This window comes from Hippoglossus stenolepis, chromosome 21 (assembly GCF_022539355.2).
Source record: "Hippoglossus stenolepis isolate QCI-W04-F060 chromosome 21, HSTE1.2, whole genome shotgun sequence".
In the NCBI taxonomy this organism is placed as follows: domain Eukaryota; kingdom Metazoa; phylum Chordata; class Actinopteri; order Pleuronectiformes; family Pleuronectidae; genus Hippoglossus; species Hippoglossus stenolepis.
Genome location: NC_061503.1, coordinates 3,865,632 through 4,153,989, shown reverse-complemented (window position 1 = coordinate 4,153,989; position 288,358 = coordinate 3,865,632). Strand labels below are relative to the sequence as shown.

General features: G+C 41.4%; 9 protein-coding genes and 1 long non-coding RNA gene across 19 annotated transcripts; 7 read left to right on the top strand and 3 right to left on the bottom strand.

Annotated features, from left to right (window-relative positions):
• Positions 1 to 66,625: 66,625 nt before the first annotated feature.
• Positions 66,626 to 78,773, top strand: LOC118100728 (glucagon-like peptide 2 receptor). Its single transcript, XM_035146087.2, has 13 exons — positions 66,626 to 66,709; positions 70,400 to 70,493; positions 70,582 to 70,686; positions 71,944 to 72,065; positions 72,254 to 72,360; positions 72,841 to 72,997; positions 73,161 to 73,320; positions 73,834 to 73,894; positions 73,989 to 74,055; positions 74,903 to 74,991; positions 75,364 to 75,502; positions 75,594 to 75,635; positions 76,884 to 78,773. The coding sequence occupies exons 1-13, from the start codon at positions 66,626 to 66,628 to the stop codon at positions 77,250 to 77,252; spliced, it is 1,596 nt and encodes a 531-aa protein (XP_035001978.1). The 3' UTR covers positions 77,253 to 78,773.
• Positions 78,774 to 81,605: 2,832 nt separating this feature from the next.
• pts (6-pyruvoyltetrahydropterin synthase) lies at positions 81,606 to 85,414 on the top strand. The gene is made up of 6 exons (XM_035144908.2): positions 81,606 to 81,810; positions 83,407 to 83,486; positions 83,605 to 83,627; positions 84,096 to 84,152; positions 84,298 to 84,368; positions 84,466 to 85,414. Exons 1-6 carry the CDS (start codon positions 81,719 to 81,721, stop codon positions 84,587 to 84,589), a joined length of 447 nt encoding a protein of 148 aa, XP_035000799.1. The 5' UTR covers positions 81,606 to 81,718; the 3' UTR covers positions 84,590 to 85,414.
• A 5,401-nt stretch (positions 85,415 to 90,815) lies between these two features.
• On the top strand, positions 90,816 to 147,187 carry LOC118100139 (myosin-16). 3 transcript variants are annotated; one of them, XM_035144898.2, is made up of 23 exons: positions 90,816 to 91,028; positions 114,331 to 114,558; positions 116,208 to 116,312; positions 118,411 to 118,497; positions 120,689 to 120,834; positions 122,728 to 122,818; positions 131,774 to 131,830; positions 136,802 to 136,888; positions 137,599 to 137,844; positions 137,933 to 138,050; positions 139,210 to 139,337; positions 140,207 to 140,403; positions 140,489 to 140,621; positions 140,712 to 140,928; positions 141,206 to 141,342; positions 141,782 to 141,885; positions 142,131 to 142,323; positions 142,406 to 142,609; positions 142,996 to 143,121; positions 143,391 to 143,561; positions 143,984 to 144,184; positions 144,723 to 144,869; positions 145,725 to 147,187. In XM_035144898.2, the coding sequence occupies exons 1-23, from the start codon at positions 90,945 to 90,947 to the stop codon at positions 145,875 to 145,877; spliced, it is 3,360 nt and encodes a 1,119-aa protein (XP_035000789.2). In that variant the 5' UTR covers positions 90,816 to 90,944; the 3' UTR covers positions 145,878 to 147,187. The 3 variants fall into 3 exon arrangements, with proteins under 3 accessions (XP_035000789.2, XP_035000788.2, XP_035000790.2); XM_035144897.2 differs by lacking the exon at positions 90,816 to 91,028 and adding an exon at positions 102,693 to 102,858; XM_035144899.2 differs by lacking the exons at positions 90,816 to 91,028; positions 114,331 to 114,558; positions 116,208 to 116,312; ... (1 more) ...; positions 120,689 to 120,834; positions 122,728 to 122,818 and adding an exon at positions 129,526 to 129,623.
• Positions 147,188 to 147,949: 762 nt separating this feature from the next.
• On the bottom strand, positions 147,950 to 205,480 carry gas7b (growth arrest-specific 7b). 2 transcript variants are annotated; one of them, XM_035144900.2, is made up of 14 exons: positions 205,107 to 205,480; positions 183,945 to 184,062; positions 175,607 to 175,684; positions 174,273 to 174,361; positions 172,882 to 172,935; positions 169,795 to 169,884; positions 166,690 to 166,805; positions 166,380 to 166,454; positions 161,097 to 161,175; positions 158,855 to 158,983; positions 157,957 to 158,080; positions 152,394 to 152,473; positions 150,975 to 151,073; positions 147,950 to 150,493 (listed from the first exon to the last, which is right to left on the bottom strand). In XM_035144900.2, exons 1-14 carry the CDS (start codon positions 205,284 to 205,286, stop codon positions 150,380 to 150,382), a joined length of 1,425 nt encoding a protein of 474 aa, XP_035000791.1. In that variant the 5' UTR covers positions 205,287 to 205,480; the 3' UTR covers positions 147,950 to 150,379. The 2 variants fall into 2 exon arrangements, with proteins under 2 accessions (XP_035000791.1, XP_035000792.1); XM_035144901.2 differs by lacking the exon at positions 175,607 to 175,684.
• Positions 173,619 to 179,104, top strand: LOC118100142. The gene is made up of 3 exons (XR_004694404.2): positions 173,619 to 173,700; positions 174,909 to 175,025; positions 179,059 to 179,104. It is a non-coding gene; the product is annotated as an uncharacterized LOC118100142 (long non-coding RNA).
• Positions 205,481 to 209,028: 3,548 nt separating the features above from the next.
• LOC118100138 (myosin heavy chain, fast skeletal muscle) lies at positions 209,029 to 221,963 on the bottom strand. The gene is made up of 38 exons (XM_035144896.2): positions 221,760 to 221,963; positions 221,390 to 221,533; positions 219,910 to 220,066; positions 219,767 to 219,794; positions 219,569 to 219,677; positions 219,377 to 219,469; positions 219,237 to 219,300; positions 219,056 to 219,154; positions 218,831 to 218,934; positions 218,612 to 218,750; positions 218,315 to 218,433; positions 218,003 to 218,152; positions 217,751 to 217,921; positions 217,355 to 217,661; positions 217,197 to 217,273; positions 217,040 to 217,127; positions 216,832 to 216,949; positions 216,627 to 216,750; positions 216,157 to 216,293; positions 215,778 to 216,033; positions 215,424 to 215,666; positions 215,166 to 215,342; positions 214,940 to 215,085; positions 214,765 to 214,855; positions 214,289 to 214,678; positions 214,078 to 214,204; positions 213,865 to 213,983; positions 213,089 to 213,285; positions 212,813 to 212,996; positions 212,092 to 212,257; positions 211,775 to 211,899; positions 211,374 to 211,682; positions 211,079 to 211,282; positions 210,525 to 210,650; positions 210,198 to 210,368; positions 209,903 to 210,103; positions 209,695 to 209,826; positions 209,029 to 209,046 (listed from the first exon to the last, which is right to left on the bottom strand). The coding sequence occupies exons 1-38, from the start codon at positions 221,961 to 221,963 to the stop codon at positions 209,029 to 209,031; spliced, it is 5,814 nt and encodes a 1,937-aa protein (XP_035000787.2).
• A 3,485-nt stretch (positions 221,964 to 225,448) lies between these two features.
• Positions 225,449 to 232,323, top strand: rsph1 (radial spoke head component 1). Of its 2 annotated transcripts, XM_035146105.2 has the most exons (9): positions 225,449 to 225,536; positions 226,824 to 227,076; positions 228,088 to 228,201; positions 228,433 to 228,538; positions 228,679 to 228,769; positions 229,008 to 229,143; positions 230,353 to 230,424; positions 231,487 to 231,568; positions 232,194 to 232,323. In XM_035146105.2, the coding sequence occupies exons 2-9, from the start codon at positions 227,026 to 227,028 to the stop codon at positions 232,238 to 232,240; spliced, it is 699 nt and encodes a 232-aa protein (XP_035001996.2). In that variant the 5' UTR covers positions 225,449 to 225,536; positions 226,824 to 227,025; the 3' UTR covers positions 232,241 to 232,323. The 2 variants fall into 2 exon arrangements, with proteins under 2 accessions (XP_035001996.2, XP_035001994.2); XM_035146103.2 differs by lacking the exons at positions 225,449 to 225,536; positions 226,824 to 227,076 and adding an exon at positions 226,477 to 226,619.
• Positions 232,324 to 233,060: 737 nt separating this feature from the next.
• Positions 233,061 to 237,454, top strand: adprm (ADP-ribose/CDP-alcohol diphosphatase, manganese-dependent). The gene is made up of 3 exons (XM_035146720.2): positions 233,061 to 233,861; positions 235,403 to 235,525; positions 236,565 to 237,454. The coding sequence occupies exons 1-3, from the start codon at positions 233,273 to 233,275 to the stop codon at positions 236,855 to 236,857; spliced, it is 1,005 nt and encodes a 334-aa protein (XP_035002611.2). The 5' UTR covers positions 233,061 to 233,272; the 3' UTR covers positions 236,858 to 237,454.
• A 1,134-nt stretch (positions 237,455 to 238,588) lies between these two features.
• map2k4b (mitogen-activated protein kinase kinase 4b) lies at positions 238,589 to 250,744 on the top strand. 4 transcript variants are annotated; one of them, XM_035146713.2, is made up of 14 exons: positions 238,589 to 238,820; positions 239,481 to 239,570; positions 241,322 to 241,357; positions 243,070 to 243,102; positions 244,284 to 244,386; positions 245,419 to 245,593; positions 246,326 to 246,445; positions 246,605 to 246,724; positions 246,827 to 246,878; positions 247,121 to 247,248; positions 247,910 to 247,987; positions 248,078 to 248,226; positions 249,036 to 249,081; positions 249,965 to 250,744. In XM_035146713.2, the coding sequence occupies exons 1-14, from the start codon at positions 238,703 to 238,705 to the stop codon at positions 250,076 to 250,078; spliced, it is 1,362 nt and encodes a 453-aa protein (XP_035002604.1). In that variant the 5' UTR covers positions 238,589 to 238,702; the 3' UTR covers positions 250,079 to 250,744. The 4 variants fall into 4 exon arrangements, with proteins under 4 accessions (XP_035002604.1, XP_035002606.1, XP_035002605.1 ...); XM_035146715.2 differs by lacking the exon at positions 239,481 to 239,570 and having other exon boundaries at positions 238,590 to 238,820; XM_035146714.2 differs by lacking the exon at positions 243,070 to 243,102 and having other exon boundaries at positions 238,590 to 238,820.
• Positions 250,745 to 254,473: 3,729 nt separating this feature from the next.
• myocd (myocardin) lies at positions 254,474 to 282,338 on the bottom strand. Of its 3 annotated transcripts, XM_035146711.2 has the most exons (12): positions 281,826 to 282,338; positions 276,009 to 276,074; positions 265,082 to 265,266; positions 263,214 to 263,318; positions 262,786 to 263,096; positions 262,257 to 262,413; positions 261,637 to 262,170; positions 260,503 to 260,994; positions 259,815 to 259,961; positions 259,273 to 259,401; positions 258,185 to 258,242; positions 254,474 to 257,912 (listed from the first exon to the last, which is right to left on the bottom strand). In XM_035146711.2, exons 1-12 carry the CDS (start codon positions 281,878 to 281,880, stop codon positions 257,377 to 257,379), a joined length of 2,775 nt encoding a protein of 924 aa, XP_035002602.2. In that variant the 5' UTR covers positions 281,881 to 282,338; the 3' UTR covers positions 254,474 to 257,376. The 3 variants fall into 3 exon arrangements, with proteins under 3 accessions (XP_035002602.2, XP_047194422.1, XP_035002603.2); XM_047338466.1 differs by lacking the exon at positions 259,273 to 259,401; XM_035146712.2 differs by lacking the exon at positions 276,009 to 276,074.
• Between the last annotated feature and the right edge of the window lie 6,020 nt (positions 282,339 to 288,358).

The window sequence follows — 288,358 nt, the reverse complement described above, 5'->3', positions numbered from 1 at the left end:
AAAATTTGAACAACTGACTTGAGACTTATTGCTGCATTTTGATTGCAACACATTTTCATTGAAACGTCTCCCATGGTGGATGTGAGAAGCTAAGCAGAGGCGAACCGGGATGATTCAACAGAATCCCATTTCACACAGAATCAGCCTTCCGCCGCTCGGCTCTCAAACACGATCACACAAAACTGGTTGTGACGGACACGTACAGGACGAGGCGGGCAGCAGCTCGCCTGGTGCTGTGGCGAGTGCACTCAATCACATTTTGCTATGTATGGCAGCAGCAGGGGGTATTATGGCCATAGAAAAAGGCTTGGCAGGTTGTATTAGTTATCCTGGCTGGTCCTTCATTCGAGCCCATGCTGAATCCCCCCCTCTGACTGAGCTGAGTCGGGCTCCTGCATTATTGCCTGGGCCCTTTAAAGTCACCACGCGTCACACCTGGTTCCCCTGCGGGCGCTGGAGGGGACCTGTATGAAATAGTGTAATCCTGGATTGAATACATTTTTTATGGCTTAGATACTGTACATATCATTCAACTCATTACAGCTCTTAAATTAATAGTAAAAACACATTAATAGGAACCTGTAGCACGTCCCAGAGGAGTGAAAGGATCCACAAGTTTAGTTATACACATCAGTCGCACGCGCGGATCTTTGTAGCTGATTGCGATGCATGCTATTTAATACCACCAGAGCAGATTAGAGCATGCTCCGATCGACCGTGGTGTGGAGAAGCGGAGATAGAGAGGCGTAAAGATCTCGGGAATCACAGCATGATCAGAAAAGCGCGCATACGCCCCGTAACCATACAGCGCACTGTACCCCAGGGTTAACCGCTGCTCTGACCTAGATACACTACTTAAAGCTCCGGAGCAGTGGGGCAATTACTGAAAAGAAGATTCCACGGCCACAATGCCTTCATTAGACATGCGGTTTTAACTGCTGGCTGATACTGGTGAAATTAATCAGAATAGAGAATGGGCTTCTGGATGGAGAGATGCAGCAAAGGAGCGAGGGAAAGTTCAAAGATTAAAAGCTATGAGAGGGGAGGCAAAGTTGTCATGGGAAAATCTCTCTGTACATTTCCCTATTGCTCTGTCAAACAGAAGAATTGATTCGCCTTTGTATTGAAAATGCACATTTGTTACATTTGCTTTTTTTTCAGCATTGCTGTCAATATCCTTTTTTTCTCTTGGGTGTAAATGTATTGCTGATGTGCACCTCCTTTCATTACTGCTGTTTTATTTTTTATCAACCACACAAGCTGAAAAACAGGGAACAATTATTTATGGGAGCTGGAAGTAGGTCAAGTTCCCAGATCGTCTGGAGCCACTCGCCTCTTTGTATTAGTTCCCTTCGCATAGGCTGTTACGCTGTAGCCACAGTCAATTCAATCAATCCCACCCAATGCCGGACAGAGAACAATAAAGAAAACGGCTTTTGGGGAAAGAAGGAGACAGGGGCAGACACACAACATGGCAAAGTGTCCTCACCAGAAAAACAGCAGCATTTATTCAAACAAGTAACAGTTACAACTGGTGCAAAGTTTCAGATCATTTACCCATCCTACTCTCATGTTGTTTAAAGGACAAACACACGTGAGCCTATCTGAGCAACCATGGGCCTGTTGGTCTTAAAGTGAAGTACGTTTCAAAGTATTTTGATGTTATTTAATGCACATTATCAAGATATAAAAGTCTGCCTGTTAAAAACAGAGAGGATCTGCTTGTGAGAGATCTGCACTCAGCCTCCAGGGAGCGATCAAGAGGATTTGGCTTCACTTTTGGGCAGTTGTTGTGTCATCCATCTCTCTCTTCAACCTTTGGACCTAGGACCTGTTTGGCAGGTAGGCAAGAAGAGAACACAGGAATCCAAACTTCCCTGTCAGACTCCAAAAGTCAGGAACAAGCAAGAGGAAACAACAGGGAACACAACAGGGACAAAACTGAAGAACTGCCAAAGACGACTGGGGAGCACAGAGACTGAATACAAGCAATACAGCGAGCAATGACACACCCACACAAGATGGGTAGATCAAAAGTCCAAACAACTGAAATGTAAATCCAAAAACAAATCTAAACAAAGTTCCAAAAAGTCCACAAAGTCATTTTCAAGTCTGAACAGAGGGGATCAAAGATGATTAAAGGGGTAAGAAAGAAACAAATTATATATGCTATGAAAATGATATTGAGTTTTATAAGTTATCTTGTGAAATACTGGGCATGCAAGGGACATCATAAATTAAGGGAAGCTGTCAAACTAGTTCCAAGTGAGTCTCCTACACTCCTGTTTGCCTCTACACCAACATTGTGCTGCATGACGAATGCAAAAGCTATGTTCTCACTTGTTTGAACAGCATTTGAAAAATCCCACCTCCACCCCTGAATCCACCTGTCGGCCCTGGGGTTCCCTCAGTAGGGAGTCTATAGTCGTCACTCATGCTCCCCACTGTGCTGAGGTTAGTGTTTCCTTGCACGGATGATGAGGTCAGATTTAAGATGCCTGTCAATGCAGTTCAAACATGAGTTGGCTGATTGAATTATACATGACTTGATTTTAGGGGGTCACAAGCCATTCATGGGCACCACCTACCAAGCCAATGATAAACATGATTAAAAATGAATAAGCAAGAGAATCCTTTGTTGAAGGAATATCTACCTTCTAATTCGGCAAACGTCTGTCTGTCCTTCTGTCCTTCTGTCCTTCTGTCCGTCTGTATGTTGACGCTTCTTTTCAACATAATTATTGGTTGTGACCAAGGGAGCTGCAGTGCCAGCAGGTTTGGTGCGATACGGACACAAGACAGGTTCAACAGTCTTCTTCTACGTCCTCAGATAAACTACAGCAGTGATCCCAACGGGTCAAAATCACAGCAAGATCATTTTGATAATTTGATTATTATTATTTATATCACCATATCATACTGGGACACAGACACGGCGCTGATCTCTGTCATGGCAACAACATTCATAGAATCACTCCCTGTTTGATGGTTTTGTCTTCACAGTAAAAGCACAACGTTGGCTCTGTTATTTCAATGCTTTCTGTGGAGCTGAATTGCAGAGCTTTTATTTTGAAAAGTTGTGAACATGGGTCTGAAGATTGTGTTGATTACTTTCTTCTCAGTCCTCTGAAATAGGTGGCATGCAATGTATGAAGAAACAATCATTGAAACGATCATCTTCATTGCAGATAAACCAGACAGGATGGATACAGTTTTCTAACTTTACACCAGTTTAATAAAATAGTGCTTCGGATAAGCAACGTTCATTAGCAAGATTAAGAGCGAAGACCTTTATGTCAGTTGCTTTAACCATAAATAGCCCTGGTATGGATGCACTCTTACTACATGTCTTACTACACCTCCGCATTTACCTCCGCACTCTCACGTGCGCTGCTTGTCCTGTGTCTCTCTCTCTCTTCGTGCGCTCGGCTCCTGGAGGAGGATCAGTGAAACGGTGAACAGGTGTGAGCAGGTGTGCTGAACGAGTTTGATCTCCCCTTCTCTGGCCTCATTCATCTCACTCTGTCACATCCAGCTGTGGCTCCCTGTCGCTGCCTCATTGTCATTCTGCAGGGACGTCCGTCCTCCAAACTTATCTGTAGAGCAGTGGGGCTCTTAGCCTGATTATCCGGATCCTCCAGGGAGAGGAACCCACATCCTGCTCCGTCCCTGACATCATCTGCGTGTAGTAGGTGCCAAAAACAAGTAGTGCACACGGTAACTTAAAGATATTTTATGGGAGAATTAAGACAAGTGGAAATAGAGATATTTTCAGACTTAAGACATCATTCTTATTATTATCTTAAAAATGTCTTATATTGGCTAATCTTTATTAAAACCTTACTGCATATGAATGCAGATGAATACAAAATCAGACAACCGTTGCATTTTGGTCAAGGTGTTCCACCTCTTTTGCTCTCTTGTGCCCGCACAAACGTGATTGGTCAAGAAGCAGAAACCAGAAGACCAGCCCCCAAATGTTGTACCTCACCTAAATATTCTACATATGTACATGCAGAATGGGTTTATAGACATTATCAATAAGCCTATGGTTGACCCTGATAATGAGTTACTATATATATAGTTTTTTATTATTGTACAGTACATCAAATTGTTGCTATGGGTTTCTTAAAAATGTAACTGTATGATTATCTGACTGCTCATCTTTGAGCTCAAAGGGAATTCTTTCAAGCAATGTTGCCAGATTTCAGCAAGAAACAAACTCAGTAGGTTCGTTTCCGAGACTTTCACATTATACATTCACCCTTTGTTCATAGTGCAAATGTGAAAATATCTCACTAAAAATATTGTATTCTTTCTCAAATAAATTACCTTTTCCACCAAAATCATCAGAGCTGCACCAACATTAGAAGCCAAATGAAGCACATCTTTCATCAACTTTCACATTTAGTCCCTTTCCATGCAATCAGACAGATGACGGTGCATACTGGATGTTTACACATAAACCCACTGGTTCACTTATGCATATTGCCTTGTTGAGGGCAGAGGATATCTAATATCTCTGAGGAGAACAGCACCATCCTGTTCTCTGAGAAGTAGGTGAGGGAACAAAGTGCCCTTCAGACAGCCGTGTGCCACTGGACTGACGTCATTATGAAATAAGACACTGAGGGGAGTGAAAGGGATGTGCCCATAAAGAAAATGAACTGACGAAAAAAATAAAAATCATGATTATACGATGGTAATGAAAAAAGATACCATAGTCTGCGTATAAAGATGGACAACATGTCTCCCCCTCCTCTCGCTATCCAGGAGTAGTCAAAATAACCTGGATACAAACGCTGCCATCTTGTACCAAAGAGTCTGGATAGGGAGGTTCCGTTGATACACGCCCTTGACCAATTGCGAGGCCTTGTCATCTGTCAATCAAGACATTTCACCCTGTTTTTATAGCATCAAATAACTAATTAAAACCAAACTCACCATAAAAATGAGCATTCGAACAAACATCACACGGATATGACGTAGTTTTAAGACGACTGAAATGGGTTTGAACATTATTGGAAACATTTTGGATCATGTCAGTATACAAGTCAACAAAATATGTAATGTAGGTTTTGTCGTTTTTAGACATTTTAATGAAGAATTGCTACATATTATATCTATAAGGGGACTTTCTTGTCTGTTCCCACTGAGATGACTGTTGACTGCATTGTTTAGTTTGCTTTCAGGGTGTCATCCATCTTAATGCGCTATTGTTGTTAACACCCTGAAAACACGAGTTAAACAGCTCATGCTTCAGTATTTGAGAAGTGGAAGTTGTGTAGCAGCTAATTATATTACTGACCTCGGGTTTAGGTTCTGCCACGAACATCACTGTCCTCTTCTTAAATGAATAACCAGACCTACAGGGCAACTGACAGAGTCTTTATTTTATGTGTGTGTGTGAGAGTGTGTGTTTTGTTGTCTGTAAATGCAGTGTAAATAATTCAGGTGGAATTGAATCCAGATAAAACTTAAACTGGGGATTTGTGGGGATGTTTTTCAAATCAGAATAGATAGATAGTTTGACACTCTACACAAACGCAAATACACACACACACACACACACTTTTTTCTTAACTTCAACCTCGCAATAAAAATGTCTTTTCCTTTAAATTTCATCAATGATTTAAAGATAATGAGCAAAATGTCCAAGCTGACAAAAGCTGTCATTTATAATTTTCACTATAAAACAAACCTCACACTATATGTACTTCCCTCGCTGTTTCATTTCTTTTCATAAAGCATTAATGTTTCATAGAATTTGTTTTCATGTGTTTGTGTGTCTCTGTGTGTTTTGTGTATTGCTGTAGTCATTTCACCGATTCTTTGTCTTCAATAGAATAGTTCATCTTTATACCCCCTATAATTCATGTCATGATAAGAAGATATTGCTGATCTTTTCTGTCATTCTCAATTTTCTTTTCATCTGTTTGTCGTGGTTTGAAGTGACGTCCATAGACCTCCGCAGCTTTTCATCGCTCTGACAGAAGGGAGAAATATGATAACAAAGGAGGAACAGGGAGAAATCAGACTCTTGTTTCCTCTATGAGGTTTTGGCAGAAAAGGTAAGTAGGATGATCCATTTGGCTGTTGTACCTTGAATGACCCAAATTAGATCCTGTCCTTGTCTCCTTCTTCCTGCCATTAGACATAACCAGACGGCAGCATGATTTAATCAGCAAAATGGTGTCCGTGTCCAGTCAGCACATTTACCTGCAGGCAACAATGAACTTGGGGATTAACGCACATACAAAGGATATGGTTTGTGCCTTGTGCTTAATATTAATGGACAAACATTAATTTCCCACTAGAGTTTGAAGATAAGAATCTCGGAGAGGAGAGAAAAAAAGCAGATATACTAGTGAAGATTTTCTCCAGGCTTTCATGCAATGAATTATTAAGGAGGTGGTAAAAAAAACACAGTCTGTGGCTTCATGCACTGGATTCAGTGGCTACTGGCTAGTTAGGGTTTTTAGCAGAGATCTTTCATCATCCTTGGGGAGAGTGGTAGATTAGTGTGAGGCAATTTTAATGTTAGCTCTTGAGCAAAGCTATGTTACAAACATGGTTAGCAATGCTGAGATGATTACTGTCACGTGGGCTGATCTTTCATATCAAAATATACAACACTGTGGCATCATGGGCCACACATTTCAGAGCCTTAAAAATATTACCATATATTTTCATTTCGCCTCCCTTGCCCGTTAAATTGAGTGTAGTAAAGAACTACTTTTTATGCCCCCTAACTAGTTCTACTGACTCCAGTATCACATCCATTACAGGTCCTGTGAGGTTATTACAGCAGTTAAATATAGTCTAATCATGGGGATCGGAGCCACTTTCCAGCTGCAGCCACCACCAGCCCGCTTCTGTGCTGTCATGTCACCGAGATGAGAGGCCGAACTCACAATGAGGCATTGTCAAGGCTACGAAATAAACCTTCCCCTCCGAGCAACCCTAGTCTTGCCCCTGTGTAAAACAGTGTAGTTGGCCAAAGGTAACGCTGAAGGAGGTTCTTTTGAGGTTTGAAGATCGTATCTGCGTTATCTGGGGTTTGGCGCTGCTCCAGTTGCTCTGTCAAGTCTGCAAATCAAGCCGTCCTGATACATTTTAATGAAGAGCACTTTGGCAAAAGGAAATGTATCCTGGGATGAGCGACAAATGCGCAGCCATTTTTTGAGGTCAATCAAGTTGAGTCAAAAATAGCTTTTTGCTTTTCTGCCTTCTATTTCCTAATGTATCTGTTCAGTGGGAGCAAGATGTGAGGAAACTCTGAAGTGCTGCTCTTGGCTAAAACGATTTCTCCTATCACGCTGATGTAGGCTACGGCCTTTTAGTTTATTGTGGTGTGCGATGCGCTTCCTGTATAAGATATTTGATATATATTTCCGAGTCATCATGTGACCATCATATCATAGTTAGAATGCCAGCATGCAGTCAAAATATTGGTAAAGCAGAAGCATGTGTCATGCTCTATTTGAATCATATTTACCATTGTTATTGTTGTTGAGAAGACCTGTATGCCAGTTTCTTTTTTGACTTTATAATGTTGTCAAAAACAGCAACAAAAGAGTTTGTCATCTTGCTTTAGAGGTCAATAGCATAGCATAGCATAGCACATTTGTTAAGATAACTGAGGTTGTCTCCTTATCAAAAATATTATGTTACTACCATTGCTTGTAGCAGAGATCTGTTGAAACGATACATTTCAAAAGACAGAAAAGGGCTGTGGAGGCTTTTTCTATGGAGGGAGACCTCAATCAGTCAACACTCAGTCACATAAATGGAACAGATGGATAAAAAGGTGTCAGTGCTGTTGTTCTCCAAAGAGAGGTGCCACTACGACAATTATGTCAAAGCTCAAGCAGGTATTTCACAGGCACCACTTGAGTCCATTTGTAAATGTGCTTTTCGTGTTTAGACAAGATTAATACCACCAAGGTGTTAAAATACAAGCAGAGCCAAGGAAATAAATCACTACATTTTAAGTTACACACAAATATTACAGAACCCACACGTTCTCTATGGTACTCATGGAACTGAGCTAAATTTATGTCGTACTTCTCATGTTCATCTCAGTTTTTGGGGTATTCTGGGATGTGTACCATGGTATATTGGAAAACCTCTTTTGGCTTTAATGACAGTGCACTCAAGCAGGCATGGACTCCACAACTTGATAGAATACCTGCTGACCCATGTTATGTCAGCATGATCTGACAATGTTCCACAGAGCGTATTCAAGAACACTTGGCTTCATCAGTCTGTAAGTGCCTTTAATGTTCAATGGGGTTGAGGTCAGGTTGAGTAAAGACCAAAGTGGCTGAGGCTGTGGCTGAGGGATAGAGTGGTCGTCCTCCAACCTGAAGGTCAGCGGTTTCCAGTCTTCCCCCATCTGCATGCCGAAGTGTGCTGCCCATAGATGCACTGTATAAATGTGTGTGTGAATGGGTGAATGGCAAACTGTTCTGTAAAATACTTTGACTGGAAAATCTCTATATAAATACAGATACAATACATTTACCATTTAGCATGACACGTTTGGTCTTTGGTCTTTAACAAGTTCTTGCAAATCTCTGCAATGTGTTTGAAGTCATTGCTCTGCTGTATGAGTCGTCCACGAATATGCAAACCAGAGGCATGTCTCTGAACAATGGATTGGTACGTTTCCTTGATCAGCATGTACTCAATTTGGTTTAGGTGTTGAACTCCTGAATTGGAGTACTAACACCCCCAGAGTTAAATCCCTTACCACCATGCTTCCCTATTGTTTCCGTTCTCTCACTAAATAGGGCTTAGTCGTCCAGTGTGAAATGCTGGTATCTTTTAGCCCAACCCATTTGGCCTGGTTTTACCATCCTGAGAAGTGGTTGAGAAACCGATACTCCTCTGACAAGACATTTGCGGATTGGAGTCTTGTGTTCTATATTTAGCAAATTCTGTATCTGTCCTGAAGTTGCTACTCTATCGCTCAGGAAACTAAGCTTGATGTATTGATCTTCTGATGGTGTTTTCACTCTTGGTCTGCCTGATCGTGCTTTGAATAAAACTGATCCAATTTCAATGTTGTAGAGTTCCATGTGCTACTCCCTTAGAAACCTGTAGTCCAGCTATGACGCTTAGAAAGCCTTAGTGTAACAATTGACTTCTGACACTGTCACTTCCCTCCCTCATAGAGCCACTTGCTAGCAAATGATCTGCTGGAAAACTGAGGCTCAGACTTTTTAGAACACATGCTCAAGAAATCTGACCTTTCATACAGAGCAGTTTAGTTGGTGAATGGTCAAATGTTTGGTTAATATTTCCGGGTTTACGTGAATATGCGATATAAGTGATTTTTCAATGACATTTGGATTATATTACATTCTATTACATGAAATCAAGCTAGTGTTTTTCTTTGAACTTCCTAACAAGCTTTTGATAGAACAAATAAAAACTCGACCTACAGCCTTTAGAGATACTTAGTTTTTGCCTTGAACGTGTGCAGTATCTTTCGCATCCACCTTTGAGCAGGATATCATGCATGCTGCCATCAAGTGAATATTGCAGGGCTATCTTTTTTAAAGCTATTTAACAAGAGATAGTTGATGGATAGAAAGAAGAAGCCTGCTTTTATCTATTGCTACCTCCACTCTGGAATGCATTGTTTCAAAAAAATGTGCATGTGGTAAACCTGCCACTGCTCTCTCTATCTGCTGTGACAGGTTCTTTATAACTGATATTGAGATTAGTGAGCAGTTATTCCCGCTTCCTAGGCGATTCCTCAAAGTTTCCCCCGAACTGTCTCAGGTCTGAGAATAGATTCTGCTGTCATTTTAACTTTGAGATTCAAGCGGCATGGTGTTTGATGGCCGTTGAGGCAGAAGTAGGATTGCTCCCGGTGGACTTTGTGGCCTGTGTTACAGAAATGTCACTTGTCACGCCACTGCAAAGCCAAACTGTCTCCACGGTGGCTTTCTTCAATGCACTGTGTCCCAGAAATTTCCACACACTCCAGGCTGTTACCGTGCAGTCTGAGAAACCTCCATCGCAGCATATCGCCTTGACTTTCTAAAAGCAGCCGTATCAGCATATTGCTTCAAATGCTAAACCTGTTGTTTTTATTGCACAGCAGTGGCAGGGTAATAATCTCTTTCTCCATACCGAGGCTTATAATACACTAGGCTTTGTGCCTGTGGTTACATTAGCATACCGGCGTGACCCCTGACCTCTCGACCATGTGGATCTGCGGCTCAGACTCGCTGCGGTGGGAATATCCAGGTGTCAAGGAGACAGAGGTTCAGCAACAATTGGAGATGACAGCTCATTCATCACGGCCGAGGTATCCGTTCCACAGAATAAAGCACATTCTCCACCCTACACTGCATCTGGCTCGCTTAATTAAAAACGGGAACATAGTAAACAACTTCAATGATTTCTTCTCTTCGCAGCGCTACTTCATTAAAAAGCATATTTTGATGTTTGGCATCTTTTTTTCTGAATGAGAAATGGAAGTGGAAGTGAGGTGTTAATTTTGAGGACATGCTTTGATTATTCTCATTATTCTGCTGCTTTGTTTTGTGTGCCACGTGTAGATGCCACGCGGTTTGAAAGTGTGTTTGTGTGAAAGCGAGATAATGTCCCCTTGTCCACTACAGAGGAAAGCTAGAGAGCAACACACACACACACACACACACACACACACACACACACACACACACACACACACACACACACACACACACACACACACACACATCTTATTTGTACAAAGCTGTCTGAAATTTGAATGTCTTAAGTAGAACAAGTTTATATGAGTTCTGGGTGTATTTTATTCCTACTGTGCAAGCTTGAAAGGTCACATAGGTCATTGAGTTAAGCATATGTTGACCCAAACTTTGTCTCAATCAAACACTGGGGTCAGATCTGGGACATATTTCCTCTTTCCTCCACAGATGTCTAATGCCAGAGCTCAGTAAGAGTGTTGTGACAGGAACCAGTAAAGTTTGGAGACCAAACTATTTAGCCACTTGAGTGGTGCAAGGTACGTGCACACTGGGTGTGGTATGAGACGGCCTCGAAGAATTGATATCGACTTATGTCTACATTCGTTGTAAAAAAAGTTATATTATTTTCCCAAGTTCTACATATTTGGTTGTATTTGTGTTTTTTTAATTTATTTGTAGTTATTTATAGTAGAGTTTATGGTTAAACTGTGAAAACATCAGCCCTCAATTACATGTTTTTGTCATGGTTTGATAGCAACATCATAGAATATTGTTTTGGCTGTACTAGAAATCTCTATATTCTCCCCATCCATTTGTTCCATGTCAAATTGCCTTGATAACCATGTCTTCATGCATTCCAGTATTTTTCCAAGAGTTACTTCCCTGTGTATGACTTTAGTTTGTGTTTTAGAACGTTTGGACAGATTTCTTTTCTCCGGCCTTTTGTCTGTTTGTGTTACCTCATCTGAACGGAGTTTGTGTATCTGATCAGTTGAACTGTGAGTAAAGACTGAACCTCGGTCCCCCGGGTGATCTCTGAATTTGAGTTTGATTACAAGGTGCATTTTACTGCTGACAAGCTCAACTCTCCGTTTGTAAAATCAACATTGTGCTGATTCATCAAACAAAAGTTACGTAACCTCACTTTAAACTCCCTTCACTCCAGCCCGCTACAGCTCACACTTAAGAGGACGTTAGGTAAATGGAGATCAATGAGGCAATAGCGGGGAAAAAAATATTCATGTGATTGCTGCTTTCTCAAAAATCTCTATTTCTCACTTCTCACTGTTCCCAAACCACTGCTTAAGCTTTGTGTTTCTTTTAGACCGTGGTAAGGAGGTGACAATGTTTACTTGAATAGAAACAGCCTTCAAAGCAAACACTTATGTGGTGAATTGCAGGAGAAAAGATTTCTAAATGAAAGATTTAGTTGAAATCTGAAAGTCTACAGGGATCCACACCACATGTGCCATTTTAACATGTATTTAATACCTGCTTGACCTTTTTTTTTTTTACATAGTACCCCTATGCTGTATTTAATTGCAGACCAGTAGAAGGTTTGTCACAGCAGGTTAATTAAAGGCATTGATAATAAACTGAATCATGACCTGAATTCCTCTTTGCTACTTCAGTACCAGGGTCGTGGTGCCGTTCCTGCTGCCTCACTGCCACACTCATGGTTCACTGGGCCACTTGAATGGAGTTAAAATATCTGATGAGAAAAAAAAGATAATTAATTGCATGAATGCATCTTTTGACACAACTTGATTTCACTGAAATATCAGCGCTTAAGGCCACTCCACTTGAATTTGACATGTGAATACTTCTTCTAGTTTATTAAATTAATAAAAACGTTACATCCATTAATAACAGCAGAGTTGCCAGGAGGTGGTTTGGGTGAATTAGAGAACACAGCCATCACACCAGAGACCAGGGTCTGCATCCACAGTTTCCTCTGTGGTTTGTTTGAGGCAACAGAAGCTCTTTGGTTAAGGTTAGAGAAAGACACCTTGTGTCTGAAAGTCACTGTGAACTTTCTCTGTGTCAAACCACAACATGAAAAAGAGTTGGAATGCTGCAGTCACTACAAATAACATTTACAACCATTAATATCAACGTATTTGTGACTTTCCAATTAACTGCTCATTTGTAATATTAGATTATTAACAAGTCCGTATTTTGTTCTAATTTCTTTTATATTATTGTAATGTTATGTTGTAATATAGATTCTATGTATCTATATCAAACTGTTTTTACACATTTTAACTCCTTAAATAGTTTAAGAGTTTTTCCTGGAGTTGCTTCCCCATGTATGACCTTAGATTGGATTATTGGATTATCAACATATCTTCATCGTAAAATTAAAAGTCTTTTTACTTTGCTGTTTCTAATTTGTTTTATATAAATGAAATGTTCAAAGAGACAAGGTTGTAATTTATATAATACAGATACAGTTTATATAAAATTGTAATGGAATGTTCAGGTGTGAAAGCATGTGGGGCCTATGTCATTCAAATTGTATTTATATAAGTTTTTTGTCACAATTCTGCCCCTCAATAAGAGCCCTTGTGGACTAAGTTTTGTGTTTGGACTCTTTGGACTTTTCATTTACGTTGTAGACTCAAATTCTCCTTGTGTTTGGTCTTAGTTTTGTGCATTTGGATTTTGGGAAATATCTTTATTTTCCTGTTTTACTTTGAGACTTCTTTACTAGTGTGTCTTTCTTTACTTCCTGTCTTTGTCTGGTTTCCCTCCTTTATTGATGGCATGCCCCGTCCCAATTAGTCTCACATGTGTCTTGTTATCCTGTCCAATGTGAATGTCGGGGCTTACTCATGCGTTGATGACACGACACGAGCCGTATGGAGTCATGTGGTCTTTTTTCTGTTGTTTTATTGCGTCTGAAGATAGGTCACTAATTACTTCAGTTGTATTGGATTCGGCTGCTACACTGTTTACCCCTGAAACTCCTGAAGTGTTTTGTGGACTCAAACACTTCACCCACCCCTCCATCGTAGTGGTGAGTACATAATGAGTGAATTTTCATTTCTGGGTGAACTATTCCTTTAAGACTATCTCCTCACCTTGCTCTGCACATGACAGATTTTTAACTACTCCACCGATGGTCCATAAACCGCTGGAGCATCTCCCCCCTGCGGTAAGCAACTCTTGACTGACATTATCAAGATCGAGTTAAAACTTGTTAACTTTACCCTTTGGAGAGAGATTCCCCTACATATTGACTGTTGTCAATGGCTAAGTTAGAGACGCTACATAACCTCTACATAAGTATAAGGGCTTGAAGGCTACAGAACCCTGATATGCTCGAGTGTGTGGCGCTCTATGGAAGTGATGACCCTCTCCATCATGAGGTCATACACAGAATAAGCAATTATCGAATTAAGACATTTGGAGTATTCTGACCCTTGGTCGCATTATGTAGACGCGTATATAATCGTGTTGGAGTTTTCACAGCATTTCATGAACTCAGCATACGGCAGTTACCATCTGCTTGACAACGGATGCACAGTGTGTAAACAAGATGTGATTCAATTAGAAAGCAAACACCCAAAATGGTACATGCAGTGTACATTCGGCAGCCCGACATATTCTTCTTTGTCCTGCCACATTTTCATTATGGACCAAAACATTTTATACACTTCTCATAATAACTTAAGACAGAGGTCTTCAACAGGGGGTCCGCGACCCCTAGTGGGTCCGCGGAGGTATTGCAGGGGGGTCGCAAAATTTTTGGTTGATTAGACAATTTTTTATTTTTAATTGTGGGCGAACGGATAAATGGAGGCAGAAGACGTTATCTTTCAGTCAGCAATGCACACATTCAGCGACACACAATAATAAAAACATGAATATATGAACCTGTGTATTATTTGAATAGCTTAGTATTGAATGCACAATAACAGGGTAGCTATGTTTATACATGGCACTAGGCCCGGGTTTAATATAAAATGCAATTTTATACAATATATATAGTAGGGGGTCCCTGCTCCATCTCTCCATCAGTTTGGGGGTCCTTGGCCTGAAAAACGTTGAAGACCCCTGACTTAAGAGATCTCTAACTTGATGTGTGCAGCGCTATATGCTGCGTGCTCGCACTGTGACCGCATGCTGGAATCATGGTCCGAAACGTTTTTACCTTCCACGCAGTCAGACTTTATAGTTTCAGCTGCAGTTGTGCAATCAATGCGGTTCTCTCTCTCACACACAAGAACTTGTCTTTCGGTCATTGGTCTGTCTACCTGTCACTTGGAATCTGTCGACCTTTGTCCACTTGCACCCCTGTTACCACCATTGATTGACTTCTTTCTTTGGGAAACGGTGGTATACAGTAGCAAAACTATTTGAAATTGTGGTTTTAAAACTGGTGGAATTACGTTGGACATAATGCGGAAGTGGATGCAACGAGGATGTGAGTCTTGTTCTGAATAAGGTCCATAGTTGTAATATTGGTGTCCATGTAAACGTAGTCACTGTTTCCACAAGTACGCCCAAAACAGTTTTATCTTCTCTTCAAAAGTGGAAGTTTCTGCTCAACAGCTGTCGTGTCATTGTAGTTTGTCAAATTTTTGCAGACGTCATTTCCAACAACAACGCTGCATATCCTTCTCTTTGACCTATTAAAAGTCAAGACGCAGACCACAGAGCGGTGACGGAGAACAAACAATAAATGTTCCCTTTAAAACCCCAGCTGGAGGGGAGATGTTTTTGATTCATTGGTTTGGGTGGCTTAATTTATTGTCAGGCTGACGTCTTTCTTTTTTTTTTTTTTGATTCCCTCAGAGACCCTGCACTTTTATGCTGCCTGTCTGCTCGGCGGCCCATCTGTATTGTGTCTGTCCTTGGACCTGAAATGAAGCTGAGAGAACCATCCCCGGCATCCTAATCTCAGGTAATGGAAGAAAATTGGTCTCATCCTCCTGTCCTCCTCCATCCTGAGCCTCCTGACCTCCAGGGACGCCTATCAACCATTTTAATGAAGGCAGAGTTTAAAATAAATGGCAGCATTACATGCTGTAATCCGGAGCATGAGCAGTCTGCTTGCCTGTCCATTTTTAACATCATAAAGTCCTGAGATGTATGTTTTTCCCCTCAGCAGATGGAAGGACTTTACTTAGTTAGACTAAAACAACTGTACATGCCATTATTTACTAAGCAGAATAATCAAATTGTATGGTTTCCTCAATTCACCTGATTCCTGAGCAGATTCATGAAGAGGAGCAAGAAACTAAAGGAGTATGTGTCAGGGTTTTGTATTTGTCAATGTGTAGTTTCCACCGTTTCCAAAGTGTTTTCAGTTTATTAGTACCTCGTGTTTCATGTATATTCTTGTGCTTATGTTTGTATGTGTTTCTGTGTCTCTGGTTTTCCCACTCCATGTTCTGTTTCCTGTTTTGTTTTGTAGTCTCTGTTCATAGTGTGTATTTTCTCTTCACTTCCTGTTTTATTTTGTTGTCTGGGTTCTTGTGTCTAGTTTTACTTCCTGTCTGTGATTGTCTGCACCAGTCCTCATGTGTTACACCTGTGTCCAATTGCCCCTGCCTTCCCTGTGTGTGGATATCAGTCTCTGTGCTCCCCTTTGTCCTTGTCGGATCGTTGTCGTCTGTTAGTTGTGATCTCCTGTCCTGGTATCCTGTCCTGATCTCCGGTGTTTTTTGTATCCTGTGTCTCTGCACCTCTGCACCTCCTGTGTGTTCTCCCGTGTGCTTTTGTTGCTTTGTCTGTTAAAGACTCTTTTTTTGCATTAAACTACACTTTTTGTTAATACTCTGCGTCTGGGTCCTACTGCCTCACACACCCTGACAGTATGACTCACTTAGAAGAATAATTACAGCACAATGACCTTGAACCAAAGTTTCTCTCTTTTTAAATGCCAGTCATTCATGAAGCAGCAACAGACATATTTCTGATTCTTTTCCTCTAAAATATTGGCTTTATTCAGGATGAATAAAACAGTGTTTGTATCAAACAATAACTTTGTTTAATATTTAACATTTTTATATATTCTATTTTGAAATGCCGTAAAACAAAAAGTAGACAGTAGATCATCTGTTGTGTCTTTTCTAAACTTTGTGAGATTCTATAGGTGATATCTGTTGTTTTAGGCAACAGGAGTCAAAAGAATAAAATGGACCCTAACCCTATGTCAGGCTGTGATTGGATGAAAAAGAGTGATGCGGTGGCGCCTATAGAGAGGGCAGGAGCTGATCATGTGACTTAGGATGCATTTGCAAAAAGACCGTCTTCCTGACTGAACCATGGGTTATCTTCATTTGTATCCTGCATATATTAACTATCAACTAACGTTAACATAATTTAAACTAAGAATACCATCTGCTGTGTCAATGTTCCTTCATCTCACAAAACTACTTTCAGAGTTGTAGTGGTTAATCCTGAGGATAATCAAGTGAGATATACCCAACATCCTTTGATTCACTCCTTCACTATGCATACGTTTACATGGATAATATTCTGATATGAATAAGACTCTGCCATGTAAACAGCATTTTCTGATTACTTATAATAAGCAATAATCAAATTAAGACAGGTGGAGTATTCTGACCTTAGTCGCACTATGTAGACATGTATACGTCTTAATCACGTAATAATGTCCTATTGGGAGTTTTCACAGCAGTTTGTGACATCGACGTATGGAAGTTACAAACTGCTTCATGTCATAATCAGGCTGTTCTCTGCAACATGTAAAAAGGGATATGAATGGTACACTCTATTAGCAACTCGTGTAAATATCATAACTGAAATGTCCCTTTCAGAATAAGGTCAATAGTTAATATTTTGCTGTCCATGTAAACATAGTCTATGCACCATAATAACCCAATTTTTAAAGTTAACACACGAACCTGGCTGCTCTGTTGAAGCCTCAGTGTTTATCCCTTATATTTGCCATTCCCCATTTCTTTGCATATCGTGATTTGAGATGATTAAAATCGTTGGTAGAACCTTGACATTGGTTTACCCAAATCTACGCCCACGACATAATCTTCAATCAGACTCAGGCAGCTGCCCCGACCAGTGAAAAGTGATACATAATTTTTTCATTAACTGGAGACAGTCTTCGAGATCTACCTGATGAAGTTTTCATGCAAAACGTTGTGGTGGTGACTTTCAGTTGCTAAATTAAACCACTGACGTCAGTTTGTGTCTGCAAGCGCTGTCAGGGCTGAAAATCCGTGTCGGTGCAAACACCCACACATACAGACAAATCGTGTGTGTGTGCAGGGTGTGGTGTGGCATTGCAGAAGAGGCAGAGCTGCTCTGTAATTGGCCGAGCCAGCTAGTTAAAGCAGGGTTCTAATCCAGCCCCTCTGGGTGTTGATGAGGCCCCTGGGTGACCTGCACACTACCACCCCCCCGGTCTTCAGACACCAAACCCACGACTCTGCAGCAATTAGCACCCATCAGCCTGTAAACAAACTGACTCCATGGTAGACTGGGCTTAGTGTGTTTAAAACTGTGTAAGTAAGAAAAGAATATTGCGGCTTACGGTGGCCCACCGTTGTGTCTCCTCAGTATTTCTAATTCAAATATAGCTCTATTACAGTGAACGAAACCATAATGAGTCCAACTGAGTCATTACGAAATAAATGAGTGGAACCGCAGCAGAAAATGGAGCCGCAAATGACTGAGAATCAATTTACCCTGTGTGTGTGTTACTGATAGAAGCGTGCTACGCCACGTTATCGAGTGGCGGTGTTTGAGACTGTGAGAGCGTGATGACAAAGCTTGACAATCGGCTGAGATTAAGTGGAGGAGTGTGACTACTTGTGTATCACAGCAGGGGGCCCCGCTGAGGGTGTACCGCCGCTGTCGGGTTTAACGGGGGAATCGGAGATCGATTGTTTGCTCTCGGGTCATTTGTCCAAATCCCTGGTCATTCACTCATCAAGCACCAAAGCAGATGCTAATCCGGAGGAATAAAGATACATGTCTGATTTGCTGCATTTTAGCAAGTTAGGATGTTTTGGATGTTGATAAACTACATTGACAGACAACAGTATAAGGCCTACTTCAGACCTGTACTATGAAGTTCCTCATATATATATATAGATTTCTCATGTTTTCACGTTTTTGTTCACAACACATCTACACCGGCCCTTTAAACTCTTAAAATCTCGTTTTCTTTCTATGTCAGCATCCTCGTGATGTATTCTCACATGGACTCACTCTGAGATTATCTGGAGTTTGAATTTTTTATATCCTCAGCCGTGGACATTTGCGTTCTCACATGCAGCCCCACTGGATAATTTCAGGAGATTATCTGGAGTTCGGTGCAGGTCTGAAAGCAGCTTTAGTGTGGAGACCTCAGTCTTCTCAGAAAACTCTTTACACAAAAGCAAATCAGCATTTTTCCCAAAATGTCGACTTTAAAACCCGACCACCAGACTTTATTTAAAATGAAATACTTGTATGCCTTTGTACACAAAGAAGACAGTACTCAATCTGCCATACAGTGACTATTGCTGTTGCCATTTTTAAGGCGTTACTTAAACATTTTTCAAGTGGATTTTAATGCTGAATATAATTCCTGCGCAACACCAGGACAACTAGCATTTTCTGGCCTGACATGCTGTGGCCTGAAACGTGACTGCCTGTATAATGTGTATGGAAACACACATGAGAACAGCAGGCTGTAGGCTCTGATAGCAGCTTGAGGGGAGATGGGGACTGGCTCCGAGACTTAGAGAAAGTTTGAATTGTTTTTGTGTCAGACTGCTTCGTCAGCAGAGGATGTTTTTCAGGCAGAGGTTTCTCTTCCAGAACCCGCATCCCAGTACTCAGCACAAGAGCAAGAAAACTGTGAGAACAGCTCAGCAGATATACTACACTATACAATTAGGCCCTATCGGCTGAAAGTAACAGTAAGTAAAAGCAGTTCTTTTTTATGACATGGATGAAAGGGCCTCTTTTCATGTACCTGTGTGACATTCCAGACCAGTTGTCATTTGCACTTTGTGAATTCAAACTTTGTCTAGTTATGATGAAAGTGTTTTCATAGTGGAGATTTATACATCAACTAGAAGCACATACCTCTGCTTATGCCCCTATCTCGCGATGTGAAAGAAAATGGAAAAAATCTTTATAATATTACAAGAATAAAGTCATTATATTACGAGAATAAAGATTTTAGTTTTTTAGGAAATAAGCAGCAAGGGAAGCCCATGCTCGCTGAAGTTCCACTTCTTCTGGATCCAAAATCTTGATTAACAATCTTATGTTTTCTTGAAAGTTCCATAATAAAGATAACATTAACATCCAGCTCACCAAACATTTCCTGCTCCTCCAAAGAGTCAACTTCAGGGATTCACTCTTTGGAATAGCTGCAGTTTCTTGCTCAATCTTTTCTAAGTCCTGATATTGATACTGATAGATGATGTATTTTATTTGTGAAACATTTAGATCTTCCAATATTCCTGCTCTCACATGATGAGTTGCCTAAAATTATGACTTTACTCTCGTAAATATAAGACTTTATCTTTGTAGTATTACAACTTTATTCTCAAAATCATATTTTTCCTAATATTCCATTGTAGGTCTAACTCTCTGACATAATTACAAAATGGTGGTTGGTGAACTATTGGCTTGTTCCAGTCTGACCTACATTTCATTTTCAATAAATGAAATTTAGGTTGTGTGACTTTAGGCCCATGAGAGAACTTCTTTTTTTTTGTATTTTTGAATGCTTTGTACTTTTTGGACTGGATTTTATATTTGGACTTTGAATATTTGTTGACAGCCCTATCCAGCACTCTTTTCTTCACCCCTTGGTCTGAGTGACACTCCTCCTCTCTTCCTTAGTCGGCACCTGACACACAGTGAAAGGGAGTTGTTGGGACAGTATTGAAGCATGATATGAATAATTTATCGGAGCATCTGGAGGCGTGTCCCTCATTCATCTCACCCCTCGTCTTCATCTCACCCTTATCTCTCTTTCACCCTTCACCCTTGCTGTCAAGAGGAGCTTTTCTTTTTTTTGAACTGAACTATAACTGGGCAAAATTGTCTCTTTCATCCCTTAATATAACTCCTTTGATTTTGCTTTAATATTGTATGAGTTCTAAAAATAGCAAACTGGGGCACTTGATCACCCACCTGAGGAAGGCAGGGAATCCGCCAGAAATAAACAAGTTCGGTGATACAGCAGCGTGTAACACAGATGCTCTGTAATGCTCTAGTTTCTCAACGTGTTCAATTATTTGCATTACATTATTTATTTACAGTATGTATGAAAGAAAAACGAGTGCAACCAATTTATTCTGATCATCAAAGTAACATGATGCTTTTGCATTCAATTCCGACTGGCACAGTTTCGTACTGCGAGGCAAATGTATGTGTAAGGCATATTTTAACAGCTCGCCAATTCTTTCAAGTGCTTGACATGAATTTTAAAGGCATCATGACAAATTGTAAGAGCAACATAAGACGAGACAAAAAAGAAAAATGTAGTAAGAATTTCAAGAGTGACATAGCACATAAAAATAAATCAAATAAGATATAAAAGGGGAAAAGTAACAGTGTAAGAGTTGAGTCATTATTTGAATCAGTAAAAGGCAGTGGCAAACAGGAAAGTCTTCAGCATTGATTTAAAAAGAAGAATTACAGAGGATATTGAAAAACTTTCAATTGATGAAGGACACTTTCAAACACTAAGTCCTGATGGCATCAGAGCCATAACACCTAAAGCTTCACTCATCGATTATTCAACATGAACCATGGGTGTAAAGCCTCCACCGATCGGTCAAAGCATTTGGTTTAGATTACCGGGCTTTACGTTGTTTATCGCAGAGACACACCGTTGTATACATGTTATTATCGCAATACGTTTAATGTAGTCAAACCCCCTGTTGAATTCCACTATGATAAAATGTTGAGTTTTCAATAGAAACTCAGTCTTCATGTAATATGGCTCAGCATTTCAATACGAATTGGTTCAACTCCATCTCTGTGTGATACCAAACGGCCGAGTTATGAAATGTAATTACAGCATTGTCACCTAGTGGCTATGGGTAGTTAGGTCAACGTGACTTTATTTTATTATATTGTTAGGAACCTAACCATTCGAAACCGTGTGGTTTAATCATGCATATTCTTTTGTTGAGAACCAGTATTGATTGACCTCAGTGAAATAAATCATCCTGGAACATGGACAGTTCCTAATTTATTTGTCCTTTCTTTCCTTGAAGAAACAAAGTGGATTCTCTTAGGTGGTGAGTTGCAGTATGGACACAATGGTCTGTTCAATGCCTATAATAAACATCTGGACCTGCCAGTTGATGTACAGACCCGACTGCCCTGCAAACCTCAGCACTTTTGGCCCTTAAACTCTCTCTTTGCCTTTTTTTTCCAGTTCTTTTTTACTTTACTTTTCTCTCCTCTTTAGTTTTTTTCTTTTTACTTTGTGTCCGACAACATTTTCTTGTAACTACAAGTCCAGTGGAGACAATTTACTTCTGTCTGTGACAAGAGCTGATGTTGGATTTAAGTCTCTGGTCAATCTGGACCACATGCTTCTTGTCACTATCACCAAACTAAGGGATCATTCAAAGATCAACTGCCTGTTTGATGATGAATTTTGTGTTGTTTCGTATTGAAGCATAATTTATTCAGCTGCTTATAGAAAGTAAGATAGAAATAAATCCATGTATTCCTTCAAAGCAGAGACATATCCCTGCATGAAGTTTACTTGATTACTTTGTGGTCTCCCAAATGTGATTTCTTTATGTAGCTTCATATTATATAAGGATAATGAAACTTATTCTTTTCCTGGCATATGATGTTGCTTTGCTCTGCACTCCTGTAGCTTGAAAGGTGGGCAAACACCCAAAACACATTTTCTATAATACAATTATTGATGTCTGCAGGGGAAAGTAACAAAGCAAAGTGAAACTCAAGCTGTGGAACTGCACTGAAGCCGGATAAGCTTCATTTAAAAAAATCGAATTTATCAAATTTTAACATTTGCTGGCTATTGTCAACCATTTTTATATTTTCATCTCTCTTGCCACGTGATTTTTCTCCAGTCATGAAAACAAAACATTACAAAAATGATCTTAATGAGTTTGATGGGCCGCAACATTTACATGTGGGCCTATGGCTATTGCTATTTGACAATGGCTATTGTTTCCATATTGCAACTAAACACGGTATTGCTCCTTTTATGTGCAGGGGATGAAAGTCGAGTGGTGAAAGTGCAAGTGGCGTATTTGACTTGAGTGCAGAAGATAAAAGTTTACATCCCTTTACAGACCTGCAATTAACTTTCATCTTTTGATTAACCTCTCCTCCATTTCACCCTCACTTCACCCTAACTAGTGCAGTGCCCATTCTAAAGTTGCCTGTTCTCTTGTCCTGTGTTAAAGCTCCAGAGCTAATTCAGAATTATTCCTTGTCATTAGTGAGTCCTCCTCAAAAAGTTCTACAAAACTAATGTCACTTTTTATTGTTTGTGTGCTGGACGTTGTGTGAAGAGCTTTTTATGAACGGTCTATGGTGTTAAGCTAGAAAACTTTGCGTTCATCCTATCTGGTTTATCGCTTTAAGATTTTGAAGTCACCGTTTTTCACGAAGTGAATCTGAATGTGGTTTATATATAAGTTTGAATTGCCGTTATTTCTTTCTAAAATTGCATGTTGTCCTTTAACATTTCCTATAATACAATTATTGTTGTCTGCAGGGGGGAAAATAACAACTGAAACTCCCGGCACTCATGGCATTGTTGTGCAATCCTGCAGGGAAAATAACTAAATATGGATACGATTGTTACTTGGAGAAACAAGGTCAACAAAAAACTATAAACTCTGCACAGAGAGCTTGGAGCAAAGTGAACCTCAAGCTGTGGAACTTCACTGAAGCCTGATAAGCTTCATTGAAAAACATTTTAACATTTACTCGCTATTGTCAATCATTTTGATATTTTCACGCCGCATGATTTTTCTCCAGTCATGAAAACAAAACATTACATAAATAATCTTAGAGAGTGTGACGGGCCACATCCTTATTAGAACGCAAATAAAATAAAAAACACACACGAAAATATTTCTCCCACGCTGCGTTTTCTCAGTCCGTGAAGAAAATTTACTCAACTGCGCTCCCGTAGCATCTCCCTGTCAGCCGGAGGGGTTAAAGAGCTCTGCGACCTTTCTGTCTGTGTGACACACTCTCTCGCTCCCTGTCCGCCCGTCTCTCTCAGAGTGAAGCATTCCATTAAGATCCCAGCGTGTTGCAGAATGGCAAAGAGCCGATGAGCTCGAGGCTGCCACATATCCTCCATGACGACCAGTGATCGATGACGAATGACGGCACGCAAGAAGAGGGATTAAAAACAACCCTCCATAACTTGCCAGGCTGTTAATACCTTCCCCAGTCGCCTTCCTCTCCACTCCTCTCCACTGCCTCACCCTTCCATTTCTGTTGTTTTATTTACTCAAGCTCCTGAAACTTTTTTATGAATGCAGAATTTCACAATTTTTTTCCGTAGATGGCGAAACATATACGGCAGCTAAATTAGCTCTCTACAAAGAAAACGTGAAATAAATCCATTATAGAAAAATGGAAAACATTTATTAGGTGTGAATGAAGCTCAGGAAGCGCAATTCTTAAATGTATCTGACAGAGTAGGTGAACACAACTTAACACAAAGGCTAAGAGGGGATGCAAAAGCATGGCAGGAATCAGAAGACCTCCCAGAAGTCAGGAAAAGCCACCACTTTGCTCTTGCTGGATCAAACCAATGGCAGGCTGCATCCACACTCCTTTAACAAAACGTAATCTCGTCCAGTGCCAAAGTGACTAATCTCAAAACACTATTTTGATATGTTGAGTTATTAAGATTTACATATGTTCAGCGTTACATGTTCAGTACACAAATGCAGTTCAAAATAAAAAAGGTAATTGCAGAACCATTTTGTTGTGAATTAATTGAACAGTCCATAGTGTAAAGTTAGAAAGCTTTGTGTTCATCCTACCTGGTTTATATCGTCAAGATTTTAGAGTCAAGGTTTCTCATGAAATGAATCTGAATGTGGCACAACCTTAAGACCCAAGTTACCAACTTTTGAAAATAAAAGCTCTGTAATTCAAAGCATTGCATCAACCAAACGAAATGTGTGCTTTTACTTTTCAGCCGACCGTTTCAGCAAAGACTCCCAGGAATGTCTGTGAGTCTGATATGGTGAAAATTAAAATCATCTTTCTTCAGGGGAGTGATGAGGAGCTTGTGATTTACATGCTGTGCACATAATTTGCATTCCATGGTACGTAATGAAGAAAAAACTGATTATTGACATAAAAAAAACAAGATATGATTACGATTTTTTTGAATGTTTTTTTTTTTGCGGTGATGCTTTTTAGTACCAATACTTCAGCAAAAAATCCAGCACCAGTATTTTAATGTTTTATTTGTTGGTTCAGGTTTTGTTTTCAATGCCAACTTTCATTTTCAATGTTCTAGTCCTGCAGGAAGATGGATACCACGCTAAAAATTGCCCAATCAATATGAAGTTACTATAAAACTATACAATAAAACTCGAGAAAAAAAACATAACCTTCGATAAGTTTCATTTTCAATTCCAATATTTATTATCGCTGTTCCACCCCCAAATCTCCTCTAACTCTCAGCCAATGGGTCACACAGACCCTCAAACCATTTATCACTAAAGCAATCTTTCTCTAACTTTAATTGTACATTAAATGCCAATTATAAGAAGTGTTCCTGTGCTTGAATTTTAAAAGCATCGGAAATGGATGTAATGTCCTTAATTGGGGACGCCAGAATCTTCCTGGAAAGAACAGATTTTTGCCCTGTCGTCCAGTGGGTTGTCTTGTGTATCTACTCAGTCATTCAGTATGTGCCTCTTTCAGACAGTCAAGACTAATTATGTCTGTCTGTGTGTGTCGGTGTAAATAATTGGTATGTGTGGCATTCGTAATCTTTGGACATTTGAGGATTGTGCGTCCATTTCCCAGCTTCAGTCTGTCCTGATCAGTCTATTGACGTGACAGTGAAAGTCGTCCGATTCTCCCGGCTGCCTCCTCGCCTCGCTAATGATTGTCATTTGGACTGGACTGTCCAGCAGTGTGTGTTGATGTTCTCTCCAGGAAGACTTGGGCTGCCACTTAATATGAGCTCCATGATGGCAGGCTGCTGTTTATATGCCTGACAGCCAGCCACAGCCTCTGATACTGAGATAATGGTGCGGCACTACTGTTCAGGAGCAACGGGAGCGATGATCGCTCTTTCCTGACGCCCATAAAGAGAGCGGAGGGGCGCAATGAGAGAAAAGGCAGGAGGGTACGGGGGGGGGAAATGAAAACAAATGTAATAGGATCAAGAGAAATTATGATAGGAGGGTTTCAAACTTGCCTCCTACTCTCATCATACATCATTACTTAATATCAGACTGGCGGTGGAGATAAATAGCTTTGGTGTGTCAGCCAAAGGGGGTTGACAAAGTAGAATCTCACCCGTCAACAACATGACAGAGATACATAACGCAGCATATCTAGCAAGAACCTCTTATTAATGTAAAGATATTTAGAGCTGTCACATCCTCTGGCTACACCCACACTACTATGTTTTCTTTTGAAACTTGTAGCGTCCCCAACCAAACAAGTAGGTTTAAATGAGTGATAACCAAGTTGAAATCGGTGTTATATGAACACTAAATAACTTACTATGTTTATGCAGCACCTTGTATTAAATCTTTTATGAAAAACTAACTTGAGAGTTTTTAATTTGGCACAGGAACTACATGATTATGTCATGATTCTTGCCCAGCTGACATTTGGCTACATTTGACAAGAAGTGGCTACTCACCTTACTCAGTCACGATTCGCCCACAGGAAACCATGGCCAGGACATTGTCTGAGAAATCCTGAGTTTCTTTTTTCAGTTTGGAATAGCATATAAATCCAAATACCGGTATACCCATCCATCACTATATGGAGAATACGCTAGTAATTTAGGAATAAACATCATACATTACACTTTACAACAATGATAATACAATTGCATCTGGTAGGACAACATAAATTGCTTAAAGGTAGCAGAATGTATTCCTCTACTTCTACTTATATATAAGTAAGTGTGAGTATTCAACTGGAATTACCAAATGAAAAATAGGACTTACCAGTTCCTGTCCCTCATATTCCTTATGAAAGCATTCGGTCAACAAGCACAGCATAGTATTAATAGCAAGTTTGCTCCAATAGCTTTCAAAACTATTGCTGTTCGTATTTGTTCTGAGCTCCTCTGTTGTGTGTCAGCTCTGCTAAGGAATCCACTCCGCTCTAAGGGGACAGTGAACAGAGAAAATGGTAGACTTCCCCACAAAGCGTACAACAGGGATACTATAAGAATGTTTTTTTTATATATATTTATATACAAAAGGTAAAGGTAAAAGGTAAAAATACACAAAATAGAAAATAAAATACACAAGGTGCAGTGGAAGTCTGATACACACTTAAAATACGACAGAATGAGAATTGCACCATAAAAGGAAAGTCTGGTGTGTAAATAATGGGGGTGATAACATACTGATAAAATTATGATTATATTAATGTAATTATAATAATGTTATTAATAACAACAAAAGCAATAATAAGAATAATAGGGTTAACTTTGACTAAATAAAAAAGTATCATTCCACTTTGCTCCCTTGAACACCTATCTAGAAAACATCCACACACAGAGATTGGACATAATTGTATAAAGAAATGCTTTGTTCGGACAATGTTTTAAGCTGACTGGTCCAATATGTGCAACTCTTACATTCAAAGTAAACTTGAACTTTATCTTTGAGAACATTTAAACAAAATTAGTGTCACTACTTTGTGTGAGTCAGAGATATGAAGAAAAACCAACAAATCCAATCCATCTGAATTCAGCATAGTCATACATTAGTCGACTTGGTCCTGTGTAGAAAACTCCCAGAATTCAATTGTTAGCTGTAACACATCATAGGTATCATCCCAGCTCCCTGTGAACTGTATTTACCAGAACACTGCATCAGTGCAGCTGAGATTAACCACAGCTTCACAGCTGCTGAATTTACCCAGAATCAAAAAATAAATTGATTATCAACTGCTGAATGTTTTATCAGGTTTCAACAAAGTGTTGGTTGATAGAAAAACTGAAGTTGATGCCTACTGCTGAATGCTAAAGACCCGGAACAACCCAAAAAGATATCTGTTACTTATTCCGTGTGTCATTTTGTTCCCATTTCTTCAAACCATACAGCTTAACAGATTTCTTTTTTTGAAAGCTGTGGCTATACCCTGAATTTCACATAAAGTTGTAGAGTAAAGAAAGAAGAATGCTCGTGCGCACAGCATGAATTCATCATGACAGACCCACTGGGGGCTCTGGTACAGCCCGAGAGGTTTAGATCAGAGTCCTGCACCAGGATGGGTTCCCTGAAAAAAGTTGTGTAACAGGTAAAAAATATATTCATAGATAAAGTCACTGGTTTCGAACACGGGTAAAAAGTGAGCAGCTATGTTTTTTTTTTCTGGGGTAATCAGAAATTCATATTGTAGAGTCCTGGCATTCAGTTGAGTTTATCGGCCTTTTATTACAAGGAAATACAGCAGTCATACCAACAGCCTCACCGAGCAGACAACAGACACCTGTGAGTTACAGGGTCAGGTTGCTGGTCAAATCTTAACGTTTCTGGATTTGACTTGAGGGTAGCGGATTTGCAAAATGGAGCTGTGCCGGTTTAGATCACAATAAACTCCATTATTTCCTCCCACAAAGAGGATGCTGCTCCTGCAAGCGCCACACAGTTTCACTCTCTAACTTTTGATCTGATAATCAAGAGAATGTGAAGAGAGGAGAGCAGGCATCAAGTGCAGCCGTGAATTAGTTGCCAAGTATAACAGGTTGGTATTTGTGCCAAGATTCATTTTCCTTGTGTCATAAAATAATTTGCCGTTTTAATGAAATGTGACCTTGAGGCACACAAATAACAGCGCTGCGGAGATGCTGGTAATTGGTACAATAAAACATGTAGCCCCTTTTTAATAAGCACTGTACCTCACTGTAAGCTATTGATGGAATCTATTCTTTAGGGGAAATACACAGGAGAAAACACAAGAGTTGGACAGAGAATGATTCAAGGCTGTGGATGAGATGATGCTCGGAGCCACGGTGCAGGGAAATTCAATCCCTCACAGTGAGACAAATTGTTCCATTAGCGACTCGCTGTCCTTTCAATTTCTCAGCCTGTTGATTAATGGCTAAAGAGCACTGTCTGTCACAACGGGAGTCTAACTTGGCATGTCTTCCCGGCTACTCCTCAGCCGAGGCGATGAGCCTGCGCTCTCGGCACCGGGCAGCAGATTGCTTTGATGCTCCTATTTACTCGCCTTCTTTTGGCTCACCATTCAAAAATGCCCAAATCCGCCCACTCACCTGCCCCTCTGCCTGGAAATTAGAACACAGCACGCTCATGGTAATGGAAAAAAAATGAGATGGTACCATCGATACAAATGAAAATCAGCGCGGTATTGTCACTCACTTTAATGTAATGTGGTAAGACGTGCATTTCCAATTTCCATCACCTCTTGGTAAGAGTTCTGTTCCTTTGGCTTGACTGGGCTCATCAGTGGCGTACGCTTTGGAGACGGGCGAATACATAGTGCTGCATATTTTACCTGTACGGGTGAAATAAGAGAATGGCAGCAAAAATCAATTGGCTTATTCAGTTATGCTTCAGTATGGGCATGGAATGCTAATGTTGTTCTAGCTCTTGATCAGTGCCCTATAGAGAGGGAGAGACAGTTTTCCCATTCTCTCCCCACCCCCAGCTTTTACTTCATTGTCTTTAAGGATGAGTTTGCTATAATTTCTTTTTCCTGTGAGTAGATTGGAGATGTAAATCCAATTTTTGCATCCTGTACTCCGTGTGTGAGTATAGGTTTGGCTTCATAACGCTGTGGTCATGAGGAAACTAGTTGTCCTCTCTTCTGAACGGCATCACCAAAATGACATGTTTACATTCAAGTAACAAATGCCTGGAGTGAATGAAGACATTTTGACTCTTGTCCATTGGGAGCGAATGAGGAAGTGGTGTGATGTTGTTATTGATTCACTAAATCCAGACAGTGAGGAGGCTGGATGGGTCAATAAGACAAGGGTACATGGCTGTTTGCTTCCCTTTTCTGACTGACAGCCATGGCTGCTGTAATCCATTACTCTGACCCTTAAAGGGATAGTTCGCAGAAAAATACTGACCCCCGAAGGGTATGGAAATCTTTTGGGGGAGGATTACTTTTGCATTCACTCACATGTGTCTTGCCTTAGATCACAATATTTTGCATTTCCTCACAATAACTTTTGTTAACTTTCAATACTTTTGCATAATTGTTGACGCGACTTGTAATTCAGGGCACAGTCAAACGATGCCTGTATGTTATTCTGGACGGAGGTTAAACTGACCTTGTTTTGCTGGAGGACTTTTTGGCTTCCAGTCAAAGCAGATCTTAAACAATATGAAACTAAGATGGATGTTGTTACACATTAATAGTTAGGAATGAGCATATTACATTGTTACTAAGTCATCTAATCATCACCATAAATATGCTAATCGCCATAAATATGCTAATCATGTTTGAGGTACCACAATATTGTAAGTAAACAAAAATATTAAAAGTGAATACCTTGTAGATGCATAAAGTATTACAATTTAGTGGTTTTAGCAATACAACTGTTTAAAATGAGGTAAATGTAGGAATTGAAAGGATAGATTCCTCATAATGTAACCAATAACTTTTTCCTTCCACAGGAAATGTCCACGTTTTTTAATATTCACCACTTTCTGTTCGTCACACAGGCTTTTTGTTTGTAGTCTCCGAGTCCAGCCTACATAGCCGCTGATGACATCATGTGGTTATTTTATCAGACATGATGAAGCTCCTCCAGAGCCACAGAGGACATCATGATGTATTGTGTTTTCCACGGCTCAGTAGTTCTCCTAATGACTAACCAAGCTGACCTTTATTTATAAAGCTAGCAAAGTGGCCCTTTAACACATCTATATATCACTAACATGAATTAGGTACCGTGATAATCAGAAGTGTCATTAGTGACGGAGACATGCAGATGAGTGCGTATAAGAATAGCTTTCAATTTCCTGTGTCCAGTCCTGTGATGAAGTGTAATGTGGGAAGACCCTGGGTCTAATTCACTGACGTTACTGCAGCGCTGTAGTGACCCACAGTGACGTCGTAATCCATCAGGAAGTTGAGATGTAATAAATGGGATGTGTATCTGAATTCTGCCTCACTCTGGAGTCTACCTGGTGATTGATACATTTGACGTTTGGAGGCAATATTCCACCGCGTGACGTGTTTCACGTTTCAGAGGAACGGCCGCCGCCTTTCGCATTGTGCTGACTCTGCTCGCCCTCGACAGAGTGATGGGATAGTGGCGGATTTTTTTTGAAACGATTGTTTTCCTGATTTCCCCCATGACAACTAAATGGGGATAAAAAGCCTCATTGATTGATTGCAGAGAAATCCAAGCACTTACAGGCCAGCACGAACTGTCACCCACAGATAAAACTGCTCCTACTCGCCTGAAATGAAAATCTACCTGACAGACATCGGCCACGTGTGAGGACATATCTGTGGGAAACAGCGTGCTGTGCAAAAGTCCTCTTCCTCTAACACAACAGTTAGGTTTAAGTGAAGTGCAGGTATGATCAGAGGAGATAAACTAATCTTCTTAGTAGGCGTCCTGAGCTGTTTTGCGGGAAAATGAATAATAAAAAAGCTCTGATAAAATATGGATAGAAAGTGAGGAGAGAGCTGGAAATGAAACGCATAACAAGACTCTTGGTGGATAAAACTGCTTTGGAGGAGGAGGCGGCTTGTGGGACTGACAGCTCGGGCCTGTGCTTCTGACGACATCAGCACTGGCGGGCGGCTCGCCTCTGGTGGGTGATGTTTGGGGAGAATTACTGTCACAACGTGATCCGCTTAGCAGCGTAATCCACTGAGCTGATCAAATACGCTCAAGTAATCCAATTTCTGTCAGTTAACTATGGAATAACTTCCTCCTATCTGTACAATCTCTTTAGCTTATTCACCTACATCGTAATCAACAATGACTTTAAAGCTGCAATAATTCATATTTCTCTATACACTTTGCTACAGAGGGTTTGTAGTAAGAGTAAAAGTCACTCACCATCTCTGAAAACAATCACATGTCCACTGCATTTAAACAAGTAAGTGGCAGGTCAATAACTTTTTGCATTCAAGAAACACAATTACCAAACCATAACAAGCACATTCTACACAAGTTACACTTTGTCTTTATTGCAGGGACATTACAAGTGTATAACAATGTCAATATGATCAAATTAATAATTCAACTGTTTAAATTAATATCATCATAAATATATATTTATAATTTGATTAAGAACGTGTATAAATGATGTGTGTGTGTGTGTGTGTGTACATGACTCACTAGCCCTTTCAGAGAAGAACCTTGCTGACGTGAAAATACCCTTGAACTTCATTAAAGTTCATTTATCAAGTTGTGACATCTATGTCTGTGCTGGCTCCACCTGCTGAGCAAAACAAAAAAAAGGGAAGTTCTGAGATTTGTTGTTTGACTGTATTGACTCTTCGCAGATGGGGACAAGGTTTTTACTCAAACAACAGACTACAACTAAGTAGAATAGCAATGTGTCATAAATTCACCACAGTGGTAAATTAGTTTTTCGCACAGACAGTTATTTTTTGTTGTTGTGCTATATACATGTTGCACTGCACATATCTGCAATGTGAAAGCAATTTCATATGACCAGTAATACAAAGCTGCGATAACCAATACATTTTGAAAAAGTAATGATGAAGCTTGTTAGCTTGGGAGGCTTTTTCTCCAAACATTGAATGTAAAATATATCAGTTAATGCCGGTTTAAGACATATACATTCAGTCAGCAATAATTTACAGTCATCATTCTGAATATAGACTGCAGTTTGTTCATCATCTCACTCTCTGCTGTGTCAGTTTGTGTGCTCAGGTTTAATTTGGCTGTTCTGAGGGTCCAAGGCGACGTCATTAATCCACCAGCAGACGGAGAGGTCATGTTTACCAGCTACAGCGAGATGTCTGTGTCACTCCCAGTGACGCATCAACCTCCGTGTTGCTCTGGAGTCACATACCAGGCAAACAGATTTAATGAGGAATGGCTTGCTATATACCATTTGTGACCAGGCGTCTGGTAATTCAGCGGACGGAGGAGGAGATGGGCCCTGCTGTTGGGAAGAGTAAGTTATTTAGCAGGATTAAGTGAGGGATCATGTTTCTGACCTGAATTTAATCATGCACACAGGAGATTATCTGTTTGTTTCTCAACAGGGAATCCTGTATTTAACTGTAGGTAGTGTTTGCTGTGCCAACAGTACCGGCTTTGTGTTTTAGTATTCTGCCATTGTTGACTGTTCCCAGAAACCCCTTCATCTTTTTTAAAACAATCGAATAGAAAGATACAGTTTGCGGGAGGTTGTTTTTGAATTGGGGTTTTGGATTAAGCTTATTTCTCGACATGTGGGCAATTTGCTACGGAGCACCCAGGAAGAAATTGACTGGATCAGAAGGATCTGAGAGGCCACACTGCCATATTAATTGCATGTGTAAACTCACCCTTAAAGCCACTGTGAACCAGAGCTTTATGGATTAGTTTACTGTCACTTTCTCTTTGGAAAGCCTTCCATCGTGTTTAAGGGGATTAGGGCTCGACTGGCCTTAAGAACACTTGTATATTAATAAGCAATTGTGCCAGCTGGGCTGCAGTCGGGGCCCAGCATACATACTGAATTATAACTACGTACATAAATCAAAGGAACTAGGTTACAGGCGAGACAGGGTGCTTTGTTTGGTCTTAATCCAACCTAGTACACTTTAGGAGTGTACTGTCTCGATGGTCACCATCCAGGCATCCTAATGAGCATCAGAATGTCCAAGACAGCAGAGCAGAGGATGGGAAAACACAAAAAGCCGCTGGTATGTTCACATTTGGTATGCATCAGAAGTTTTCTCCATTTGTCTGGGGAGCCTTTGCCTTTTGGGAAAAGGTTAAGGGAAATGGACAACTTTTCTGCCTTTTTGGGAACGACTGGAAGTTACTGGAGCATTTTGGTTGGGCGAATGAAGCTGTGGTGCTGAGTTGATGAATGTTTGTTAATGCTCTGGGGCAATAAATTAGAATGCATCTCAAAGTAATGGTTGATGGGTCATTTTTTAGTCGTTGCTAATATGGGGCCTTTTCCTTCATTGCACTGTATAGGGTTAACATAACACTTGCAACAAGGAATTAACATAGTGACTGGCTTCAAGAGTCCAGAGTTTCCAACAGTTTACGGAGCCCATCAGGTCCACTTTAGATAAAGGGCTGACAGAGACAGACAGGGCAGGTGTCCAAACATTATCAACAAAGACTGACTGACTGTGGCAGGTGTAAGGCAGGTTGGTGATTCTCAGTTCAGAAAACAACAGAGGTCAATATTCAGGTGTACCAGCTCAGAAAATAGGAAAATGCTGAGTAGTTTGGTAAATCAAATACTACAAAGGTGAATTAGATACTACAAAGGTGAACGGCATCCTGGCAGAGTCCTTGGCAGGAGACTGTGTGATTCTGTGTGGATGGATTGGTGGGAGAATAGGAATCCAGGCCGCAACGAACACGAACTGTGTCCCAAGTCAGGGTCGGCCTCCTCCGGAAGCTGCACCTGAAGACGTTGCAGCGCCCCGACTAGTCTGTCCCATTTCGAAGGCTCATTCAAATGTGGCTGACAAATGCATCCCCCCCATTCCCAAGTAAGGATCAGAGGGGTCCATCTCTGGCCAACCTATCCCAGGATTCATTGCCTGCCAGTGACGAAGCTAATGCGCTAATTATGCGGGTGGCTGAGCTGGAGTAAGTGCTGCCGCTAGATAACGTCGCAACAGTAATGGGTGAGACAACCTGGTGACACAAATGGGAAATCCTCCGTAGACCAGGCCATGTAATATCGGTTTGACCTTCACAGACTTCGCTGTAAACAAAGCCTTTGCGGACTGGATCAGGGACCAAACAAGGTCAGGCCTCAATGCTAAGAAAATGCTGACAATGAGTCGTTAATGCTAACAGAAATTACATGCACTGACTGAAACCAAATCATGGATATGCAACACTTGTTATAATTAACAAAAACAGTGAAAACAAAAGTGATAAAATAAATATATTTAAGTAAGAGGGATCAAATGTAACACCTCTTAACTTGTGTAAATTGCCTGTGCAAGCAGTTGCAAATAGAAGCATATTGCTGATAAAATGTCAACTCAACAGAACATTAATCGTGATTAAGCAACAAAACTACAGGAATATATCACTGCAGGAAAACATCATTAGACTTGTTAAGTATTGATTAGGTACAAGTTACTTCACCATTGTGCAATCTAACTCTAATCTCTTCATTGGAAAACAAAATAGCCATCAAGACGAACATTAGAGGAAGGGAAATGAGTCAATGCCAAAATTACAGCAACAAACTAAATTACAGCAACCAACAAAATACTTTGTAGAAACAAATTTAATTGGACGTTACGGTCAGTATCAATAAGACCTGACAAACTCACAGCTGGGTGTATGCCTTCGATTGAAGTTGGAGTATTTCTTGAGGTGGACTCTTCACTTTAGCACTGACCATATAGTAATTATCCCCCTGCCATAAGAAGGACATGGTACTGACTGCAGCTAATTACGTTTTTTTTTATTGTTAGCCATTAAAAACCTAAATAAATAATAAATTAGAAAAAATCTTACAAACTAGTGCATGAAATGTCTGCCGAATTGGACGGGCGGTTTTTCAAACGACGCACAACATCTAGAATGAGAAACACTGAAACAATCAGATTCACAACAACCACAAACAATCAGAAATCCGAATGAGAGCACATTCAAGTGGATGGGCATGTGGGCATGTGAGTGGCTTTACACTGAAAGCTAAACGAAGCGACTAATTTAAAACATGATTGGTCCAAATATGGAATGCAATGCTCCGTGTGACTTGCAGAGCATTGTGATGGATCAGGGCGCGAATCAGTCCTGACGCTGTGCTTCAGCTCAGAGAGGACCACCATCCCGTTGTCAGAGTTTTCAGACGAGCAGCAGCAGAACACATCTGAGAAGTCGATAACGCGCGATATTTCTTCATGCTGCTCAATAGACCTTGAGTTCGCTGCTATTTGTGGAGCTTCTTCTGCTGTGATGCATCTTCGCTGGGAGCGGGGAGACATTGTGCGCCATCTCATCTGGAATCCGACAGGGGAGACAAAAGGCTCCTTCGCTCCACTCCATCCTGCCAATGCGACACGGCGGCAGATCCACAACACTCCGTCATGTTTGGAGACGTGCACTTCATGTCAGACCTTTAAACCTGGGCTGTAATTCACAACATGACAGAGTTATTGTGGTTCGTCACTGCCTCGGCTGTCACTACTGCTGGAGAAGTGTAAATTCTGAGGCTACCGAGTTCATGATTCCTTTTTATTCATGCCTTTGGACTAACTAGCAAACTAACAGAATACTTCATATCAATGATACTTCATATTTGAGTATCATTTTTGGGGTTAACACACTGCTAAATAATATTTTTGCTTGAATGTACCACGCAGAATGTGCGAAGGAAGAACAAATGTTTTCTATGGTGACTTTTGATACCATGTGATCAGCCCAGGGTGAATTCACACACTTTCAAGTGTTTTCTCTCCACTTTTCAAATGTATTAATTGCCCTCCGCTGGCTTAATATCTCGCAAATGTACTCTGCTAACACAAAAAAAAAAAGTCCCCAATGAAACTAGCAAATGCTTTTCTGTTTTCTGGTTTGGACCATTAAAAGGCTTAGTGGTGGTTCTCTCTAGGCAACATGAAAGCCCTGTTTTCTAATTGTATTTTATGTGAATGTAAGGAAAGCCCTACGTGCCTCTTCAACACCCTGACCTTCACGCTCTTGCACTTTGGTACAAACATCAATGAACATTCAGTTTATTACTAATGCATACAGGCTCAGCTGGAATGTGTTTTATTTGTTATTCATTCAGGGCAGCACTCTGAGCATGATGGTCAGATGTTTTCTTCGGACCGTAACATAGATTTTCAATAGTTTGTGAAGGACTGAACAGACCTACTGGGCACTTTACCTCATACAAGGTTATTATATTATATTGTATTATCTGTACTGCTTATCCTTTGAGGATCGCGGGGGGGGAGCTGTAGCCAACACAACATGGACAGGTCACCAGCGTATCACCACTTATAGTATATTGTATTTTTAAAGGCTATTTTTGTGGAGCAAAAAACCAAGTACATGTTGGCTCCTCTGTGTCAGGCTGGCTCACCGAGTTAACAGTTAGCTTGCCATCTATTGCAGTTCACCAGCGCGGAGACTACATCACCAAGTGTCCACGTCTATTTTGTGTGTGCAGTAGGAATTCAAAAGTATGCAGCATCCCGACCCAAACAGTTCTTACCCAGAAACTTGGATCCCTCTCATCTCTGAGATTGATTTATGTGGGACACAGATCTGCATCATAAGAGCATACTGTGCTTGATTTGGAGGAATCCCACACTGTAACACACAGGAGAAGTGTCCCACTCTGCATTTGACAGAAAAGTAAAATTTTTATATTGTTTGACGCCGAGGGCTAGAAGGCACTGCGCAGTGTGTTTAATTGGAATGGGAGCTTGTTATGTCCTCTCAAGCTGAACATGATGAAATGTCATTTGGCCTGCTTGTGCAACATCAATGAAAACACAATCTACTTCATATCATACTCTCCTCAATTTAACAATAATTTATCTTTCCGATAATGTCTTTTATCAGAATTGTAAATAAGGGCAGGCAAATGCATTTATTTAAATTGACTCTGTTGGAGGATTTCTGAATTTTGGCTCCAGACAAAATCCACTGTGATTTTTCTCCTTTCACAAGTGTGTGAACTCCACTGTAGAGATGATGCTTTAAAGCCACTGAGGCCCTGTGGGTGTGTGGAGAATGACTTGTGCTGGTTCAAACAGCGTCACAGAAAGCCTCCACATTCCCAGCACAAAAGATCTTGTGTCCTTGTGCTTCTACTGTAATGAACACCATCCCTGCACAAAACTCTGAGCCGCTGCCGATTCTTCCATTGCAAATTCTCTTTCAACTTTACTTTCCTATTGAAAGGTGGATCGTTATGCTCATTTGGATCTATTAGTTACATGTTACCCACTCTTAGTAATATTTAACCTTAACCTTGATGAATGGTGGAGGTTTGGCAGTAGCACCAGGAGCAGCGATCTACAGCTGCAGAGATCTGCGTAGTGCAGTGTTTCACTGATTTAATTAAATGAATCTTAAATACTGAAAAGGGAACAAGGGACATATCAACGGGCTGTGACAAAGAGACCAGCCGACAGAGGGGAGAAGATGCTTAAGTGTACAGCACTGCATCACGGTCGACCTGACTCACAGCTTCTCCTTTTCAAGAAGTAGTTCAGCTCTTTGAAAACTCTGTTTATTCCCTTTTCTTCTGAAGTGTTTGAAACCAACAGCCAGAGGGCAATTAGCTTAGCATAAAGAATGTTGACAGGGAAAAGAACGAATCTGGCTTTCTCCAAAGTTCAAAAATTCAGTTGTCATAACTTTGCAAGAAATGTGTTGCGTCTTGTTTTTTGTAAGTGCACGCAAACAAAATGTGACAAATGACATTTCCTGACAAACTGTAAGCCCAGCAATTTGGGCAACGTCTGTGCTGATTAACTTGCATGTTCAGTCAAGAGAGACTTTGATTCAACGGTTTAACAAACATTTATTCAACTCGCGATTCCAGATTTAAGAACCATTTATTTTTTACTGTGATGGATAACTGACCCAGACCTGACTGGCACGTGATAAGCTCCACCTGAAGCTATGTATGTTTCTATGTGCATGGAAAGGGGAATTTAAATTGTCATAATTGACATGTTGCCTTAAACGTAAGACTTAAGTGGCTTATTGGTGTTTGAACTTGAATTGATAAATTGATTCAGCGTCCATTTGGAAGTTCAACGTTGGCAGCCATGGATCCTAATTAGGACCCGTGAGAGGAGAAGAGGCCAAGCAGCCCCACTGACACCACAACAACAAAGGTGTATAAATGCCTGTGTGTTGGGATATAGGGGGATTTATCATCTGAGGCCAACAGGGACTGAGCGCCTGAGCTGTTTAAGCTCTCCCTGAAGACCCCTTGTTCCGTGCCACTTCAGAGAATTGTAATCACTTGGATGTGGAGCCATGAAAATATTCATTCATTAGGCTACTGCACAAATTGATTTATATATTAACAACATAGAGAGTTTTACAAAAGCTCTGTGCGACAGACAGCTGAGGCTTCACCAGTGTGTCCGAACATGCCAAAATTGATTTTTGCACACATTGGTATCAGGTATTCAACAGTAGGCATGAAGAGCCGCAGATGTTGTCAACATCAAATCAAAATGACAAATCTCGGTGTCATTCAGTTTAGTTCTGCTTTCACTCTCTTGGTTTGAGATAAATAGTCTGGTTAATAATGGGTAGCAGGGTATCTTACTGGGAAACAAGATTAAGGCCTGGAACATTTTTCACATTATAATGTTGTAAAGTGAAAGAGTAAAAGGGAGCACACACACACACACACACACACACACACACACACACACACACACACACACACACACACACACAGAAATGTCGAGACGCAAGCCTCTGTCCATAAAACATCCAGACCAACCTTAATGCCTTTCATGCATCCAAACTCATTTTGCTTGTCTCGCATTTAACAGTCTATCATTAATAAAGCTGAGAGGGACCTTCTTGTGCATCATTTTGAATTTTTTTTAATGCAACAATTGCTTTAAGTTGCCAGTCATGACGTACAGCTAGCATTTAGCCACGGAAGTGAATTTATATAAAAGCTCCTTCAGTTTAACAGATGAGTTTATGGAGATCTTGCAAGGAGGAAGCATGACGTAATCTCTGTGTGGGCTGATGGGCTCTCTTCAGCTTCCCGTGGTACACTGGGCAGCTGGAGCAGGTTGTGGATCTGGTAAATGGCCTGATTTTGGAAGATGTTACTATAAAGCCTATATATTAAAACAAATTTGAGTTTCTAATTATTTAAAAAAAAAAACTATTGCTCAAGTTACATTGACTGAATGGCCATCCAGCCAATCACGGTCAAGAATTGCAGTTGAAGTACAGCAGAGACAGATCAGATAGAAGACAGCGCACCAAGACTCATTTCCTTTATCTGTGTCACGTGGGTTTCACCACTGTCCAGCCCTTTTGGGAGACTAGTGGCTGTTCACTCAAATGGGAGAAGGGAGGTTGAGCACAGATTATTTTCCTCCATGGTGCAGAAGTAAATATTCACCGATTGTAAGAAGCTACATATCTCTTGATCATCCTGACACTAAAATGGCCTTTTTCAGACAAATCATGAGAAAATGTATTTTGTTCTCTGTTCATTATCTGGGGTTACAAATGCTTGGTCGTCTCTCTAACCCTAAGGCTATATTGAGAACTCGCAGTGGAATACAGACCCCCAAAGATTGATTATGTGGATTTAGTGTTTCTGTAAGCTTTAACCGGGACACATCAGAGCTTAGCCGACAGTGGCACCTGTGAGAGGACCTCAAACTCAAAAGGCAAGTGATTCATTTAAGCTGCTTTCAGGCGTTTACTGAACTCTGCTGCTTAGTTCATGTGTGACAGACAAACTCCAGAGAAAGTCTGGACCCGATTGTGCGGATATTCTCTGGGGCTCATGTCTGCAAACGGCTTTAGTTACAATTATTGTAGTTTATTTAGTGCAGTTATGGAATGCTCAGTAAGTTCAATGAGTTCTGAATGTCATTAACACTAAAAGCTGACAGATTATATGTAAAAGGGCAAATCACCGACAACGTAAAAACTGCACAGAGCATAGCCTGACTGCATTTTATTCAGGGGAGGATATTGACACACACACACTTCATCTTGCACACAGGGAGACATACTGCATGCCTCCACACAATTCCCCACAGGACTACATACTCAAACCTCAAATGGGCTATACTCAGTGCATTCTTGCACACATTTGAACACACTCACCCATAAAATGAAAGAACTGGGAAGAAAAGCCCTCATGCATAATTTAAACACACCAAACAACAGACCCAAGGGAGCCAAACAAAGGGAAAGCTGTTCTCTAGCTAATCACAGTTCAGGGCTTGAGGTTATCAAAAGGGAGTGAAACGGAGGATGTAAAGGGAAAAGATGTCTGTGATTGTTGATTTGCAATTTCTAAGTTCCTGACTGGAGACGTTGGGGCTTATTAAGCCTTGGTTTGTTCTTAAGGTCTTTTGGTCAAAACAGATGAAAGAAAAAACTGACAAAACAGGGATAAAGTTTCTGTGGGAGAGAACTAATGCTCTGTGGGGGAGCATGGGTGCAAATCAATGATAACTCAATTTGCTCCTGCAGTCCTCCCTCTCTATCCAGCTATTACCCACTCACTGGTTGAATTTGAGAAAGTTCTTGACTTTCTAACTTTTTCCATAAACAGAGACTTAATGTTTGGGTCGGGTCTGTGTGAACTTTCGTGATTTCATTCAAATGAACATTAGACGATAAAGCCAGATGGTCATATGTCCCTGAACAGCTTATTGTAGAAGCTTCTGTATGTCTGCAGTGCTGCCTCCATGTTATAATGCATGTGCCATATATATACATTTTAACTTAAAGAGTCAGTAAACCAAAAACTTTTGCGGTACCAAGAAAAAGAACAACTTTTCTCTTTCATAAGAAAGAAAACAACAGAGTTACAAAGCCTGGTGACATGAATCATGGGAAAAGGTGACATAAAAACCAGCAGCTACTCCAAAGTAAAAGATATTTTAATTAGAGCCTGACCGATTTTTGGGGCTAATGCCAATACAGATATTAGGGAGTAAAAATGTAATTGATATTTAAATGGTTATGGTTTAACCATAAACTTCATCATCAATGTAAATAAATAGAAAACTCAAATACAATCAAATATATAGAACTTGAATTAAGAAAATTAAAAAAAATGACATAAAATGTAAACATAAATTTGCACGTTTAATTTATTCTGTGAAATAAAAGTTTTCGCATGACATCAGCAAACATAAACACTGATACCAATATGTCACATTACATTACATGTCATTTAGCTGATGCTTTTATCAAAGGCAACTTACAAGTAGTGCGTTCAACATCTATGAGGGGTCATTTTTTTGGGGGGGGTCCAGCATCTTGCCCAAGGACACTTCGGCATGGGCTGAGATTCGAGCTCCTGGTCCTCTGGTTGAAGGACAATTGTTCTACCCCCTGAGCCACAGCACACATATGTCTGTGAAAGGCAGATATTTTTAGGCAACTGATATATTGGACGGACTGTCACAGAGTAACAGGTTTTAGTGGAACATTCAGAGTTACAGAAACATTCACATTGTAGAAAACCAGCAGAGTTATCCTTCAAAGCTAATGTGAGCTTACTATTCTATGGTTCGAGTTGTAGAATTGTCTAACAGACTATGTCTATGTGTTTAGATGACTCACCTTGGGCCTGGGTCTTGTTCTGCGTGTACCAGTCGCAGATATCTTCCCCAAGCAGACAGGATGACTTGACTTAGTGGAGTGATTAATTTACCCCGGAGAGCAGCGTGAAAGGGAGGAAACAGTCCACTGCAGCTTCCCCTGGGGATGGAAATGTCTCCAGAAGTAGCTGCAAACTGTCTGACCAATGCTTGAATGTTTTAAACTGATGCTTCAAATCTACGACTTTCAGGGGGCAGCCACAGATACAACAGGGCTATAAGGTGCATGAATTCATTGTGGCCAGAAACCCTAGTTCCGGTGAATGCCTCTGTGTCTCTAATGACAGAGACTGAGAATCGGCTAGTCCTGATAACACACTTCTTGATTCTTATTCACAGCAGTGTCTCATTTTAATCTTATGATTTAGAGTCAATGAAGAGTTTAAGGTTAAAGACTAAGACAATTAAAACATGTGCCTACAATATAAATGAATATATGCTTAAATTACCCAGAGGATCCTGCATGTCTAGGCTGCGAGTCAATGACATCATTAAAATGTAATTTTCTAAATGAACAGCTTCCTTCAACAACCCATGGGTTCCCCCTTACTTTATTAAGGAATTATAGTTGTATGAGCGTCTGAATATTGGAAACTCAGTTTCTGTATCCAGCATACATAATTTAACAAAGCCTTTAATTTAAACCACTGGGATTCAAATACTTAATCTGTGACTAGGTAGCCATTATCGTTTTGAATAGAAGTTTCCCTTTTGAAGGAGACAAATCCCAGAACAAGGCACATTTGCTGTTATCAAGCAGCACCATGTTTCCCTCCACACAGTCAGACCTGGGAGATGCCTTGGACTAAATGTACCACATTGTGCTCAGTGCCTTCTTCACTGGCAACTCAATACCCTTGAGTTGCCTTCTTCACTGGCAACTTTATTCTTGCATATTTATGCAGCCTATCCAGCTAAACTAGCATTCCTCTTCTCAAATGCGCAATTTTCGACCTATTTGTTTTCTGCCACTCAACAAACTTTTGCAGTTACAGTATAATTTCCTCAAGAGAATGTTAATATATTCCGAATCTAAGTAACTGATATTTTTTGAATAGCAAACTATCCAGAGCTCTTACAAGAGAATAACAGAATAAAAAAAAGGTCCATTAATCTTCCTGCAACAGGTAGAAGCAGAATACAGGCCTGCAGCCACATGTATCTGTATTCATCAAGGTCCACATGAGTGGATGGTTCCTGTCACAGTTGCCTTGAGTTCAGAGTCTCAGAGTAGGTTCCTCGATGTGGGAGGATAATCAAACAGTCATCTCATCTGAAGAGTATAAATCTGGTGGCATCTGTCAGAGAGTAGAGTTCTGTGTGCTGCAGCTGGAGGGAAATATGTGTGGTGTGAGGGTGTAGCTGACATGTAGCACGGTGTCCTTTCATTACCTCCTGTGCAGCTACCATATGTTCTGTACATCTTGTCATAAGTTTTAATGTCGTCGACGTAGAAGTGTAACATGTTCCGCCAAAATTTAACATCTTTTTTTATCTCATGCAAGAAGTTGGTTTTCGAAACCTAACGTCAAACTCCTCTAGAAAGAATGAGACGAGCTTCATAGTGTTCAAGTATAAAACATTATGAGGCAGCATCTTAAAGTTCACACCTCAGGATCAGAGCGATGTCTGACATTATTCATTTCTACAACACCAAAATTGCTGGTATACAATGGTGCGAATAAGATTCATAATGTGCGTGGGCTCACTGCAGGAATCAGGGGACACAATGAGGTTAAAGAACTGTTGGCCTGTGTTGTATCTTCGATGTTTCTCTGTTGGCTTCAGCCGGCGAGTAACCCACCTCCTCTGAGTCTCCTTGACACTGTGTGGGTGCACAGCTCAACCTCTTTCCCTCTGCCCCCCCCGAAAACAGACTCCCATCTTTATGCTAATCATTCAGCCAGACACTCACAAGATCCCAGGAGAGGCTAATACACACCCAGCAGCAATGCGCTGGAGAATAGCAACACACACACACACACACACAACTCACACCATCTGTATTGGCTGCAGTTGTTCGTGAGACTATCTCAGAGGAAATTAAAATATAATTCAGAGGGTTTTAAACAACAATGTGAACCGACTAGTTGAAGATCAAAATGAAATGTTTCTTTCATGCATATCTTTAAGTTTAATTTCCCTTTTTCTTGGAAGCCCAACAAAAAAGAAACCTAGTATCTTTCTTTGATCTGAGACTGATTCAACTGAAAGTCATGTGACTCCTAAATAAAGCATGAGATAGGTGTAGGAGCATTTCCATCAGTTCCTGTGAAGCAGTGCTTCTTATCACCGAGGCTGCAGTTAGGTTTATCTCAAGCCCAAGATACACAGGCCTCAGTAAGTACAGCTGCTTACACTGCAAGAGGCTATCTGCTGAATGATGGGTGATGCTGGTGAAGAGGTTTTTATATAAAGCTTTTCACATGATCCACACTGTTGACTGCTACCAGTTCTCTTTAGTTTTTCTACTTTGCGTCAGAATCGCATCAGGGAAGGGATTTTTTATATCTAGAGTGAAATTAGGATTAGGTTAGGTTTGGACCAAGATTTTTGCAATGGTGAGTCAAGGAAATGAGATATTTGACCGAGACTATTTTAAATTTGGTAGTCAGCATTATCTTGAGCTGTAAATAAATCTATGTTCTATCACAGCTGAGCAAGAATTGTGTGACATTCACTTATGGATAGTATGTTGACAAGTTGTCAGTGTTCTTGATCAAAAATAAGATAAATTTGAGTATGAGCATAAAAACTGATATCCTGATATGAGTTGGCACTGAAGGAGCATGAAGCCCAAATGGAAAAGGGGTTGGAGCTAGCAATGAGAACCCTGTGGTGAAAGTCTGGTTTAGAAGATACAGTGAGAAGTTGCTCTTTCAGGTAGACCCTGAACCGCAGAGCTGTGCCACTGATAACAATCCATGTACTTACGACTGCGCAAGAAGAAGTCATGATCCATTAACCTGGTACAAGATACGAGAGGCTACACAAGGCTGTACTGTATCCCATTTGCTCAACTACATCTGAAGCTAAATGTTTCCTGTGGGTTAATCTGAGTGGTAGGCCACACAGTCAACTCAACGAAGAGAAGATAAACAAAAATGTCTGTTCTTAAGGCTTCGTATTGCCTCAGAATTAACTATAGTAATACATAATAACTGTATCTGTATAGCACTTGTTTAAACAAAGTTACAAAGTGCTTCGAGAAAAATCCATGGTTAAAAGTGAATGAACTAAAATAAAAGGTGTTCAGTTCAATTTTAAGCACCAAATCATAACATAACAAGGTTAAGAACTTAAAATGTATAGAGAAAGATGGAGACAATGTTTAAAGAAAAATCCATAGAAATTGTATAGGGAGGAAAGGACAGGTTTAGGGGTTTAATTTTCTTTTTATTAAATTCAATTTTGGATTAACTAATGACCAAGCCACATCCACACTACCACACTTTCATTTGTTGACTTTCATTTAAAACTCATTGATTTAGTTTTATTCTGAACGGGCAGAAACTGAGATGTTTGGAAACGCAACTACTTCCTGATTGGGTCTTTTTGGTCACAACGAAACATTCGCTGATTGGTCGGGGGTCCTTCCAGAAGGAAACAAAAACATATATTTTTTAAGTTGACTCTTTAACTTGTGTTATATAAGTTACCTTTTATTAAAGTGATTTTTTCCAACTCATTTATTATATTATTGTAAGTGTCCTTTAAGAGACATGAAACAGTTAAATAGAATAGAAGAAATAAGGTGGTATTTGCTTGGTTATTGATCACAGTTGGTGCTTGTGTGATAATTACTTTAATGTGTTATACAGTTAAACTGCCTCCACACAGAGAAAATTAATATTTGATGATGCAATCTCGAGTTATACTCCTCATTGTTATGAAGAATTCTTCTTCTCTTATGAAGTTGCTTCATTACTGCCGTCCTGGTGGTACGCCTACATCCAGCCCCACTGAACCTACAAAGTTACCACAATGCAAATTTAATAATATCAAATACAGAGGGAGGAATGTGGAACTCATTAAAACTGACAAATGTTGAAGTAGAGCCGCTGCTTCGTGATTCACTTTCTCTCTCTGCAAACGCATCCACAAATGATGCAACATTAAGGGGAGTTTCACGAGAGGCATTTGCTCAGAGAATGTCATTTTCCATCTGCATAACATTCTATAATCTCTTATTCAAAGACCGCAGACGTCAAAGTATCTCGGAACATGTTGCGATTTTTCTGTTTCGAGTTTCAAAAGCAGACACGTTCACGAAGACACGGTTCAGTCTCATCTTGTCCTATTCGTAAACCTTCAGATGCCAGTGAGAAAGCTGGGGGAGGCAGTGCAGAAAGATTGCAAAGATAGTTATGGTTTTGTTTATGGAAAAGCTGTATGACGAATGAATGAATGACCCATTTTTTTCAGTCCAACCTCAGTTCCCTGATTGTCTCTCTACCTCCAGCACAATGTGGTCTGATTTCATTTCCACCCTGTCTCACTGCGCACGATGATTGAAAGGATAATCGAGAGTGAGACACCTGTAATCAGGAATGATTTCAGAGACAGGAAATGAATTTGTGACAGGATTTATTCCTCTCATCTGCGTTTTGTATCTTTGACTCTCAGCTCAGGGAAACTATTGTTAAATGCTGATCTCACACTGACTTGTATTTAGTTTTTACATTCAGCTTTTCTGCATGCCAAACTATTACAAAAGGGTTTTAACTATTCAAGTTAGCACAGATGTGTATCCTTGTCTGAGAAAAGGAAATACAAATATGTGGACTTTGGAATCCTAAAATCTTTCATTAAAAGAGGATTTCCACCTTCATTAGTGACACGGCATCAATGTTTTGCTGATGACACATGAACCAGCTCTATTCATTGATATAAATCATGATGGTGTTCTGTGGAGGATCTTCTCACAGCTCCTCCCGAGGTAAAGGTCAAATGACCTTTCATTTTTGTCCATGTATTTGGCAGATCTAGTACATTTCTAAGTCAGTGGCCATAAAGGGGTCACAATTTAAACTGAGGGGCCATCTGAGGAGCCAATGGTGCGAAGCTACCATCTGTTGGATTGTGACTGAACACCTCTAAGTCAGAATCCCGCCTAGACGTAACGTTGCCATAGCTCATCCATGCACAACTCCAAGCCTAGAATTTGAACCTCAACCTTCAGGTAAACACACAACATAGATTTCCGCCCTGTGATGAAGCAGCCACCAGTGTTTCCATCACAGCAGTAACATGATTCGAGCGGATAAGAGTGGAGTCGAAATCAAACACAATTAGCTCAGCACCGTGTCATGCTGATACACTGGAAGAGCACCTTGGTTACACTCTCACAGCAAAGAACAACACCCACACGTATCCTCTTCACATCCTGCCCTGCTTTCTCTCAATCCGTCATCCTTTCATCCCTCGTTCATTATCCCTGCAGCCACCTAGAGATCACGTAATGGCACCGCCGGAGCAGCACGCGCACACCCCACTCCTCTACACCATATTTATTCCAGTGTCAACCTTTAACCTGTGGTCAGGTGCACGACTCTATCAAAGCCAGTGTGCTCACATGGGAGACATAATCGATAACTTGACACAAACAGACACACACACACAAGCATGTTTCCTGTCATCCACTCTGTTTAATCAGCAGCCCTGTGTGTCACTTATAGACCTACTGTGTTTACGGAGTCATCCTGTTTGTTGAGGAGTAGTTAAGATTGTAACGATCCAAATTAAAGCAAGGGGGCGTGAACTCACAGTCTGTGTGTGACTGATGAGATTGGCTTTGATAGATTTCTGAATCGATGGATAATTACTCTTGACGGTGGTTAATGGGGACATAATCAAATGTCTGTGATTTAAACATCAAAAATGAATGGGGAGCTGTGTATTTTTTCTGACAGTGACACTGAGCTGAAACCAAACTTCCTGTATGTTATAGTTACACACTCTGAAAACATGAGGTGCAACACTGCCCCCCTCAGATCATATCTCTGCTGTGGATTGTTCCCATCACTTTTATCTTTTCCTCTGCTTTCTGTAACGTTGAGTTGTTTGCCTTGCTTTTTAAATGGGGGGGAAAAAAACAGAGACACAGAGCGCACATTTCCATTTCCTCAAGAGATTTGGGGATACACACACACACACACACACACACACACACACACACACACACACACACACACACACACATTTACATCCCTGAGAGTCTTTCTCATGACATACACACACACTCTAAAGTTGTGAGGACACTCATTGTCATTATGCATTTCCTGACCCCTTACCCTTACCTTAACCCTAACCACACTAACTTACACAAGCAGTCTTGACTGCATGACTTTAAAGGACCTTAGATTGATTACATTCATTTCCTAGAGTCTTACTTTGACCCTAACCATTAATACTTGCCTACTATGTTCCTGCAAGTATAACCCTAACCCTAACCCCTCATTTTAACCCCAGCCTAACCTTAACCTAACCATATCCCTAACCTTACAATGTCTTCACCTTAAAATATAATTGTTTACGTTATAGGGACTTGTTTTTTGTCCCCAAGGGGAAGACATGCCCCTGCACACACAATAAGGATTGCAGTAGCCATTTGTTCGTTTTGCCATACTTGTTATTCAAGGTCATTCTGATATGAGTAAGATTCCATTGAGATGTTCTTCAGTTATGTAGCTGTAACAATAACAGACTTCAAGGAAATTATATAATTGAAAAGAGAAAAGAAAAGAAAAAAATATCCTCAGACAAAAAACACATCATATATTTGAACTTTCTAAGATTTTTAATGATAGATGGACATAAGAGACGGTGTTACAGTACTGGAACAAAGCTTCCACACAGAAGACAAACCAGTGGAGTAAGGGTTGGGCGGGGGGTTACAGATATTACCTCAACAAATACATAAACCCCACCCCTTTTTTCTAAAGAAAGTAATTCCTTAACCTTACATGGTTATAAGGGACCAGGAGTGAAATGCTGAATCCAGCAAAAGCCTAATCATATTAGAGGAGAGAATGTCATGAGTCAAGGACTGACCGTATTGTTACCTATGTGCCATCACCACCAATGCACAAGCACGCACATAAAAAATGAATATAAATATTTTTAATATGTTTCAAATAGCCCTCATTTAATAAGAGGTTACAATAAATTATGTTTCATGTGAACCTTGAATAAGAAGTGGTGACAAGGCACACAGATTCATTACTGACACAGATATATTTTTATCAATAAACCATTATTATTCCAAAATAATTAAAAAATAATAAAAAAGCAGGGCCTGGAGCTACTGGGAATCGTATAGCTTAAAAAAAAGATATTTTCAAAATGTATATACTGGATTTACAAAGAGAGAAAAATATAAAATGGCATAAGGGTTGCATATGTAAAAGAGAACCCCAAGGAAAATGAAAAAAAACTCCACCATTTTGACCTCAATAACAACTTCATTGTACACATGTTGGAACACAAATAAGTGGGGACACACAAAATAGTGGAACTGGCATATTTTTGCAAAACATCAGAGCATGATTTAATGATAAAGGAATTTGTCCATCATGACACATTCTTTAGTCACAGTTAATCAGAAACTGTAGATGGCGCTGTGTCCCCTGATAACGCTTAGATGGACGTCATCACAGAGCGTTAGAGTAAACACGAGCCGTCTGCCTGACCTTTAACTTGTGCCATGGGAGAGTCCTCTGAAGCATTCACAGCCTTCTGCTCAGTTTTCTTGAACTTTTTCACCCGAGCGATGACAAGGAAAACAAGAAGACAGGGAACAAACAGGGCGACCTACCACACTGCTCTCAAATTGATAGGGTGGTGATGACAGCTGATGGAGTGCAGCACAGAGGGAAGGGTGACATTTGACACCAACACAGGTCTGCACATCGTCTCCGTTTGTGTGGGATCGTATCTTCTTAAGGAAAAATAAATACAACAGCCATTATGTAATGGGAAAAAGGTCCTTCACTTTATCCTCAGGCTGTAATCCTTCTACGACGAGGAATGTGGGCTCAGCTGGAGCTCGGCCCCACCTTCCAGCCTAAATGGAGGGATTCCTGCGAGTAGACACGTCCTTAGTCATGTCTGTTGTCAGGGTCGTGTTCTGGGACAAACCGAGGTTAGAGCGAGGGATGGAGAGGGAGGAAAAAAAAAAAAAAGTCCGTCCTGTTTCTAAGTAGGAGACACTTGTGGCCAAATCTGGGCAGGATGGGAGAAAAGACACAAACAGATCTCGACTGCAGGGTTTGGACCCCGGCCCTAGAACAGAGAGAAAATTGATAGTGTTTATGTTGGGGAACTTGTTGCAGGGGAATTCTGAAGGGATGCAGGATGTGTGTTGATTTGTATCAACATTTTTCCAGCAGCGATTTTCACCGGACTATCTCCAGAGACAGAGCTGGAGGGCCAATCAAAGGAAAACGCTGGCAGTTAATATGACACAGAGGCCAAAAGTGCATCTTGATCACTACTAAATCTTAATTTAGAGCATGTATATGATGTTTTTATCGGAGAGTTTGGTTTTTGCCGTCACCCCAATGCAATGGATTGTGAATGCAATTCAGTTTTACAGCATTGAAAAATTACTTTTACAGAACTCATCTTCCTTTTGGCCACAAACCTCACTGTTAATCATTTTCATCGCAACTGCGTTCCCCTGAAATAGTCCCTATCAAACTGTTGACAGCAGATTAACAAGATGACTGTCTGGAGAGAAACTGCTGTTGAGTTTGTCAGATGGCAAATCCTCCGGGAGCTTACGTTTTCATCATGTTTGTCTGTCTGTTTGGTGATTCGCAGCATTACACAAAAACTACTGGATAGATTATCATGACACTTTAGGCTGGATGCAGTGTGGGTAAGGGAGGAACCCAGGAAATGTTGGTGCGGATTCAGATCAGGGGGTGGATTCAGGATTTTTTTCCATTTTCTTTAACTGCGAGTTTTCATCATTTTCCCAGGGAAGAATTCATGGATCTTGAAAAAAACATGCATATTTAGGGGACTGATATTTATGAGTGTGCGCAATTTGTTGCGGCTTGACTGAATTCATGGTGGACTCTTGGGCCTAAAGCCCAATTCATGCTTCTTGTCAAAGCTACGCCGTACTCAAAAGTAGTTTTAAAAAATGGAACTACGCGTTGAGGCGACGCAGACTTCGAGAGCTGTGATTGGTCCGCTTCGTAGCATCGTATCTCCGGCAGACTCGCCGCCATATTTGTATTGATTTAATGGAACAAACAGCGTCTTTCTTTTCTTTGTTGCAATTCTTTAAGATAAAGTAATTGCTCAATTGTTCTGAAGAAAACCGAGACGTTGTAAATAAACGGACCAGAAACCGGAAGATACTCAACACCAGCATAGAGACTCTACCGCCACTATTCTTTCGCAGGTGTTATTGCAGCGTGACTCACACACACCTACGCACAACTATGAATGCTCGGCCCTGTGCGTAGGCTACGTGTGCACCTATGGAGTAGCTTCAACGCAGAAGCATGAATCAGCCTTAAGTGGTGGTACCATTCTAGCTTTTAAAACATTTCATTATGCCGAGGTAAGAGCAGACGTGGATACTTACATTTTTTTTATTTATCAATTTGACCAGATGGATGGCACAGGATAAGTGAGAAAATACATATTTTTGGGCTAAACCCAGTAACAAGAGAGATGTGTCACAGATGTTCAATTTAATAGATGATGGTTTTATGCCTGTAGGGATTGAAATTGACCAGTGACTCAGATTGTGTGTCAGTGCCTTCCATTCACATTTTTTAAATACTTGTTCATGTGCAGACACAACCTAAAGATGACGTGGAAATATTGCAAAAGCTTTTTTTATGCTTGGCTCAGGTGAAAAAGTTGGTGACTCAGCAAAAACAAAATGCGACAAAAAGCAGTGGAAACAGATTGAGCTAATAAATCATGTGACATAGAAAGTACATGGCAAAAAAAAAAAATACTTCATATTTACATCATGTTGTACATGATGATGGTCACTGTTTGAGGTTTAATAGATGTGCTTTTAACTTTGCACCATCCACTGTTTATCTCAATGCACCATCCCCTAAAAGTCATTTAAGTAGTGGAGGGAAATTCTGAGATTTAGTAAACCTGTCAGTTGTCAGCGAGGTAATGTGTGACTCATAAAGAACTGAGCCGTGTGTTAATGTTTAGTGCACCAGCACCTAATAAAAGAGTCCATCTGATTAACTGACATGACAACTGTCATATATATATATATATATATATATATATATAGCTAAAATTAAATCTGCCATCATGGATTAATTCCCCATCAACATCTAGTATAAATTAATACTGTAAATCATAGTGTTGTAGTTCAGCAATGGGTGAAAGCACAGACTGTATATACAGGTGGATGACATAACTGCTCCTCAAAAGTGAAGCCAAAGGTTCTTGATCGCCCTCTGGTGGCTGGGTGCTGTATAGGTCATAAATCCAGTCTCCTCCATGTTAGTGGATAGGATATGGACCAAATTATAAAGTAAATATTTTTTCCTCAAAGAATTACAAATTTTCAAGTAAGTTTGTTTTAAATTAGTCATTTGATGCTATAATAACAGGGTGAAACATTCGCTGAGACTGACTCATGATTGGTCGAACACGTGCATCGACGGAACCTGGACACAGCAGCTCCATCCCCTCATCGTTACTGTGCAGACTCCAAATGTGCAAGGTGTTGGCGTTCGTATCACTTCGTGTTGAATTTCTGCTTCATTTTTGGACAGTGGACAGATAAATTCCTGGTTGAAGCTTGTGGTCTTCGATGCAGAAGCAGGACACTGAGAACGTGCAGCCGGTTACTGCTTCAGTCATCGTAGAAACAGCTGTTAATCACTCTGGTTCTGTTTGAGCAGCCCAACTTAACTCATAATGAGTCATACATGGACTCATGTTGGTCTTTGCATGAGTTGAGAATTGCTCAGTGTGTATTAGTGCGCCACTATTTAAAAAATCTGGATAAAAACTACAGAATACCTTCTCCAGTGTTACTTATCATAGCAGCATAATGCATCCATGTGTTTTGGTCTTAGTTAAAGCTGCTCTATTATTAATATTAATATTAGTAGTAGTAATTACATTTTTTAATGATTATGATTGAGTTATTGTTTTAAAATAACAGATGATCAAATGAATGTAATCTAAAAGGACTTTTGCATAGTGACAAACTCACAGAGAATTATTATCCAACACTGGATATCACCTTCACTCTGTGGAGCATGTTTGAATCTCTCACTTTATTATTTCTCTTCAACCTACAACCTGTATTTCGCATTCTATTCTCATTGACAAGTTAAAAAAAATATGTATGAATTGGAAGCTATACTGGTCTTGTTGATATGTTAGGTGGCCTCAAACCCCAAATGAGTGACGATGTTTAGCCATAACAATCTTCCTTATATACTGAGTTATGATATATGAGACAAGAACATTTCAAAATGTCAGTGAGCAAAGTACAAAACTCTACATTCAGATATATTTGGATGAGCAACCGATGCTCAAAACACTCTCACCAATCTCACCAGCCAGTTTCAAAGACTATGTGTGGTTTATTGGTGTCCTGATCACTGGGCAGCGATTCTCTTACTCTGCTGCCATTTGGCACCGTCAGTGTGAAACATCAGCTTTAATGTCTGAGCCTCTGTGAACCGCAAAGGTTAAAAGATAAAACCAGACTCCATAAACAAAACTGATCACACGCAACACCTTGTCTGTACAACAGCATCCAAACCTTCAATTCACCGTTCAGTAGATGTTGTGGTTAGTTCCTCTCTGGTCCCTGTGTGTGACAGAGCTTCTGGTCTCTCTCTCAGTGTGAAAAGCGACTCCAGGCAGAGCCTCCGCCATCGCTCTCTGCTCTTAACCTACCGCAGTGGATACCTTCCCTTGTCACTTGAGTTCATTGGCCGTGGAGATGGAGGGGCCTGGAAAGGTTTGAATCATTAGCATTGAAGCAGCCATGTGTGCATGCCACTGCCATGTGCAAAAACACTAGCGTGATTAATTTATGTTATAGGAGCACAAGAGTTTTATCTTCCTCTGGTTCTTTTTCTATAGGCCAGAGAGTATTAAGCCAGAGGTCTCTGATTCCTCAAGCAGTCATATTGTGACTCTGTAAGTCCACTTCCATCAGATACAATATTTTAACCGATCAAGGGAGACTTATCACAAGCTGCGATATTGTTAAACGTTATTTGCTCCTGTAGAAGCCACAAGTCTGTATGATGTATAAACTGCGTTTTAATTCATTCGTGTTGTCAAAGACAGGCACTTCACTACCCACAATTCTCAGGTGTAATAACAACGTCTGTGATTGGTGGAGCTCGCTGTTACGATAGAAACAACCACGACAGTCATATTCAGCTATGATCAGCTATGAGCTACACAAGGTTACTACACAAAACACTACATGAAACTCTATAACCAATCGGACAAGACACAAACTACAATATATTGCATCGCTATATTAACGACAAAGTTAAATTCAAGACTAACCGTGCTGGTAGCTGTTGGAAATGGATCATTTAAAATGGTTTATGGGATGCGTAGTTCCTTCACTCTTAATTATGTTCACAGTCTTTTTTCCCTTTTCCAATATTTTCTTGCTCCGAATGCTTGTCATCCGATATTGTCTGAAACGTCAATGGAGAAAATGAATGGTAAATTAACTTTCAGAACGAGAGCTTCTCCGAAATGACCTGTCACTCTTACGCTCTATTACCGAACACACACACATCAGTAGGATAAGAAATGTTCTGAACCTATTTCACATAGACTGTTTGTCTGTTTTTTTTTTTTAACCTTAATAATTCCATGTTTATTGATCATTTTATTGCTTCATAATATAAAGGCTAATAATCGTTATTTTGAATTATATATTGCTAATATGTATGTGTGTGTATTACATAAACGCTGGTCAGAGAGTTGCCCCCTGGTCCACTTGGTAGGGACATCAGGCCCTGTGCAGATTATTACCTCGGTTCATAGAACGTTAAATAGAGATCATAATTAATGTTAACCACGGTGACCTTGCACCGGCATAATCAATTATGACTTAATGTCTTGTTTGCTCCGTGTGTGTGTTTGACTGTCTCGTCCTGCAGCAGTGCCATGTTGTGTAATCTCGCTCTCGCACGAGTGTTGTTATCTCTCAATTTAAATAACAAACAAAACGGAGCAACTTTCTGTGCTGAAACCGCAGCCAAAAACTGTCCAGCACTGTTGCCTGTGAGTATATACAGAGCTGTCAGGGGAGATAACTGTTTCAGATAACTGTTTGAAATATTGTGATCGTTATCTGTCGGCCAGAGCAAAACAATCTCAGGCTAAAAGTGCAAAAAAGGCACGCGAATGGATGGGAGACATATTTCAGCAGAGGTGGAAATACACAAAGCAACGGCTCAGAAAATGTATCACAAAAATGATTAAAGATGGCGTTTGATTTGCAATTTTCAGTATCAAAGTATGTCGAATATTTGAATTGCTTAATATTTCAACAAATCTCATTGGAATATGTTTTTGTAAAAGTCCAAACTAAACCCTTCACCATGTCCTAGTTATCTTTTGTCTACATTACGATGTCAGCAACCTTCCGTGACCCCTCTCCTAACTATAAACCACCCAGATGAATAAACATGTTTGGTTACAGTTGTTGTCAATGCTAATAAATTATCATTAATGTTTTTTTCTAAATCTCTTTAACTTGCCCTTCAAAAAAAAAACTAAATATAAGTCCCCACTTTATGCTCAGATGTCGTCATACGTGTCTATGTGCTGATCAAAAGTTATAGTGGAAAAGTTCTGCTGTGAATGTGACCATGTGAAGTCATCTTTGCCCTGTGTTTAGACTGCGGTGCTGAGTGTGTGTTTGGGAGAATATAAATGGATGATAAATCTTTGGAGGGCTGGGCTGACATACCTCCCCTCCTCCACCCAACCCCCTTTTTGTTTTCCTGCAAGCTTAATCCTCTCTCTAAACCACGTAGACCTCCCATCAAAACATATGTTACTAACATGAATTTGTATCACTTACGCAGTGCTTGTCCTAAACGTGCATTTTTGGAATGGGCTGCTTGATGTTAGTCTTGTGTTATTGCTCTGGAGCGACTTCAGAATTACTCCCTGTCATTAGTGAGTCCTCCTCAAACACGTCTACAATGTACTGTCATTTGTTATCGTTTGCGTGCTGGACGTTGTGTGCAGGTCTTTTTATAAACAGTCTATGGTGCAGTGTGAAGGTAAAAAAAAAAACGTTGTGACCATCCCGCCTGGTTTATCTGCAGTGAAGATTTTAGAGTCATTTTTTCACAAATTATTATTATTACTTTTGGTTACTTAAGTTTGAATGATTTACTTAACTGCTGTTATTTTTTTCATGCATGTCGGCTTTTTTTTACCTTCAGTTTGACCCAGACTGACCACTGCTGTAGTGTATTCAAGGACGTAGAAGAAGACATGTTCATAGAATGACTGATAGCACACTGCCCCACCCCCACTGACTGCTACAGAGCGCTGGTCGCCTGTGTATTAAATTTGATTAATATTGAAGGTATCACGTGTCCAAATCAAACCAAACTCTGCACTGCACTTCCCTGGGACACATACACATGCCAAGTGCTTTCAAGATATTAGTTCCACAGACATTTGGGGACTCAGTAAAAAAATATGAAGAGCATTTTATTTGAAAAGTAACATAGTTTTAAAAAAATGATAATGTCTAATAAAATATCTGATAGAGAAAGAGAGAGCAGAAGAAAAGATGGTTGATGAACGGGATTGGAAACATCTTTCATTTTGCTTCATCCATTGCCCGAGGACGTGTGTAGCTGTTGAAAGGGAATTAGAGAGTTGAGTCCTGTGTCACAGCCCTGTTAACCTCCTCAATGGCCGATGTAATCTCTCACCACAGGAGCCCGGCTACGGTTCAAATGCGCCTTCAGCTACTTTGGTTTGTCTATAAGTTAAAAAAAAAGGGCCAGACAAATTGGTTAAACCAGACATTTCGACGACTGTATGAAACTGAAACGTGACACAAGTGTGGGAAAAGTACAGACCAGCGTGTGGTGTATATTTAGATCTTCTTTGTTCCTCCTTCAGTATCCTCGGCTTTATATTTACTCATCCTGTTGTTGGTAATGAGCCAGACCAGTAAATGTGGTGTCATGACTACCGCAGCCAAGGATTTCTCTGTTTGCTTAGCCTCTCATCTCCATCAGCTCCGTCCAATGAAAACCCACAGTCTGTGTGCGTGCTGTTGCCATCATGTTTATATATTAGGTTTTATACATAACCATGCAAAGGTCATAAATGAGGGGATTCTCATGCTCCTGTTGTATTCCTGCCACAGCATCGCTAAAAGTCGCGATGGTTCGCCATGACCTCAGTATTTTCCTGTCCACTCCTTTGTTTTTGCCCTCACTTGCCATCCGAAATCACCCACTTACTCACTAACCGAGTAGTGTCCGAGAGCATTTTTTTTTCCCCCCGATGAGCTCACTAAATAGTGCTCTTAGTGGAACTCACTCCATAGTGCATTTTTCTCCGCGTCTGTAATAATGTCATTGTTGCAGGATTATGATGTACAAAAACATCAATGTCGGCCGGTGGAAAATCCCAGAGTAAATCTTAAATGTTTGTTTTACACTTTGCATTAATACTTTAATGTAAAAAACATGTTGAATGACCATCTTTAAATGTAGAAATACACTTGTTTCCCACACTTTGTGCTGTGACGGGCTGCTCTGCTCCTATTTACATTTGTACAACAGGTCGGGCTGTTCCTGCTGCCCTCGCACCTTTTGTCTCTCCACCATGAGTGCAATGCATGATGGTAAATATTGCTCGATTAGTGACCATCGGTTGTACACTATTTTTTAATGGTGGGAAACAATGAGTGCACTATATAGGGTATAAAAACCTTCACTAAACATTCGGACACCACTACAAAAAGGTGACCTCACTATATAGTGACTAGTGAGTGATTTTGGACACAGCCTCTGTGTTTTGGTGGGTGTGACTTCTCCCTCTCTCTCTCTCTGCTGTACGTGCGCTCAAGTGGACTAACCTGAATCTCATTCACCTCATCAACGGCAGTACTTAAACCCCAGATGTTGCAGTCACTCTTCGCTGGATTGTTCCGTTCACTCAGTGGTGCGGTGCGCTCTGGCTCAGACTTGGGAATTTGCTACTTGAAGCGTTTGAACTTGCTTCGTTGTTTTTGGCCTCACTTGTAACCTGTGTCTTTTCTCGTCTGCTCTCCACCTGCCCACTCCACAGTCTTCACTCCTTCAGGAACACAGACCAAGCTTCACCAAATGCTCTTTTGTTAAAAAATAAACTGTTGTTGTTTTTTTTCACTAAAAACAGAGTCTGCGTTTGGTTCCAGCTTTTGTATCATATATCAATAACAAACATGATGCTTTAAATTGCATCAAAGCAAAACTGTAACTTTTAAAGAAGAAAAAAATATTTGTTTTACAATCATATAATTATTAATAATAATAATCAGCAACTATAATGTCACTCAGTAGAGTGCATACTTTCGCAAAGGCGAAACAGTGGGGCCTGGGTACTTTGTAGGCTATCAACAGTTTCTGCTTGGGGCTGAGATTAGTCCAACAGGTAATGTATAAAGTTGATAGGTCAGAGCACAGTGCTATTGTGTTAGCATGATATATTTTTAGAGCAGGATGAAAGAGTCATAGCAATATTTCCACAAGTTTATGCAAAATCCTGCTAACAAACAAACAAACAATGAAATTGACAGGGTTGAAAACCACCAGATTTGTCACTACAGGTGATAAGTGGTGCGCTCAAGATAATAACATGCTCCCACATGATAAATATACGTATAAGAAATTAACTTGTTCACCCAAGACAATAACCTTGCGGGAACAAGTTATCGATGTGTATGACAAATGATTCAGCAAGAATTTCATGATGTATGACATTTCAAGGTGAGAATAGAACTTGATTAGCTGAGTGCTCTCCATCACGGTGGTTATGTTCATCTGCAGCCGTCAGACCACATTTATCTTAAGTAAATTTATCTTGATAATCCCCTATCGGGACTTTAGGCTCTCCTTACATTTTAGAAAAAAAAACTCAGTTCATGTTCAGACCAGAGAGTGGCTCAGCAAAATGAATTCCCAGGTAATGCTGGAAGCTTGGTGACATTATGTTTACTTGTAGGGTCTGTTACACAGCATACCTCTGACAGCTGTTGCTACTAACATTAACTATAGCTCCACTCTATTCATGAGCAGGCTACATCATTTTTATGTTGCCAGAATGACCACGCCCCCATTGGGGTGAAAGCAAACGCTGAGAAAGTGCCAGCGTCCAATTGAAAAGCCTTCTGCGAGACAAAGAGCTGCTGCGTCACATTTTGTGAATCACATAATAAAAGCACAGTTTGCAATTTCCCTTTCATCCACAAAGACAATGGGACAACAAAAGAAGAGATCTGTGGGACCTGGCCAGTCTTTACCTGTTCATCTGTGGAAAACACTTCATCACAGGTTAGCTGAAAGGCAATATAGTGATGAGAAAAAGTAGCAGATGCCAGATTACCAGCAGATTCAAGAAGTACATTTTCAGGATAGGACACCTCCGGCAACTGAGTGGGGGTCGGTTGTGATAGAGGCATCGACTAAAAAGACACTCAGTGACTCCTTTTTAAAAAAAAATGTTGCCAATTATACATGAAAATAAAAACTGTTTTCTTATTTTATGCTGTTGAATTAGCAAAGACCTCAGAATTTGAGTTTGCCGCCTATCAAATCAGTATTCAAAAATGGGCGGGGAAATGAAGCAAATGCAAAGTACCCTCGTCTATTGAAGGGAGCCATGACAGTGTGACACTGAGCCACCATGTACAACACCTGGACCTGAAGCAGCTAAATGGAATTCAGTCGTGATTCATGTAACTGTTCTTTGTGGAAAAAGCCCATTCATTCCACTTCTAGAATATGTCACATTTGAAGTTGTCCATACATGTCCTGTTTAAGCTTGTAAAACCAAAACCCTACGGAGAAAAAAAGGCGTCTTACCCTCCAAAATTGTATTTAATCTATTAACTTTTTGACGTTAAGAAAGAATGAATTGTTTTGTACTTCATTTGTTATTGGCAAAGTCTTAACATTTGGACCTGACAAAGTGTGGAACAAGATTTAAAGAAATAAATACAAAGCTTTTATTAACTATTTCCTGTGTTCCTTCTTTCCTTGGAACCAGTAAGAACACAGTGATTTCCTCCTTGCACAACCTTGGCCCCCGGGGTCGTTCACCACCCCTACGTGGGTTCTGATGCTGTTATTTGGCTACGAGATGATGCAGTGCCTGGAGCTGCATCTGGTGTTGACCCAGGCAAACCGGTGGACAGGATGTTCCTGAGCGTCCCTGGGCTCCGGGGCTCTCTCCACGGCCCTCAGCCTGTTTGTTTTTCCGGCTGAGAGCTGCCATTCGCCATCCCACCCCCCCCTACCATCACTGTGCCTCAGCAAGAATGTAAACACACGTGGAGGATATGTGCACATGTTCTGTACGTGTGCTGTACGGAATTGATCATGTTAAAGCAAACGCACGGGGAAAAGTTTGCACAACACATGAGTGCAAATGTTTAAAAAAATGATGTCTTGGGATCCTTCTGCACCTGGATGAACATATGGTCCATAAAAGCTGCAATATTCTTCTATTATTGATTATTACAATAACTATGTGAATGTAATATTATAGTGATTCTATGAACCTGTAACTTAATACAACCCAAATCTAGTTTTGCGCTTATATATAGGCTCTAATATCTGCCCCTTCTTGGCCCCTGGCTATAAAATAACGAGGCTGTCTAATGCCTTTACAGCATCTTCACACCAGGCCGCCTCTTTACCAAGAAATGTTTGTACTCTTCACGTGAGAAATGGTCAAAGCTCCGACTCCGACTCCCAAACACAGCGAGGCAGGCCCCGCAGGCCTCAGAGACCCAAACAGTTTACGCACCGGCACCACAACCTGTTTAACCTTCCACATAGCACCTGTCCTGTCCGCTAAACACTTCCGAACCCAATTTGTAGGAGGTCGTAAACATTCGCAGCGCTGTGTTTACGTAATGCGTCTAAGAACACCGCCCCCCCCCTACGTTAGCTGAGGACGGACCGGCACCGAGGCAGGGTGCAGCGAGCAGACCCAGGCAGGCATGTTAAGTGTGGCTGATCACTTTCATCTGTCACTTCACTCCTTGAATTTATGGCTATTTGTGTTGGGGGGAATTTATATAACGTGTTGATAACACACGGTCAAATTGATTGGTGGGAAAACAGAAGTCATTACATAATCACGTTTCAGCTTTACAACCTATCCCCTAACATTTTCACCTGTGCCCCCAATAGACCAGAGCAGAAGATAAACAGCATTTCATATGAATTCAGAGACTTGCTCAATAACTAGCTTTATTTATGAGCCTATATGTCAGACTGTCCTATTTCTAACTGTCCTCTAGGGGTTGGCAAAACACATTCTAGGAATTGCCATGAATCATTGTAGATGAGGTAACACTTCATGTAACAGTGATCCCTGGAATGCGGTGAATGTCTTAAACCAAGATGATATATAATCAGGTGAAAGTATCTGAAAGTGGAATTCAAGTGCATCCTCCATAGGGCCCATCATTTATCGTGTGGCATATGGAGGGATCACGGCAAGTTTAGCGTCTTGTAGCTGACGTTTTTCAGCTATAAAAACTAAAAAAAGTTTAAAAACTCACTCTTCACAACCACTCAACACAACATAGACTCTATAGAAAGATGGACGACATGGCTGCTCCCACAAAAGTGAAGGCAAAGTGTCTCAGACCAGTGTTAGTGGATGGGACACGGACCTATACAGTCAAAGTATAGATCAAATATTTCTCTTCTGGTGGACTTTTAGGCTTAAAACACGGTGTAAATGACCTTGTTTCGAGTCTAATATGAATTAGAGAAGTGGTCGCCGGTTAATTCAATTATATCGATTTATTTTTCCAGAAGTGTTTTGTGGGCTCAAACACTTCACCCCCCCCTCCATCGGCATATTGGTGAGTAAATAATGAGTGACTCTTTTTTCAGTGAACTGTCCCTTTAATGAAAGGAGCACCATTTAATGTAATAATAATAATAATAACAATAATTATGAGCCGTAACCACCTTATGAATGGTAAATGATAGTAAATGGTCTGTATGTCTATAGAGCTTTTCTAGTCTTAATGATGACTCAAATCGCTTGACAGTTTTTTTGCTATTCACCCATGAACACACACATTTATACAGTGCATCTATGGGCAGCACTTTATTTTTCTATGAGAAAATGGGCCAATTTAGGGTTCAGGACCCTGGATGCCCAAGGACACAATATCATATCAAATATATTATTTTTAACATGAATGAAGTAACATTAAAATCATCCAGGACTAGGGTCCTCTCCTCACATGAAGGACACACAAGGAAATGGGATTACCGGGGGGTCTTTTTCAAATGTGTTCTGTTGTCTGATTTATGTGTTAATCTCTTGCGACGATCATGAAACTCTTAATCCAAGAGGTGAATGAAATTTGTCTCTGTTAGTATGAAACAAATGCAGTGGGATTAGATTCCCCGCTGGTGCCTGTCCAGTAGAACCACATTTATACTGTATAAGGTAAATACCAGGATCACTATCTCTATGGATTTATGTAGCACAAGTTGTATGAGACTTCACATTTCAAGCTTCATATAACTCACATATATTCTACTCTGTATTTTGACAGTTTGTTTTGACTATGACAAAAGGGAGGTAGTTACAGTCTTAGTGCTGTGTAAAAATGTACAGGCTTTTTCCACAGGGTGAGTGAATGGGACTTTACACAGTAACTTGTATTGAAACTCTTCAGCTGGTTAAACATTTTGCCGCCTCTCTTCATTCTTTAATCCAAAACAGATGTTCTTTTCACTGCATGATCACTAATGAGGTCTATTAATATGAGATGATTTTTCGCCTGAGTGGGACATTAGCACTGAGGGCCTCTACATACTGAATAAAGTAGAGGCTCAGGTTGCTGCTGATAAGTGTACTTAAAAACATAGTCAATAAAAAAAAAAGTGTAATAGAGCAGCTTAAAGTCCCTCTTATGATAAACGTAATTTAATAATCGTGCGAGAAACAAAGCCAATGTATTGTACTGCATGCATCCCTTTATAATTGTTAAGTTATAATAATTGTCTCATTTTGTCTATCAATAAACTTCACCTGTGTTTAAAAGTTAAAGGTCCAGTGTGTAAGATTTGAACATAAAATAATCCTAGTGCTGTTTTCAATAGTGTGTTTCATCTAAATTGGAGGAAGTGTTGCCTCCTTCACCCTAGAATGGGCTTCTTTATATGTAAATACTTTATCTTTACATCGGGAGTGGGTCCTTTCTACGGAGGCCACCATGTTGTTTACAGTAGCCCAAACTGGTGGAGGGTGAGGTGCTGCAACATGCAACATGCAACTTCACCACTAGATGTCACTAAATTCTACACACTGAACCTTTAAAGCTTGTGATATTTTAACAATGTAGCACATATTGATTGATAATAAATACTTGCAGATATTGGTCTACAGAATTGATATTGATAGCTATGCCTAAAAAAATATACAATATGCTCATATTGTTTTACAATCTCTTTACAGCGGTATTAATATGGTATTATTATTTTTCTGACATACATCCCTCTTATAATTGTTAGGTTGTTATATGTTTATCATTTTGTCTATCAGTAAAATTCACCTGTGCTTAAACATTAAAACATTTGATACTTGTAATGGTGTAGCACAAATTGACTGATAATGAATATTTACAAAGATTCTTAATCGACACCCTTGATATTAATAGCTACACCACAAAATAAGTACCTTCTGCTAGCATCCCTCTTATTATTGTCAACTTACAATAATATCATCATTGTGTCAATCAATAAAATTCACCTGTGCTTGATAGTTTGATATTGAACATGTAGCACATATTGAATATTTAATCCTGCATGCAGTGCGGGTGGAGCATCTCTCTGATTGTATTTCTAGTTTTCTGAGGTAGAAAACCCTTTCACTTTACTTATTTGTAAATATGAAAAAAATAATCCCTGAAGCTTCAACAATGATGGTTGAAATACTTGGTCTTCTTATCCACAACAACTGAGCTATAGACTGTTGTGTTTGGATCTAATCGAATTAAGCTCTGTTGGTTTCAAAATATGAACACTTGAACTTAGCTTTACCTCATCGACAGCCTCTTCACTTTTCTCCAGCTTTAAATGAGAACCCCACAGTGCCAGCGCCCTGCGGCCGTGTCTGCCTCAAACTGCCTTAGTGCCGTTAAAATCTTTTTTGAATTACAGTGATATATGTATTTTCCCTCTGCTCTAAATACAGTATCATCCCGACTGTCAGTTTGTTAGACACAAAATGTGGACGTATGGCCCTGACACAGCTGTATACAATCGTGCTCATGGAGCCGGAAAAATTAGATTTCACTGCTTCTTTCGTACATCACACTCACAAATAACGGCATGGCTCGTGAACTATGAGGTCCTGAAACGTAATAATGTTTCATATATTGTCTCCGTGATGGATTCTGTCACATCCACACCACAGAGATATTTTAAAGCTACATCACCATGTAACACAATTAGAACTCGACACGATGCATCTCTGGGGATTGTTTCTTCCCTTGATAGGATAAGTGTGTCTTTTCACCTTTCTCTTTGTGTTGGCAAACCTAAAGAGTAATGTGGGGTTGAAGTTTATTGTTCATTTGTGCTTATGTTTGTTTTTTTTTTACCTCTGAAGGATTGAACAAAAACTAGTGGATGTGTGTCCCTGAAACTTGGTGGAAGGACGCAGTGTGGGTCAGACAAGAATCCATGAAATTTTGGTGGATCTGGACCTTTTCACTCTTTGAGACAAAATGCCTTTTAAAAATATGTTTGCACTTTTTCAATGTACAGATATTTATGAAAATATTATTAATAAATAACACAAACGACAAAAATTGAAAGTATAGTGTAAAGCTGTTTGAGGAGGACTCACTTATGACAAGGAATAATTCTGAATCACAAGTGGTGATCCTGAAAAGACCCAACAGTGCAGCTCTATTTACCTTTTAAAGGCAATTACACCCTGTTCGTTTTTTTCTGGCCAGCTAATTCCTCTAGTTTCCTGCAAGTTTTACTGACAGCAAACTCAACCCTGATCTGTATGGTTTAACACAAAGTGTAGTTTGGTCATAAGCATCTTAACAGGTGGAATGAACATTTAACAGCTGATCAGAGACATAGCTCCAATGGTATTGACATCGTGGATTATAAATGTGTAAAAGGGTTGGCTAACCCACTTACAACAACAAGGAAAAAAAACACTTCATTCATTTTAAATTGAATTATTTAACTTATTTTGTAATGATATGGAATCCACGCAGGGCGCGGGGCTTGTGCAGGTAACGTCTGCTCTCCGCTCTCCCATTTGCTTGCCTGTGTTTGGCTTCAGTGCTTTTAGTTTACACTAGATTCCCATTAGTGTCAGAGATGCTGGGTGATGTCCAGTTACTGTGTGAGAGAGATAAACAGGGAGAGGGGGGAGGTCAGCGTCTTCCCTCTCTGTGGACAGTACAGGTGGTATTTGCTGGTGTGTGTATGTGTTATGATTATTTAAATATTTGTGATTTTGTTTAAGTGTGTGTATGTGCTCACAAGGGCTGTTTGTACATTAGTGTAATTTTCCTGCACAACAAAGTTAGTCCAGTTATGTAGCCAGCTCTCCCCGGGCCTTATCTTGATTGGTTAGGGGAGGACGGGGTGGGAGAGGCGATCTGTCGTTGACGATCCACATGCGCTCTCAGTTGCACTGTGTCTATAGGGAGCGCACACACCTCCTTCACAGCCTCAAAGGTCCTACTGGACAGGAGGACTGGTGCTGCAGATGACTGGTGGACTTCTTCAACTAGGATAACCCCTTGAAATCCAACCTGTCATCAGGAAGTAACTTTTTTGTCAAATCTCCGTTAATTGACAGAGAACCCTTAAGTAGCTCGGAATCCTGGGAGATTGTTGGGACCGATCCAAGAGGATTTTCAGGAACCGCAAAGGAAAGTTGGGGAAACTGAAGTGTCCCAGCTACATCAAGCATCACAAGCGGGAGAAGAACTTCTTATGGTCTCGAGAATCATCCATTAAGTTCTGACGAAGCCTTTCTGGAGCTGACTGAGAAGAGGTCCGGTTCAAGTCATCTAATCCTGGCGTGGCGAGTGGATGAGAGGAGCTAAAGAGAGGATGAGGCCTGGTGAGTCCATGCTGGGGTGAGGAATGAGGGAGGAAACCAGCTGAGAATTGCTTTCAATGTAAACACGTAGCACCATGCCAACCCTGCTGCCAAGCTGGCACAAGAGGACCTGGACCACACTGCTGCTGTCACTCCTCCTTGTTATCTTCAGCCACCAGGTAAATTAATACTTAACACAAATGTAAGACCTTTTAGTTTGCCAGCATTTAGTCTTTGCATTACATAACATTGCGTGTTAAAGCTGGGTCAATGTAAAAATCCCTTTAATCTTTGGATTTTTATCGTGAATATTGTGGAGAAAATATTTTTTATTTAATTTGTTGTATGAGGCACGACTTAATGCGGAATATCTCATGAAACACAAAACCCCCTGCTCTAATTGACTGTGGAGAAATATAAATACATGTTGAAGATGTTTTAATATCTGAGGTCTTTTTTCCTATAGAGTTTGGTGTACAGCAGGTCCCACTGCTCATATCCCTTTTCCTACTCTACTTCTGATATCACTGCCTTAAAATACCAGTTTAGTGAAAAACTACTTGGTATCTGTTTAGGAAATCAAGTGAGGAGGGATGTTATTTCTTCTCATGGGATAGGCAAAAAAAAGCAGTTCAGAATATGTTCAGAGAGCCCTTAGTAGTTTTTTGTGAAAATTCACTTTCATCTTCAACATTATAATCCATGCAAATATTCAGGGAGTTAAGATCCTGCTGCTGGATTTAAGGCAGGTATATTCCCTCGGCACACAACAAAGAGAGAGAAGGTTGACAGCGACTCTTGTCTTCCCTTCACCGGTGATACCCCTCTGGACGGGGTCGGGCCTCGCTGAATTGAAACGTCGTCTGTCAGACAGCTCACATGAGATATCTGTGCGGCTCAGGTGGCAGGCGAACCGTCAGGCGGACGAAACAACAAATACTGTAGAGGTTGCAGAATTCAGCTGCTTTTCCCGCTGTGGCGTGAAGATGGGAAATCTACTGTCCTCGCCCCTGACACGGAAAGATAAATGGGCAAAGTGGCAGCTGTGGTCTGCAGCTTCCTTCTCAAATTAAGGAAATGCAAATGTGTCTCGCTAATGACGGCAAATTAGAGTAAAATCATAATTTATAACCGAGCACTAATAGGATGGCTGTCAAATACAATAACCTCGAGTTCAGGGCACAAACACGCATAATGTGTATGTGAATAAACAGAGAGTGGTGTGTTTGCATTGCTGCAGGCAGGACACTAATGCAGAAAGCCCGGCTGATAAACGACCTGCATCAATTACAGATTGCACACAGGTGATCATGTTTCCACAGTAACACAACATGGTCCTTATTAAATACTCCCACCAAGTGGGTAAATACAAACACTGCAGCATCCACCGCACAATTCTTCACAGGCTGCACATACAGGGAAATGTGCTGCTGAGCAAACACACTGTTACACACTCTTCTCTACAAGCAGTGTGATTAAATCAATACATTGTTTGTTATCATTGACTTAATTTTATATAGATGAGATGGTCCTTCTTAAGTCATACGTTGTGATATCACAGTGATCGCTTATCTGAATGCACCACATATAATTAAGTTTGTTTAATTTTTGTTTAAATTAACGCATTCAATTCAGTTTTATTTGTAAAGCACCAACATATACTTTACATAGAAATGTCGAGACCTTGTAATATTATAGAGAAACTTTTAACAAGAAGAGACTTCCAACAGAAGACTTGTGGGCTGGGGGGCATGTTACTACCACAGACTGTATATAAAGATGGACGATGCCTCTACAAAAGTAAAATGAAGCCAAAATATTCTGGATAAGAGTGATGCCATCTTGAGCCAGCGACGTCATTTGGAGCTAAAACTGTGTCCCAATTCAGGTGCTGTCTCGTTTGTAGAAATATATATATATATATATATATAAACTGTCGACTGACCATAAAGGAGGAGGAACCGAAAGGAGACGATCTAGTCTAAAGAGGATCCTTCATTATCCTTTATTTGTGACTCAAGGTTGTCCCGCCCTTCCTGCTGTCGCTTAGGAACAGAGCTGCATTTTTAATGCCCGTTGTTTTTATCGTAGCTGCTCGGTTGAGTTGTAGGATGATAATCAATGTTTGGAAGTCTTGTCGCTTGGTGGCATCTTTTCCTTTTTGAAAATGGTTTGTCACTGAAGCGCAATGAATCCTGGGTTAGGTTGGCCCAAGAAGGATCAATCCATATGAGCCTTTGCTTCTCTGGGATGGAAGGACACATTTGTTTGCCGCATTTGGAGGAGCCTTCAAAATGGGCTAAATGAGCCCCTAAATGGAGAAACAGCAAATGTCTGAGCAGTATTAATCACCACAAAAGATAAATCAATCATGATCAGCTGTCGATTATGTTTGTTTTTATTTATTTTTCTTGCTTTGCTGTCAAAGCACTTTGTTTTTAAAAAGTGCTACAAAATTAAGTTAATTATTATTTCAACCCGTTTTTATGTATTCAAATTACTAAGTAAAACCAAATTCATCAGAACCCCTTGCAGGGGCGGCATCCTCTGGAGGACCCGGCATAAACAGCCGATGTCGGCTGCGTCCATCATCATCCGTGTAGACCTCAGCAAATCAGCCAAATGAAATTAGACGGTCTGGTCTGCTTATTGCATCACCAGCCTGTCCCGCCCTTACAGCCGTCTCCAATGGAATGGACAAACAATGTCTTTGGTGGATTAAAAACATTGAAAAGATGTTTTGATTAAGCTGTTAGGTTAAGTACTTACATTTGAAAATAAATTCTGCGGATGTTTTCGTCTTGTTATTTGAAAAACAGTTCATCACAGAAGCACAATGAATCATGGGATATGTTGGGCTGGGAAGGATCCACCTTGCCTCTGAGGCTTGGGGGGTGAAAGAACATATTTGTCTTGGGATTGGGACAGTCAGTCGAGCTGCTGTGATGCAATCGGTCTGTACACCGTACACAGTGCCCACTCTAATAAGCCACCACATTGCCATGTAAGTGTAGGCGAAACAAAACTAAGGCTGACGCTTCCTGAGAGGTGCACTGAGGGGTACAATCAGTAAACATCCCATCATGCTCTTGGCATGTCGGGAGTGGTCTCCTAAGATGCCCCCACACCCCAGACAATGTGATGATATTTTTGACCAATGTGAAAAGGCTGTGGGAGTCACACCTGTGTTCATCTTCTATTTCATGTCAAATGGCTGCTGTGTCCATTGAACACTCATGGGAGACAAGAATGTCCAGCACTGTCATCAAAACAGTGTGTGTGTGTGTGTGTGTGTGTGTGTGCGCACTCGTTTTTGTTGCCTCTTTAGGACCTCATAGGGACCAAAACCTGGTCCTAATCAGGCAAAACAACATTTTTGAGGTCCTGCACAAACCTATGTGTGTGTGTGTGTGCACACCAATGGAAAGGTTGAGAAAACTCAAAATCTCCAAAAAATGTACTGCACTTAATTTTTGAATTCACCTATAGCTGTGTCAATAATTATAATAATAATATTACTGCATTATTATTTTGAGCTCTAAATACTGAGAACTGTATTGTCATTGCTCACCACGGTCCAGGGGATTCAACCAGTATATTCTCATGAAATTTGTCACTGACCAATAACTTAAATTTCTTACTTACTACTCTACTTGATATTTAATGTGTGTGTGCATGTGTGTATATGTTTTCAATATGAAAACAGCTTAATATGTTTTACAGCACCAAAGTGCTAACCATGAATTTTAGAAAGGGAACTAAATGTATGAATCAAACGACGACTTGATAGATAGATGGATAGATGTATTTATTTTGTATTTACTAATAATTCCTCATCATATCTCCTTCTTTTGGAATCCACATGGAAGGTGACAGGCTCGGTGCTTGAAAGTCTCATAGCTAAACGGACTGAGTACTGGGAGAACTGCAACAGAACTCTGGTGCACTCACCCCCGAAAACAGGTGAGCTATTATTATCTCTTATTTACGTCTGCCTAGCTCTACCTGTACAGACCTTCATGAGATCCTCTGACTTTTCTCTTTATTACAGGAAACTACTGTAAAGGAACGTTTGACACGTTTGTGTGTTGGCCTCATTCATCTCCGGGGAATGTGTCGGTCCCCTGTCCTTCTTACCTGCCATGGATCAGTGAGGGTAATGTTAGCAGCTAATGAATTAAGTCACAAATTCAAGATTTCACCGTAGCTTTGACCTTATTACATGAATGGCCCCTTTGTGCTCCTCAACCTTCCTTTGTCACTGCATTCATTTATATACATCACAAGACAGACTGCTGTAGTGGCTTTCGTCACAGGATGATGCAAATTTAGTTTGCACGCTCATGGTCCCCTGAGGATAGAGTCTATTGACGATTGATTCCCTCACTTTTTGTCTTGTGACACCACAAGCTTGACATTAAATTAACTTATGACATTTTTGACTTTCATATTCTCCTCTTACGAACTGTGGTGAATCATGAGATCTCAAAATTTTGATTTGTGCAACACTTTATGGTCAAATATCCGCCTCAGCTGTGGCTTGTGTTTAAGTTGCAAAATTAGGAAGGAAACAGAAAAAAATGGTACAGTAGCATCGTACCTAATTTCAGGTTGGGGTTTCAAAACTGGTGGAATTAGAGTTAACGGAAATAATGACGTATAAACACCATAATCAGTATATTGTTTTATTCTAAATAATGTCAATACATATATATATATTAATAATAACATTATCTGTATAGCACTTATCTAATCAAGGTTACAAAGTGCTTCACAAAATCCATGGCAAAAAAAAGAATGCATTAAAATAAAAGGTATTCAATTGAGTTCAATTCATATATTCAACTGGTGTCCTGTGGTGGTTTTATTTAGTGTTTGATTCATTAATCTGCACTGCAACAGTTCTTTGTCACCAGCTGATACTTTGGAACAATTCTACTTTGTCCTCTTGAAGCGGTTTCACAAATTCTTGTTCTGAATCAGGTTTCAGCTTCTTAAGAAGCATTTCACTCATCACAAAATTGACCATGTAACATTGTCTCTGTCAGAATGTCGTCTTGTGAAATCAGCTTTTCCTGCACTGAACCCTCTCAGAAGTAATGGTCCGGACAGCGCTACGATATGCTGCGCTTTTCCTGTCAAACACCATTCACACATCAAGTCATCAAGGGCAATTTGGGGTTCAGTATCTTACCCAAGGACACTTCAGATTGCAGACTGGAGTAGCCGGGGATCGAACCACCGATCTCAGTGGACGACCCTGTCTATCTCCTGAGCTACAGCCAATTTTAGTTTTAACAGTGTAATATAAAAATAAAAACCTATCACAGGTTAGAATGAGTTCCTCCCCAGCCACAGTCAGTCAGCTTATCCTCTGCATATGCATATAAATGTGTCTTTCAATTACCTGCAGATGTCTCCAGGAGGGCACACAGAGAGTGTTTAGAAAATGGAAAATGGCGACAGAGGGAGAATTCCTCTGAGCCCTGGAGAGATGACGCAGAGTGTCAGGAGGACCAGTTCTTTAAGGACAAGGTGAGGAGGAAGGTGTGGAATTCAGTTCTCTCTAAATCCACTAACATCTTTTTTTGTCTACAATGGGATTGGATACAAATGATTTTTCTAGTCATCTGTCCCATAACGTCTGTCTTTATTCAAAAGATCTGAAAAGACATCGTGATCACTGCTTTCATTTCGTTGTGTGTGTGTGTGTGTGTGTCCAGGAGGATGAAATGCTTCGCCAGACAGCCCTCAGGCTCATCTCTGTTATTGGCTATTCCCTGTCCCTGACCTCCCTCACACTGGCCACTCTCCTGATGGGCATGCTGAGGTCAGTAGTCAAATGGCGGTGAAAGAGTTTCCTTATTACAAATTTGGTCTCATTTTCATTGCTTTGAATTGTAACGGTTAGGATCTGGGACGACTGAAGGCGTCAGTCCAGACAAGTCGGGGCAAGAAACTCAAGCAGTAAAATTAATATACATTTATGAAGGAAAGTTTGTGTCACTTGTGAAGTTGCAGCTTCATTCTTATAGTCAATCACGGAAGTACGAGACAATATACTAGCTTTAAAAACACAGTGCCTGAGGAGCAAAAGGCAGCACAGAGGGATAGTTACAAATCAATGGAGAAGATCAATGATAATAAATGACTTTTTAAAACCTAAGAGACATTTCCATGTAGATGCATATAGAGTTTCCCGACCATTTGTCAATCCGCTTCATGTCATGACACATGGCCTCAGTAATGCTTTTAAAGTTGACCAGGATCAATTTTTTTCCTCCATCTGTTCCTGTATCTTCGTTAACAGGAAGCTCCACTGCACCAGGAACTACATCCACATGAATCTGTTTGTGTCGTTCATCCTGAGAGCCGTGGCTGTCATTTCTAAGGAAATCGTATTATACATCATGTATTCCAACCTGCCCAAGGACGACCCCGGATGGAGGTCCTACTCGAGCTCTGCAGTAAAAAAAAACTAAAACACTACTTATTATTATTAGTAGACACTTAAAACAGTGCTTTCGTAATAGTCGTAGTATTATATCAAATACTGCCTATGAATTTCAAGCAGTTTGAATCAGCCGAATGATTTGCAGGACTGATTAATCCCTGTGTGTTCCCCAACAGACAGCGTTTATGTGCAAATTCTCCAAAGTGTGCATGGAATACTTTGTGGCCTGTAACTACTTCTGGCTCCTGGTGGAGGCCGTCTTCCTCCACACGCTCCTCTTCACCGCCGTGCTGACAAAGAGACGACTGCTGAAGAAGTACATGCTGCTGGGATGGGGTACGCTGTGAATGGATATTGATATGTATGTGTACGTGCTTGTGCATTCGTGTCTAAACGTATATTTTAGTTGTTTTCTTATCTTTCTAATATATATTTTCTTTGCAGTCTAAAAATTGAAAATCTGATTAAAATACTATTTACAAGTAAGAGGCAGAATTTCTATGTACATTCAACTGAAATTGAAGAATATGCATATAGATTAAATTACATATGTAGAATGTACGTAGAGACTTAGAAAACATGACTATCCAGCACATTTTGAAGACTATGAAGACCCCTAGTGGTAGTAAGCGAAAAGCTGCAGAGGCAATGCACACCATCCACCAGGCCAACCCTGGAATAGCAAAGTGATATGACATAAATTACAGCTAATTTCACTATAATTAACTCAGTTTTCTAGGAACATGAATCAGTCAAATTGTTAAAATCCTACAAAAAGTCTACACACATATTGTGGCTTTAAGAAGAACCAGCTCAACATGTTACATTTATGCTTTTATTACATTTCAGGAACTCCAGTCTTATTCGTCACACCATGGACAGTCGTCAAGATTATATATGAAAACACAGAGTGAGTGGATCATTACATACTTCACAATGAATTCATGAATTAATTTGAATGTTCTGATCAGTGCTTGACTGTGGAAACTTCTTTTATTCTCAAGATGCTGGTCAATCGTGAACCGATGGTTCTGGTGGATAATAAGGGGCCCGATTACTTTGTCAGTGCTCGTAAGTGAAGTCTCTGAGTCAATCCTTGAAAGCCTTTCCAAGAAGTTGCAGCTCATTTGTTACAGATACATTATGTTGCTCCCAGGAGTTTGTTCTCCTCATGGTACCAGACCTCACGTGAATGCTACTTTGGTTTCACACTCTGTTAACGGCTCCGGTCTTGTGAGGGCATGTGATGGTGAATGGTGAAGCAGTCACAAGCATAACTGACTGCTAATTTCTCGGTAAACAAAAACACTGATCCTTCTCGGATGCAGGTTTTTATCATCATTTAAACTCATTGGCCTTTAAAGGGATAGTTCACAGAAAAATGAAAATTCACTCATTATCTGCTCACCACTGTGCCGATGGATTGGTGGGTAAAGTGTTTGAGTCCACAAAACACCCCTGGAGTCTCACGGGTAAACAGTGTTGCAGCTAAATCCAAAAATCCAAGTGAATCCGTAAGACTTTCGGACACCCCATCGTGTTGCTACGTCCACTAGCTTAGCCACTTCCAGCGGACATTTAGTCTTAAAACCTGGTTAAAATGACCTCGTTTCGAATGTCGGGACTTACGGACACTTGGATGACAACACACGAGCAGCATGGAGGCATGTTATATTTTTTCTGCTGTTTTATTACGTCTGAAGAAGGAGTCGCCATTGACTTCAATTGTATCGGATTTGGCTGCAACAAAGTTTTCCTGTTAAACTCCAGATGTGGTTTGTGGACTCAAACACTTCACCCACCCCTCCATCGGCATGGTGGTGAGTAGATGATGAGTTCAGTTTAATTTTTCAGTGAACTACCCTTTAAGTCGTTTTTGGATACATTTCCTTTAATATTCCCTTGATGTTTGTTGCAGGTGATCTTCTTCATATTCATCAAGATCCTGATGCTGCTGCTGTCCAAGCTGAAGGCAGATCAGGTGAAATTTACAGACTACAGATACAGGTACTTCCCCTGTGTTCCCTTGACTCACTCGTGTAACTTTGTCCAAGTCCAAATGTCAGGAAACAAGTGCCGAGAGCTATTCCCTAAGTGATGTATTTTAACGGTACTGTAAGTTTCAGTTTTAACATTTAAATGTTAATAACTCCAACGTACAGCAGAATTTAAAATGTCAGCGCTATAAGCTCGGGCCTCTTCACCATAAATGTCACCACGGGAGGGAAGGTCATGCATGCATTTACAAAACCCTGCGCTCCCTCATTTGTCCTTTTCTCTGCAAATACTGTGCAAGATTTACAGCCTCTGCTGGCTTCTTGGCTTCTCCATTAAGGAAAGCAACTGCAATCATGGCAAATTTTTGTTTATGCCCCTCAGCTTGGCAAGAGCAACACTGGTCCTGATCCCTCTGCTGGGAGTCCATGAAGTGGTCTTTACAGTGCTGATAGATGAATGTGTGGAGGGCAACAGTCGCTACGCCAGGAACTTCCTCAACCTCACCCTCAGCTCTTTCCAGGTTACAGCTGTAAAGTCAATAACATACCTGAAAAGAGTTTGTTTGTGGTCTAGATTCACATCAACCTCTCATTTGTAATGTTTGTTTCTAGGGTTTCTTGGTTGCTGTGCTGTACTGTTTTGCTAACGGAGAGGTAAGTGTCTTCTTTTGTATGATCTGGGATTTTTAATGGATGAACCTTGTTGTGTCAGAATTGTGTATATGAAGTTTAGAAACAAGCTGAAGAAGTCTTGTGTTTTCACAAGACTTCGAAGCTGCACTAATCAATATGTGTGACCATGGGTAAAAGCTTCACAGTGACAAACCCATAGAGAATTACCAACCATTACTGACAATAGCCTTAGTTCTAAACAGGCCCTGCTACCTCATTGTTTTGGTTTCAGCTCACAAACTCCACTCACATTAACTTGTTACCAGCAGCAGCAGCAAGATGTTGTTTTATGTTCACATAATCTTCTTACACAGCTCATTCTGCACTAAATCGCAGACAGAGATAGCCACATCCTAGTGAACCCATTGGAGCTTTTAGCCACTAAAGAACAGTCGGTGAAAATCCAAAAAAGAGCAAAAGGAGAGTGAATGTTGGACTTATATTCATCAGATTGCTTGAAACACTTAAAATTCACTGTGATGATGCTTAATTTCCGTGTGAAGAGATATTTGTTTGCTGATGTGTTCAGCATTATAACTTTTTAAGGTATGCCAGAAGAGGCTTCTTCCTTTGCCAAAAGAAAATAAATAAAAATCTGAAATTCAAGAATCTGTGTAGTACACCAAAAAACTGCAGAAAAACACATGTAAAGTTAAGGAACATGTTGTCCAGGGGACCATAGTGTGATTCCTGACGTGTGAATAGCAGCACATATCTCCAGTTTGTACAGCAACTTAAAGGTTCAGTGTGTAGGATTTAGTGACATCTAGTGGAGAAGTTACATGTTGCAACTGAACACCCCTCATCTCACCCTCCCCTTCCAAACATGAAAGAGAACCCGTGGTAGTCTTCAGTTGTCATAAAAGCTCAAAAGGTGTTTAGTTTGTCCAGTTTAGACAACTGTAAAAAACATGGCTGCCTCCGTAGAGAGGACCCGCTCCTAATGTCCAGAAAAACAACAAATAGTACAATGTAGATGATTACACATGAGTGAATACATCACTATGATTATTTTTTAGAAAATGTCTCCCAATAGATCCCTTTCACCTAAATCTTACACACTGCACCTTAAAGTATTCTGGTGTGGCGGTCACTGGTGGCCACTGGTGGCAACAATCTGCAAACCAGAGCTTTGCTGATTAAGATTGGTGACATCATTTTTCCTGATGGCCAGCTTGCTCCCTATGAAATTGGAACTTAATACAATTGTCATCTCTTATTCGTATTTAGGTCCAAGCTGAGCTGAAGAAGCGCTGGCAGCTTTTCCTGTTCACCAACCACTTCCAGGTCAGGGGCTGTTTTAGGGGCGCGCCTCTAAAGCACCTGTGGAAGTGCACTCGAGGGCGCCGCCCCCCCTGCGCCAGGCAGAATGACTCTTGCAATGAGAGTGGCACTTACACAACTCGCCCGCACCTGCATCAGGTGGCTGTACATGGAGGATGTGGAGTGCTTGGATTAGGAGAGGTTAAAGGTCAGGGGCTGAAGGACTGTGACGTGACAGGGCTTGACCTTCTCACCAGGAAGAGCCTGTCCAGTAGTGATGGGGAGATGACGCTCGGAGAGACCTTGGAGGAAATTCTGGAGGAGAGTGAGTTCTGATCCCTGTTAGCCACCTGGTACTTAAATTACCTGGATCGTTGGGTACTTGCAGACGTAACTCAGTGACGTCGTAGGTACCTAAGACGATTTTGAGGGTCAACCAATCACATTAGATAAAAAAATCAATACCTATTGGATGTAAATAATAGTGAGAGTGTCTGGGGCACAGAAAATCTGCAACAACCAATTCAAATGCAGCCTCAGGTCCCGGGGTTGACAAAACCTTCAGGACCCACATTTACATCCATTTGGCCGGCGCCCCACACCGGGAAGTATTATGTATTTGGACAGAAATCAACCAAATACAATTTGAAAACAACTTCTATTGAATGCTCACAGGCAGGAGCATTGTACGAGTAAAACATTTGTATGTAATTAAATTATGTTTAACATTTTTATACAGGCTTTTTTGCCACAGGATGTTGGAGGGGGCGGTGCCCCAGCGCCCCGTATTAACCAGCCACCACTGGTCATACCAGAAACCTCATGTAGCACAGCAGGCGAACTCCCTGTGTTATCAACAAATGTGACGCAACTGTCACATGCTGCACACACACCGGGTGTGATCCAGGCGTTACAGTAGTTTACTCATCATAGCTGGTTTGATATTATATGTTAGGGCAGATTTACTCACTTCAAGTGATTGACTGAGATACATTTGGACTGAAATAATTTTTGTTTGAAATGCTGATGTGACCAAGCCTCACGGCCTCTGGGTCTGGCTGCGAATGCAAAATCAGCCATGTGTAGTCCATCGGGACTACTGGTCGGATAAATGTGAACGATATCATTGCTTCTTCAATGTGATGTATTTCTAGTTTGTTGATTAGATGGGACTGTTTTAGTTTGACCTTTAGATGACCTCTGTTAATAGACCATTTTCCTCCAGCTATACTTGGCCATTTCATGTGTAGATACACACTGCACAGTGGGACTAGAGGTGGAAGAGGGGAGGAGGCCTCTGGCGAGGGGGTCAACAGGGGCCCAAAAACAACATTTTGCCCTGGGGCCCCCTTTCAGATTAATCTGGCCATACATTCTTCCCTCATGAGATAGAATCCTCTAAAACATCATGTAATTTAGTGAGGTACTCAGAGCTGGGAATGTTGGGAATTTAATTATTCCATGGGAATTTGAGGGAGTGTGAGACAATATGGCGAGTGAGTCTCTTTATAAATTATATTTGATCAGATAACAGACTGATGATTCAGACGAAAAGAAAGTTCAGGCATTTACCACTATAAATAATGTGATCATATATTTTCGCTATCATCCAGGCCAATCATCTACAGAAGCTTTATTCATAGGTTATAAACCAATATCCTTGATTACTCTACAGTTACAGCATAACATACAATAATTCTCATTTCAGGTAAATCATGTTCACTTTTGATATCTGTATGTGCACAGTGAATCTCCTACTATACAAATGCTATTGCAGTTTCAGTATTTTCATAGATTTGTGTTTTATTTATACTGTGAAAATGAACATCTGATGTCAGGCCAGTTATAAGTATCCATATGAGGAACGTCTGGATTGAAATGTGCATATAAATACAATGTATTTGTTGTCTGAATGTAAATAATGATGCTCTATGTGCAGCAAGTTTAAAAAAGGCTTTACATGATTTTATGAAGCTTTAAATGCATCAAAGAGATTATTGTACTATCACATGATTTGCACATGTAGTCTCACGGCAATGGATGTGCACAAATAAAACTATGGTTCAACTGATCATCTCCTTATTCTGCTTCTTTATCATATGGCAAGTGTTGAATTTGAATAAAAAAGGTGAAGAGAACCCTGAAGCAGCGGTGGTGCAGCTTCAAGGTTCTTTCAATGAGTCCTGATGGTCTTAACATGATAAAGCTCAATTACTACCAGTCACTTTTACGGTTTCTAAAAGAAAGCTCCAAACAGCCCATACCAAACAGGTATAGGTAAAACACTGCACGAATAGGATACGTAACAAGAGAGCAACTTGGCTCTCTTCGTTCTATTTTTGAGATCAAGTGAATCATCTGTACCCATGAATCTGTAGTGAAGAATCCTCTCTCTAAGAGGCGGGGACAAGATGTGAAGGAGGTATCTCTTCCTTGTGCAGGATTGGGAACTGGGATACGGGGTCTAACCACCAAGACGTATTGTTAATATGTCTGCAAACTAAAGCCAGCTCCTAATTGCATTGCTCTGAGCACAAAATCCAATTTCCACCATGTTTTATATGGTGACGCTCCAATGCTTCAACAGCCGCCGGAGCCCACAGCTCTCTGCCCTCCACACCCCAGTAACTCCAGATTGCGCCTTGTAGCCATATTTTCCCATGTTTTCAATCATGACGATTGATTGTGCCCCATGACCAACGACCACCATGTTTGCTATAAATTCTGACGCATCTTCAGCGTGCCGGGAGCATCGCTCTCCTAAGCACATGATACAGTTCTTCCAGAACCACGTTGAACACGGTTTGTTACATGATAAAATAGCAGCGGAATTACATCTAATAAAATGGCCTCCTGTTCATTCAAACAGGGATGTGTGTGAGCGGGGAAGAGATAAAAACAGAGAAGACTGGTGCTACGATGTACAGAAGGTGTTCGGACTTTATAACAGAGCTCATGAATAATATGTCACAAGCAGCCTTTTGGAGAGCAGCCATATTTACCTGCACCAAGGAGGCCCCCTGGCTGATTTATTTGTTGTAAGAAAGCATTTTCTTGATGAAAAAAATCTGGCATATTTCAGGACTGACAACTTTGCGCAGCTTGGTTGAATTAAAGGGGACTATTAGGCCTTGGTGGAGGTATGTGCTTTACTGAATGCCATTCAAAACTAGAGCAATCTCACAATGTTAAAGGAAGTGACAAGAAAATTCCTGGATCCGCCCCCTGATCCCGATCCAGAGCAATATTGCAAGGATTTTTCCCTGACACATCCCGACACCAAGTTTTGAGGTAATCCGTCCAGCAGTTTGTTTCATTTAATTTTGCTCACAAACAAACAAATCAACCAACAAATAAACTGACAAACTGGGTGAAAACATAACCTCTTTGGCCAAGCTAATGAAATACATCGTACTTAGTAACACATGTATCAGGCTTGATTCCAGATGTGGCGAGAATACATCATTTTCTGATGTTGGGTGTTATACAGATTACAGTTTTACAAACAAAATGTATGGTGATATTGTACAACATGTTGCTTTATTCTAGAGTAAACAAAAAAAAAAGCCTAATTAAAATCAGTTCAGTGGTATTTGCATAATCCTGTCACACAAACTGGCAAAGACTATGTATCAGAATAGTTGTATCACCATCAGGGACAGGCCAGGGGTCTCAGCTGAAATCTGATTGGCCCCCTGAAGTGCCTCTGTACTGTCACTAGTGTTTTTTATTTTAATAAACTAGTCACTAAACTAGTCACAGAAATATAATTTGTTATGAAGTTTTATTTTCTAAGCTTTTTTGAAGTACACAATGTGCTTGAACAAGGAACACGTTTCAAAAATATATTCAGTGATGCGTGGCTTTGAATCAAAGCGAACAGTCAACAAGCTTGGATCGCGTGTGGCCAGGAAATGCATATCAGTAACATGGAGGTCTGACTGCCGTCTCCTAACCGATAGATGGTCTCTGAAATCAATGGTTGTTTTGCTCATGGCAATGAAGGGGTTGTCCCATTTCCCTATGTGATGTAGGGGTAGTGCCCATCTAGCCCTTCGAACACCCCAACCGTATATTCAGGACTCCCCTACAAACGAAGGGGTAGACGGAAATCCCTGAATGCTTTACGAACGGAGAATCGTTAGTTGATGTAATAACATTTGATGGCCGCTGGTGACGTAGGGAGTGGTGTGAAGATTTTCCAGCCCTCTACCTTGTTTCTCTGTTTGTAGAGGGACACTTCCAGCAAAGGTCACTTCATATCTAGGGGGTAGGGCCAAGGGAGAGGAACTGGGACAGCCCCCCCTGTGTAAATCGTGGCCCCTTTATAGCCAATGATGTCGAAATATCCTAGATTCGCCCCTGATAATCTCTTAATAAATCTGGTGTTCAGGCTTTTTATATGAATGAAAAGACAGCTGCATGTGCTTCCACTATTTTGCACTTATAGGTGAGAATAAACAATGGACATTTGTACATCATTAATGCAAAGATCATGTTCCTAAGGGCGTAGTATTTTTGTAATTTGTCTAAATAAATGAAACCCCTTCCTCCTGTGCTGTGTTCTACACCACAAACAATAAGTAGCTTGAAGTGAAGCCATTTAGAAACGCTGGCTCAGTTGTCCCTTCGGATCACTGAGCCTGAGGTGGACATGTGAGTTGTATTTACGCCCTGGTCTGAGCCAATCACGCGCTGATGTGAGTCACGGGGGGCTGGATTGTCTTTATTTGCTCCCAGTCTCGGCCCCTTCGTCCTCCTCCTCCTCCTCCTCCTCCTCTTCCTCGCTCCTGCTGCTGACCATGGCCGGATCCGTCACCAGCGGCAGCTCCGCGGAGCGTGTGGGATACATCACCCGCATCCAGAGCTTCAGCGCCTGCCACCGCCTCCACAGGTAACCTGACCTCGGCTCCTCGCTCCGGCTCAGGCTGAGGGATGAGCAGCCTCTCCTGGACGGAATCGCTGACTGTGCTCTGAGCCGAATGGAAGTAGCAGCAGCCATCTTTCAGCGGGGCTTTGCATTTGAATATATGCTCTAGTAGTTTTTATATGCGAGGGGAAAATAAATTAAATATGTCGAATATTCAACAGGATTCCGCGAGAGCCACGATCTTCTGGAGATTTAACCGGGTCCATAGAGAAGTGTCGTGTTACTACTGGATCCGTTAGGTCAATAAACCGCGTGAATGTATTCAAAGACACGTGTTTACGTAAATATTCTTATTCAGAGACACCGCTGGCTTCCTCTGTTGCTGTGATACGTCAACGCGTCCGCCATATTGGACAGGACAGTGTAAACACACACAAGTAAACAGTGGAGCAGCGGGTTGTCTGGATGAACTGATGTTCTATTACTATTAGTCATGTTCTGATACTGGAAGAAGTCAGACAAACCTTGTTTTAATTTTAATTTAGTTAAATCAAGGGTTTAACTAGATTAACCTGGATTTCCATCTAGTCAAATCCAGGTTTAACTAAATTAAACCCATATTTTAATTGAGTTAAATGCATGTTTAACTGAATCAAACCTGGGTTTTGGCAAATTGTTCTTCGTTAATACTTGTGTATTATTAGTTGAAATGAGCAGAAAGTTTGTTTTGAGTAAACGTTTTAATTTGTAGTTCTTCAGGTCAGAACAATAGAATATATTTATCTTAATATACAGTCTATGGTCAGAATACAGTTAATCTACTGTAATTTACTGTCATTATGACCCCATGCAAAGTCACATGACACAGTGTGAGTCAGTAGCACAGTATTAGTCTGTTGTGTTGTTTTGTGTCGATATGTCATCCCATAGTGTTAAAGCCCTTTACTCCTGTAACCAGTCAAAATTAACCTACATTTACCACTAACAAATTTGTTATCGTATTATTTACTTACTTCAGTACTATTACACTTCATACTATTTATTATTCTTATTTAATCACATTGATTTATTATTGATTTAGCTAAAACTACACATTTTTATTAATTGGCTATTAACAATAATAATAATGATAATACTAATAATAATGCTTGACTGCTGTACTATGCTGTATATTGTTGTTCTACTACTACTTCTCAATCTTACTTTATAGTATACTACTTTTATGTTTCATATTTTTTCTACTGTTCTATGTTTTTTTTTTACCATGTATTACCATATTGTTTAAATATAAATATGATTTACTGCTGTTACACCTGAATTTCCCACTGGGGCTCACTCATCACATATCTTATTTAATAATAGTCTTTGTCTGTAATTGTCTGTCTTGGAGTATGTCTGTATCATTTCAGTCTTCTCTTCAGCCTCTAGCTGTGATTATAACCCAACTATCAATTTTGAGTAACTGGAGACAGAGCTTTTTCTGTTCGTGATGTTTATTAAAGTAAAGAATATTAAAAGAATAAGTAATCGACCAGAAAAATCCCAGAAAAGTCCCCATGATAAACCAAAACACAAATAAAGACAGTTTCTTACACAGACATGTCCTCCTTTCTGTTTCAGCATCCACCTGAGTGACGAAGAGAATAAAAAAGTCTATGGAAAGTGCAACAACCCTCATGGTCATGGACACAACTACAAAGGTTTGTCAGGCCCTTTGATTCATTCGACCCTCCTATGTCATACATTATAGTGTGAAATACTGTACGCCTGCTATTTCTATGTCTCCCAGTCACTCAGTGCTCTCATTTCTGTCCACAGTGGAGGTTACGGTGCGGGGAAAGGTGAGTGTCTCATCAGGTTCTCTGGGTCATATCTGTTTACGTCATAGGGAAGAGGAGTCAGTGTTTTCAGCTAATTATTGTCCCTCCCACTGAATCTCAGTTTTACTGACATGAAATATAATTTACACACAGTTTTGGATTTTCTTAGTTGCTAATATTTTAACTTAAGCCACTTTTCCACTGTTGAAAAAATCCCCTAACACCGCTAACATCTGCTTTTTTTCTGCAAGGGCCAAACGACTCTGCAGTAGACAAAGTTTTTTTTTAGCGGATTTAAAAAGAAAACCTGCGTATACCTGCTAAATTTGGTGTGAATCGTTCTTAGATAAAAAAATTAAATAAAAATCAGTATTGAGTAGAATTCACAGTTTTATTTCCAGCAGTGCGGAAGAGCATATTTGGGCCATAAGTATGGTAAACATTTATACACACACAGATAATTAACCTTCGTCTCATGTCCGTCCACAGATTGATCGTGTCACCGGCATGGTCATGAACCTGACTGACTTAAAGAGATGCATTGAGGTAAGATCTCCTCAACAACACTGTGTTATTTCACTTTCAGTCCTGTGGTGGGACACCATTGTTTGTGTCTGCATTTCATGGTTTATCACAAGCGTCACTGTGAAACGTTTAACGGAGATGCTGACTGATCGATCTTGTCCCGCAGGACGTCATCATGACTCCACTGGACCATAAAAACCTGGACAAGGACGTTCCTTACTTTGCCAGCGTTGTCAGGTGAATACACTCCTTTAACAGCAGCTTCCTACAGGTTACATGTGTGCACTCGTTTTTTTTTCTGGTGACTTATCTGTTTTTGTAATCTGTCCATCAGCACCACTGAGAACCTGGCTGTTTACATTTGGGACAACATGGTGAAGGCTCTGCTGCCCAACCTGCTCTACGAGATCAAGATCCACGAGACAGATAAGAACATTGTCGTGTATCGAGGAGAATAGACGTCTGAGTGGAGACGTAATGTGACGATTGCGTACAAGTCCCATTGATGACTGCTTGTTGAACAGATTCCGGTTTGTAAGGCTGATTCAGGTTTATTCTGATGAGTGGTGGATTGTAGAGATAATCTTGCACTTTACACACACTGTAGCAAATCCAAGTGTTTTTGTTGAATTTGTATTCTTGTTAAGTGGATTCTCAACCTGTCCGGCTCATGACCCCGTACAATACAGCAGTGCCCCCGAAACACAAAGTGCATTTGTCTACTGGTTGTGACCAAAGATCATTTAATTGCTTGCTTATTTTATTTGAACCCTTTTAAAAAGCCCAAAGAAGCTAAAGTAAATTTCCTCTCTGCCTCCCTATCCTGTTAATCATTGTAAACAACTCATTAATATAGTGAGCCACATTATGGAGACCCCTGATTCAGTCCTTTACTTCACTGAATGTCAAACTAACTAATAATTTATTCGTACTGTATCTGAGCAGGTTATTAAAAAAAATGTCATGCATCGGATTTTTAATAAATGCATTTCCAATATGAACAACTACACTTTTTTAACAGTAATTTTATAAGTGGAGTTTTTAAGCTGTTCAGAAATGAACAGGCACCCCTCTACAAAATGTCATGGAAATCAGTTCAGTAGCTTTTGCCCAATTCTGCTGACTAACCATAGTGAAGTCACACTGACATTTAGCCACACACTGACATCTAGTGGAACAAAACTGTACATGACTCAGGTTATTGCATTGAGCCCGGCTGTGAAGCAGTGATGACCAGTGCTGAAATGGTTTCTTATAATAAAAATAAAATAAATTAAAGATCATTTATTTGTTTATTTTTTTCTATTGTGAGTGAATTCATTACATGTTCTACAATTCAAATCAGTTGATGATTTTGTTTATGAGTGAGGTCATTAAAGGGCTCTTCAGTGATTTAGTATGTAACTTCTGAAGTGATAAATCTAAGAAAACTCTGTTCTTAAAAAAGCTATTATAAATGCCTTTATTGCACAGATGTGTTACTCCCTGCTGACGTTTTAATACAGAAACTCTTCAGTCTTTTAAATGAGGTTTATTACAAGCATGACATAATGCATTTTTAATAAAATGTTCTTATTTTAATTAGTTGATCATTCTGATTCTATTCGTGCTTTGAATCTAGGAAGTGCCCATACCCAAATGTTTTTTCAGTGTAAGAGTGAGTCTGGTGTTACTTTTATAGGTAATGTTATATCAGGGTTTAAATTATTTAATGTTATATGTATAAATTATATATAGTATTTGTTTGTGGATATTTTTCAGGCTGTAAAAAAGATTACATTTGGATTTTCCTGTGATCGAAAGCTCCAGAACAGCTGCTAAATGGACCTGATTGTTTGTATTGCAGGTGTTTAGCCACAAGAGGGCGACCTATTACTTCTAGATAAACACTGCATTTGCCGTTGGGATCCAGGCAGTGAGACAAAATAATGTGTCTACAAACGTCCAAGTTAATAAGGTCAGATACGTATTGACTCGTATGACGGAACATATAGTGATATACACTAAATCAATAAATCTCTTCCTAAGATGTGTTTGTCATTTTCCATTTGTCCCAGCTGTTTCCACACATCCATATTCCACTCTGCAGACACGTCCACATAATTAATGGAGACAAGTCTCACTGCTATGGGAAGCTGCAGCAGAGCAGTCAGTAGCGGCCGGCACGTACTCTGTCTTCCAGACATAGGATAACATGTGCAATCTGATTCATTACCTGAGGTTCACTTACAGTGGAGGTGCAGCCCTAGTGCTGTCTCTGTGGGGTTTGGAAAACTCCAGTGACAAATCACTATGTAAACACAACTTATTGTGGAGCGTGTGATGCATTGCAAACGGTGTTATTACTGATTCGTGGGCACAAGCCACTTCTCGGCCTTACAATAATAGGAAATTCTCACATTTTCAGTCGTGCATATTTTGACTCCACTAAATTATATAGATGGTTCAGGCCTATAAAGCAATAGTTAGATGTTTTGAAACACAGCGACACCATGACCTTCTCTTTTTTTGACATAACAATCAAGATATGTACAATACATTTAAGGGCGGCTGGGCTAAGGGGTAGAGCGGTTGTCCTCTAACCAGAAGCTCGGCGGTTAGATCCCTGTCTTCACTTATTCCACATGCATCGGGCAAGATGCTGAACCCCCCCAAAAATTGCCCCATCTCATAGAGAAAAGTGCTGCACATGTCTGCACTGTATGAATGTGTACAGAGCAATACGGACCATTTAAAAGTATGGTTGGTAATTTTTTTCTGAAACACTTCAGACACAATTTTAGTGACTTCCTATGTGTTAAAAATCCTCTTCAGGCCCAGAGAGACCTCACTTAATAAAGTCGTCAGAAAAATAATCAGGGTCCTTCATCAGGGACCTTGATGAACAAGATGAAACGTGTTGCTCGGTCTATAAAGCTTTATACCTCAAGTGTTGCTGGTGTTGTGACCTGTGTAGCTTCATATTTAACACCCAGTGCTCCTGAGTCTGTCCCTCAAATATCAGCCTTTTCCATTTCCACGCACCAGAAACCATCATCCTTGACATATTAATGCTTGATATGCGATCCCTGTATACCTTTGTGAATTCAGACAGCAACATGTGTGAACTGTCACTGTGTGGATGCACATACAGGGTGGGGTGGTGGGCTCTTTTTTTTTTGTTGTTTTTGTGCCAAAGTTATAATCTTTATGTCAAGATTCTGCTGCCAACTCACACCTTTAATTAATCAAATTCCATAAACATGTGTCATGTGCAGGCAGACAACCTGCCTCGGCGAACAAGCCGCAGCAAGACGGAGCAGAGATAACCCCCCCCCCTCCTCCTAACTCCTGACTCCAGATCAGAATCAGCCTTCTCCTCGTCATTATCTCCTCGCGGGATTCCAGTAAAGGTTAGCTGGTCCCAGATCTGCAGCCAAGTCCGGCCATGCACACAGACTTCTTACAGCGGAGGGTAGATACACAACAAATCAACCTCTATAATTACCATCTGATAGAAGGCAGCGGGATTACTGCAATTAACAGGTAAAAGCCGGTGATTATCCAGCTGCTTCGTGGAAAAGTATTTTTCACTGCACCTTCTGATCCCGAATTAAGTTTGCTTTTTATGTTCCGACAGGAGCAGCTCTGTGCTTTCGCATTTTCTGTGTATTTAGCCCATAGCAGGGAGTACGAGTCAGATTACATCCCCTAATTGTCTTGGCAGATGGAACCATAGATAAAACTGTATCTCAAACATGACGGGTACACCCTCACTGTATGTTTGCATGAGCTGAGATTTATGGCTTTACATATTTTGTTGGTTACGGTGATGGATTCCCAGGTGATTTGCTTTGGGGCTGATGGACCACCACCCGACCGCTTCCTCCTCACAACAGCAGGTGGCTTTCGCTGGAACATGGCTCCTCTCTACGGGAACGTGAAGGGTGCAGCCCAGTAGCTCCTCTCAAATCTGAAAATATCTCACTGAAACCGGTGCTCTGAAAGAGTTCGGAAAGAGCAGCTGGATTGAAATCAATCTTTCGTTCTTGGTTTGTAAAAAAAAAAAAATGAAAAAGGGAAACTGACTTTCTAGTACACCTGTTTTTTCTCAGGACTGACACAACATGATATTTTAATAGAAGGTGAGAGTATGTAGTCAAAGATGACAGAGCACATCTGGAATGAAACTTCCTATATTAACAGATGTTCTGAGACCAGCAGGACCTTCTTCCTCTGAACAAAGTGATCGCAAACAATTTAAAGCTGCAAGAACTTCCTGTCTGGACAGTGAATTTTCTGTGTTTGCAGCTTCCAAAAGACACGGATTAAAAATATGGAGTCATGTTTCAATACAAGTCCAATAATTAATTTCCATTTAAGCCTTTTCTCCACCCACCAGCTCCGGGCTCATTCGCAGCCTCAGGGCCGATCCTGGCCAGACTGGGGCCCTTAGGAGAGTAATTCTCCTAATGTATTCAACTCAGTCCTCTTCTGTGCCGGGGGTTAGGGATTTCCACCTCACTGGTGATTCCCTCGCTGTTTTCTCAGTTGCGTGAAGGTGGGTTCATAATCCCTTGTTGAACGTCCACATGGATGAATGCAATTTAACTTATCAACCTTTGTTAGTAAGAACAAAGTATAAGAAAGTACAGTGTAGGTAAAGTTGTATTGGTAAAATATATTGATTTTAAATTGATAAATAAATCCAAAACTAGACTGGCAATTCTCAATTGAGTGCCTAACTCCGGAAAAGCCCAGGGGTCCCCTTTAAATTAAATCAAGCTGCACCACATAGAAGACACTCACAGATATCACTTCCTGAAGAATGTCTGTTTGTTTGTTTTTTCATCAAGATCCATGAGTTATTTCCTGGAAGTCAGTGAAAAAAGCCTTGCGATGGTAAAGAAAGAGATACCTGGGTCTGGACCTTTCTCCAGATCCGTGCTACATTTAGTGGATTCTTTCTTGGCCCATGTCCCATTCTTCCAACAAGTCTCGAGGAAATCTGTTGTGTAGTTTTTTTGTAAACTTGCAAAAATTGAAAGGGGGAAATGAAATAAATCCATCTGATTCACAGGTATTCAGTTAATGAAAATACTTTCACAACAAATGATTTGCAGACAAATGCCTTTGATGAATTGTAAATGCTGCTGCTAGAAATTCATTTAATCTCCATTCCAGACCGAGACTGAGATTCTCCACATCCTGAGAGTCGCAGCTGAGCATGAGGTTCTTGGTTTTTATCCCTCTTACTTTCATAGTGACGTCTGCTGGTCGTCACCAGCCAGTTACTAACTTTGTCTGCCTGCTGTTTTTTAGATATTCACCAAACCTGACAAGGATTATTAGTAGGGTATCAAAACACATTTTTCTGCATATCTCCACCGACAGTAGAGAGAAAATCTAAAGATTATTGATTAGAAATCTATAGACACGACCAAAAACCTATATACATAAAAAAAAATGATGATCATATGATATAATATAATTTATACATTTTTTGCTCACTAAGACTCCACACTGTATGCTCAGGTACAGTAAGAGTAATTTGACTTTGACATGCAGTAAATGTTTCATGAGCACCAGGTCAAATTCTTCAGCTCTGCACACATTCTGCTCCACTTGGCCAGAGACCGACTGTCATCTTACCTCATGAGCCTGTAAAAAGTTTCCACTGCCTGATTAAAAAACGTCAACCACCCGTTCCCTTCACACCACCGAAGATGAAACCAGATCAATTATCCTCCTCTGTCATCGTCCCCGCTGTTGCAAAGTCAACATACCATTATTTGCATGATTTCCTCCTGCCTGCAGCCAGCTGGTGAGGAGGTGAGTGACTGACTCTTTGACACGTGCACTGTCAGCAGTTAAGAATTAGGAGCAGCTCATTATTTGAGGAATCTTATGTGAGAGCTGCTAATTCCACAGGAATAATTACATTTTTACTGTCTCAGCAGGATTTGACTGGTTGTGCAACTTGGTCCCTTTGGTTGTTACGTTGGGGTTTTAAGAGCAATAAAACAAGATCAATAATTATGTCAGTATAATGTTAATTAACAGCAGTATAACAAAGGTTCAATGTATATCAATATATTGATATATATGTGCATTGTGTAAAAACCATGGTAAAAACACAATTGATCTACCTCAGATTTATAAAATGTTATGCTGTTTATCAAGTGTTTGTCATTTATGGGAAAAGAGAGTTTAAAAACAGGGGAAAGATCTGTTCAAACATACAACCGCAGTGGTGTATACAAGTACTTATAAAAAATAAATCATTCAAAGCTCCTTGCAGGACACTTTCTATTTTTGTGCAAAATGTGCAAAATCTTCCATGACTGGATTTTCTAATGTTTTTTATGAATCATGATTCAGATATTTTGGTTGCAAATGAGGGTTTTATTTCTCTGCAGGAATGTGTGTGTGTGTGTGTGTGTGTGTTAGTGGGGGTTTCATGCTGATCTGTTTAAGACTGTCTCCTTGTGTTGTACTGTCAGAGGGCGGTGTGGCTTTAGGCAGGAGGGAGGAGAATGTTTGTGTGTGTGTGTGTGTGGGATGGGGGGTCTGTTCAAGCTCGTTCGTGTTTTCTTTTTGCTCATCACCTCCCCTCTCTGCCTCCCTCCTGCTCGTCTCAGGGTCAGGTAGCAGGCGTAACACACTTTCACACACACTGTCACACACGCACACACTTACACACCCCTTCTCTCACACACACTTACGTGCACACACTCCCACAGCCTCAAGACAGCACCCACACATGCACATGCTTCACTTCCTCCCCAGAGCCCGCTTGGGTGAAGACAGCATGGGCGGCTGTGAGCTGTAAGGATGGAGAAGAGAGTGTGTGTGATCCAGACTGACTTCCACCAGTACAGACCCACCATCGCTCTGCACAGCAGATCCCTGGCACATGTAAGAACCCTGCCTCTCCTCCTCTCACCCTTTGTGTTATCTTCCTGTGTTTCTGTCCCTCACTCACTGCCCTTCTCTCCTTCCCATCTTCAGCTCTTCATCTGCTCTTTCTGTCTAATTCCCTCTCCTTCTCTCTCTCTGAGCCTGCTCTATCTCTCTGTCACTGTGCTCTGCTGCATGCTGCAGGACTGCAACAGGAGCTGGGGCCCCTCCTCACTGCGAGCCCACACCTCTGTGAGAGAGCTCTTCATTCAACAGGGGGCGTCAGAGTGTACGGGTTGTTTGTATGTGGTTACTGTATGTTTGAAGAAGTTGTACGTTTTCAAATTTCCATTTCAGTTTTCCGTATTTGTGGTTAAACACTACTTTAATTATTTTAACAGTTTTGAATACTTATTATTGCCATATGCACACACACACACAATTACAAATTGCCGATGAATCAAAGCAGACAAGCAACCGATCAGAAGTAGCCGCTGGCGAACAGATTTGTAGTCCGGTTGAAAAGAGAAACTACATCTATGTCAGATATAAAAGGTGTGGACACCATTTTATAATGATGTCATTCATACCATATGATAACGAATGATTGGTCCATCTAAATATGTTGTAGATCGTGTCGCCAATGTTATTGGCCAATGTTATTGGCCCACGAATGCACCATCTGGCATTCCTACCAAATATGATTATAAATACATATTTGATCGATACAAACTTTAGGTCGTGTCTACTCTATAGTCGTATATGAAGCAGAGATACTTAGAAAAAGTTTTTGAACTATGCATGACATCATTTTCTGACTTCTTTGTAACGTCTTTCATATGATCAGTAGTCTCTTTTTGATCAATAAGCTTTCGATTGTGTCTCCGTTATTGACCTTCAACTTTGACTGATCAGTCCCAAAAGTTAATTATCTTGAGATACCCTCCCAAGTAATATTCCCACCAAGTTTGGTGAAAATCCATCCATGGGTTGTTGAATTATTTTGTACAAACACACACACAAACAGCGTGCCCCCAGTGTATAAATAGTGTGACTGCGAATAGAAGCACTGTATGAATGTGAACACTCAGAGTGGTGGATAGGACTGGAAAAGTATATAGGAATACAGTTCATTTACCATTTAACTTATGATTAAACTAAACTATGCTTAACATGATCAACATTACCTGTTAAACATATGATAGCGTGCGTCAGTGTGAGCACGCTGAAAAAAAATCTGTCACAGTGAACAGCCTCACAGAGCTGCTATCATTGCTGTATGACAGGACACATTATCTATGTTGTGTGTGCATAGTGTTACCTAAGACAAACTTTGTGTCACTAGGATCCCAGTAATGTCCTCTGCTTCGTCTCATGTGGCTCTAGAACTATGACTGTGATCGTTTTTTGTTGATCTAGAGCAAATCTGTTCAAAGTTAAATATCTCTGCCGAACAAAACTTGAGCTGCTTTCAGACACGCACTGAACTCTGGATAATCTCCAGAAATCCTCTGGAGGAGCTGTATGAGAGAACTCAATTGTCCGTGTTTGTTGCTGCAGACATTCTCCTGAGTTTTCCCTGCCAGCCCCCTAGTAAGAACTCAGGATAATGTCCGAGTGAGCCCATGTGCGAACACAACAGGAGATTATCTGGAAGATTCATCTCGAATGAGTGTTGATGACGTTTCTAAGATGCAATGTACGCAACACTGAAAAAGAAATAATAATAATACAAATACATAATACAAAAGATGAAAAAGAGGTGTCATACATGTAGAAGACACAGAGTAAGATGTCAACTTGGGAAGACAATGACATTCGAGAGCTTTTGGTGATACAGGCCGTCGCCGGTGTTCATTGTGCTACACAAAAACATGTGATCTCCTTAGCAGAATATACAGCATGTTATATCCTTGGCTCCTGCATGCTGCTCCACCTCTCACCGGACTGCTCTGGAGATTTATCTCTTGCTGTGAATGCAACTGAGCAGAGAATCTCCTGCTGTGTTCTTTATATGTGGAAGTATCTCTGGATAAAGTCAGGAGTTTATCTGAGTTTAGTATTTAGAGAGGACATGGGTCAAGAAACACATAACATTTTGACAGAGATCCATAAAAAGGAGCAGATCTAGAAGTCTGCTTTTTATTCCTATAGGATGGATTTTTTACTTCCTTTCACATTGCGAGATAGGGATTTTTTCACATTTTCACAGATTTGTCAGAGACAAAATCATGGATTGTTGTGTGCAGTTTATTGCAGCTTGACTGAATTTAAGGGGACTATTGGGCCTTGGTAGAATTATGTGCTTTACTGCCATTCTAGTTAAAAAAGTGTTGCAACACTGCTGTTACAGACAGTTTCGAGTTGACAGTATTTAGCATTTTTGTGTTGTTTATTCATCACGTCCCTGGTGCTTAAAGCCCTTTACTCATGACAGAAAATGCTTAAGAATGAAACTCTAAAATGAATCACGAGGAACATAAAATAACAATGAATTAAAAAGGTGTGTCTTTGATTAAACATTATCAAAGTTACTTTTCTGGGGTGAAGGACGACACGATTTCAGGAGAATTTGGACAAACAAAAAAACATTGGCTACCATCAATGGAAATCTGCTCCCATGCCTTTTCTTTTTTTAGGGTCTTTATAATACAGAATCTGAGTCCCCTCCAGAATAAGTTTGGTGTCATCCATCATTGATGAGCAGTCAGAGAAGTAAGGACTCAGGAGGTGTAACCGAAGAGCAGTCACGTGATTTTTGTTTACCTCTGTTCAGAAAGAGGGACAGAAAAATACTGCCCTCCACCTGTGAAATTATTGACATAATTATACCCTACATTGGATTTTTTGCTCTGACTATAGACTCCACATGTGGCCTCTACTTTCTCAAAGCTGCTCGGCACCCCAAGTATTCCTTTGATGGGAACCAGTTTGAAAATAACCTCCATTATAAGAACTATTATCCCATATTTCATGCAAGTCAAGCCTCCTGTGACAAAACCACTGCATGCCTCTAACCACGACTGTAGATGTGTGCTTGCTATGTGTCTGTGTGTGATGTATGACCACCATTACAGACCATGACGGTTCATTCAGCGCACGAATGCTGGTCTGATCTCGTTCTTGTCCATGTCTGTATTTTGGCACCTGCATACATATGTGTTGCGCACAGACACACACACACACACACATTTACACAGCTTGGTCGGTCAAGGATTTCTCTTTTGATGATGCCACATGTGGGTCATCGTTACACGTGTATGTGTGCTTTGTGGGGTCATTGAGAACTCCTTGGATCTTCAAGTGTGTTCTCATAAAAAACTTTAAAAGGTTCTAATCAAAGAAATCTTAGTGATCTATTGATAATACCATATTCAGGCCTATTCAGTTAAACACAACTACAGTAAATGTTGTCTATAATCAACTATGCCAGGTATTTCAGTCAGCCCCACCAGGACAATAACTGGCATTGAAGAGAACAGAACCCCTCCACTCTGTTTATGATGTCAACAGTTATCCCTCCAGTGTAATTACCTGACAACAATCACGTCATTGATATGATTTATAAGCTGGTGTTCTTGTACCTTGACCTGCGGCCAGTCGACCACAAGAGTGTAGTTGAAATGTGAGGTGCTCCAGTGATCAAAGTTTGGCTGAGCCTTCCTCCGTGACCTGGGTCCAAGAGTTCAGCCAGAGGCCAGGCTTCAGCCTGCGGCCCAGTCACCTGGGAGCAGTTTGGACTTTCCAGTTTTACAGAACAAACAACGCTCCTCCACACAAATGCAAAACAGTAACTGGACAGAAACAGAACAGTAGGATTCACGAAAAGTATTCACATCCAGATCTACATAGGTAGGGTTTTTTCATATCTTTATATCAAGACTCTTCATATCAGATTTTGTAATGCTTTCACTCTAAACCCAGCGCTCGCACTCAAATAGCCCCTGCTTGTGGTAATATTTGATCCGCTTGTGCTCAAACTGTGTGCTTGCACTCAGATATTTTGTTGCCTGCACATACAGTATATCATTCACTGCAGCTTCAGCTCTTCTCCTTTATTTATTTATTTTTTTGTGCAACAAGTCTGTCAAATTTCCCCAACCAATAGTTGTATCCAAATGTAGTGTTGACAAATGACGTTGTCCCACCCTCATTGTAGGTGCGTTAGCTTTATTTCTTTGAGAGTCCTGCATGAGTGGTTACTTTAAGAGGGTTCATGCACTCCTGTCCTCCAACGGCTTCAAGCGAGAAAAAGCAGGGGCTATTTGAGTGCAAGCGCAGGGTTTTGAGTGAGAGCATGAAACTGAGAAACCAAACCCAGCCATAGGTAGCCTCTCTTTTCTGACCCTGCTAGTTTTGTGTTGTTCACAAATGTTTAGTTGAACGAACGAATCATCTGGATAGAAATAATATCTCACTTTCAAGCCATCTGTTCGTAGGGATACTCACACATGGAGGCCATTCTTTTCTCCCCGAGCAAACAGCAAATGTTGCAAAAGATAATTAATGCCATAATTCCTCATGTGGTTACACTTACAAAGCCACATGAACAAAAACACACACCGTCAAGTTCCCTGTTGTTTTAACAGACTTTTAAAAAGGCTGGCCAGTATGAGAGGAGCATAAAGAGACGCGATGGTGCTGGGGCAACTGCGATAAGTGGAAAAGATCCTCTGAGTGAGAGATTCAGTGTCACATTCAGCGATTAAGCTAGTCCACTGTGAATTTCAGACTTGAGTTTCAACCAGAATCAGACCTGTCACTTGGGATTAAAACACACTTGCGACATACACAGTCACCGCTCCTTGTCCTCCTGTTTTGGTGGCTGAGTTGTGTTCTTGGAAAATAATCGGAATTGTTGCAGCACCTGTGATCCTACATTCATCCATACAGGTCCTCAGCCTCTACAAACCTGTGAGTTCCCGACCCGATGCAGGGACTATGTAGTCGGAGCTCTGGTCGAGCACTGAACGATGACCCCCACCCTGCAGTGACAGTAAAATCTGTGCCACAATCAGACAAAGTAACAGCAGCTTTTTACACGAGCTGACCCATACTGACATGTTAATGAATAATCTACACAGATGGAAAATAATAATTTCTACATATTTGACACTTGTTGTGTTTCCTCTTCCAAAGCAGCTCTGCCTTTCAAAATACAGAGTAAAACTACAATCTGCAAACACTTTACCGGTGCATAGACTTGAAGCTGGGCCGTTTGAACGTTTCGGGTCATTTGAACGTTAACTGTAAATTCTGGGCTTGAGGCTGCAGCCAGTCGCATGTGAACCACCTGCAGGTGTAAATAGGAGTTGAGATCATGAGCAGCTGCGCAAATAAAAGTAAGGAATGGAGATGATGGGATTAATATCCCAGTTACCTCTTCTCAGACTTGGAATGTCAGGAATCAGAGGCTGTTATTTGGGAAATTGCTGCATTGTCTAGAAAAAGAGATTTACATTTTAAACAGTTTTTACGGAGCTAGAATTCAGATGGACAGTTGGAATCGTTTTCTTAGCCGGGATGTGAAATGTGCTGTGCAGGTTTGATCAGCGGTAAATCTCCGAGCTTCAAGTCAAAACACGAAAACTTTGCCTACAAGCCCAAGTCGTATTCTTCATGGAAAGAGGCACTGGGCGGCAACAAAGCGAGCATTTAGTTTTTTACGTTCTGAACAATAGGGCTGGCTTAAGAGGTTGAGCCCTGTGATCACGCTAAAGGTGAACCATTGATGTTTCACATTTATCTTCCTCTTCTTTCCTGGCATCGGCTTGCAGGATGATGTTGAGTGCGACAGTAAATCCTGCACTGACAGGTAAATACATCGTGTGTTTGAACTGACTGCAGGCAAAGGAAGTTCAGGTGTGTCAGCAGGCAGATCCCCATGGACGACTTCTCCTAAATCTTATTTGGATAACATGGCAATTACCGACGTACACTTCAGAAAGATGACACCAAATTCCCCCGTCTAATTTCGTCGCTGACAAACTGTTGTCAGGTTTGTGGGGTGAAGTCTCTGTCAGGCTTCAGAGAGCTGAGCTAATGACAGCTCTCTTCCAGCGGCACAGATACCAGCATGATAGCAGCGTGTGTGTGTGTGTGTGTGTGTGTGTGTGTGTGTGTTCTGCCGGTCTGTCTATAATAGAGCTTTCCCTTTTTTAACCTCTTCTTCAGATCTCACAGTGGAAAATCAGCTCACATCTGTTTTTCCAGTGACGGAAACTGCACTTTGTTTAGTTTTTTGGGCTTTGGAAGTAAAGCCAAAGATACTTGTGTCATCTTGTTGGGTGTGGAGAGAAAATAAAAGACTCTGATTCTGATGCTCACTCTGGCATCAAAGTGTAAACTCTTGCAGGAGACAACTGGTCTCTGCAAGATGTTTTAGTTGTGCCTTGTATGGTGCATTTAGAGTTTTTCAAGGTGGTTCGCTGTCTAAAATGCATTAAATTTGATTAATTTTGGCTTTTTAATGTAAAGAATTGAATGCAGATCCTGTAAATACCCTGTTAATACACTGTTGTTATCATTATTTCAACAATATTATTCCAAATTCATTTCATTTACATGAATAAGTCCCAGCCGCCGCTGCTACAGAGCGATTGTAGGCATGTTATTCAAAACGTATTCTTATTGAATGTATCGAGTGTCTAAATTGTTGCTAATAAGCATACCAGGAATAACTGTGGGGCACGGTGGTACAGTGGTTAGCACTGCTGCCTCACAGCAAGAGGGTTCCTGGTTCCAATTCGTAGATGTCAATGTGAGTGGATGGTTGTCTCTGTATGGCAGCCCTGTGATGGGGGGACAACCTGTCCAGGGTGTACCTCGCCCAGTGTGAGCTAGATATTGGCTCCAGAGTTACACTTTCATTTTGGAACAATGAAACATTTTAAATCATGATATTTATTAGTCCAAGGTCTCATCTGAAATGTTGATTTCAGTGAAACCACTAAATAAAAGTACAGTACATCTTCAATAAAGTCCAAAACTCCCACTTTGCATGAATGGCAACATGGTCTCAGACTTTTGGACCCCTGAGTGCTGAGCCACTGCAGCTAATATCAAGTCCGTAACTGAATAAATCAAAAAAATGAAAGCACAGCTGTTTTGGATATCATGTCGTGTTGAGCTGAATTCCACTGTTGTTGGTTCATGTCACAGTGTGTGCAGAACATTATACAGCTGTTTACATCAGTCTCAGCGTTTGACAGGCGTCTGTGAGTCTGGTTCCATTTGGGCTGGGGGACAGGTGAGCTGCTGGTGATAACGGAGAACAGGTCTCAGGCCAGTTCTGCCCTGCAGTGAAGTGCAGCCCTCATACCGACGACGTTTTTACATTACTGTCTGCCTCTGATCAACTGAACACGGCTGGCTGAACTCTCGCTTTCACCTTTGGCCTCTGTACCAAGTAGTGATCAGACCAGGGTGGAAGAATGTTTGGAGTTCGGATTGTTTGTTTTAACTGGCGAGGAGAACCAGAGTGGTGGAGGAAGCTGTTTAAAGAGGAGCTATTCTGCTCAGTTCCAGCTCTTTATTTTTATTGTTGGACTCTTTGCATGATTCACAGTTTTATTTGTATAAAACCTGTTATGCAGCCCCTCAGATGAGTCTCTGGCTGAAACAGGCACTATAAGCTCAGGTCTCCTGTCTTTGGATTGGCTGAACATCCTGGAGCCTGCTGAGAGGCAGCGCAGTGAGAGGGGTCTGTCTGTGGACTGCAAGACAGGGCCGTTAAAATCTGATACTGTTCTTATTGTAATCCTCACACTATACCCCTATCCGAAAAATACAGAATTGCGACTGGGTTACGCGTGTGAAATTGGCATGTTACATGTAGTCAGCGTTAGTCAGCGTGTCTGGAAGTCGTGCGGACTGCAGATGGATATTGTTGCACCCAGTACTTTATGACAACTCCTCAATTGATTGATACAAAATTGATGGATACAGATTTCTATAGATTCCCTGTTGATAGTTGTTCATGTGGTAAATGTTGAAATGTTCTTAAATGCTGATTTACGTGGTCAGGAAATAGAAAAGTTTAAGTTGCTTGTGAATTGTTGTCACCAAACATCAGTAGGGTGAATGTGCGTCATTGTATATTTGTATGCTGGACTATTGATATAGATTTTTATATTGTATATTATAGTTTATTCTCTCCACTGTTGCCAGGTGTTTACTCATTGTGGGAACTGTTGGGTTTTTCAGTAATATTGTAAGATCTCTGCCTCACGTTGTGTGTCTTGAATTAAGAATTGATAAAAGAATTGAATAGGGGTGGCTGTGGCCCAGGAGATAGAGCGTGTCTGTCAGATTTGGTTAAGCAGATGGACCCAGGATGCAGAGTTTAAACAACAGGTGTCCTTTTAATAGGAAAAGGTCTTTATCAGAAAAAACAACAAACAGAGTAATCTCACAAAAAGTCTAAACTGAAAAACACAGAGCACACGGGGGAAGCTCGCAAGAGACGAGAAGAAGCAGGGGACGCAAGCACAGGAGATGAAGAATAACGACAGGGACTAAAACAGGCATTAAGACAGAGCATTCAGACAGAGCATTCAGACAACGAACCGACAAGGACAAGGGGAAGCACAGAGACTTATATACACACAGGGAAGGCAGGGGCAATTGAACACAGGTGGAACACATGAGGACTGGTGCAGACAATCACAAAGACAGGAAGTGAAGAAAACACACTAGGAACAGGGCCTACAAAATAAAACAGGAAACAGACATGCGACACCGAAACAACACATATACAAACATAAACACAAGGATATACAAGAAACACGAGGTAATAATTAAACAGAAAACACTCTTAATAAAAGAGGCCAAAATCACACTGGGAAGACCAAACCATGACAGCGTCGTCCTCTAACCAGAAGGTCGGCTTATATCCCAGTCTCCCCCATTCTGCATGCCGAAGTGTCCTCAGGCAAGGTAGTTAAACCCCTGAGCCCCTGACGACTGTGCCGACAGTGTGTGAGTGATGTGTAATAAAGAAAGTGCTGCACATACTGTAGATGATCTGTATGAATGTGTGTTAATGGGTGAATGGCAAAAACTGTAGAGGGCTTTGAGTGGTCATCAAGACTAGAAATGCTCTAAAATACAAACCATTTACCAAGATACAGACCATTTGAATTGAGCACATTTAATGCCAATAATGATTATATATAAAAATTCATGACGTCAGATTCTCATGAAAGTAGAAAAATCCAAGCAGTCTGACGCCCAAGCTTTTGGCAGTTTGCAAAACTTGAGCGACACTGCAAATGAAGTTGGAGGCTTATCTTCTTGTTTCAACTTGACACATTCAGCGCACTGCGGTAAAAACAAAAGGTCCTCTGAGAATTCAAAACAAAACCCCTTCTCGCTGTAAAAAAAAAAAGAAGTTGCTTTTGAGTTTTAGAAAACTATTTCAAATGAAATATCATACTGGATGAGTGTTTAAATGTGTTTGCAGTATTTGTCAGTAACTTGGCAGGCTACAGTCATTTAGTGCCAGTATAACATTTGTTACAGAAATTTACAGCCAAATAAACCAAACAGTAAAACTAGCCCATCTTTGTTATTAGTAGCTCTAGTTTTCTAACAGAGAAACAGTGAAAAAGAGATGCTTATTGAAAAACTCAATGTCATGTTAGTTACATTGAATAATTTCACTGTTGCTATTTCTTAAAAATAATCCATCCTAGTAATCATTTATAAAATATAATGAATTGTCCTGAATGAATGTTAGACAAAACAAGTGAGGGCCACTACTCCATACAAACTTCCATTGCTCCTGCCAGTAGCATATGGTACAACAATATTCTAATTTGCATTTGTAGAATATTTTATTCTCTGTCAAAACCATTCTGCGTTGGTGACACTCGCTGCTCTCCACTTTTAACATGCAGACGACCAAAACACATGGTGGTTAAGTCCTTTGCCAGCATGTGTCTTCCCAACACACCGCTCACCAATAGATGTCTTTATTAACAAAAATTGAGAGAACAAATATAAATTTGGCACCTGGAACTCAAATCCGCCTCTGTCACCTTTAAACCGGGAAGAGTGATTAGCCAACTCGACTCAGCTATGCTACTCACCCTCCCTGGAACAGCTGGAGGTGCTAACTCACTAATCTACCACAAAAAGCCTGGTCAACAGTGAATGTAAGTGACTGTTCTCACCAGAGACAAGTCATTCAAACTAATGGATTATATCTGCCAAAGTGTTTCTTTTTCATAACCACCAATCAAAACTTTTTAACACTGGACCACATAACCATGTGTAGGATTACTGGTCTAAATGACAAACCTATAATCTCTCGACTTGTTTTTTTTCTCACCTCTCTCCATGGTAGCGACAGCTGTTTTCAGCATGTGCACATCAAAACATATAATTACACTAGGTTCAGGGAGAAGGCGATACAGGAAATGAAAAAGCAGTGATGACACAGTGTAGATATTCTTCTTATTTTCCCCTAAACCTGAACTTCACCAGAAGCTCCAATATTTGAGATGACCATGATGTTTCTAACCTTAACCAAATTAATTTCCTTAACTTGAAAAAAAGTACTTAGGCTGTTGGATTTTCCCTGACCTGGGTTGCCAGCAAAACGCTCTCTTTGATTTAACTGACTGACCTAACTTTAACGTGACTTAATTGCCTGTTTTTTGGATCGTGGAGCAAGTTTATCAAGATTGGGATCTCTCGAGAAGTGCTACCACGACAACAAAAAGGCCCAACAGCACATGATAAATGTTTAGCAGTGATATGATACATTTTCTGTTTGTCCTAAGCTGCTTTAAGACGTGCACTGAACTCCAGATATTCACCTGAAATTACCCAAAGGGGCTGTGTGTGAGAACGCAAAAGTCAGAGTCACTTGCTGCGGAAATTCTCTGGAGTTTCTCCGGCTAGACCCCTCGTAAAAACACCTGAAGATTCACCAGTTTCTAACTAATAGACAGTTTTTTTGGTGGTAGGAACCGAGGCCAGTGTTGATTTGCTGAAAACAAAACCATGTGATCTCCGCAGTGGAAGTGATATGTCACGTCCTGCCTCCTGAGTGCTGCACCACCCCTCACCTGAACAGTCCACAGATTTGTGTTGTTTGAGCAGAGAATCTCCTGCTGTATATGTGAAAGGCAAACTCCATCCCATTGTGTGGACATTCTCCGGAGTTCACGTCTGAAAACAGCACATGATTGGGCTTCGGCGCTGGATGTTGAAGCTTTTAAAAACGTTTGTCGTTCTTGGCCCTGGCTTGATGTGGTGAATTTCAAAGTCAGTGGGGAAAGAAAGAAAATATATATTGTTCCTTTTATGACTCCAGAGCAGTCAGCAGCGATGCAGCAGCTCGGAGAAGAAAGTTTTATATTGTTCTAGTGAACAATCAGCAGGAGGCCAGTCTGGAGAGAGAGAGAGAGAGGCGAGTAAATATGGGCACTTGTGCGTGTATTCATACATGCATGTGGACGAAAAGCTCTTGCAGAAAGCGTGTGTGTTTGTGTGTGTGTAAGATGTGGATGGAGGAGAGAGAGGGAAGAGAGAGAGAGAGGGGTTACAATTCAGACTCCAGACAGAAGTGAACAAAAGTGAGAGAGACTCAGTTGGAGAGCTATCCAAGCTGAAGTATCGGACTTTCTGGGTGTGTGTGTGTGTGTGTGTGTGGTTCCAGGTCGAGTGTCTGTCGCTGCAGCAGCACATTCACACACAGGAGGCAGGGATGAGGGAGAGAGAGGAGCTGAGGAGAGCCATAGAGCAGAGTGAGCGACTCCTCTCCAAGGTGCGCGAGCTGGAGGAGCAGAACACTGAGCTCGACAAGGAAAGGAATGAGGTGGCCACTAGATACCGAGCTGTAAGTCTGCTGCACTGCATCCCCCTCTCCCCTTCTCTTGTCTTATTCTTTCCCTCCTGAAAAAGAAAAAGTCTTTCCTCTTTTGTTTTCACTCACTTGATACGCAAGAAGTCACAGGATTTGTGATTAAGTCAGAATTTCTGCTCGATAAGGGATTTTGAACGTGGTCATTAAACCAGCCCTGGGTGGATGAAATTAAGTGGATAATGATACCCTAGCGGAGGGGGAGAGGGAGATGCAGCCACCATGGCAGTCACTGTGTTCGAGCTTGTTTTAATGCTGCGGGTTTTTACTGCTGTGTTGACCATTTTCCAGCTGATCGTTTTATTGAGAGAGCGCTGCTGTCCCAGTGCCGCGGGGCACCGTGCTGTTTCCTGGCCTGGGGCGCGCTGCATGACTGATTGGTTTACTGCAAGGAGGACTGGGTGAGTGGCACATCCCCTTCTGTCGGGAGGCGGTGTTACCACAAGCTTTGCTTAGAGAAAGACAAACCAGCATTCCTGTTTAGAAGTATTCAGCTTATAAATACAGCACATGACTGCTGAAGGCATCAAACGTTTAGCCACAGATATTTTAAATTAATTTCAAGGGACTTCAAACTGCACTAAACTCAAATTACTTGTGTTATTTGAAGGAGTTTCTCGTGGATGACCATCCCACAGAGATTCTAACCCCCAACTCTGCAAAGTTCTTCAACATTTTTTGGTATCTTTCTTGTTTTTTGAAGGCCCACACCTTTACTGTTCTAATTCTTAATTTTTTTTCTCCTGAACCTTTTTTCCAGCTGCAGTAGGTAATGTTTTTCATTGTACCCACTTTACACTCGTGAATAGTATAGTATCTAGCAAATATTTCCCTCAGGAGTTGGGCTGAGACCAAAACGGAGCTAAAAGGAGACCAGATATTGAAGCTGAATTTGTCAGGTGTTCACCAAACCACCACCTTCTCAAACAATCTTAAAGGAAGGATAGGTGATGCTGCAGAAACCAGCAAAAATAGAAAGATACATGTATGGTATAACAGTATTAGACCTCCCTCACAAGCCATGCCTCTCAATCACATCCTCAGGAAAGCTGTTGTAACTATTTCTTCTGCTCTTATGCAACTGAACAAAAATGTGATAATAATAGTTTTAAAACCATGTCACTGGGCAGTTACATGAATGATCTGTAAAGCAGTAATGCATGAGAATCAGGTTAAATCTGGCAGTGATCTATTTAAATTTAAATCAGTAAATTCATAAAACCTCACATTCGTTATTTCATCTTTGTGCTCGAGTTTGCATCGGTTTGGTTTTGAATCATGTGTGTGTCAAACAGTGCAAAGATGTAAAACACTCTTAGTGCTGCTGTAGGTTTGTGCTATTAGATTGAGCCTGATTACCAAAAGAACATAGAATATATCTTTGTTTGGTTTCCACCGTCACTCTTCCAGATTACTGCTAATGTTATATACCTATTACCTATTTGCTAACACGTTTGCTACAAATTAATAAGTGAAAATCTTGCAGTGTTGTATCTACAGCTTTTTCTGCTGAACAATGCAGCTTTAAAATACTTCGTACTACTTTTTTTTGCAAAGAACCAGCATGTCCAACTTTTTTAAGTAGACTGACTTTACCTGTTTTAAAATTAAAACAATGTATTTGTGCAAATTATCTGAAGACTTACACCTTCACAAATTGGGGTTGAGTGCCACAGTGTCAGGAGAGTCCAGAAGTATTTCAAGAACTAAATTCAGCATTGATGGTTTTATCCTTGATACAAAAGAAAATACATACTAAAATAATTTGAGTGTAAAATTTCACTAACCACCTTCTAGAGTTTCCAGCTGCACATCACTGTCTTCATACAACAAATGGAGAAGGCTCAGGTGTCATCACATGACCTCGGGGTGAAACCTAGGTCACATGATGACAAATTCATGACCAAAGTTCTACAGGCTGCCTCAGAGGGCTATTATATGGACCATTTATCTTAGATTATTGAATTGTTGACTGCAAAAGGTCAAGATTAATATAGAAAATCTGAAAATAATGACATACTTACCTTTGAACCTTAAGACTTTGAAAGAGTAAAGCCACATCTTAGTCTCAGTTCAGTTCCTTTTGGACACAACACATTAAAACCAAGAAGCAAAATAATTGCTTTCTACGGCAGTGAGCAAGCACTTCATTCCATTTTTGTGCTTTGAGAAAACGTCTACATTGAGTGTCATTTTCTGAAAGTGAGTGTGGGAGAGTGACTCTCTCCTGGAGGCAGAGGATTTAGTGTGAGAGTGCGGCGCACCGCTGCTGTTTCCAATGTTTGTGGAAAACGCTCCGGGGTTGCCCACGGGATTCGGTCATTACTGGTGCTGAGTGCCTTAGCAGACTCTTCAGACGACTTCAATTGGAACACATCGTAAACCGCCTCGTGGAGTTGGACTGCAGCTCTTGTAACTCTGTGCTTTACTGCCGTCTCCTTATAACAGATTCTTGGGGCATCGTTGATCTTTGTCTGTTTGGGCCATTTAAATACTGTTTGTCTTTAGCAGATATCCTCTGCAAAGCCACAGTTGGTTAGATGACTTACAGTTGAGGATCATCCCAATACTGTCACAAAATCCTTTTCTCTCTCACAGATACAAGTCAGCCTGTAAAAGTGGGTTAGAGTGGGTTTAAGATTTACAACCCAAAGTCTCCCACATTCAAAAATAAAGTGTGTTCTATTGCCCCTCTTTTTATTTTTAGAGACAGAAATGACTTTGCTATCAAAATCACTAGGTTTGCTCTGGCTCCAACTGTGTATTCTCTCCCCTGCTTAGATTAACCAACCATAAATAATGAAGTTAATCTGTGGAGGAGACAGATCAGCCAGTATAATTCATACCTTGGAGCCTGTCTGATACGACTGCAGTGAGAAATGTGACTCCCTGTCAGAGCTATTTAGTGCTGCTGCTGCTGCTGCTGCTGCCTGAAGAAGTTTTACAGTTTTCCAGGGGAAGTTTATCCTGTTTCTTGGAGGGACACCACACAGCCCTGTTGCTAGGGGTGTGATGAGCTCCTGCTTCTCTATCATCCATAATGCAGCACTGTCCTGTGAGGTCATTGCTAGTGAATAGAGTAGCATCTAGAGTTGGTGGAGACCAAAACAGAGCTAAAGGGAAATCAAATTGAACTGAGATGTGCCAGGTGTCCACCAGCCAACTTCTTAAGCAACCTTAATGCCCCAGTGTCCTAGAAAGTGATAGCTTCCATTTTATTGATTACTTATTATAAATGCTTAAAATAATGTTATCTGACAAACAGAAAGAGAGGACTGTTTCCTCTTATTAATCTCAGTCTCTGACTGATAAAGGTTTTTGTATTAAACACTGTGTGTTAAAAGTTTGTACTTCACTGGAAGTATTTTAGGCAATAAGGCACCGGTTATGATTTAGACTCTAGGATCTACAGATGTGCATTTTAAGGCATTCGTTAGGCAAAATTGACATAACAAGCAAAACTATAATGTGACATTATAATTATGCTACTGTAGGTATGTGTCGTTATTTAAATCACTGTGGTAATTAGATCTAAATTGTTTGAATGTAATCATAGTCTTGACAATAAAGATATATAGGGATTTTAACACACACATAGAGAGCTGGTATACACAGCCTCATTATACAGATGACTTACTGTTGATTTTTCTTTTATTATCAAACTTTTGCAACTTTATAGGTTTTATGTCTTTTCAGAAAGGGTTTATATTGTTACAAACCTGGAAAAAGTTGTAAAGAGCAGTGAGTGAACATAGTAATTTGCTTTATGGGACAGAACGGCTTCTGGCCTCTAGTGAATTCACAGCTAATTACTGCTGCATACTGATTTAACAAAGCCATAACGTAACACGAGAGGAACAACCTGAGCAACAAATTATCTGAAATTGACACAATGATGTAATTGACACAATGATGTAATCAACGGAAATGTGTGGTAACAATAGGAAATTTAGATCCCTGCAGTCAGCTCATAAAAATCTCTGGTTACCTGAATAACGCTGTGGCAGATTTTGTTGTAATAATATCATTCATTCCAAACATTCCCACACAAGCAATGATCAGATGGGAAAGAATGTGATCTTGTTGTTATAGAACATCGCTGCAGCACTAACATTTTTTTAGGCAGGCTAATTATTCCACAACTTCTGTCGCCACATCTTTGCCACACTCACAAAGTCATCCATGAGAAAGAGAGAGGGAATATCATTTATAACAGTAGACATTTTAAAACTTTCGATCCTCTTCACTAAGACATGAATGGTTTTCTATTCAGTTGTTCACGTAAAAAGTGGCACAAATATTTATGTAACCAATGAAGAAAGAGCTAGAGTTCAAATCCAGAGAACTTTCTCATCTCTGCACAGCCGGCCAATCACGGGATGAGATGGGTGCGAATGTCCAGTTTTCCGTTTCGAGAAAGGAATAGACGTTGTCAGATACTCGCCCTTCTTACGATGTCAGAAAGGTGTGAGGTTAGTAGGTTTCAGAAGCCTGACAAGCACTTTGAGAGTTGGGCAGTTAGCACGTTTGAACATGCATGTAGCCATGTTAGCTGCTCTGCAAGACCATGCATTTAGCTAAATGCTAATAGGACAATGTTATCACAGTGACAGTGCTAATCTGCTTATGATTAGCAGGTAGAAGGTTTATCATGTTCACCATCTTAGTTTAGTGTGTTAGCATGCTCACAGTTATGCAGATTTTTATTTTAGACAATAAAACTTTGACTTGATGGCGGAGCTACAGTAAATGAAGATTCAGAGAACCATGAATATTTGCACCTAATTTTAATCTACTTAAAAGTTATGGATTTCACTAAAAAAACTACAACCTCATGGTGCTACCACAGGCATCATCAATTGTCTTTCCAACCAATATCACAATCCATAGCCACGACACAGCTACAACGTGCCACCAAGAGAAAACTCAGAGGATCAGAGGAAAAGACCTGACTGTACCACTGTCTTTGAGATGAACTATGCACATTCAGAGGGGCAGCATGCAAACGCCAATAAAAACAGACATTGATGAGGAATTTGAGGATTACCGCTGCAAGAAAAAAGGGTGAAAAGGAACAACTTCATTTGCTTCTATACTGTTGTTCCAACCTTTTTTGGGTACAAATGGATACAAATGGAGAAAGGTCCACTGTTTACCCCCTAATTACTGTTAATGTGAAATAAATGTGGAGCGTTACTGCAGAGCTATCCAGATGCCCCAGTTCTGCAAGTGGAAAAACTTTCGGTCTGGACTGGCTCTAAAGTTTCTGGAGCCCAAGGCAAACTGTGGGACAAAGGACTGGTAGGGAGATATGAATGAGCTCGGTGAAGGGAGGAGAGAGGAGGGTGAGGGGGATGCTAGGGAAGAGAGGACTGACTTGGTGTTCAAAGGCAAATGAAAGTTAGAACAAATTGTTGAGGAGAGATGAACTTTGAGGTTAAAAGTCTAGGCCAACAAAGAGACACTTAGACTGCATGGGTAATGAGACGCTACTGAGGTTAGAATTCTCCAAAATGTTCATATCCTCTCCTGCTGAGTGCTTTAAACTTGGATGTTTCCTCTGTTATTAAATTTTTTGTTGAGATCAGGCATATTTGCATATCTTGCTGCAGCATGATTCTATGAACAGTCTGCCTGTCTCAACAACTACCAAATGGATTGGTTGCAAATTCTGTACAGATATTTATGGCTCCTAGACAATATATTCTGAGGACTTTAGTGAACCCCTGAGTTTTTATCTAATGCCACTAAGAGGTCGACATTTTTGTTCCCCGTCAAGGAGGTTATGTTTTTGTCTGCCTTTGTTTGTTGGTTACCAGGATTATGCAAACACTACTTGATGTATTACCTCGGAACTTGGTGGAAGGATACAGTATGGGTCAGAAAAGAACCCATTAAGTTTTGGTGCAGATCCAGTTCAGGGGGCGGATTCAGGAATTAGTTTTTACTTTCTGTAACGTTGGGAGATCAGTTCACAGATTGCAAATTTAATCTGCCTTTTTTAGTGAACAGATATACAGTACATGTTTGTGCAATTTGGTAGAGCTTGACTGAATTTGTGGTGTGTGTGTGTGTGTTTGTGTGTGTGTGAGTGCGTGTGTGTGTGTGTTTTTTACAAGACTCCAAGATAGATATCTTAGGTTAAAAGCATCCGGCAGCTGAACCCACAACCTCCTCTTCCCTCTGGTGTTATCAGTCATCTTCCTTTTGGAATGCCAACAGGCAGCTGGTAATTAAATGCTAGGCTTTCTACCTTTATGGAGGCACCATGGCACTCTCAGAATATGGGTTTCTTTTAGCACGAAGGACTGGAACATGGGCAAAGATCATCTAAGCGCCTTCCTGTAATGCTTTGATCTACAGTAACCATGCCCTTATGTTACCTTATGACTCCGGAATCAGGATCAACTGCAGGTCAGATCTCTTGATGTATGAATGAATAAGACTCAAAGGAACTGGCTTCTCTTTACTGTGTTTCTTGCTTCCAAGACTTAGAGTTTGTGATGATGGAAACCTGCTGGTATTTGACTTAGTTGTGTATCTGATTCAATGGCAGCCTTCTTGTCAGATATGAGTGTTGGTGTTGGACATGTGTGGTGTCTGGAGAGGCAGTCTGGGTGAGCTCAGTGTCTCTCCAGCTCAAGTGGGAGTCACAGAAAGAGATCTCTCTGTGCTGCCTTTCTGCACAAGAACCCAGACCACATTGTCAAAATAAAACAATTTGAATTCTCAGAAATCCTGTATTTTGATGGGTTTTTTCGGTCGCTGGATGTCCTCCACGCCTCAGTGGCATTGGCAGAGCGCTTATCCTTGCTCATATGAGCATGTCCACATTGGGCCCATTTTAGATTCAGTGTTATTCTAGCTTCATGTGATTTAGAAAGGTTATATTTCTACAAACCCTCATGACAATCCCTACTGCTGTAAAGTGAATATGCTGGAATTTTTGTAAATGTTTGTCTCTTGAGTAATTTTATACAAAAATGAATGTCGCTTTTATTTTTACATCATTGCTGATGTGTGTGTTCTTGCAAATATTTGCCACAAATCTGCACATTCTATACACATATTAAAATTAAAGTACATACATCTTGAAGCTGTAGAATTTTTTAAGTACACATACATGTACATGGGGAGTAACTGGAGTAGAAATGTATGGCCCTCAGTGGAGCCATTTATCTAAAAGAAATCTGTTTTCTTCTCATTCCAATAGTTCATATGGTTATTTATAACCTATGACATATATTTTCCACTTGTTTCCTACAGCACATAATTCACAGTCCTTTTTTATCTTAACAATGCTACAGCTTTTTTAATTCTGCATACAGTAAATATACAGTTGGACAAAAAATAATAACTCAAGGCTCACTTATTTGTTTTTTCTGGAATTTACTTCTTTCTTTGTTTGCACTTTTCCTTTTTTTATTTTCTGAATGTTATGAAATTCAAAGTATAAACACCTGAAAACTGCTATTTTAAAAATTATGTGTTTTGTAACTATAGTCTGTTTTTCTTACTAGTTGTAGATAAACCATTTCTCCTAGGTGATTAAAGTACCACCCTATCTTGATCATCACCCATCTTGCCTGAAGTTAACTCTAGATATGGGACTGCTTAGTCTACTCTTTGTGGGTCTCGGTGGCTTCATTCAAGAAAACATCCACACTTGAATCTAAGGCACAATATGCCTCGTTGTTCCTGCTAAGATGAATGCCATGGCATTGTGGGGGACCATGTGGGGGCGTGGGCGCACAAGACATTTATGTCAATTATAATGTAGACTGTGACGAGAAAAGGCATTTTTGACTCTGGAATAGTGCCATTGTTTTCTTGTCCTTCTGTGGTGTGGCTGTGACAGTTCAGCTGAGAGCTACATTTCTGTGGCAGAATGATACAGCGTTAAAGGATTTTCTCCTCAACTGACATACTACACCGACCGCCATCCCTGTGGGACACCTTTTGGACCCCCTCGAAACTCTGAGGAGGCACCTGTTCCTGTGGGAGGAGACTGGTGTGGGGAGAGAAGACGGCAGAGCTTTTCGTTGCGGTGAAACCCAGTCTAAGAGTGGATTGAGCAGTGGCTACCTGCAAAGGATTATTAGTAGCAGCTGCAGGCTGTGGACCAGCTGGAAGCATGTACGCAGGAATGTTTAGATTTCAGTAGCGTATACTAGCTCTCCCTAAAAATAAAGAGATGAGTGGTTAATTGAGAATAGAAGGTGAAGAGAGAGAGAGAGAGAGAGAGAGAGAGAGAGAGAGAGAGAGAGAGAGAAAGCAAAATAGCTTAGAGAAAGACTAGGCTGAACGATTAGATAGTGTGAGGAAGACAAAGAAAAGGTAAGCAGAGCTCCAAGTGTGTTGAGGGAGAGAGAGAGAGGATCTGTGATCCACCTGGAACAAGAAGAACAGCTGTACACCAAGTGAAGGAGGAGAGAAGACGTGGTTAAGCCTCTTTGAAGAAGTACAGAAACACTTTGAGAACAGACGGGCAAGTTGGTACATTGCTAAACAGGTGAAGTCCGCACAGCAACAGTTTATAGACTCTGGGAAGCATCGTCAAGATGATGTCTGTGAGGCAGCAGCGTCAGCGTCGCCACTCCCTGTCTGATGACTCTGAGGAGACCAATGGGAACCATGCAGATCCTGGACCAGAAGCAGAACCTGAAGAATTGGACTGGGATGGCTATAGCACAACACTGGAGCACCGGTTAGCAGCTGTGGGTAACTCTTGCTGCCAAAAGTTTGATTGTGACTGGTCAATGTGACTAATGTAGACCTATAGAGGTTCAGCTTTTTGTATCAAACCCCAAAAATGTCAATTTGTCAAATATTTAGCATTTACTCTCTCACCCATGTATTAGCGTATTAGCATACATTAATCTTCACTCGCCTGCCGTGTAAGACAGGTTTCCTGAACATTTTTCAAATTACATACAGCATATTACTATTGAAAAATACTAATTTCTCAAGAGCAAAATTAATTAGCCGAGCTAGGTCAAAGGTGCTGTTAAACAACACCAAGCGACGACACTAAAGTGTGGATACCCGACCCGAGCCCATCAGGACCCGATGAGGCAGGCAGGGTTCAAACAAAAATTTTGAAATGATATTCCAGTTCAGGTCGGGTTAGGTCACAGGTGGCTGGGCTGTCTTCTTGATATTTTATGCTGTACATGCCTGATATCACAGGAAACACCAGGCTTGGGTAGAGCTGGGACCCAAAAAACAGCATGCCTGTCGGGTTAGGGTCGTGCTTGGCTAATTTTCTCTCTTGCTCAGATGGGCTCGAACTGAAAATTGCAGCCCAAGCCGCAGTCCACACCTACATGTCAAAATCTTATGTAACTAACATTTGTACAAATATGACACATGCTGGTTTAACAAAATATGCTTTGGAGTTGTTTATTGATCATTAACAGCTTAACCTCAGTGGCTGCATGCAGCCCCATCCTCACAGTGATCGATTTTAACAAAACAGCTACTTCCTGAATTTAGGCCTATGAGCGACTAACGTTAGCAAGCCAGCTAAGAAGACACAACATTTAGATAAGACCACTATGTACAGGGATTCACATACTGTACATCACATAGGCTGTACTCATTTCATAGAGTTAACCCATTGCCTCCCCATCCAAACTCTTGTAGCTAAGTCATTAAGTGCTATGTTTGTCTCAGCCCAGAGAGACCAAACTTATATAACACTATAAACTTGAGACTGCAAGCAGATCCATTAGTGGTCAAGACAACAGGACAATTTTCCGTTAATATGCCTAATTCCTACAGAAAATTAACTGGTGTAATGAATGGTAAATGGTAAATAGTCTGTATTTATATAGAGCTTTTCTAGTCTTGATGACCACTCAAAGCACTTTACAGTACAGTTTTGCCATTCACCCATTCACTCAAACATTCATACAGTGCATCTGATGGCAGCACTTTTTCCTATGAGGTGTTCAGTATCTCGCTCAAGGACACTTCAGCATGCAGATGGGGACAACTGGGATTAAGCCGCCGACCTTCTGGTTGGAGGATGACCGCTCTACCCCTAAGCCAGAGCCAAAGCCCCATGTTTGCTTGCTAACTCTAGCATACCTGAAGAAAAGAAAGTTTCGCTAACCACAGGAAACATTGAACAGGACCATTGTCATGGTTGACAGTCAAATGTAAACACGGCAAATGCAGCAACTGCTAACTGGCCATGATGGTGTTGATAACTATTTGTCATGCAAAAGTGGCAGAAAATGATTTTTTGGCTTAATGTACAGTTTTGGAGCTCCAGCTCCATAGGCCCTCATTCATTCTGTGTGTGTATGTGTGAATCTGAGTGCGTGTGTTTGTGTGAGAGAGAGAGAGACACTTCAGCGTATCTGTATGTACAGATGTGTATATTTGTGTGTACAATGTAAATATCCTCTGTGTGTTGGAGCTGGGATTGATCTACAACCTGTTCAGTCGTCATCAGGGTCAAGTGCTAAAGGTGCAAACAGTTTAGCACAAGGGAGAAAATGATGTGAATTTCAGAAAGGCAGGGAGCAAACTCAAAGCGAGTAGGCTTTTACTTTTTATGGAAATAAATGCAGATGGAAATGTGGTCGCCTGATCATGTCACAAAAGCCCAGATATTTGGGTATGCTATTAGCTCGTTCCAAATGCCTTGCCCATGATGACTGGTCCATAAGAGAGTAACAGTAACCAGAGCAGGCGCTCACAGTAAGGTCTTTTCACTCCTGTTATGGATGGCTGTTGACTAAGTGATCTGGTGTTTGGTCGAACTTGCTTATCTGGTCAGTACTGTACGTCACTGCGTTGCCTTTTCAGCTCTACTATATTAAGACAAGGGCAAACTAACAAAAGAGGGTTTCTTTTGACTTGGAAGAGGATAAGTTTCATCTTGTGGCATAACGTGCGGTAAGATCCTATTTGAATGAATTAATTCTTTCTTTGTTTGAGCTTCTTTTATTCAGCTAATCCCCTGTTATTATCTTTTTTCTCCTCATCTTCCACTAATTCTCTATTTTTTCTCAGCTCATTTGAACTCACTCTTTAAGAATGTTAACTACTTAATATCCAAAACTACAGTGCGTGTACAGTTTAGTTTAAAGAATGTCAAGATAAAATGGAGCAATTATGATGCTACTGCATGACGCAAACTCATTTAAATGTCATGTAACATCCTCATTGTTGAGGTTTAAGTGCTTTAAAATCAAGACAGCAAAAAACAAGGACTGATATAAATTAAATAAATGCAGGTACTACCCAGGTATATCAGGCACTCAGCAATAGAGCTATGTTAAAATACAACAGGAAAAAGAAAAGTCTAATGAGAGTATCTCAGCACAAAATGTTTTCCTACCAATCCAAAATCAGTTTGAAAGCAGAATTCTAACTGTGTGCAATTCTGTATGCATCAACTGAACTCACTGCAACTCTGTGCTTGTTAATCCAAAGGAGCAGGAGAGTGCTCAGGCGTCCGAGCAGCGCTGTGTCCAACTGGAGAAGGACCAGTGTGAGCTGGAGCTGCAGCTGTCGGGTCTGTCAGACCGACTGGAAGAGGAAGAGGCCTGCTCAGCCCAGCTGATCCTCCACAGGGACAGGCTGGAGGCCGAGTGCAGCATCCTCAGACGAGACCTGGATGAACTGGAGAGCGCCCTGACTTCGACTGAGCAGAGTAAACAGGTAGAACTTAGCCTTCAGGAACTGATGATGCCTGTTACACACAGACTGACTGAAGGCTCAATTATGCTGCCTTTACGTTTCATCCATATCTGTAGGTTTTCAGAAGCTTGTGTGGCCAGGCCCAGCAAGTAAGATAGGGTTGTACTTAAAATTAGTTTGTTAAATTTAGAAATGTCAAAAAGCTGACAACACCACCTAAAAATTTATAAAAACCTCACACGTCTCACACGTGCACAAAAACGAATGAAAGTAATGCAGAGTGCAGACAGAAGGCTCTGTCCATTTTCATATACAAATTGGAAGTTAAGCAAAAATGAGCCTCTATACTCTGATTCCGCTGACAGCGAAATGTCATGAAGTCTATTTAAGAACACAAATTAAAGCTACAAGAAACTCTTGATCTTGAGTTACTCCCAAAAAACTGAAAACTTAAATTGTTTATTTCCCGAGCAATGTGTTACATTTACCTATTTGCTTTTCTCTAGCATTAGAATTAAGTTTAAATGTGCTTTGATTTCCTGTTTTCAAACTAAAAGCCTCAGGTTCCCTCCGTTCTGAGCAGTTTAACCGCTGTACACTGATAGAGAGAAGAGGGATGACGGACAAATGAGTTGTCGCTGCCATTCAGAGACAGAATTATTGTCAAGTGGTAAACACATTAAATATGTGATGATGAAGCACTGTGTCCTCTGCGCAGACACTAACAAGCAGAGGCTGTTTTGAAATCTCCATTACAGCCCCTCACCAAACCCCCTTTATCTGTCCCACTGAGGGGTATTAAAGGATTAAGATGCTATCTCAGTTCAGGAATGTCACAAGAATGTACTGTACTCTCCGCACCGCATGTGAAGATGGAAAAACTGGCACAAGGTGTTGTTGGTTTAGCCTCTGCAAATTTACACTTATTCATTTGTTCTGGGTCACAGAGTTAAGATCTTGATCCTCTGGTTATATGAAGGTTTTCTCGGCTAATTGGTCCCTCACGTGGTGAAGATACAGTAACAGGGAGGTGTGAGAGGACTCCGGCAACGGGACATGCAACAAGACCAGACGTGTTTGATAGCAGAGTTGACACTAGGCTTTGAAAAAAAGAAGAAGAAATGACGTGACCCTGTCTAAAAGTTTGTGGTATGCTGTCACAATAGTTATTAGCACCTGGACATGATGTCTTTCATCCAAAAGAGGCAACGTTTTTGAAGTGAATTCACTCATCTGTTCGATCTGAAATGTATTGTAAAACATATTTTTGGCCCTTTTTGAAGACTAGGCGTACAAAGCACCCGTCCCCCAGTCTGCTGACAGTTTCATTTGCAGTCCAGAGCTCTAAACTCTCACATATGTCTCATTAGGCTTTTTCAATAGCAGCCAGAGAATATAAAGCAACGATTCACATAATAAGGAGGCAAATTAGTGACATTTGTCTCTGTCATGAAACGAGACACTGCGTGGCTGAAAAGTCAGGGACCGAAGATTGAGGCCGCCGGATTCACATGCTGTCATGGCTGCTTGCCCGAGAGGAACACATTCATAACAGAGAGAAGTGGTTCAGCAGAGCTATTGGGAAGAAATCTAACGTGTGCTGATTAATGTAACAGTATACGTTTGGTGATTCATATTATGTAATATCTACTCTATCTTTCTGTTTGTAGTCATCAGACAGTGAGCTGAGGAGGCTGTCAGAGCAGCTTTTTCAGAAGGACGAGGCGGTGCAGAGGCTCCAGAAGGAGAAAGAACATCTGGTGGAGCTCAGCCAGGTGAGCGTGGTGAAGCATCGGGGTGAAATACTGCTGCACAGTATGCAGTTATGCAGTTGTAATGGGCCATTCCATTCATTTAATACTATGCTTTCATGAAGTTGGGGGACTTTGGAAAGACAGCTGAAAAAATGGTTCACAAATGAAGCATTACACAGTAAAAAAACACGAATTAGTCTCCAAGCCCAGACTGAGAAAACCCTGATGACATCACAAGGGATATTTAAGGTTTTCTTTTTTTTGCAGTAAAGCTCACAAGTCCCACTTCCTCCATGTTAGTGGATGGGACAAAAAGTCAGAACACATAAAAAAATTTCGCAAACATGGTTTCTGTCAATTTATGAGGTTCTTATCACAAGGATGTATCTTAAGTGCACATTTTTTAGGTAACTTTGGTTTTAATTTGTTATTTGATGCTATAAAACCAGTGAAATGGGATTGACAGCTGAGACTGAGTCAAGATTGGTCAAGCTCTTGTATTGGCTGGACTTCGATACCGCGGCTAAATAGCTTCATGCAGACTCTGGCTTTAAATGCACATGATGTCAGCCTTGCCCCTTCACAAGGGTTATTTTCTCAGACTTTACTAAAGTCCTTCAGAGCCAGAGGAGACAGGCTCAGTTTGAGCTGGACAATGACGTTAATGGTGCCTTTTGAGTTTTCTTATTAATAACCAAAGTTAAGTTTACATTCAAATGTTACTCACAAAAATGCACTGTGCATAGTAAAATAAATGTACTACCATGCATAGTGAGATAGTATACTATGTATACTATGTATTGCTATACATAGTAAAATAATATACTTGTAGCATAGGTCAAGAATATGTCATAAACCCTGCCCAGTACGTGTTAACAAATGGAAAATATGCCAAACTTTTTTCCCCCAAAGATGGTTCACTTCTTGCAGAACCTCATTCATCCAGGTTCATCACATTAAAAAGAAGACAGTGACTCATCGTTTACTTATTTTCTTTTTCCGGAGCTTTCAGCTGCCTCCTCTCAGCAGGCAGATTTCACACATGTGCCGCACAGGTTCAGAAAACATGGGAATATTTCATGTGACATCACTTAAGTATGTATAGTAACTTCCACATAGATATCCAGAAAAATACATTTTACGGGCTACAGCTTAAAAAAATTCTAATAAAGACCATGACATGCAGCTGAAAGCTCTTGAAAGGAATAAAGAGTAGACCTGGAGTTTGTTTGGTTTATTCATTTTGTTTGTTTGTTTGTCAAACTAGTGTTTTCACAATAAAGAATCAATCAAGGCCCTCCACTTTAATGAAACCACTTACTAGTCACTTACAATAAAGATTGAAGGCCCAGTGTAAACTGTGTAAATCATTTAGACAGCATGTCCTGCTGTTTGGCTTATTTTGTGATTGTTCATAAAGCCTTGTCTTATTTGTCAGTGCATAGATACCTCACTTACTGTTTGACTGCGAGTGAAACATACTTTGAGGAAAACACAACCATATGGCCTGAAGACCTTCCAAAAGTCGCTCTTGTGATAAATCTGCTCCCTATAACTGTACAGCACTAGGCGTTTCAAAAGCCGGGCAGATGGTTTGAAATCTATAGGAATCGTAACCTTTAACAACCTCATGATGCTCTGTGGCTGCTACAAGAGGCTGTGTTCACTAATTTCTCCCAGATGCTTTGATCCAACAGTAGCAGATCTGCTTCATTGTGCAATCTGTAGGAGCAATTGAGCGTCAGCCCTCATTTTTCTTCCTTTGTTTGTTGAACCTTTTTTTACGGATTGAACCAAGAACAAAAAGAGGAACTTGTGAACAAAACCCATGATGTGGATCGTCCTGGCATCATTGGGGCTCTCGCAGCTGTTTCAGTGATTTCTAGGCAGTCACTGAGTTTGGTGTTCCGATGCTTTTGTTCCCCCTTGATGGAAAGATGGAGAGAAACTCTCTGATCCGTCAGATCAAACTGGAGATGACTTCTGACATTTTCTCTGCAACCAAACAACCTCTATCTTTCCAAGCGCCAATGTGGCAGACAGATGGATGAGATGGAGGATCAGTGATTGAGGGACACATGTGCAGCCCAGGCTCACGCATCTTGTTTCACCCCCACAGCAGGCCATCGAGGACCTACAGAGCGAAGAGGAGAAAGTGAACTTCCTGACCAAAGAGAGAACCAAGCTCCAGATGCAAGCTGAGAATGTAAGAACATATTTAGTACTTTTATTGGTTGGCAATGCAATATACTACAATATTTCTTCAGAATATTTCATTTTTTAGGTATTTGTGAATCATTTAATTTACATTTTTCAAAACTACATTTTAGTTTTGAAAACTCCCGTCCTATTCTTTCCTGACATATCCTTCTCTTATCACATGACCCTTCTGCTGGAGAAAACAAATCAGCATTAGTTATAACTACCAGCAGTAGAGGCAACATGGAGAACGAGTTATAACGCTATCTGTCAGTAACAGTTGCACCTCATTGTCAATCCAAGCAAAGAAATCCCCACTTTTACTTTTCGCCATTGCTTTTCTTTGTGGGCTCTCACGCCGATCTTGTTTGGGCCAGACTTTCCAGTTTAGTCCGAAACCTAAATAACAGATGTGAAAGGGGCCTCAGACCACGATCCAGACCAATGGTCCAAACGTTTTTTCATCCACAAGAGGTGACCTCGATCTGGATGTTAAAACATTTGTTTGGATAGTTCAGACTGTCTGACCAATTGCCGGAAAGCTGGATCAGCAATTGACAATTGACAGCAATTGCTGGTTGTCTTCGTCTATGACAAAATAATGTTTAAATGGCAAGGGCACTCATTCTTGCTGGTAGTTATACCATAATGATAAGAGTGGCAAAATTTGCGAAGTGAAGCAGTTCATTAGTATTCTCCATTTAAACGGAAAGACTACTACTACTTTTTCTATGCACTTTATTAAGAAAAGTTAGCAAATACAATAGTTGAATTGACAATACGCCATGCGTGGCCGTCTACAAATCAATCAATGTCTAGTATAGGTAGAGACCTATGTATTGATGGAGGCAGAATGTTTTGGCTGTAGTCAAACAAAGTTCTTCATAATGTGAACTAACCAGATCAAATATAAACAACGTAACAAAGACATGAACCTTGTTGTGGACCTTAAGATTTTCTGCAACCAATTGTAAAGTAGCCAATCTGCCTCCTGTTTACAGCAGCAAGCGCCCACTCCCGATGAGCAATAAAATATTAAAGATTTAATTCAGTTATGTCTTGAGAGATGATAAAGTCAAAGTCGGCACCTGGCACAAGCCTTTGCCACAACATAGACATCTTGTCACCTTTAAAGGTCGTAACGTTAACGCATTATAAAACTGTTGTATTTGCTCACCGAGCAGATGTAAAGTATGATAGTAGTAGTTTTGGGCTGTAATTCGGACCATGTGATGAATTGGAGTTATCACACTCCCAACCGATATGGTTTTTGGGGGCCGATGCCAATATTGGGGAGTAAAAAATGTACCTGTATATATTTATTTACAAAATTGGCAATGATTTTTAAGATGTTTTTATCAAACCCTTGTGACAAAGACATTTTATTGAGACTTGATAGTTTACAGTTTTTACCGTAACATTTATGATAACTAACAAAAATTTAAAAAAACAATTCATCCAACTATTTGGAACTTGAACATAATATTTTTTTTAGTCTGTGAAAGGCTCAGATCAGCTGGTGTATTTCAGCCTACCAATACATCAGCGGTAGCTTTGTGTGCCATTTGAAGTGGATAGTACAGCTGGATTATTGCTTATGAATCTCTGATTTACCCAAATCATACCTCAAGAAAATTGACTGTATTTAATTGTTTAACTTTATACTGTAGAAAACCACACAGTTGTGATTCACAGCAAAGTTACAAGGAAACATTTAACAACAGATAAAACTAAAAGTTCTTCATGAAAATGTAACTGTTTAAATGTCACATCATATCAGAGGCAGAGTATTTCTTACTAGAGATCACTCTGAGAGCATATTGCTCTAACATGTGCATCCTACAAAAACACATGCTGCAGTAATATTATTATAAACCAACTATTTAACAGTGATATGAGGAATGGAAACTTATGTTATTATTCCACTTAATTGTAACCCTGGTAGCCAATAGGCCTTGGCAAATGTGGGGAGACATTGAATACATGTAATTTTATGCATAAAATGGTCAAATGTAATAAATGGTCGGAATAAAATATATTGATTATTGGCACAAAATATTCAAACTACTGGAAATTATAGTTTCAAGCTATTAGTACCCATTTTAGTCTTGAAAACCTCAGTCAGTTTGAACTGTACTTTCTGCACTTGCATGACATTATGACCATAGATTCTCCTTCCTTTCACTGCCTGTGTTAAGTTGGAGTATCAGCTGGAGCAGGAGCACCATCAGCTCAGTGAGCTGGAGAAGAGCAGGAGGAAGCTGGAGGGAGACAGCCGATCCACTCAGGATAGTCTGGGAGAGATGGAGAAGATGAGGAGCGGTCTGGAAGACCTCATCAAAAGGTCAGTCAAATATAGATTTTAGAGTATGGAAAAATGGAGACTACATCTCAATGTTGGGCAACAAAATAGCAGAATGTCCCACTCAGCCCGACTAGTCTTTGGGCCGACACAGCAAATATTTGCTTTGAAGCTGAAATTGAATTTTGGTGTTGGTCAATGTGAAGTCTCTTTCTAACCAGGCTTGCAAAGTGGCAGTAGGAATGGAAATGTTTGTGTGAGTCAGTTCACTGCTTTGGACGAGACTGGAAGATCTGATGAATTGTCGTGAAATGTTGTACAAACATTCACGGTCACAGCGGATGAATCCCACTGACTTTTATGATCCTCTGCCTTTTCCTCTAGCAGTGTCAAGGCAATTCTTGGTGAATTGCCTTGACACTTATTAGATAGCTTACTGTGTAATTGGTTTAGACATTTATGAGCCTTTCATATTTACATAGGGAGTAAGTCCTGTTCCACAGCAACCATCACATTTGTTTTGTTTTTCTGATTATCCTTATGGAATTCTCTCTAACTTGTGAAGTGGTAAATGAAAAGATGGTTAAACCGATCCCTCTAGTGAGTGATCATACAGCGGCAACACAGATATGAACCTTAGAAATGTAAATGTACGTTTAAAGCATACATCATTTATTAGCATAAATATATACTTTCTAAAATTCTTTGTCTGTTATAGACATTTACATCAGTGTACAATTACATGTGATGCTGTCGATCGATGCATATGACATCTGGTCATGTCCACAGCTGTCTATCGATTGAACGGAAAGCTGCTCCGATCCCATCTATTAACCCCAGTAATGAGACAAACTGGCTTCAAAAACGTATTGATATTCTGACATGATGCTGCTGCCCCAAGGCACTCTGGGAGGCTGCAATATTTATTAATACCTGCTCCTCAGTCCAGTCCCCCCCCCCCCACTCCCACCTCTACCCACTACAATCCCGACATGTTGCTGTCTGCCCTCAGTAATAAGAGAGCAAATTGGATCATTCACTATACTTTGCCTTGCAGCAACCAACTGTCAGAGAGCACAGCTGAGGCTGATGGGAATTAGTTTTGCAGGTATTTGGTTATAAATCAAAGTAAGTACAGATAAATAGAAAATGTTGAGCCGATGATGGAGCTAAATGAAAAGTTGAGCCATTTCCAAAGTGATGATGATCCTGAATGTGCAAATCAGCCTTAGGTAAGTTATCAGAGAACACACACACTTATTTATTCTTGTTTTCACCGACGTTGCTAAGGTGCCATTTTTCAAACAGTCTGTTTTGGGAGAGAATCTGTCAATCAGCCAACTCAGCTTTATTGCTTTACTTTCACTGAAGTTTAATTGGCATGATTCTTTAGTTAAAACTATGTTGTCATATCATGTCCAGTAAAATGAACAGTTGATACAGTCAATGCATTAAATATTGCATGGTTATTAATAGCCATTAAATAAATTGATTAATACTCTGAATATCCACTTGCCAAATACTGCGCGAGCACTGTGGCTCTTTCTGTAACAGTCCTGTCTCATATATGTATTGACACCTATGTCTGAAAGGCAACGGCAATTACTGTAACACACGATCAAGTCATTAAGGCTGTTTGAATGTGAAAGTCTGAAAAGTGCCACAATTTATATGCTAATTGCAATTTTGCCACATTAATCTCATCACAGGCTCTAAAAAGCCAAAAGAAAGAGGAGGACAAGGGTTTATGTGCAACATTTTTGTAAATTATCTGTGTACAACTGTATTTTGAGGTGATATGTCTTCATTCATGAACTGTAGGAAAATGTAAATAAGATGCGAAATTAAATGTTTTTTTGTTGTGCTTAGTAACATTTCAATCCTTGAACTGACTCGGTTTCAGTGGATGATTTATATCTCCCTTTCTCTGTGAAGGAGGGATCTGGAGATCTGCAGTACCAGCTCCAAACTGGAAGCAGAGGAGGCCCTCAACACTGGACTGCAGAGAAAGAGCAAAGAGCAACAGGTCAGTTTAGTATTGGTCTAGTTTGTGTGATGATGCTTGGTGCTTGGCTGTGGCCTTCCAGTAGTCAATCCTTCAAGATGCACAACACAGACAGAATGCTGTCAAGGATTGTAAGGAGGTGAAGCCTGTGTGAATTTTGCTGAGGTGGCAAGACCAGGTCAAGACTCAACCTGGAGTCATGTTCTGAGGCTTCAGTTGGTGAAGAAGGATCCATTCAAACTCAAGTTTCAAATCGAATGAGCTCATTATATGTTTCCTCATTACAAAAAACAGGAAAACTGCATAAAGGGGACCTATGATGCTTTTTTCCTATTTCTCATTACATCATTGTTTGTACCCATTGGTTTTCATATGGATTGTGTTTGAAACACTGAATCCACTGTTGTGTCACACAATAAGCAGGTAGTGGGCATTTGTGGCAGTTGACCATGTCACAGGGCTCTCACCACAGCAGCCAGAGACAAACCAGGTGCAAACATAAACTTCAAACTCAACATGAAGAGGCCTGCAGTTTCTGCTGGTGTGTTAGCATTGCAGCTCAGCACTAGTGTCTCTCCTGTCCGTGTCTCTGAGTCTCTCTTGAGGCAGCTCAGCCGCTGCCGTTTAAACCTGAGGATCAATCCGCTAACAGCTCTGACCTGCGCTGTTTGATCCTCTGGTACAGGTGAAGGTGCTCCCCTCACCTCCACAGCATTATACTTACCAAACAGAGATATCCTGCAGTAATCTTGGATTTGAACGTGTAAAGAGCTGTTGAGGAGTCGCTCTGTTGCTTAGTAGTTTTACAGTTTGCTTTCACTAGCTCCACACTGGACAGGCTTCCAAAATTTTGAACAAATCAAGTTTTTGAGGAGACCAGAGCTAATATTGCCTGTTTCAGTCAAAGGACCAACTAAGGGTCTGTGTAACATACAGTTTGACATAAATAAGGACTTTTTTTTTTTAATGTGAATCATGCGAACCATACTGTAGTGTTGTTACAAAATAAAACTACAGAGCTGGAAATTATATGAACAGGTCCCCTTATGCATGTAATGCAATGTCAGTCTCAATGTGTTTAGACATTAACTGAAAAATGTTTGGAAAATGTCCACAAAATTGGGTCTGGACATTCTTCGGTCCCTATCACCAAAATGTCTTGAATCTCTTTTTCCAAGTTGACATCTTCTTCGGCGTCTTCTACATGTCTACATGCTCCGGAGATGTTTGTATTCTATTCGTTATTTTTTCACTTGTTAGAAACATTATCATCATCGCGGTGATTTCTCCAGACAATATCCTGTTGATTCTCACATGGGCTCATTTGGACATTATCTTGAGTTTTTACAAGGGGGCAGAGAAGAAAAACTGGAGAGAATTTCGCAGTAACTGACTCAGAAATTTGCGTTCACACGTACAGCCCCTACAGAGAATTTCAGGAGAATATCCAGAGTTCAGTGCAGCTTTAGTAGTTTAACAGTTTGCTTTCAGTACGTCCACACAGGTAACGGGATGAAGCCTCGCTCAAATGAGTGTTTTAAGGAAGCCTATTAGTGTTAATATTAGTGTTTATCTCAAAGAAACAACCAAGTGTCTGTGTAACCAGAAGTTTGAGATGAATTACTTCTTCTGAACTGCGAATCATGCGAATCCACCCTGATGAAATTCCAGAATAAGCTGGAAATAAGAAGAATCAGTACCTAAATGTTTGTATCACAGAGTCAGTATTAGTCTAAGGATCTCACTGTTGCTGCAATGCACAACTGCATGTAGAGGATACATGAAGACTCTCTTTTTGCTTGATAGTCATCTGCCAGGCAGCGGGGCTGGTATGTGCCTTCCATCTGCAGCCTGTAATTTGAGATGATGTGATGACATTTTTCAAAGAGTTACAAAATTACACGTCTCATCCAATATAAGCTAGTTCCTTGATAAAATCTAGCTCAACCTGCAGCTGGATTTCAATAATAATGTAAGTTCATGAAGGGCACTGATGGTAGAAGGCTCCGAGAAAGTTCACCAGGAAAAGCGTTTTCCTTTGACCAGAAATATTTGAATAATATTTGGCTGGGATGAGAACCTCTATGGTGACTTGGTAAATGTATGAAAATCAGTTTCCTACAAGGACATGCAGGGAGCTGAGCTGTAGCTTCCAGGATACATACCAGTCTTTCAGCAGAGCCGCTGGGCGCTGCTCTGTGATTGGATCACTCACTTCACACCTCCATGCCTGTCAGGAGATGGTTAAAACACACCGCCTACATGATAACCATCTCCTGCGTCTGTACGACGCTGTCACTAGGTGAAGTTTGGGTTTGAGATTCCCCTCTTTTTTTTAAGACTTCAATATTTCTCTGTTTCTGATTCCTTGCATAGAAGTCTCCATGGCAACGGGATAAATGACTTCATGTTTGATCATCTGATTGTTTTGATTATGATATTGACTGATATCCATATCACCACTGCTTTAGCCAGTGTCTACAAACAGCATGATGTCATTGACACTTTCTTGGAATTGTGTAACGGAAAAACATGTGTTTAGTGGGTCAGTGATCAAGAAGTTGAGAGCACATCTGTCTCATAAGATATTAATACGACTTTTGACAATGATAGAAGGTGCCACACATGTAGAAGTCACAGACGAAGATGTCTGTTCTGGTTACAGATCTCTGTAACAACAGCCAATTTGAGTTATTATTGTGTAAAAACACAGGTGTAACATGTTTTCAATCTAAGCCGGGGATTCAGCACATTGAATATCTGGTGTCCTTGCACCGTGCCGTATTGCCCTGCCACATGTCCTTCCTCCTCGCTGACCTGTGCTCACTTTACCGTCACTGGTCAGATGTTGGTGTGACCTTTGCAGTGCTGAGGGTTTGCTTTGTGTTTGTTTGGTTGGTTCTGGAGTTTATGAGACCTGTGCGGATGGGAGAGAGGTTATTTTCTTACAGTCATTGAGCTCTACCTGATAACTGAAATCTCCTACTTATCCTACATGCCATTGTTCTGTTTTCTAGTTTTAGTCTTTTCTTTTTATCTGTTACTTGAAGGCTACACAGCCACTGTTTTTTTTGTATGTTCAAACATAGAATGTGTGTTGAAGTAAATGAAATTTATTGTTTTTTGCCGTGGTATCGAGAATCATGGAAACTACTAAATGCTTGGTATTGTGACATCCCTAAATTGGCATGACTTTTTTAGTTGGGTCCAAGACCCATCTGCCAACATGGAGGAGGTGGGGTTTTACGATCTATTTGCAGCCAGCCACCAGGGGGAGATCAAGATGATTTGGCTTTGCCTTTGAGAGCCGTCATTCGTCCATTTTTTTCTATAGTCCATGGTCCATATTATCGGCTTGTTTACAGTTTTTTGAAAGACGCAAAATAATGTAGTTAGCTACTGATATGCTAACTGTTGGCTTTGGAAGTAGCACCAGCTACTACTGTAGGAAGTAAGCTACATAGCCAGGCATGCTAACGTTAGCTACGGCTATGTTACAGCAAAAACACACATTGTTTAAACTATCCCTCAGACACTTTTTCTGTGTTTTTGGATTTGTAAATGCAAAAAGGCATCAGTGACTGCGACTTCTGACTAAACCACTGTGGCCTTAAATGTGGAATAAAACAACTGAACCTCAAACAGCAACATAATGAAGGAAAAGCTTTTGCAGAAGTGGCCACACAGATTATTAATACGCCATTTTTGGTGACTGCAGTGGAAAACCAACACAGCAGTGAGCACTGTGGTGTTGCAATGATGCTGCCATTTAAAAAGGCCATAATAAGTCTTCTGATTCTAAAATGCCTTGTAGCACAAAGTTATTGTATAATTATGATTAGGATAGGTATATTTCTTGCCCTATATACTTCTGTTTACTCTGGTGTTTAGTCTGCATCTGTAATGTTTATACTGAGGCTTTTCCTGGGTATCTTACTCTGCCATCCAGATGGAATCAAGCAAGTCTGAGAGCTTTCATCTGTGTCACCGGTGCACGCTGTAGATAATGTGTTTTGTCTGTGTCAGTCTTTTCGATGGATTTAGAGAGAGTGACATTAGGAGATGGTTATTTCAAAGTTCAGGTGACTGCCGACGCCTCTGGGAGCCTGATTTTTCTCCTAGAAGTTTGTCAGGGGAAGAATAAAGAGCGTCTTTGTGGAGTGAAAGGCGATCGGTGTGTCTTCGAGGTTGGACATGTTTTCACATTTACTGTAGCTTTGGCAGTCTCCCTATCTCACAATGAGACTATTATACAGTGTGTGCGTGCATGTATGTGTGTGCATGTGCAAAGACGCAGGTGGCCGGCCAGTTGACTGGATGGTCCCTCATTTCTGTCGCCCACTGTCTGGTTTTGGCGTAAAGGTCACATGAATATATCCATAAGTTTCTGTAGAATCAGACGCTGCCACACATCTCCCTCTTCAGTGTGCTGTAACTCAAAGCAGTTGGCTTGAAGGCAGGGTAATGGGGGGTCACCGTCCTGAGTTCTTACAACAGCTCCATCATACTCCTTAGTGGTTTTATTACACTGTCGTAAAGCAGTTATACCAAGTAACAGAGCTGTAAAGGGTTATCACAACCCGAGGAGCTGAAGCGCAGCCGTACCCTGCAGTCTGTTTGGTTTACACCAGATGTTTCCTAAGCTTCAGGTGATGCCTTTTTCCTCATTCACCTCTGTGCTGTGAAGCCATGCAGGCTATTGTGCTCTTACTTGTCTAGATTTAGCCACATCACTCTTTTTTAAAGATTTGTTCTCTGAGGTGGAGCTAAATGAATCTGTAGTTATGTGAATATAACATGAGAAAAAATACTTAGCTAAAGCTTAAAAAATCTCTTCAGGTTGCAGTCATGCAAGAAAAAAAAAGTCCTTTTTACTTTAAGGAGTGGAGACATGACACCCAACACTGTCCCCAAGTGATCAACTTTCCTCCCTGTTCACTCTGAACAGCTGAATTCTGCAAGAGCAGCAATGAGCTGAGAGGAAACCGTGGGATTTGGAAACAGAATAGAGCACTGTAGGAGAATCAGGGAGTGTATCTCAATGATGCATTTCCTGTAGATGCTTTCTTTATGAAAACTTGATAATACAATGAAAGGTTAATAATGTGTTAATCGTATCTACCTACTAATTCCACAAATGTCTGCATGTCTGGATGTGGAACGCAATCTCACGAACCATTCATCTTATCAGCTTCACGCTTGACATGTGTATTCTTTGTGCACAAGTGCAGTGCCAAGTTTGGTGAAATTTAGATGAACAATACGTCCAATATTAATAACAATTTAATGAACAGAAGACCAGGGCTCTGTAGCAGTCAGTGGGGGTGGGGCAGTGTGCCTTCAGTCTGTGGACCAAGTTCTTCTACCTCCTTGGATAAAGCACAGCAGCAGGTAACTGGGGTGAAAAATCACCATCAGAGCATTTTGATGTTTTTGATGTCATTTTTTGACAGCACAAGACTTCTGAAATAGCTGACATGCAATAAAAATGACAACAGTTAGGTTCAAATTCAGTCTCATTTTATGAAAACCCTTGACTATAAAATCTCCATTGCAGATAAACCAGGTAGGATGAACACAAAGTTTTCTAACTTCACTTTGCACCATAGACTGTTTATAAAAAGCTCTGCACACAACGTCCAGCACACAAAAAAATTCAAAAGTGACAGTATATTGTTGAACTGTTTGAGGAGGATTCACTAACAACAAGGAATAATTCTGAAGGATCTCCGGAGCATTAACACAGGACAGGTTTAGAACAGGCAGGTTTAGAACAGGCGCTGCGCTAGTATTTGGCAATGCTGTAAACATATCCCTCCTGTACAATGTTCACCTGTGATGAACAGGAGCAACGTCATCTCTAATATCACTGACGTGAACCTGGGTCGTCAGCTACAGCACGTTGCTTTGACCAGGTCAACAGGAACTTTCATCACCCTGTCAATCAAACAACTGCAGCTTCTCCTGGTGGGAGCTGCAGTTTGAAGGCATCGAAAAGAACAAAGCGTGTAGAATCCTGCAGCGGTGCAGGGACCTGAAGTGTGCGAGCATGTGCGGACAGTATGGTGGACTCTTCAGCAGGGGGTGCAGAGGCTGGGCTACTAAAGTGTTTGGCCCCTGTTTCCCTCTCTGACTGACATGGGCTGGGGGGGGGGGGTTGTGATCTGACAGGATGTAGCTGCCCACGCTACTGAACATCCCCTCTGATACAACTGAGGAACATCAGCTGTGAGGCCACATCTGATTGTAATTTATGGACAATTATTATAGTTTTAGTGTGCAGCGGAAAAAGAGAGACTTTAAGCACATACAATTATGGACATCAAACCCTCCAACCATCCTCAGCATAGACGGGCTAATTTTCTTATTTCCCCACATTGTTCCAACAGTAGAAACATTGATGTGGGATCATTTAGAATAAATTTCATTTTGAAACATGCACAAAATCAGTGTATAAACTCTCTCTGCCATAGATAAGTGGTCTGAATTGCGTTTATCCAGGCTGTCTGGCTCAGACATCTTAACGTTGTTAGTCCACTGTTGTCTACAATTGTATTAGAGCCACAATATTTATTTTGAGGCTGGTTTGAGGCTGTGGAAAGTAGGAATTTAACAAGAAACAGACATGTGAGTGGGGAACTGTGAGACAGAAAGAGGCTGTGCATGCATGAGGGGGTGTGGACAGTAAAATGCCGAAGGGGATCAACAGTGTGTGTGTGTGTGTGTGTTTGAGTTTGTGTGTCTGTGCGTGGGACAGTCAGTCAGTCAGTTGGGCTGCTGCTGCCTCACCATGGCTGTTCTCTCTGCAGAGGTGCTGCGCTGGCATGTGAGTTTTTATTTTGACTTTTTTTTGTTTTTATGTCTAAGCTTCACTTTTTTTTAAAGCTGATTAAAAAGGCTGGGGAAAAAAAGGTGATAGGCTAGGATAAGTCTGAGCCCACCTTTGGGATAATTCTCAAGTGTTCAGGTTAGCTCCCCTTCAATTAGAATGAATCAAATAATAGCAGAAGCGTGGGATAATTTATTACCCATTTGTCTATTTTGACTCATACTGTCAGATAGTTTCACGTTGAAGGATCTTTGGATGCCGTGTAGCTGGTGAGTTGCTTTCACCACATCAGTGGGTGGAGGTGATGCTGCTGTGAATGGCCCTGGGCTACACGCCATGTCAGACACACTTCCTGACACTGAGATGTAGATAGAAACCGGAGATAGTGCAGAACATGGTAGAACATGGCAGAACTTGGAAGGATGCACCGCAGCAATGTTGGGAAACAACTTGGCCATAAATCTTTACTGGCAGCACAAGACACAGCGCTGGTTTGGGATTATTGCAACAGAAATGTGCTGCTGGTGATTTATTTATGTGAGATTGTTCTGATTGTTTTTAAATGTCGGAGCGGGATCAAATAAAGTCATATAAGGATCCGTTAGTGCACACAGATGGTGGAGAAGGAATTCAGATCGCCAGCAGAATGAAAAAAATATTCCATTATATTGTAAGGACCTGCATTTAAAATGTTATTCAATCTTAAAGATCAGGATGTACATAAATGTCAAGAACACTCGAAATGACCACCACCATAGCTAATGCATCAATATGCAAGTTGCATTGTGTTGTTGAAGTTTGTCTTTGTGGAGATAATTTGAACTATGACTTAAAACAATGCATCATATTTTAGGGAGGCAGTGTGTGTTTTGTATGTCAAATCTTCACCTGTAAAGTGTTACTGCAGTGCATCCTTTGAAGATGAAAGCCAAGTAAGTCAAGTAAATCAGAGCTGTTGATTAAAAGGAAAGAATACCTGCTCCTCAGGTATGCAGTGGAGATACTATTACTTGTTGTTTTGTACTTAAGTAGAGTATTTGTGTAAATGTCCATCATTCCTTTCCACTACTGACAGTTTTACAGTGTCAGAGCCTTTTTGTTCAGTGTGAATAAAATAACAGACATCATAGTTTGTATTTATATTTAGAGTATTAGATCAATATATGAGGAAATATTAACTTCTCATTTGGGGCTGGATTTGCAAGATCCCTACTATTCAGCATCAATAAGCCATTTATTAATCGTTAATTAATAATTATTACTTAACTCAAATTCCTGCTGTATCTCACTGTGTAGTTGGAAGCAGATAATAGTGCATTTATTGGATATTAGCATATTTGTCAGTAACTTTTGCTCCTAACCTTTTGATTGTGAATGACACAGTTGTAAATGGTATAACATGGTTGTAATAATACAGAATGCTTTTGTTAAATTAAATAGTTTGTTGTAGTTGCTAATAGTTGTATATATACAGCATAGAGTATATCACTTATAATAAAATAAGACATGTGGTGTCAGGAAGCTGCAGGCTAAAAGACCTCCCCTCCCTTTAAGGAAAAACAAGCAATCGGAAATAATGATATTACAAATAAAAAAACGAAGCCAACATAACTTCAGGAAAAATGCTTAAAAGGCGCACAATGAGCAAAACCATCAGCAAACTTTGATTTGAATGTATCTTCAGTCCTGAAGATGTTGCTTCCATCCAGGACTGTAAAACCGAGCGGACGCCAAGACAAAACACAAATTCCTTGAATGTTGTGAAAGGGGCAGTGATGCTTGTTGGTCTCACTGACCGGACACTGCAGACCCAGCCCTGAGTCAGAATACAGATAATGACGGTGGCCGCAGACATTCCTGCTCTAAATTGCTACCTGAGGCAAAAGCCAGAGGCGTTGTTGCCAAATCCCAAGAGAAAGCAAGAGTGAACGAGACGGCCTCACCACACCACACACAAGTGTTGCCCTGAAATAGCAAACAGTCTGCGGAGGTGACGCCCCATTTGCTCTCTGTCCGAATTATATAGTTACTGTGAAAGCAGAGGTTAACAGCTCAACTTCAGATATCCAGCTCATATCTTATATTTTAGTGAAAGCAGACTGTTATTGTTTTTTTCACTCAAGTCTGTTTTTTCCTCCCCTGTTCAGGCCCGCATTGAGGAGCTGGAGGAGGAGCTGGAGGCGGAGCGCGCCATGAGAGCCAAGGTAGGGTATATCTGCACAACTGTAAGGGTCGGAATATACAGTACATGCTGTTAATTACATGCACGCAAGATGGCTGCTTTGCATATCCTGCGTCCGATTGGTGCGTAGCTTCTGAAAATCCTCAGAAATTAACGGGATGCGCACACGCGATGCAATATCCACGTGAAGGTTGGGGCGGTAGTGAGTCCTTCACAGGGTCAGTGGGCACGTCATCAGCAACAGAAATTAGTGTCTGGAATTATTCACATTTGTATGATGTGTCATGGGTTTTTCAGTCTTTATCTTAACATGAGTCAAATTTGTATTTCCTCGAGTGTTACCATCTTTGTTTGCGTATTTACGCATGCAAATCCGAAAGTGGCCGATAGATCGGTCTGAGTCAAAGATTATAGAGTGAAGCGCTCTACAATCTTTAGCCTGAGGTCTGTGGTGTTCCCTCTACTGGAATCCTCGTAACACACGTAGTACCTAAACAAGTACGTGAACAATAACGTTCCCAACGCAGCCGGTTACTTACCCATACGGGTGGTTAAACAGCCATTATATCATTGGCTTAAGGAATCTCCCCTCTCCCACAATGAAACAACAAGCACATGAGGCTTAAATCTGTCAGTCAGGCTGCAGGCGAGACAAGAGGAGGTCGGCTGTGACCTTCAGGCCCGTGGCGGGGTGTGCCGAGCCGTTTGCTGACGGAAGGGAAACACTGAAAGAGAGAAAAGTACAAGAAAAAAAGATTGCTGATGTGTTGGCAGCCGGTGGGATACGTGTGTTGGTCACCCCAAACCATCTGCACCTGTGATAATAAACTCAGGGGGGAGAGACCTTGTGTTTCTGATTAACATACAGGGAAACCCCAGAGGCGTAGAGGGACCCAACATCCTTTTTTCTTATTTTTTCCCAAACTTTCTCTTTCCTGTATGCACACACACACACACACACAAACAAACTTAGTGAGGACACTAACTAGCCCTTACACCAACCCCTTAAAGCCAGTCCTAACCCCCAAACAGCCCGGTTAGGCTCAAAATGGTCCTCACAAAGATATCTGTACAAGTAAACACATAGAGTTAGTGAGGACACTATTTGTTATAATACATTCCCTAGCTACGTAAACTAGCATGAAACCTTACTATTACAACTAAATGCCTAACCCTATCCTAACCCTGACTTAAAGCACGTCTTTATCAGCAATTTGAAAAAGTGAGGATCGTCCTTACTTTCTTAAAATTTGGTCACTCCGTAGAAAGAAAGTAAAAGTATACACACACACACACACTGGTACCTTCTGTTTTTTGTAATCCCCTCGTCTTGCCCCAATAGAAGCAAACCAGAAAACAACGGGACATTGTTTTCCCCAACACACCTTAGTGATATTAAAGGGGTTCGGCACAGCATGCCTGCTTCATATAAAACTTATCCACCAAGGTGGGCGCTTAAAGTGCTTGTTGTTTCAATGGAGACGCTCTGTAAACCTGTGTGTATTTAAGCCACAGAACCAGGTCGTCCCCACAGACCTGACTCCAGTTCCCATGTTACAGTAGGGGAGGGCACTAATGCAAAAAGGAACATATTTCACCCTGAGTGTTGAATAGAGTGACAGCAGGCCCCAGGGTGTGTTTTGTACACTTCTTCCCCACTCTGGGTGGTATTCTTAATGGTGCGGGAGCAGGGTCTCCCCTCCCCACCCCACCGGTCCCCAAAGCCACGGAGCGGGGAAAGAGGCAGGCCGAGGCACGCAGGTCTTTATCTGTTCCGCAGCGCTGCGTCTTCAGAGCAGCTCAGATCTAACATACCTCTGCTGCAGACAGGCCCGCTATTGTTAGGCTCTGCTCCTCAGGTCACACAGGGTAGATATCATCAGGAGATAGAGGCTGACAGACAGCACTATTTTCCATGGGATCTTCCTTTCGGCTGGAATGCCAGCCGGTCTCACACACACATGTACACCTACACACACACACACACACACACACACACACACACACACACACACACACACACACACACACACACACACACACACACACACACACACACACACACAGCATTTAAACAGTATGTAATCTATAAGAGAAAGGCAGATAGCAGTTTATTTGAATTTGACCACACGTAGGGCTGAACTTTTACCTTGATCACGATTAATGAATGATTATTTTATGCCACACCCCACCCCCCCACAGGATAGTGATCTGAGTAGTGTTGGTCTTTATTGTTAACCTGTAAAGTGAGCGCAGGTCAGTGGGGGAGTGAGGAGGGAGGACATGCAGCAGGGTAATAAGGCACGGTACAAGGCACACTGCAAAAACAGGAATTTAATAATTTTGATAAAATAATAATAATAATAAATCAGATTTGGCTGAGATTGAGATCATGGCCAAATTGGATTGGATTATATTGTCCTTTTATCAACTGTTCCACATGAACATTTCGGTTACACAGCCTCATTAACGGAAAATAACTAACCACAATAGGAAAATGTTATCTTCAGCCACACAGATTAAGTTTTGGTGCGTCTAAGATTTCTGCCTCCAAAGAGGGAGGACTTTGTGATATTGTGTCTTATCCTCAGCTTGACATTTTAAAAAGGAATGTGTTTGGGTTTTTCAAGATTTTTTGTGAAGTAACCCTTAAAGTATTCAATCCCTGTGTTACATTACAAAGTAGGTTTAACATTTGTCCTTTAACAAGACTTTGTTGCTGATACATTGTCAGTCCAGTTCTCCCTGCACACACCATACAAAGATGAGAACTGAACTTAACTGCACTTGCATTTTCTTCCATGCATACTTTTCTTTACAAATACATGTGGGATTATGTTCCACTGACTTGTACCTGTGTACTTACAGCTGAATTCCCTTTGGAGTAGCTGTGAATTCTTTATAGTATATAACTGAAACTATTTTAGGTCATTGGCTAAGTTACTGAAGTGAAAACAGAGATGACCATTTAAAGCTAGGGTTGGTAATCCTGGAAAACTTAGCAAGAGCAGGCTACACTTTGAAAAAACACAATTGAGACATCCCACCACCTCCCATCGGCCCTCTCGTCAAAGCTACGCCTCCAAAACACATCAACCTCACAACTGAACTACCTGACAGCTGCCAGAAGCCAGATGTTCCGTGACTCACTCACTAACTCACTCTGGCTACCATCTCTGCTACGGCACTGTATGTCGCTCTGGCCGAAGACCAAATTAAATGATTGGTCGTGTTTATTACAGTCTGTGAAGATGATTTTAACAAATTAGATAAGAAAGTGTTTCAGAAACCTCTTATCAACCCTACCTTTGAGTCAGAACCACCTTTAGATTTAGATGAATGGACAGATACGCACCTTCGCAATCGTTTTATCCCATCTTGTTAATTGTTAGGAAAACAAGGGTGCTAACATAGTTTGGATCAGATTCGAATACCTCACTGACACTGGAGGCTGAGTTGATGGGTGGACTGACACCATACTTACACAGGATACACACATTGGCCTATTGGCACTCGCTGCTCAGAGGAACACTCCTAATCTTTCACACTCTTGTGCAAATAAAGATGGATCTCCCCTCTCCGCGAGGAGACTCTGGGAGCACCGAGCCTCCCTTAGCATGTGAATGGGAGCGAGTGGTGTCGGGTGGTGCTGATCCAGTGGAGCTGTTGACTCAGGCAGTCGAGCAGAGGAGAGCGATGAGTGAGCCGAGCGCTCAGTGTTATCCCTGAATGCAGCACCAGGTTGTAGACACAGAGGGTAGGGCAGGGTCTTTGGGCCGTGTGTGTGTGTGTGTGTGTGTGTGTGTGTGGTGGTGGTGTGTGTGTGTGTGTGTGTGTGTGTGTGTGTGTGTGTGTGTGTGTGTGTGTGTGTGTGTGTGTGTGTGTGTGTGTGTGTGTGTGTGTGGGAGGCCCCCAGTGAGTATCATCTGTTTTCCCTTGTTCTGCCTGAGGTGTGTTGATGGCTGTGGCTCATTGAGGGAGGCCTGGGACTGCAGCTTTTACAGACCAGTCTCAACAGCTACACTTGTCTTTAAACCAGCTGTAAAAGGTTGTCGTAAAAACAACAAGTGCTTTAAAGTACAGTGCGCTGGCTGTTTGTGCGTGTAATGGCCCTGCATTCATTTTAAACTGTCACCATGTGTGCTGTCATGGAGACGGTCTAGTGCAAGTGGGAATGTCAACATTTCTGTAGCTTTGAATATTGTATTTGTATATTTTATATTTTATTGGATGAATGGTATCAAGTTTTATGATGTATATTACCCTGTGGATTTAAGTGTGATACATATATTTAATGACTGAAGGTGCTGATGTGTTATCATTGTATTCAGTATCTTTTTGATCTCACTTGAAGCCCAAAGAAATGACAAATTAATAAAGAAGTATTGTTGATAATAAATTAAATAACTATTGTTATCGCTTTTAAAAATAAGTAATTCTAAGAAAATGTGAAGTCTTTTCACAAGAATTAGAGCACGAACAAATTGGATTTTTGGGGGCTGATGCTGATATAAGATAGATAATAAGCTGGTTTCAGACATGCACTGAACTCCACAGGGATCCCCCTGCTGGATTTACCGTGAGTGAGCGGGGGGGTTGATGAAGCTTCTAATGCACAACAGACTAATGCACAAAAAGAAAACCAATGTCTCCTGGTGAAAAAGTGGTGTCATACACAAAGACACAGACGAAGATGTCAAGATAGTTTGTGGCGATAAGAGCTGAGGATGGTGTCGGGGTGCGGTAAACATGATCATGTGATACACAGCAGAGTCAATATGTCACTTCCTGTCTCTGTCTGCTGCACCTCGCACCTTAATATGCAAATTAATGTCATAATGCTAAGGAATATGATGCATCTGTGCAGAGAACCTCCTGCTGTGTTGTGCATGTGTGAAAGAAAAAGTCCGGACCCAATTATTATATATTTATATATATGTACTCAGTGTTCACTCTCTGTTAACCTTCTCTCCATGACCTCTGTGTCTGTCAGGTGGAGAAGCAAAGAGCAGATCTCACCAGAGAACTGGACGATCTCACTGACCGGCTGGAGGAAGCAGGAGGGGTCACAGCCTCTCAGGTAAACTGGTAACAGTCTTTCAGACGCGCGCACGCACGCACGCACACGCACACGCACACACACACACACACACACGACAGATAGCTCCATCCTTTCTATTATCACTAATGAGCACTAAACACAAAGTACATCTGAGGCTGATGGGAATTACTTTTTTCTTCATAAACCAAAGATGTATTTGACATTTTTATAAAGAAAGAAAATTTGGGGGGAGTTATGGATGACTGAACCACTTTTAATTGATCACCAGGAGCACCATCAGCAGGACTCATCCTCCAGGGAGCTGGAATATCTGTATCAAATTTAACGTTAATCCAACCGAGTGGATAAAAGTCTAAGTATTTGAGCTGGAGTCAACACTGCAACTCCTCAGATCCTCAGTGCCGTAGACAGGCAGACAGATCGTAGACTGTAGATAAAGATGGACAATGCATCTCTACTTCCTTCCGTAGATAAAAAATTAGGCCAAAACATCTCGGATACGGGCGCTGCCATCTTGTGTTGTTGACGCCACATGGAGGCACAGTCTGCACAGATAAAATTTGCACGACACCATATAAACAGTTCATTTGAATAACCAGAATAATTTAGACACTGTGGGCAACATATTCAAATCAATCGGTTACATCAGAGTCTTCAAGAACACATTGCGACATGCGGTTGTGGACGTTTTCCAACACCACAAACTTGTTTTTCTTTTACGTGAACAGATGGAGGTGAACAAGAAGCGTGAGGCTGAGCTGCAGCGTCTGAGGAGAGACCTGGAGGAGTCTTCTGTCCACTCCGAAGCTCTGGCTGTGTCTCTGAGGAAGCGGCACGGCGACGCCATGGCCGAGCTGAGCGAGCAGTGCGAGGCTCTGCAGCGGGCCAGAGCCAAGCTGGAGAAGGAGAAGCAGAACCTGAGGATGGAGGTGGACGAGCTGGTTGCATCGCTGGACAATCTGCAGAAAGCCAAGGTTCGAATCTGCTGTCAGATCTTTCATTTTTACCAAGCCGGTGTGTTGTGACTTTGGCGTGACGCGTGCTGGTGTCTTTGTGCTGCAGATGTCCTCGGACTGCCAGATGAAGAAACTGGAGGAGCAGCTGTCCGAGTCCAACAGGAGAGGAGACGACCTGCAGAGGGCGCTCACTGAGCTCAACGTGGCCAAGAACAGACTCTCAGGTACAATGATGTTAGACTCACTCAACTGAATTCTGACCATTGTTCTGGATCTCACACTCAGTCTTTGCCCAAATCATTCAAACCAATTAATGTTTGGTGCATTATTTCAAGTAGAATAATAATAATATTCTATTATCCTCGAATAAGGCGTAATATTGTGTTGAATAAGTTGTAGTTTTAGGCTCCTTGTCATGTTAGAGGGGGAATATCAGAAAATCAGCCTCATAAGTGAAGTTTGAATATCTTGTTAAGTCATGCTTTAAAATAGTTTTCACATATAACAAAATACTGTTGTCACATCATCAGCTCCACTATCACCAAGTCTCAGGACTTTGAAAGATTGTGGAAGATTCTGTGTCTATTCTGAAAAAAAAAAACCTCAGACTTGGAGGACGTTGTCTCTTCAGACGAGGAGGAGGACGTATTTGGTAGTGATGAACTGTAAGTTATCATTGGTTTGAAGAGGTTTTCACAACAAGATTGGTTCAAGATTTTGGATCCAGAAAGTGTAAAACCACAATGAGCATTGCTTCTTCTTATTGCTTTTACCTAACAATTATACACTAAAAACTTTAAGGCTTTGGGTTCACATGAAAATAACTAGAGGAAATTAAATCAGCACAACAGAGACAGGAAAACAGGAGGTGCACTTTAATTCCCTGAAAGAGTAGTGGGAATATTGGAGGAATCCCTATTAAAAGACGCAGATCCCCAGCTGTTAAGGTCTCTAACCTTAGTATATGGTAGAACACAGAAAGGTGTGTAGTGTACTGGGATTTCCAACAGGTGGCAACATAAGCTATACTATAAAAGCTGAATGTACAGAGACAGTGTTCAGACTCTTTAGGGAGGCAAGAGCTGTTCGATCTCAATGCAAGCACTTAACTAATATAGTTAATAAAAGAACGAAAAGTGTCGTTCTTTTATTAACTATTAGTTTAGCCCCCTGACACAAGCTAAAACCTTTGAGCAATACTCTCATGGTGCAGTGTACATGACACAATGCTTTTGTAAATACCAGACAAACAGATTTCATTGCTTTCTTGTGTTGAACATATGTGGGTCTGAGATCAGATCAGGTGCTGACGTGTTAAAATACCAGATTTGATGTGTGCGTGCTGCAGTGGTTCTAAATGCTGTTTCTTGTGTGTCCTCTCAGCCGACAACACAGACATGAGTCGACAGATGGAGGAGGCCGAGAGCAGAGCCAGTCAGCTGGCCCGCTCCAAAACTCTGCTCCAAACCCAAGTGGAGGAGCTGAAGAAACAACTGGACGAGGAAGTCAAGGTCGGTGTTTTCAGCTCAGGAGTTGGATCAGTGGGTTTTCTCCAGGTGCTCCAAAGACATGCAGATTGGGGATTCGATTAATTGTACACTTTAAATTGACTGTAGGTGTGAATATGACAGTGAATGGTTGTTTGTCTCTCTATATCAGCCCTGTCATACACCATGACCTGTAGAGGGTGTCCCCAGCCTCCCGCTAATTTCAGCTGGGAGTATGGATAATGGATGGATGGATAGAATATCAAATATGAATAAAATCATTCCATAACACTTGAGGTTCACTTATTAGCCATGAGGTAGTTGCTTATAAGCCTGTAGATTTGCTTATTTAATACCTTAGCTCAACAAGTGTTACTGATGAGTCTGTATTCTAATAAATGGCCCAACAAACCCCTTATGAAAACATCTTGAAACTCACTGGAGTTGCAATTTTATCTGGGTCAGCACCAAATTCACCTACTCTTAATAAATATGACTGTTTTTTCCCATCAAGATTCATTAATTATTACAGGGGAAACTAGTGTATATGTAAAGAAAAATATCTTACAATGATCCGCCCCCTTTGTGGCCCATCCTTCCACCAAGTTTCATAGAAACCCATTTAGCATTCTTTTGTATAATCCAACAAACCAACAAACCAAAAAACTAGAATGTCACTCAGTAGCACACATCCCAAGGTCCAACAGCCCCCTTTAATTCAGTCAAGCTGCACTTTCATCCGTCCTGCTGTTTTTGTGTGATCAATGCTTGCAAACAAACAAGCCAGGCATCAAACAATTGGACAGGGCTGAAAACATAACCTTGTTGGCGGAGATAAAAAACATCTGTAATGTGAGTCATGTATTGACATGTGCCTGTGGTGTCGTTGCCAGTGTAAGCAGGCGGTCAGCAGCAGTCTGGCCTCGGTGCGGCAGGAGTGCGAGGTTCTGAAGGAGCAGCTGGAGGAGGAGCAGGAGAGCAAACAGGAACTGCAGCGCCTCGTCTCCAAACTCAACAGTGAGGTGACGCACTGGAAGACCAAACACGAGTCTGACGCCATCCTGCACGCGGACGAGCTGGAGGAATCCAAGTACGTTGTGCTGACACTGGCAGTCATCGGTCACATTTAAAACTTTGATTGCATCTCAGTGCGTTAAATGACGTGTGTGTCACAGGAAGAAGCTGGCAACCAGGCTGCAGGAGGCTGAGGAGGCCGTGGAAGCCACGCAGGCCAAATGCTCCTCGCTGGAGAAAACTAAACAGAGGCTGCAGGGGGAGGTGGAGGATCTCTGCATGGACCTGGAGAAGGTGGAGCAGCAGACACATGGCACACAGAGTGTTTGCGGTGCCATGAACTTCTTTGTCTGTTGTCCTTGAACATGTGTTCCCTTGTGCCAGGTCGGCAGCTGCGGCCAGGCTCTGGATAAGAAGCAGCGGGTCCTGGAGAAGCAGCTCGGAGACTGGAAGCAGAAGTGTGAGGAGCTGGTGGCCGAGGTGGAGGGCTGCCAGAAGGAGTGCCGGCAGCACGCCAGCGAGCTCTTCAAACTCAAGACGGTACATGAAGAGTCTCTGGAGCAGCTGGAGGCTCTGCGCAGGGAGAACAAGGCCTACCAGGGTATGACTGCACACATGGGAGCGTGGGGTGGGGGGGCTGCCTGAGTGTGTGCGTCGCAGAATGCCTTACTTTTCATTCCGGCGACCATTTTATCAGGTTAGAGCGGCCACACTGTACCTGCATTCACAAACCTCACCAACTACCACACATGGCACCAGCTTCATACATAATGCACATGTCAATTGCGCTTTTGGCTACAAATAAAACTTCCTGAAATGTCCAATTGCTCCTCTAAAAGACTTTATTGAGCCTCTTGTATTTTGTCTTTGTGTGACAGAGGAGATAGCTGATCTCACAGACCAGCTGTCAGACGGAGGGAAGAGCGTCCACGAGCTTCAGAAGGCAAAGAAGAAGATTGAGATGGAGAAGGAGGAGTTACAGGCCTCGCTGGAGGAGTCTGAGGCAGCCTTGGAGGTACTTAAGTAAATCTGCCCATCAGGAAGTTATAAAACATTTTATTAAATGAATGTTTGCAACACAAGTTGAGAGTGCGTTAAAAGAAGAGAGTTATGATGGATTCTTGGTCAATTACATCAGTGTGTCATCAGCATAACAGCGAAAAGAAATATTGAGATTGCAGGTTAGATGAACTAGAGGAAGCATGGAGGCTAGATTGTACCAGAGGAACCACACAGGTCAGACATGGCATCTCCAACTGACTCAGAGAACAACAGTGTCCAGAAGCATTAAAACACTGTAACAGCCGGAGCCTGAGTTTAGCTGGAAGTCATTTATATATGTAGGAGTGCAGTTTCAGTGTTAAGTTGAGTACAGACCACTTTCTCCAGATATTGCTCATGAATTAGTAGTATTACTGTGAGAATTACACCTGAGGGTCTCTATTTCTCCCCAGGTCGAGGAGACCAAGGTGCTGAGGCTGCAGCTGGAGTTGTCTCAGGCTAAAGGAGACCTGGAGCGCAGACTGCAGGAGAAGGAGGAGGAGACAGAGGCTGCCAGGTACCTCATCTCCCTTTGTGACAGTCCTCTCATCCACTGCACTGATTCTCTCCAACACTCTAACATCAATATTTTTCACCCTGTCCTCTATCTCCCCTCTACAAAGTACATTATATCTGCAGGTAAGACCTGTTTCGTTAAACCTTTCCTCCCTTCAAACCCTGCTTTAGTGCACCAACACATGTAAGGTTTATTTGTAGAGAAATACCTTTCTTCATCCATTCATCCCTCTCTCCGCCTGTCAGAAAAGTCCACCAGAGGGCGCTCGATTCCCTGCAGACCAGTCTGGACGTGGAGGTGAAGGGCAAAGCAGAGGGACTGAAGCTGAAGAAAAAACTGGAGGCCGACATCAACGAGCTGGAGATGCAGGGGGACCTGCTCACCAAGAACAACACGGAGCTCGGCAAGAACAGCAAGAAGCTACAGCAGCAGATCAAAGTATGACGATGATCATCCCAGTGGGTTTTTCTCCTACAGCTGTGGTTTAGTCTGAGTCCTAACAGAAGTTCTGCTTTCCCAGGAGCTGCAGGCTCAGCTGGAGGAGGAGGTGCGGAGCCACGAGGAGCACAGGGAGGAGCAGGCAGCCCTGGAGCGACGCTGTGGTCTGTTGGTCGGCGAGGGGGAGGAGACACGCACAGCCCTGGAGTGCGCGGAGAGGGCGCGCAAGGCCCTGGAGACAGAGCTGCATGAAGCCAGCGAGAAATACAGTGACCTCAACAACCAGGTGGGACACCAAGTTTTTGCTTTGGTGCCCTTCAGACTTTAAGACCCCCGTTCACACCGTGTATCAACATCTGTACTGAGGGAGCTGATCACAAGTGAGCTGTGTGAACACATATGAAGGACCGTCTACTCAGCTGACGTCCTCTGACCCACCACAGTTTAAACAATTTTAACATTCCCTATGTGCACAAAGAGATTTGTTTGAGCACTGCCACAATATCAACACTGATCACCACATAATGTCTAAAAATACTCTTCTCAAATTGGTTAAATCCAGCTCACTCGGTTTCCATCTCTCGCTCTAACCGACACACAGGCTCACAAACATTGTCACTGGACACATCTGTCACAAGTGATGAACTTATCTCTGTCCTCCTGTGTGTTCAGTTCCAGTCGGCTCTGAGTGGGAGGAGGAAGCTGGAGGTGGATCTGCAGACTCTGCAGCAGGAGCACGAGGAGCTACAGGGAGAGATGAGGGGATTCACAGACAAGGCCAAGAAGACCAGCTGTGAGGTAAAACACACACAAGACACAAGGCGTATCTATTCACTGACATATTATAGCAGCAGAGTTATAAGTAGTTATGACATCGTGAAGCAGCGTGGAATTGTGGCCCTCACCACAATTTCTTGTCCCACCATCTTCTAAGGCCAGCGATATACTCCCTGTTACGCCGCGCATGCACGTAGGCAATCGGCTGCGTCATGAACGTCACTGTGCAATGACACATCATACAAATGTGGTCACACATCTTGTTTTTTTCATTGGTATGATTGTGTCAGTTGGCTCGAGTGGGGGAGGAGCTGCGTCTGGAGCAGGAGCACACGCTGCACCTGGAGAGAGTGAAGAAAGGACTGGAGGCCCAGATCAAAGACATGAGCAGCAGGCTGGAAGAGGCCGAGCAGATGGCTCTGAAGGGAGGAAAGAAGATTATTCAGAAGCTGGAGGGAAAGGTACGGACTCGCAAACGTGCAAGCATTTATAATTTTTCATATTTGTTCCTCATTCCCTCAATTAGTGATTCAAAGCAAAGAAAAATCTATTTTGCAAGCACATAATACTTTTGTTTGAGCCAACAATAATCTATTTTATGCACAATAAATGCATTTACATATTTACCATTATCGGTATTAAGGTTCAATATTATTATTATTATTATTATTATATGTTTATTATGATTGGCTGTTTGTTGTCCAATTACATCACAAGGATAACTTTTTTTTTCATAACCAACCATCTCTGCACAGAACCGATTTTTGTTTGCTCAAATTACATTTTCAAAGTGGGAAATAATAAATCTGTTGACGTCATTGCTACACACATCCAGTACCAGTTCTACCCAGAGCTCCAGTCAGTGAGTTGTGTCTGTGTGCAGGTGAAGGAGATGGAGCTGGAGCTGGACTCGGAGCAGAAGCGGCACGCTGAGACGGTGAAGACGCTGCGGAAGAACGAGCGTCGGCTGAAGGAGCTGCTGTTCCAGTCGGAGGAGGACCAGAAGAACCAGCAGAGGATGCAGGAGCTGGCGGAGCGGCTGCAGAACAAGATGAGGGCCTACAAGAGACAAGTGGAGGAGGCCGTACGTCACCGTTGTCCTCTTTCTCCAAAACCATGTAACCTACAGCAGTGGTCTGGCTTCGGGACACACCATCACCCCTAAATGACAAGCCGCGACCCAAATCGAGGAAAATTTTAAACTTGATGGTGAAAGATGGTGCAGTTTGAACCTGAGATAGTACAGAATATCACATTATGCCAACACAAAAAAACAAGTTTAATGATAAACCAAAACGACCAGCAGGTGGCGATGCTAGAGAGGGAAATACTCCCTTTTACACTCAATTAGTTGCATTTTAATTAAACACCAAAAAGTGCATCTTAAGGACACAAGGTAATACAACATACATAACATATCAGTAACTTAAGTAAGTACTTAAGTAACGTAAGTAAGGAGTGTGAATAGACGGCACTCCACTGCATAAAAAATCCCCTTCAAAATAAAAGCACAGGATTTCTTTCTTAACATTTTTTTTTGCCCAGGCAAAGGCCCGCGACCCACCAGTTGAGAATCACTGACCTACAGGACATGCCTCTTGATGATATCCCTCTGATTACAGGAGGAACAAGCGAACATGAACCTGGTGAAGTACAGGAAGACCGTCAACGAGCTGGATGATGCTGAGGAGCGCGCTGATATCGCTGAGTCGGCTCTCACCAAGATCCGGACCAAGAACAGAGGCAGCTTTGGCAAAGGATATTCCTCTGTGAGTAACGTTTAACCACTTATTCATGTAACATCCTTCCAAGTCAAGAAAGCTCTTTCTTTAGCATTTTGTGAGCCTGTTGTAACAAGTACAGTTTGTGCTGTTCTGTTTTATTCAGTCAGAATGTGAATCAATGTTTCAAGCATGTTCAATGGCTCCTTATTAAATGAACCATTAAAACTGACTGTGTGGATTTTGCTGCATCTGGAACAGTAAGCTGAGGCTTAGAAAAAAAAAATTCTACAAGTGTGACTGCCATGAGATTTAATGTTGATATTAACTATGCACACAGGATTAGTTCTTTGATTTAAATAAACCATTAGGCTAAAACGTTCACTTAATTAAATAACTGTTGAAATGCAGTTGTTTTGAATTACTGTTGGGCTTTGGTGAAGGCATGTGCTCTGCTGATGGCCATTCTAGTTAGTTATAAAATTGCCAACTGAAACTAACAAACTACTTTCACAGTGTGTCTAACACCGATGGCTGGTTAGATCCTCCAGCTGCATCCCATAATGACCGGGTCTCATTTGGGGTTAAACTGGTGTAATGTAGAGTTTAAGATGTATTCAAAGCACAGTGCATATTACTGTACATGCTTCATGATGTTAGATTGTGCACTAATTGCTATTGTTTTGAATGTTGCAATTATGAACAGTTCTTGCAATTATACAAAAAAATATCCTAAATGTTAATTGTAATTTTTGAAGAAACATCAATTAACTCAAATTCTCAACAATTTGGTAGAATCCCTGTTAGGGGGAAAATAAAGTAAACCTAAGAATACCTCAAAGTTAGTTTTTTGTGAGTGTGGCTGTTCTGCACGATGACTAATACATGTCCGTGCTCCACCAGGGTTACAGCACGCCGTACCCGGACCGGGTCAGGTCGCCCAGCTCTGTGGGCTCCGAGGGCAGAGGGGAGAAGATCCTCAACGACGACAACGAATCCGTCAGCTCCCTCATCCCGGCCTATCTCAACTCCCTCAAGAAGCTCATGATCGATTAGAAGACGGCTCTGACATCGCCATGGTCCGTCATGACTATCCTGCAGGTCATAAACAAATCGTTCCACATGTTTGTGATTACCGCACATTCCCATTGAACCCTATCTGAAATGTATTCACTTTCACTCTGTAAGATCACAGCTTTCATAACACACTCCAACTTTTATCCAACACACTTTTATCTTCACTTAATAATGCAATATTTGTACGTAAAAACAGCTTGAATATGGAAAAGTGTACTGTAAGTGTACTAAAATTGAGGTAACACTTTACTACAAAGACCGAATGTAAGTCATGTATCATGCAAATTGTGATCATCAACTAATCTTTTTTTTTATCTAAACAATAAAATACAATAAATGTGTGGCGTACTGTTGTACACTGTACACACAATGTTGTCTTTACTCAAATCCAGGCCGAAATTCAACACATCTTTTTTATGTATATATACCTATGTTATTGTTGATTAAATTAACAATGTAGAGATACAACATTGTTAATTGTAGTTTACATACATGGCTAACTTAGCTCATCTGTACGCTAGCTAGCTATTTTTTAGCAACTACTACGGTCTGGTGGGCTTTGTAATGTGCACATTACAAAGCCCACATGCTGTAACGATAAATAACTTGTAACTTTTGGGACATTAGATATTTGTTAATATGGCAGAACAATTACACTAACAATCATGTTGGACGCAAAAGGTTAGTCTAACAGGTTTCGTCCAGAAATGGTTTAGGAAACATCTTTGGTTCAATTCTAACATTTATATTGTGAACATGAAAAATTCTGAACGGTTTACATTTTAACCAATAATCCTCCTTTCTACTTTTAATGTTGAGTATAGTTTGAATATTCAGTACCATAAGTTTCAATATTGAATCTAATCTAATCTTGTATAAAGCAAACTGGTTCAAAATATTGACCTTTGTTTAATGGTCAATCACATTTGAGAGGGACAACTGTGTAGTGCAATGTATCAAAAATTAAATATATATTACATTAAGAAATTCACATACGAATGATTTGTAAAAGATTGGTTCATGATGGTTTATACATGACTTATAACCAGTCAGTAAAGTGTTACTCGGTCAGATATGTAACAAGGTGCCATCAGTTATTTTAGTTCAGTAATAGGAAATGCAATGTCAGTGTATTTGAACTGTTTGATAAAGTATATGTCTGTTTGAACTTTTAACCACATTTTACTTATCACGGTCTACATCTGTAACAAGGCTTGACCAAAGCAATTTATTGTTGAATGTGAAAATGTGTTTTTAGGAAATAAAGACTCTTTTTCATATATTATATATTCTCAGCTTTTTTCCCATTTTGTGATCAAACTAACAGGAATTAGTCAAAACCATAGACTGTAAATAAAGATGGCGGACGCGTCTCCACTTCCTGCCACTGTCCAGACAAAATAACCCACATATGAACACTGACATCTTGCGCATTTAGAGCCAGAGTCTGTGCAGTAGAGATCGAGGGGTGGAGCCACGGTATTGAGGTCCCACCAATCATGACGGTTCCTCCCATTTTTATAACGTATAATGTAAAGAAATGTATCGCAAAAAGAGCACCTGAACATAAACCAGTGTGATAAAAAACTACTGGAAATGACAGAAACCATCTTTGACAAAAATCTATTTGACGTGTGATTTTGACTTATTAGTCCGGTCCATGTCCCATCCATTAACATGGAGGGGGTGGAGTTTGTAACCTACCCAGCAGCCAACCACCAGGAGGTGAATGAGATGCTTTGGCTTCACTTTAGGGGAGCCGACATGTCGTCCATCTTTATATACAGCCTATGGTCAAAATGTAGTAGATGGACGTTTATGTACGAAAATTGAGGATGTAGTTGAAAACTGTTGTGGAACCTCTGTAAAACTACATTGAATAGAAACATACTAAGACTGCAACACTTTGAAACTGTTCATTTCAAAAGGGCAACTGCCAACCAGGAAACTCCAAGCGTTCATCCAATGGTATGACTTCATCCCTCGGCCACTGACAGAGGTACGGCTAGCTCCGCTGCTGTGGTGCAGCCAAGACAAACCAGAAAGCATAATGATATTTGATATTTTCATTTTATTAATGAAAACTGCCAACTTTTAGCCGTTAATGTACAAAAACATCCCAATCCTGCTCTCTCGGTGGTCAAGTAATACTAAGCAGTAATCCTGGATAAGACTAAGACATGGTAGTAAAAGAGCACTTTGTACAACATTTAGCTTCTGCAGGCGGCAGCACGCTGAATCCAACCGGAGCAACCGACTCACGTTTCCAAAGCTGTAGAACATCACGGGAGAGCTGTCATTTCTCTTGTCTATAAAACACTTTGTATATTTCATATATTAACAGTACCCAATGTCTGTATATCGTATGTCTTTGTGTAGGCTTCTATTGTTTAATTGTATTTTTCACCTTTCACTCCACCTGCCTCCTTAGCAAATCACACATCTCATATATTTACACCAGGCCACCCTGAACATAACCCAAACACTTCCATTAGTAATAAAAATGTGTCACAATTAAGTTCTCTGTAGAATACGTTTCATACCAACAGCAACTTACAGTATATTTATTCAAAATCACTTGGGTATAAAGTGCAATTGGCTGATTCTTAATAATTATTAGGAATGAAGTCAAAGAAACAGAAGTAAATGGAATCTTTCTGGTTTTTCTCTCGGAGATGCTAAGAAGTGTAGCCACATTTGTGACGTTAGCTTAAAGAAATCGACTGTTCACTGGTCCCTGGTGCAGCGGGCCTGTCAAGCTGTGAACTTTGCAACATGCATTAACTGTGAATGGGCTCTGATCTGTGAGTAAAAGTTGGTGTCTTAATAGCTCAAAAAGTGGTGTTTAATAAATGTTCCAAAATATATAACCAAAAAGAAAATGGATGAGCCTGAACAAAAGACTTCTCTGGTTGGATTTAGCCTGCCTATGGCCCACAGCAGTAACTAAGCATTGTGCCCAGTGGTAGGAGCCCTGCCATAAACCCAATGTTAGGATTACAGCGCATGTTGGAAAAATACTGTATATGCCTTAAACGTCCACTGGGGGGAGTCAAGACGCCAATGTATCTCCTGCTGTTTTCCCATGTAGGCTCACTCTGACGTTATCCAGAGTTTTTACTCAGGGGCTGGCCGGAGAAACTAGATGATAATCTAGAGAATGTGAGGGGTTCAGTGCACGTCTGAAAGCAGCTTTAGAGTTAGCAGCTCTGCCCTGGTTTTGATTTTGATTTGGGTAAATATGTGTTGCGTTTGCTGAAGTCATTGGTTGTTTCTCATTCTCACATCCTAGCTCTCGTGCGCTCTAAGTAAAGCACACTTAAAAATGAAACACATGTGATTTTTGAACTATGTCTTTTTCTGACTTCTTTATGTCGTCACAACTCAAGAATATAATCTTTCCATTGTATCTCTAGCCTGATTATTTGTGGAGGTATGTTACCATGTTTCTTGACCCTCGACCGATCAGCTCCAATCCTCTGGAGATACATTCCCATTCACCATCAAGTTCACAAGTAATATTTTTTCTATATGTTCAAAACAACATCAGGGGAATTAGAATTGATAGAATTTAAATTACATTTAATTAAATAACTCAAATGCTGTATAAAACTCGGGCTACCACGACACAAACGATGCTGTTTCCTTATTTGTATATGTCTGTTGAGGAACCCTGACTTTATTGGCAATAATTAGCTTAATCAAGCCAATTATAGCCAATAAAATCAAAATCTTATTTCAAAAATGACTTCTAATGTTCGATTGGTAGATCTGACACCATCATCTTTTAGTAAACTGCATATGTGACCGGCTTGACAGGCGTAGCAACAGTAGGTAAGAGTTGGGGGTTTAGCGAATGGTCAGCACTTGCATATGATCGATGTTAAGATAAAAATACTTTTGCCTCATTCTGGTGCACACGGATATATAACACTAGGCTTAGCAGCATTTCGTAAATCATGTTTACCAACAACTTCGCAGTCCTGAAGTCACACGTGACCCAGAGGATGACCTCACAGAACAAAAGCAAATACACATGACAGCATTACACTGCTGCGTGACATAAAGCTGTTTGCACATGTTAAATGTTCACTGTTGCTGCTGCTGCTTCATCATTCAACCCAGCACAGCGTCCTTCAGTAAAGAATCCACTCTCCCAGCTCCCATTTTCCTGTGTTTCCTGTGTTTTAGAGAGGCATCAGCTTACATAAGAGAAAATTACGACCCATTAGACAGCTTCATTCATCCCTTAGAGTTCTCACTACATCGCCTAAACACTGACATCATCCTCAGCAGGTCGCTGTGAGGGCAGCTCATCCCTCAGTCCGTTAGGAGTCACACCATCAGTGGAGGGGGAGACTGATCCCAGCACAGATTTCCTCTCCCAGTCAGTCCTCAGGCCTGTAGGCTCTGGGTCAGTGTGTCTGCCTGGGCTCTTGGGTAAAAGTGTGCATATGCAGAGTCATCGGACTGCACTGAGATCAGATCTCTATGTCCACTGGCCTGATTTCTCCAGTCTTATTCTCCCGCACCCACAGCTCTCTGTCCCTGGCTGGGTTCACGCACTGCAGGAGCTGGTCCACCGGCTCCATCGTCTGGACAAAGAGAGAACAACGTTAAAACACACACACACACACACACGTCTTGACTTTGTTTCTACTAAGAGGAGGGTATGTTCAATACAAATTACTAACTCTAACTCACATGAGTATTAATGTAAAATATACTTAAATAAATAAACACAAATTAAAATAGCTAAATAAAAAAAATAAAGCTGAAAGAAGCTGAACGTCACGGGATGATTCTCTACAATTTGCGTAGTTTGTTAGAAACAATATGTTGAGTGGCAGCTGGGTAAGTCAGCTGTTGTGTTTTAAATTGTGCAAAGACATTGATTGGTGACCACAATCACTTCCTCTGGGCAATATTGAACTAAAACAGTGGGAAGAACCAGTGGGACCACAAATATGATTCAACCATATAACATTTGAGTTGAGAGACTACAGATTATACCACATGCATAAGAGCACGCTTCAGATTGCACTGGACCCTGTCGTGTGTTGCAGTTGTACTCACACTTTGGTTGAACATGTCCGTCTCGTGTCGGAGCGTGGTGTACTGACACAGGTGCTGTCGGATCATCTCCATCCGCTCCACCTCCAGCCGCTCCAGCTCCTGAGGACAAGAGCAGTGTGTGATAGCTCAGTGACAGAGAAATCACTGGGAATCACAGGGATCTATACAGTGGTAAGACAGGACCAACAAAGTCCATCAAGTGTTTACAAGTCCTTTGACACCTTCTAAGGCAGAGATCAAGCTTCTGACCCCCCACTGACCATCAAACTATCACAGCACGCACTTTCAAGTCTTTGCATGTAAAGCATCAAGAGGAGCGATGAGGCTTTGCTTATATATTTAAAATTATTATTTCACAACCAATACATCTGATGTTACTCCACCATATAACCAACAGCTTTATTTATATAGCACCTTCCAAATCAAAGACAACAAATTATTCACACAGTCTCAACAGCAGAGGTCTTGTCAACCTTGGCATGCAGCCTGTACCGAGGGGGGCGGGGGGAAGAGCTATGATCATGCTTTCATAATTTGGTGAAAAGTCTGGCAGCTGCATTTTTAAACACACAGACGGAGAGTAATCACGTTTTGGTGAAAGCATGGAAACGCTGCATTACAATCATCCAGGAAATAAAAAAAAGCATGAGTCACTCTTTAAACATTCTTAACAGGAATAGATAATCTAATTCTTGAAATGTTTCAAATAATCTAAATTGGAAAAAACACAGCTGACTGAGTTCAACTTTTAGCAAGAGACTGGAGAACACTGCTTGTGTTCTAAAGCAGTAAAGTTAAGAGCAGGCAAACCTTGAAGCAATAGATAACATTCTGACTTACTCATCTGTTATAAATATTTATACTTATAGAGTACTTATAGAAGTTCATTAATTTCTCCAATGGACAAAAAAAGTCTGTTTGAAAAAAAGTTAAATATTATCCTTTGTCGAACTGTTCTGAACCTTAACAAATAAACTTTGCTTGTGGGCTGAGTCAGTAAATGGTTAATACACTTTATATTATATTGTTATAAGTGATTAATTATATTTCAAAATGATTATATGTTATCTCTTTTTCATGTTTCAAGTTATTTTTTAAATAATTTGCACTTGTAGTTGTTTGAATTAAGTGTCATGGATCTGTCACAAAATGCAACACACTCATTTACAATTAATTTGGTCTAAATTGAAAATCTAATTTTAGACTCAACATCTCATGCTGCAGGCAATCTACAAACATCTGTATATAAGTAGGTGATCCATCATCAATTTAAATATTTTCAATGTGTATTTTACTCTTCCATACTGCAGTAAAAATGTGCCAAATCCTTTATTACAACATGTTATGATGAAAGCCAAAAAGAAACGACATTGCAACAGAGTCAAATTTCTCCAAACCAGTAAACCAGTGATTTCTTACCAGGCTCGTAGTGACCATCTCCTCAAACCATTTGGACTGCGACTGGTTGTAAAGGTCGACACAGCGCATCAGATCGTCTCCTGCAACAAAGAATAAAAACAGGCCGATTAGAAATATATATATATATATATATACACTCTACACACAGCACTGTGCATGTAGTGTGCACTGTCTCCAATAGATGGCACTACTGTCCAAGTATTCCTTCACAGCTGATGTGTTTGCTCCACCTCGCTCAGCCGATTCTGTCTTCCCAAACAGCACTGACAATCTGGACTGATAATAGATTTCATTAAGATCGCATATAATCCATGATGAAGGGAGAGGTCTAATCTGTCCTGTCGTTAATGTTACCGCCTGTATCCTGCTGACAGCACAAACAAACACTAATCACGTGTGAGATTAGATCAGAGGGGAAATGATGCTGATCATTCTCTTCTTCAGCCAATGACTCTCAATCCTCTGCTCTTATTCATTTACATTAACAGTGTATTTTTATGTTTGATTTAATGACAGCTATATAGATCACAGCCAGCGAAGGATAGCGTTTCTTCAACTGGACTCTGGGGACCTCAAAAATAAAGAAATACTAATTTATGTGAAGTTTCACAGCTTCACTTACTATCCCATGCTACTGTTAGAGTGATTTTTATTTCTTCTCTCTATTCTTTTCTTTCTTATCTTACTCTCTTTATATTATATCTTATAGTTAAATGTTTAAATAAGAGCATAGTTTGTTGTTTGTGTTTGACATACATGTTACGAACAGATTGATTGAAACTTAGTGACTGTTTGCAGCGGTACAGGTTGTAGTTAATCCAGTGGGAGGAATTTAATTAAAACCTATGGGATAAATATGATGCCATATTCAAAAAATGAAAACAGAAAGAAGATTTGTCGAAAAAGTTTCAGCGTTTCAGAACTTTTTCCCCACCGTACGTATATTACCATTGACAAGGTTACAACCCTGAAAACAAACTGATGCACTGGGAGAACAGTGACACAGAAGGGTCAAAAGATGATTTCCAGAAATCAAACACAATTAAAAAACAATGCTGAATATAATATTGCATCCATTAATGTTCCAAAACCCTAAAATAAACTAGTTCAATTTCAAATAAACCGTGGAAACAATATTTATTTGTCTCCATGTGACTGCTGAGGTGAATATGACAGACTTGTGACGGCATCAGTTGCAACACGTCAGGTGTTTTTTTTTTTTATGGTGAACTAGCTCAAATAAAGTTCTTTCGGGGGTCCGGGGCTGAAAAGTTTGTGAACTTCTGATCTTAAATATATTCTGTACTCAGCCTGTTGCAACTGTCCAATGAAGCTACTGTATATGGTGTGTACACTGACTTCAAACTCTATGCACCTTCCCATCAAAATGAAATATTGTGTCATTTTATATACATGGACCCAAAATGCAGCCTGATGCATCTGGTAAAAGTTTAGTGGGTTTGAACAGCTCGACTCTATAACGACCGACCTACTGGTGGGTCTCTGGGTTTTGACAAGTAAAAAGGAACAGATCTGTTTAATTGGATTTTCATGTGGACTGTGTAGCTTCAGTCAGCTGAAAATATGCCTCTATTAATAGAAACCTGAGGGGAAAAAATGGGAGAAAATGTAAAAGGGCTGCTATTTATGCGGCAGATAAGCACTTTATATCAAACCATCAACTCCTGCAGAAAGCAAAAATCGGTTTTGTAAGTAAAAAGTAAAAAGAGCTCAATAAAAAAAGGGTGATCATGGCCTCAGGTGACCGATATTAGGAAATCCTGTGAATAAGGAGACATGAATGAGCCGGTGCTGCATGTAATCCGATGCAGGGAGAGCACAAAGCGATAATGAGTCTTTGTTATGAGCAGACAGATGCCGCACTTTAGTTGTTTTGGCATCAGTCTCGTCTCTGCTTCCCTCGCACTGCGCTCCTCGTCACTGGCAGCCAGACGCCACGAGCACCGTCAACAACTGCTGCTGTTTTTCTCCCCCGGTTGCATAAGCAGCGCGGAGGACGGGACGGATGACTCGTGTGTGTTTGTGTGTGTGAGAAGAGAGCCAGTATGGATGGAGGACTTGTGTGTGACAGCATGTGGTCATGCCTGGTTGAGTCATGACATCACACTTCTGCGGAGAGTCGACATCTGTTTAGTCTTAGCTCGTCACTTTTCTCAGCTCGCTAACTTGCACAAAACCAATCCTCCTGCAGCAAAGTGTACTTTTTCACACACACACACGCACACACACACACACACACCCACCCTTCTGACATACACACGTTACACTGCTGGTCACTCCCAGGTGTCAGTTTGTGTAAGAGGGAGATCAGGTTTACGCTAGCAGAGCCCACTGAACTCAAACACACTACTTCTCTTAGCGTATGTAGCCTGTCCCTTAAAGGAATGTTTGATTTGCTTTTATTATTATTATACTGTTTTTATTTGTTTGAGTCATTTTTGCTGCCTTTTCTCTTTTGTTGCCAATGTCCTTTTAGTCTTTATTGGTTTTTACTTCTTTTGATAAGAAGAAAAGGGCTTTATAAATGATTATTATTATTATTATTATTGTTATTATTATTATTATTGTTGCCATGACGGAGATCAGCATCCATCGTGGGTCAGTCCAACTTCGTCTGGGTCTGCCCGATATAGTGAAATAAAAAAATCGAAATGTCCTGGCGATGATTTTGAGCCTCGGCTGCTGACCACTGTCATCAAGAGGAAGTAGAAGACGACCTGTTCGACTTGGTTCGTGGACTGACTGTTAGCATGCTATTATTTCGATCAGCACCAAAATTACACATAATAAAAAACATCAGTCCTCCTAACATGTCTGATTATTCCCATCAAGATCTATCCCCATCCAGATCTGCACCAACATTTGATGAGGTATTTCCTGACCTATATTGAATCCTTCCACCAAGTTTCATGGGAATCTGTCTGGTGGTTTTTGTGAAATTTTGCTTACAAACAAACATAACAACCAACAAAGAAACAAACAGGGGTGAAACAATAACTTCCTCTGGCGGAGGTAAAAATATTCAGGGCTAAATAAGCAAGATTAAAGGCAAAAGTATTATTTGTCACAAGATTAACAGTAAAAAAAACTCTAGTCTGTTACATCAAAGCTGTGTGGGTGTGGTTTGACTGACACGACAACACCATTTTCCAATAAGTACATGGACATTAATCCAGATAAGTTGTTAATAGCCTGTCTCACACCATGTCAGCTCTCTGTCCAGACTCCTCCCCCAAAACGGAGATTTTCCAAAACAGCCTCCAGAGTGTGTAAATCAAATCATGGGCTTGACGTTTCATTGCATGCGGGGTAAACACAGCTTTTACAAAACAATGCTGCGAGGTTCTGTGCAGCAGTAAAGTCAACACAACCTTTATTCGCCTCGAACTTTCTCTGTGATTGTTTATTTTATGTAGCCGAAGACAAAGCAGGGCAGTTTTCATGAACCTGAATTCATGTTGATTTTTCTCACACACATGTGGCTTCATAATAAAACATATTTCATCAGAGCAGAACAGCAGCTTGGGAATGACCTCAGGTTAACATGTAGCGTTCATGGCCTGCAGTGAAATAATTATTTCATAATCGCCAAAAACTGAAAAAATGTGTAGATAAGAACAACTATGATGTTAATTTGACAGAAGACAACGTGCAGTTGACACTTGTTGACAATAAGGAAAATATCGAATTTCAGCAGCCCTGCCCTTTTTTTCTCGCTGTAGGAATATCACTCCTTTTCTTAACCCTTTCTAAAAAGGGAACATGGCTCAAAACGCCACCTAGTGGTACAAACCTTTCAGAGCCAATGTTTATGTAGCGTCAACTATTTGGGACGCGATGACATTTATATAGTTATGGTGGGAAGCTGACCACCACCAGCGACCATTTGTCAGCAGGAATCTGGAAAGTGTGTGTGTGTGTGCTACTACTGGAGTTATCGCTCACAGCCAGACAACCTAGATGACTTAGCTTTAGCAAGCTAATTGGTAAGTCGTATGTGTGTGTGTGTCGGGTGGGTGGGGGGTGGTGGTAGGTTGGCATGTATAAGCCATTCTAAAGGTCAATTAATTCTTCCCACTAATACAAAAAACACACTGCATAATCTCTATGTTGGTTGAAGTGACTTTATGGGCTGTTTGCGTGTGTGTGTGTCCCAGGGGCGATGGAGTTTTTCCACGCCCACGCCTTTCTGTCAGTCTGGTGTGAACAGACTCGTCGAGTTAAGAATGTGTCTGACCCCCTCTTCTTCCCCTCACTCCCATCCTAGCATAAAAAAAAGTCCCAGTCTGGCTCGAAGTGCTGACAAAGCTCCTGACTCATGTAAAAAGACAAACACAGCATCTCGACTCACATTGGATCTCTCCAGTGAAGGGCTGGAGAAACACTGGAGGAGGATACAGAGTTATGGGCAGTAAGTTAACTATTTACTGAACTGTGTGAGCTGTGCTCCCAGGGGAGTCGGATTTGCGGCTGCAGGGCAGCGCTGACATAAACCACTGCTGATCATACTCATGATTTCTGATGGGAATCTTACATTAGAGTTGGGGGTGGGGACTTTCATAGGGTGAATGATGAAATCCAGACCCACATATCTGCTGTATGGACAAACACTGTGTTCCAAAATGTATTTTCTTTGCACATTTCATTCCGAGCCACAAGAGAATACAAATCTCCCAAAAGTCTTTGGGCCTGTCTAACTCTTCGGTCAAGAATCTTAACTGTGTCAAAAGTCTCAGGCCGTGGGTTCTGTACGAAAACAGTGGATCGCTTACTTCTGGTTGGGGGGGGACTGGCTGCCCCAGAGTTGGAGAGCCTTTTCACAGTTGAAAACCTGAACCAAACTTCATGTCTTTGTTACATTGTTTACATTTGATCTGGTTAGTTTTGGTTTCCCATTGTAGTATTTCTGTTTACATGGAGAAAATGAATGGACCAGTAAACTGAAATACCCTGTTTAGGCTGCTGCCACCACAACCTGACTTTTGATTAAGCAGAAGATGGATGGATTCTCACCAAACTGTCATCACGTTTAGGATTCATATTTTCAAGGATGTTTCCACTTGATTTTGATGACTATCACATAAAAATGTCCTCATGCCTCCATGTTGCACCTTGACAAAGCAAAGCAAACAATATTGTCAGTTTCCCCAAGAGGATTTTCTTCAGTTTATCCTTGTTACCCATCTATATCACAAAGGTTCCTCTTTTGTTCACAGGGCTGCTAGCCTGACAAAAACTAGATTATATTCAGGGTCTAGTATTGTATATGTTTTGTAAAGGCTTTTTAAAGACACACTTGCCTTTTTAGAAAAGACATTTAAAAAATAAACTGCACTTACAAATGAAATGAAAACTCTCCGTTGTTTTTGCTGTAAAAGCAGAAGTTAGGAAAATCTATTAGCCGTTGCAATCAGTGCCGATTATTGTCAAACCTTATTTCTTTTGAACGAGCTTGCAACATGAATACAGTGACCAACACTCCCTCCCCATTTAAAATAACAGACCGTGAACCCCAGTTTGACCTTTGACCTCGGCCTCTCACCTGCTTGTGTGGATTTCCTGCGGGCCTTCTTGATATCCTCTTCGATCTTGTTGCTGAGTTTGATCTCCAGCTGCTGAGTCTTCAACTCCAGCTCCTTCTGCCTGTCAGCCAGAGCTTTGCGGGCCTGATGGTAGATAAGAGAACCGGAGAAAATCAAGCTCAGATCTGAGACCAACCCCTCTGTGAAAAATCACGAGGCTTAATCTCACAAAGGATCTGCTCTTACATCTCTGGCAGAAAGATTTTTCTTCAACGATTGTGTGGCTTTCTTGAAACAAACCTCTAAATACCTAAAGAGATAAACGTCTGCAGCCACTGTTAATGTTACACTCTTACCAACATGGCCAGTGTCTTATTTCCTGAACAGCTTTAAAGAGATACTTCACACCTAAATGTGTTTTTGAGCAATAAACTAAATGATACGGCTGTTCTTTGAAGAAATACTTTAATGCTGCTTTTAACATCACAGTTTTTACCAAATTTGACTTTACAAAGACAAAGCTTGCTTAGAGTAAACTGTGTGTGTGTGTGTTTTTTGAATTTCCAGAGGGAAGGGTATTTCAGCCAATACTTAAGGGTGTAGTTACAGTCCATCAGATGGTTTATCAGAGAGAAAGTGTTTTGTCCCCTCTCTGAGCGAATGCTGCACAGATGACAGATGATGTGAGACAGATTCACAGTCGCCTTCAGGCTGCAGCCAATAGCTTTTCATTGTACGTATACAAAAAAAGCAAGACACATTCCAGCGACAGGAAACAGCCGTCTGCTTATGGAGGAGTTGTGGAATTTTAATCACCAGCAAGATGATGCCTGAATTTCTGCCACTGCCAAATAAGAGGACAGGGCTGCGTTAAAATTAGAGGCAGCTTTAAATCTGCGTTTCTGTGAGTGCGTGTACCTTCTCCACTGCCGCGTAGCGACCGACCAGCTGCTTCCGTAGGTCTGCGATGTGGTGGTCGAACCTCTTCATGTCCTTCTTGAAGTTCTCCCTGAAGCTCAGCAGAGGCTTCTCCACTTCACTCTGGAGCTGCTCGCACAAAAACACAACCAACAACTCAACAAGAGTGAGGTTTGCAGCTGGACCCTCTTTGCATTGTGAGGGCTCATCTGACAGGCTCACATTGATGCTGAAGTAAAGTAGGCCAGAGCTGTGTCTGGCTCAAACGGTGTCACGTGAGGACGGCGAGTTTGCAACAGGACAAAGGTAGAGGAAGAAGAAAAAAGAAGGGGAAGAAGAAAAATCCCACAGAAAAGTCATTTTCACTCTTTCCTGTTTGATTTTTGTTTCCTCTTGTGGTGGGACTAAGAAGAAATTGACTGTCCAGACGCATGTGCAACCTCTGATTACTTTCACACCCGTGATAACTGAAAAGAATAAATATGCCCGGCAGCTATTAGGTACTGAATGACGATACGAATCCAGGTGCAGATACAGTAACTCTTCATGCATATAAAGTGGCGTTGAAGCAGAGAGTCACGAAATGAATTATGCTATTTCAGTGATGATAAAGTTATCAATCAAAAGGGGAAATCACTATAATTCCCCCTCGACATATCTGATTTAATTATCTGAAAAATATAATTAGCTCCGTTCCCTTTAGCTGCTTTCTACATGAAGTCATCATCCTGCCACACTGTGCTAGTTTAGATGAGAAATATTTCAGTTTATGGAGCCAAACAACCAAAACCACAGATGCCAACGTTGCTTAACGTCCCTCTCGGATTTTATCAGATTTCTGATGGTTAAACAAACGTTTTAAAATAAAGCTGAAGATGATATTATGAATCCAAATGACTTAGTTTGGAGTAGAAAGCTTGTCATTGTTCACATGGTCCTAAAAGGCCAGCAGGTATCCTGTCCCAGCGGTCACTGGTTTTTGAAATCTACAGCTCCTTCCTGTAGCCGTGTTCAAAGTCCATTTCCACTTAAAATCCTTCCTCCTGCCCCAAGAACCAGGAACAGCGACACACATCTGTGCATCTCTGGAGGATAACATCAGCGACTCCACTTCCTCTGTCAGTCCAGCTGCAACCCTGGCCTCTGTTCGTCTTCCCACCCAAAGCAAACTTCTTCAAAAACTTTAAATTAAGAGCAATGCAGCCCTAGAGCCCAGTGATATGGGAAAGATAAACACAAGCCTTTACTCAAGAGATTAGTAACTTTTTCTCTAGGTTTTATATGCATTGTATTTGCGTGGAACTCCTGATCATGTGTCGCTCAAGAAGAATCAAATCTGCTTCCCATTGAGAGGAAGTCACAAAAGGTGGTGGCTGATTCAGAGCCTCAGTGTACAATGTACAGAATGTGCCTCAGCCCACGGAGCCGTCATGAGGCCCCTGACTGTATGTGAATAAATCTGAGGGAGGACCGTCTTCCTTGTTACTCACATGTGCTGTATAGGCTGCTGAGCCCACGGTCAATATGGATTCAAACTGTTCAACAAGTTCAAAACTCCACGGTACTCTTACCAGTTCTGTACTGCGAGGTGTAAAATGTCACAGATATCGATGGTAAGATTTGAGATATTTTCCACAATTATATGTTTGGTTTTCTTATTTTTTAAACGTAAACCTCCACTGAGTCTAAGACAATTCTACATTATTACAGTTGGAATATTACGGCATTACATATCTCCCAAGTTCTAATTCAACTTTTTGTTGAATGAAAACATCCCAACAAATTGGGTTCAGATTGAATTTGAAGGGAAATGTGCAGCAAAACTGATTGAAAGTGTCCTGGACACTAAGTTGCTCTGAGCTGCACAGATTGAGGTGAAGATGTTTCAGCACAGTTGAAACCGTTTCAACCTGAAGAAAAAGAATTTTCACTTTCGTGAAGCTTCATGACTCCATCTCATGGAAGAACACGGAAATAAAGTCAAAGATCTAAGAAAATACCAGACGGAACCTGGGACCAGAGGCTAAGCTGTCGAACAAACACACCACAGATGCAGTCTGCACACACTGGTAACATCTGCACTGTCACTACATTGGCTGTTTGTTGTGCAAACAAACGAAAAATTCAACATCCACATTTTAATAACTAAATGAAGGAGGACAGTCATTAATCATTCATGAAAGAGAATGTTCATCAAGCAGGTTGCGGCTTCGCAGGGATGAAATGAAATGTGCTGAATTACCTTCGAGGAGAACTTTAGGTGAACTTCAGCTTCGTCGGTGAGGCTCTTCTTCAGCTGGGCCCAGGCCTCCCCCAGAGTCCTGAGAACAGATAAGGAGGAGGGAGTGAGTGTGTGTGTTTAATATCTCACACCGTTAGGACCACACACACACTTTTTACGTAAAGACATGGAGGGAAAGCAGAAAGTCTCGGGGAAAGGGGGGGGTAGGACACAGCTGGAGAAATTGCAGAGTGAATCCAATTACACACACACACACACACACACACACACACACACACACACACACACACACACACACACACACACACACACACACACACACACACACACACACACACACACACACACACACACACACACACACACACACACAGTTCAGCAGCAGAGTCAGAGTTAAAGTTCACAGATACACAAAATCTCCGAGAGCTGAGGTCCACAGCCAGTTCAACAGATGATTAGGATGAATTGGACATGAGATATGGCTCAGCTTATTCTTTGCCTATGAGTTCAGCTTCTCACCCCAGCTGGGGGCTATAACGCTGAGAGGGCTCGGATTGTTCTCGTAGATAAGCGTTAAAAATTAATTTAACCGATGCACATTACGTCATAATTGTAGGCCAGACGCGGTGATTCATGATTTCCGAATAGCACTGACAAATAATGGAAAAAAGATCCTCTTCATAGTTCGTCATGCCGCGGACAGTAAAACAATCATCCTGCAGGCAGAGAGTCACAGCCATGAGGCTCTGGGTTTGGAACTAGCCGTCCGTGTGGGTAAGCGGGACACTTCAAAGCACCGCTCTGAATGAAGACATGTGTGGAATTCCCTCAGACTGACATCCAAAACATTCCTAACACTGTCAGAGCAAAGTCTGGCACCTGCAGCTCCACAGCAGCAACAAAGGGTCTAATCGTTTTTGTGCTTTTACAGTCCAATAAATAATATATGTATGATAACCATCCAAGTAGGTTGTGGAAGGTATTGGCTGTTTATTAGTGTGCACTGCATTACCTGCTTTTCTCACATTAACAGACATTTTCCCTGATTGTGTCACATTCCAAACATGTGGTTTCAACAGGAATTCCGCATTTTAATCAAGTACATAGTTGACTTCCTTGAATCTGTGTGTTCTGTACCTTAGAAAACATACAAACAACTATAAGACACATTTGTTCATATCTCCAATCATTACGAGCTGCAAAAGTTGCACCGTTCCAAAAGTTATTCACACTTTATAAATTATATTCGTCATGTCCCTGCAGCACTACAGTCCCCAGTGACAGACAATCCTTTGCAAATAAAAAAACTATATGAAAATGAAAAATGAATCTCCCTCCCTGTACTTCCACCATCCAACAGAGCTGAAACAGTGCATGATGGGTTGCAATAGAGAGTCGTCACATGCCTCGCAGCTACATCTCTACCAAACAAATGGTAAATTCAGGAATAAATAGGCGGCTGGTTCTGGGCTCTGGCCGGTCGGATGGTAGGAACTGACCAACAAAACAGCGATTGTGCTGTCTGACAACAGAGCGGCCTGAGGGAGAGAATAATGGAAGTATTGTGTTGCACTTTTCTGGGTGTGGGCAGACTAAGCTGGTTGGCATAATCTGGATTCTATATAGGACAATTCCATCCCACTCTGACCCTCTATTACCATGCTAATATGAAGAGGAGTTTTCTTATATGCAAATAAACAGTGCAGGGGAGGGTAAGCCTAGCTAAACCTTGCTTGCCCGGTGGCTCGCACATTACAGTTTGCCCACTTTCTTGGTCTCATGTGGACTTTTCATGAAGTAAAGACTACAGTCCATTTCTATGAGGTTTCAGCAGAAGAAAATGCTGGATAGAAGTGTGGTAAGTAGGGGACAGTGGTAAATAAAACACAACGTCACACTAGCAGTAGATAGATAAATAGAGTCATAAATGCAGACACCTGATTCAGTAATGTAATATACACAACACATCTGGTACAATAGCAGTTTTACTGGACCGTTGTGATGGTGAGAGAGAGCTGAGTCGCAATGCAAAGCTTTGAATTTATCAGTTGATCTACGTTATGATCCTCACCTATGGTCATGAGGTCTGAGGATGTGACCAAAAGAACGAGATCACAAATAAGAGCAGCCAAATTCAGTTTTCTACGACTTGAGTGGAGCCTCTGCACCTTCATGTCAAAAGGGGCAAATTGACGTGGCTCCAGCATCAAATCAGGATGCGTCCCGGGAGCCTTCGATTGGAGGTTTACCGGGTACGCAAAAACTTGGAGGAGACCCTGAACTCGCTGGGAGGACTACTTATCCCATCTGGACAGGGAACACCTCAGGATCGCCAGGGAGCAGGAAAGCGTGGCAGGGGAGAGGAACATCCTGCTTAGCCAGCTTCCTGCAGGATCCAATCTCAGATACGTGCAAGAACATGGATTGATGGATGGATGGATGGATGGATGGATGGATGGATGGATGGATGGATGGATGGACAGCATACATCTAAATTTGCTAACATTAGCTAGCGTTAGCCAGCAGAAACTACGACTGCTCACAGCTGAACATGTTAGGCCAGCAGCAAACCCCTTACCTCAAACAGCAGTACAGATTTTTTTGCTAACTCTGACAAACTGCAACGTGACATGGTTTTATTGTGTGTCATACCCCTCCCACCTCCCCATGTCCCCTGGCTGAGTCTCAACTGTCACTGAAAAAAACAATCCCAAAACAAAAGCTTTATAAAGTTCCATTAAAATATATTTCACACAATAACAACATATAATATTAGATGTTACAATGTGGTCATATTTTCCATGTTTAGATAGATAAATGTATAAACCTAGTTTTTGTAGGATTATTATTATTATAATCATATAATTTTTAAGGTTCAAATATCACTTCCCTTCATGAAACTTATTTTCTGAAATAACTTTTTCAGACAAACCCCATAAGGCTGGTCCATCTGAGATTATATCTAATGTAAATAGCATGAGAAAAATACCAATGAGATGTTGTAATAAAATACTTAGATGATGTTTTGAACTTGTTTCCAGACTGATGATTTCCACATTTTGACATTCAGGCACATTGCTATGCGCTCCCACTGTGTCCCTGAGGAATCTCTTAATAAAGATGAGTTTAATAACAACACGGTAGGTGGCGTCTCTGCAAATCACGGCTTCTACTCTTTGGGGGCTTCTTTAGCTGGCCTTTCGCCTCTCAGCTCCCTGTTACTTTACTTTCCATGTCTCTGCGTTCCCTCGGAGAATCTGACAAAGAGCTGCCCTCAGCGTGATATCCCCTCTGCTGCCAGCCCGGAGGAAAGAGGAGTGGCTGCAAACTCCTTCTCCCTGCAGGGCTTCCCTGGATTCCTGCTTCCACTCCAACCCCCAACACACACAACTAAATGTCTGTCTCCTCAAATCTCATCACCCTCATCTTCACTCTTACCAACCCCCCCCCCGCTTTACATCTACACTTCTATCCTCCCTCCCTCCTCTCCTCCACTCTCTTTTGATTGCTGTAGTATGCTGCAGGACTGAGATCAAAGCATGCAGAGATTTACAGGAAGGCCATACTGTTTCACAACATCACTGGCAGGGCCTCCAGACCCCAAGCTCACACTGGGATGTCTTGCCTGGATGGTTAGTTGACTGGCTGGCTCACTGAGGAGCCGTCTGCCTGGCTGGCTAATTCTGATTACTGTTTATTTACAACAAGATAAAAAAGACAGAAGAGGCTGTAATGTGAGACTTTAGCTATCTCAGGGGCCATATTCTTCAGAGGCTATATTTGAAGAACGATGACATCATAACAGCGCGGTGAGGTTGTCTCGTGTCAAAGACTCCGCCATTTTCATTCCAGAGTAATGAAGGACCCAATGCAGAATACAATTACTACATGATTAAATGTAAATATCAGGCTTTAACTTATTCAAATAGCAAACAGTGCAAATGTCAAAAATCCAAGAGGTGACATTAGCGATTGGGCAGCCGAGACGCAGTAAGTACAGCGGCTACTGCTACAAGCAGGTACATCATAAACATCAACGTCAGTGAAGATGAACCACCAGCATGTAAATGTAGTTCAAAGAAATATGTCAACATGGAAAGTTCTTTGCAAACCAACTGACACATGGCCCACGGGATAACTGGCTCCACAACAAGCACACATCTAACCCAGAGACCAGTCACAAGCTGAATTGCTTTGGTTCATACTGAGCCAGCTTTACCACACCGTGTTTTATCAACTTACTTCTTGTATTTTCTGTGTCAAACAATTAGCTAAGAGAAACCAGGAGTGGGAGAGGTAATACCATTCCTTAGAATCAACAGGGGACCAACAACTGATTTGGGAGGTTAACGGGGTCATGAGGAGTGGGAGTTCTTTTTTTCACTTTGAGAACTATATATATATATATAACTTTTTGTCTGTGCTATGGTTACACATTTGGTTTCTGTGTGTCCATGTGGGCATGTAAAACGGAGCATTCGGGAAATGTCACAGCTCACCGTGCCACATGCCCACTCTTGCTTTGTGTAATGAACAACAGAAACAACAACAATGGCGGCTATATTCCGCCTTCTCTACATCTGGTTAGCACTGCTAGGTGTAATTATAAGTTTGCAGCTATATTTAGCATCGCTGCTCCACATTACAGACATTCACAGGCATCTGCCTCGCCCAATATTAGAGTTTTTATTTGATGGATCGGTGATGTCGATTTTATCGGCACTTGCTGGCCCAGGCATGCTTGTTTGTGCATTTGTAGCCAATTTTGTTTTCTCATCTGGACGGAGATATTTTGCAAAACGAAGGTTATAGACGGTGATTTTTTTTAAACGGAGGGAAGGATAAGTTCAAGCTCACAAAAGATCCGTAGTGGTGTAGACAAGTGGCAACTGATTAAGCTCATTATTTCAAAGCAATTTTTTTTTTTTATATTAAGATATTTTTTGAGATTACCACCTAATACTGACACTGAAATTGTACCAGCTCCACCTCTGTTCTTCTTTAGTTGACCCTGGCCTTCTAAGGAAGAAATATGCCCTAAATGGTCTCAATGATGCCTCACATCATTATTATTATTACAAAATATAAACTGTGGTGGAAGGTAATTTACTGCCCCCGCATCTCCAAAGCAGCTGCATAGTGGAAAGTCAAGTCTGACAGACAGCTTTTCTCGTGTTTTTGTTTTAATTCACATCTTCCATGCAGCCGTGTGTGTGTGTCAAGCTCCACTATTGTCCAGAAGGGCTTTCTCCAGAAAACACTCCATAGAACAAAGTAGCTCACCCTTCCTCCTGGCCTGCGAGAGGGATCTGGGAGAGCTTGGAGAGATTCTTGGCGTACTCCTCTTCTATCTTTATCCTGAGAGGGAAGCAGAGAGTTTCATTACCACACAGCCTTTATGCAACTCTGACTGACTGACTGTTTCCATGTGTGTTCTCTGTGTTGTGCAACTTAGTGATGCACATTAATGGGCATGAAAAAGGGGAAATGTTTTATGAGTTTGTTTAATGGGAAGTGCATGGTTTTCATGGTAACCCGCGGATGAAGTGTGAAAAAACAGAAAAGGGAAGAGAGCTGATCAGCAAGCCGTTACCTTTCTCGTATGAACTCGGCCATCTCCTTCTGCATCTGCTTCCCCTTCAGCTGTTTCTGCAGCAGAACCTCGAATCCTGTGATGCAGCTGTTGCCTTGGGGATCCTTCTTATCAGTCTACGAGATAAACACAAGAGAAATGCACTGAGCAAACAAATACTTAGCAACAAGCAGGAGAACATCACACCTTGACCAAGCAGCGCAATGAAATAAATCACCTGCTGCATCTTCCCCCCCACACACACACACAGAGAGGTAATGCACCAGCATGACATGAGGTTTACATTTACTGAGGGATTATCAGACAATGAGGTAAGTCCAGCTCTAATTCAATGAATATCATATAGATGACATGAGTGCATACTGTGTCATCCATTTGAGTGAGCTGCCGCTAGCTGCCATGCAGGCTGGTAAAATGGATCTGTTGTGTCTCATCCATGCAACATGGTGGTGCCTAAAGAGTCCTGTCAGTGCACCAGCCACTGCGTCAGCCGCCTCAGTTAGCCGACAACTCAATGTCTGCCAACAGCTTTGTGTTGGAATCTATCTACTAAATCCACAAATCTGAAATTAGAAGTCTGTACGAGGAACGCTTATAAAGTATATATTATCAGCCTCACACTTGGCATGTGGGTTGTTTATGGGCACCAAGGAAGTGCAGTGTCGAATTCAGTGCTATAAAGGAAACATGATTGAATCAACAGCCAAACAGCACCTTGTAGTCAGTGGGGGCGGAGCAGCGTGCCATATTCAAGAAATCGATCGATCTACATGTATGGGACTCGCATATCTCGAGAAGCGTTCATCTTATTGATTTCACATTTGGCATGTGTATCGTTTAGGGACACGTTAGTACAATATTAATGACATTTTAACAGTGTTTTGTAACAGTGGCTGGGACTCATCAACATAAGTGACGCTGACGACAACAACATGTTCACGATAATGGACACATTCACGACAACGACAACTGATTCTCCAATTTAGGGCTCTACGCACTGAGGCGGGCTTCACTGAACTTTAAATAAACATATGAACAGCTCTGCGGTGGTGCAGCTTCACAGCTCTGTACTGTACTTGCCGCCGCTCGATTGCTGCAGGTCACTTTTAGGGTTTTTAAATAGAAAGCTGAAACCAGCATCACCACATGCCAAGCAAATAGCCCATTCTCAACAGGCAGGTTTAGAAAGGGCACTTTGCTAGAGTTAACAAGGAGTTAAAGATGAAAATGTAAGTGACTGAGTGAGACACTGGCAGAGATGGCAGCATGTGACCCTTGCAGCTTTTTTATGGTCATTCTAATGTTAACATATGTTGTGTTCCTCTGCCTTGATAATTATTAATACTACAAAATAATACACTTTTGATATACAATTGTTCAAGCTGGAAATCTATAGGCTTATGCCTATTTCTCCTTGTTGCGTTTTGTGTTGTTTAAAATACGAACCAGTGTGTTTTGACAGGAGCTGAAGTTAAACCTCCAAAATAAGTCAGTTTCCCAGAATTCCCAGAATGGAGAGCTTCTGCACTAATAGGTTTCTGTAGTCGTGATTACAGGGTTCTTGTTTATGTGATGTTAAAGGAAACAGATCACTGCAGTAAACTGGTTCCTTCAGTGCGCGTAAACACAGACAGACAGAGGCCAGAACTAGGGGGTCTGAGAGTTGCCTGGTTCATAGAGAAATTTACTTGTTTTCATCAAAACATCCACTTCCACTCTCTCTAATCACTCTTTCCTTTCACTGTGTTGTCGACTGTGTGTGTGTTACTGTGTTCGCCCACCACACCTGGTAGAGATTACACTGCAGGGGTGGGAGATGTCCAAACAGAGCAGCAGAGGCCAGCTGGCTCCCTCCGCTCCATTCACTTACTTGCAATGCATCATCCTACTACACTGTCGATGCTGCTACTCTGCGTGCAGCGCGGCGAGGATGAAATAAATATAGAGCCGCTGCTTTTGTCCACAAGGAATCTTGGGGATTGTTCGTTTAATGATTTACTGGAGAGAGCAGCAGTGTTGACACAGGAAGAAGATCATTTTGAAAGAATTGCTCTCTTCTTTTTGTTCAAGATGTTCATGTAGATATTTTTTACTTCATCCACCTTCCTCGGTTACATCATCTCTCTCATGGTCTTGCACAACATGTTTTTTCCTCACTGCATTAAGAGCTTCTCATCATCAGTCGCCAACCAAAACACCAAAAAGACTGAAAAGTGAGTTTTGAAAGTGGTGAATACTAATATTTGTTGTTGGTATCACCACATGTCTTAATAACAGAGAAAATCTATTCCCATATAGGAATCACAATTCTACTTACAATTTGGAATCAATTCATTCCAAAAATCTTTTTTCATTGTTGATAAAGTTAGGTTGAAGGCTGAACCCACCTGGGAAGGTGCAAATCGGTCAGCTGGGAATTATAGTGATGTTAATCTTGTTTTTATCAACTTCATAACTAGCTTTGCAAAATTCTGATGAAATATGTTCTGAGCATTTTGTGCTACAAGAATCAGAATCAAACCAAATTATGAGGATCCCCAATATTCCTCTCCCTACTGCACAGTATAAGTGTGTAGTGGACAGTGTGTTAGTGATACACAGTTGAACGAATAAAGGAGCAATGTTGATTTTACATTTTATGGATGAGTAATCTAAAAACTAAAGAAAAGGCAAATAATCAAGCACTATGTCACTCCATTTAGATTATTTCATCCTTTTTCATTTATGATAAAGGATGTTTGGGACTACATTTCTCATCATACTTTAATTAAAGCAGAAGGAATGATATTTTCTGTGAGTTAGCATATACTGTTTACACTGCGGCAATCATGATCACATAACAAAGAAGACACAAATTTAAAGATGAAAAATATCTGAAGATTATAAATATAGAAGGAACTGAAGTTATAGAGAGATTTAAAGTTGAGAGATTTATAGTTTTTGTTTAATCGTCAACAAACGTCAGAGATAAACCTGAAAAGAGTGAGTTTAGAGGGTAAGATTTTTTGCTGACTCCTGCAGTATGTGTGATATTTCACAAGCAGTTTGTGCGATGGGGCGATGGAGAACAGATTTACAGCCTCCTAAACGTTGAGGTATATTTACCCAGAAGTGGTCACAGTAGCTCCACTCGTTTGGCTTCAGCAGCTGTTGTTCGGGCATGAATGCAGGCAATGGGAACGTCACACAGTTAATCTGAGGGAGAGAGAGAGAAAGAGAAAGAGAGAAAGAGAGAGAGAGAGAGAGAGAGAGAGAGAGAGAGAGAGAGAGAGCACCACAGGGAGGGCAGTTTAATGGGACTGTTTAAAGTATCACAACAGAAAACTTGACTTTGATGCGACAGAACTGCACAGCAGCACAATTAGTGCTCCATGTGTTTATAGACACACACACAGTCTTGTCTCCATGACTTCAGGAGAAATTACATTCATTCCCTGGAGACTAAGTCTAACCATAACTACTAATTACCAAACTCCTGACTAACAACTTTCCCTAACCTTAAGTTAAACCTAACGTAAATTTAAATATTCTTCACCTTGATATTTGACCATTTACCGGACTAGGACTTGCTCATAATGTGACGGTGTAAAATATTTAGATTTCCCCTGCACACACACACACACACACACACACACACACACACACACACACACACACACACACACACACACACACACACACACACACACACACACACACACACACACACACACACACACACACACACACACCTCAGCTGTGGTATTCAAGGTATAATCTGCACTCTGTTGCTTTGGCAACACTCACACACTTGGAAACTGACAGAACACACACCAAAGTAAAGGAAGACATCTCCAATCGACCCAGCATTGTTCATTCACTGTTCTCTATGCACTGCATCCTTGGGGTGTCAATACACAGCCTTTTAAGATTTCAGCCTTTTTGGGAATCATCGTTCTGATCGCTAGCCCAACATTCTGATGGATTGCCAAACACGCAAAAAGCTCCCAAAGCCTTAAATTAACTTGGTGCATCTAATCTTCTATTTGTTGAATCTGCTGGCTGCAGGACTCCCTGCTGTGAACTGTATGATCCTGTTCTGGGGTGATGCTCAATAGGACATCCTTAAACCTCCAGGGGGGTTAGGAAGGTAGAAGGCAAACCTGTGACAAGTGAATCCCCCTCCAACCTTCTGAGTTTGTAAAACATGTGGTAATGACGCTGTCTGAAGTCACAGCTGTTTTGTATATTGCAGAGTCAGGGTTTAATAAGTCATCAGAACAAAATTTGCCGATATGTCGATCAATTCGTTCAAAGGAAAGAGGGATGGAAAAAAGGAGCAGTGAAGGAACAAAATAAAATAAATGAAGAGACATGTCTTCAGCATAAAGAAAAACAGAAAACAAAAGGACCTTTATCTTCTCTCGCATTCATTCCAATTAACCTCTGGAGGTTAACAGCCTGCAGTCAGGATGCACTTTTTCTATTCAGCGGCACCAGAAAGCACCCTTATCTAATGAGAATATAGCAAATAGAGAATTTCTGTTTCACTGAAGACTTTTCCAGATCCAATATTTAGATTGAAATGGCAGGGGAAAAAAAGAAAAGGCCATTTAATTCAACCCTATCTTGGCTTCTGTAGTGTATAATTTGTTTGAGGGGAATGGCTTCTTATTTATTTGAACTTCTTTTATTTGGATTTTTCAATAAAAGGGGGTGGAAATCACTGCTGAGGTCCAGCGGTCGACAGAAAGCTGGGCTTAAACTGACCTCTGCTTGATGAGGGAGAGTTTACTTCTAACACCCTCCAATGACGGGATTAGGTTGTTTGCATTCACGTCCACACACCGCTTCCGGCACTCTTTCTTGACCTTTAGTGGCCTCGACTGTTGACCTTTAAAAACACCCCTCCTCCGAACCGTGAAAGTCCAGCTTCGGTTTAACACTTGCAACACACGTTAACCCTCCTATTCCGTTTGGGCCAAATTTGACCTGCTTCAGGTTATAAATGTTTAGTAAGTATTATCTTATTTTAATGTAACAAGGATTCAACACACCCATAACAACATCAACCTTAACTTCATCCATACTGAATTTGAAAAGTTCCCTCAGTGTAGGCCTAAAGCCAAGTGGCAGAACTGGGGTTAGGGCTAAAAACAGAAACCCCCTTTCCATGTTCCCACAATAGCCCATGTCAAATTACTAAATAAGTAAAGTAAATACAGTCTTTTTTAGGCTCCTGTTAAGTGTTATATATATATATATAGAGCTGGGGAACATGGGAACCTGGCAACATCCTTTGTCATGTTCCCATTATGTACCATATCAATCTGGTGAACATAGGACCCTGGGGAAATATGAATGACCTTACTGACTGAAAGCATCAACATTATGATATCTAAAGCTGATAAATTCTGATCGCAGTATTTTCCTCAAGAAAAATGAACCATTGCCAACTATGAGAAGCTCCTTTTAACTAATTCTGTCCGAAACCAAGAGCCACATTTCAAACATTACTCAGGATTTCAAGCAGCAAATCTGCCATAATCAGTCCCAAATGAAAAAAGCAGTGCATTAAAAGAAAAAGGGCTCAGCCATATAACAAATATGACCTCTTTAAGTCATTTAGCATCAGTAGAAGTTAATTTGGACCCTAACATTGCTCTCTCCATTCCCTCTCTTTTGTGTTTCCATCTGCTTCTCGATTGGCATCACCCTGGTTGCTATGGAAGCTGTGACACAACCTCCCCAAATCTTAGGTGGTTTTTTAAAATAAGTAACAGACAAATTCACAGCATCACAGCAGCAGCACCTCTGCTTTACAGCAAGCAAGAGGCCAAACAGGATGCAACGGCCTGACAACAGAAGAGAAATGATCTGGATGCTGTGTAGGATGATGTCACTGTGTGCTAGCAACTGCAAACAAGAACAAAACAACTTGCACATGAGAGGGGAATAAAAGAGAAAATTGAACACATATACTGTTGCCGTAGTGAAGATTTGAGTTTGTATATTGCCCCAAAGTAAATGAACCAATTTTAAAAAATGTCTAGATGATTCTCCCACAGGTGATGTGTGTTTTATGTACCTGAAAAATAAATCTGAATTATTCTATATCATTATTTCTTAACTCAAGGGGGAAAATGAGTTTAGCTCCATAACCCATGAGTAGATAGTTAGTTACTGAGAGTTCCCGTGAGTTTCTACACTCACCGTGAACGTGGTCTCCTTGCTCTGTTTCCTGGTGGGTGACGTTGATCCTGGGCTCTGCAGAGAGAAGAAGGACGCTCCGTCAAAACCTCCGTCCTCTCTGTCCGACATGATTTTCTCAACATACGCACACTGGCACTCGCACACGCACACAGTTGTTTTCCAAGCGAGCACTGCAAGCGTCTGGCTGGTTGCTCTCTCGCTGCTCTTGCTGCTACTGTTGCTGTGTAAGTTTGTGTGTCAGTGTTTGTGTGTGTGTTGCTGTGCAGAGTAGGGAGATAGTTCTGCAGAGCAAAGCAAATCATAGTTGGCTTTCTGTGTGTGTGTGTGCGTGTGCACGTGCGTGTGTGTGTGTGATTTCTAACAGTTAATTTCCTCTTTCCTGCTTAGATCAACACTCTGTCTGTGTGTGTGTGTGGACAGAAAAACTATGACTACATAAAGTGAAATGAAAAATAAGCTAAGGGTATTAAACACCTGCTGTCCTAAATGAAACAGTGAACAAGACCTTGAATACTTATAGCAGCAGTAGTGTGATTATATTTTTTTATAATGTATAGTGTATATAGTGTGTGTGTGTGTGTGTCCGTGCAGGAGTGTAAGATGCAGGGAAGTAGAGAAACGAGGAGAAGTGAATAAATGGTGGGTGGATCCTGCATAACTGTGCCATGGCTGCCTGCTTAATTATGATCAAGAGAGCAGATACTGGAGGAGGGTTTAATCTGCTATAACTGCCACCAGCCTCTCCATTAATAATGAGAAGAGAAGGAGAGAAGGAGGGGATTTGATCATCTGAACTGTGAAAAGACTTCATCATATACTGTAAGAATATCTCATTTATCTCAATGGCTGCATAAAGATGATATAAGAGTTGTCGTTCTATGTTTTTGGTGTTGATTTAAGTTGAATCATTACATTGTTATCTCGCTGGGCAATTAATCAAACTACCACATGTACTATTAAAGAAACGGAGAAATATCCCCCACAACAGATAATAACAGAGGCACGAGTTTCACCAATTATTTCACTATTCTGTATCATACAAAAGTCTGTATGTGTTTCAGCAGCTGCTGTACATTGAATGGATATGACTATAGGGGGAAAAATTAAGCGAAAACTTGTTCCTCGTATTAATATGTTTACTACTGATTAATTTACGATTTACTTCACTACAAACCATAATCAACAAATGACATTCTGTGTAAGAAATATTTGGAGCTTTAGCTTTTTTCCAACCAGAAGTCAAAGTGAGAACCAGATTGTGAGAACAGCACTTTCCCAGGTTTGTTTGGTAAAGTGGGAAAGTTCAGTCACAGTATATGCTCACTCAACAAAACACTGGGCGTGCATCATGCTGTTAAGGAACAGACAGAACGCTGGTCGGACAGCTTTACCTGTGGCTCTGTGCTGCTCTTCCTCACCAGACTGTTGTGCGGATGCTCCAAATGATGCAAGGGACTACCACCTGAGTGAAATCCATTGACTGGAAATACAAACAAGGGACAGAAAAAGAGATTAAGAAAGACAGAAAGAAAAATTTGTCAAGTGTATTGTGCTGATCCAGGAGGAATTTTCTTATCTTTATGTGGAGAAGAAAACGAGTGTTTAACTTGACCCTAACCCTAACCTTAGCACAGACAGCCAAACCAGAGATTAGCCTGCACTCGTAGCCTGCTTACTCTGATACAATAATAAAGGGTGCAAATTTGAAGAGTAAATGTTTTAAATACTCATTTATCTTTGTCAAATTGAGATCGTAAACCCTAAGAACATGTAGAATGGGAAGAGATGTAACGAAACAGAACCTAGTGGAACAGCAGCTACAGCCTTAGGACAAGTTGGTCGACTCTTACAGAGTAGATCGCAAAAGCCAAACCGAAATGGGACCATCTGGTCAGAGGATCACTTATTTAGCTAACGACGCAAGCTAGCTGCCAATATAGCTAGCTTGTTAGCTTTGTCACCGGTGCATAATGAATCCAGGCATTGATTAGTCTGAGGATTCACCCATTGGCTCCTTCGTTGCTTAGGAATGGAAGAAGTCTTCAAAATGTGCCGCCATTGGACCTCCACCTCCCAAGGATGCAGCCCCCGAATCGGGACGCGGCTTCTACGTGCTTCACTAAAACATGTTGCTTCAGCGTTTGGTGTGGGAAATGTTTATGCTGAACTACCCTCTACATAACATCTAGTTTGTGGGGCAAAATCCACGCTAACTAAGCAAAATGAAATAGCAACAATTTGTTCAACGAGATCCTGAACTTTACTAAAAAATGTCAAGATTATCCTTTAGTAAAATTGAGCTACAGCAATATAAGCAACCTTTTTCCCCATTGTTTTCCCATTACTTTCCAGTTGAAAGTACTAAGTGTGGGTTAGAGACTTTTTGACGTTTGGTATGACCAGAAACTAAGTGGTTGCTTATGGTAGAAGTGATGCAAGTGAATGAAGGCTGCTCCCAGCATTTGACCACTTAAGAGTGGAAAACTTCTAGCAACCTTACTGGGTTTTTCTGTTTGTCTGCCTTTAGGAACGGGGCCAAAAGAAAGACAGAGAAGGCCTTAGATAAAATTAGTCACAGGAAGTGTCTGTATGTGTGTGTGGTGTCTATGAGTGGGTGCTTTGTGCTACAGTTGAAGTTGCAGAGAATTCACAGCCCCAGGGCACTAAAACTTGAGGAAGTTTAAGTGATACAGAGTTTAGATGGAGGGAGATTGAGCTGTAGTACCTGCTGGCAGGGAGTTCTTGTGTCGGATTGAGGCTTTGGGGGTACCAGGGACACTGGACGGTCTCTCCCATGTCGTCTCTAAGGAAGTGTCCAGCAGAAGAGGAAGAAAAACAATGATATTAACAGAGCAATACCAGCTGTCGTATTCTTCTTTTCTGTTGGAACTATTTCTGGGTGACAATAAGAAGAAGTGATCTCACATTTCAAGTGATGACTTGCCTCACAATCAGAGTCAACTGACATTTGTGTTTCATTTCCTTCAAATTAATTTTAAGGAAATGAAAATTTCTTATCAACACAGAAGCTGTGAGAGTGGTTTCTAGGAGCTTTTAAGAAAGATAAATATATCAGTTTAAGGGTCAGTTTAATTTTGTAATTTGAAGACAATATGTGAAGCTCAAAACCTTTTATTTTTGTAGCTTTTATCTGTTGCTATCTAGACTGTATGCCATTGGTGAGTTTTGAATAGCTTATAACACACTTTTGATTTGAGCGGCCAGAGCATCTGGACTGAGATGTATAGAGATCCAATTGAAATCGCACTTCAACTACCCCCTAATGTTGTTTGAATCCAATGTGCAAAAATCACATTTCATGTAATTATTTCCATCCAGATACACATCTGGAGAACTCTGGAGCTAGATCCAATCTGGATATGAAGAAATACAGGTTTAATGAGGCATACTGAACAACGCCTAAAACTCAAACTGGTCCTAACAAAGAGAGACACACACACACACACACACACACACACACACACACACACACACACACACACACACACACACACACACACACACACACACACACACACACACACACACACACACACACACACACACACACTTCTTTAGTTGGTGACAGCTCCTTATCTGGCAGCTGAAGCCTCTGTTACCTTTCTTCCTGAAAGCAAAGAAATCACAGCCATACCCAAAAACCCCATACAAATGCTTGGCCATTCTATTTCTTATCAATTCCCATTTATAATGAATTCTTACTTGAGTCTATCTGTCATTATGTAGTGTTTTTGTTAAAAAAGTATGAGTTACCCTTCTGGCAAATGACTGAAAAAAGGACATAAAGCAGTAGCTTCATACTTTGTTTAGACAAAGTGTTCAGCTCAGGATTACTTCACCTTGGATATATATATGTTCAGGTGTTATAGACATTTCTGCCATAAAAGAACTCAGTCTTTATAGTTTATAAATAGTTTCTTGGTTCTTTTGAGAACCATATTTTTGTGAATAAGTAATTAAGAATTGAAGTATGTGGAAATGCACCATACTTGATCGACAGGTGTCTCAGCCAATGAGAGTCCCCTGTGGTGACTGTCACATTCTTGCCAAACAAAGTCTGTAGCTTGTTGGGAGCAGTGTGCTCAAAATTGGAGTTTGTGGCTTGAGTAGCTACCAAAACCTACTTTATAACACTATGCCGATAGAGGGGTGGGTGAAGTGTTTAAGTCCACAAAACACTTTTGGAGTTTCAGGGGTAAATAGCTCTGCAGCCAAATCCAATACAATTGAAGTAACTAGGGATCAATTCTTCAAACGTAAAAAAAAAACTGAAAAAACAACTGAAAATGCCTCCTTACTGCTCCTATGGTGTCATCCAAGTGTCCGGAATCCCTGACATTCAAATTAGACTCGAAACTGTGTCATTTACACCATGTCTTTAGCTTATGGACAAATTGAAGAATTGATCACCAGTTACTTAAACTATATTGGATTTGGCTGCAACGCTGTTTACCCCAGAAACTCCTAAAGTTGTTTTTGGACTCAAACATCGGTATAGTGGTGAGTAGATAATGAGTGAATTTTCATTTTTCGGTGAACTATCCCATTAACGTCTGAAATACTGGTTGTGGGCAGAGAAGTAGCCGAGTTAGGGAGAAGGTCCTGTCCTCAGTCATTTTAAGTAACTAGATAAAGTCAAAATCTTTCCCATAAACCATCTGTTGTTGTTTGCAGTAAACCTAATTTAACATGCAAACTTTAAACCCATTCAAAGTCAAAAGTCTCTTAAGTTTAACTGAGCTACATAAAGGCACTGACACTGTTCCATCCTATGCCCCCATTTAGCTTCCACTGCTAAAGATGCTGGAGAATGATGCAAAAGGCACGCCCGATAAAAAGCCCCTAATATCGATGGGCTCTCTTTGATTTGAACTCCCTTGTGTCCATTTTCACCAAAGCACTGAGCCCAATTAGCCCCTGACTGTCATGGCGGAAAGAGGAGGCACAGACATGTAAAGAGCTCTTATTTCATTTGGGTCTCTTTGGCTCGCTCTGCTCTATTTGGTGGAGATGACTGAGCCAAGCCCATCAGCTCAAATGACACGCATGGAGGGGATAACTGGCAGCAGGCTTATGGAGAGAGGCTGTGCCTTCAAGTTTGATGCACAACACCAGGGCAAAGCCTTTACTCACTGGCCCTAAATGCCTCAATTTCTCCCTGTTAGATTGTCATAAGCAGATCGATACAGTAAGAAATATAGGATATTAATGCAGAAAGATGGAGCATAATCTACTCAGCTCATGGAAATGGCTTTTGATTGTGACGGTCTTTCCTTGCCGGAGGGATAGCAGTCAAAACATGATTAAAAAAAAACTATTTATATTACATCCATTATCTTTTGTACAAGTCACTGTGGGTATGAGGTGTGAATTCTTTCCTATTAACTACAATGTTTGTTTGACAGCGAAGTGGAACAGGTTGAGTTTCTAGGCAACCGGCTGTTGAGATGCAAATTGCTGATCATTTCCGTCAAACTGTGTTTTTATACAAATGAGGGATCAGTCTTGTCACCTGCCAGATTCATACCTCCAGATACCGAGAGAGCAGCAGCGGGAGTGATTCTCATCAGCCGCCTTGTCACAGACGAGCTGAGGTCTGACAAGTCCTCTAAATTACTTTGATCGTCTCGATTGTGGAACATAAAGCCAGTCAGCTCAGTTTACCCATTTTTGCATTTGAAAAGTAGCGCATCCGCTCCTTTCAGGCTTGTCGCGGATCTTAATGATGTGAATTCCTGTTTTCAATAATTGTGCATAGCTTCTAGTGTGTTGATAGCGTCTTTTATGGACCGTGAATTAAGTTTTTCTGATAACCCGACGTCTGCCGTAACCACATTTTCATGTTGCATCCATCGCCGGTTCAGGCTCACCAGAGTGTGGCATTCACCAGAGTGTGGCTGACAACAGAAGACGGTGGTTGTGAATGTATGAATGAAAACCGTAGAAAAACAGCCGATCTGAAAACAAAAATAACCCGGCATCAGCTTAGTGTCCACTGCACGAGTGATGCACTACATCCCAGCAGAGTCTGAACGGGGAGAGGAAGACATGTCCTAGTTAGCTCTGACACTGTGATATTTTATTCACAACCATATGACACTGGTCCCTGATGTATTAACGTCCCCCTGTCTCTGTTTTTTTTTTTATCAATCAAAGGCTGATTCTCACTCTGACTCACTCTGTGTTATCTCAAAGAGGAAGGACTTGTGACTGATGGTGCTAAAAGCAAAAAGACAAAGAAAAAGAAGAAGATACACTGAGGAAAAAAAAGTTATCACTGACATTTGCATAACTTTTAATGGTATTTTTTCATGTTCAGCTGAAATGTTAAATCAATTTGCAGTAAGGAAACATCACAACAATAATTTTCCAATGTATTAATTATATTTTGTATAACTTAAAATGCAGAGGGCTGCATGGGGCTTTGCAAGACAAGCTCTACACACAAGAGAAAACAGCCACCAAGACCATCACCAAAGCTGCAGAGAAGGTGTCGACGTGTTGTGGATCATGACGGGTGACCCACTGAGTCGTGTGCAACTTGTGCAAAGCGGGGGACTGATCATTCCTGGCTATAGGTCCCCCAGGTGAGAGAGCTCAATGACCCCAAAACACCCTATGACCGTGGGTTCATCACTGATGATGTGTCCAAGTCCAACCGACTGTTGTTTCAAGAAACTAATGATTAAATTAGTATATGATGTACATCATTCATATCTATGGTCTATTTTATGGTGTATGCATAAGAAGGCCTAAAAAGATATCACCAATGTAATTATTCATGGCATAAATAATAAATAATATGAATATAGGCCACTATACGTGACAGTGCAGGCTTGTCAATTGAAATGTCCATTGTGTGTGTGTGTGTGTGTGTGTGTGTGTGTGTGTGTGTGTGTGTGTGTGTGTGTGTGTGTGTGTGTGTGTGTGTGTGTGTGTGTGTGTGTGTGTGTATGTGTAATGGATGGCAACAGGGTGTTTAGGAAACTGAAAGTTTGGGGGAAGAAACTGTTGCAGAACCTCAGTGTTGGTTTTGTACGTGACAAGAATAACAGTAGCTTTCTAGCTTTCAAGCTGATGTGGGTGAAAAAATAGACCATAATTCATATTACCTTTGTAGCTACTGACTGTTTTCTTCAGGAAAGGAACATGATAAGTAATTTACAGGGGCAAATCTGTGTGCAGTTATAGCCAATAAAAAATAATGCAACTAAATTTCTTAAAAAGTGTTTATATAAGTTTATGACTTAATTCATAAATTCTTGGAAACTTAGGAGGAAATGAGTCTGCAGTAATTCTACAGTATGTGTGTTTGGTGTGTTCATGAACCTGCCCACTGGTCAGACTGGGATGAGTATGAGGAGTCGACTGGTACAAACCACAGCACCCAGCACCACTGCACCCAGCAACACAGGAAGGAAACCCACGAAAAAACACAACCCCTGACACAAGGACATTCAGCCCTCACCCACGCACACCGCTCTGTTACTATGGTGATGCAGGAACACAAAACGAACACAAATACACACATACACACACACACACAGGACAATATCTAATCTGGCTGAACTTTAGCGTAACTAAAGGGAGTTGCGGTGAAAATAGCAGAGATGCTATAAATACCAATTGTTTCATGAAAAATGTTATCAGATGGGTTTGTTTGGGAACAGTTGCTGTGGTGGTGAGATTGGAAGCGCTCCAGGCCTGTCGTACAGTCAGCGTGTGTTCGGACTGAGCTCTCTCTCTCCAGGCTTTCATTTCACGATCACACAGCAAAGACACAGAAAAGAAGTCCTGGAGGTTTTCTCTGCCCTCAGAGGCAACGTTTAATCGACCACAGCCACAACACTGCTTTCTTTATGAACCAGAATACAGATGCCGCTGATGTTTTATTATATATATATGGTATAAGTCATACAAAATTCATATTCTTCTCGCTCGTTCCTCTCTTGTCATTTCTGACTGTCCATCTGGAATTTAACCAGTTCTAATGACAAACCTCCAGATCTGTCAAACTCCCACAAGAACAATATCGAGACTAAGAGGGGAGAGTAGAAACTTTTGAGATTATCTGAAGGATATTATTAAAAACTTATTTAAAAATAATGAGTCTAGTTTGTTTCAACTGTTTTGACATTAGCATATTTAGCATTTCTTTTCATCTAAATAAAGAAAGAGGGGAGGCAAAGGAGTAGCGACTCCCCCGGTCCTGGGCTTGGGTGGAACCCCCCCAGCTAAATTTAGATCCCCTCTCATGGCCACAACTTGACCACGGAAACCATGATCAGAGACGACCATGATGTCAACAGCTCTAATGTGAAGCTGGTTACTCTCTTAAGTGACTGCGAAGCCACACACCCAGTTAGAGGAAGGATGCAGGTGCACTCGGCCTCGAGTAAGAACCGCATACACCGAGTACGAACAGATTCCTTGTCGAATGGAACATTTAACACCACAAGCAAACCGACAGTTGGGGGCCTGAAGTCATGTGGACTCATTCATTGGATGACTTTGGCGAAGTCGTCCTGCTTCATCGGGGCCACATGGACTCCAGCCATGAAATTAAAGTGGTGACTGACAGTTTATAAGGCTGCACTTTTACGTTGACATATTGTACTTGTTGTATGTGTTCATGTATTTTCTCTGATGTCACAAAGAGGTAATAAATAATTTATAGCGGAGGCCAGCCAAACCTCATATGTCCCATTGGATATAAATAGTAACAAAGGGAGGAATCTATATGGCACTGTAATGGGAGGATAGTGTGTGGTTGTGATATTCCACTGACATTTTAAAGAGAAACCTCTCAAATACAGGATTATGACCCCCACACGGTGGACTCTTTGTCAGTAAAAGTCTCCCGAGGGTTGGCCGAGTTCAGTGTCCTGAAAAAAAATAATGGATAATCCTGAAAGGCTATTAATGTAGCGCTTCTCTCCTTATGAAAATAAAACCTGTGAGAAGAGCCGACGAGATCATATCAAACAACCAATCAACCAGTCGAGCGTGAGACTGAATACCAATGTCACCCATTGTCTGTATGACTGGTGAACATGGTCTGACAAAACTGCACTTTCTCACCTTTATTACATTCTCAAGTTAAAGGCTCGTGGGAGTGACCGCTGTGCCAAGACAAGATATTAGCGCCATCAGTCAGGTTTTACAGTGAGTTCATCCAGGGATAGTAAAAACAGGCCATGGTGCCATCCGATATCTATCTGTTGCTCTGTCTGCAGAACAGAGGAGAGTATTAAACTGTGTGTGTGTGTGTGTGTGTGTGTGTGTGTGTGTGTGTGTGTGTGTGTGTGTGTGTGTGCGCGCGCGCGCTCAGGGAGACACTGAGTGGTGATTGTGTTGACTGAAACAAGGCACTATCAGCAGTATGGGTTCTTCTGCGCCCTCTGTCTCTCTCTGGTACCATAACTGCTACAGACACAGAGCATATGTTAAACTGCTCTGTAAACAGATGAAATTGCTAATGTATCATTTTCAAGGGGAAGCTCCACAATTAAAAATGTTTTAATGAAAAGCAGTGCTTAATATTCATTCTTAATTTTGTATTTTCCCACAGAAAGTAAGGGAGCTTGGCAGGGTATTTTATCGATGGAAACTGTAAAATATATCTTATGTATTTATGTCACTGTATTTGTAAAATATGGAGAAATAAATAAAATATAAGCATCAATTCATCTCACGTTTTAACCTGCACAAACCAAGGTTCTGATCCACCAGATGAAGAGGATTATTCTGTTTGTCTGACAGAGTGTTTTCACACGACGGTCTGGACCAAGGCTCTTCTTCTTACTGTGTTAAATTTGATCTCACATTGCAGTTTTGTGATGGATTGTTTTATTGACCGGAATGGATGATTGCCACAGATCATGGATTGAATGGTTTCATTTTAAAACAAGTCCACTGGAAACACCAGAACATCAGATGGCGTTTTCAGCTACTTAACGGGGCTAACATCAGCGTAATTAACTTACTGGTTATAGCTGAAGAAGCTACTTTTTCTCTGACTCAGCCATGACATACCCAATGCCACTCGTCTAACTCCAGGACTTTAGTTATTCCTCAGTATGCAATCCAGTGATATTTGTCTGTACAGCCATGGGACCACTGCAAACCAGTTGTAACCTACTGTGGATTTCACAATATCCAGCATTTTGCATCCTGTGTGCAGTGGGCAAAAGGTTTGAGCCCATTTTTGAAGACGAAAGCCAGGACAAAAACTACATCTTGTATTACAGACACTGAATACTTGCGCTGAAGGAGTGGTTCAGCATAATGGTGAATTTGCTTTCTTTCTGAGAGTGAGATGAGACAATCAATACCAGTCTCCTGCCTTTGTGTTGATAATGGACCTGGATATAGGAGATGGATCAGTTTACCATAAAGGCTAGACGCAGAGATAAACTTAGTGATTAACACTTCTATCAATCTAACCACTTACCATTATCCATCTTGTGCATAAGATTTACTTGTTGTTAAGAGCCATAAGTCGGAAAGTCAGTTTCCCCAACATTCAATTTGTCAAGCTAGGCTAGGCTAACCATGTTCTGGCTCCAGTTGAGCATTTAACTATTATCAACAGTCACAGCCGATGACAACATGAAAGCTCCCCAGAGGTAAAGCCAAAATATCTTATTTGCCCTCTGCTGGCTGGCTGCGGTATAGGTCGTGTGCCCTGCCCGCTTCTTGTTTTCAGACTCGACAATGGTCACACTGAAAAAAATCGATTGTATCAGATGTTTTCCCAAAGATTGTTTCTGTAATTTAAGCTCTTACGCCAATGTATGTTCAATTCTATGTTAATTTTTCTTATAAGATTGAGAGCTAATCGTAAATGGTCCCACAGGTTTTTCTTGGATATCGCAGGTCCACTTTCTGATCGGTGCTGCACAGACAATGTCATCAAAGCAGGATGGCAGCACACATCTGGGATATTTTGGCGACATTCATTATCCGTCTTTATGTGCACCGATCGGTCGTGGCGATTAAGTAAAATGTTCATCTATATCAAGAGCTAAATATCCACTTACCGTTATTTGTGGTGTTGACGTAGTATCGCTTCCCTTGTGGAGACATGTAGCATTTCCAGTGAGGAGGCAGCGGGTCCTTGAGGTCCTCCACAGGAAGCTGACTCATAGATGCCGTCCTCTGTAAAAACAGAAAAAGCAATAAGAAAACATCAGTAGGTGTCAATTATCGTGAAAGGGCAAATCAGCATGCTTCACGTGAATTCAAGCACGATGTTAGCGCCAACAGGAAGATTCATTTCTCAAGGATCTGTCACAATTAAGCTTAATTGCTGCAGATAAACACATACAAGGAGATCAAAAACGCGACCATGCTTCACCAGCAATGCGGGAGAATGCAGCGTTGAGCTCAGGTTCAGTGAGGTTCTCATTTCCTCAAGTATTTCACAACCAGCAACTAAACACATCAGAGCGGAGCACAACAAACTGCAGCTGGACTAAGACCAAGATCTCCAGAGTCATTGCATGTGCACACAACAGACAGCTGAGGAACATGGGAGAGCATGGAGGCAATCAGCCCACATCTGCTTCAGATTAGCTTGGAAATAACAGGCTGGGACCATTGTAACACACTTTAGAGATGCTGTTTGGAGACTGGAGAGAGACAGATGAAAACTCCAAATCAGCTGCAGTTTGGTTATTGGGATCCATGCGATGCCATTCAAGCATCTAGAAGAGGTTAGTTATGGTAACCGCATGGAAACCCAATACAGTGAGTTAGGCTAGATATTAAATTCAACAGACTTGACTGACCATTTGCGAAGATGGAAGGCCAGACAAGTTTAAGATCTCTCTTCATGCTGAAGAGACATACTTGGCATTAAATGAGGGGGAGGTAATGTTCGTCTATGCTACTGGGAGAATGTAGCTGACATACAGCTATATAATATACAAGACCAGTGCTTCATTATTTCCTTGTCTTCTACACAGATCATCAGCTGGTGAGGCTGTTTGCATATAGCCTCTGACATGTACCTTTAGCCTCAATTTGTTAGCATTTGTGTGGGTATCAAATAAATATTCCACACCTTATTTTAAAATTCTTATTTCAAAATGATTTTTTTTACATTTTAATGTCTCATGGAGCTAACACCGCCTAATTCCACAAATGTCTGTCTGTATGTATGTAGAACGTATATCTCCAGAACCGTTGCTGTTATTGACTTCACACTTGATATGTGTATTTTAAATTTCCAAGTTCTGCCATGTTTGGATTGATTTGGACACACGATTCATTCAATATAAATAAAAAGAAGACCAGCGCTCTGTAGTCAGTAAGGATGGGGCAGTGTGCCTTCAGTCTGTTTTCCGAGTTGAACATGTAGTTGTCTACGTCCGCCAGTATATAGGTGAACAGAAAACAGTAAATGACAGGGAACATCGATTTAGTGCTGCTACAGTGCACCAGAACTACTCTCCACCACTTTTTATTTCCAGAAGGAAAATTCAATATTTGCAGATGACATAATCTGGTTGGAAATCATATACATTTTAGAGGCACTCGAAAAACCAATCATAACTAAAGTACATGTCATGCATGAGAGCCAATAAAAACAATGCTAGATAGATTTACTTTATTGATCCCAAATTGAGAGATTGCTGAATGTTAAAAAGACCAGACAAGATGTTTGGAATTTGCAAGTAAGTATTAAAATGATAAATGTCATGCTGAACAACCTACTTCATCCATTCTTATGAGTATATGTGATATTACTTGGTTATGTACTTGTCTGACTGCCATGTTCTCAACGTGATCAAACTATTCAAGTGAGTCTAGCGTTTGATTGTTTGCTCAGTTATAGTTGCGACCATAGGAACAGTGGTTATATAATCTTCCAAACAAACAACAACTTAACTGTGCATGTGCATTTGCTCCAGTGCTTTAGGACCTAACACTGTCCCTCCGATGGGTAATGAAGAAATCAAGTAACTGGCAGCTTTACATCTCAAACTTCTTAGGTCACTGTGGAGATGTGTCCAGGTGGGTGAGGGGGAAACACATCAGTGCTAAACAAACATTTCCCCATAGGTATTTATTATCTCATCTGCCATTTTTAGTGCTTATCAAGGAGCACTAAGTATTGATTTAAGAACAAACTGCCCGCAGCGATAAAAGCTGCAACACCCGAGAGAATTAACTCATTATATGAAACTGCTCCCCTGGAAGAAGCAATGGGAAGAAACCCAGAGCTCTTTGGTCCCACAAGGCTGGAGAGTATGAATCCCTGTCAGTGACTTACGACTGCATGTAATTACACAGTCTCCGACAGCATTACAGCAATGTTTTCTCTTTGATGGTCTCAGCGGTCACTGTTATATTTGTCCTTTGTGTGCCTTTGAGAAGCGGATTTGCTTAAACACTCCAGTAATTTCCTACAGCAATGAGAAGTAGCCACGGATGTCAACAACGGATCAACAACACGCCATGAAAGAAAATCGGAGCTATCTCCAATAACATCAGTGACACGGGCTCGCGTGTTTATGTACTGAAAAAGAAATGAAAGAAGAAAAAAAAGTCAATACCACTGCCAAACCACAGATACAGTTACAGTAGAGCTGAGAGCTACAGGACATGAGCGTGTGCAGAGGCAAAGGGCCTTTCAGCTGCCCCACACATATGTTGTTCCTTAGTCGAACAACATGGGTTATTATACATTTGTGTCCACTGTAATATGGTAGAACTGGGACGGGGGGACTGGGTGTTTTAGCTAAGAAGTCGCGAGAGCTGCTTTCAGACATGCACTGAATTCAGAGTCACAAACGTCAGAGTCAGTTGCTCTGGACATTTTCCTTTCAAGTAAAAACTCTGGATAATGCTGAAATGTGAGAACACAGCAGGAGATTCTCTGTAGGATTCAACGTGAGCAGGTGGGCGCGTTGATGGCGTTTCTAAAACACGACGGACACAAAACGAATAAAAAACAACGAATACAAATATTGGATGAAAAAGTGGAGTCGTATATGTAAAATGCGAAAATGGGAAGATGGAAAGATTTGAGAGCTTTTGGTGATAAGGGCCGACACAGGTGTGAATGTGCTGTAAACAAAAACATAATATTCGACAGCAAAATGTATCATGTCCTGCCTCCTGCATGTCGCGCCACCCTCATGTAAATGCTCCGGAAAATTTTCTGTTTCTGTTAATGCATCTGAGGACATTTTTCGGACGGCTTAGGAAGATTCCCCACAATCCAGTTCGGGGTGTATTAACTCTGTATTACCTACTTAATGTATTTTTTATTTCACATTTCTATATTAAATAACATTTTCAAGAAAAGAATCTTAGCAACTGTTAAATCGATAAAGGAGCATGACTAATCCAACAGAGTACTACCCAGCGATTATAGGTCCTCCATCACATTGATGCAAAGACCTCCAACATCAGCCAAAGATATTCCATAACAAATTGAATTAACATCCGAATGTGTGAATCGTTTTGCTTCTATCAGTCCAGGTCCTGCAGTAACCAGTTGTGGGTTTCTCTGCATCTCCTGCTTACTTTACTGCAGCTTTCTGCACACATGCTGTTGTTTGGTCGCATGATCATCATCGAAGAAACAATGCCACAGTATTGTTTTTCTCTGAGCTAAGCAGATACGGGTCTCCAAAGCAAGCGAAAACAGATGGGAGTGGGCTGTTGTGGTTGGACGGACACGACCAATATGTAAAAATCTTGCGACATGAAAACACTTAAGGTTGTTGACGTGATTCATTTCCATCGCTACAAAATCAAACATTTCTTCTCAATCTCCTGTGTTTCTTTCTTGACAGAAATGTCCACATCCATGTTTGAAGCTCAGTCTCAAAGTTAAGCAAAGCTTTTGCTCAGCCACAAGAGCCTGAGTTAAAATTCTGCTCCCCTGTAGAAGTTTGTGACAGATCTGACAGCACCGTCATACAGCCCCCCAAAAAAAAAATCTGACATGAGTGAGAGAATGGGAGCACCTTGGTGGTGGGAAGTGTGATGAATCTCTGAGACAGCTTGTCTCGGCATATGCAACATTAAATAATGCACCATTCCAGATGGTTAACCTTCTAAACCCCAGACTGCCTTTGGCTCCATATTCACAGCATGCCAGAAAAGCCCCTGGCAGAGAACACAAGGACTCATCCCGGGCCGTGATGACTGAAGAGAGACCACAACAATCACTGTTACTGTCTGTGAGCGCCGCAGATCATCTCAACATGCCACTGCTCCGGTCTCAGGGATGAACTTTTAATTGAATATGTATTAGTTATTGCAACTGCCATGTGAAAAACATGGTGAGCGATAATATTTTTACCAATAGATTATGAGCTGCGGAATTGTGCTTTAATGCTTAAAGGGAGCATCTATTTGCTCTTGGGGGGGAGAACAGTCACATGGCAGCAGTTAGGCTATTTACACTCCTGTTTCTATGCTTGATGCAAAGCTAAAATAATAATTAGTGACATGAAAATCCAGGACAGTTTTACATAAACCCTTTTATTTAAAACCACAATAAAAAAATAACTCACTTTTTTACCGTATATATTTAAAAGCTGAAGTTTAGGGGTGATGGTCTGGGACAGCTCTTATCTATCTGACAGCTGTCTCAAATATTATTTGGGTTTCAATATATAGATCAAGGATCTTAGTAAACATCTAAGATTTGAATACTTAAATGCTTTTTACATATATATATTTTTTTTGAACAAATTCTACAGCCATACAAACTAATGACATCAACAATGGCTTGATTCTGTTCAAATATCCCAGTAAACCATGACAGTGTGACAGTGAGTCAGCGTGACCCTGAAACATGAGCAGCAAAAACAGGATTCAGCCATCATCCATTTTGTCACTCCCACTTGTGCTTTATACTCTGACATGTCAAAGCTTACAATAGGTAAAATTACACTTAAGATTTTAATATTACACATACATAAAGACTATATATTATGGAAACAAAGAAAAAAATGTCCTTTTATGAAGGCTAATCTACACTTAAAAGGGGTATTTATTCATTTCTTGTATTCATTAACAACACTTCCCCTTTTGGTTTTACTACACACAACATTTATCAACCTGTTAGCGATAACAACTTCCCAAGGTTTTTGTGCAACCTCCATGTGACAAAAAAAAAAAAATCTAAATAGAACAATTTAAAAAGGTACTGTGGAGGCCAGGTCACTGAGTTTTCTTTAATTAAAGTTAACCTAAACATTGCAACAAGTCAAATGTTTGTGATGCTAAAAAAGACGTAACAAAATACTACACTGCTCTTTACTGGAATGATAAACAGATCCCAACATTCTATTCCAGATTATGGACAGTTCCCACACACCCCCCCAAACGCAGGCAGCATCTTATTATGGAAAAACAAAATACCTCATGGTCTCTATTTCAGTGACACTGGCTCCCTGCCTGGAAAATGGAGAATAATTTGTTAAATTCCCTTGGAAAATGCCTTTAAATAAATAACCAGTCTTTTATTCCCATTTAGGTCAGATGGAGAATAACAGTGTAGTAAACTCTGTTGTGAACCCTTCACCTGGATTTAAAGAGCCTTAATTGAGACCAACAGAAAAGATTATGTTCCTCCTTAAATGACTGTCAAGGAAGTTCAAACTCAGGGCTTCATACAACCTCTGGTGAAAATGTGACTGGCTATATTTAAAGTAATGGACTTAACAACAGGAGATGTAAGAGTGTAGTAGGATGCTCACTTTGATAAAGACTTAATCTAAGTGTCAGGGAAGGAAGAAAAGATTATAAATGAGTTTATACATAAACATAACTGATGAGTATGTTATATAAAAAAAAACATAGGATACCGAAATTTATTGCAACCTTGTTTGCTGTAACATCTACCAACTAATTCCACAAATATCTCTCTGCCTGTATTAATGCGGAACCATTCATCTAATCGGCTTAACACTTGGCATGTGTATTCATAGTGGTCATGGGAAGTGTAGTGTTGAATTTGGATACACAATGTGATCATTATTTAATAAAATCGGGCGACCAGTGCTCTGTAGCAGTCGGTGGGGGCGGGACAGCAGCATTCAGTCTGTGGACCGAGATCAACATGTCTTCGTTTACGAATAAGTCATCGGATAAACAACTTGGTCAAAGTGAGGTCAAACGCCGCCAGATCATTTTGATTATTTTCATTTCACCATAACAAACAGACACAGACATTCAGGGGTTTACCAGGCGCTACCAGGTCCATTATAGCAGCAGTATTTGCAGAATCACTTCCTGTTTGGCAGTTTGTCTTCAAAGTAAAATGCCCATGTCCGTTTTGTTGCTGCAATGCTTTATACTGATCGTAATTCAAGAGTTTTTATTTTGAAACATGGAAATTCGGTCATAAGATTGTCGATAAACCTCTGAAATAGATGACATGCTATGTATGGAAAAATAACACCAGTTCAGTAAATCATTAAAACTTACATCTAAGCCACACATGTGAACAGTAATAAAGCAAATACATTTTTTTATGAAATACATTGACTATAAAAATCACTGTATGTAAACCAGGTAGGATGAACGCAAAGTTTTACAACTGTACTCTGCACCGTAGACACTGCACACAACATCCATCACGCAAAGTGTCTGAGGGGGACTCACTAATGGCAAGGAATAACTCTGAAGTAGCTCCGGAACATTACCACAGGACACGCAGAACATTCCAAACAGGCAGATTCAGAACGAGCCCTGCACTAGTAGAGAATAACCCGATGAGGTTCGTTCTCCCAACAACTTCAGAGGAACAGACTCTTGTTCAACATTGAGCAACGAGTAAATACTGAGTTGTTGAGTCTTTAGCGCAGATCTGAGTAACCCGAGTAACAAAGCCATCATTCAGCTTTCAGCAGGTTCGTACCGTCACAACACAGAAAAGGTGACTCATCAGATGCAACTGCTGCTGTCTGAAATCACATGGCTTGTGAAATACTGGTCACCCACTCACTGTCTGTGTGGAGGAGGATGAATATGCAGCCTCAGTGGTCCAGAGTTTCAACAGACTGGATTATTGGCCAGGACTAACATTGAGCTGTCCTCGCACATGCCTGAGTGACTCAGTACCTCCTGACTAGTGACAGGGTGTGTGTGTGTGTGTGTGTGTGTGTGTGTGTGTGTGTGTGTGTGTGTGTGTGTGTGTGTGTGTTGTATACTGTGGCTATGTGTGAAAAAGAGTTTTTTGCCAAGTGTGTAAGCTGAACCTGACCTCTGCTGAGTCCTATGGAAACATCTGGATTTGGGAAGAGGAGAATTTGCAGGGGTCAAGGTCTGTTCAACAGCTGTCGCGTTTCCAGATAGAGAGATCCAAAGACACAGAGGATTCTGAACATGAACATGAGGGGCGTCATGTATAAAATATTTTTTTTTTAAATAGTTTTACACAAGTCAATATCTCAGGGAATGAAATCCATGTTTGAAAAATCCCTAATCCTTCATGTCCAGTGCTTCAGTTCAGCTCAGAGCAAATGATTGTCATAAAAGTAACCAGAGTTCACATCACCTTGCAGGCCTGCCATTAATATTTGAATTTTTATAAACATAGCCACAATCATTTTCAACCTCCGGTGTTTTGGCTGGTGTGCAGACAGACGACAGCTTTGTGTTAAAACAATAGAAGGGGGCGTCTTTTTGAAGGGCAGGTTATTTGGGAACCAGTCAGACAATATAATACAATCCAGGTTAGGGTAACAGGCTATGACTTTCAGTTATATTTTTTCACACATCCTGTTGGGCTGCTACTAGAACTACTAGAAGGGCAGGGAGGTCCCAGAACATACTGCCAAACATAATATCACTTATTGCAATTATTAAAAATAAAATTACTTTGGACTAAAGTTGTCCTGGCTCATTTGGAACACAGAAGTCAGTCGCTGGCAATCTTCTACAGCAGGCATGACACACAAGTCAGAAAACACAATGTACAAAGTGCAAGTTGTCATGGGTATTGTCCAAGTCCCGGCAAGAATGTAGGACTCTATGATCACCTGATCTGACACGGAATGTTTTGTTCGAGATTTTGGTTTTAGATTTGAATTCCTCTCAGTTTGGAGATTCCTTAGGTAACGGATGGCATTGTATTTTAGCCCCCACCAAAGATGAAAAAACACAAATTAGGCCCCAGAGATAACCACAAGATGTTCTTAGTGCAAACCGAATCATGTTTTCTCTCCATTTAGTCCTTCCTGAAAAAACAACAACATAAGAATACCATACTTGTGTATTTTTCCAAAAATGTCAAGACATTTCATACCGCAAAACAAATTCCAGCTGCACACATACTGGAGCAGAGCTGTAAACAGCCACAAGCACAATACCATTTTACGATGAGATGCAGACAGAGAACGTGCTGGGCCATCTCTTGTCTGAGAGTTTCTACTGAAATAGCAGAGAGGCACACAGTGGATGAGCGCATACCGTGATGTTCCACCGCTGCTGGCTGCCTCGTCATGTTGTGAACAGAGGTGTGACGGACAGGGGAAGTGTCTGTTTCCTATTGTTCGCTCATACATGCCCCCACTTTTCCCTTTCTGGGGCCACACTGTTACACCCTGGGTTAATGGGAAGTTCACAAACAACCGCTGATGCTGGAGTCTGAGCGAAGGGGGACGCAGCTGCCCAGTCATCACCAACACCGAGGAGCAAATGGTGATGCACCAACTTAACACTGGGTAGGACCTGACTATCAGCTGCAACATCTAATAAGGCCTAATTAATATCTGAGGCCAGCAGAATCTCCGGCAATGAGCGAGCTGTCAAGTTGTAAGCATGGAGCTCCAGCTATTTTAAAAAGGAATCCAGAGATCCCATGTTCATAGTGAGAAGCCCCTTTGGAGACCCTGACTATCGGGTTTACAATGTGGTTTCCTCATAATCCTACATTTTATTTGTGGTTAAGAATAACTGTTGTTTGCTACTTGAATGGTTTTGCTTGCATCAATTCCAACTTTTTCCTTGCATGAGATACTTTTTCTTGTTTCTCTTTAAAGATTTGTGCCAATTAACCAATAGAGTACAATGTCAAATGTAAATGATCTGTACTTATGAGGCCCTTTTCTAGTCTTATCAACAATAAAAGCACTTTGCGGTACAATTTGTATTCATGCACACATTCATAAGTTGTCGGAACAGGAAATTTGGGGTTCAGTATCTAGCCCAGGGACACTTTAGCCAGGGATTGAACTTTACACCTTCTGATTAATGGTCGAGCCGCTCTACCTCCTGAGCCACAGCTTCAGCAACTCAGAGCCAGAACAAATGCAAACTGAAATCTAGTCTCCACATGGTCCTACATTATAGAAATAGCAAAAATCATTTATTTTTTACTTTAAATAAAATGCAGTTTAAGATATGCTCAGACAGGATCTTCCAGACCTAAAGAGAAGTCAAACTAAATCTCAGTCTTAGTCTAAGTTATTATTTTACAATTCATATTTTTAATCCTTAAAACCCAAGATTAGATTGTGGCATAATCACTATATTTAGCATGTGAGTGTTACCGTGCATCTAATAAAAACCCAGAGGTGACATTTGTACATGAATGGAAGGTGGAGAGTATCAGTGTTGTAGCAAAACACAGACCCATAATGATGGTACATTTTATACATTATCACCATCTACCAATGTACTGATAGATGTGACGACTGATACAGTGATAAGGCCTAAGGCTGATTTTAAGGTAAGTTATAAAGAGAATCTTCAATGTGATGGTTCATTTATGGACATTTATCCTTGATGCACATCACAGGCACTAATCTCAGAAAATAGCTTTGATGATGTACGTGCATCACATATTTACATCCTGATTGGGTTGATTCATAATGAAGAGAAGAAGGTGCAATATTTAATGAGAAACACATTTTCTGGTTATAACGGTTTGTTATTTAGCAGAAAAATCAATATTATCTTTGGTTGGAGAGCTGTATCTTATTTATGTGTGGGGTTTGTTTTAAGATTTTTTTGGGGGGGGTTTCAAGTTTGTCATGAGAAAGTTTGTAAATAGAATGTGCAGCTTCAGCCCAAAATCTTAATATTGGTGTCAGAATTCCTCCAGGGTATAAAAACAAAGGCATGGACACAAATAGTCTCCCACACATATCGTAGACCAACTAACTACGTCTCATCACCCCTGTTATTGTGATGCCTGACCTGTTGCCCAAGAGTTCTGAAACTGGACTGAGAGTTCCCAAACCTCTGGGATAAGTTTAGTCTTCATGTGAGAAACACAGCTGAGGAGAAATTCTCACATGTGCGCTTGGCTGCTATCTATAGAGAGCAGAATGTGTTAAGATGAGGCTCAACTGAGCCGGAGTGAACAGGGGAGGAGAGATAGAACCAAGCAGTCCTTGGAGGGAGACGGAGGGAGACAGGGAGAGGGATAGAGAGCGACGGGGGCTGCGGACCGTATCTTTATTTGGGAGACATTGTTTTGGTTTGGGCAGATGTGGGAGCCTGAAGCGAAGCCACATTCCCAGATGGAGAGACACTTCAGACACTCAGGCAGGGAGGAGGAGGAGGAGGAGGAGGAGGAGGAGGGATGCACATGCGTGTTTAAGCATGTACTCAGTCACACATGCACGTATGCTCACACAAACTGTCATTATTGTCTGCTAAATGCCTGAGCACTGGCTGCATGCGTGTTTGTGTGTGCATGTGCAGGCTGGAGTGGTCCACACAGCCAACAATGCCTGTTTTGTTACATCCTCCCCCCTCCAGTTTATGTGAATTTCTCAAGTCTTGTTTCTCCTCTAATCTCCCACTTCAGCCATACACATGGCGTGACTGAGACACGACCACTGTGACACACACTGTGCACCGCATATGACGGAGCGCACTCTCCAGTGTGCAGATCTTATCTTCACAGGCCTGCTTATATTCCCAGGATCAGATATGGCAGCATGTCAATCCACTGTTCAGCTTTCCACTCAAGCACTAAACTCACTAAGTTTTCCACAGCATCTAATACCTCGCTGTGAGCAGTTCACAGCCTTTGCAGGTCAAAGCAATAAAGACTGACGGCTTCTCTCAGCCAGTAAAGTTTTGCAACAATTTTGCAACAACAGAAGTCGTAGTTGTATCCTACGTTAGTCGCTTCAGGGTTGAGCTCACCGCACACGGTCCTTCCCCAAAAACATTTCAGCCAAGTTTAAACAGATGCAGCTTGATTCTTGAATGTGCATGCCAGTGGTTAAGGCTGTGTATACGTTGTTGTGAAATATCAACTGGTAGACGTCTGTGGTTAGGATTGATCTGGGTTTTCACCACCTGATCTACATTTCCCCTTCGAACATCCCATGTGGCACCCATTCTACTCCAGGAATCAAGCCTGTTGTCAGTTACGAGTCACATGCTTTAATCTATATCATATTTGGCTTTTGGTTCGTTGCAGATTAATAGATAAAATACTCAGACATGAGCAAAAACAGCTTTTGCAGATGCTCCATCAACATGTGAACTCCTGGACCAGTTACAGCTGAGTGTGATGGAGCTAAAATGAGAGTCAGCAGCTTCAAGTGTGAGGCCACATTGGTCCACCAGATAATGCCGGGTTGTTCCCTAGGATCAGGAAGTTTTCCGCCTCCCCAAGTCAAGGACTTTACTCATTTGAAAAATAATAACAATCATTATGCTTTGGTCAGTGTATGACCACTGAGAAGAGTAAAAGTCCTTTTTAATTCATTGTGAAACTGAAGCAGCTCAGAGGACGTCAACTGAGTATGTGGTCCTTCAATGTGGCCCAGGACAGATTTGCATTCACACAGCTCCAAATGTGGTCTGAGGGATTGGATCTCAAAATGCACTTAGGACGCATTTGAGTGTGTTGTTGACACCCGTACTTAGTGCTGTCCACTGATGTTGGGATCGCTCAGGAGAGATGTTAATACCAGGTCTGAACGGGGTCTAACAACTCTGCTTATTGGGGGCAGCAATTTAGGTGATGTTCTGAAACCAACAACCAAATGAACTGTATTGGGGAGGTAAGAAAGTAAGCAGGGTTTGAACTTCTCAAGCTCTCGAGCTACTTCTGTCATGTGTATGCAAATGCATGTGTGCAGCAATGTCGCAATTTCTATGATTCTTGCCATCATAGATTGCAGCACCCACTTTTCATTCTAACCTTTTACATGTGTTTCAGAACATGTAGCCCTTTTTGCTGGGGATTTGGTCGAACAACACTTTGCAGAAACTGGTCTGTTCCTGACATCGCCCCGCCTAAAACACCTCCAAGTCTCAGGCCTAGTACTGCGCCAGGAAATTGTGGATAGTCAACTTTCAGGTTTGGAGCAAGTAGCTGCCCAAAGTGATAGACATAACAACAACATCTCAGCATCTTGTTCACAAATGAGGGTAAGAAACAATGCAAAACAACCCATGGTCATCTGGCAAAAGGGTTAAACCAGGCTCACCTTTTGCTCCAGTGATATGTCATCCAGCATGACACTTGGCAGCGTACATTCAAAAAACTTTGTAACATGAATGCCATTTTTCTACTGTTTACCTCAGGATCGTCAAAAAAATTAAATAGCTGCCATTCTGGTAACTTTTCAGAGTTAGGAAATCTTGTCTGTGAGCATTAGAAATCATGGTGGATGGTTTTACTCTGTGAGAAACCATTAACCCACACCTTAAATTATACTTCCTGGATCATATTTCACTGTAAAATGATACCACTGTTCTGTGTTATTTAAATGAGTCAGTCTAAGTTTAGTATCTAAATCAGGGAGAATCCCAGATGACTGTTCGTGTAGGTTTTTTCACACCGCTCCAACTGGTTGGAGATCCTGGGATAGACCCAGAACACTCTGGAGGGAATATATGACCCATCTGGCCTGGGAATGCATGAGGATCCCCCAGGAGAAGCTGGAGGATGTGGTTAGGGAGGAGGGTGTCTAGGCCACTTTTTGCTTATCCTGCTACCACCATGAAGCTGGAGAAAAGTGGATGGATTGATGGACAACTTTTCTCAAAATAAAGCATTGAGCAAGAAATGTATTCAAAGCATTCAAAATGTATTAATTAAAATTCAAGTGTTTAGCTTATTGCCTGAATTAACATCTGAAGTATGAACTCTGTCCACAGTAATATAGCAATTATTGAACCTGCTATAATTTTAACCAAATCACCAGCAACAAAGGGCAGTGACGATGGAATCATTCGCTCAACTTCCCATGCTATGTCAAAGTCATGTCATAGTATGCACCTTGACACCTTGGATGACGCATATGGGGATGCGTGCCCATCCATCCATTCATCCAATCTGTAGTGCTTATCCTGTGAGGGTCAAGGGGGGCTAGAGCCAATCCCAGCTGACATTGAGGAAAAGGCACGGTACACCCTGCACAGATCGCCAGTGTATCACAGGGCCAACATACAGAGACAAAGAACCAGTCCCACTCACATTCACACCTACAACTTGATCTCCAGTTGACCAGAGCTGCATGTCTCTGGACTGTGGGAGGAACCAGGTGTACCCAAAGAAAAACCCACGCAGACACAAGGAGAATATGAAACTCCAAACTGAAAGGCCCCAGCCGAACTAGGATTTGAACCAACAACCTTCTTTCTGTGATGCACTAGAGCTAACCACATGATTAGTGGACATGCCCTTAAAACCAACATTAAAGATGAGAGACACATACTGGATTTACTACTACACCACCCACTGTGGGCGTTCCACTTGGGCGTTCTCCCAAACTAGCAGGCATGATAATTAGCTCATATAGAATTTAATTTACAGAGTGCTGTTACTCAAAGACATCAGCTAAGTTCAGCCCGGCAGAGTTAATACAAGTGTGTGGACTGGGTTTATTTATTGTTTTGGTAACTTCATTAGATTTACACACTGATTGGTCAGTTTTTGATTTCCCCACTGATTCCTACACAACACTACAGAGTAATTTACAAGATTCTGGCCAAATTCCATATGCAAGTCAGAGGAAAACTAGGAAAACGAGGCCCAAGTTGAAAATAACTGTAATTACTCTTGAAATGACCTTGTTTTTCAGGCTATAACTCAAAATAGCCACAGTGGCGGTGACTATAAGACAAAAGAGATTGGGTCTTAAAATAGTGACCTCGGCCAACTAAACCTAAATTTGGATACAAATTTCCGTTATTGTATTATTCATACTCAGTTCAATGCTCATTAAACTGACCTGCTGCCACAGCAGACCTGTATTTTTCAAGCATTTCTGTTTCCCATTAAAAAAAAACTTCTCCAACAGCCCTCCGTGACAGCTTTAATGTGTGAATACCTCAAATCTATTCTTCAGTGTCAAAACAAACAGAAGATTGTGGTTAACAAGGTGTTTTCAGAGAAGCCACGGAGGGCTCTTCACTTCCCCCGCTGATATTTCACAGTTCCATTCTGAATTCGTTCCACGACAAGAAATGAGTGTATTTTGGAACGACGTCATCAGAGGAGGGGTGGTGTTGGTTTTCCAGCGTGTCGGGGAAGCACCTGGCCGTGTGCTGGAGGCTCTACAGCAGTGGTGTGACCCCCACATACCACTACAGGGATTATGCCAGGCTAAATCACCATCTAAAGACCACCACCCCCAAAACACCCCATGCCACTCGCTCTCCGCTCTACACTTTCATAATAAACACAGCTGACACTCCACCAGGAGAAGCATTAGGGAGACAAAGTGGCTCTCCATAATTTACAGCTCTTTGCAAATTGCTTACAGTAGTTCCCCTGGCACACTGTAATTCACACGGAGGAGAAACAATACATGGTGCTGTAATAATAATAATAATGTGAGACCGATATTAACATTTGGGAAAATCAACATTACCTCATCTCTACAGTGACTGGCCTCTTCAAGTGGAAGAAAAAAGTCACAACTGACTGTGCAGTACATGGCAACCTGCACTGATATAATCCATTTGGAGGAATAAGGGGGGGGGCATGTCCCTCTAGATGCCCCCTGACAGGTCCAGCTGCAGGGCCTACATGTTAACTGCCCGTGTGGATATTTCAACACATGTATGTTACTAACATATGTAGGATTGGACGATATGACCTCAAATTTAGACCATGGTGGTGACTAAATTAGATTACTGTATTCAAAACAGAATTCCACCTCTTTTTCACTCTATTTGAAACAATGATTTTCAAAAAAAAAAAAGACGTGTTGGCGTGGCCTACATGTGTCATGATGTATAGGCTGATTCATAAATGTACCATGATTCATTCTCGAATAAGTAGTAATAGCTATGCTGTGAGTGTTGTTCTGAGCTGTAAGTGTATTGCCGAGCAACCGCCCAAAAAAATATTGTGTTTACTGTTGTTTGCTTCACTTTAAAATAAAAGGGGCCACATCATTTACGACCTGACAACAACGATGGGAATTACGTCACGTTAGCATAATTTGGATTTATTGGACTATATAATTTCATAATTTGGACTGTGTTTCAGTTAGCTTTAGTTCTTCACTTTAGAAGTCAGCATCAAAGAATTCTGACTAATGAAGAAAATCGAAGTATCTTAACTCTGTGAAAAAACTTTTTTCACTCCAAACTTTTTAGATCCCCCACCAGCAATTATATAACAAATGAAATGCCATCTTCCAGACAAGCATTTATCTTTATCAGCAAATACAGTCTTCGTGCATCGTTTGGATTTCGTCATACAGTGCAGAATTCCCGAAAATAATTACAGCTCCAGCTACAGAGCCGCTGAAAAGTACCAAGACTTCACACAAACATCAGCCTTATCACATGAATGTTATTCAATGACACAGCAAAAATGCATTCAAGATTTAGTATCAAGTTTTTATCTGTTTCTTTACAAAAATAGAAACTGTAGAACGGCAGAAAGAGTTGTTACTTGGTCCAATGACATTCCACTTATCTGAGGCATCCTTCTGAAATACCAGCTGATAAAGGTGAAAAATTCCCTTTTTTTTTACGTGGGTAAAAAACGCTGTGTTTCTGACTCACTTACAGTAAATAGATGGAACCTGGTAATAAGACATTACTCCATGGAATGATGGAGCAACAGAGCAATAGCACAGAGCCAGACTTGGTCACGAAGACTTTCCCAGCATTTAAACATCTGTCTGGAAACAGTGAGGACAGCTCCAGACACCACGGGGTGGCTGACAAATTATTTTCAAGCAGGTTGATTTAAAGACTGAATCAGCCCAATTATGATAAAAGAAACCAAACAGTTCTCATTTATTCCAGTCTGTTTTGGACAATATCTTCCATTCAGCTGCTCTGGGTGACATCATGGAGTCGTCAGGCAGAAACCCATGGTAACCAGGACGTCTCTCTTTTCTTTTGGTTTCCTCCTCATAAGTTGAACACTGAGCACTAATGAGCCAACCACTAATATCACTCTCTATCCTTTATGACTCATGGCGTTCAGGACGTGTTGCTTTACAGGAATACAATGTTCTGCTTGAGTCAATTAGATAAGCTGTCCAACTGCCAAGTCTCACTCATGGGACCTCATTCTATATCTGATATCCATTGAGCGAAAGGATCACAGTGTTCTCTCTCAAATCAGCACCTTGAACAAGACACTAAGGAGGTGACGATGTTTCTCCGGCTACCTCGTTCAGACATCAGAACAATCACTAATAACTGTCTTCTTTTTACATTATCTTCTTACTTTTTCCAACTTTTTACTCATTGTCTTGTTCACTTTCTATCCAAGATCAAGATGGCAAGATCAATACATCTATCTGTCACACCTCTCTGTCTATCTGTTAGAGACCCCTCCCATTAAAACCTTGTTAACATGTCTTTTTGACATGAGTTTTTCCATCTTAGAACTGCAGTTAACCAATAAAAGTCCCAAAGAAATAATGGACAGCTAGTTCTTCATATGACACCAACCCAAGGAACCAATCCCATCAACTTAAGAGGGTTTTCCCTGTAATTTCTCCAGAGCAAACCTCCGTTACCCTTCATTTGGCCGCAGTACTACAAGGGCTATCAGAAGAGAAGCCAGGTGGAGATACTTTGCAAACAAACTTCGCTAAGTTAGCTTAGTCAGAGATGGAGATTCAAACCAGGCTTTATCTGACGTTAGCAGCACATTATTAGCTGTTTGATAACGGAGTCGAGCCAAAGACTCATGTTATTATCCTTTTTTTTGTCAATGTTGTAGACAGCGACATATAAAATTTGAGATGCTCCGATACCAGCATAAGAAATGCCTACAATAATTGGTAAGTATGCAAATCTATGTCCAGATCCCATCCAATATCTGTAAAGTAGCTTAACTCAAATATAACTGCAATTGTCTTTTACCACTACAAGTTATGTAGTCACAATTATTATGGTGTATAATACAACAAAGTATAAGATGAGCACAAGTAAAGAAGAGGCGTTGGAGAAGTGACTCAGTAACATCAGCTTTACAGTAATACTACATCTTTCTAAAGTTTTCTAACATTGGCTACTGGACCATGTTAGACTGCAGCAGTAAATCCTTTAAGAGTATCAAACTTGAAAAGGCTTCTTATGAATTCAAATGTTCGTTTTTAAGTCGGATGATTGAATTATGCCGTTATTAGAAGACAGTCAAACTTCGAAGCAGCATCAAGTGTTGCTCTGTGAGAATCGGCCGCACTGGAGGGTGAAGCACCAGGCAGCAACAGGTTCTGAATGATGCATTATGCTTGGAAGAATGGGTCTGTTTGTAGAACAAAGCCCCAGCGCTGAGGATGACAACAGAGCCAGACGAAGGCTCCATTGTCAGCTGGGGAATTTACACAAATCCTTGTCAAGGTGATTAGCACACATAGGCCGGAATTTATGATCATTAGCAAATATATGAAGTGAGGCAACGGAGTTGAGCAACATCCTGAATGAGTGGTGGGGATTTCCTTAAAAGCCCGAAAGAGTTTGGAGTAAATAACCAGAATGAGGAAATGGAGAACCGGCTTTTTGTTCCACTCTGCCATCCCAGATTAACCGCTGTAATACTGATAGTGAAACTGAAGTCAAACAGGCAAACATTTCAACCAATAAAGGTAATCCATATCAGTTTTGATGTCTGCATCTCTATCAGCATATATAATACACAAGAAGAAAATGCAGAGACAGTCATAGAAGGCAGTGTTATTTATTTATTCAGTTTTGGCATAATTTAATTTATCCTAAAATCAAACCGTGACTTCCTCACACCACTTTAGATGCACATGAGGTGAAACTATACCTTACATCAGTAGAGATGCAGCGTGGAACAGGTGAAGCTGAAGGTTCAAAGCCGTGAGGAGTCATAGTCTCCCACCCACCCACCCACCCACCTTCATTTCTACTGTCATTCTGCTCTTTTCCACTGGTTATTTTTAGGCCCAGAGAACAGGAGAGAGTGACAGGAAAAGGTGTGTCCTGAGAATCTGAACCCACAACACCACATTCAAGCATTCGATGCAAGCGGCCGACCACAGAAACTCGATGTGTGATAAAAACAGAGCCAAGATCCGATTAGCGTGCTGCTGCCGTTGCTTGTTTTGGTCTATCTTTAGGGCTTAGGCTGTTATCTATCTTTGCATCAGTGCTTATTAAAGAAAAAAAAAGTCTGTGCACCCAGCTGAGGGATCAGAGTGAGTTCAGTGTGTGATGGAGTTCACGCAGTTGTCATGGAGATTATAGCCAAACCAACACTGGATTTTTGAGGCCAATATAGATATTGGAGATATGGTAGTGTCAGTGCAGGTATCAAGATATTTAAGCATAGAAGTATTGTGACAACACCAGAGGCAACGCAAAGCAGCGTTGACCAATCAAATACTTGCAAAGCCCACAGCGTGACGTGAAACGCTGCATTACTACAGTTTGCCTCACAATCATCTTGATAAGCCTTTAGATTCATAGAGACATTTGACTTCCTGGGTCATATATTAATTAGAGCCCAACAAATATGCATTTTTTAGGGTAAAAAAATTAAGAAATGTCCATATATTGGTCAATATATATATATATATACATCTTAAAAAATGTCAATGATTCCTAAGGTATAACACTTTGGGGTGCGTGGGTTTCCCCTGGGTACTCTGGCTTCCTCCCACAGTCCAAAGACATTTAGATTGGGGGTTGGGTTGAGTGGAGACTCTAAATTCACAGTAAGTGTGAATGTGAGTGTGATTGGCTGATTGTCTCCGTATGCTGGCTGTCTGATTCGCTGGTGACCCCGCCTCCCCGTCAGCTGGGATTGGCTCATGCTCCCTGTGACCCTCAAAGCATTAGAGGTATAGATGATGGATGGATGGATTCCTGAGATGTCATTATCGAACCCTTACGACAAAGACATGTAATTGAAGCTTAACATTGTACAAGTTAAACAAAATCATCATTGTAAATAACTATTATTTAAACTTAAAATTTAAACCAGACCTTGAATTAAGAAAATAAACATAATTCTAAAATAAATCGAAACATAAATGCTCTTTTTCCTGCATAGTTTTTTCTGAAAAAATATTTTTTTTCATATTGGAAGGTATCAGCAGATGTAAACGCAGACACCGACATGTTTGTGAAAGGTTGATATCGGCAGATTTCTATCATTCGCCCACAAACCAAGTCCACTGCAGAGCACTAATGTGGGCCTGTAGTAAACAGACCCACAACCCAGTGGTTTACAAGCCTAACAAATCCTCACGTTTGACACTGACAAATGATGTGGGGTTTTTTTTCTCAGGTTTAACCCTTCGGCAGAATCGGCACTCAGGTCTGCACTACACTAAATTCTCAATCCCACCCTGGTTAACCTTTCCCGTTCACTTCACCGTGTGAATCACAGCACACCTCACAGATACGTGAGCTGTTGCAGACGACTACAACTCAGGCATCTCGCTCATCCACACTTCAGCGCGGTGAGTGCCTGATGAAAACGGGTTCTCCTGCTGCCTCACCCATCAACTCCATTCCTGCCCTGGTCTGAGAGAAGATAAGGGACGCTGCTCTTCAACCATCTGGTGCTACAGGTTTGTGTCTCCACGCCCGACCGGCGCTAGGGGCCGGATCTAAATCAGCACAAGCCCAGAACCGGGGCACAAATCGCTGGTGTCACTCAGTCACGAATCATGTTTCTGTATCTTCTCACACTCATAGTGGAGAAGTGATAAAAATGGCAGCAGCCCTGGTGCCATCGCTGAGGATGCTGGCACGGTGCCCTCCCCTTTTTGGATACAGGCTGATTATGACTAACTGTCAGAATGCTGGGTGGTGTCCCCGACTCCACCACAAACTCCAATCTTCTCCAGTATTTCAAACCCACAGTCAAACACGCTGAACTCAAACGAAAGAATTTCTTCATGAGAGACATGTTTTCTGAGATACAGCAGGAGCCGTGTTTCTAAATCTAAATTCTCTTGAGCATAAAGGGGGCTGCTGGGTGCTGGGTGGGGACAGGAGGAGTTGACCATGGGGAGAGAGAGAGAGAGAGAGAGAGAGAGAGAGAGAGAGAGGGAGGGAGCGGTAGAGAGAGCAGCATGCCCTGTGCATTCACACGCACTGAGAGGAGACCTGAGTATTTCAGAGGAATGTGTGTGGAATGAGGAAGTGTGCAGCTGCTCGGGCTGCTGGGAAGGTTAGAGTTAATCTGATAAGCCCAGCACGGGAAAACTATTTATTAGTGCATCACTTAGTACTGTCTTTAACTTCCGCTGTGTGTGTGTGTGTGTGTGTGTGTGTGTGTGTGTGTGTGTGTGTGTGTGTGTGTGTGTGTGTGTGTGTGTGTGTGTGTTTTCCAGGTATCCTGCCACTTTATGGGGACTTCTCTTTTTAACATGGGGACTTCTCATTTTGATGGGGACAAAAAGGCAAGTCCCCAAAATGTAAATCAATACAATTTTAAGACGAAGACATGTTTCAAGATTAGGTCAAAGTCAGGTTTAGGTTACAGTTAGGTTTAAGCAAGTAGTTACCATGATTAAGGTTTGTCTTCAGGAAATCAATGCAAGTCAACGTGATGTCCACTGAAGTCATGGAGACATGACTGTGTGTGTGTGTGTGTGTGTGTGTGTGTGTGTGTGTGTGTGTGTGTGTGTGTGTGTGTGTGTGTGAGACAGAAAAACCCACAAGTGATATAAGTTCGTTTTCAAAACAAGAATTTCAACAGCCAAGTCAAAACTCCTGAAGAAAATATTGATCCAATTAAGATCCAATTAAGTTCGGTATGAAGTCGACATAATGATGTAAAGGAAATTGAGTCTTACCTCCAGCACTTGGACATAACTGGCAGGGAACCAGCCTCTGGTTCCATCCTTCTCTCCCTCCCACCATCCTCCGGGCACAGCCTGCACCACCTTGATAACGTCCCCGGCCTCGAAGCTCAGTCCCTGCTGGTGCTGCTCCCCGGTGAACGGGTACAAACTTTTACAGTACGATCCAGACATGGCCGGCGTGAAGCGAGGAGGAAACAGGACAAAACAAAAGCCTCCTCTCTCTGACAGAGTGTGTGTGTGTGTGTGTGTGTAGCTGGTGGAGGTGCGGAGTGAAAGTTGGAGTGAAGTTGGTGAACAGGTTCTCCTCCTCTTCTCTCAGCGCTCTGCTCTGCTCCTCAGCCTCAGTGAGGACTCATCACACACACTGCAACACACACACACTGCAACACAGGGAGGAGAGGAAGCCAGAGGACGGGCCTTCAAAATAAAAGCACACAGCCTCGCAAGCTCACAAACTTATTTTTCTTCTCTCTCCATGACAAGTACATGTATGTATGTATGTATGAATCGATCAATTTTATTTGTATAGCCCACATTCCCAAATCACAATTTGTCTCATAGGGCTTAAAGGGCTAGTTCACAGAAAAATGAAAATACACTCTTTATCTACTCACTACTATGCCGATGGGGGTGTGGGTGAAGTGTTTGAGTCCACAAAACACTTTTGGATTTTCAGGGGTAAACAGCGTTGCAGCCAAATACAATACAATTGAAGTAACTTGTGAATTTTTCTTTAAAGAGATTTCAGCCACACAGTTGTAATGTAAATGGATTTTGGTCCATAATGCTCTGCAGCACTTTTCCTGAAAGTAAGAAGTTAAAAGTTTGTTGAAGGACTCTGCCTGAAAAAATTTCACAGCCCAAAATAGTGCTTACTAACAGAATATACTGGATTTACAAAGGCGAGTATAAACAGCTATTAAACATCCCCTAACATAACAGAAATACTATCAGTAAAAAGTACAAACTTTTTTTCTATTCCCAAAATTTCAGATAAAAAAAAAACACACAATAAATTTAAAAACAAAACCTGAAAGATAACTATTTGGAAAGGAGCCATTTTTTTCGACCCATCACTGACTGTAGCGTAAGTTCAACCTCTGAAACAGGACTAAAGCTGCCAGTACTGAGAGTGGCAACCTGCTGGCTGCCACAGCAGCTACTTGTTTCTCTCTGACCACATCTTTCACTGAGGCTTGTCTCCTGTCTCCCGACTCAGATTATGGCCAAAGCCAAAGGATGTGTTCAACGCTCCGAGACCCCACCCCTCATGAACTTTGATGAAAGCGTGATCTGTCCAGGACAACAGAGCTGCGAGCTGTGTGAGGAGAGACTCTCCATCAGCTTTGTAATGAGAAGGACCACATGGTAGCGCTGCACTCACATTGGAGGCTTCAATGGAATGCGGTGATGTCACATGATGCCAAATTGGATTGTTGTTCCTTTGCTTTGCTTTGCTTGTGCTGTGTGTCTTTTTGTGTCTTTTTAAGTGGTGGCCCAGGCACGAACCAATCAAATTGCTCCTAAAGAAATAGTCAAGCCAATCATATCGCGTTAATGCAAATACTGGTGAACCTGATATACAGTATGTTCATGTGGTTGTGGATTTTATTTCACAACTTTCCTTTTATTATTGCATTGACAGCTAACAAGGCATAGTATGTAAGCCTATGGCTATATTGTGTGTCCCGAGCAGGAAACTGTGATTGGTTGTTGTCGTTATGACGACCACACCAGCACCGAGCATCAGGAACATTCAAGTGTTAACACAACATGTACGTGTGAGTCCTACGTGACTGTAGATGCTTTAATAGTAGAACTAAACAATTTCTAATGTAATATATCTGTCCTACAGTCAGAACAGCGTTTAATTTTTGCTGTTCAATTAATGATTGATTATTTATACATATTTGTATAATTTTTTATTTATATATTTTATTGAGACTCATACACTGTCATATTTCCAATATTTTTTTTCTTTAGATGAAAGAAGAAGAAGAAAAGAGGAAAAATATGATAACAGAGGACCGAATCACCTCAGCTGGTCTCTTGACAAATAATCTCAATAACATAAATCATATGTTATACTATGTTATTCTTGTAATTGGTTTGAAGACATTTTTAGTAGTGAATATTTTTTACGAGTTATATTAATTACTTGAAGCTGCAAATTTGAATTTAAAAGTGTAGTGGCAGAGAATTGTCACCACATCAAACTTGTTAGTTACAGCTGATGGTAAAAAAATATCCCATTTCGTGGCTAAAAATACAGATGTTATTCTGAACAATTCTCAAAAACAGAGATAATATTAGAATAGAATATTAATGTTAACTTCCTCATGTGGACACCGACACTATTTCACATTTGCTTGAAGAATAAATACACAGCTTTTAACAGCCTGTAGGGCGGCTGTGGCTCAGGGGGAAGAGTGGGTCGTCCAACAACCAGAAGGTTTGCAGTTTGATCCCAGTCATCCCGTTTGAATAATGATAGAGAAAGTGTTGCACATAGATAATCTCTAATCTCTACATAGATGAAGTGTATGAATGTGTGCATGTAAAACAAAACTGTACGGTAAAGAGGGGTCAACTCCCCAGGGTGGCTAAAAATGATGATTTAATAATAATACCAGCGCAATTGAATTACTAATAAATAACTTCTACACACACATGCAGAGTTGAAAGAACGTGGGAATTCAAAGCGGCCCACTGCAATCTTTGACCTTGGCCTCCTTGTCCATTAATGCGTCTCTCACTGGTCATGTCTGTCTTTAAAATACTGTGAAACAACCTGAACCAGAACTGCTTCTCTGGAGCTGTGGCGTCACCAGTACAGAATGCTGGTGACTTAATCCTGAGGCTTTCTTCCTCTTTCTTCCTCCACACATCATGTCTTGTTCGAGGGAGCCCTCTAGCTGTTGGTACTGTAGCAATCTACATGATATCAGAATACTGACGGCACTGAGACAAATCTCAGGCTTGGATTAAACTGACATTGAGTCTTTTATGTCTTACTGGTAAGAGCCACTGGATTATGAGATACTGAGAGGACACAGGCAGAGAGATGATGTGACACATGCCACATTTAGTGACATTTTCCACATGATTAGGGAAACTCAACTTAAACATTGTGATTTTGCCAATAAAAACTCTGCATAGCTGTGAGGATGGAAGAAGTGCCGATGGGTATTTATTTCCATGTCAGGTGTTAACTTCTAATCTGGGTCTCAGACACTTGAGATTCCTGTAATAATGAGGATTTAAAGTCCCTGGCGAAGAAATAACAGAGCAACAAAACAAAGCAGCTCAGAATCCCTCTGTCCGATGTGCAAAACAAACAGCGCCAAGGGTGGAGTGACACGGCTAAATACATGCTCGTTGGTCCATGTTTGTCTTCTGATTATACTGGTGCAATCACGGTTAATCCACAGCTCTCATGCTAGCATTAGGTATGGTATAGATGAGTTACAGTGGAGAGGAGGGCTATTTTAACGCGAGTTGCAAATGTCAGCAGGCGTTGTGCTGGGATCTGCCCTGATCTCTGCAAACAGTTGCTCAAATCTGAGGCTAGCTGAACACACTGAGGGGGATTTAGACAAATCACAAAGCTAATTAGCACTACAAAGCTTAGAGTAGTCTGCTAATACAGCAAGGGCCATGACGAAAGTTTCCATTCATTCGTGTTGATATCAGACAGACGTGGATACGGACTGATTATTGTGTGGGCAGCTGGAAAATGCCAATAAGACTTCCGAGGCTGTCATTAGATTGTAGGGAAAAAATCTGACAAAGCATCTGCTTCACACAACTTTATTCTGCTACAGTTTCACTGCAAAACAATGAGGCTTGTTAACTTTACTGAGCCTCTCTACATAAGCACTTGCAACTTGAGGATGTGCCATCACTGCCAGGCCTACTCAGATTCACCAGCCTGAGAAGGAGATAGAGGAAGGAAAGGAAAGAAAAAAATATATTTGTAACTATCTACTGTGACCATTTAGATGTCTAACCCCTAACCCTAACCCTAACCCTAAAACTTATGGACGGATTATCACTAAACTTGGTGGGAGGAATCGAGACGGGTCAGGGAAGAAAAGGTTACATTTTGGCGTGTACTTTCTCTCCACTTTTCTTTCAAACATACAGACGTTGTAATGGGGACAAATATTTATGAGTTTGTGCAATTGAGTGCAGATCCAAATAAAAATACAGATCTAGTAAGATATTTTAAAATTAAAAATATGATCCCTTTATGTCATTGTTTCAATCAGTCCTCATAGGTTCAGTATTTGTCTCGTTCACAAACCATAACCTCTGCAACCACTGACATATACAAGTGTTCCCGTCTATGTGAAAGCTGACACATGTGCTCTGAGACTTTAATTTGTCCATCCAACCATTATCTATATCGCTTATCCTTTGAGAATCATGGGGCGGCTTGAGCCAATCCCAACTAACATTGAGTGAGAGGTGGTGTGCACCCTGGACAGGTCAGTTTATTGATCATTTTTGATACAATGATCAAACTGAAAAAGAACTGAAACAAACCAAACTTAAATAAACTCGTGTTGATAGTTACCTTTGCAAAGTCTCGGCTCTTGGTTCTCATCTTGTTGACCTGGGACTCGGCGATGTCTGCTCGCTCCTGCGCCTCCTCCAGCTCATGCTGCACCTTCCTGAGCTTAGCAAGATAAATGTTGGCCTGCTCGTCCTGTAGGAACAAAAACACAATAAGCTCAGGTGTAAACATGATCAAAAAACGTTCTTATTTGATGAGAAGGTCTTACAGCTTCCTCATTGTGCCGCTTGTATGCCTTGACTTTGAGTTGCAGCTTGTCCACCAGGTCCTGAAGTCTCAAAACGGTCTTCTTGTCCTCTTCAGTCTGGTAAGTGAGCTCCTTGACTCTCCTCTCGTATTTACGGATTCCCTTGATGGCCTCCGAGGCTCTTTTCTGCTCGTTCTCCACTTCACCCTCCAGTTCACGCATCTACAAGAGAAAATCAAGACACCCGACACCCAACATCAGCTGCAGTTATTGTTTAAATGACGCTACAGAAATCTTACATGAATGAATGTGATACCCGAGTTTCCATTTTCTGGAGCTGCTTCTTGCCCCCCTTCAAAGCCATGCTCTCAGCCTCATCCAGGCGGTGCTGCAGATCCTTCACAGACACCTCCAGGTTCTTCCTCATCCTCTCCAGGTGGCTGCTTGTGTCTTGCTCTTTCTTCAGCTCCTCTGCCATCATGGCTGCCTACATCCATTGTGTTTAATTCAGAGTTTGCTTCAAAACAACAGAGCCTGAACTACTGAAGGCTGCTTGATGATTGCCTTTTCTCAAAGTTTCTAATCACACCATTTGGAATTCTAATTGCTGGATATAATTAGAGGGAAAACTTTTGATATTTACATCAGTGATGGCTTTCTTAGCTTTTTCCTCTGCATTGCGGGCCTCTTGGATTGCATCCTCCACCTCACCCTGCAGCTTGCTCACATCTGCATCCAGCTTTCTCTTAGAGTTTAGAAGACTGGTGTTCTGCAGATAAATGAAAGTCAAGAAAAGGATGGAATAAAATTAACATATACCCACAGTTTGCAGTTATGCCTCTAAACAGAAGAGCACAGAGGATATAAAGTTATGAAGTTGAAATAACTCAACTGTATCTGTAGCTCTCTGCACATAAAAAGAACTGCAACTTACATAAAAAATCTCCCTATGGCACTATTATGGTCTTAATCTCCCCATTTTTGTTCAGTGAGAAGAGATACTATCATTCAATGTCAAAACAACACTGTTCCTTCATTGCAACTATTAGACCAAAACAATCAAAATACTACATACCCTTGTTCTGGATAACAGATTTGCTTTTAGCTCCTCTTTTGGTCTCCACCATTTCCTGAGAATTGTATCTGACTCTTTGACAGCTGGAATGCTAGAAACATGCTTCTGGAAACGAGGCTCACCTGAGAGTGCAGCAGCCCAACTCTCTCGGAGGCATCAGTGAATTCCTGTTCAGCTAATTTGCGGCCTCGTTCCGACTGTTCCAGCGCAGCCCGGAGCTCCTCCACCTCTGCCTGCAAAAGGCTGCTCCTGCGCTCCACCATGGCCACCTGCTCCTTCAGGTCCTCCTGGCTGCGCAGGGCCTCATCAAGGTGAAGGGTTTGTTCCTGCAGGGAGAAATAATGATAAAAGTTCTATGATCGATCCAAAATGGGTTTCAAAAGTTATTCTAGAGAGAGGTGTTGAGCAACATTTCACTTTAAGGTGGGCCTGCATAATCCTCAGCTGCTTCTGGGCTTCAGCAGCCTGCCGATTGGAGTGGCTCAGCTGGATCTCCATCTCATTGAGATCAGTCTCCATCTTCTTCCGGACTCTCATGGCATCATTCCTGCCACGTGTCTCAGCATCCAAGGCTGACTGCATGGTTTCCACAATGCGCTGGTGGTTGCGTTTCATCTGCTCCAGCTCCTCATCCTTCTCAGCCAGCCTGCGATCGACCTCTCCTTTGACTTGAGTAAGCTCCAGCTGGACGCGGAGGATTTTGGATTCCTCATGCTCCAGAGAGGCCTGGGGTATAGATTAAGATAAATGAGAAGGAAAAATCTAAAAAAGACTCATATTTCAGGAAGTATACATTTTTTTATATCACATAGACTTACTTCAGCCTCTTCCAGAGCATTCTGGATCTCTGTCTTCTCATTTTCCGTTTGTTTCTTAGTCTTCTCAATCTCATGGATGGCTTTGCCATTTTCTCCAAGTTGTTCAGTCAGATCCAAGATTTCCTCTAAAAATACAATATTTATTTTTTCTTAACAAAATATGTATTATACTTGTTTAATGAAAACACCCTTACAAAACCCCCCTAGGCCCTATTGGTGTTTATTAATAACAATCAGATTTATTTAAAAAAAATGTGTAGGATATGAAGGATAAACCTTAAGAAAATAGCATTGTAGTATTTAGTAGTAATACACACGTTGCAGGTTTTTATTATCTCGTTTGAGAACATCAAGGTGCTCCAAAGCTTCCTCGTAAGAGTTCTTAATCTTGAAGAGCTCAGTGCTGAGGGAGCGAGACTCCTTCAGTGATCCTTCCAGCTCTGCCTGACACTCCTCATACTTCTGCTTCCACTCAGACAGAATCTGAGGAAGAGAAAAAAAATATTGGTTTGGATAAAAATGGTCCCTCGTAGTTGTTCTCTGACCTACCTCATGAGAATAATACCTTCGAGAATAACAATATAATTGATTTTTAGTTGGTTAGTTAGTTAATATTGGTGAATTGTTGTACTTAACCACAATTTAAAGGTTCAGTATGTAGAATTTAGTGACATCTAGTGTTGAAGTGTCATGTTGCAGCTGAAAACACCTCACCTAGCCCCCCCCTTCCAAACATGAAAGAGAACCTGTGGTAACCTTCCGTTGTAATAAAAACTCAAAAGGTGTTTAGTTTGTCCAGTTGGATGACTGTAAAAACCAAAGGGGTTCTATAGAGAGAGGACTCGCTCCTGATGGTGTTAATATAAAGTAATTAAATATAAAGGGCCCATTCTAAGGTACAATATAAATTTTACAATTTAATGAAAACATCACTAGGATTGTTTTATATTCAGTTTCTGCCAATAGATCCCTCTCATCTAAATCGTACACACTGAACCTTTAAGAATTTTGCATAATTAATTTGAAAGCCTTTGTTACCTTATCAAAACTTCTCTGCTTTTTATCCAAGACAGCTGCTTGAGCATTTGCCCTTTCCACATCGATCATCAGGTCCTCCACCTCTCCCTGCAGCCTCTGCTTCGTCTTCTCCAAAGACGAGCACTTGGCATTCACAGCCTCGACAGCCTCCTCAGCCTCCTGCAAACGTTGAGCAAGCTTTTTCCTGCAAATCATAAATTGAAATACCGTTAATGGTTGTCATGTATTACATTTGAAATATCTCAGGTATTTGTACATTATTAGAACAACTCTCACTTGGCCTCTTCCAGCTCCTCATTGCGCTGGATGGCATCAGTCTCGTATTTGGTTCTCCACTGGGCAATCTCACTGTTGGCCTTGGACATTGCTCTCTGCAGCTCGGCCTTGGCCTCCTGCTCCTCCTCGAACTGCTCTCTGAGCAGATCACAGTCGTGACGGGCAGATTGCAGGGCATGGGCAAAGGCATTTTTAGCCTAAAAGAAAGGTAATTATGGATGTAATTGGAAAAAAAATTCTTCATCTGTATATGTTAAATATGAAGCTAGAGCCAGAAGGCAGTTGGCTTAGCTGAGCATATACATGAAGCAGAGAGAGAGACAACTAGCAGTGTTTTGGCAGAGAGAGATAGTTCCAGTTTGTAACTTCCACAACTTGTCATTTCTGTTTGTATACTGATCAAATAAAGGAGATAGGCTTTGCTGTAGGTACTGGTGGAGGGACAGCCAATGTTCTGCTCGTGCTAGCTTTAATGGCCTATTTATAAATGTATATATTTATTTTGACATCTAACTTTCTGCATCAAAGTCAATCTGTGTATTTCTCACAATGTTAAACTATTATTTCAGTGTTCCTTGGTAACCTCAGTGCAAGGACAATTTGTGTTAAGTTAAAAAGAAAAGGCTACAAAGATGTATCCATTTTAAGGTAGCCAGAACAAGTTGAAAGTCTAGCAGAGATTCCAAGTTCGAAAAAGCAAAGGCTCCGGCTAACCAGTTAGCCTACTGACCTTCACAGATCATTAATGTAACATTGAGTGCAGTAGTGCAACAAACCTTTGTTTCTTCTTCACCCTGCCTTTTCAGTTCCTCAATTTGCTGAGTGAAGGCAAGCTTAGCCCTGGACATCTGAGAGAGTATCGCCTCTTTCTCCTCAAGAAGACGAGAGAACTCACCTGATTAATTGATGTTGGATAGAAAAATTGGAAAAGAGACAAGTGTTGGTCTTTATAAGTGTGTTGAATAATTGACAGTCACCCAGGTGCTTACCATTTTCATTCTGAAGTCTTGCCATTTGAGTATTCATTTCAGTGATCAGACGAGTGTTCTCATCATGTTTCGTCTTGTATTCACTCAGTTGGTCTTCCAAAGAGTGGCACAGCTTCTCATAATTAGTCTGATATCATTAAGAAAATAAATAAATTAAACTGTTTAGCATGTTATTTTTACTACACCCACTTACTATACTTGTGGAGCTTACCTTGGCCTTGACCATGACCTCTACGTTGCTGGACAGGTCGTCAATCTCCATCTTGTACTCACTCTTCTCCTTCTCCAGCTTCTGCTTGACTCTCTGCAGGGTGTCAATTTGCTCTCCCAGCTCAGCCACACTGTCAGCATGTTTCTTCCTCAAAGCCGCAGCAGTGGCCTCATGGTGGAGGGTTGACTCCTCAAGGTCCCGTCTCAGTTTCTGAAACTCGGTCTCTCGCTTCTTGTTCACCTCGATCTGAGCAGCGGTGGCTCCTCCGGCCTCCTCCAGCCGCTCACTGATCTCCTCCAGCTCCCTGGAAAAATCAGACCTTTGCTTTTCTACTTTAACTCTGGCCGCACGTTCCACTTCAATCTCCTCTTCCAGCTCTTCAATGCGAGCCTAGGTAAACCAACCAAAAATCAATCAAAATGTCATTCTTTGACTTTATGGAATTTCAATTTTTACATTTCTTTTTCTTCAACTACCTGAAGTTCCTTGATCCTCTTCTGAGATTGTACAGCCACACTCTGCTCATCCTCAATTTTGGCAACAAGTTGGCTGAATTCAAAGTCTTTCCTGTTATACACAAATCATATCATGTGTTTAGAGGAGATGTTAAGTATATAACAATATTTTAAGCACTGATGCGCCCATGCATACTTTTTAAGGTGTTCCTCCAGCTGTTGTTTGTCATTTTCCAGATCCATTATGGATTCCTGGGTAAGTTTAAGATCCCCTTCGAGCTTCCTTTTGGCCCTCTCGACATCCATCCGGACCTTCTTCTCTTGTTCCAGAGAGCCCTCAAGCTAACACATGCACACATTTTCAGCAAAAATCTCAAGCCACACATGCAATGATTTCCAAAGGCTACTGGCCATAGACCTACATCATCGACTTGTTGCTCCAGCTTGATCTTAGCTTTAGTCAGAGAGTTGACTTTGTCTTCCTCTGCTTGCAGGTCATCCAGTGTCTGCTGATGAGCTTCCTGAAGCGCCAACTTCTCTTTGGATAATTTGGCGATGGTGTCATCAAGAGAGGACATTTCTTCAGTCAGATTCTTCACCTGAACGCATAAAAAGAAGTAAATGTATTAGTAAATGTGATCAGTTTGGTCAGATGATTGTCCAAATGGTACAATTAGTACCTTGTTTTCAGTGGCATGTTTTTCCTTCTCTACTTTAGCCAAGGTGAGTTCCAAGTCATCAATGTCTTTCTTCAGCTCAGAGCACTCATCCTCCAGCTTCCTCTTCTTGGCAGTCAGCTCAGCATTCACCTCCTCCTCGTCCTCTAGTCTCTCACTGATTTCTTTGGTTTTAGACTCCAGCAAGATCTTGTTCTTTATCAGTCCTTCACACCTTTCTTCTGCATCTGCCAGGCTCTCACTTTCCTACTCAATAAAAGTACTCAATATTCATTTTTGTAGCATGCAGCTCTTCTTACATATGACTTACTTTAACACATGCAGTGTGACTTTGCTGTATGTTTTGCAACAACTCACAGATTGAATATGCAGACTCAAGTCATTCTTCTCCTGAAGCAGGGAAACCATTTTGGCTTCCAGCTCCCTCTTCTTGGCCTCAGCTTTGGCTAAGTCCTCCTTGCACTTGGCAAACTCCACTTTCATGATGGCCATCTCCTTCTCAGTCTCAGCACTCCTCAAGAGTGGTTTGATCTTGAAGTAGAGCTTCATCCACGGCCAGTGTTTTACATTCATGAAAGAGCGAATGTTGTACTGGATAATGTAAATGGATTCTCTGCAAAGTGACGGAGTTTGTAGTTATTGGGTTCAACATGTTTCAGCAAAATGCATAATGTCCGACAATCTTTGTAGTCAATGAAACTGAGTATCTGTGATTATATACCATAATTGTTATTACCTACTATCCATCCTGTTCCTAAGCTCCCTCCTTCTGAGAAAGCCACGGCACAAGGCTTGAGTGATGGTAATGAGGGAGGCCAGTTTTTCATCCCTCATTTCTTCTAGTAAACCCAAGAGTCCTGCTTTGAAGAACACCTGCAGAAAAAAACAAATTGTCATTATCGTTACAGTTAGTGTACTACAAATCAACAAATCTCAAAGTCTTAACATCATTTTTTTGTATAACAATTTCAAAATGCTTACAATAAAGTATGATGTGTCTGAAAATGTGTTAATACCTGTTCTAAATGGCTAGACTAGAAGCCACAGCAAAAAGCATACCCTCTTAGCTTTCCCTGGCTGCCCCCTACCCTTAAACTCTGCCCACTCTCTCATCTCAACACCTACAGTTACAAAGCTTGACATCAAAATAACCCTAACACGTTCTCTGTTTGAAATATACTGAGGCCTTTCGTCCCACTAACTTACCTTGGTATGCCCAAACTTATACTGGGTGTGATCCACATCAATAGACCCCAGGAGCTTTTCAGCAGCTTTCTTGTTGTCAATGAATTGTCCCTCAGGAATCACACTAGCATTCAGCACTTTGTACCTACAAGAAAAAGTCGGAAGAAACAATATAGTTATTAACTGATTTCTCGCAAATTTCTCTCGTCTTTGCTTTTTTTTTTACCTTTGCTTGAAATCCCCATACAGAATTCTACTGGGGAAGCCCTTCCTGCAGATTCTGATTCCTTCCAGCACTCCATTACATCGAAGTTGATGGATAACCAGATGGTGTTCCATAATACCTAAAAGTCAGCCAAAGCAATGTCATAATCAAGCTGCCTGATAAACTAGGTATGTCTGATAAGGAGTGCTTGTAACATTAGGGGAAATACCTGGGATTTTAGTTTCATTTGGAATCAGACAGCGGACAAAGTGAGGATGGGTGCTCCTGAGATTTGTCATCAGCTTTCCCAGGTTCTCCTGTAAAGGATTATTATCGTCATTATTTCACAATCATCACCACCTAATATTATTTTGGTTTGCAGTTACCCTGAAGAGGGCTGACACAGTCTGGAAGGACGAGCCCTTCTTCTTTGCTGCTTTCTTGGCAACTCCACCAGCATTTTCTAAAAAAAAAAAAAGGTTTTATAATTGGCTCAAATTCGACCCTCAAGAGAAATAAAGGTTTAAAATTTAAACAGATTTACCATCTACTGAGGAGTAGGTAGAATAGAGGAACGCCAATAGTTTGAGGCCGGCTTTCTGGTACAGCTGGACTACAGTCTCATTCAGTGGGTCCTTGTTCTTGTCTAGCCAGCCTGAGATGCTGTAGTCCACAGTGCCAGCATAGTGCACCAGGGAGAAGGTAGCCTCAGCCCTGCCTTTGACAGGCTTGGGCTTCTGGAAGTTGCCTGATTTACCAAGATGTTGGTCATACAGCTTGTTTTTGAAGGTGGTGTCTGATGCCTTGGGAAACATACACTCCTCTTCAAGGATGGAAAAGATACCCATTGGCTGTTGAAAGTGGTACAAAACAAATGTTAAACAAAAACATGAGGCATTATCCATAACTTTTCGTAATATTATGTCTGAATAAGTCAAACCTTTTCAATAAGCTCTATACAAGCAGCCAGGTCCATCCCAAAGTCAATGAACTCCCATTCAATGCCTTCTTTCTTATACTCCTCTTGCTCCAGCACGAACATGTGATGGTTGAAAAACTGTTGCAGTTTCTCATTGGTGAAATTGATACACAGCTGTTCCAGACTGTTGTACTGAAAAACAAACCCTTTTGAGTGTCATAACCATTATTGATTATGATTTCGAGTGAATGCACTGCTCGGCGCTTAACTTACATCAAATATTTCAAACCCAGCAATGTCCAGGACTCCTATAAAGAACTGTCTGGGTTGCTTGGTGTCCAGCATCTGATTAATGCGAAAGACCATCCACATAAACATCTTCTCATAGACCGATTTGGCCAAAGCCCCAATGGAGTTGTAGACCTGCACAATGGCATGTTCCAGTAAGATTAAAACACATTTTGGAAATAAAACCTCTAAACAATATAAGATATGGTTTTATGGTCAAACTGGAAGAAGAGAACCTCCTAAAGAGGCTGAAAATACACTAAAGAGTTGTTATTGCGAATGTGTTAATGGACCTACCTGCTGGACAGTTTGCCCTTTGGTCACATACTCATTCCCAACCTTCACTCTAGGGTAACACAGTGCTTTCAGCAGGTCTGCAGAGTTCAGTCCCATCAGGTAAGCTGATTTGTCAGCCACTGTTTGAAGAAGAAATATAAAATAATAGAAATACAAAGCAGAGTATGTTAAAAGGTAAGTTAGATCAAATGTAGAATATAAAAAAAATGAGTTATACCAAACATTAAAAAACATGATCGTCGTAAGAGGGAAAAAAAGAAATCAAATGATGATGGCAGAACTCTATGTAACAATTACCCTCTGTTCCATCTGGCTCTCCCTGCTCCTCTCTCTGCTTCTGCTTGAACTTCATATTCCCATAATGCATCACAGCACCTGTTAGCTTGTAGATGCCAATCCTCTCCTCTCCAGTGAAGCCGAGGGTGTCAATAGCGCTCTGGAAGCACATCGGTGAAGATGCTCCGTATGTTTCACGGTAGCAGTGATGGAAAAAAATAAATTGTATATGTGACTTACATCAGTGGCCATTAGTTCGTCACTGTCAATGATACTGGCCACACTGATCTCCCCCTGGCTGACAAACGGGAAGTCGTAGGGGTTGGTGGTGATGAGGAGAGTCTCTGGATGGGAAATTGAAGACATGCATGAATCTTGCAATATAGACACACACTGCAAAAAAAATTTGAATTTTAAAAGATTTAATATAATGCAGATAAACAAGACATTTGCCAAAACTGTTACCTATGAGCTCAGGCTTTTTGTTGGACATGATCTGGTAGAAAATATGGTAGCTCCTCTCTGAAGACAGCTGGAACGTTACTCTAGATTTTTCCAACAAATCTACCAAGAGAAGCAAGACTCACTTAAGCACAGGACTCTCACAACAAAACACTGTATACATCTCCACTGTTATCTAGCTCACAAGTTTCAATGTCTGCGGAAGCCAGTTTTCCTGTGGTTCCAAAGTGGATTCTAATGAATTTGCCCTGAAAGGGAAAAAGTAAATGAATAAGTCTGAAAATAAGTTATGGGTATTAACAAGCGTTCTATCTTTGTACTCACAAAACGCGAAGAGTTGTCATTTCTGACAGTTTTGGCATTTCCAAAAGCCTCCAGCAGTGGGTTAGCAGATATGATCTGGTCCTCCAGATTGCCCTACAGCAGCCGGAAGAAGAAAATAAGATGCAATAAATGCTGGCAATCATAATTAGTGGATGATCATTTTGCTTCATTGAAAGAAAAACATTGTCTCACCTGTAATTTTCCACTAACATCTTTTTTCCTGTCCCCAGACACTGCGATTGTCGCAAAGTACTGGATGACACGTTTGGTGTTTACAGTCTTTCCTGCACCGGATTCTCCGCTACAGTACGGGAAAAATACACGCCAGAAATGTCTTATTTCCTCTTTAGTAATAAGTGTCAACGTTAAGTTGTAGCAGCTTTAGCTTACGTGATGAGGATGGACTGGTTTTCTCTGTCTAGAAAAACCAACAACACCATGGTAATATTAAAAAGGAGCCAAGCTTAGCATCATAATCTGATAGAAAGCTGAATATAAAACGTTTATAGTTTTTTATTATTATTTGAGATTACCAGTGAGCATGAACTGGTAGGCGTTGTCAGAGATGGAGAAGATGTGTGGTGGAGCCTCCTGGCGCTTTTTGCCCCTGTAGGCCACCACCACTTCTTGGTTGTACACCGGGAGCCACTTGTAAGGGTTCACAGTGACACAGAAGAGGCCTGAGTAGGTCTACAATCAAACAAACACACAGGATTGGTTGATTTAAAAATCAAAATGTGTTTAGACATCTCGGTTAAAGCAAAATGTAAAAGATGTGTATTTTCTCATGCGAAATATCAAATGATAACTTCATATCTTTAAGTGAGTTATGTCCCTAACAAAGTCATATTTGTTATTTGAACAGTAGAATTTTACAGATCATGCTAAACCATGAAAGACGGGGGAAAAAAAGGAAAAAAAAGATATAAATTGACGTAGTAGATGCAACAGAGGTGAGATGCAACAAAGTGTATTTACTTAGTAACTGTACTTAAGTACATTTTTCATGTATCCGTACTTTACTGAAGTAGAATTATTTTGGGTATTTTTCACTTTTACTCCACAACATATAAGAGCAATTCCCTGCATTACATATTGACTTTAAGTTTAATTTTTTTCCAATGTAACCAATAACATGAGGGGGATTGATCGACTAAACCAATCAGAGTGGGCAGGTAACATCAGACCCTGCCTCCTCCTCCGGCAGCTTCACTAGTGAAGAAACAGCTGAAATATCTTCAGAAGAGGTTCACCTCTGAGACTTGTAATGATATAGTAGACCGTGGCATTAGGGAATAGGATGCACAGGGACTTGGACTTTTAATACTTAAAGTATATTTGAAAGAAAGTACTTACTTTTACTCAAGTAGAAAACGTAATGCAGCACTTTTACTTTTACTTGAGTACATTTTTGTCTAATTATTTACTTGAGTAAAATGTTTGAGTACTTCTTTCATCACTGGTAGGCAACCATACTGTTCATTATTACTGGCATTGTAAACTGTACAACCAAGGTAAGCAGGCTTCAGATTCAAAACGAGAGAGCACAGTCAAAACCCCCCCCCACAAAAATAAAAAACACACATAGCCGAGTTCTATGGACTGGTAATAGTTACAATTTCAAATCACTTGTTTGAAGAATTATTTTTCATTTGTCTGTAGATTACCTGGAACTGATTGTACTTTATACTGCTGAACCGCATACCTAACAAAAATCTTCCACTTTCAAAACAAATTCTTACAATTTTTATGATAGACATATTTTAACCAACTTATTACCTTTTCAGTGCCTACTACGATGTCCAAGATTTCCCAGTTCTATAAGTTACATGGAATGATATCTTAAATCTTCACCTTGATGTTTTTTCACTCTGGCAGTCCAGATAATGCATCTCCAGTACCATACATTACAAACCTATTCAAGCTCTGATGCCGCTCTACTCGGTCTCTGTCGAGCTCCACATTGTATCGTGTGACCAGTGACCGTCAGCAGCTGAATGTTGTGTGACTCACATAGATCATCCATGCTGCGTAACGCTCTTTGAGGTTAAACAGCACAGCGGCCTCGTTGAGGTGGGTCATCATGGCCATGTCCTCGATCTTGTCGAACTTGGGCGGGTTCATGGGGAAGACTTCATCATCCGTCACTGTAACAACCTGTGAGGGTGAGGAGCGACGTGCTCTTCATCAGGGAAATAATTCAATAATCCAGAGTGCGCCAGCACTACCCTGCTTATGCAATGAGGTATTATAAAACTGTAAGTACAGCTGATATTTTATTTTGTCTAAATAAGGTTCTGAAGGGACATGCTTAAATAATAATGTGTAAAATGGCCTAAAAACTAAATTAATTAACCCCAATGCCTCATTCACAGCTACATACCTTTCCTGTGTCGGTTTTAACGGTTGCCATGCCACCGTCCTTGATTTGCAGAATGCCTTTGGCAAACAGCTCCTTTGGATCCACTACATACACGGCAGTTTTGGCATCGAAGGGCCTGTTCTGGGCTTCGATTCTCTCCCGTTCCGGCCTCCTCAGGTACGGGGCAGCCTCCCCAAACACACTCATTTCAGCGTCCAAACTCATCTCTGGACTGCACCCTAGGGGGGACTGAAAGGAGGAGCGGTGAAAGGTTCGAAGATTGATCTTACATCAGTCTTTCTGATGAATATTAACTCTTACCTCCGTCAGCTACAGAAGATCTGCTTTTGGCTCCTCCACCTGGAGACACCTGTATCAGAACAAAGATGGAACCCCACAAGGAGAGTCTGTATATATCACAGCCCCACACAACAATGCTACAGGACAATACCGTCACCAGCAGAAGACCCTGCTGAAAAATGTGGACAGCTTTGACACTTACTGCTTTTATAAGGTTCCACTTGATGCATCAGGAGAGACAGCAAACCCCTATATTTAGGTCAAAGCTTCTAATGAATGTGGGTGGAGAGAAGTCCGATTAGCATGATTAGTCTGGCATGTGATATCATGGAGATGTCGCTGAGCTTTTGTTATAAATCTGTGGCGGGCAACAACTGCAGCTCAAGAAAAGAATGAATTCCAAGGGAGGGTGACCTCTGCCAGAGATACAGCGCTCACATGGATGCGTTAAACGTCCCAAGCGTGCAGGGACCAGCGCGCTGTTTGTTTAGCATCTTGGTCGTCATTGGGAGATTTAAAATGTACATCCCCGTGTTTGAAGAGCAAAAATTATATTACCCATTTAAGCCCTGCAGTTGTCCAAGGCGTTGTGTTCAGTTATTTAAAGTTTAAACAAATTTGCTGTCTTTCCAAGTGTGAGAAAATCCGAACCTGCTCACGTTAAGAGCTAAGAGCCGGGGGTCAACTTAGCTTAGTATGACTCGATGCTAAAAATATTTGAGTCATGATTTGTACTGCAGAATTCACTACATCATCATGAAACTTTTTCAACAAGTGGTAAAAACAAGTTATTTTATACTTAACTAATGAAGTACAATATTTGAATAAATTCACTTTATTGGTGTTGGTAGATGGCTAGCTGTCTCCTTGCACCTCTTGACCTTATGCTAGGCAAGGCTAACCACATCCAGCCTATTGACTGAATATAAAGATGGATGGCATGACAGCTCCCCAAAAGTGAAGCCAAAGTGCATTATAGGACATAAATGGGGGGCTGTGGCTGTGGGGTAGAGTGGTCGTCCTCCATCCAGAATGTCGGCGGTTCGATTCCAATCTTCCCCATCTGCATGCTGAAGTGTCCTTGGGCAAGATACTGAACCCCTAAAATGGCCCCTTATAGATTTTAAATGCACTAATTTTAAGTCGCTTTGGATAAAAGTGTCAGCCAAATGAAATGTAATGTAATGTAAACCTTGCCTCATCCATGTTAATGGTTACGACAATGACCAAACTCAAAAGTCAAAGTACACATCAAATACATTTTTCTCAAAGATGGTTTCTGTAATTTTTGGTAGTTCCTATCACTTAGATGTGTCTTCATTTTTCTGGTAAGTTTAGTTTTAATCAGTTAGCTCCATCCCCTGATCCAACCTGGTTCCAAATGAATTATCACAAGAAGGCAGTGTTCGTATCCGGGATATTTTGCCTTAATTTCTGGATAGTGGGGAAAGTGGAGACTCGACATTACAGTCCATGATACAGCCCTACATTGATGAAAGTGATGTCAATCTTCTCATCAAAGGTGTATAGTGTATGATACTTCAGACATGATTTTATATATTTATGAGTTTTCACAAAATGAACATAGAATAATTTGTCTGGCATGAGTATGATCACTTTCAAACAAAACTGCTCCTCATGTGTCATGACAAAGGCTTTGAATTGAAAAGTCACTCCATCTTTTCTTTTTATCTTGGATGGTTAACATTGTGTGTAATTGCACACATTTCAATATTTAAGTAACATAAACAATTCCACCGCCTCTGAGGCTTATTAACAGTTTTACACTAAACGTATCCATGACCCTTGCTATTGCTTTGACAAGCTTATAAATAAAGGCATAGCTGATGAATCCCTCAATAGAAATTCCTTTAGAGATTAGAGTGGGCTAATAGTCGTGTCAGAGATTTGGAGCTCTCTCTTTTCTCCTGCCATCATCTCCCAAAGAATCAACTGCGAGGCACATCAGAGGACAATGTCACCTGACATATAGGTGTGGAAAATTATTAAATTTAATTAATTCAAGATAATACTTAATTTTATAATATTTAACTTTAACAAATAGATTATGGTTTTTAGAAATATTGACGTGAATTTAAAGAATTAATAAGATGAAAAGATTGATATCAGACACACGAAGTACAGACCTGGAGCTGGAAGTCTGGAAGAATTGGTTCACACATTATGTATTTATCCTCTGAAGTTATGTGCTATCACAATTTCTTAAACATCCAATTGTCCATAATTTCTGTGCAGCTTGTTTTGACCTTAGTTTATAATACATGCACATAATACATTTTCTCACTTAACTGTAGCATTGCATTAAAAACTTTTTTTGAAATTTCAGTTTCTCCTTTCTATCCACAGGCTCCAGCTCCATTTTTAACACACAGACAGAAGTTTGATATTGATTTTCTGATCTCGTTCTTGGAAAGAAAGCAAATAAGCATATTTTTACAAAACAAAATGCTTTCCAACTAGAGCTTTAATGATTTTTTTCGTGACAATTGGTGTGGATAAGAATACATCTACATTCAGACTAAAGGGGCGACCAGCCTAATGTTACATGTCACAAGGTGTAAACAAGGTGGCAGGACATCAAAATGAAGTAAACAACTCCACTGGCTTTGAGTGAATGGAGGTCTTGAGGCCGCCGTCAGTGTGAGGAGAGGAAGATTAGGTGATTGTAAACTGACAAGGGGGGTGCTAAATCATGAACAAGCAACCAATGAACTTGTGGCTCACACTGCCTCCATCTTAAGTGTGGTCTTCTTTATAGGGAATTAATAAGGAGTGAGATATTCTTAGGGACTGTCCTCCAGGGGACAATGAGAGTCAGTTTGGGGATAATGATGCAAGGCAAACTGCCTTTCATTTGCCTGTTTTATAACTGACACACTATTCTATTGACTCAGTGACTGCTCCAGACATTTTGAGAATCACCTCCTCGTGAGTCTCAGAAAGCCACGGAGAATGCAGGGGGCTGCACAGAGTTCATTCTAATCTTTAATGCAACAGATGGTAAAATCTCGTGGCTTATGAGTTAATGTCAAGTCAAGTTCAAGTTGTCTAAATAGAGGGCTGCTAAGTTGAGGTAACTCAGTCTATTATCCGTCAGAGAAGCACTTTGATATCATTTGATGGACAGCTGATAACAATTGGTGCTGCCTGAGCTAGAATTCAATAACTATCAATAATAATATAATAAAGCAATACACTTTGGGAAACTGAATTGATTTGATATGTAAATGTTCTGTAGATAGTCTTTAATTATAGTAGTTTCTAGTCTTGAGGACCACTCAAAAGGCTTTACAGTACAATTTTGCCATCCACCCATTCACACACACATTCAGACATGTGCTACGTGCTCTATGTGCAGCACTTTCTCTTTCACCCACACACTGCCAGCACAGCCGTCAGGGGCAATTTGTGGTTCAGGGTTTTGCCCAAACACACTTCGGCAAGCAGAATGACTGGAATCAAACCACCGACCCTCTGGTAAGTGAATCACCCAGATGAGTCACAGCTGCCCATATGTACATTTAATTAAAAAATGTTTTCAACACTCATGACTAGCGTCAATGTTTTGTGCTTGTGGTGGTAGTGGTTTATCATGGACGAAACTTACATTTTAGAAGTTAATAAATTAGTCAATACAACTTTGTATAGTTTCAGTTATTTATCTACAAATCTGTATTTATATTTGGCTTCAACACTCTGACTCGGTTACTTGTGTCTTTCAATCACCTTATACTTAAAATATTTGTATAGTCAATATCTCCATTAGCACATACTTCTTTACAGTGACAGCTTTAAAGTAGTTCTGGTGGCTAGACTTACATCTCACTGCAGTGTGACCTATTCTTTACTCATTTTGACCATTTATTATTCGTATGCCCTTGTCTATCTATCTATCTATTCTGTCTGTCTGTCTGTCTGTCTGTCTGTCTGTCTGTCTGTCTGTCTATCTATCTATCTATCTATCTATCTATCTGTCTGTCTGTCTGTCTGTCTGTCTGTCTGTCTGTCTGTCTGTCTGTCTGTCTGTCTATCTATCTATCTATCTATCTATCTATCTATCTATCTATATGATTTTCCTACAGGAGTATTATAATAAGAAGTACTTTTCTTTGCCAGTCAAAAGTAGACGACAGCGCCCTCGAGAGTCACTGTTGGAAAACTACAACCACAACTCAGAATTAATCAAACATCACCTCAAATCAAAAGTGAGTGAATAGTAAAAGTAGACAATTTAATAAAATTTATTAAAAAAAGGACAAAAAATATTGTTCCCTCGTTCTGCCTCTGATTGGCTCACCTTGATGTTTTTACCCTAACTCTAACCAACCATCACTCATGCCTAAATCTAACCAATCAGTGGCAAGGTAGTCAGGGGTGGGCGGGTGTTCACCAACCAGCCTTTGGTCACGTGTCACGCACCGTCGTCATGGTAACTGTAAACTACCAGGAGCGCACAGAGTTGTCTGGAGATCTTTTACCTGTAAACGGAACTAAAACTGACTCAGAACAATGTCTGATGTGGGATCTGATGAGTTTGAGGATGAACTCAGTAAACTGGGGGTGAGAGAATATACTTATAAATATACTTGTGTGTCTGTGTGTGTTTGTACTTTCAGTTACATCTCTTAACCCTTTGATACACAAGCTATGCAAACCCCTTCTAATGCACAGCATGGGTCAAATATGACCCGTATTCATTTCCTGTGTTATGCCATGCATAGCTGGGTGTTTCTTTGATACATTCGTTCCTCTTTCTTCATTTAGGAGAAGTCTCCTCTGATGACATAGAAGATAAGTCTCCTATGTCATCAAAGGAGCATTCTCCATTTAGGGGAGCTGGATTCCAAGACACAACTCCAGCTTGATCCTGTAGAACATAGTCTAAGTCCTCAGCATCAGAGATTTCACACTCAGAATCAAGACCAGGAATTGCCTCCTCGGCTGAACAAGAAGTGACTCGGAAACAATGTCTGATGGTGAATCTGATGAGTTTGAGGATAAATCCAGTAAACTCGGGGTGAGAGAACATACTTAGATTAGCTTAGATTAGCTCGATACTCGTTCAGGTCTGTTGTTGCAATGTTAGCTGATTCAAGCTAGCGTTTGCACTGGCAAAATTACCTCATCATTTTCCTCATCCTGTTCTTCATACAGCAATCTTTATGAACATGTCAACCGTACTGTATTGGTCATTTCTGACCCATGTCTGTAAAATTGATGTAGAAATAGAAAATGTATGTTTGTTTATAAAGTAAGAAAGGAAAAAGGAAAATAAGGATTTGTGGTAATCAAAAACAAGATATTTAATGAATACTTAGAATATTAAATGATAAAATACATTTATTTCAAAGTACATATAGCAAAGAAACACTCAGCCATGCATGAAATAACACAGGAAATGAATACGGGTCATTTTTGACCCATGTTGTGCATTAGAAGGGTCGTGATACAAAAAATATTTTTATTCAAAAAGTAACAAAGAAAAAATTTAAATAAGGATTTGTGATGATCAAAAACAAGTTCATTGGGGATTACCTGAAATACTGAATGATGACATTCATTCACTGCAAAGATATAGAAAATAAAATCTGAACCGGGTCACTTTTGACCCATGTTGTGTATCAAAGGGTTAAGGACCTTTTCCAGCATAAACACTGGCCTGGACAGGACCAGTACACCTCCTGGGGACTTAAGCTAGGCCTTAATGAGGCTAAACTTAATTTCTGTGTACTTGGTTAAAGTTAGGGTTAAGATGTGAATTGTGGTTTGGTTAAGGTTAAAGTTAGGCATAAATTGGTCATGGTTAAGGTTATGGATAAGGTTTATATATTTCTCATGTTGTGGGGACCCAAATCTGTTTAACTCTTTAAAACGAAGAAAAAACTAACATTTTTAGGTGAAAACATGTTTTAAGGTTGGGTTGAGGTTAAGGTTAGGCTAAAAGCTGGGGCTAGGCAATAAGTAACTATGGTTTTGTGAGTGTGTGTGTTCTAAGACTCATGTATATGTCTTTTTGCTTCTTTGACAGGAATACGAAGGGCAGAGAAATGATGCAGGGGAGAGACATGGAGTCGGTAAAGCTATCCTGCCCAACGGGGACAATTATCAGGGACACTATGAGTTTGGCAAAAGATGCGGAGAGGTATGAAACTGGAGCTGCCTTTGTCAAGTCCAAATCAAATCTACCACTAGCTCTGCTCCAGCTCAAGTCAAGGCTGAGTCTAAATGGAACTGAATGAATACTGAGGTCGCCCTCAGTATAGACTGCATAAGTGCAATTTGAACTTACTCTTTTTTTTAAACATTGAATTACTTTGGAAATAATCATTTTCGTAACTAATGCATATCTGTCTTTGACTGTTTTGTCTCACAGGGGACATACCGCTTCAACAAAGGGGCGAGATATGTGGGAGACTATGAAAAGAACCTAAGACATGGAGAGGGCACCTTTTACTATCCAGATGGCTCTAAATATGAAGGTATATAAATCACACGCTTTATATGGATTGAGTTTTTTTGCATTATTAGTGTGTCTATCAAAGATTAGATAATGAGCTGAAGTTCTGACATAGAGCTTTAAAAAACCTGACTTTTGTTGTCACCTGTCTCTGTCTGTCAGGGTCTTGGGTAGAGAGCATGAGACAAGGTCATGGTATCTACACTTACGCCAACGGAGACACGTATGATGGAGAGTGGCTGAGTGATATGAGGTTTGTCTATAGCTTTTGACAATACAATATGTACATGATGACATTTTTTTAATGTCTAAGTTACATCACCTGTATTATATGACAACATTACAATATAAATAACTACCTAATTCAATTGTAAAGTCTCTGGAATGCTGTTAAAATAACAGTAACAAACAAAAACTAGCAGATATAATCCAATTATAGACAATAGAGACATCTTTTTTACCTGCACAATACTAACTCAGCTCATTTCCAGGCACGGTCAGGGCATTTACCACTACAAAGAAACTGGCTCAAAGTACAGAGGCTCATGGGTGAATGGCAAAATGGAATCAGCGGGAGAGTACCTCCACTCCAACCACAGATACGAGGGAAACTTTGCCAACAATAATGTAAGTTCTGTTTTCATGACTTATTTTGTGAAAAGCTTTGCTTTGTCAGTAGTTACGAGAAATAATTGGAACATTTTAGTTGAACCGTAGACTACGTAGGGGGGCAAGAATGATTGTCCAAAATTTACCATTTTAAAGTTAATCGGTCATTATCACCCAACTCTGCAGTTCCCCTCACACGCATGGAATGCTTTGGTATCTTTCAGCTAATTTTCTGTATTTTTTCTTTACAGCCTGAATTTTGCACTTTTGCTTCTGATAATTTCTGATAAAACCACTGTGCACTAGACACCAGACAAAATTAGCAATAACATATATATCTGTATCAACATATAGAAGCATGTAGTAACTTAATGGACACTATGTAGGGTCATCAGGTGAATGATAATTACCTCCAACAAGGAAGTTATTTTTGAATTGGCATTTGTTTGTTTGTCTGTTAGTTAGCAGGATTACACACAAACTACTGGAGAGATTACCAGGAAACTTGGTCTAAAGATGTTGAAGATTAGGGAGTGGATCCCGGAGTTAGTTTTTACTTTCTTTGACCTTTTCACCAATTTGTGTGAAGTGTGTAATTTGACTAAATTTAAAGCGACTGACTGAGTCGAATGTGCTCTTCTTAGTGCTCTTCTTGTCTTTTGCTGTGTCTCCAGGATGTGTGAATAGACATTACTTTGCTAACATGCTAGCTGTATCAACCTTACAAGGCCATTATAGTGCCAACATGACTTTTAGCTTTTTATTAAGGGAAAAACAGAGAGATGCAGCTGTAAAGCAGAATAAAATCATTATTTCTGCCAGTTGGGGGCAGCATAACACAACAAGGAAATATCCAGCTCTTAAACCCAAACTTCTTTGTGTCTGGGGTTGGGTGGTGGGGATGCAGTGCACAGTCAGATCATCAGAGATTTCTCTCTGAAAACCGCTGCCTGCTGCTGCTGGGAACTAGGTTAAGGAGAGGCTGAACCAAAACAGCAAAGTTGAATCTAAATAAATCACAACAATGAGCTGAATGATGCGGAAATGCTTCATACAGTCGAGGGAAGCTACAGATGGTACACATGTGAAGACTTGTCTGTATATGTGATCCACTCTATAATGAAACTATAAACCTTTTGTAACTCTGTCCTGGGTGTTTTCAGTATCAAAGCGGCATGTTTTTTGATCAGTGTTATTTGTCTTTGCCTTCCTGTTCTCATTTTGCAGCCCTACGGCCCGGGGAAGTATGTGTTCGACATTGGGTGTGAGCAGCACGGTGAATTCCACCAAACAGAACAGGTAATACAACATCCACCCATTGTTTTAGCTCAGTGAGTCAACTGATTTAATTTCTTCACTTTATATTTTACTTCTGCTGTACTGTACATGAACTTTGTCATACACTCACACGACACGCTAAGACACGGCATGACCATGACAGCTCTGTTGACTGAACGTCCAGCCAGCAGACATGGAGGAGAACAGTAAACGCATAAAAGCACAGAAGTCGCCCTACCCGGGCTCTAGAGAGGCCTGTCACCTTAAGAGCAGAGGAGTTGCTGCCACTGTTCCTGTGAATGACTACTGTCTTTTCTCAGGAGCATAGATTACTCGGTCAGACAGCGTCTCGCATGAGGATTTTGTGGTATTTTCAATATATAAGAGAATGATTTTTCATATAGATACATTTGTGTTGCTGGCACTAGAAGGTTTTTTCAGGCTGCACACGTACCTGTTCCATAGACTTTGTTTAAAGATGGATGATATGACAGCTCCCTAAAAGTGAAGCCAAAAGTGTCCTAATGGCTCCCTGGTGGCCGGCTACAGTACAGGTCATCCCCCTGCCTCCTCCATGTATGTGGATGGGACATGGACCAAACTAAAAAGTTAAAATACACGTCAGATACATTTTTTTCAATGTTGTTTTCTGTCATTTCATCACAATGATTTATGTTCAAGAGTTAATTTTTTATACTGATCAATTTTTTCTCACAATTGGTCGAGTGGGTGGATGGGCGGGACCATGTGATCCAATCACTACTGCACAGACACTGGCATCATATGACGTCATAGCACAGGATGGCGGCACCATTATTGGAGATGTTTTAGCTTAATTTTTGTGCATTGGGAGAAAGTGGAGACTTGTCCATCTTTATTTACATTCTATGGCCTGTTCTAAGAGCATGTTTAACATTAAACGCATGATGTGATGGGTCATCTTTGGTCACAGTAAAACTTCAAGATGCATAGAGAACTTAGATGTGTGTTTCATCTCTGCTGAGCCTGACGTTTGCAAATGTTTTCAGGCTCACCCTTGTTCAGCTGAAGATTTGAATGTTTTCCTAACTCCACTCTTGACAGGATCAATCTGAGGGTGAATGGGGCGAGTTGGTGCCCCCCAGCATCCTCAAGTGGGTTGCCACGGGCATCACCAAAGAGACAGGTGAACTTTATCAAATCAAAATGGCAGTGAGAAATACTGCCATACTAAAATACTCAGCAGAATCCTACCCTCCAAGACATTTTTGTCAAGCAACCAGCCAAACTCTCCACGTTTTTACATGTACAAAAATGTTGTTCATTCAGTTAAATGTGTAAAGTGTATTTTCTTACATTGTGATCTAAATATAGCTTCAATATTTTATATTTTATATATTTAGTCTAAAGGGATATCTGAATCAGCCTCTGAAATCCCAGCATGTGTTATACTGTATGTGTGAGTATTCAAAGAAGACATCAGTCTCTATTTATGACCATCATGGAAACACTAAATTATCTTAAAAAGAAAATATTAATGTTGTTTAAACCTATTTTTAAAATTTCAAAGCAACAAAACTTTCTGTGCCTAACAGGTTGTTGTCAAAATATATTTTCTGGGGCATAAAACATAATATTTCTCGGGAACAAAATTCAACTTCAGCGTGAATGTTAGTGTATAGTTTGCAGTGTTGCTGCTCAAATGCCTGAAATGCTTCAAATGCAGAACTGCATGAGATCTGAAAGGGGTGAATGAGAATAAAAAATAAGCGACCGTGTAAGTGTATACTCAAGTGTGTCTTTTTTTTCAGCTGGGGACAGAGACACAGCTTGGCAAGAAGGGGGAGAAGAGATCTGATCTGCGTGATCAACAGAGTATCCTGCATGTTTCAGCCTTTGTTGGAGTAAAACATAAATAAACTAATCAATACGTAAGCACAATCTGTGGAGCCTGTGTATTTGATGCCTTTTACACGACAGATCAAATGGTGACAAATTGAATGTTTCACCGTCTGCTGAAACTATCCTGGATGGACACCATTTGCTTCTCAGACTGTATAATGCAGTGTGAAGAAGAAGAACATTACTCTTCCTCAGTGACATTTAAGTGGTTAAATGAAACTTGTTCTTAATTATATAAAACCCGGAGGGCACCAGACGAAAGCGGCCGGACCGCAATGGAAACACACACAAGTAGACTATACTACTGTGGCCCTGACTGTCAAAACACTGTTTGCAGAAAACACAATGACATTTTGCAGTTTTGTATGTTTTTTGTTTTCTACAACAGTCTTTGGGTTTTGACCTCCAGGGCCACCGTATATGAAGCACAAGCATATTAAGAAAACAGCAGGTTTACAGCACGTGGGCTTCTTTTGGGACACAGGTTTAAGAGCCATCCATCTCTCTATTATCTGTGATGCTTTTCCTTTTAAGGGAGGCAGGGAAGTTGGATTCTTTGTATTGTGTGTATTTTCAGTTTTTACCATAGACTGTATATATAGATTTTTTTACTTTTTTGTATTTATAGTTTCTACACGTGTATGGTCTCCCTCTGTTTCAAGCCTTTTGGGCCATGTAAAGCACCTTGTCTGTAACAGTGCTATACAGATAAACGTTACTTGCTTTATTTTGAAGGTTATAAGCGGAGGTCGCTGCTTTTATTTTGTAGTATTCAAGGTTGTACTTGTCGGATCACTACCGTGCATGTTGGTTTGTGTTCGGTCCATAGACTGTATATATAGAGGTTCGGTCACTTAATGGGTCGACAGAACAAAGTGAGCTGGCAGGACTTCATCATGTGTGCAGGTTGTCACGATACACATCCTGTCTAGTCGGAACATGCTGTAAACGCCCCGGGACGTCACTTCTTCTGAACACACGGTGGAGAATGGACGATCAGCAACAACCGCCCCTGTTCACGTTCGGTGTGATCGCTGACATCCAGTACGCGGACATCGACGACGGCTACAACTTCATCCGGTCGAGGAGGCGCTACTACCGCAGCAGCCTCCAGCTGCTGAGGAACGCCCAGCGGAGTTGGTCGGACTCGGCCGTGGCGCCGCGGTTCGTCCTCCAGCTCGGGGACATCATCGACGGCTTCAACAAGGGCCGCGGCGCCTCCGACCGGGCGCTGGACACGGTGCTGAGGGCGTTCGGCTCCGGCCCCGTGGAGGTGCACCATGTGTGGGGCAACCACGAGTTTTATAACTTCAGCAGGGCGGCGCTGCTGGGCTCCAGGCTCAACACGACCCCCCCCAGCACTGACGCCGAGGAGCCGGCGGGCAGCCTCAGCGGGGACCGGGCTGCTCCCGATATCTACGCCTACCGATTCAGCCCGTTCCCCGGCTTCACCTTCGTGGTGCTGGACGCCTACGACGTGAGCCTGCTGGGCAGAGAGGAGTCCAGCGAAGAGTACAGGGGAGCGATGGATGTGATCAGACAGCACAACAACAACGAGGACCTCAACTGCCCCCCAGGTACACTGCCCTGATGACTTCACAAGTCACTTTCAGTTCATATGAAGTAGCATAACATCATTTTAATAATTAAGGGTCAGTGTGATATAGGGCTTGGCAAAAAAAAACCATAGTAGCAATGTAACAAAGGTCCAATATATATCTATTTATTGTTTTGCAGTGTGGACAGTGAGGATGTATAACATATTGATTTGTACATTTTAAAATTTGTGTTTGTCATTGTTTAAAACCTGCTGTGAATGGACGATGCTGCACTTAAACACAACACTGAAGATTAACTTTAATGATACAGGTGTAAATAATCTAAAATATGTTAAATATGTCTAAAAAATCAAGTTCAAAAGCCCAGTTTGCTTTATTAAATGGGCAAACTGTAAACACTGGGAGACTTTGGCGTGGTTGTCCACTGTGTAGTGTTGTTTTTCTGACAGCACCTGAAGGCAGCACCAAAAAACAAAACTTACCCAAGGACCTGAGTTTGTTGATTTGTCCTTTTTATGAATCAATATCGAATGATTCAAATGAAGATCAATTTTAATCAGAGAATAGTTTTTGAACCCAGCCTTATGCCCAATCAGCACTTCAGAAATCAGGAAATTCTGACAGGGCGAATGAAATAAACGTGATTGGCAGATTCAAATTGCACAGAGCAAAGTTGACCAATTGGGTTCTTCTAGATCCGGGCCCGCAAAGCAACACTTTTTGTAACTTCTGAGGAGAAATATAACGTAGTCTTCTCTTTTCAAAAGAAAAGTTGAGAATTATATATGGTTTTCTTGCTTTATTTGTTAAAATCAGGGTTTTTATTGTTTCAACCATAGTCTCTTATGGCCAGTTGCTTGGTTTCATAAAGTTAGGTTATATTATAACATATTGTCATGTTATTGACATTTTGAAACAGTTCACTGACTCTTACTTTATCTGTACTACTGTAGTACTGTTACACTGTGGTTGATCATTTACTATGATCCCTAACTCTTCACTTGTGGCCATCAAGTCCTCTGGAAAAGTCAACGGTGTCCTGCGAAGTTTTCTTATAAACAAACAAAAGTTGTAAGTTTATTTTAACTACTTCTAAAATCGTACACCTTGTATCATATATCATATTTTTATCATATAGAAATCACAAGTTGCCTCCATCTATAGCAATATGTCTCATTTCGAAGGCTCCTTCATACGTGTCCTTTCATTCCCAAGCCATAAAAGAGCCAATTGGTGGATCCCTCTTGGGCCAACCTATCCCAGGAGTCATTCTGCGCTGGTGGCAAAGCTAACAAGCTAGCTATGTGGGCTGCTGAGCTGCAGCAAGTGCAAGGGCTCAAAGTAGCTAATGATGCCACTGTAAGAGCGAGTCAAACAAATGTTAGTAATAGGAAATCCTCCATAGACCAGACCCTCTCCTTTTAGCTCAGCCATTGCAGCCTACTCGGTCAAGACTAAGTCCTTGGAAGGATGCAGCCCCTGAATTGGCTTGCTTTTGTGATGTGGCAGTCCCCTTCCTTTCTGTTAGTGTATCACTATATGTTTCTATGTTGTTTCAGTGGTAGAGGGCCTAGAGAGGAGATTCACCATGTTCAACGGTGGGTTCAGTAAGGACCAGCTGGACTGGCTAGAGACTGTGCTGTCGTCGGCTGATGAGAAGAAGGAGAGAGTCACTATTATCAGTAAGTGAAATCTTTCGTTTTCTTAAAAATCTGATTGTTTGTTATTCCTAGTATCTCTCCATTTGAGTGGGTGAATATGTAAAGTACAATTTACGAGTTGATCATTCAGGCATTTGTGGAAAATTCTGCTGACACACTGGGGTTAGCAGGTGCAGATCCACATTTAGTCAAAATGAACTGGTTCTAATAGACTGACTCTAAAATACTGGAAAATGTGTCTCCAGTGTGTCATAACATTATTATTTACTGTATGTTGTTGTTTTTAATTCTTATTTCTAATGTTGCTTCTGTTAAACACTGGTAGAATAAATAACATATGTACAATGTTACAAAAAGACAATTGAGTCGCAAAAAGCAGTCTTCACTCACACAGACACACAAATTAAAACTTAAATAAATAAGCTAGAATAAAAAAATATCAGAAATTCAAATTTTTAAACCAAATAATGTGTGTTTGGACATTTGGAGCTGAGAAATCAACAAAAATGTGAAAAATCTGTTCCGTTAATCCGTTAATTTGTTGGTTTGTTCGTGTGTAAGCGACATTACATAAAACTCGGTGGAACGATGTGGTATGTGTCAAGAAAGAACCTGTTAAATTTTAATGTGACTCTTTATCAGAGAGTGGGTCCGGGGAATTCTTTTTCATTTTCTTTACGATTGTGAGATGAGGCATTAGCTAACATTCCCACTGTTTTCCCAAGGAATAATTCATGGCTCCTCATGAAAAAAAGGGAACTGAGTGTGTGAAATGTGGTGCAGCTTGATTGCATTTAAGGTGGACTGTTGGGCCTTGGCAGAGGAATGTGCTCTACCAAATGTAATTTGAGTTTATAATGTCATCAAGACCTCCAGAAAGTTTGGTCTTTTCGGTTTTTGAGTCGTTGCTGAGATATAATTGCAATGCACTACTTTATTGATGGGCTCCCAGGTCTGAAATCAATAATGTAAGCTTAAACCAAATTGTCAATGTGACGATGAAGACTGAATCAGAACCTGGCAACCACTGATTATTGATTTATTATTTTTTCCCCCGCAGGTCACCTCCCTGTCCACCCCCACTCCACAGATCCCATCTGCCTGGCATGGAACTTCGACAAGCTCCTGGACATCATAAAGTCCCACAGCAGCGTGGTGTGTTTCATGGCAGGCCACGACCACGACGGCGGATACTGCCAGGACAAAGACACTGGCGTGCACCACCTGACGTTGGAGGGGGTGATTGAGACTCCGCCTGACAGCGACGCCTTTGGCACGGTCTCCGTGTACGGGGACAGGATGGTGCTGAAAGGGAGCGGGAGGACCGCAGATCGAGTGTTTCTGTTTCAATGAAGCTGAAGCTGAAGAAACACAGATCATAGATGACGTGGTCTATATCCCATCTCACAGCAGAGGCCTTTGACTTTAAGTCCTATAACTTTGCACCCTTCTAGATTTATTTAAAGGCCTTGGTGGAGAAGTATGGACAATTACTGTATCACAAAACACAGTCACTCTGCTGTGTTTTGTAGGCACATGCTGTCATATGCACTTACCTGATCAGAACAGATCAACAACTCCAGTACCTCAAATATTTTATTGAATTTATGAGTTTTAATTTAAATTTTGACTATGAAATGTATCCAGACAATGGTTGCTTTAGGGGATTACCCATTAAATGCATATTTATATATTTTAAGAGGGAACTGTTTTTTCTTAACGGATTGCTGTTTTGTTTTTTTTTAAACTTGTTTGCTTCTTGCACAAAACTGATTCTCTTACACTCTACTTTTAGTGTGGTGAGAAATTTATAAGTGCATTGTATTAACTGACAAATATGGATGCCCAGTTATGCGGTGATGAGATCAGCCCGAGATGAGTGCAAATCTGTTTTGTGTACAATGTAAAACAATCAGTTCAATGAATTAAAAATAATTTAAAAAATCTTCATACCAGCTGTAGTTGCACTTTCCTGTCCAGCTGACTGTCACCATCTTATCGCTGTCAGTTTCAATTAAATAAAATTGTCTTGTAGTTGATTGATTGTAGATATCTGTAGATGGCATGTTCCTAATTGGAGCCATCTCCAAGACAACCGTGTATACTCCATCCACTGAAGAAGACTATAAGAGGCATGTAGCACCTGCCAACGTAATACAATTCACTTTTAATGTAATAAATCCCACAAACCTGATAGCAATCGTTACTACAAAAGTAACACGTAATTTCCTGCAAATGTAATAGCTATTACTAGATAGATTTACGTGCCACAAAACTTCTTTGAACTTTCTGTGAACCGACAAGGAATGATAAAGCTGCGTGTGTGTTTGAGAGAGAGAGAAAATGAAAGAGAAAGTTGAAGAGAAGGTAGAAGGTGGACTTGTTATTGCGCAGCCTAAATTGTTATTTCTAACTTTCTCAGAGCACTGCTTTGACCCATTCTGCCCAAACCCCATGATATTTTCTACGAAGCTGACTCAAACCCATTGGCAGGTGTATAAGTAAATCAACAAACTACAATGACAACGATTTCATTTCTTTTTCATATTACATTTGTGAGAAGTTATTACAATTTTAGAACCTGAAGATTTTCACGGTCCCACAAATGTAACAACTCCCTGCAAATATAACAGCTATTACATTTGCAGGAAATTACATCTGTGGTAGGCAACTGCTATCAAAAGTTGCAGATTTGTATTACGTTGTGGTTTATTACATTTGTGGGCTGTTATTACGTTGGTGTTACAAGGCAGTTGAACGCTTTGTAAAGCCAGTTACTGGACATTAAGTAATATAATGGTGCCATGACTGAAGAATGCAACTGTAAATTGTAAATGAAATAACTAACATGTATATAATAAGTTGTGTCGTTCACTGCACCACTGTAAAAATATAGAGTAAGTAGCTAATGGTTGGAACTTCTTTTGTGTACACTATTTTGCAGAAGTGGGCCATTGAGATGATGCAGTTTAAAAAGTATTCGACATGGGGGTATGATATGTAGGGTGATAAAACATATTTTCCGACAGTCCATGAAGGCAGCAGCAGCGGCACAGACGTGGCCGTGGCGCTGCTGCTGCTGCTGCGTTCAAGTGACGCAGTGTCCCGTGTGGAGCAGAGGGAAGGAGGAGGAGGAGGGGGGGCGAAGTTTCACTCTCTGCATTGCAGCCTGAGCTGCTGCCGGACTCCAACACAACAATGGCGACTCCCAGTCCCGACAGCAACTCCACGGGCTCCGGCAACAGCGGCCGCGTGGTGGGATCCGCGTCGCACCAGCTCCACCAGAACACGCAGGGCGGCGGCGGCGGCATGCAAGGTGGGCGATCACAGCCCGGGGACCCGTGTTTCCACCGGGGAGCCCGCAGCTAGTGAGGACATGTAGCTTCTAGCTTCACAGGCGCAAACAGCCAGCGTGAACACAGACGCGATAAACCAGTGTTTCCGGTCAGAACTTTCAAGATAAAAGCCAGATTGTGGTCCATGTTTACCATGCAATCGTTTTGTGAATCGTGAAAAAGTTTTATTCTGAGTTTACTGATCTACTAATATATGAATGCAAATTGCAGACTTTGGACTGGTCTGGCTAAGTGTTGTGAGTGTAGCTGGTAATCTAAGTTCTTTTTATTGGCGGTAGAAGAAGAATGATGTGTTAAAACCACAAAACCGGTGACTTGTAGAATATCACTTTGATTCATCTATTGCGTGACATTGGCAGAAACAGGATAGGCTCTGGTACAATAAGAAATCTAGGCACCAGCGTCACCCATTTTACTATTAAAATGACACATACAATAGAATTATATATTTTATATTATTATATATTTATATATGTACACCCATAAATTCTAATTTGCATGAAATAATTCTCAACACTTTCGTGGAGTTAGCCATTTTTGAAGTTGCTCTTTTATTTTTGTTTTCTGAATTTATTTAGAATTACACAATGTCCTGTTGATAGCAAAATGTTTTGGTCCAGATTTGGCCCACATCCCACGTCCGGCCCACACACCTCATGGATTGATGGCACTTGGGCGGTCTGCTCCTGTTTGCCAGATCTGGGCCACAAGTAAGCCATCCCAATACTGCATGTCAACCAAAAGTGGCCCACGTTTGTTTTGTGCTATTTGGGCCACGTTCACCATTCATCACGTGCGCCACTCGAGGCTCACAACGATTTTTGTTCGGGCCGTAAGGACCCTGTACACACCTGGTATTAACGTGTTTTTTGTGATCCAATCACAATCGGATCGCTCTAAATACAGATGTGAACGCACTCAGATTGAATATCAATGCGATCACCAGACCACATTGGAAGGTGGTCTGGGCCTCATGTTTCCACACACACTACACCACACACCACACACACACTGTTGTAAAAACAACATAACTTGGTCTTCATTATCAAAAATGGCAGACGTGTTTGTTTGTATAGAGCTGGGAGGTGAGATCCGACCTGAGATCCGATCACCTTACGTTTTGGGCCACTTCTTAATGCTAATCCAGCTGTCCACTTGTGATTGCATCACTAAAACCACATGTTAATACCAGGTGTGTACGGGGCCAAGAAGCCAAGAACTGGCCCACATATATTTTAAAATATTGAAATATGCACTCCTATGCTATCCTTTATATGCTATCCTTTTATCACAGTCAAGTACTAAACGACTCATAACCCTATATTTGGGTCACAGTGTGGTCACTGATAGTAGTAGTAAAACGTTTATGAAGTCGCGCTTTTATTTTGAAGGGCCGAAACTCGCCTAGCTTGAAGTAGCTCCCTGAAACTCCAGCGGGTTAGCAGTGGTGTGTAGCTACTGTGTAGCTGCTGGTCCAGAAGGCCTGAAGAGTTACTGAGATCTCGGTCTGCCATGTTTCGATTACACACCAAACCACCAAGCTTCGACAGGAAACATATAAAGTAACGAAAAGTCGTGTTATTCAGCGGCATTATTACACCAGGCTGCTGCACGTACCACCAGGGCCTACTCTTAAAAGAGTGTGTCCCTCCTCAGCCAGGCCACTGCATACACCGCTGTCTATAGCAGAGTACACACACACACACAGACACACAAACAAATCAGTTCAGGTCAGACATATTGATCTAAGTGTGTAGACGGGGATGTTTTACCCTCGCTGGTCTGACAGCGTTTACTCTGTGTGCAACGTCACTTCTGACCCGTGTCTCGGTGTGGAAGTATAACAAGTCTGTTTACCTCTGCTCCTCTGAGCGGAAACAACATGTCTGTCTCGTGCCTAACGCGATGTAAAACGGTTCCGTTTCAAGCTAAGCTAAGCCAGAATGTCGTGTGATGCGACCTAGCCTTTCCGAGTACACACTCTAAATCCATTATCGGACGGAAGCCGAGCCCTGACCGCGGCCAAACGAAATAAACGTTTTTTTTGTGTTTTCAAATTTCCAGCCATGACAGTTTGGGATAAAAACCACAGTGAAATCCCTCTGAAACCTGGTAAAGCAGAAGCAGCGCCCAGTAGCAGCTGTGGAACTTAGCCTTAGCTAGTTGGGGACAGGTTCAATTGGTGTTAGTTACTAGCATTAGCAACTAGCAGTGATTAATCGCCCGTGTTTAACCACGTATTGTCGCCACAGCGGTTTAGACTCAGTGTTTATTTACCTGGAAAACAACGTGTCAGGCAGGGTCGCGTCCGATAATGGACGTGTTGACGTTAGCCGCCGGCTAATGGGCCGGTATCTCCATTGATTGAGTGTTCTTAGCTCATTAGCAGCAGAGCAATTGTTGTGTCCAGATGTGTGTTTGCCAGATGTGTAGTGTCAAATGTCTTGTCTAAACCCCACAGAACCCAACACCTGCTGGAGATGTCAGAATGAAACAGGTATTTCACTCTCTACACTACTAGGTCTTAGTCTGCTGTTGTGAGGTCATTTGTTTACAACTGTGTTTGCCACATGTTGGCAAAGGCACCCCCCATCAAATGTTCCTTACCCACCCTCTTCTGTTGACCTTTATTTTGTTCTAGTTTCTTTTCTAGTTTTGTTCTTTGTTTAAAACAACAAACAAAACAAACCCTGCACTTTAAAAAAAAAATCCTCTCATTCCGTGCATGTTTCCCATGTAGTCTCCACGTTAGAATGATGTAGACACAGTTGACAGACCCCGTGTGATGAGGCGCTGCATCGAGCGGCCACGGGTCGTCCTCGGCTGCACAGACGATCACAATGTGGCCGTTTCAGTGTGCCGCTCATACACAGATTGTCACTAGTGTGCTATCCACACGCACCACGCTCCTCATGATGTGCCACTCTTGTTATGCTGCCATCTGAACATTCTTAGTGATGTACCACCGCTGGTCCACTGGTACACAGCAAAACGAGAACTTGAGCACAGATTATAGCTGTTTTCAGACACGACCTCTGGGGGATGCTCGGAGAATTGGGTATTCTTTTTGCATCGGTGAATCCAAAAGAGAATTCCTCCTTTTTTTATCGGCTCCTTGGGACATTCTGCAGACTTTAATCCAGGGGACTGGCTGGAGAAACTCTGCAGAAGGTCTGGAGTCTCAGTCCGACATTTGCTTTCACACATACAGCCCCTCTGTCCGGAGCATCTCTGGAGATCAGTGCATGTCTGAAAGCAGCTTATGATTCTTGCTCCCCATAGTCACGGAGGTAAACGTTGGACCCATTTTTGTTTGCAAGCCACATATCTCACCGACATTCTGACACCAAAATAGCCTTTTCCAGACAAATCAGGAGAAAATGTAGTTTGCCTGAGCAAAACTCTACTACTACTTAGAGCAAATTGTAAAATTCTGTTAATCAGTAACGGAAACATGGGTACCAAATCATTTCCAAGTGTTTCCGATTTGAGGTTGCATTCACGGGAATTTTTGTTGGTGACACTGATCACAGAAATCAGTAGGCCAGATCCTCTCATTTCCGTTCCGCCTTCGTGGTCTTTGTGGGCCGGGTAGACCGCATCCTCTGAAGGATGCAGCCCCTGAATTGAGACACAGCTGTGGTCTGCCAGTGGAACGTGGTTCTTTACAGTAGAACAGCGACATAACCTCTCAGAAAAATGGCTTAAACCACTAAAACAAGGGTGGCACACCACAAGCGATTTCTTCTTGATCACAGTATCACAATCTTGATCGCACTCGTTTTTTTCGGTGACTGTACTGAAGTGACATCTGCAGGGGGAGGGAGGGGGGGGTCCCAGTAATGAGAGAAGGGAAAAAATCATTTTAATACATTCCACCGTCGGGCTAGAATTGACTAAACCTGTTAAAACTGAACTGAATTTCATTCTGATGTGAGTACAATGGAACATCAGGTTTCACACACCCACCCACAGACACACACACACACACACACAAACAGTTGCCTGGCAGTGCACTGAGCCAGACCCCCCATTCTAAATATAATGGTGCTTCTTCCACCAGCTAAAGCACATTCACAGTAACCTGCCCTGTATCACACTTCCAGCTTTTGAGTCGTGATGGGATGGCACTTGCTAAGAATGACCCACTACTAGCACATAGAAACAGGCCCTAAGGAAACGTAGTAAAATGTGTTTTCTTTACTTCAGGGTTTCAGATAAGCCTGTCTGGAGTTTCCCAAAGTAAGCAATAGACTCGCACACAAAGCACACCGACCTCTTACTATATGTGGGTACACTTCAGTAGTCTAGAGTGGTTTCAATTCCCTCACTGCCTTTCAGCCGAGTCATGTTTCTGTCCTGGCCTGATGAGCGGCCACGCTGCTGGTTAAACACCCATCTACCTCCACAGTCTTCATCACGCACGCACGGAATCGGACAGAGCAGGCGAAAAAAGAAACCACAGTAGACTATTGAAGCAGCCTGTGTGGTGCTCTGGTAGTTGGGGAGTCTGTCCACTGTTCCACTGCTATGAGCTGTCCCGAATTCAGTTAAACAGCCGAGAAAGATTCATTGTGCACCGGGGCTTAAAGGTTAAAGGGATCTGTTTGCACTCGAGAGCTGGTTGAGCAGGGCACGGCAAAGGGAACTCAACACTTGAACGCAGCACTTTGCAAAGAAGCTCGTACAAGTTAGCAGTTTTATTCTGGAGAGCCGTCGTATTAAGCAGACTCACAGGTGACACACTGTGAATGCAATAAGGTCTACTTAGCTTTGCCATAATGTGAATTTAATTTCATTTGAATCAATATTAAAGTGCTGTCTTAAGTGTTGGGTCACTTTGATTTCTCAAGGGAATTGCATTGGAAATGTCTTTTACCGGGGGTTCCCAATATCAATAACCTGCAGTAAGGCTCTTTTTGGCAACACAAATAATTAGAATGCATATATTATTTGTACCATATACAGCTAAAAGAGCTGATGCAGTGATGGTATTGGAAACCCTTGTTCCATGTGGGCACTTGTGCTTGTGTTCAAGATGCATTTTGTGCTTCTTCTGTCATTGAGAAGCGCTTGAGATAACCCAGAGGTCCGTCTCTGTATGAGAACAGCACTAAACACACTGAACCTTTTAAACCACATTGACACCACAACAGTTTCACTATCCTCTGTTGACCCATTATGAAGATTTAACTGCCCAAAGCCCAATAATTTGCTGGGACGTTTTGTGGCATAAATTCCTTAATGTTGCTTTTTGCACATTTTCAGCCAAGGCTTATCTCAAGTGTGTGTGTATAGTCAGATTCGACTGAGATGATACTCTACTGTGTGTGTGTCCCCTGCTTGCATCAGCTGGTTGCACCCACAGTGTAGCGTGCATGTAGCAGGGATCTGGATCTGTCTCTCTCTCTCGGTCCCGCCAGGTAAACGTAAAGCGCTGAAGCTGAACTTCGCCAACCCGCCAGTGAAACCAGCCTCCAGGCTCCCGCTCCATCCAACGCCCCTGTCTTTCCAAAACCCTCACATGTGAGTACAGACAACTCGGATGTCAGTTTGTTGTTGTTGTTATTTCATCTACTATCATTACTAGTATGGCCTGGGAAATCAGTGAAAATGTCATGCTGAAATGTTGAAGAAAAATTCCTCAATCAAAATTTAAGTTCTTCCTTGCCCCATGTCCCATCCTTCCACCAAGTTCAGTCCAGTAGTTTTTGCGTGATCCTGCCGACAAACCAATAAACCAACAAATGAACCTCCGGACAGGGATGAAAACATAACCTCCTTGACGGCAAATGTAATCATTTTGATGGTAATAGTTAGAATGTGCCCTGCATCGGGCGTTGTATCTCCGTCTCTCTCTCTTTCCCTTGATGCAGCCGGTGGTTGTAACATGATCACGATAGGTGTTAAGTCATAAAAACATTTTGCTATCAAAGCAGCAAGCTGGATTGATGCATTTTTTTGGGAATGTATGAAAACTCAGACAGCAAATGTAAGGTTATGTTTTCACCCCTTGTCAGGAAATGACCCATTTAACTTTGGTGTTGATTCAGGAATTATTTGTCACTTTCTTTAACATTGTTAATTAGGGTGGTTGTCACTCTAGTTACTATATAACTGGATTACGTTCTCTGCATCTTATTGTGTTCCTTCATTAAAATGTCTGCTACTTTACGCCACTAGGTGGCACTGTCATAAAGCAGGTTCCAGTTGTGACGCTGTAGATGGAGATATTAAGTATCAAGAGGATGTCTTATGAAGAACTGTGTATTACGTCATTAGCCCATTGGAGTAAAAACTTCTTTTCCCCCACTAGATTTCAGTCCCACCCAATAAAAAGAAAAGAGCTCAGATTTCAAACCACTTCATGGAACCCTCACATGTTTCAGATTGGCAGAAGCTCATGGATTACTGATGAAATATTCATCATATCCACATTACTGTATAATGTATGTTCTTCTCATGGACACTGTCTTTTCTCACTCCTTCCTCTTTCCACTTCCCGTGGCCTCCTCCTCTTCCCCCCCCCTCTCTCTCTCTCTCTCCCTCTCCCTCCAGAGAGCGCATGCGGACACACAGCATCGAGTCGTCGGGGAAGCTGAAGATCTCCGCCGAGCAGCATTGTGACTTCACAGCGGAGGACCTGAGAGACCTCGGGGAGATTGGTCGCGGAGCGTATGGCTCCGTCAACAACATGGTCCACAAACCCACAGGCCAGATCATGGCTGTCAAGGTGAGCAGCTGATTGGTTCTTACACTAATAGACCCACCTGAATCTACCTTAATCAACAATTAATCAGGTCATAATACAGAATCTAAAAGACAACTGAGCAGAATTTCATTCATCCAAACTATGGAATTTCTGCAATGTTTGTGTTCATGGGAAAAGAGTACGAGCAATGTATTCAATCTTTATAATTTTAAAAGTCTGTAGAATCAAATCAATCTTTGTGGGTTTCTATAGAGGACAAAAGTTCCAAATCATCCCAATGACATCAGCCTGATGATGATCACGTTCACTGAAGAGGGAACACACACACACACACACACACACACACACACACACACACACACACACACACACACACACACACACACACACACACACACATTCACGTACTTCTATGTATGTGTGCACACTGATTGGCATAATGCATTTCATAGACCCTTAACTACCACAACTAAATCTAACCTAAACCTAATTCTAACCCTAGCCCTAAAATCAAGTCTTAACCCTCAAGAAAGTGAGGACCAGTCAAAATGGTCCTCACAAATATATCGGTACAAGTACACACATCTACAAATGAATCAGTGATGGATACAATCATTAGTTATAGCTTTAAATTATCCATAGCAAAGAAAGTCAGATCGTGTGAGTCCATCAATGGAAAGCTGAATGGTTGTGTTGTGGATGCTGCGGAAATGTGACCAATGAAAACGTGTGTTTGTGTCGCTCGTCCCTCAGAGGATCCGCTCCACTGTGGACGAGAAGGAGCAGAAGCAGCTGCTGATGGATCTGGACGTGGTGATGAGGAGTAGTGACTGTCCCTACATCGTTCAGTTCTACGGAGCTCTATTCAGAGAGGTCAGACAAACGCCTCCTGCCTGAACTCCTAAACTGTCTGCATTGACATCACATAATATCTCAATGATTCACAGTCAGTCGTCAATAAGTGTCTGAGGTCGGTCCCCTTTGACGTCTAAGAGTTCTTGATGGACACTAACTTTTTGCTCTTTGTTTCAGGGGGACTGTTGGATTTGTATGGAACTTATGGCTACCTCACTAGACAAATTCTACAAATATGTATATTGTGCATTAGATGACATCATTCCAGAGGAAATATTAGGCAAAATAACATTAGCGGTTAGTAGATGATTTTTCTTTTTCCTCACCGATTTAAACTTCACACCATTTAAAAATCATTAAAAGAAATGACCACAAGTGTTTTGATTTTGTCTTCAACAGACCGTTAAAGCACTGAACCACTTAAAAGAAAACTTGAAAATAATTCACAGAGGTAAGTTTTTAAGTTTGTGTATATATATATATATATGTATTAATATGTATATATTTTGGTCTGTTTACCCTTTATTTTAGTTTGGGTGTGAACAGGATTTTAATATTTAAATTAATATGCTTTAAAAGAACATAATGTTTTGATACAGACTCATAAAGCACTAAATGTCAGCACAAAATATTGAAATCGGACAAATTCCTATTATTTCACACAGTATAACTTTGTATCTTGTGTCATTGTAGACATCAAACCTTCCAACATTCTTATGGACCGAAGGGGTAACATCAAGCTGTGTGATTTTGGCATCAGTGGTCAGCTGGTCGACTCCATAGCCAAGACCAGAGATGCAGGCTGCAGGCCGTACATGGCGGTGAGTCATCAGCAGTAATGACCGGTTGAGTCCTGAGCCACTAAGGTGTGAAGGATCCTGAGCTCAGGTTCATCTGCATTGGTTGTGTTTCTCTTCTCGTGTAATCAGTCTTTCACCTCATATTTTACCCATTTGAAGCAACATGGAAATAGTTTTTTGCACTTGACATAAAATGCTGCAGAAGTAGAAACCAGACTGATCATCCACCAGCAACTTTCCTGAAGCACAAAACGGTAGCACGTGTATTTTAACATCACAGACTCACTGGACTTCAATTTTACATCGGGTCCATTGTGGGAACTCTGGACGTACCAGTAGCAAGTTGGTCTGTGTTAAAAAGAAACGGTTGATTACATCTGTCAAATTTCTTGTTTCATCTCATGTCACTGCTACACGAAAAACATGGAAGTGGTTTTAAGTCAAAATGACCTGTGGTCAAACTAATGTGCAAAAGCTCCTGACACAAATGTGTTAAAACACATACATTTTTTTGATTTTATCTTTCACATTTATAGTTACTAACTGACAGTTATGGACGAGGACTAGCTTCAAACTAATATACCAATTATTTGGATCTTTGGAAGTTGCAATTGAAAAACTGTCCAGTAGGGGTCAGTGCAGTATCTCAGTATCTGAGTCTCTCTCTTGTTTGTGTTTTCAGCCTGAGAGGATAGACCCCAGTGCTTCCAGACAAGGCTACGATGTCCGGTCTGATGTGTGGAGCTTGGGAATCACCCTGGTAAGACAAGTAGTTTTATCATGAAACGTTACCTAAATCTGTTTAAGTCTGTCAGTGTGTTCAAAGTGCCTGGTTTGTGTTTGTTCTCAGTACGAGTTGGCCACTGGAAGGTTTCCTTATCCCAAGTGGAATAGTGTTTTTGACCAGCTGACACAAGTGGTGAAAGGAGAACCTCCTCAACTCAGCAACTCCGAGGACAGACAGTTCTCCCCCAAGTTCACCAACTTCGTTAACCTATGGTAAGCTCATTAAACTCAGTCACACATTCAAACAAGTAGAATTTGTGTGTGTGTGTGGGAGGTTATGTTATTAACTGGGGATTACACAAAAACTACTGAGCCAATTTCTATGACCTAAAGAAAAATCTGTTCAATTTTGGAGCTCATCTGAATAAATTGGCAGATCCAGGATTTTTTGTTTTCACTTTCTTTGTAGCGTTTCCCTCACCCAGACAGATTCTGGGTGAGAGGTACACAGACTAGTGTGAAAGACAAGTTCTCTTCAGAGAGAACTGCATTGCATGCCACTAGTGGGTACGCACACAACTGCAGCTGACTCTATGAGGTGCGACTGTCTGCGTGGACGGTAACAACTCAATGGGCGTAACACACTGTAACCTGTAACACACAATGCTGTGAGCGAGCATGCGGCAAAAAGTTTGTGTCATTACGATGCTGTGGCCGGACAAATTAGTAGATTCGGGCCGCCACAGTCTCGATGATTAATGGGAAACACTGCTTTGACATGACGATAGAGGGCATTAGCCTTGGCAGAGGTATGTTCTCTCTGAGTGCTCATCTGTTGGCCTTTGGTTAAGATTGTTTATTGTTTTGTTGAGTGATATAATGACATCATGAACTGGACTCATTTTTACAGATTCACAATTTCACCATGGATTCACTCTATGGATACATTTTAATATAATTAGCTTAAGACCCCAAGGAGCTGAGGTTCTGACTGATTTAAGTCATGGAAGCAGTGTGGTCTGCTGCTGAATACCTTTACCCCTGTGCTGACCATGTCTAATGTTTGTACTCTTTCTTTCCAGCCTTACAAAGGATGAATCAAAAAGGCCAAAGTACAAGGAGCTTCTGGTGAGTTCGAGCGGTATTCTTTAGTTTCAACACACATTTCCCAAATTAAGATCAAACACACAACTCAGGTTGTGGGCATTTTATATTATACTTTATTATATTATACTGTCAAATGTTGATCTATTTACATGTATATACTAATATTAATGTATTATTTGGTGGATAAATAGTCAATAGTGGTCTCAGAAAGAAATTTCTCAATTCCTACACGTATGAAACCCTTAATAAATTTGTCTTTTGAACATTTAAAGCTACGCTGACTAAAATTTTTTTTGTAAATGATCGACTATCTGACTGTTTAATGTGAAATTCGTAGCTCATAGTGATGCAGCCTCATAGAATGATCATTCGGCAGATCACATTCATTATTTTTCTTTCCTCTCCTGTTTTACATGGATAATGCAGTACTTATCTGGTGAACATGTTGCGTCTAACAAAATGAATGTGTTTAATATTTTGTATATATTTAATTTATTTCAGTATTATTTGACTGACATCTGTGAGGTGGCTGTGAATAAGTCTGAGTGAATATGAATATAGATGTGTGAATGGTTCACCAGCACATCTACCACGACGACTTTCGTTTCAGGGTTTTGTTTTCAGCCTCCTCTGCTGCCCTCAAGTGGCAAAAAATTATGAAAATATTTTAGTAAGAGTAAATATGTTTTACAAAAGTGTTATGTTTTAATATCTATGTATATAAATCCTCCGGAGAACAAGACGAATCAGGTAGCTAAACTTTTGAAAAGATAACATTTGATTTTGTAAAAGATATTTTACAGAACAGCTACGACTGCTTGGTGCAATTAATCAATCAGTTATCATTTTACCCTGAGTTTGTTCACAGGAGCCAGTCTAACACTCTGTGTATCCTCCCTCTCAGAAACACACCTTCATTCTGATGTATGAAGAGCGTTTCGTGGACGTCGCCAGTTACGTGTGTCGCATCCTGGATCAGATCCCCACCTCTCCCATCTCTCCTATGTACGTGGACTGACTGTGTTAGGATGGGGCGGGGCGGGGCACTAAGCTTTGTGATGCGACTCTTGTCATCTTTGCCCTCAGAGTTGCGTAGGAGCTCTGCCTGTTTTTATTCACACGTTCCAAAGAGCAACAGGAACTAAGTCCAAATTGCCCGGTGCAATAAGATGAATATTGTTATGCGAACACTTCCACCTCCCATCACCCCCATTTAGTATCAGTGAAAGCTGAAGCATCATCAAACATGTTCAGCCAGAAAAAAATGAAGACGTAACCTTGTCTCGGTAAAATGCAGCAAATCTTTACGTGACGAAAAAGGAGTAGAGTATACATAAATGGTGTGTGTGTATATGTAAGTATGTATGAATATATATATATTTATGTACACACACACCCTTTTACACAAATACAGAATTTACCAAATAAAATGTTTAAGAGTGACACTCACGACGTATGAACAAAATTAGCCGCCTGTTTTAATTGTACATTGAAGACTGTATGTATGCATATGTGTGTTCACCTCTGAGTTGTTGACATGTACAGATGTATGCTGATTCGACCTCCTGTCAATACACACACCTTTCACGCAGTTTGTTGTCGGCACCTGGACTCATGGCAAACGACTGAGTGTGCTAAAGTGTTTGTCTCTGAAAGCTCATGGATAAACGGTGGCTTGGCTTTACTTCTTTTCTTTGTTGTTCAATATGCAATCTGGGAGAGTTTGTCTCGATCGGGGACAACATGCGTCTCTCACACCCACTGCTTACTCCAGCGTGTACCTTTCACATGTTACCATTACTTTGGCATCAGGGAGCTAAGCATCTGCTTTTATGACAGATCATTTCGTGGTGGGCTTTCTCAAACCCGGTAGGTCATTGAACAACACTTGTGATTTTAACCCGCTAAACCAAGTTGTGACTCCAAAAAACAATGTCAGCCAGAAATGTGTGGGTGCTGTTTAGTTGCATTATCTCAAATCTGCTCAGTGAATTTGAATTCCTTATCAAATCTCTTTTTGTCAAGTTTTCAACATTAGCAACTTGTGAGAATCTTTAGTGGCGGAAAAGAAAGGAGTACCACAGTCTTGAGTGGCAGCCAAACAATGTTCACCACCAATGACTAAAACCTAAAAAATCCTCAGCAGCAGAGGATATGAAATTTGAATTCACTGTACATAAAGGTAGGGTTGGTGATTGTTTCTTAAACACTTTATCTTATTTGTTGAAATCCTCATCACGTCCCGATAACGTCCCCAATTCGAATGAAATGATTCACTGGCGTACCCGTCTGTCACAAACTGACCTGCCTGTGGCTTAACTGCACATGACCAGTCTTCAGCCGGAGAGACACACACCGCTGAAGCAGAGACGATAGCCAGAAGTTAGGGAGTGAGTCACGGAAAAGTCGTCTTCTAGCAGTTGTTCGGGCAGTGCACGTTCACGTGTTTCGGGGGAGTTGCTTTGATGAGAAGGCTGATGGGAAGGGGTGGGATGTATCGGTTGCATTATTTTCAATGTGTGGCCTTTTTCCAGGATTATCCCCCCTAGCTTGTAGAGTAGCCTGGAGTAACCCAGATGTAACCTGCTGAATATTTAAACATCTATTTTCTCCTGCTAATGTGGCTGCATGAAGGTTTAACTGATAGATGCTCTCTTGTAAGCGATGTGCCGAGACTGGACAGATCATCTCTTTAGAAAAAGTCACCACCCTGTTGGTCTTGTTGAACTGTAAAAGTCCCTGTTGAAAGTATTTGTCATTTTAACGGTCACAAGTAACAGTGATAGTCAGTGCTAGCTCCAAATGAAAGGCGGCCTTCCTCAATGCTTTGCCAATACAAATGACCCATGAATAATAAAAGCTGAAGACATTCATCATCAGAGGTTTCTAAATCTGGTTTCTTTGCTAAAGAGGAACTGGATCATTTGTTTACTGGAATTTGAACCCTATTTAAATATTTTGACACAAGGAACTAGCATGCTTGTGTGGCAATAGGAATGGAGTTGCAGCTTGGTACTGTGGTCAAAAATGTAATGTATTAACTTATTTGAAATTCAGATTTAAGTTTTTTTTTTAATATAATCTGGAAATACCTTTAAAACCAGGAGGAGTGTTGTTAAATGACCTTTAATCAGCAAATTATCTCGCTGAAAAAAAGATCCAAATTTCTCAACTGCAATAACTAACAATAGATGAGACACAAACTGGAGCGAAGCCGATGCTACTTTGCCTGATGTAAAGTTACTTTAGGACATGATGCCCCTCAATGTAAATGTGTATGTATATAGTGCATCTAATCTGCTGTTCCTGGCAGGTTCTGCTCGACAGCTAAGGCTCATTTCCTGAACACACAGATGATCAGATCAAACAGTGAGGAGATCCGGCTGCTGGGTGCGGAAAGAAAGCGCGTCGGTGTGCAGCAGTCTGAGAATGAGCCTTAACGCTCCTCAGTAGCCTGTCATAGCACTGTACAGTTTCATTGCTCATCCACACTGATCACAGATCCACCGCACTGCCGCGCAGAAGTCAAACAGCAGTAACTACACTTGTTAAAGAGGTTTCCTGTTGAGAAAATGCTGCTAAATGACTAAATGTCCACCTACCACACAACTGCCAGGAGCGGTCGGCCGCTGCCTGGATAGTTACTGCTCTTTGACCCTAAAGGTCACCATGAACTCAGCATGTTCCACCGTGACTCGGCATGTCTCTCTGGTTTGCACTGATGATTTACCATGATTAATACATGGGATGCATCTCCATAATCTAGAAACACCTTCACCTGTATTTTCTCTGGTGCTTATATACTTGGGTGGGCCAACTGGGCTATAGGTGAAATGGAAGCTGCAAATTTCAGACTGATGTGATCCACCCTCCGTTATTCCCTCTCAGAAAGCCATGTCTACCTACAGGGTCAATCACCTGTATGGATGATAATCCTTCAACACTGGGACGCTGTAGAGACTTGTAATAAATTATTTACATTTTCTTTATTATGAACAAATCCCATGGATAGAACTTTCAATACAACCGGCCTTATCTTTTAACCTCGCAAATACTAGTAATGTACATTTAATGTGATATAGCCTATGTGATAATAAGCCAAAAGTGTACAGTAACTTAAGTCAAGGGTTGACTGTGTGTCATAATTCAGGATCAGTTGATCATGAATCTGTTGAAATATTGTTACTGTTACTCTTTTGGTTTAATGTGGAAAAACACATTTCTAGTTTCTCGTCAAACCTGATCGGGGTTGATCACGCTTTTATTGCGTTTTTGGTATTTCTCTCAGCTATAGGCTTAGTTTCCCTACATTAAAAGAACTGTCATACCTAGAGGGACACTCCAGTGATTTTAGTATTGTATTTAAATAAAGTTGTGAGTCTTGCACAGAGGGAATAAAAAGGAAAGGTGAAAAATGAGAGCCTGAGACAATCTGCTATAACACTCCTTTGTGCGCCCTGAGTACAAAGGAGTGTAGAAGTCCTCAGGGTTATTTCCTTTTTAACAGACAGAAATAAAACTTTGCTTTATGTGTAAAATCAGTGAAGATTCCCTTTAAATTTTACTTTATAGGTCTCTACAGTTGTCAGCCGTGTTGGAAAATATCTTTATTCAACAGCATGGTCTCTCTGTTTGTAATCAGGACTTTACGTTCAGATTTTGTAATGCTTTCGCTCAAAACCCTGTGCTCACACTCAAATAGCCCCTGCATGTGCTTAGATTTCCTGCACGGGCAGTTACTTAAACTGGATTAATGCACTCCTGCACAGGGCTCTTAAAGAAGTAAAGCTAATGCACCTACATCTGGCTTGTAGCACAAAATATCTTACGTGCAAAAGAAATAATCAAAGAATAGAGAAATCGGAGAGCAGACATTTCAAGCGTGCACAGAAGTAGAAGAGCTGAAGCTGGAGCGCAAGAAATCTGTGCAAGCAACAAAGGGCAATATCCGAGGGCAAGTGCACAGTTTGAACACAAGCAGGGTATATTTGAGTGCAAGTGCAAGGTTGAGTTAAAGCATTACAAAATCTGAACCTTAAATCAATTTGCCCTGCTCTCAAACTGAAAGACCACACTCTTGAATAAAGAGAGGAAAACCCCCATAGAAAAATAGCCCACAGTCTCCTTTGACCAAACAGTTAAAGCTGTTTCAATGCAAACTGTCTCCAGATCCGTATTTCTCTCATGGGATGTTTCCAGGAAGCTAACTTACCACTGGTGAATCTGAATCTCTGGGGTACACGTTGTATAAATTGCAATTAACTAGAATGTTCATATCAGATTATAAGATAATATTAAGGGCAATGGATATTATATTGTATCTTTATCGAGGGTGACAAATAAAGTTCCCATGGAAAAGATATAAAAAACTGTATTTTGTGCTTCTTGTGACATGAATAAAAAACTGCGGAAATTATTTTTGCTGTGATAAGTTTATTGCTTTTCTTTCTGTAGTATACAGAGATGCAGGCAAATACTGTTTTTTACAATAGTAAAGCAAATCAGTGGCCAAGCAACATGGAAGCTTCTGTCAGATGTGTTTTTTTTTATTATTTTCTTAATAAGGGAAAATTATTGTGAAATGAACCCAAATAAAATTTACAAAAAAAAGGCCAGTGGATATTCTTACAACAAGAGAAAGTAAAGAGTACCAGCTTTGTCTTATATTCAAGGTGGGCATTAATAAGCCTACATGTAACCATAGAAACCATTTCATAAGTGCAACACTTAATAAGTAACAGAAACAAAGCAATAATTGGTCAAAACAGAACACAAAGTGAGACAGATGTTTACAGAGGACATAACTAAATACAAGAAATGTATTGGCCAGTGCACTTGAATTGTGACATTTTGAAAAATGATCACTTTTCTTTGCATAGATTAGATGAGAAGACTGATTACAGGCTAGTAGCTGTTCCTGTTAATATGAAGCAACAGCTAGAAGACGGTCAGTTTAGCTTAGCATCAAGACTGGAATAAGGGAGAAATGGCAAATATGGCTCTCGTTTGCAGCAAAAAACCAAAGTGCAAAAGCAATAATTTGTGCTTAAGGATTATGTGCTGGATAAAACAGGCTAGTGGGATTCAAAGATGCTGGGGATGGATAAGATAACAAAAAAGACCTAATCTTGTGGAAAGGATCATTGTGGCTAAAAGAGGGTGAAGATCATTAAGGTTCAGTGTGTAGAATTTAGTGACATCTAGTGGCGAAGTTGCATATTGCAGCTGAATACTCCTCACCTCACCCTCCACTTCCAAATATGAAAGAGAACCTGTGGTAGTCGCCTTCAATTGTCATAAAAGGTGTGTAGTTTGTCCAGTCTGGGCTACTGTAAAAAACATGGCGGCTTCCGTAGAGAGAACTGATGTAAATATAAAGTATTTAAATATAAAGGGCCCATTCTATGGTAAAGAAAACAACAATTTGTACAATTTAGATAAAACACACAAGTGAAAATATCACTAGGATTAGTTTATATTCAAATTCAATTGATCCCTTACACCTAAATCTTACACACTGGACATTTAAGTAAGATGAACATGCTTTAAGGCAATTGTTACTTTTGGACAGAGCCAAGTTATTCCCCTGTTTCCGGTCTTTGTGTATGCTAACCTAACGAGCTGCTAGCTTTAGCCTTATATTTAACAGACATGACAGTGGTAATCAGTGATCTCATCCAATCTAATAGATCTCAAAATGAAAAACTATTCCTTCAAGTTTTTACATGTCTGAAACAATAAACACTTACTGACCAAAACAAAACTTTAAAGGGTGGTTTGAAAGACTAACGTGTGTCTAGGCTGGCCCCTGGTACATGTTCGTGCTGTGTTTATATGCAGTATTCACAGTCAAGGTCTGAATATATTACATTTTCCTATTCACAAGTGCTAATAATGGGCATTTCCACTTCACATGATTCTTTAAGGAAAAGTGTTTTTTAAGAAAGCATGGCTTTTCAAAGTGGTTCCTTCACTTTGCATCACATTTTTAAGAGATTTACGAAGAAATGTCCGTAGTCGGAGTGGTAGCACTGGAGTTTCCTGGTAAATCCTAAAGAGCCCCAATCTATTAAAAGGAATGACAGTATAAATACAGGTTAAAGCATAAATATAAAAACACAAAAATAAATAAATGTGATTGGTCTGGAGATGGAAAGGGTGAATTTTTTTAAGGACAAAAATAAAAAGTACTTTAAAATAGAGATGAAGTTGTCTTTTTCATTAACATTCGTCAGATTTTGCAGCTAAAGTAAAACTGACATATGGTGGAGCTTTCTTTAACCAAACCAGTCAATAGCTGTCATGGCATATAAGATGGGGGGAAATTGGTATAAAAATGGTAGTAATTAAAAGCTGTTGCAAATAAGGCACAGTTTGTCTGCCGATTCTAACGATAAGACCAATGGTTTTCAAAGACATGAATTTCTCTCCATAATGTTCTCCCTATGGATAAATAGGCCAAATAGTGAAAAGAAACTTGTATAAAAATAGGACCTTCAAAGGAATGACAAACACTTCTACACATTTTCTACATTCAAGCAACCTGTGACAAAAGTGTATTAAGCTAGAGGTGCACAGTGAGATTTTTTTGTGTCATATTTACATCATATAAGGAATTGATTACGTAATACACTTAAATTTGGGGTTTGTGACCTTTTCCACACCACTGACAAAATATGCAGATGTCAACTTGTCTCCGTCAGTACAGATGGTTCTGATATTTACAAAATGGCCGTACGAAGCAACCCAATTCACCTTGTAATTCCTTTCATTTTTCCAGTAATACAAACAGAGACTCAGAAAGAACTGATTGTCAAAATGTGTCTTCAAGTCTAGGTGGCGTTAACACTGATATTGCATAAGGTGTTGGTATAAAGCACTGTAATCACGTCCTTCCATTATCTAGAAAAATCCTTCATGTGTCCACTGGGATACCTATTTGGCAGTTGTGCGCATCGCTGTCCAAAAAGACATCGATCATGTCAAAAAGCATCTTGTCTTTGGATTCTGGGTATCGCGACAACAGAAGAACCTGATTTCAATGAAGTGGAGGAAGTAAGCAAAAATATAATCTGTTGTTCAACTTCTGACTCAGCCGACAAAGTTTGAATTTGACTGAAGGCTAATGGTCTACTCTTCATAATGTGACATGTGGTATAACAAGAAACTAATTCAGGTACTTGCTGAATGCAGTTGTTCTTTGGTATGGTCAGAGCTGATGTCACTGCTCCACATAGATACCCTTAAGCTGGTGTTTTGTGTGTGATGATGGCTAGTTTGTGGTTAGCCAGCACTTGTGATAGGGTGATGTTGCTTTCACCAGTGCTCCAGGTGGAGGTCCATGGCAGAGTTCAAGTTCATGTCTGTGACATCCAGGAACTCTGTGTTGAAGATGCTGGGGCCACTGGGTGGGGCAACGCTGAAGGCCGTGGCTGAGCTGGGTGGCATCAGGTCCAGCCACTCCATCGTTTCCCACGGCGTCTCGCTGAACGTCATGCTGACCATCCCCTGAACCTCAGGGAAGGTGGACACCTTGTTGCTGATGGGCGACAGTGGGGTGTCCATCTGATCTCTGTTGGTCACGAGTTTGTCCTGTGGTGGATGGTGAGGGTGGCGGTGGTGGTTGTGGGGGCTGCCGTACCCTTCGCCCTCTCTGTTCCCTTCGTCATCCACCCCGTCCTCGGTAGCCATTTTAAGAAGGGCCACTTCCCCTCCCCGGCCGATTGGACTCCCAAGCAGAGTCTCCAGGTGGCTCTCTGTGATGTGATTGCCTGAGTGGTCGTACGGTTGCTGTGCGGGGTACAGGTGCTCATAGTGACGGTGGAACCTTGGGATGAGGAGGCCGGGATACCCTGGGGACACAGTAATGTGAGGCACAACTTTGGTTACAGAGGACCTCTCCCTCTCTTCTCTGGCGTTAGCTGGCATCTCTTTAAGAGAAAGAGGAGAGGAGGGAGGGTCACAGCAGGTTCTGGGATCTGATACCAATGTGAGGGCGGGTAACTCGTACGTGAACTGTAAAGCTAGTGCACTTGGTGATTTACGTGGGGATTTTACGGCAACATGCAGTCACGGGGCCAGCTACAGTTTCGTTCCTGGGGACTATTGTTGAATTTCACCTTACCTCCACTCTCTATGAGCACATCCAAAAGTTCATCCATCTGCTGACTTCTGGTCAGTTGCTGTAAAAAAATAAAATAAAAAGAGATACATTTTACCAGCTGAACAATACTTTTACTATTGAAATTGAATTAAGTTACATTCAAGGATTTTACATGGGAATATGCAAGCTTTCAAGCAGTTTACTAGTTTTTCTAGCCTTAGGCCAAAAGAAAGAGTTTGTGTGGATCCTAGCATATGACTGCAAAACTATATTATTATTATTATTGCATTATAATAGCAAGCCCGGTTATTTTCCATCTTCAGATGCTAAACTGTCGAATTAAGCTAGCTGGCTAGCTTGCTGTGTCTGCAACCTCATCAGTGTTATGGTCCAAAAAAGGAGCTTTCAAACAATCTTCGTCTATATTTTGACAGAAAGATGTTGCTCTTCACCAGTTAACCTGTGAGACAAATCCCATAATCAATTGATCAGTTCTTAATTGGAGAGTAAAAAAAGCGTATTAGTGCCGTATTGCAGAAGAATAGATTTCAAGAAATAATTGCATGCAGGTACAACCGACAGTAGCCTTGCAGTCGACCACTACGAAACCTTTCCTTCTCCACAAAATAAGCAATTTCCTTGAAGTCTGTGTGGTTCTTAGTTTGAAATAGAGTTTCTGATACTCATATACTGAACAGGACATTTTACAGTTTAAAAATAAAATTGTATTATGGACAAACTTTGTATTAGAAACACTTTCAAAACTGAACATCTAAACATACATTTGTACGTTTTTACGACCAGCATATTAGTTTGGTTGTAGAACAGGTATTTATTCAATGCAAGTAATTCAACTAATAAAAGTTTATTTATATTTTTTATTATACAATGAAAACACCAGTGTGCCTTAGACATAATAAAGGGTGAAAAGTTAGTGCGGTAAACAAAGCAAATGGATGAATGAAAGAGGTGCAATAGAGGTGATGGACTTTAAGAGACAGAAAAAGAAGAAGAAAGGAGGAAAAGTGGAATTACAGCAACGCCGATAGATCAAATCAAATCTCTGGCCAGCCATTATCTACGGAATTTGATCATGGATTTGAGTTTACCTGCTTCACTGCATCCTCATAGCATGGGGGCTGTCTTAAGTCAGAAGCATCTGAATCTGAGCTACTGAAGGCAGGGGAAGAGACCTGGCTTTTTTGGCCAACATGCCGAGGAGAGGGCAATACTGAAATCTATATGAGAAATAGGTAAAAAGTGACATTAGCCCTCCAATTACAACTGGGGAGCTCACCAAATATGAATGAATTTCATATTAAAATCAAAAAAAATATGAATAAGGCCGTCATGTTCGAATAATGATCCCATCATATGAAACATTTAACTGTAGGAAATGGGTTTGGCGCGTTGTGTTCTGGTAAAGGAGTCACTGATGTGAAGGAATATGTAATGAAAACAGATGAACTCTTAGAGTGGAGATGGGACAAGAGTGACAATGAACCTCACAACAAAGGACAATTGCATAGAGTCAGACAGATCACAAACTAATGGAAAGGAGAAAAACGGTTACGTGAATGTGAGGTGATTCAGACCAAGTATCAACGTGAAGACATTGCAGGTGCACTTTGACGTGGACATGAACGTTTACCTTTGGTTGCATGTTCTGGTTGTCAGCTTTTGCTGCGCTGCTGTGGTTAAGGCCACAGTCGGTTGAGGGGGGGAAGTCTCCCTGAAGGCCTCTTTGGTCAGAAGTGTAGGAGCAGTTCACCGCCTGGCCACCGCTCTTCTGGTGGATCTGTCGTGAGCAAATAATCAAATGTAACAAAAGATAGCACTGACATGAAGAAAACATTCGAGATATACTGTGGTTACAGATATTTTCATTATGCAGAGGTTAAAACTAATGGCCTCCACCAAGGCGCTCACGTTTGTCTTTTTTTGTTAGTTGCAAGATTACGCAGAAACTACTCAACAGATTTCCAGGAATATTTGATCAAACGTTAAGGGCATTTTTAGCCATGTTCGCGGCGTGTATTTCTCATTTCTACATTTTTATATAATTAATTCACTTTTAATTTGTTTATTTCTCTATATCTGTGTCTGTATGTTGATTATGTAGCTGGGTATAATTACATCTAAAGCTGGGTTGGGTCATTTATTTTTTCTAACATTTATTTAAAAGTTCGGCTGTTTCAGTCCTCCAAAGTAATACAAATTGTATGTGGGAACATTCACAACTAAGTGGCATGCTTGTATGAGATACACTGCTGCTCCACCTTATTACATTTGTATTATTTTAGATGACTTGGCTTACAGTTAATAACCGTGATTCATACCTGCATGTTGCGTGCTCTGTTGTTGCCTGGGGGGTGGTGGTGACCGCAGCTGTCCCTTCCCAGTGGAGGGGAGAGCAGGTAGGGGTTGTTAGGAGACGAGGGCTGGGGACTACTGGAAGGCTTTGCATTGGGAGAGTCTTGCGGTGAGCACTGTGGACTGAGGAAAGCGGACATGGTGGGGGGGCTGCCAGAGGCAGGGGCCGTGTCCATACACTGTGGCCCCCCGGGGCCCCCCAGATTGGTGAGGGAGGTGTTACAGTGCCCCATATCCTCCATGCAGTTGCCAGGAGGGCTCTTTAGCTGTTTGGGATTGGACAGAGGGCAGCTGGAGGACAGGGACATCGGCTCCTGCTTTACAGTCACCCCAAAGAAGTGCTGTCCCATCATGGCGGGAGTCTGCTGGTGGTGCATGGAGGGGTGAGGGGGAGGAGGGTCCTGTGTTGCTCCATAGCAGCGTTTCCTCTTGTGGAGCTGCATTTTCAGCTCTTCAACCTAACAAGCACGGTCACAGAGGTAAATATGTCAGTGTTTTGTGTGAAATGATCCTGAAATATCATGACAACAACAGCTAGTAAGATTTGTGTCTAAATAGTAGAATAAGTGATCATTTTATGTCATTGTTGCACAGTGTGTGCATAGCTACCTATTTTAAAATCCAAAGGGCTTGTATCTGAGTCATTGTCCTGCATGTGTACTTCCTTGGTTCACTTGAGCTGGGGTCTTTCTGTGTGGAGTTTGAATGATCTCCTGATTGGCTGTACTGTCACGGCTCACACTAAATGGGACTCAGCCGTCTTTGATGGTAATAATATGACCAGTTCTTTTCCTACTATGACAGCTCAAAATATATGCTGTTAAAAAGAGCCACTAGGAGAGGGGCTATTTTTCAACACAAGTGGCTTGTGTTGTAATCTGTAATTCAATTACAGTGGATTTTACTTCCCTGTTAAATTGGATGTTTTACAGAACGTCACCAAGACACCTGGAAATCATATAGAGGTACACACTGCTAATGTCACATTGCTGTCTGCAGCTTTAAAAGACAATATTTAGGTTTTCTATATGTTTGTATGTTGAATATATATATAATATTTGAATGTGGCACCTGATACACTATTCCCGCATGCCACCCACCTGTCTCTGCTCCTGGTGCAGCTTCCACGTCAGCTCCTCAATCACCTTCTGCTTTTCCACCAGCATCTTATCCTTTTCAGCTTCCAGGCCGTCCATGGCTCCGCCTTCCCCCACCCTCTGTCCCCCGCTGCCCTGGTTGCCCCCTGCCAGGCCGTCCTCCATGCTGAGCTGGGCCGGGGACGGCTGCAGGGCGAACTGCGTTGGCGAGGACATGGGCACGTCGCTGAAGCTATCGGGGAGCGAGCCGCTGAGGGACAGCTCAGAGGAGGCCGGAGAGATGGGCGGGGTGGAGGAGGTGCTGGGGTACGGGTAGTAGCCTCCCTGAGACAGGGCGCTGGAGGAGGACGGGGACTGGTAGGACGACAGGGACCCGGTGGGTGTGACGGGGAAGGTCACCGTGGTGATGTCGGAGGAGCCTGAGGGCGAGGAGCCCGCGTTGCAGTCCTTGAAGGGCCTGAGTCGCTCGATGAGGGCGGTCTTGGTACCTGAGACAGGCATGCCTCGGATACGCAGGTGCTGCCTGAGCTCTGAGACCTAACAGAGACAGAAACAGATGGATGGGATTAGATTGCCTGTATAGTGCAGATTGATAAATTAATTTAATTCCCCTTGGCACCTACTTTTAGGTCATCTAGATTGGCTGGCAGGGGCCCAGGTTTGACTGGTGAGATGTTACTTTGGTTGGGATATGTGCTCTTCACTGGAGAGGAGGAGTTACTGTTGGCTGTGCTGGACGGGCCACTGGGGCTACAAGCCGATATCTGCTCACTGGATCCTCTACAATGACACAAGGGAAGTGGATTAATCATTTACAGCAACAGATTTAATGGAATTTAATAAGGCACCATTTGTAAAGGGCTTACACATTGTACACCCTATCAAAATATCACTTTGCTCTCAAAACACAGGCTGACTTGTGGTTCCTAGAGTCTGTGAGAGTAGAATGGGAGGTAGAGGCCTAGACTGCTGGAGGAACTCCCATCATGCACTGGGCACTTCTCTTTATACCTCTCTCTGACTCCACATGCAATCTCACTGCTTTGATGACGACCTCGACAGCATGCAGTTGAATGGTCCAGAAAAAGTTAGTAAATGAATCTTGAGCCAGGATTCTTTTTGTCAGATTTATTCACCATCACTGTGACTTACTTGTGGGTCTGGGCCGGCAGGTGAGGCTGGTAGCTGAAAGTCGGCTGCCTCTGCTGAGCCTGGGCCTGCGGAGAGTGTGTGTGCTGCTGCTGCGTCTGTGGATGTGCGTGAGAGTGTTTCTGCTGGCTGAGGATCTGCAGCTGCAGGAAGAGCTGCTGCTGCTGCAGGAGGCGGGCGTACGCCGAGTCCATGGGCGGAGGGGACTTCTCGGCCTTCTGGTCCGGAGGAATGTACTGGTGGTACTTGAGCTTCTTCACCTTGGGCTTCACATCTTTGGGTTTCTTGTGTCGGTTCTTGTCTGACGTCTTGGACTGTTCGGAGTGAAGAGGGCGAGACAGTGTGAGCGTGCGATGTTCCATAGGAATGTGCAAATGTTTTAAATGTGGGTAAGTCAGTGGAAGCTCAGAGGTGTTTAAGAGTTCACTGACCTTGACAATAGCAGGAACAGGGATGGGGGGAGTGGCCACGCTGTTGTTGGCACCGGACAGCCCTTCATCCTGGCTCTGATCAGGTGGGTCTCTGGTTGCTCCCCCCTGTTGACACATAAAAACAAGATATATGATTCTGCCAAGTCATATATTTATGTTTTCTTCCAGTCTGACTATCAGATAGTTCCATGCGACTTAATTCCTCTCTGTATCCATCCAGAGCAACTTCAACACAGCAGTTCTTTCAGTTTTTTTAGGCTGAACTGGACAAAACAGGCCATTTCAATATACTCCCTGAGGATTAATAGATGAGATCATCCAATCATTCTCTCACCCTTTACATACTTTATTTGTTTTATAGCTTCATTTTAAAGCTGGAGAGTGGGATTAATACGTATGGATGATTATGGTCGGTTATATTCAAGCCCTCGTCAAATGAGTTCCCTCAAAGCTGATTGAGCCAATCAGGTAAATGTCTCTATATTGTGCAGCAACAATGACAGGAGCCACTCTGCCTGTATGATGACTACTTTTATACTTTAACTGTAGTTTGCTGATAATGCTCACATTGTTTCACTTGAGTCAAATTTGAAAGGACTTACTTTCAGTGGAGTAGTTTAACATGGAGGTTCTGTCACTTTTACTCGAGTAAAGGAACTAAAAACTATCCGACAGTGTTGTTGTGATCTGTTTCGAGACTTTTCAATTTGAGTGAAAACATGAAAAAGTAAAGTCAGGGGCATCAGCAGGTCACTCAGTAGTACAGTCGCAGTAATAGCACAAAACCATACATTAAAAAGGGGTCATTGTTTGTGGATGTGTTCTAAAATGTGTCTAAATAATATTTTTTATTATAAAGCAGTTGTTGCTGAAGCATTTGCACACTAGGAGAACAGTTCCACCTTCGTCTTTATGACACTAATACTACTGCTACGACTACTTCTGCTACTGCTACTGGGCGGCTGTGGATCAGGCAGTAAAGCGGTTTGATCCCAGTCCCCCCAACTGTGCTTAATAATACCTTTTATTAATAAAGGGCTCAAAGACACTTTATATAGTGTTAGCAGAGAAAAGCAAATAGCTATAAATATGAAATGCACGTCATAATCAGACATTAAAAGCAGTTCTGAAAAGTCAGGTTTTGAGTAGTGTTTTGAAGGTGGAAATAACAGTGGAGTCTCTGATTTGGATTTTTTGTTATAATATCCCATTCCAATGACGAAGGCCTCATGCCAAATGACGCTAAACAGACCACAGTATGATATAAATAAATAAAAACCTAATTTAATTTGTTTGATTTGATTGATTCTGCACACAGACTTTTTTCCCCCGCTATTGTTGCCTTCCATTAGGCTTAGGTTTCACTGTTTTCTGTGCTTGCACTGATATCTCCTTCAGTTGAAATGAGGACGTGTGGAGACTGTTTGCAGGACACTCAGTTTGTAATCCAAATACAATCCTTATCCCCAAAAATGCACATGTCTAGATGTTCCCTCGGCGAAACTCTTCCAGAAAGTTCTAAACAGACGTTTCCAACTGGATTCAGTTGGAACGTGTCAGAGGCACAAAGTCCAATGGACGTAAACAACTCTGCTCTGGCACGAGTTTCAACCCAGCGACCGTTGCAGGATGGTGGCCGTTGGAGTGAGGTCATCGTGAGTGAGAGGTAAGCAGTCATGGAATAAAGGCAGCTGGAATGTGACACCTGCCCAGTTCAACTCAGTGCAACGGTCAGCTGAGCAGAGGAGGCTGGTGACGCAGTTCACTCAGCCGCCACAGGAGGGCAGAACAACCAAAGCGGTGGGGTTGCCCGACAAGATACAGATGGAAGGGACCAAAGAGGCATTGACCGTTGTGTGATCGGTTACCTGTCGTGGGCTGGTGAGGGCAGGTGAGGACGAGGAGGAGGGCGTGCTGCCCACGGCCTCCGATGAAGGACAGGCTGAGCCCTGGGACTCGTCACTGTGGTGCTGCTCTGGAGACAGACTCTCGCTGCTGCTGTCCTCCTCGAATGTGTAAGAGTCTTCCTGCTTCGGGAACTTGCCATGGTTTACTGTAAGAGGAGCAGACAGACAGGTGAGGAGGGGGGTCAGTCAGCTGGAATGCATTATTGACTGCATTGCACACAACTGGTTTTAAAGGTGATCAGATGTGGGTCGAACCCCAGCTGCTCCTGAGCAAGACACTGCCCAGGATGCTGAGTCACCAGTGTGGGAGTTCTAAGCCACTTGTAATGTAAAAGATCATTTTTCGAATTGATATAATACTTTTCTGTTCTTCACGAACACTCAAAACACTTAGTGTACAGTTTTTGCCATTCACCCATTCACACACACATTCATACAGTGCATCTCTGTGCAGCACTTTGTCGTTCACACACTGTCGGCACAGCTGTCTGGGGGCAATTTGGGGTTCAGTATCCTGCCTCCATGTTACGCAGAATGGGGGAGGACTGGGATCGAACGCCGACCTTCTGGTTTAGTGCACGACCCGCTCTTTCCCTGAGCCACAGCCACCCAGATCGGGTCTTAATTTGACCAATCACTTGTGTTTTCTCTGACGAATAATTGCTAACACGGAGGTCTGTTTGCCACCTGTTGATCTACGTGTGGTTCCTGCTCCACTGAAAAGGAAAACTTTCCGAATGATTGCTTTACTTTTCACGCTGTTACAGTTTCAGTTTGATTTGCTCTCTCACTGTCCAGCTGCTGCCGCTGCTGCCACAATCTACATCTCACAGCAATTAAGCAGCAGCAAGTAATTTCCCTGTAATTTGGCCGTGGGTTTGGCTTCTCATGCAGTGCACTGGACATACTGGTTGTGGTTATGTGATGGGGGGGGGGGGAGGGGGGGGAATCTGCAGATTTAACATATGGCTGAATAAAAGTACTTCCACCTTCTCTTTGTGTGTCTTTGATTAAAACATCTGTTCATCTGTTCAGCATCGGTTGGAGTTAAGGCGGTAACGATCTTGCTGCGGAGACTGAATGTATCATCAAGTATCAGGTCACGACCAAGAAAACGGAATATTAGCATTTCTAATATTTTCAGGTTTCATTATTTATTATGGAAGCAGAGAAACCAAGGAAAAGGGGAAAAAGGAACTCGGGGATTGTGTGTTCCATGAGATGCACATTGCAAACCGCTGCTTGTTGTGTACGTTTCCCATGTGACCAGTGCCTGTCTGTCACCGACACCTCGCACCACACTCAGCCTGGAGGTGTTACGCTGCGCGAGTGAGACACCGACACCGCCACTTTACCTCCGCCGCGCTCCTGATTGGCCGGGCTGATAGCGAGCACGGCCTCGATTGGTGGAGCTAAGAGCGGCTATCTAACGGGGCTGAAGGGACAGCGCCAGGGGAGGTGGGGGGTGGTGGTAGAGGTTGGTGGGTGTTGTGTGTGTGTGTGTGTCTATGTGTGCTGAGGTATAAGATTCTCTTTTTGTATCCAAACATGTGACAGCCAGGAACAGACCCTGGTTTCAATCACAGCACCAGGCCCTTTCTGTACAACTCACTGACCCCACAATACACACAAACACACGCAGACACACACACACTAACAGAGGTTAACACACAGCTTAGTGCACAGTATTGTCCTAAATGCATTTCCCCCACCTGTTGGTATTTTAACGCCTTCCCTCTCTGACACACACACACACACGCACACACACACACACACACACACACACACACACACACACACACACACACACACACACACACACACACACACACACACACACACACACACACACACACACACACACACACACACACACACACACTCTAACTCTGCTCTACTACACGCAGTCCAGTACGCAATGTATCCGATTTGATGTCACCGGGAGATTGAGGTGGCGGAATGGCAGGAAATCATGTGAGCCGTGCACACTTCCGCTTTTCAAGTGGCTTGATTTAGAAGTTCCAGCGGGGTCACATAGTTTTCCAACACCACCGCTCAGAGGTTGAAACAGTCATGGGGAGTTGTGTTGGGGGGGATAGAGCTTTAAGGTGAAGGGTTAACGCTGCAGGCGCGGAGAACACAACAGCCTGGTCCTGTCACCGGGCTTTGGAGGTGGCTCTCTGAGGCCACAGACGCCTGCCGAAGCCCGAGACAAACCAGGGGCGGCGGTGGGTAACAAACATACACACAGGTACGCCCACACATTCACACACAAGGATGCACTCGAGTTCAAGCACACATCTCCACTTCGGGCCCAAATACAGCTGCTGCTCGTCTCAATAAACGGCGCTCCCCTCCTCCTGCAGAGGTAGTGTAAACCAGCCGACTGCGGCCCGCCCGCTCCTTTACGCAACATGTTTACGGGAAGCTCAAGGGGGCAAACATAACAAAAAAAAGGCAAAAACACCAATCCCAGAAACGCTAGCTGTGCTGCCAAGAATGCTATGGAGAGCGTGAGTAACATGATGGCGACTGGGAGACAAACAGCCAGAGGTCAGAGCGACGCAGTGGGACGGCTGAATCCCGACGCTTCGTGCTGCTCTTAATCAGCCGTTGGTCTCAGTATGCATGCTGTGCATTTTCCTTAAATCAAACAATGGAGCTCCACAAACACTAAAGTCAATATTGTACATTGGTAAATACTCATTCCAAAGCTTTATTTTGATAGAAATGAGTCCATTTATTGGCACAATAACAACATTTTTGGGGATCCAGACGGTTCTCGGGGAAAGCAAAAATGTAAATAACATTCTTTGCGCAAGAAACAGAAATGAACATTTTTCATGGATAATAAATCAAAATCATTTCATCAAAGAACAAGTTTGACACCATAGAATTGAAATGTGGCTTTAAGTTGGAACTGATCGATTATTACTATTTGTAAATATTTGATGAGGTACAGAGTAGATCAGCGGTAAGCTTTTGGAAAAAAGCAACAAACTTGGGTTGCCAGGTTGAGAAACATCCCCAGTTAAAGGTAAGTCATAATCTATCAGGGCTGCAGGTTTAATGTAAATGAGTTCTTCATACAGTTACACAGGTTTTGCCCCTCAAGTGGTTCAACAACTCAAGGGGGGTTTAACTGATACTGACGCTACATACAACCTGTAAACACCTTATAAAGGGTGAAAAGCTGAAGTTTTAGATTGAAACTTTACATTTAGGTGGGGAAAAAAAGAGATGCACTTCCTGGTTTTAATTTTCATCAATGTCTCATTGGATCAACGGTCAGAAAGGAATGAAACTTGGGGCGACTGTCCGGAAAATCAGATGCACCTTCACTCATGTTATTTGCATGTTTATTTGAACATGATGTTTATAAAAGATCATAAAAGATGTTTTCACCACTTGCCCGTGTGCTTTGTTTGTTTTGTTTGTTGGTTTATTTGTTAGTTCGCAGGATTAGGCAAAAAACTACTGAACAGATTTCCCTGAAACTTTGTGCAAGGAAGGGACAGTGGACAAGAAAGAACCCCTTCAATTTTGGCACAGATCCGGACAAAGAAGCAGATTCAGGCATTTTGTTTGTCACTTCCTTTGACATTACAAATGGATTTCGATGTAGTTTAATGAAGGGACTGTTGGGCCTTGGTGGGGGTCTGTGCTTTATCTAGTTTGAGTTAAATCCAGCAGTGCAGTCATTAGAGTGCATTCTTGTTTGAGTAGAGTACAAACTCCAGCAGAGTTCTTTGTACTACTTAGCATGTGATATGAACAATGGTTTGTTAATAAACACACACACGCGTTAAAACAAACTAAAGCTGACAACCAGGAGCACACATGTGGAGTGTCTCAGTTTGAGCTGCAGCAGGTGTTAGCAGTGTGTTACACTACACAGCCACGGCTCTCTCTCTCTCTCTCTGCTGATACCTGTCATTGTGTCGGCAGAGTCTAGGGGCATGATATTCTTTTGGACCAGCTCCAGGGGCCCCGGCCTGAGAGCCAGCCTCTCGTTCAGGTCCTCGGCGAGCCGGACTCGCTTTAGCCTCAGCTGGGCCTCCACAGAGGAGCCGTCTGAGGCCGGGTCTGCACAACACACAGCGGGACCACACCATCACCAACATGACACACACCGTGGGGGGGGGGACACTGCTCACACGAGGCTGAGCATACTGCAGTGAGTGGTGAAAAGTGATTCTCAGGATCTGTGCAGTTTTACTAAAGAGACTAAAGTTTTTTTATATTTATGCAGTTTTATTTTCTACTGTATCACAGTTCATTTTAACTCCACTACATTTTATCTCCATTATTATTATTATTATTGTCATTATTATTTATGTTACGTTGTGTTGGAAAGAACTCTAATATATAAATATAAATAAAGTTATTATTATTAATTTGTTACATTAATCCAACAGCTGTAGCTACTACTTACATTGTGGATTTTTTAAGATTTCGTCTTAATGCATGAATATAATTCATATTTATTTAACACTGACTGGGACCATTCTGCAAGATTATGAGAACTTCTACATATTCTACTTTTAGGGTTGTCATTTTTTCACAAAATAAAGTTTGACAAAATTTGAATCCAAAATCAAATTGCATGGCCTAATCCTAATCCTCACTGGATTTCTGGGTAAAATGCTGTTCATTCATTTTGAAAGCAGTTCAGTGTTGGAGGGGGACTTGGCTGCAAGTGAAGCATTTATAGACTATTAATGATGCTGTTGTTAACCAGCTTGACCACAATACCTCCAGAAGATTATTCTTACAACCCTGTCCATGCTTTTTTTCCTGTTCTGCCGGCTTTTTGCTCAGTGCAACTCTAATTTCCATCCATCCATTATCCCAGCTGACATTAGACGAGAGGCGGGGTACACCCCAGACAGGTTGGGCCTCTGTGATGTCACAATGTACCTGTATTTCAGGAAGTCACCAGTATTTTAGTATTAGTATTTTCACGATTAAATATAGAAATGTGAAATTATTTTTACTTCGGTGAAGAATTCAAATACTTCTTCCATCACTGATGAACATAAAGTTTGCTGTAGTATACTGTATCTTAAACTGTACCTTAGTTCCTGCATCTTAAATTTGTTGAGGGCATTCTCTTCTCCATCTGAGCCACAGCCTGGATTTAAAGATGGTGACACGTTTCCACACAGAATTTAAAATACCCCGGATACGAACTGCGCCATCTTGCGCATTTAGGGCCAGGGCACGGTAGCAATCGTGGGATGAAGCTGTCGATACACGCACTCAACCAATCACGAGTCAGTCTGAGCTGTCAATCATGACGTCTCCCTCGTTTTTTAATAGTAGAAAAAAAACTAAAACCAAACTTAACGGAAAAATTAACACCTAAAGAACTACCTAAAATAAGAGAATCCATCTTTCAGAAAAATGTATTTGAATTGTATATTTGCGTGACCACCAGGTGGCGACTGAGGCGCTTTGGCTTCACTTTTGGGGAGCAGTCATGCCGTCCATCTTCATATACAGTCTATGGTCTGATCTATTTTTTTTTTCTTCCTTCATTTACAGACTTTAAACCTGCTCCTTCCAGCTGTTGCAAAAAAAGAAAAACATTTACACGTCTTCCTTCAGCCTTCAATCATCAATATTTCTGTTTTGGATCAGTTGTAATATCTGTGCAGACGCTCCTCTACCAGTGCAGTCAGACACTTTGAGTACTGGAAAAATAAACAGAGTGGCTGTAATTAAAGCGCTGCAGCAGGTGAGATTTTCAACCTTTAACAATCTCCCTCTGTTAAATCCAGAATAAATAATCAGAGCTGGAGCGAACCGGGTCTGGCCTGCAGTCTATATCTGCAGCGCTCACAGCAGTGATGGCCGCGCTGCGAGGGGAGCACACTGGACCAGTTTGATTATATGAGTGCAAGAAAGAGCAACAGCACTTATTTGGTCAAATATAATTTTAGTGGGATATTTCTGAGGGATGAAACAGGATACAGTGCCAGACTGAAATGAACGATATGGATCTTTGTGCTGGACGAGGCAGGTGGAGTATTACCGACGATGAAGAATGGCCCTGAAATGTAAGGCCTCACAAGAAATTAAAAATAATAATAATAATTTCAACATCAAAATGAGGGCGAGATGAATCTCCAACATAAGGCTCTCTTAATCTCTGATACAGAAAACATTTGGCTTAACGTCTCCTTCATACTAGGCGTTTATCTCTTCACATTAAATGGAGAGGAAGGGAGAAGGAAGGGAGGTAGAGAAGATAGATATGTCAGAGAGTGGATGGAATGAAAGAGAGTTTGAAAGTAGTAAAGGACCAAGGGAATAACATTAAGGTCAGAAATGAAAGAACAAATGAATGAAGGAAAGATTAGTAAGAAGAACTGAGACGAATGGGTTGAAAGATAAAGAGATGAAAGGGGGATGGTGTTTTTGTTTAGAAAATTAATGGATGGAAAAAGTGAATGAAAAATATGCAGATACAGATGAAATAACAAATAATGAACAGGAATCACTGATAAAAGTGAAAAAAGTAAAATTGCCGAAAGGGAGGAAAAAAAATGAAAGGATTGAAAAGACGAAGGGAAGAGAAACAAAGAAGAAAATTAAAAAAAAAAAGTAAAGAATGAAAGAAAGAAAGAGAGAAAGACAGATAAAGAAAGAAAGAAAGAGAGAGAAAAGAAAGAGAGGAGAATGAAAGAGATAAGAAATAAAGAAACAGAATCTAGGGGATTTAATTGGAAATGAGAATGCAGAGATGAAGGCCAGAAAGAGGATACATTTAAAGTAGAAATAGGGATTGGAATGAGAAAGTTGGATGGAAGGATGAAAAGAAAGAAAAAAGGCGAAAGTGTTGAGATAGAAATCAAGGCTGAAAGGAGGGAGGCAGATGTAAAAAAGAAAACAAGGCAAGAGAGAAGGGGAAGGAACGAGGGATACATGAGAGAAGGAGTGGAGGAAAAAAAAAGGGAACAAGACAGTGAGGGCCACACAGATGGAGGGCAGCGGCCAAAGCAGAGGATCCAGTGTCCTGCCTAAGAGGGGAAGTGGCGAAACAGCTGTCAGCCCGCGGTCACATTGGCGGCCCGTCGCCATCCACCGGCGGGATGACATCACCTTCTGTATATAACTGAGCTTGCTCACCGAGTCGGCCCCTCACCTGTCAGCCACCGGCTTGATTTAAGGCCTGATTTGACATGGCGGGGACACATGGAGCTCTAAGTGTGTTTAAACTGTGTAACCAAACTGCCCGAAAACGTGTTCGACCGTGGCCGCGCCGGCATAACGTAACCCGATCCGGTGAGTCTGAAGCAGGCTTACGGACTTTTAAACATTCTGCAGCAGTTTTAAAAACACAGCCGCACTTTAAACCTATTGCGATACATGTACCTGCTGACTGTATCGGTCCAATGTAAACACTACACTAAGAGGTAAGACGTATGGTGCATTAAGGCAGGAATAATTCCCTTTGTGTTTCCATCCACTCAGGATTAAAGCGCTCCTGCCGTGGAGATGAAAATGCACAAAAGCGACCAGGAAAAGCACATTAAACCTGCAGCTACAGGCCCATTATCTTTATGAGGAAATATTAGATGGTGTGTGTGTGTGTGTGTGTGTGTGTGTGTGTGTGCATGTGTGTGAGTCAGACCTGTGGCCAGCAGGCAGACAGTGTGCCCCTATGCAGGCCACACGCCAGTCAGGCCTGAGAGGCTGGGGCGGATTCTTCAATAGCCTAATAAACACCAGATGTTCAGTTGGTAATATATACACAGACCCTGTGCCGTGTCCATCTCCCCGGCAGGAATAACACAGCGCGGCGGAGCAAGCCAGCATCTTAAGGATCGTGGCTACGGCAGCATGGAGGAGGATGCAGCTACGCCCAGAAGCATGACATTCTTTTTTGCGAGGGGCAGACATAAAGCGCCGGGAGGACATATGATGTTTGGGAGAGTGATAAGACATCGAGTGTGCGGCTGCAAGAAAGTGTGTACGAACAAATACAAGTCCTTGCAACCCTGTTCTATCTGCGCCACCGCCTGCAATCAAGAGATAAACAGCCAATTGAAAGTTCCTTTTTAAAAAACGCGCTGGCCAATTGCGTTTCTCCTTGCTGCCTTATCTTACTCCTAGAAACTGATAGGGCCTCGTCGGGCCTCTGGATTCCGTTCCCCCGCGCACTTACCAGCAGTTTATCTGGAGGCTGGAGCCTCTGTGAAATGGCAAACGGTGCCAGAGATATCATTCAACAAATCCCTGGCCTGCAGTCCAAGTCCCCAGTCCCCTTGTTTGTTCTTACGGACGACGAAAAAAAACCTATTCGCTGGCATCACTCACTGCTCCTGTGATTGCCAAGACGACGCAGCGCTGCTTTAAAGTATGAGGAATCGATAAGATCTCAGTTTATAAGTGGCTGTCTGCTGTGTAACGTCTCATGCTAAACAAACTTTGCTTTCTCATGAATATTTGAATTTTGTGGCATGGGCCGTGTGTTGGCAGTCGACGCTAAGCGAGACAGCTGCGAGCATTACAGCGCTACCTTGATCTAAAGAACGTGCAAGGCCGTTAATCGTAGCGTCGGCAAGGATTTAAGAGTACGCTCCGTACGGTCGGGTCTACATGGTCCCATCACTATGTCTTATATGTCAGTACAAAGCCTCTTTCTTATGAAGGACAGCTCGTGCTCCATGCTGTTGAGGACGGGTCTGCCTTCACTTGGATGCGGCACTGTGCTGGAAACGGGTACAGTCCATGTAAATCTGGCTGAGCAGTGTGTCCTCCAAGACTTAGAGGCTCTTCAAGTGCGAGAGCATTCCACTGCTGTCACTCACCGACCCGTCTGCCTGCAGCCACGCTCTGGCTGCAGCCACGCTCTGTCTGTCTCTCTGCCTGCTGGGTGCATATATCCACCTGCTTCCTCTACGTCCACCTCCGTACTTGTCACTACCTGTGGATTTATCCACGTCTCCAGCCTGGAGCGGCTCCTCTGCAGAGCGTCATCTGTCATTTTTTACCTTAGCAAGGTTAGCAAAAATATGTTTGTTTATACATCCAGCAACAGTAGCTAGTGATTTAGTTCAGTCTCAGGCCACCTGGTGATTGTAAGCTCAGTGTTCACTCACTTTTAACTCTGTTTTTGGCCTCCACCATCTCCTGTAAGAAAATATATGACTCTTTAGCTGACCAAATCTCTTCTTGTTCATTATTTACCCAAATGATGATGAGAGAAGCACTTTCCTCTTTGTAAAAGCTAGTTGTTTAGTTACTCTGGTCAGTTACATAGTGCAGTGTGTCATGAAAATCTCGCAGACTAGCAAAGATATGCACGTCTCCATCGCAACCACTTTGATTCCAAAGAAACTCTGCAGCAGATCATTTCACTGATTGGCTCCTTCTTTCTGGTTAAAGTTCAGTGATCTTCCGATTCCTGAGCTACACTCTTCTCCTCTATCTCCATCCTTCTTCCTCTCTTGTTCCCTTTCAAGCAGCTGGCATCGGATTTTATAGTTTTCATTTGAAAACTGCAACAGACAAACACAGTTTTTTTTCCTCCCTCTCTTCGTTTTACATGCCATTCAATACGTCAGACTCAATGATCTGATTCATGTGAAACTTGGGGGAAAGATGCTTCTCACAAATGCATTCCAAGATTTTAGAGAGAATACTGATTGAGCCAAGGGGACCTACGATTAAAGGGCAGATCTGAGAGGGGAAAACAGCTCAGAACGCTCAGAAGCCCAGTGTGGGAAACTGGGTTGCATGTTTCAACATTTACATTCATGTTGCTCTCCAGGACTGTCAGCACACACAATGTAAGAGTGTATTCTGATCATTAGGTGGCTGAATGGCTGCTTATATTATATTTGTATATTTAAAAGGTGCACACATTAATATTGATACCGAAAATGGAACAAATGACTTGCGGTAACAAACACAGGGTGAAATATCGACTAGCCCACAACTTAAAGGATTTGGTTCAGTCTCATTGTTGTCATCATCATTTCTGTAAAAAGAAACTCTAATAAAGTCACTTTACACTACATGCCCAGCACCAGACAACCAAGCTGATATCTGATATCTTCTGAAAAGAGATGGTGGAGACCAAAAACTGAGCTTAAAGTCCTTCTGTGGCTTGAAACTCAACTTCAAAACAATGCTAATGTTGCTGGATGTATAAATTAGCATATTTATGCTATCCTTTTTTTGCTAAAAAGCAGAGGAGATTTAGCGGAGGCCCACTATCGGTTAAAGGCACAAATGGTACGCTAACATTATTGGAGCAACTGAAAAAAACGTTTTCTCATTCATCACCAGATGGAATTTGTTTTGTGGGTTTTCCCAGCACTGAAAAATCCTGTTTGTCTAAAAAATAGTGGCAGTATGATCTCAGTACAGACACAATGTCCCTGTTACTCTGGATAATCCAGGAAAAAAATAATGAGCAGTTTCTGGTGAAAATTGTTCTTATCAAGAGTAACAGGGACATGGTTTCTAGACAAAAACAATAACACAATAACAATTAACTGATGATTGCAGCTTCTCTATAAATATTGCAGATCAGAATATAGATTGTTTTGAATGTGATTTTTAAATGCTATGGACACGTTTCCATAGAGAGACATTTCATTGTCTTTAGGTTAAAGCAGATGCAACCAAATCTATGGGAAATGTCCTACTCCCCGTTTTGTTTGGTTGTCTTGTAGAACTGAGCCTTCACCTGCAAGTCTTGTTACTAACTGGAGCCAAAGTGTGATATGTTGCTTTTCTTGTTCATTGTGTATCCCTCACACTTTACGTTCATCTGCTGGAGTCACATCGCTGTCCAACAGCAACCTTGTGTGTGTGTCTGTGTGTGTGTGTGTGTGTGTGCAGCAGCTCGGTGTCGGAGGGCGCTACTCACGAGGCATGATGCCTTGGTCTGCCAGCTGCTCTCGTGTCCTCCTCTGCTGAAGTCTTAACTGTAGCACTAAAGATGGAGGGAGGAAAAGAGCAAGAAGAAGGGCAAAGATGAGAAAGAGATGCGGAGGGACAGGTGAGGGACAGAGGAAAAAGCAGGGGGAGAGACTGAGAATTCAACCCACTTAAAAGTTATAGTCTGACTTAGAAGATTCAGCATCAAATGGACTTCACCTGCAGGCTGAAGGCATGTGGCGATTAAACAGATGCACTGTATGTACGTGTCTATAGATACATATGCATACAGACAACACAGGGGGAAAAACAACACTGCTTGCTCACAAATATTTCTGTGAGCAGGATGTAGGGAATGATAAACACAGCTCCTGGCTTTTAAACAGATCTGCTCGGCAGTGTGTGGTCCGCAGCGTGAGTGCGTGAAGTGTGCGTGCGCTGCGTGTGTGTGTGCGTAGAAATGGTCTAGGTGGGAGTGTGGGGTCATAAACATAGAGCCTCCCCCGTGTCTGTTGGTCGGCTCGTGTCTGTGGCTCTTTTTCTTTTTCTGTCTTTGTCTGCGTGTTTTCCCTCCCCGCTGTTATCTGAAGGTCTCCCTGTGAGATCCCGTTCCTGACGCACAAGTATGAAATGTTCCTCCTTTTCCTGCGAGGCCCTAATTACTTACTGCCTGTCTTCCCGATTGTTAATTCTCCCGCTCAGGTGGTTTATGTTGGTGCAGCTGTGGCCGCGTGAGCATTTCATGAATTTCCCTCTAAAGCTTCCAGCTTTGATGTGATGACTTTCCGAACAAGTGGACTCGGCGTCGGTGCCACATCGCGGCGCTCTCACGTCAGAGCACCTACATTACGTAACACCGGGCCCTTCCCTTCATCTGACATCTGCTTTGGTTTACACTGAGGGGGGTCGCGACCTCCTGGTCACAGCATCACAGGGGGAGAACGTAGGCATTAGCCGCTGACTGAGAGACGATCAGAACAAGTAACTGATACATCCTCAGTCAATAGTGAACACTTAGGGACAAATGCAGGGTTTTTTCTCCTGTGTCATGGAAAAAGCAAGGTGACAATGGAATGTAAGTGTTCGTGTTAGAAAGTTCTGCAGAGCTTTGATTTGAAGTCAAGGGACGGCTCTTCGCTTCTCTGTCTTATGTTCACAGAAGTGAATTCTGTCTGGAAGTAGCACCGCGGCTGCGACATGTAACCACTGTGCTTACACGGGCCAAAACAGAAAATAAAATAAACAAACTAGTCACTCACAAACAATGAATATGACAATTTGCTTTCTTCAGTACACAATGTGCTCGAACAAGGAGCAGATTTCACAATATATTCAATGAATCTGAACTGAGGTCAGTGGTTCCAACTAATAATTGATGACAACGCTGCATCAGAGCTTGAGCGACAAACTGACGTTGCAGTTCAAGCCTCCTCTGACGCGAAGAGGAGCGAGACGACAATGAAATGTAACCGTTAGCGCTTTGACTCGAGGGACTTCTCTCTTGCTGCTCTGTTTTCTGTTCCCTGAGAGTCTATCAATAATTTCGGCCTGAAAAAGCACAGCGGCTGCCATATAATCAGCTCCATCTCCTGAAAGGCTTCAGCGAGACCAGAGGGTTGTCTGCCCTGATTGCAGCGCACACATGCTGTAGGAAGAGGACCTGAGCCGGGCCGAGCAATCACACAACACCGACCACACGCTACTCTGCCTCTCTCGCTGTTTTGGAAACCGTAGACATTTGTTTTAACTTTGGCACTTTTCCCCCCCCATTTTTCTTCTCCAACAATGGACAAACAAACCCACAGCAGCATTTACAAGTTTTCAGATTTATAGCGTAAATAAATTATCATCTGGCCACTACTTGCACTCAGTGAAATGGTGATAATCACACAGGACAGGGCAGCGATATTCTGATTTATCGTCCTCCTGTGCCTCACACGTCCGCAGCCGCCGCCACCACACGAGAAAGACACGGGCTAACAATAACAGCACGGCTCTTACACCCCAACCCCAGCGACTCAGCTCAGGAGGCCGCTCGCCTTTTGTTACAAGAATCCTCCTGAACCTTTTCCCGCAGCACAGGCAGGAATGTGTGTGTGCGACAGATGTACGAGCACCACTTGTATAACTTCTAATAAACAGGTATTCCCAAATGAAGAATTGGGTTTATTTTATTCCACGGCCTCTGCGTAAAGTGAAAATCCCCCTTAAAACAGAACTGGGGTGTTTTACTCCTGTGGTCTTGGACAGTTAAAGGCAGATTTGTGAACATGAGGCAGAGCCAACATGCAGGAGAGCCAACACTCCAACATGAAGAGACGGCTGGATTCGGCTGCTGCTCCCCTGACAATGACGTATGGTGAAAAGTGAGTACGGTAAGGTGATGTGTGAAGTGCAGCCATTGTCAGTGGAGGGCATCCAGGTTTTGCCGCTCATATTATTCCCTATTATCATCTTTGTCAGACATTCGCCAGACACACGCTGCAGTAATCACTGGAAAAAAATGTATCTGCTCTCACAAGCTTCACAGAATTCAATTCAAAGGTTTAATCAATATGATGCTGACGGAGATGTGATGGGTCAATCAACGCTGCCGCTCAATTGAAACACAGAGTTAGAACAAATTAGACTGAACATAAATCAATATAATTAACCGCAATAGCTCAGTCCCAAACTATGCTGGGAGTCGGACTTCTGTTCATTTGTGCTGCTTCACAGTCACAAGCTAACGTGACAAGTTACAGATGCAGATCCGAACCAAAATCGGGTTCTGGTGAATTTGAATGTGGTTTCATAAGGGGACTGTTGGGCCTCGGTGGAGGTAGGGGCTCTACTGAGTGACCTTCGAGTTCAATTCTAGGACCAGCTAGTTAATGAGACCCCCATGCCACTAGCTGGGGGGTGGGGTTTGCACTTAAACTTGAATTCTTTACTGTTAATAACGTGTATGCACAGTAAGCACTTATTTCATCGTTGTGACACTAAAACAATCATTAGAACATGTTGCTTGTTATTGTGTCTTTCTATGGGGTGGGTGGGAAAGGTTGGTTTTAATGTAGGGCCCCACAGGTCCCTTTTGACTATAGGGCCCCCAAAGTCTCTTAAAATGTTCCATTTTCCAATGAGAATAAAGCATTCATTTATATCCCACATTTTTTCCTCTCACCCTCTCGTGTCCGATCCAGAATGCTTCTTCAAATTATTACTGAGGTTGTCACGAGTACCAATGTCCCGCCACTCGCTGGATTTCTCTGTTGGTTTAGCTCAGGGTGCAACAAATAGTTCAGTTTCCTGATGGCGAGTGCAGGTGCTCATACAGATACAGTGGCTTTGACAAATGCTGGACTGGGTGTGGTTGGTAGCCGACAGGTGTTTTGTGAAGACGGCCCCTGTGTGAGGTTCTAATTTACTGTTCAACATGTAGCTGACACCTTGCAGCACCGATTGAAGTTATACTTGCCGCCTCTGTCACACTGTTATGTAATTGCAGGGGGCCTGAGACCTCGGCCACAGCCCCGTCGAGCTGTTAATCAAATCGGCATGAGAACTAGTCGCTAACACACACACTCACAAAACATTTGGCGCTCAGCAGGGACCACTTAAGTGAGATCTTTATCTTTCCTTTATAACTTCAACCATGCAGCAGCAGTTCCCATGGCTTTGATAATGAAGCTCCGGCGAGGTGCTGAAGCAGCGACGGTCGCTGGTTTTCACACGGGGCGCTGGATGTAACTCAAGCTTCAAGAAAACTGTAAATCTTGGACAAGCAGTTCGCCTGCGACTCCCCCCCCCGTCGTCAGCTTTTATCAGAGAGAGATTTACAGCCAGTCTCACTTCACTTACGCAGAATATTACACTCATGCTCTCATAAATTCACTCAAGCGCTCGTGTCGGTTGTAACATGCATCACCTGAGATTAATCCCTGCAACTGCAACACCAAGCAGAACAAGATGAACCGTATTACACCCTTAAAGACAGTATCTCTACATCTGTGCCATATTATCCGCAAAGAGCGCGTCGGTTAGAGCAACATTGAACCCGAGCAACATGAGTGAAAAGCCTCCTGCTATCCACCCTCTCCTGCTCCCCCGAGTGCTTGGCGTCATTTCCCACCCTGCTGATCTGCTCTAAACAACTCAAAAGGAAAAGCATCATTTACCCCCGCCATTTGGAACGCAATTACAGCTCCCAGGCAAAACAGGGAAAGGAAGAAGCGAGGCCGCTCTACAGCCACAAGTCTGAACATTCCCAGCATTGCAGGCATGTGTATGTATATCACAGAGCAGGATGTGAACCGTGTTGCCACGCTCAGTTACGTTTTCCTCAGATAGGTGGCAGTGTTGGTCAGACTACACACACGCAGCGCAAACACACACGCTCACAGACAGTGACTTCAAACTAAAGACAGTTAATAAGAAAGTGTGTGTGTGTGTGTGTGTGTTAGTGTGTTTGTGTGTGGTCCAGGTATGATTTGTCTTCCTTATGAAGTCAAAAAGCAAGTCCCCATAACATAAATCATTAAATTGGGTGAAGACACGTTTTAAGGTTTGGTTAATGTTAGATTAAGGTTTGGGTTAGGTTAAGGACAGGTTTATGTTGAGTGTAGGTTTAGCTTAAGTTAAGGATATCGGTTAAGGTTAAGTTAATGTTAGGTTTTGGTTAAGGTCAGGTTAAGGCTAGGTTCATTTTAGGATTAGGTTTTGGTTAGATTAAAGTTATATGTTAAGGTTTTGGTGGAGGTTATGTTAATGTTAGGTTTATGGTAGGTTAAAGTTATAGGTTAAGGCTAGGTTAATGTTAGGTTTAGGTGACGGTTATGTTAAGGTTAGGTTTAGGGTAAGTAGTAACGGTTAATGTTGGAGTGGTAAAGTCTCCAGGTAATCAATGTAATGTCCTCTGAAGTCATGAAGACATGACTCTGTGTTTGTGCGCATGTCTTTCTAAAGGTATTTTGCTTCGATACCATCATTGTTCAGATCTGTAGGTTGAGCGGTAGACTGCTTCACATATCTACTTCCAGCCTGAGTGACTGAGAACCTTCACAGACACATGAGACGGAGATCAGTGGACACAAATCCCCAACAGCTGCTGCCTGTTAAAGGGAGCTTGAATCGGTGCTGTAGTCCGTACCCTTCCTCCGTTGATATGCGCAGGTACACACACAGACACACACACACACACACACACAGACAAACGCACACAAGCACCATCAGCTTCCACTTGAGCCACAGACAGATAACCTCTGACCCCTCTCCAGTGTCAAATCTGCTCTTTATCAACGTGCACAGAGCCACGGAGGGAGCAAGTCTTGTCTCGCTGGCTTCCCTCAGCCGCATCACGCAACAAGTGCACCAACCTGCCTGAGACATCACCCCCCCAAAGGTCGTGTTTTTACAAGGAGTGCCGATGAACATCAAATAACACGCCACAGCTGTAAATCCATCACGCCGCTACAGGAACACGCCGTTGGGTTCAGTACCCGGGAGAATTTCTGGCTAATGCTGGCCTCCCTTTTGGTATTCCTCATGCCGTCACATGGCCGCAGTACATTACACACACCTGTCACTTGGCTGGTGCTGCTGAAGACCACAACGCGAGTGTCAACACAACTCATCCATGTAGACAGATAAATGACATAATGCGCACAGGGTTGGCTACAAAGGCAGAGTGTTGGCAGACAAACACTTTGCAAGACTCCTGGGAATGGAAGCAGCTGTAGGCAGAAGCTGTCCACTAATAAACCTGCACACATACAAACACAGAGAAGGGAGCAGAAAGTGCACGTCAGTGGGTTGTGGGACTTACCTGATCTAAACTTGCTTCGTATCAGTATGGAGTGCTCAGAGCCCAGAAGAGTCATAATGCTTACAGTACAGTTCCAGTGTTCAAAAGTTGCAAAATAAAGTCACTCAAGAAGTGGTGCACACTTCCAACCCCCTGGCCAGCTCTGGACCCCAGGCTGAGATGAGAAGGAGCGGACCAAGCCTGCCTCATGAACAGCTCTGGAGGAAAACTATTAGAAAAAAAATTACACACACACACACAAACAGGCTTTTGAGTTGTATCTCTCTCAGCCAGTGTGCACACCAGCTGCAGCCGTCGACTCTGTGCTGCTTTCTCTTCCTGCCGCCTCCTCTCTGCTCTCTCTCCCCTAGGGGCTGATGTGGGAGTGTATCGAGTCTGTGGGCCGGTGAAGCTTTGGTCCCATCTAGCTGAGAAGCTCTGAGCAGGGCCAGGGACAGCACAGAGAGATATGCCCCAATCGGGGAGGGGCCATTCGGCCAGGGTTTCCTCTAAGCCACGCCTGCCCAAGCCTGGAGGCTGGACGGGGCTCGGCTGATGACTTCTTCCTTCCCTGCCACCAGTATAAATATATCTGCCTATCAGCTCTGCTGCCTGTCATTAGAGAGGGAGAGTGGGGGTGAGATAGTGGGAGAAAGATCAAGATAGAGACCCAGAGAGTGATCATGGAGCAGCAGTACAGCCAGGTGGGAGAGAGTGGGAAAAGCAGGGATGGCAACAAGTTTCCCTTCTTGTCTTGTGGAAGCAGATCACTTTAGATCATCAATGAATCCAATCATGACATTGACTGAAATGTACTTTCTTGGTTCATTCTCACCCTTTGATGTACTTTATGAAATGAAATCTACCGTTTCCAGTAGCAGCAGACTGAACAAAGCTATGATAATCCACTTCACAACACATATCCAGCCCCAAAACGGCAGGAGGACAAATTGAGCAACTAGCTGATGAACATTTATGAACATTTAGATTTGTGGGAGTCAGATATTTCCTGCAGCATCCACTGGCAAAATAAGCTAAAAGAGGCCTGAATAGTAGTTTTCTGCTGTTTTCACACCTGAAGATCTGAACCATGGCTCATTTCTTTGTTCAATTCCATCAAATTGTTTGGTTTCACATAATAATTCAGGGATTAGACTAAAGTCTGAAACATTTTTTCTTACTCTGCAAAGAAACCAAACGTTGGTTCATTTGATCTGGACAGAGACCATCGCACTACATTTTAGTCCATTGGTCACCTTTCACACCCGTTCTTCTGGTTCGGGTTAAACTGAAAAGTCCGACGGTTCAGACCAAACAAGGTTGGTGTGAAATCCCCCTTAGAGCAAGACATAATCATGAATCCATTTCAAAGCTAAAAACTAGCTCTGTGGTATTATAAGCCGTAACAACTTAAAAAAACAAAGGAAAAGCATTGGAGCAAGCACTCTGTATATACCCCAATCAGGTGATGTTAACTGTTTTATATGGTTTTACAAATACTATGAAGTCATTCACACCACATGAGGACAAATGATAACTTAATCTAAATTAGCTGTAGATCATGTCTCTAATGTTATTGGCAGCAAAAGTGAAAGCATTAACGCATTATCATACAAACATTAAATACAATGAATTTTGTCACTTGATAGTGATGTCATAAAAACATCATTCCCAGCATGTGAACATGTTTTTTAATCTATTTAAGCTTTAGGTCATGTCTATAGTCCTAAATGAGGTCATTTTCTGACATTACTCGACATCATATGATACAGAATCATTTTCTGATCAATACCTTTGACTTTTGACCTTTGACTGATGGGCTCAAAAAATGAATAACCTAGATAGAACCTTAAAAGCAATATTTCAACCGAGTTTGGTGAAAATATTTTGTACATATACTCACAAAGAAGAAAAAACTAAATTATGCTTGCATGGCTATACCAGCGCTCAGGGTATTAATTTGTCAGTGAAGGGATTTTCACCTTATTTCGTTGACCCTGATTGGCCAAATGAAGGTTTTTACAAGTTTGTACAACAATATTATATTTTTATTTTTTATGTTTTTTTCTTCTCTTTGTTCTTTCTCTTCTTATACAAACAATATATTTTATAGTTTTTTTTAATCTATAGCTTGAAGAAACTTTACTATAACTTTATTAAATTTACTATAACATAATAAAGGGCACTACTGAATGTTCCCATTCACAAAGGGGGCTTCTAAACAGGTTGTTAAAACAGGCGTATGAAGGTTCTTGTTGCATATAAGGACTGGTATAGTGCACTTTCTGTGTGTCTGGGCTTTGGTTTGCATTTATATTGTTAGATATCTGGTGAAAAATAAAAGCTGCACTACATTTGGAAACATTATCCTAAATATACCTCAGTCAGTTGGTTGTGCTCTTCTCACACTTTCATTTATCGATGTACAGTGAAAGATATGATCAGCTGAGCCGGGTCAAGTCATCCAGCAGCTGAGAGGCAGGAGGTTTATCTTATCAGCTGTGTGATAGCAGATTCTCCAGCCTGGATTCAACAAGGCATCCCTTCCTCCGGCTCCCACATACCAGCCAAACATTTGTCAGAGCAGCTCTGTGCCCACTCTCCTCTGAGGGCGGCGTGGGCCAACTGCAGCTCCTGTGCATCGCAGAGCCTCCCAAACGTCCGTCAACACAGGACGTCAGCTGGACACACCGAGGATTTGTCTGTGGTTGTTTATACCAATAATTCAGTCCAGTGTAGTATAGCAACTAAACATGGAAGCTAAAAACATCACAACACCACCTGAAAATCCAATATAGTAAAGTGACGTGGGACTCTCTTTTTCTGTGTTGTTACTTTTGTTACACAGCAGGTGTCAAATTGGTTACTGCTGAGAATGTGGAGAGGCCAAACACTGAAATAATGTACGTGTCCCTGGACCTGTCTGGCTTCCTGTCCTGACATACACTGTACAAACGGCTGCTCAATATTCATCTCATCATCATATCCTATTTTGTATTTTTTCTTATCCAATTTAAGATGTATTGACATTTATTGACAATTATTGACCAGATTATTAACTTTTATCTTTATCTAGTAGCATAGAGTAAAGCGACTGTATAACATGTATGACAGAACGGAAGAAGTGCTCCTTCTGTCTTCATTTCATTCTTCCCTCCATTGGATCTCTATGCCACTACTCTTACCTAAACATTGTCCGTCTGCTTTGTCTTTCCCCATGAGCCCCATCTCCGGCAAAACTATTGTCCCAAAGTTGTCACATCCTTAAAATATCCACTGGTTCCCTCCCCTGCCTCTTCTCCGTTTGCTAAATAAAAAAGAATACCAAAGAGAAGTGTGTGATTACTACGGGCCTGTTCTCCACATGGTGTAAAAAGCACAGTGGCAGGGACTAATCAGTCATCGAGAGCTTTGTCCAGCAACAGCTCACCGCTTCTGCCTCGCCGCTATCCCATTTTAATCTCTTCACACCATAAACACTGCTCGCCTTTTGTTGCTGCAGGCAACTACACACAGTGGCGGGATGCACACACCAAAAATATATAATAATTGAATGTGATAAATGACACAATTGACACAATTTCTGTTTGCTGTCAAGCTGTGCGCTGACATGTGCTGAAGCAAGCTCCAAAAGCAAGCTCAAGTCAAATATTTACATAGACGCCTCTCAGGCCGAAAATCTATTACTGACACTCTCTGGTACATTTGTCTTGTGTGTGTGTGTGTGTGTGTGAGCAGTGAGCGAACGCACACGCATAGCACACACACACGTGCACACACATACACACAAATTTGTTCATGGCCGTCTTAATTAGCAGGTGAAAGCGCTTAAAGGGAAGGTCTGTCAGAGGGTTTGACAGTGTACACACAGCGTCTTGGAGAGATTCCTGAAGAGGTCACCCAGCCCTGGCTTAATCCTCCCCTTTAATTGGGCCCTATGTCAATGGACATGACAAGTCTCATCTGAACTGTCTGGAGCCGCACATGTGTGTGCTTGAGAGTGTGTGTGTGTGTGTGTGATAGAAAGACAAAGAGAAAAGTGTCAGGCTTATATACCAATTAGACAGATGTGAGAGCACATTTTGTACATTATATATACATTAAGCGTGCAGCAGGGGTGTGATGCTCCAGCCCGCTTTCACTCTGCTGTATGATGCATATTTCAAAACATTACACATGTCATGTAATGAATCAAAAGTCTTGTATAGAGCATTTTAGAATCAGACATAAAGCAACAGGACGTGTTTATTGGCCGACTGCTCAGACATCTAGATCAAAAAATGACTGTTAGTGTTTTGGGTGATTTCTTGTGTTTTAGATAAAGCAGATGGGACTAGTTAAAAAGGCCAAAATATCATAAAAAGTATTCCCAGCAAGGGAATTACAAACAATTGTTACATATGATGTGTCTGGGATTTTTTTTTTTTTTTACAAGATCGTCATCACGGTCTGTTCCAATAAGTGAGGAGTCATTGGAATGTAGGGCCCCTACATTGTAGCTGCTGATAGGAACAGGCACGTATTTTAATGCCCGAAATATCTCTGATGTTGTGCCATCCCTGGAATCCAGCTGTCCTTCAGCCGTTTAGCCTGAGAGAGTGTCACAGGAGGAAGTGTACTGGAATGCACTCTCCAGTGCAGTGTGAATGGAACATGTGCTGGACACTGTGCAAGCTGCTCTGTAGAGCATGTTCTCAGCTGCTATAGTGCAGCAAGACAGAGGGAATTCTCCTCCCTCATGCTTTGTCCTGTCTGCCCATCTCTCCTGCCTACTTGCAAGCCCACTTCAATGGAGGAGAGAGACTGAAGCAAGAAGGAGCAACGCTGAATTACCAAAGGGGCAAAGTGGCCAACCAACCCAGGGTCCAAGACACACCAAGATTTTATTTTGAGTTCGCTACAAATCATTTTGACAATTTCTACCACTAAAATCGATTCAGGCAGATTTTTGCTTCTTAGTCTTGTTGCCTGTAGAATCTTTCTTATTGTCGACAAGTTCCATGAGAAAACCAATGGGCAATGCAATGGGCGACTATGACTCAGGAGGTAAAAGCTAATCAGAGGCTTGCTGGTTGGATTCTCGATTCATCTGCATCTTGAGTTGTGCTCGGGCAAGACACTGAAATCTAAATTGCTCCTGGCAGTGTGTGAATGAGACGTGTGACCAATAGTCAAAGCGCTAAATATATAGAGGCACTGTGTGAATTGGTGAATGTCAAATGTTGATCTGGACCTTCAGACTTTTCAGTTTAGTCCAAACCAAAATCCAATCTATGAAAGGGGCCTCAGTCTAGAGTCCAGACCAACGGACCAACATGTTGTCCAACCAACAGAGAGGGTGTCAGTCCGGATCAAACAGAACCATGGCTCAGTTTGTTTGTAGAGGGAAAACATTTTATGGATAGTTCAGACTTTTTGGACCAATTGCAGGAAGTTGAGACAAAGAGAAGAGAAGAAGAAAAAGACGCAGATACAATGTTTGAATGACAAAGACATTCATTTTGCTGGTAGTAATACCATAACAATATTACAGTGGTAACAAAATTAATGAAGTTCAATTCAATAAAATGTTATTTGTATAGCGCCAAATTATTACATTCTCTCAAGTCACTTTATGTATTAAGTTGGAGCCTTTAAAAATTATAGAGAAACCCAACAGCTCCCACTGGGAAAAACCTCTAGAAATGAACCTGTCCATTAAATTTCTCTAGTCAAACAGTTCGAGAATACAATAGCCAAAATGAAAACATGCCGACATCAGACGCACACACATCTACAGACCAATCAATGTCAGGTATCGGTAGAAGCAGCTCATTAAGGTGACGACAGGATGTATGTGCTGTATGTCATGCAAATGTGTTAAGTCTGGTTCCTAAATAACAATGTAACAAAGACACACACCTTGGTTTAGACCATGATCTGGACTTTCAGGCGTGAAAACGGCCTTACACTAGAAAAGTGCTACGTAAAATGCAGTCCATTTACCACTTGTCTGGAGACCAGTAACAACTGGTCACAGGCAAACTGCTCGATATAAAATGTTCAGTTCTTTTCTGGGACAATTTGACATTTTCAGCAACATCGTTCAGGACAGGATTTGGTTCATGCACCAACGAGAAGTCACAGTGTTGTAGGTTATTTCAGATCTCATCTCTACGTCTGTTGTCGTTCTATACGTTCAGATACATTCAATGTTCATTGGTTTCGGTGCTTTAAGGGGAAATGTTGACATTAACATATATGTAGAATGTTATCATTGTTTTAGTCTTTGCTCATCTGTTGCATACTGTGAAATAATTTGTATGTAATATGTGTTATAAGTGAAGCTGAAATGTATAGTCTGCTGTGTGCTCAGTGTATATGGTCAGCTGAGGCAAAAGAAGATGTTTTGTCACAAGACTCTCTAACAGTTTAATGCTGCTATGAAGAGGGGGTGGTTTTAGGTGAGAGAATATAAATGGTAAAATTACTGGAAGAAAAGGATTGACTGGAGAGCTGGTAGGAAGGAGTGTGTGTGTGTGTGTGTGTGTGTGTGTGTGTGTGTGTGTGTGTGT

What these genes read in the sequence shown, in the direction of transcription:
- LOC118100138 (XM_035144896.2), bottom strand. Translation starts at nt 221,963, where the DNA reads ATGAGTTTGGACGCTGAAATGAGTGTGTTTGGGGAGGCTGCCCCGTAC. An exon ending in TTGGGCTGCTGCACTCTCAG is followed by an intron (nt 210,651 to 211,078) that starts GTGAGCCTCGTT and finishes ATTTATCTGCAG; the next exon opens with AACACCAGTCTTCTAAACTC. An exon ending in CTAAGAAAGCCATCACTGAT is followed by an intron (nt 210,369 to 210,524) that starts GTAAATATCAAA and finishes CAATGGATGTAG; the next exon opens with GCAGCCATGATGGCAGAGGA.
- pts (XM_035144908.2), top strand. Translation starts at nt 81,719, where the DNA reads ATGGCCGGATCCGTCACCAGCGGCAGCTCCGCGGAGCGTGTGGGATAC. An exon ending in ACTTAAAGAGATGCATTGAG is followed by an intron (nt 84,153 to 84,297) that starts GTAAGATCTCCT and finishes CTTGTCCCGCAG; the next exon opens with GACGTCATCATGACTCCACT. An exon ending in TACTTTGCCAGCGTTGTCAG is followed by an intron (nt 84,369 to 84,465) that starts GTGAATACACTC and finishes TCTGTCCATCAG; the next exon opens with CACCACTGAGAACCTGGCTG.
- myocd (XM_035146711.2), bottom strand. Translation starts at nt 281,880, where the DNA reads ATGACTCTTCTGGGCTCTGAGCACTCCATACTGATACGAAGCAAGTTT. An exon ending in CCAATCTAGATGACCTAAAA is followed by an intron (nt 262,171 to 262,256) that starts GTAGGTGCCAAG and finishes TGTCTCTGTTAG; the next exon opens with GTCTCAGAGCTCAGGCAGCA. An exon ending in TGCACCAGGAGCAGAGACAG is followed by an intron (nt 260,995 to 261,636) that starts GTGGGTGGCATG and finishes CGTGCTTGTTAG; the next exon opens with GTTGAAGAGCTGAAAATGCA.
- gas7b (XM_035144900.2), bottom strand. Translation starts at nt 205,286, where the DNA reads ATGTCTGGATCGTACTGTAAAAGTTTGTACCCGTTCACCGGGGAGCAG. An exon ending in GCCGAGTTCATACGAGAAAG is followed by an intron (nt 166,455 to 166,689) that starts GTAACGGCTTGC and finishes CTTCCCTCTCAG; the next exon opens with GATAAAGATAGAAGAGGAGT. An exon ending in GCTACGCGGCAGTGGAGAAG is followed by an intron (nt 158,081 to 158,854) that starts GTACACGCACTC and finishes ATCTACCATCAG; the next exon opens with GCCCGCAAAGCTCTGGCTGA.
- LOC118100728 (XM_035146087.2), top strand. Translation starts at nt 66,626, where the DNA reads ATGCCAACCCTGCTGCCAAGCTGGCACAAGAGGACCTGGACCACACTG. An exon ending in GCACTCACCCCCGAAAACAG is followed by an intron (nt 70,494 to 70,581) that starts GTGAGCTATTAT and finishes TCTTTATTACAG; the next exon opens with GAAACTACTGTAAAGGAACG. An exon ending in ACCAGTTCTTTAAGGACAAG is followed by an intron (nt 72,066 to 72,253) that starts GTGAGGAGGAAG and finishes GTGTGTGTCCAG; the next exon opens with GAGGATGAAATGCTTCGCCA.
- LOC118100139 (XM_035144897.2), top strand. Translation starts at nt 102,727, where the DNA reads ATGAGGGAGAGAGAGGAGCTGAGGAGAGCCATAGAGCAGAGTGAGCGA. An exon ending in CGACTGAGCAGAGTAAACAG is followed by an intron (nt 114,559 to 116,207) that starts GTAGAACTTAGC and finishes TTCTGTTTGTAG; the next exon opens with TCATCAGACAGTGAGCTGAG. An exon ending in AGCGCGCCATGAGAGCCAAG is followed by an intron (nt 131,831 to 136,801) that starts GTAGGGTATATC and finishes TGTGTCTGTCAG; the next exon opens with GTGGAGAAGCAAAGAGCAGA.
- map2k4b (XM_035146713.2), top strand. Translation starts at nt 238,703, where the DNA reads ATGGCGACTCCCAGTCCCGACAGCAACTCCACGGGCTCCGGCAACAGC. An exon ending in TTGCCAGATCTGGGCCACAA is followed by an intron (nt 239,571 to 241,321) that starts GTAAGCCATCCC and finishes TAAACCCCACAG; the next exon opens with AACCCAACACCTGCTGGAGA. An exon ending in ACGGAGCTCTATTCAGAGAG is followed by an intron (nt 246,446 to 246,604) that starts GTCAGACAAACG and finishes TCTTTGTTTCAG; the next exon opens with GGGGACTGTTGGATTTGTAT.
- rsph1 (XM_035146105.2), top strand. Translation starts at nt 227,026, where the DNA reads ATGTCTGATGGTGAATCTGATGAGTTTGAGGATAAATCCAGTAAACTC. An exon ending in ATAAATCCAGTAAACTCGGG is followed by an intron (nt 227,077 to 228,087) that starts GTGAGAGAACAT and finishes CTTCTTTGACAG; the next exon opens with GAATACGAAGGGCAGAGAAA. An exon ending in GGGCATCACCAAAGAGACAG is followed by an intron (nt 231,569 to 232,193) that starts GTGAACTTTATC and finishes CTTTTTTTTCAG; the next exon opens with CTGGGGACAGAGACACAGCT.
- adprm (XM_035146720.2), top strand. Translation starts at nt 233,273, where the DNA reads ATGGACGATCAGCAACAACCGCCCCTGTTCACGTTCGGTGTGATCGCT. An exon ending in GGACCTCAACTGCCCCCCAG is followed by an intron (nt 233,862 to 235,402) that starts GTACACTGCCCT and finishes ATGTTGTTTCAG; the next exon opens with TGGTAGAGGGCCTAGAGAGG. An exon ending in GGAGAGAGTCACTATTATCA is followed by an intron (nt 235,526 to 236,564) that starts GTAAGTGAAATC and finishes TTTCCCCCGCAG; the next exon opens with GTCACCTCCCTGTCCACCCC.